The sequence below is a fragment of the Diabrotica virgifera genome, chromosome 9, assembly GCF_917563875.1.
Source record: "Diabrotica virgifera virgifera chromosome 9, PGI_DIABVI_V3a".
Taxonomy (NCBI): Eukaryota; Metazoa; Arthropoda; class Insecta; order Coleoptera; family Chrysomelidae; genus Diabrotica; species Diabrotica virgifera.
In genome coordinates, this window is record NC_065451.1 from 75,662,164 (window position 1) to 75,950,521 (window position 288,358).

The 288,358-nt window shown below is 33.1% G+C and overlaps 1 pseudogene; it reads right to left on the minus strand.

Moving 5' to 3' along the window:
* Nucleotides 1-172,038: 172,038 nt before the first annotated feature.
* On the minus strand, nt 172,039-172,141 carry LOC126892982 (U2 spliceosomal RNA; annotated as a pseudogene).
* Between the last annotated feature and the right edge of the window lie 116,217 nt (nt 172,142-288,358).

Sequence of the window (288,358 nt, forward strand, 5' to 3'; positions counted from 1 at the left end):
TAATAATGTTGTTAATTAATATATTTCGACAAGTAATTAAAATCGGTTCATATGATTTACATAGGATAAAAAGGTATAGATATGTTATCTGTATAGTAAGCAAGTACAGTTACAAGTTATAAACTAATAATTAATAGGTAATGCATATTATGCAATAATCGAATCCAAAGGGCCGATACGGTTAACTAACCGGAGTTTAATCGAGAAAATACCGGCCCTAAGAATAACAGACTTCATAAATGGAATTATAATTATTACCTATAACTATAATAATAATTAAAATTGCATTTATTAAGTCTGATATTCTTACGGTCGGTATTTTCTTTCCCGATAGACTATTACTTTATGTCCCGATTAGCTAACCGGGACATAAAGTACCTATCGGCCCTTACCGGCCCAAATTAAAATTTGGTAACAAGAATACTATTCCACAGCGGCTTCAAAGCCATCGTGCCTGCAAAATTTTCAGAGACGATCCAGTCCTGACCGATACAAGATCCTACCATCGTTGCCACTCACAGAAGTGGTAACGGCGCGGCGCACGGTAAGGGCGTATTATAATAACGTGCAACCGATTTGACATAAAGTCGCTGATATTTTAGTGCGTCTAGTTTGCTAGCTTACTGAATTAGGTAGATAATAATAGTCTTCCGTTTTATACCGCTCACGTGGCTTTGGGAGTATAGCAGGGTAGTCTGCTATATCTAGGGCCTACGGTATACAAGGAAGGTAACAGGGCCAGTGCTACGCTTCAACCGCCTATTATTACCCCTGGTTTTACCCAAGGTACTCATTTTATTCAGGCTGAGTCGACCTGGGGCCTATAAACATTTTCAAAATGTCTAGTTGTTCTTGCCGGCGGTAGGATTTGAACTCCGGACCACCGGCACGCTAGCCTAGCACACTACCACTCGGCTACGCCGGCCCTTAGGTAGATATTATTAAGAAATATTTCTATTTTTAAAAAATATAAATGGAATTATTTCATAGTAGTCATAAAATATTTATTTGCAAATTTTAGCTGTTACCAATAGTAACAATGGTTACATAGACGCTTCTTCTTCTTCTTCAAGTGCCGTCTCCTAATCGGAGGTTGGATATCATCATCACTATCTTTACTCTATCCACCGCTGCTCTAAAGAGTTCTATAGAACTGCATCTAAACCAGTCCCTTAAATTCTTTAACCATGACACTCTCCTTCTTCCTATACTCCTTCCGCCTCTTATCTTTCCCTGTATTATCAGTCTTAGCATTTCATATCGCGGTCCCCTCATTACGTGTCCCAGATATTGTAACTTTCTTATTTTTATTGTGTTTATTATTTCGCATTCTTTACCCATTTCTCGCAGTACTTCCGTGTTCGTTTTCCTCTGTGTCCATGCTATTCTAAGCATTCTTCTGTAACACCACATTTCAAATGACTGTAGCTTATTTATGTGTTCTTGCTTTAATGTCCAGCTTTCAAGTCCATATTGTAGTATCGAGAACACGTAGCATCTCAAAGCTCTTGCTCTCAGTTCTAAGCTAAGGTCTTTGTTGCAGAGAACTGTTTTCATTTTTACAAACGCATTTCTTGCTATTTCTATCCTGGTCCTTATTTCTGTTGTTTGATCATTTTTCTCTGAAATCCAGGTTCCTAGGTATTTGTATTTATCAACCCTTTCTATCGGTACATTTCCCAAATATATGCTTGTTTGTATGTTTGTTTTCTTAGTTATTATCATGTATTTGGTCTTTTTTATATTCATTTTTAGTCCATATTCCTTACAGAAATTGTTTGTTTTGTTCAGTAGTAGTTGGAGTTGTTCAGCAGAGCTTGCTATAATCACGGTGTCATCTGCATATCTTATGTTGTTAATAGATCTTCCGTTAATTATTATTCCTTCACTTTGAGATAGCAATGCTTCTTCAAAAATGGCTTCACTATATGCATTAAAGAGTAATGGAGACATAATACATCCCTGCCGAACTCCTCTCCTGATTTCAATTTCTGGACTGGGTTAGTTATCTATTACAATTTGTGCTCTTTGATTCCAGTAAAGGTTTGTTATTATTCGTAAGTCCCTTTTGTCTATGTTTTTTGTCTTTAGAATTTGGACTAATTTTTCATGTCTTACTTTGTCAAAATCCTTCTCAAAATCAACGTAACAAACATGCACATCCACATTCATGTCCATGCATCTTTGAGCTTCATAGACGCTTCGCCAGTGCTTAAAACACAAGCCGCGGTGTAACAGCGGCAACTATGCTACGATTAAAGTATAAGGAATTTTTTACACATTATATAACGAAATTAATATAATAAAGGCCCAGAGAAGCTTTTTAATTTTACAAGAATGTCTAAAAAAACTTTTCAGGACTTCGTAGTAACTATTAAAGAGCCATCTTCAAGAAATAACACCGTTATGAGGAAAAGCATATCACCTAAGAAAAACTATTTATAACGCTAAGAGGCTGTCCATTCTATGGTACGCCACTGAGCAAATACAAGTGTTAAATTGATGCCCCTTTATTATACCCCATTAATTGGGAAATAGTGATGTTTCCCAAATTAATACTAACAAAAAAATTATTCAAAATAAAGTCAAAGTACTTATCGAGAAAGACGAAAACCAGAATATACACAACCGTAATAAGAGCAACAGTCACCTACGGATGTGAGACATGGGTGATAAATAAAACAGAAGAAGAAATGATAAAGAGTTGAGAACGGAACGTACTGAGAGCTATTTTCAGGTGAAAGAAGACATATACAGAAGACGGCTGGCGTAGAAGCACCAATAAAGAATTAAGGATGCTTTACAAGGAACCAAGCATAACAGGATACCCAAAGTCATAAAGAATCAGGTGGGCAGGTCATGTCGAGGGGATGGATAAGGAAATAATGCCAAAGATGGTACTGCTACGAAGACTAATTGGACGGCGTTATGCAGAAAGCTACCAACCCTCAATAGTGGCAAACTGAGATAATCAAGTTTAAAGTTTTTATTGATTTAAAAAATCTGTAGGATATGTTGCTACTACTTTGTAACTTTTTTTTTGACTGTGGATAAATATTTTGGTATTTTCTACATGTTTAAATATTTTAATTGTAAATTAAAAAGAGAAATGGCACATTTTTGTGGATTGGTAGGTTTCTGCATTTTGCAAAGTGGGAAATTAATACCAACAATATTAAATAAAACAACAATAATGTTAGAAAAATTATTTTTTTCACCTACCTCTACCGAAAGTATACTTTTCCGGACCTGATTGTAGGGAGCAAAGTTGTACTTTTCCTCCCTAGGGAGGAAAATATTTTTCCCCCTAGGGAGGAAAAGTAAAAGTGACGTCATGGTATTTCATTCATGAAATGTAACTTATTGACGCCCTGTACAATATCTATTTTCTATTACGTAAGTTTCTATACATTTTAACGTTTATTTATAAAACACTCTGTATTTTGCAGAATGGTAAAAAACTAAATTGTTATTTTGATTTAACAATGTTTACATTATTAATTTGACTTATATTTGACAGTTGACAGTTATATTGTACGTACTTGTTAGTTTTAGCACAGTATAGGAGAATATATTCCTCCTATACTGTGGTTTTAGTTCTAATAAATTTTGTTGGTTAGTTGCATAAATAAATTAAGTAAAAATGAAAACATGACTTGTTATTTGAGGAAGGTGGAAAAACCATATGTATAACATGGGAGTAAAGTGCCTTTTCCTCCTTTGAATGATTACTGCCCTCCGCTACGCGTGGGGCAGTAAACTTCATTCTCGGGAGGAAAAGTAGCACTTTCCTCCCTTGTTATACAAATAGCTATTATTTACAGGAAAGTTAAGGATATGAATATTTAACGTATTAATTTAATAAATTTTAATATTAATCTACTTCATCCACTTCAAAATCTAGATCTTCAACATTGACATTTTAACCCTCAACATCTTCAGTTACATTGGCACCCTGCAAATTTTGATAAAAAATTAATGCATCAGCAGGAGTAAGGTGCATCACTTCCTTTAAATTTTGTAATTTCGCCTCAGCGATAGGCTTTCCGTTAGGCCACAGTGGTATTAAATCGCTAAAGATTTCTTCGTTAGCAGTTCTACCGCGAGAAGGTTTTTTGATAGAAATTTTTTGATACGGTTGTGAAAAATCGTATTGTTGTATCATTAGCCGAAATGGGTCAGACTTTTCTATTTTGATTGACCTACTCTTCAACCAATTAATTTTTTCTTTATCTTCGGTCACTTTGCGATTAGTAATTTTTTTCTCAATGTTTATTACGCCTAAAAAATCTTCGACGTGCATTTGGGTTACTACCAATGGTTTTTGCTTTCTACAAGAACGCATTACCTCGATATAGTCATTTGAGGTATATAATCTTTGCTGTCGTTTAAGAGCCGACTCAGTATCACTGGATCAATATCAAGTGGGTTGGAAGGTTTCTGTAAATTAAAAGTATACTACCAAGTGGGTTGGTAGGTTTCTGCAAATTAGAATATCAGATAAATTTAATATGTGGCTTAGCATTTTTATAGTTTTATAGGTTATATATTAATCTACAGGTGATAGGTTTTTACAGAATGCAGAACTCGTATTTTGTTGTCCAAATATGCATCCAACCCAATATCTGATATATTGAGGGTTGTTAGCTTTCTGCATAACGCCGTCCAATTGGGACTAGGAGACGAGGTAGACCAAGAAAAAGTCTGCAAGAAAGTTTCAGGAATATATAGTATCGATGAAAATTATACACTGGAAAGAGAAGGCGAGAAATAGGATATAGTGGAGAACCATAGTTCAGCAATGTTTACGTAATAGACATCAAATAAAATTATATTTATAAGTTATTAGTATAAACTGTGTTATGTAAAATTGTAAATAGAAGTCCTGTAGAACATAATAAATAAAATAACAAATAAGGTAAAAGACAATTTTTTTTATCATTATTTTTATGGAGTCCATAATTTTATTTTTATTAAAGTAAATCCTTCTGACAAATAAAAGTCAAGTCAAACTGGTCAATTGTTACAGATTTGAAAATTATGTTTGGCTGTTTGTGAAATTAGGTTCAAAGAGTTTGAAAAATAATTTATTTAGTAGATTACTTTTTTTTTCAGATAGTACCTAATTAAGTTGCCCTTTAAGCTATAAGATAAAATAATTAAAAATACAATGAGTCCCATAATATAAAAATAATTTAATATGGGAGTAAAAAATTCAAGTTGAATATAGTTCGAGTCTGTAATTTCCATCATTAAACAAGATTTGGCAACACTCACAACAAAATTCGCTAGAAAACAGCTCAAACGTCTGTGTTGTACCACGATACACGCATATGTGATATGCCGTCGAAGTCGTAAAACCGCTTGGGCGACATATGGTTTCTAGGATGGGTCGCGAGAACGCCGCTGCAACGAAAATTTTAAGAACGCCTGGTGTGTGTCACTGCATCAAAGTATAGTAAGGGATGCGTCGCTGTCGACATCTCAGCGGGGGTTCAGTCGACGTTAGCGCTTAACTATATAAACTAAAGTTAGAGATCGTTAGCTTGAAGTGTCAAATTTTGATTAGAACGAGTTAATAACTTATTTTAAAAGGGTGATGTAAAATTATGTGGAGAATACAACGAAAACGCATCTGTACAAGAGTCTGGATCATCTCTGTTCCGCTGCCAGTCTGTTCTTAAGCAATCAAAAACGATCAAAAACAGGCAAAACAACAATCTGGCGTCAAGTACTCTAAGGCTTTGGTCACACGGGCGATTTTTTACGGCGCGATAATTTACGGCGCCCATTGGTTTGATTACCTCTTCCACCAATTTTAGATGAAATCATTTACTACCTCCTCCACCAATTTTAGATGAAATAATTTCATTTCGTCTAAAATTGGTGGAGGATGTAGTCAAACCAATGGGCGCCATAAATTATCGCGCCGTAAAAAATCGCCCGTGTGGCCAAAGCGTAAAGCTGGGCATTCACGTTCAATCCATTTGGTGGTTTCAGTCAAATGGATTGACGACAAAATTATAGCCCATTCACGGCCACTCCAAATTGGTTATCATTTCGTATTTGACGTGGTTAAGTAAATAAGCACAATGTCGGATTCCGAAGATTGCCGAAGAAGAACTCAGCGTAGAATGAATGAAAAATGGACGTGGGTTTGGAAATTGACGGGAGGGTGGCACGATGACATGACGCAGTGTATCGCCACTCAGAAGCAGACCGCATGATGTCTTGTTGTCAAGCAACGGCATGATGCGATGAATTACGAAGCGAATGGAAATCAGGATTTTGGCATCACGCCAAAAAAGCGATCATGATTTAACACTCGCGATCAATATTTGGCTCTATATCACGCCATTTGACGCAATGGCATAATTTTGAATGTCCACCTTAATTACACTTTGACTTTAACGTTCACTTTGATAACACACGACTCAACCACAATAAACATCCAAAATGCCTAGGCGTGGTTTTGGACAGAACGTTAAGCTTTAAGGCGGAGATACATATCCGCGCCGCGAACTCCGCGCCGTGTGAGCGCCGCGCGTTCGTGGCGCGGTTAATGTTCGTTAAAATTTTTCATTTTGACGAACCTTCCGCGATCCAGAGGAAACTTACGAACATTTAGTAATTGTAGATAATTAGTATTAAATGTGGGTGCCTACATTGGATCCGTTTTTCTCCGATCAGATCAGATCCGATATCGGCCGACGTCGGGAGTAGCTTCTCCTATTCTCATCGAGAAGTGTTTGGTTTCATTCGGATCGGTTGCAAGTTGAGTTGCAAGTTGGTTGCAAGTTGGTTGCAAGTTGGTTGCAAGTTGGTTGCAAGTTGATTGCAAGTTGGTTGTAAGTTGGTTGCAAGATGGTTGCAAGTTCAGGGTTGCAAGCTAACATGTTTAAATATATTCAATTTCATCATCTCATTTTCATTTTCCACGGTAAACATCAATAAGTTTCATATTTCCTTCCGACCACTCCATTACTAACAAATATTCAACTCAGGCGCCCCAAAACCAACAAACCATTTGCAAACCCGTCCAAATACGTATTGCAAACCATCAAAGCATTTGTTGAAAAGCCGACAGAAGTTAGATCGTGGTGCGCCGTGTGCGAGCCGTTTGTGTGCCACTTGAAAACACGTACTAATCTAACAAATATGCTGCGCGCGAGCGGCTCGCACACCGAGCAGAGCGCATATGTATACCCGCCTTTAGAGAACATTTAAGTACAGTTGCCGAGAAGCTAAAAATCAGAAATAACAATCAGAAGCTTTGCGGCATAACATGGGGGGCATAGGCATCTACACTCAGGTTTTCAGGCTTGTGTATTCCGTAGCTGAATACTGTGTACCAATTTGGATCAACAGTACTAACGTTAAAAAGACTGATGTCCAGCTAAGTAACAACATGAAAATGATCGCTGGCGTAATCAAATCTACATCAACCCATTGGCTACCAGTGCTGAGCGACATTCCACCACCACATCCTCGCCGACTCAATCTGCTAACCAAAGAATATATCAAGATCCTTAGCAACATAACTACCGATTCATAACTATATAGAAGACGCAACCAAGTCGACAGCGCCCCATCCAGTTGGAGGCGGATCTAGCTTTTCCAATATCTTGGTCGTTGGTTCTTCCTTTATTATGGTGCCGAGGTAGGTAGTGAGTCACTCTTTCTACAGGGTTTTGGTTTATGTAGAGAATTGACCTTCTGTTACCTTTTTCTTGCTAATGATCATAAGCTTTGTCTTCTTTATGTTTATATTGGGTCCATATTGTGTAACGTTACAATGTTCCATCTCCTTTCTATAATTTATCCTATTGTCTTCCTTTGTGTTTTACTTCTCATATATAGATTTTGTTTCTTTGACATTTGAGTTAATTTTCGTTCCAAGCTTTTTCGTTTTAGTTAACATTATAGACTTTCCATTCAAATTAAGTTTCCATTCGCTATTCAAAAATAAAATTCAGCACTTCAATTGTTCTAGCTCCTGTCCTATTCCTTTAACGTACTTCAAATAATAATTTTCTGAAGCCCGAACTATTTATTGTAATTAGCGAGCATCAAATATTCGTCAGTACTAGTTTTTCTCCAATATGTTAACGACTTAAAAATGAGTTCCCTCATATAATTTGCTCTCTTCCGAATAAAACTTGAAGCAAGCAAAACCCATGAAATGATACTATCTACAACAAGAAGTTTTTCCCAACTTATTTGGGTTGCTGGGGAGAGCCTATTACCGTCCTGCATGAATTAAGTACCATCTAGCCGCCGTTCTGCACCGGTGCCCATGTAACTACGATAAGGGCCTGCATCCGAACACCTCCACCTCCAGTCAACAGAGGCTACGTGGAGCCGAATTCCCTCCAAAACCTGAGGTGAAGACGGCAACGGAGATCCCTTGACAGACGCAAAAGATAAGTAGCCCTCTTGCAGTCAGGTGTTAGCAAAGTGCTACTGAACAAACTAGTTTCCTTGACAATAACTTTCTTTTGTTAATAAACTTCAATTTCCTTTTATTCAGTATTTTAAATAGCAATAATGTGTATTTGATTGATTTACTAGGGTCAATAAATGAATATGTGAAACCTTTAAATTTTATTGGTTAACCTCCTTTAGATCCTTGGAAAAGTGATTCATTGTTACACAGCACAGGACCTACGCCAGGCTGAGCTAGCCAATAACCTTTGTAAGGGTTACAATTGTTGACTGTAATACGTAATTTTGTTCACAAGGACTTGTACGTATGCTTCAAATACTATGGTGTCATCTGCATACCTAATGTTGTTTAGCCTCAAAGGTCCACTGCTGAACATAGGCCTCTTCCTCGTGTTTCCAACCCCGTCTATCTTGCGCCGCTCTTATCCAGTTTTTATTTAGCCTTCTTACATCGTCAGTCAATCTTGTAGGTGGTCTGGTGGTCGACAGACGCTTCTCTTGTCTTCCCTTGATCTCCATTCTAATAACCTCTTTGTCCATCGCCCATATGTCATTCTGGTTATGTGTCCTGCCCATCACTATTTTAGTCTCGTTATCCTTTCAGTAACATCAGTCACCTTGGTTCTTCTCCTGATCTCTTAGCTTTTTATTCTCCACGCATATTCGGTGTGTTCACTTTCAACTCTGAGTTTTGAGGTCTGATTCCACTAAAGTTTTCCAATTATGTTCAGATCTTGGCTGTTAATTCTTGCTTCCTTGTCCTTGGCCTGCTGTACTCGATCAAAAGCTTTCTCGTAATCAACCAAATATGCGCATACATCGTAATTGACGTCTCAGCATGTCTGGAATAAAACTTGTATTGAGAACAAAGCCTCTCGTACCAACAGCATTTATGAACCCCAACTGGTTGGGGATAATGTGACTTTCACACAGCTTGTAAATTCTCTTATGAATTCGTTTTTAGAAACAATTTTAGGAGATGACTCATCAGGCTTATCCTACGGTATTCTTCGCATTTTTTGGCTCTTGGTTTTTTGGAAGTGCAGGAACCTCATACTTCAGCTATTCTGGTATTTCTTCAGAGTTGTATATTTGTTGTTGAGCATCTTGCATCTATGTGATCATTGCTATTGATTCGTTGTCCATTAGTTTAAGTAGTTCTGCTTGTATATTATCGTGGTCTGCTGCTTTGCCATCCTTTAGTTGTGTTTTGTGTTATTGCAGAATAAACTCCTTGCCAAAGTTTCAGTTGACTTCATTTCCAAAAAATTGTTTTTGTTACGAAGATGATTTCAATCATCGTGTTCGGAAGCTTTTATCACTTTTCCATGTGAGAATATCGTTGATTTTGATCTCTATATAATATTATGGGATTTATTTGATATCCGATAACTTCCCTTCACCCTTGTTGAGCTGCCCCCTCCCCCACTTGCAAAAATTAAAAAACAAATAGCGCTGATTTATGAGTTATTTATGAGCTTTCATATTCCGCAAATTAAAAATTTTGAGCTCGTTACACTGAGCAGGAATTTAATATTTTAGTGGGGGGGAGGGCGATTTAGAATGCATATTTAACCTATTATCCTAAAACAATAAAGCATTTGAAAGATTAAATGAAATACAGTTTTATAGCTCTTGAAATTACCTTTCAAATAGTTGAACGTGCCTGATATCATAAACATGAATATGGCCGGTTTGCGCTCGACCGTTTTGCGCCCTTACCTGAAGTCGACCGGTTTGCGCTTTGCAGTTTTCATAATAGAAATATCTAACTACTATAGTTTCCTTAAACGGCCGATTTGCGCTCTCTTGCAATATAATTTTAATTTCATTCTACAATAATAGTCTGGTGAACCTACCTGACTCAAAATAAGCCCCCTTTCTTGCCGATACAGTAAAGCCACAACGCTTTTTCACCTGTTTTTGCTTCACTTGGAATCACTAAGACACACGACTGAGACAACTGCACCCCGTGAAAGTTGAGTCAGAAAGAACTTAGAAAGTCCTTCTAAGAAGGGAAGGAGGAAGACCCAACCCTTCGGTCCTAACTTAACTTTCGGGTATTTAACTAATTAAGGTATTAAGCTAATATACGATGAATTAAGAAATAAAAATAATAAATATATGATGAAGTACCAAATAAAACAATGTACCTAATCAATTAGACGGCAACATGGCCAACAGGAAACGGAAACTGGAAATTTGTCAGTTATATTTATATTCTTAAAAAATTCTGTAAGAATCAATATTTTTTACAAGATTACAAGAGAGCGCAAAACGGTCGATATAAGAAAATAATTAGCTATACATCTCCAATAAGAAGGTGTTAGAACGCAAACCGGCCGATTTCAGGTAAGGGCGCAAAACGGTCGAGCGCATACCGGCTGACACCCATAAAAATTAACAGAGTTATTAAAAAAAATAATATTATTTTTTGGAAAAATTTTTGGAGTATAAAATTTGATGCTATCAATTTCTTCTAGAGCTCATTTGACAGGTATTTCTAAGTTCTTTGACAAGTATTTATTAAGTGTTATAAAATCCATCGTGTTCCGGTTATTTAACCTTGGATCCTTAGATTTGAATACTCGCAGAAAAAATATACATTTAATTACCTATAAGTAAAAGTAACTTACTATAAATTAACATTAAATGATTTTACAAATAGTTTTTATAAGCTTCAATTTTAGCGATGAAAACTTTTTTGTAAAAAACAGTTTTCAGTTTAGCTTTTAAAGTTTTTTTTACAGTTTTTGGGTTATTTATAAAAAATCGCTTTAAAGCATGCATTTTTAAAACTTAAAATATTTTCTTTATTAACTCAAAAAGTGTTTATTTATTTTAATAACATTATATAACAAATTTTGCTTAGAATTTGTCCCTTTATTGATTTGTGGGGTTATTTTTTATAAAGTAATTTTCACCCCCGAGAAGGGGCGGTATCTAGCCCAGGCTAAAACTGCAAGTTGGTACAATGGTATTTTTGTTTCTTGAGATATCCTCTATCCACTAACCAATTTTTGTGAAAATGAATGGAGGTTCACCGAAATCGAAGGTCATAGTTGATTTTTACCTTTAGTGACTGCAATATAGAAAGAAAATTGCAATTCAATAATTGAAATGCGTGTATTTTGCGAGCTCATAAATTATTAAACGATATGTAGTCGCCAAATTATTAATTTAATTCATTTTAAGTACAACTCTGTCTTAAGCCGGGAAGATGGGGTGATTTTCTTGCGAAGGGGTTGAAGCTTAATAATCGAAATGCGCGTGATTTAAGACTTTATTCTTAGAATATAAGCTATATGAATTAAGCTACTATTAACTCTTTTGTAAAAACTTACAGTTTTTCAGTGATTTACGAAATACCGCTTTAAAACATGCATTTTTTCACGAATAATTAAAATCTTTAATAACTCAAAAAGTATTGACTTATTTTAATAACTTTATAGATTTTGCTTATAATTTGTCCTTCTATCGATTTGTGGAGTTATTTTTAATAAAATAATTTTCACCCCCTAGAAGGGGCGGTATCCACCCTCAGGGCAAAGGCGCAAGGTTGCACCATGTCACCTTCGTTTCATAAGGTATCGTCTAACCACTCACCAATTTTTGTGAAAATCGATAAAGGTTCACCGAAATTGAAGGTAATAGTTGATTTTTACCTTCAGTGACTGCACTATACAAAAGGAATTGCAATTTAATGATCTAAATGCGCGTATTTTGGGAGCTCATAAATTATTAAATGATATGTAGTCGCCAAATAATTAATTTAATGCATTTTATGTACATCTCTCTCTCTTAAGCCGGGAAGATAGGGTGGTTTTCTTGCGAAGGGGTTGTAGCTCAATAATTAAAATTCGCGTGATTTAAGAGTTTATTCTTAGAATATATAAGCTATAGGAATTATATCCGCGATACGATATATTTTAATTTTTTTCAGCATGTTTCTCTTAAGTTAAATCAATTAAAGAGTTGTTTGGGGGTGAAGGGGTGAGCTCAAAAATCGAAACTATATTATTTCAAGAGCTCATTAATAGCTCGTAATTCTGCCGCAAAGATCAATTCAATATCCTTATTTTTAAGTAGCTCAACGAGCTCAAAATTTTTAATTTGCTGAATATGAAAGCTCATAAATAGCTCATAAATCAGCGCTATTTGTTTTTTAATGTTTGCAAGTGGGGGGGGGGGGGCAGCTCAACCCGGGTCTTCCCTTCCAGTGCCGAGACGTATCATTAGGTCAATCATTAGACGCAAAGGCTCGTCTATGTCTTCTAATAACAATAAATGTAGACATCTATATTGTATTCTGATCTTTTACGCAGTCAAAAAGTGTAAAAGTTTGTAGAAACTTATATTTTGTCCACTTATACTTAGTAAACAGTTTGCATACATACGTTAGTTGAGCTTAGAAATTTCTCTCAATTCCAAATAAAGGTATGTATAATATATGTTTGTGTATATGTTAACGAAAAAAACAGAAAATTACATACACTTTTTTGTGTCTGTACAAAAATGCAATCTCACGTGCACCAAAATTTATGACTCACTCATAATCAGCAAACAACGTAATAAAATCTTCCAGGTAAACCCAGCCGCTGAGCCATTTATCTCGAAATATTTTAACCCGTTGGGCAGTTGAAAAATGCGTCCGGTGCGCCCATTAATTCCGAAAGTACCATTATAAATTCCGCAAATTTAACTTTTTCTTCTTTACATTATTTCCGAGATACAAATTGTCCTAATACAGAACTTCGCCTGCCCTTGACAGTCACAAATTACGGGAGCAATTCCGAAAGATAAGAAAAACGAATGCACTCTCCTCATTATTATCTCCGGCACCGGTGTGCAACTTTGCGACGGCTTCGAAACTGCAAAAGCATAAGGTTAAGAGATTTCCCATTGGGCGAATGGGCCTTTTATTAAAGGAGACAAAGATGCTTTAGTAGGTGCTGCGAGTAATTTACTTTTATTCTCTCCAAAACCACCGAGCAATTCCGTAACTGGCTAAAATAAAACAAGAAACCAGTAGCATTTACTTTATTGGTGCGGTTTCTCTGCGACTATTTAGGGCCTCGGTGTAAAAGTAAATACGGCTAAAAATACTTTAGTCCAGGGTGTTTTGAGATAGACGTTGAGAGGTGACTAATATTTAGAGTTGCACAAATTTGACTTGAATGTTTGAACTTGACTTGAGTTTGACTTAATTTCAAGTCAAACTCAAGCCAATCCTTCTGACAAATATTTCAAGTCAAGTCAGACTGGTCAATCATACAGGTTTGAAAATTCAAACTGTTTGTCAAACTAGCTTGAAAGAGTTTGAATAATAATTTATTTAGTAGATATACTTTTTTGTCGAGATAGACATGTTAGTTGCCATTTAAGATAAGAAAATTAATAATACAATGAGTGTCACATAAAAGTCAAAATTTTCAATGTGTTTTAATTTAAAACTTGTAAATGTAGATATTTATTTTTTTTTTTCGAATCCTGAGAAAATAAAGTAATTTTGGAAAATTTAAACGCAGAATGAAAGATTGCGTATTACCAAGGGCCGAAAGTCTCTTAGAATATATAAAAAAGAATGGGTGTGTAATTTGTACGCACTTAAGAAGTTATACTTCTATTATTATGATTTCAACGAAATTAATATACTTAACAGGTTATTTGTATTTTATTTAAATATTAAACTAACTTTCTTTACCTACCACTTTTAAAATTTTTTTATTAAAACAATACCAAAAATATAAAAAAATATGAATCGTCCGGGATTTGAACCCGGGACCTCTTGATCTCCGGTCACACGCTCTACCACTGAGCTATATCCCTTTTGCTTTGACAGTTTACAAGATTTCTCATACATACTGACAAATTTAATACAAAAATACTTTAAATTAAATATACTTACTATTATTATAAAATATCTTATTCCCGAGGAAGACAAATCCAAAGACACAAAAATTATAATAAATAATACATTTACTAAAAACATTAATATATTCTTTTCACACCTTTTGTTGCACTGATATATTTATAGATAACTTGAAAGATTCAGCAACTAAACGCCATACTGTCTGTGTGCGCATGCGCGCAAAATTAGGAAATTTTACTCTCAATCGCGCCTAAACAAGTATAACTTCAAAAAGTTTGTTTTGAATGAAATATTTGCAATTAATAACAACACTAAATTTTCCTTTTTATGTTCACCCCTGTAACTTATTAAAATAAACATTATAGAAGTTTTCAGGGAAGTTCGTCCCTCAGAAATAATGTAATCTTTCATGCTGCATTTAAATTTTTTTTTAACTTTTATGAGTTTTCTCAGGATTTGAAAAAAATTAATACCTACATTTAAAACACATTGAACATTTTGATAAGCGACATGTTACGCCTATGCCCTTTAGGGTTACAATAAAAAAAAGGATGTGTGTGTACTCTGTACGCACGTAAGAAGATATTCTTCTATTATATAATAGGTAATTTAAACGAAGTAAATATACTTAAAAGGTTATTTGTACTTATTTTATTTAAAAATCAAACTAACTTTCTTATCTACCACTTTCAAAAAAGAAGAATATCTTCAAAAATTATATAATAATATACTTACAATCATAAAATCTAGAAAAAAGTAAAAAAATAATAACTTGCTTGGGGCTCGAACCCACTTCACGTCTACCGCGCCGTACGAAAGTTGACGGCATTTCAAACTGCACCACATTCGCGTGTACGTCATCTGGGAATATACACAAACTAATCGTTTACACCATAAATTTATATGAATTTAATAAAATTATTACTTAGTTTGATTTTTGTCGAAATAAAATACAACAAAATATAGAGTAAGAAAACGATATATGAGATGAAGATTTGTAGAAAGTTTGTTCGTAATCAGATTATGTAAATTAAAGCATTGCCTACTAATAGGTAACTACATTATTTTGTTTACATTTTCCAAATAGATAGGTATTGAAACTATTAGGTATTTCCAACTGAAACATTTAGAATTACGTACCTGCGGCTTTTCAAAACTATTTAAGAAGTCACTATAATTATAAATTTTTATATAATTTATATAATTGATTTTATTTCTGTCCACACATCAATAAAAATTAATATACAATATTTTTGTTTACCGATAACCTCCATATTGAACAATTATTGACAGATCATTTCAAAATTTCAACACCCAATCAGAGCCCGTATAACCACTAATACCATACTGTCGGTGTGCGCATGCGCGGGGATCAATCAAATTTTACCCTCAATCGATTCGCCGCTAAAGAAGAATATCTTCAATAAGACTATTTGGTTTTTCAATGGACAGCTCAAAATAAACTTATTTGGAATTTTTATGACAGAGAACAGTGGTCGTTGTTCTCTGGTATTGCAGTATATTCGTTGGTATTTCTTTAAAATTCAAAACTAACCATAGGATTATTAGACCTGGATCCCGCGTACCAAAAAAAAAGTTGATTAATAGCAATCTGAAAATTTGTTAATAGCTTAACGGTGTATAGTCGGACAAACTTTGATGTACGGGAACACTGGAACAGGGGAAGTTTTAATTGTGGAACAGTTTAAAAATTTGGACCGTCAGATTACGATTACGAAAATGTCCCATGTATTTTGTCGGTCAGAACATCCAATTGATTTGTTACCCTTTCATTAAACTCTCATCCAAAAATCAGACTGCTATTACTAACCAACATGCTTCCTGTCATTTGACATGTTCTTCGTGTTCCACTCATTAAAATGCCCAGTTGGTGATAAACACCAGTCTGATTTTTGCATGAGAGTTTAATGAAATGGTAACAAATCAATTGGAAGTTCTGTCCGACAAAAAAAAATGGAACGTTTACGTAGTCTGACGTTCCAAATTTTTAACCTTTTCCACAATTAAAACTTCTTCTGTTCCAGTGTTCTCATACATCAAAGTTTGTCTGACTAGACACAGTTAAGCTATTAACGAATTTTTAGCTTGCTATTAATCCACTTTTTTTGGTACGCGGGATCCAGGTCTATATGGTTTTACAATTTAAATTTTTTTCGGATACAGGCTACAAATGTTGGGTTTAAATTTAAAAAAATTAATGTATCAATATGCGTTAAACTTTCTTAATAATTATCCTAACTGGCGCGTTTATTGGGTTTTATTTGTCTGTCGGCGGTTTAAATATCGTATCAGCCAATACATTTCTATGTTTATTGAAATTTGTCAAAAAAATTTTTTTGGGCCTTGCTGGGAGGGGGCAATTTCCCCCTACCCCCCCAACGTTCATCCGCCAGTGAACAAATAAAGGCGTAGGCGGTCTCATTTAAAACTGAAAATATACACGTTGCGTAATATTCAAACTTTTCAAACTGTTTGAAGATGTTTGAATTCAAGTCAAACCTGAAGGTATCGAAATCAAGTCAAGTCAAACTTTTTTATACAAAAAGTTTGATTTTCAAGTCAAGTCAAGTTTGTTGAGTAAAATCAAACTAGTTCGACTTAATGCATCTCTACTAATATTTGTTTAAATAATCAAAATGTTAAAAAATGAAGGAACAGTTCGATTTTTTTCTTCGTTTTTTGATTATAATTTTAAAAGTATTTACTTCCGAGAAAAGTTGCACTAACATAAAAGTTGCGTAATTAAATTTACTACAATATAGGATTGGTTAAAAATTTTAAAAATTATCACCCTTGTTGCAAAATAGCAATAATTGCGAAAAAAACATAAAAAACAAGTATTTTTTACATATAAAAGAATACTGTACCTTTCATTTGACATTTGCAAAATTAAAATCAGTTAACTACCGCGGCGTCAGGAATTTTTTTAAATAAACATTAATTTTTGGTGCTACGCGCAGGACAGCGGTGTTCCATTCACACAAGTTGATTTCCACCAAAATTTCTTCCAATCTTTGTCTAATATATTATTTTCTTGCTCTTTTCTTTTGTTGTATTTTAATATTTTAATTCCACAAAAATCAAACTAAATTGATTATTGTTTGTGAAGTATTGTTTTAACAATCGCATAAATTTAAAAATAATAAACTTTTATTCTCTAAGTTAAAATATATGAAAAAAGAAAGTTTTTGCTAAAAAGTGTTATTTCAAAGGACAGAGTATATGTTTTTATTTTGCAATAAACAAATTTATTTATATCGAAATGTACTAAAAATTAAAATTTGTCAATCATTATCAAAGGTCATTGGAGTGCCCAATCTGAGCAAACGTATCCGCTATCCTACTGTGTGGCTATGTGGCTGGCTGATTGACATAGAGTCCATGCCATTAATAAGAAAAAGCTTAAATAACGGGAAAATGATACATTTTATAACATAACATTTGTCAAAGTACTTAGAAATATCTATAAAATAAGCTGCCGAAAAAGTTGATAGCATTAAAATTTATGCTCAAAAATTTTTTCAAAATTTATCTTTTCAAAATTTTTTCAAAAGATGTTATTGTTTTGTTTTTAAATAACTTCGTTACTTTTTACGATACCAGGTTTACCTAAAAACCATTTGAAAGTTAATTCCAAGGCCTATTAAACAACCTTAAACTTAATCTTTTAAATCCCTCACTTTTTTAAAAATAAAAGGTTAAACGGCCCCGGTCACATGATTCTCGCAGCAAAATTAAAGCTTTACTTTAAATGTTTCTATATCGGTTATTTTTTACCCTACAGAAATAGTAAAAAAGGTAAAATATTTGATATACAAAAATTAAAATTTGGTTATTTATCATTTTTTACGTATATTAGGTACTTTTGGAGTTATTTATCAAAAGAAAATAGACCTGCATTCAGCTTGAATAGCAAGCTGAAAATGTGTTAATAGCTTATCGGTGTCTAATCGGACAAACTTTGATGTATGAGAACACTGGAACAGGGGAAGTTTTAATTGTGGAACAATTTAAAAATTTAGAACGTCAGATTACGAAAACGTTCCATGTATTTTGTCGGACGGAACATCCAATTGATTTGTTACCCTTTCATTACACTCTCATGCAAAAATCAGACAGCTATTACTAACCAACATGATTCTTGTCATTTGATATGTTCTTCGTGTTCCACTCATTAAAATGCTCAGTTGGTGATAAACACCAGTCTGATTTTTGCACGAGAATTTAATGAAATGGTAACAAATCAATTGGAAGTTCTGTCCGACAAAATATATGGAACGCTTTCGTAATCTGACGTTCCAAATTTTTAAACTGTTCCACAATTAAAACTTCCCCTATTCCAGGGTTCCCGTGCATTAAAGTTTGTCCGACTAGACACCGGTAACCTATTAACAAATTCTCAGCTTGCTATTAATCAAATTTTTTTTGGTACGCGTGATCCAGGTCTAAAATGAAAATTACGATCATTTTAAAAATTCTGATTTTTTAAATTAAACCTTTTTTTCAAAAATATGCATTTTAAACCGCTCAAAATTTTTAAAATCATAACTTAAAGAAATTTTTGTAAGAATTACTATAAATTTTAATTTTTGTGGAAATGGCGTATATGTATTTTATTTTTCACTTTTTCCTAACACATTCGAAAGAGTCCTCTTATATAACTTTATATAAAGAATTTTACTTGGATATTGTTCCTCTGTCGATGGTATTATTTTTAATAAAATAATTTTCACATGAATTTTCATATGAATGAAAAATTGGATTATCTCTGGTCGTACCTAAAATAATAATAAGCTAATATAAACCTCTAAATTTTTAAACATTTCCATTGTTTTGGCCCTTTTTGTCTTTAACATTTAGTGTGTTAATCGTTCCCTAAATAGACGTCTTTTCAGCGCGAATTGGCCAATAAATCGCTGACAAACAAAAACTCTCCGCTTCGTTTGAAAGCTTCTCTCGGGGGCGGAATCTGATAAAGGCCGAAACGGAAAATCCCATACCCGCCACCGGAATTCCGGCGGACCACTGTCAGACCGTCTAACGTCACTCAAGTTTCCCCCGGCCCGACAGTCAGCCTCAAACATAAACAAAAACCTTTCTAATTAAAGTTAGATGGGATGCCATTAGAACCAGGGACGGTCGGCCTATGATTTATGTACTTACAAGTGTAGACTGAGGGATTTCACTTATAAATAAACATTTCCGTTAAAATCTGAGTTGATAACATAATAGAGTGTGTACTCAGTTTATAATCGAGAAGACTCGAGATCAGATTCTGTGCACCTAGTAGATTTGAATCTTGTATTTTCTAGGTGTAACTAAAATGTAATTTATGTGAAATGTAATAAAATACATGTTAAAAAAATAAACATAGACAGTTACGATTCCAGTATTTTAATCAGGTTAACTCCAGTCCCTAACACGTGTTTCTAGGTCAATCACGTCATCATCTCGTAAGAAGACTGGTTGGTAAATATAGTATACCAACTAGCGTTACCAGGTGTCCCGATTTGCGCGGGACGTCCCGATTTTAAGGGGTCTGGGACGCGTACCGATTTGTACCTGATCGCGACCCTAAATGTCCCGATTTTCACCCACGAAAACCAATTTCAGGAGGACTTGCAGTGAATTTTATAACTATGTTATAAAAACAAGGCACTCCTAAAAGCGGCAAAATCAAACGAGAAATATAATTTTAATAAAAAATAAATAATTTACTTAATCTACGATTTTTTTTTGTATTTTCGTCTGATTATTATTATTATGTAGGATTAAATACAGATTATAGAAACACCTTGTAGTCCAGTAAATGAACGGGAAATACGGCGATACCGTGTAATTTTCAGGATCAACCCCGAATTACATGAAAATGTGGACGGCTTGTGCCTTTGGTTGCTTTTACTCGGGGGGTGACAGTCACCTCTACTTTGGGGTGAAAAACCGCGCGTTTAAAATAAGTCCGGAGATGGATAAATTGACTAATTCTAAGCAATTTTAGTTCTATAGAATTTTAACTTAGTTAATACTTTTCGATTTATTTACGATTGAAAATGTTTATTTTTCGACAAAAAAATCACGTTTTTAGGCGATTTTCACAAATAACTCAAAAAGTAAGTATTTGATCGAAAAAATATTTTTAGCAAAAATGTAGCATAATATAAAAAAATGAAAAAAATTGTGAACTCGTAAAGTCTATAGACCAGCAAAAGCAAAGTTTTAGCTCATGAAAAATACGTTCTTATTCGCCAAATTCCAAATCAAATATTTCAACGTGAAATAACCAAAAAATGAAGTACTTTTCGGGAAAAACCAATTAAAACTTTTTTAATAAAAATTTATTTTAAAGAAGTTTTAAAAAGATGTTTTAAAAAAGTTTCTAGCATCAAAACTAAGCGAGTTATGCTCAAAATCAAGTTGACTCCTTTTTTTTTGTTAAAAAAATCATGAAAATCTCCCCTTGTTTAGCACCCCAAATGAAATTAATCGTTACCGCTTTACAAACAATTTACTTTACTTATGTATTTTTTACATGATTGAAAGGGCCTGAACGAGTCACTAATCACGAGTGTACGCAAAATATGAACAGCCATATTTTAACCAATTTTTGTCTTACAGAAAAACAAAATGAATCTATAATATTTATAAAACAAAACCTACCTACTTTTTACTCCTTGAGATTTTTAGTAACCCTAATACTTTTATTTTCCAATATTTTAGGAAAAATTTTTTTTTACTATAAAACCAATTTTTTTTTAAAACTAAGCACTCCTAACCGGTAAACCTTACAGATCGTATAAACAATACACATATAAAGTAAATGATAAAGCGGTAACGATTAACTTTATTTACGGTGCTAAAAGAGGGAGATCTTCACGACTTTTTTACCAAAAAAAGTGGCCAACTTTATTTTGACCGTAACTCGCTTAGATTTAATGCTAGAGACTTTTATAGAAAACAAAATTAAAGTTTTGTTTAAACACTTAAAAAAATTTTATTAGGTTTTGCCCGAAAATAGCTTAATTTTTTGGTTATTTCAAGTTGAAAAATTCGATTTGGAATTTTTTGAGTAAAAACATATTTTTGATGAACTATAACTTTTCTTTTACTGGTTTTATAGACTCTCTGAACATACAATTTTTTGCTTTTTTAAAAGCTACATTTTTACTAAGAATATTTTTTTCGATAAAATTACTCGAAAAGTATTGACTTCGTTTAAAAATTATATAGAACTAAAGTTTTTTAGAGTTAGTCAGTTGATCCATTTTGGGACTTACTTTAAACGCGCGTTTTTTTACCCCCGAGAAGGGGTAACTGTAACTGCCACCCCCCAAGTAAAAGCAACCAACCAAAAGTTCAACTTTGAAGTAGACAGTAAGTGTAAGTAGAACCTAAACCAGATTTTCATGCAATTAGGAGTTGACTGGAAATTACACTCCAAAACGACCATTTACTGGGATATTTTTGTTTATTTGTCCCGATCTACAACCCTAAATCCCGATTTGTTTTTGCTTATGTACCGATTAAAAATAAATCGGACCTGGCAACACTAATACCAACGCACCTTTAGCGACTTATGCACAATTGCACAACTTCAAAATTAATACTCCGGTCAACTTACACATCCGAGAGTACCAGAATTACCATCAAGCTGAAAATTGGCAGAATTGTTCAAAATACCATCATAAATGAAATCTAAAAAGTCCTCATAAATCCGACCCGAGCTAAAAAATTTACGCGGGGTCAAAGGTCACCAAATATAGTTTTTAGCTATTTTCAGCGAAACGGTAAGTTTTATCATAAAATTAGTTCTAACAAAAAATGTAGATTAGATAATTATCTATAAAAAAATGTCTTATTACTTTTTTTCCTAAGAGCCACCGTTTTTGAGATACAACGATTCAAAAAGTTGTAATCGTCATAATATGCGCATACGTTTCCGCACCACCTTTGAGGTAGTGCACTTATCCCATTTTTAACTTGTTTCCCCAGTAGGCCTATTCCATGGACCTGTTATGATTCTGTTTAGTTTGAAGCTATTGAATAATTGAATTGTCCAGGGTTAACCAGGGTCACCGTTTTGTGTAATTATATCCGAAACTTACGTGTCAATCACAGGAGAGTTGGTGGTCTAGTTGTTGAGCGTTCGGTCAGAGATCGAAAGGTCCCGGGTTCCAATCCTGGACGATTCATTTTTTTTTATTTTTGGTTGTTTTAATAAAAAATTTTTGAAAGTGGTAGATAAGAAAGTTAGTTTAATATTTAAATAGAATACAATTACTTCGTTAAAATTATATAATAGAAGAATAACTTCTTACGTGCGTACAAAGTACACACACATTTTTTTTTATGTATTTTGACCCGTAGAACACAAATTTTTTGGGTAACAGTCGATCCGGATGTCGATAAGATTGTTATAAACAAAGAACTTGAGGAATCACATAACAGCGATTTTTCGTAAAACAAAACATTGTTTTGTACTTTTTGCGTCATTCTAAGGAAAAAATGTTTTTACTAAGTTTTTTCGTAGGATGCATAGCTTTCGACATAAACGCGGTTGAACTTTCAAAAAATCGAAAAATTGCAATTTTTGAACCCGAATAACTTTTGATTGAAAAATAGAATAGCAATTCTGCTTACCGCATTTGAAAGTTCAAGTCAAATTCTATCGGTTTTGATTACTTTCATTGCTAAAAATTAATTTTTTTATTGTTAAACAAAGCTTTAAACACATAGTGATTGAATGATGTTTTCAATGCATTTCCCATTTGAAATCGAAAGAGTTGGCGCATACAGACAATTTCTACGTAGATTACATACATAAGAGGAAACAGTAGCGATCAACAGGTAGCGAAAACGCGTTCCAAGATTGCGGCTGTAATTTTGAATATTTTTTCGAGATATTTGGCACACGTATTCGTAATATAATAAAGAATGGCCGTACAGAGCCCAATTTGAAAAATATATTAATATGTGGAAATTACTCTGTAATTAAATACAATATTAAAAAACGAGCCTGTACCGCCATTAAGAAGAACAAAAAAATACACTTTCTTCAAATAAACTTTTTTATCCGATGCCTAGATTTGGTGTCATTTTGGAACTACTGAAATTTTTTATTTCATTAGTAGTTCCAAAATGACACAAAATCTAGGCATCGGATAAAAAAGTTTATTTGAAGAAAGTGTATTTTTTTGTTCTTCTTAATGGCGGTACAGGCTCGTTTTTTAAATATTGTATTTAATTACAGAATAATTTTTACATATTAATATATTTTTCAAATTGGGCTCTGTACCGCCATTCTTTATTATATTACGAATACGTGTGCCAAATATCTCGAAAGAATATTCAAAATTACAGCCGCAATCTTGGAACCCGTTTTGGCTACCTGTTGATCGCTACTGTATCACCTTAGGAAAGACTATGTGTTTATGGCCTTGTTTAAGAAATAAAAACTTAATTTTTAGCCATGCAAATAATCAAAACCGATAGAATTTGACTTGAACTTTCAAATGCAGTAAGCAGAATTGCTATTTTATTTTTTAATCAAAAGCTATTCGGGTTCTAAATGTGCACTTTTTCGATTTTTTGAAAGTTCAGCCGCGATTATATCTAAAACTATGCATCCTACGAAAAAACTTGTAAAACCATTTTTTGCTGAAAATCACCCAAAATATACAAAAAAATGTTTTGTTTTGCGAAAAATCGCTGTTATGTAATTCCTTAAGTTCTTTGTTTATAACAAACTTATCGACATCCGGATCAACTGTTACCCAAAAAATTCCTGTTCTACGGGTCAAAATACATAAAAAAACTTGGGTAAGTCCATCTGAATTAAGGAGGCCGTTGTACCCCCCTGGCGACACGACTATGGTGTACTAATACATAAATATGACGATTGAACTCTTTCAACTCTTTGAATCGTTGTATCTCAAAAACGGTGGCTCTTACGAAAAAAAGTATTACGGATAGTTTTTATAGATAATTATATAATCTACATTTTTTGTTAGAACTATTTTTATGATAAAACTTCGGGTCTAGGACGTTTCATCGCCGCCGTTTCGATGCCGCCAGTTCGATGCCGATGCCGGCCGATTCATCGCCAGTCAATTAATCGCTATCTGATATATCTCCGAATTTTCGACAGTTACAATTATTAGTTATTTTTAGTATTAATTAGGAATTCTAGGAAATGCGAGATATGACGGCGATTAAATGGACTGGCGATGAACCGGCGGCATCGAAACGTCCCATTCCGTAAAACTTCAGCTTCGCTGAAAATCGCCAAAAACCATATTTGGTAACCTTTGACTCCGCGTAAATTTTTTAGCTCGGGTCGGATTTATGAGGACTTTTTAGATTTAATTTATGATGGTATTTTGAACAATCTGGCCAATTTTCAGCTTGATGGTAATTATTGTAACCTCACTCCTATTTTTGAGTCTAACTAGACCGGTCTATAGTCCAAGTCCAAGTTGAGAAAGTTTACAAAATCACATGTTTGGGAAATGTGATAACGGACCAGCTGCTACATCCAGAAATAGAAATAAAACGTGGAATAGCAATGACTAAAACCACTTTTACGAAAATGAAGTCATTTCTTTGCAATAATCATCTCAGTTTAGAACTAAGACAAAGAATGGTTAAGTGCTATGTTTGATATGTACTTTTGTATAGTGCAGAAGCGTGGATGCTAAACGTATCGATCATGAACAGAATTGAAGCATTGGGAATGTGTATTCATAGTTGGATGCTGAAGATACCTTGGATAGCAAAAAAAACTAATGAAGAATTACTAATTAGGGTCAATAAACATAGAGAACTGCTAAAGACTGTCCACTGTAAAGACTTCCAAAACACTGGAAAATGTCTTATCTGGGACACTTAGTGAGAGGAAATCGATATTAAAGATTACAACTGATCCTCAAAGGCAAAATAGAGGGCCGTGGAGATATAGCAAGAAAACAAGTTTCTTGGTTAAAAACATTTGTAAATGGACTTCGATATCAAATGCAGAACACAGTTATTCCATGTTGAAGAAGACCGAGACGCTTTCGAAATGGTGATCGCCAGTGTCGGATAATTCTGACATGGCACGTGAAAAAGAAGATGAAAACATAAATCCCCAAATACACCTAGCAGCAGAAGAAGCCATTCAAAGGAAGATGACCAGATAAATAAAAAGAAAAACTACATTGATGGATAGCAAAGATATAAAACGAAATGAAAGAAAACATGAAACTTACCAAAAGTGGCTGACCACAAGAGATCAAGAAGACAGAAGAGAGTACGGAAGGTAACCTTATGAAACAAACAAAGAAATAAAAAGCAGAATAAAATTTTTTGAACAAAAATATGTAAATATGAGATAGCTGAATGGAAGCACAAAAGCAAGTGAGACAAGGAAAACATCGAGGAACCTGAGACAGAATATCCATGAAAAGGTAAAACTAGACCCAATACAGATGGACGAACGGGTAAAATATAACTCAGAGTTACTACAATAAACAAGATATCTACGAGTATACTACCAATTTACGAAATAAAGGACAGACAAACACATGTTGCAGATATATATGAAAATAAGAAATGTACTAAAAAGACTGAAAAATATCAGGACAACTGGCCTCGAGACCTACCTGCAGAATTGCTAAAATACGCTCCATCGGCCTTAATGTAAGAATTAAAACACATATTTAACACATGCTTATTTGATGGAAAAAACCAAAGGAATGGAAAATGGGCTACTAAACTCCATACATAAAAAGGAAAACGATAAAACCCCAATAATTATAGAGGAATATGCGTTGCACCTTCTGTGAGTAGATTGTTTGGGAAAATCATTTAAAGGATGGACCGACTGCGGCGGACTTCAGAGAAACAGAGTAGTTGTCGTTCTGAACGCACATGTATTGATAATATATTTTCTATAAAACAGCTTATAGAAATAACACCAATCAAAGCTGAATTTCGAAGACACATTGAGAGAGCTACGCATTCAAAACGTAGTGAGGTGGACGACGACGCATGTGGATAGACCACGTATATCGGATGAACTATGAACGTATCGTCAAATTGGCAAAGACACAAAATCCCAACAACAAGCGACCCATAGGAAGGCCCAAACAACGATGGTATGAGAACTAGACTGTAACAGAAGAAACAGGACATAGTCCTATTAAAAGAAGAAGAAGCAAGCTGAATATCACATTGTATTCGTAGACTTCAAAAGGCCTATGATAGTGTCTGAGTCAACAACCTATGGAAAGTAATGGAAAAATCATGGATAACAAAACACATACATAAATGCAATAAAATTATTACTTTATAAAGACGGTGAATGTAAAAGAAGTCAGACGAAGCCACTCAGAAACGTTTTAAGTCAATAAAGGACTTCGACAGTGATGTTGTATGTCACCAGTCTTATTTCATTCACTTTACATTGATAAAACTCTAAAAAAATGAAAATAAAGATGACCTACAAAGATTATTTAAAAAATTCATAGACACGGCGCTCATATACAACATGGTGATAAAAATAAACAAATATGGTGTGGATATAAAACAAACTCTCTCCGTTTTACAAAAATTCTGACTAACCTTTTTGTTTCTTCTTTACTTCTTCTTCCTGGATTGCGCAGTCCTCGATTCTCCCACACTTGCTCTTAGGATGTAGCGAAAGGTCCTTCGCGTCCAAACTGCTTCACTAACAAACAAACCACAGGACTCGCTCGTAATCTCTATTCAGTTCTCTCTCTGCTCGATAACTTGTGCAAATTTATACCCACCGGCTACGCGTTCTAGACAGAACACAGGAATCTCCTCGGACACAAGGAAAATTAACTTCTCAACTCGGTCAACGATTTCGTTTCACCACGATTATGCTCGCAAAGGCCAATTTCACCACTTTACACCGACTTCTCACTTTTTAAAAACTGGACTGCACTCTCCAGATATTCATTACACAGTGACCATTTTTTCTCTTCTCAAAATCAGACTCAACACTCTCATCCCCACCATCTATCTTTCTCTGCCAATCACAAACATTCTCTCTACCCACTACATCCTAATTTTCATTTCTTAAGAACCAATTTATTTCGTATACAACTTTTCCATTTTGTTAAATTCCTAGGAGACACCAAATTACTTTCGTTGTTTCAAAATGCTAAACAAAAAGCCTTATATTCTAAACTCAATAAAATTGTTTACTGCCTATCCTTCTAAGAAACATTTATAAAACGTCATTGTTCATTCCAAAGCGAAATAAATCTACTTTCTAATTTACCGCATAATTGTATGTCCGTTCAAAGAAACATTAACAAATCACTTAACGATTTCACTTTCCGCGAAAACACTGTTTACTAACTAAATTATAATATTCACAACTTTTGGTCATATACAGGGCGATGAAAATCTATGATCTCGTGGTCTCTGATATAAATTTATTTTCTAAATTTTTCCCATAAAAATTATACAACAATATATGTAAGTCAAGGTCTTTGATGATTTTTCCCGATCAAAGGCAATACTTTATAACCTTTTCATCCCCTCGGCTTTTTCCAACTCTTCATACACCTTTGCTTAAAACAAAGGACAATCTTTTGTAAAAATGTTTTTCTGAATAAATTAAAATAAAGTAAATGTCGTGGAGATAAATTTCTGACGATATCGTCGTGTTGTTAATTAATAAAAAAAATTCAACCTCATATCGCGCATAGAGAAGTATAACTTCAAAAAAGATTGGACTCGAAAAAATAAATGTCTTCGTAAAGTCGGGCCTGGCTACACTCGAATGCTTTAAGGCCTTATTTCGTGTGATGTAGACTCGATTAGTTTTTTTTCTGTATTTGTCGTTTTGTTTTTAGTGCGTAGAGATCCAATGTCACCAAAAAATTAATGAAAGAAAGAAGTGTCAATGGAGACTCAAAGAAATAAAAAAAAACATTAATTTAATATGTATTGAGTAGACTCTTGTCATGTTATTTTATATTTTTAGTGTACTTTAAATTATATTTTCTGTGGATGAATGGAAAAAGAAAAATATTTTTGAAGTGTGTAATAGTATATTACTTTATGAGGCGGAGAAGCATGACTTTTCTTGACGCGCCCGATATTACGCGCCGAACGAAGTGAGGCGCGTAATAGAGGGCAAGTCAAGAAAAGTCGCTTCTTTGCCGAATAAAGTATACTATTTTTTCTTCAAACGTAGCAATTTTCAACCATAAATAGTACAATTCATACGCTATTTTTACTCGAAATTAACTGTGACAACTATCAAAGTCGTCTAGATGTTAGAAATTAAAATAATTAAGTCGTCGGTGGGATTTGCGTCTCCCTGGTTACAGTTGTTTGACAGTTGTTTGCAATTATTATTACGACGAACTTCAGCAACACTTTTAATTGATGGAGGCGGAAATCTAGAATGCCTCAAACGACATGGGGGCTGGAAATCAAGCACGGTTGCCGAAGGATATATAGAGGATTCAATAAGAAATAAGAACGATAATGCTCAAAAAATTTTAAACCCTCATTATTCGCCAACATCGGGAATGATTGCTGAAAGTTGTGCTCGACCATCAGTATCATCAACAATTACCAATGCGTATCAAGAGTCGGGAACATTTTTGCACGGTTTCAATTTTGAAAATGCCTCATTAACTAATTGTACTTTTAATATTACTATAAATAAAAATGATGTTTAATTGTTGTTAATGACATTTGCATTGTTGCTTTGTGACATGTTTCATATTGTTGCCATGACAACATTTTTCCCTCCGCCGTAAAGAAATGGTAAAAAAAACTGCTGCCGGCGGAGACATCAAACTTTGACAGGATCAAGTTAGATAAGTAATGTCATCATTATTTGACGTTTGAAGAAAATAGTATATTACTTTATGAGGCGGAGAAGCATGACTTTTCTTGACGCGCCCGATATTACGCGCCGAACGAAGTGAGGCGAGTAATAGAGGGCAAGTCAAGAAAAGTCGCTTCTTTGCCGAATAAAGTATACTATTTTTTCTTCAAACGTAGCAATTTTCAACCATAAATAGTACAATTCATACGCTATTTTTACTCGAAATTAACTGTGACAACTATCAAAGTCGTCTAGATGTTAGAAATTAAAATAATTAAGTCGTCGGTGGGATTTGCGTCTCCCTGGTTACAGTTGTTTGACAGTTGTTTGCAATTATTATTACGACGAACTTCAGCAACACTTTTAATTGATGGAGGCGGATATCTAGAATGCCTCAAACGACATGGGGGCTGGAAATCAAGCACGGTTGCCGAAGGATATATAGAGGATTCAATAAGAAATAAGAACGATAATGCTCAAAAAATTTTAAACCCTCATTATTCGCCAACATCGGGAATGATTGCTGAAAGTTGTGCTCGACCATCAGTATCATCAACAATTACCAATGCGTATCAAGAGTCGGGAACATTTTTGCACGGTTTCAATTTTGAAAATGCCTCATTAACTAATTGTACTTTTAATATTAGTATAAATAAAAATGATGTTTAATTGTTGTTAATGACATTTGTATTGTTGCTTTGTGACATGTTTCATATTGTTGCCATGACAACATTTTTCCCTCCGCCGTAAAGAAATGGTAAAAAAAACTGCTGCCGGCGGAGACATCAAACTTTGACAGGATCAAGTTAGATAAGTAATGTCATCATTATTTGACGTTTGAAGAAAATAGTATATTACTTTATGAGGCGGAGAAGCATGACTTTTCTTGACGCGCCCTTATAGAGGGCAAGTCAAGAAAAGTCGCTTCTTTGCCGAATAAAGTATACTATTTTTTCTTCAAACGTAGCAATTTTCAACCATAAATAGTACAATTCCAACACTTTTAATTGATGGAGGCGGAAATCTAGAATGCCTCAAACGACATGGGGGCTGGAAATCAAGCACGGTTGCCGAAGGATATATAGAGGATTCAATAAGAAATAAGAACGATAGTGCTCAAAAAATTTTAAACCCTCATGATTCGCCAACATCGGGAATGATTGCTGAAAGTTGTGCTCGACCATCAGTATCATCAACAATTACCAATGCGTATCAAGAGTCGGGAACATTTTTGCACGGTTTCAATTTTGAAAATGCCTCATTAACTAATTGTACTTTTAATATTACTATAAATACAAATGATGTTTAATTGTTGTTAATGACATTTGTATTGTTGCTTTGTGACATGTTTCATATTGTTGCCATGACAACATTTTTCCCTCCGCCGTAAAGAAATGGGAAAAAACTGCTACCGGCGGAGACATCAAACTTTGACAGGATCAAGTTAGATAAGTTATGTCATCATTATTTGACGTTTGAAGAAAATAGTTATTTTCCTAACAAGTGCAGAAAGTCATACTTTTCCGCACGCACTGCAGTTTGCCGAACGATGCGAAGCGGGAGTTCGGCAAGCAGTCGAGTGGAAAAGAGACTTTCTGCAAGAGTTAGGAACAATATTTTTTCTACGAGTCTTTAAAAAATGACCAAATCTTAATCAATTAATTTAATTAATATGAAACTACATGCACAAATTAATTCTTTGACAAGGTTGTCAAAACCAATCTTTCAATATAATTAGTTAGCATGACGACGATCTTGGTTTCCATTACGATGATTCAAAAAGACTGTTATTGTCTACCGATTTGACTTTCAAATATTATGTCAAAATAATTTTATTTCATCGAATTGTCACGTTAATTTCATTAAAACAGGAACACAATAAGATACATTTGAAATAAAATAGTAAATAATATCTAAATATTAGTTTATTGCATGTATTATAATTATGTTAAGGCCATATTAAAATATCAAAACGCGTGCGGATAAGTAAAACGCGTGCGGAAAAGTAAAACGCGTGCGGAAAAGTAAAATTTTCTAAACTAAAACGCGTGCGCGAAAGTAGACATTTTCGCACGCTCGTAGAAAAAATTATTTAACATGCAGAAAGGCTGAGTACTGGTGTCGTGTTTTTGAATTCAATCGAATTCTTTCGTATATGAGTTAACTCGAATGAAAAATTTCGTTTGAATGTCTTTCGCAATGTTATACGTATACGAGAAGAACGCGCACCGGCAACACCGCAGTTTCGAACAACCAAAACTCAAATAAAAAAAGAAGAATAATTAACAGTTTTACTTAACCTATTTTATGGTGATTTTGTCATCTAAAACAATTCGTTTTCTGTAAATTAGCCGAAAGGAGTAAAAAAGAGCATGAAATATGGTGGCCGAACGCTGTAGGCGGAGGTCTGTTTCCAATAAGCAACAAGCTTAAGAAAATTTTTATTACATTTTTGAGGATTTATCAATCGAGGGTTATTCGGAAGAAAATTTTTTGCATTTTTTTGAAATAAATATGTCAAAAATTTTTGACATGAATGTCAAAATTGACATCTTTAGCAAAGTAGTGAAAACAGCCCATGAGATGTGTTACCAGTGTAATGTTACTGTACTTGCTTCTTTTTATTCACATGACCTCAAATATATAAATTTAATTGGATTTGTAAGTAAGCAAAAAATTTTCTTTTAAACTACCCCGTATAACATTACTAAACCTCATATTTTAAGAAAGAGGTCTTCGAGTTGAATCCAAAAATGTAATATATACATTTAAGTGTCCCATTAAGAAAACAAATAAACAAACTTAGTAGTAGGACAAAGTAGGAAATAGATGAGAATATTTTCATTAAACAGCTCGCTCTTCAAAACGTCATTATTCTAATTTTTATGATACAGTTACCTATAGTTCTCGAGATATTTCTAATTGGCCGTTTATCTGGCTCGCCCTGTATATTTTACAGAATAAGGTAATGCACCTTTATTAGGCCTAAAAGGCCGATACCGCACTGCAGGAAGTTTGGTAGGATGGTGGATGGCAGATACCTGCCTGGCGACCATCCAGTTACTTATATCACGAATAATACAACAACGGTAGCCGCAGTGGCCTCCCACTACCATCTAACCATCCGGTGGTCCGCCAGGCGTCTATCCATCCACCCATAGCCGATGCCACACTGCAGGATGCTAGATGGTGGCTTGGTGGGTGGATTTTAAAGGTGGATGGTGGAGGGTCGCTTCATCCTGAACGCAGTGAAAGAGTGAAATGAAGTCAGAAGTCAGTATCCAACTGACTGCTGAGGAATCATTTGTTTCATTTGTTAGGTTACATTTGGTTTGTTTTTTAGGATATCGTCATATTAGTGGTAAAACTCACTCACTAAACTTTTCAGAAAGTGAAGAAAAATCGACTTAAAGGCAAAAATTGTTTTTTAAATTCACCTGACTTGAATATTGGATTTTTTTTAATGCAACTGCAAAGAATAAATAAAACAGATATTTTAAGCCATGTCTCGTCACATAGTGGGTCTGCTGGGTCCCAAATTGCCCTTCGTTTATACACAGCACTTATTACGCTTTCCTCCATAGCGGGGTCTAGTACTATTCGGCTTCGGCCGGTTCGGCGCCGGCCGATTCGGCGTCGGCCGATTCGGCGTCGGCTGTTTTGGCGCCAGATTATACCTACGTTACTTTTTTAGAAATTTAAGAGGCTCTTGATTTATTTATACCACACTAAAAAAATATATTAAATGTTATTTTTTCCGACTTTATGGATTTCTTTATGGATTTAAGGTTTAAAAAAAAACAAATTTTCAAGTTTATTGAGACTCTTTATTCAAAAAAATATATCTATATACAATATGTACAAGTTTTAAAAACTACTTAATTTTGCCGCATTTCAAAATTATAGGCGATACCCCTCAAAAAATCATTTAGGTTTCTATTTTCGTAGTCTAACACTAGACTTTCAATTCGTTGGTCTGCCTGAATATATTTCTTTAACTTGCTTGGAGGTTCGTTTCCAGCAATCAGCCGTTCAAGGAAAACATCCCGTCCGGCTTGAATTTTCTTTAGGGCATCAATGAACTTCCATATCGTTGGATGGTCCATGCCCAATTCATTTTGTATCCTTCTGTTGGCCGCCTCTGCATGGTTATTTGTTCTGTCAACACCATCCCGAACTCTTTGGTACAGATTCCATATTTCTGGTGGAAACAATGGTTGACGCCTTCCAGTTTCCTGTTTGTTTGAAAAGGGGTTGACCCACGATATACTAAACGGTGACTAAACTAAATAATAATTGAAGACGAGATATTGTACTAATTTTCAATATTTATTTACAGTTGAACCCCGATAAGTCGGCCTCCGGTAACCCGGATCGATTTTCATCAGATAAAATAAAAATGGTTTCACTTTTACTGAGTTTTTTTACCAAGAAATAAACAATAATGTATAAAACTGTACGTACTTTAGATGTACTGGACATAAGTATAAAATATTCGATATAAAAGTTATTATTTTTAAATGTTTTATTATTTAAACTCTCTCTTATTGTACACCAATGGGTTCTATATTATGTACAAAAAATAAATAAATATATATTAAAATAGGTTTCATGTAAACTTATTAACCATTTCATTTTGTTGAATTTTTAAAATTTCGTATAGTTCAGTTAAGTTAAAACACACAAAATAATAAAGTCATTGGCTAGCGTTAATAGGGTTTGAAAATAAAAATAAAAAAAATAATCATGAATATATGTATAAAAATATATAAATACCTGAGCAAAAAGCGGTGGGGCAGACTTGAATGTTCCATCCACGTACACGTTCTCGGCTTGTTGCAAGTACCTCAGATTGCTGCGACGTCCAAAAATCAAAATTCTATCCTCTCTGGGACCATTGTCAGCGAGCAAGAATTGTTCATTCTCTCCATGGGCATCAATGGTGGTGTAACGCTCTGGTAGAACAAGATCAACCGCTGACGCTGGAGCTGGAGGTGGAGCAAGAACTTCGTGACGTTTTCTTCTCACGATTTTCCTTAAAGCACACTGGTCTGGCATTGATGCTTGGGCTGCTTGAGATAAGTTATCAATGCATTGGTTAATAACTTGAACAGTTGGCTCTCGGCTACTTTCGGACAACTGCTTTATTTTCGTCTTGGCAGCATCGACTTCAATTTTGGCAGGAGTGGGCTCATGCGAATGATCATTTAAGAACTTGATCACAGCGTTGTTCTGAACATGAATTCGTGCCTTACATCGGTCTTTCTGTTCGCAGCGGTAAAATTTCAATGTATTATCTGCTTTACTAGCTTTGTCAAATACATAGGCAAAGCCATCGTGAATAAATTTGCTTCCGCCTCGTTTACTCTTCACTTGATTCTCCATTACGAATTTGTTAACTTCTTTTTTAATCACAACTTTAAACTTTCACTATAACCTTTCAGCACTGAATGAAGCTCAAGTTCTAACTGAGAAGATTGCCAACCCTGCTTCGTCATAATCCTTAGAGCAGCGTTTCCCAAACTTATTTTTCCGTGGCCCGGTTATTTTTGTGGTTATCCTTCGTGACCCACTAATGTTTTGCATAGCCTGGTGTGTGTACAAGAAAACATATTTAAATATTTATTACAGCTTTATATTTATATTTTAATAAAGAATCATTTGCTTAAACAAAAATGTAATAAAACAAAATAATAATCAAATATTAATGAGAAGTAGATGTTAATTTTATCATCAGGTCCGGTTCGACTTCCAAATGGTTCCTATATTTATTTTTAAGGAAAAACAGTGTTACAACCGTACCTCACACTTATGGGTCGTAACAAAAGGAATTAGACATTTTATCGCTTTTTCTGCTAAAACTGGGTACCTACTCCTGGCGGCAAAACAGCCAAAAATCTATCAGTGGTATTTTTTCTAATATGTCTTTGAGTGCCCTATCACAAGATAGTTCAATTACTGACTCAACATCTAAATCCGAAGTTCTGCCTCGGATTATACGTCCATTGTAAATGGATACCTTATCCACGCTTTGTTGCTGTGAATGGGGGAAAGTATTCCTTCAGATTTGCCTCTTGCGTCCAGTCCTAGCAGGTGTTTCTTGAAAGCCACTGAAATCTCATCCGACAATGAATTTACGATATTATTTTTTTTTGTAGTTCCGTTAGCTTTGCAAAAGTTTTGTAATTTCCTACTTCGGCGCGACGTGTCTACAAATTAAGTTTTTTTGTTGCAGCTTTCACCTTCCCTTGTATTTTAAATACAAGTTGCATTGTATTGCAAGAAAGGCAAAAGTTGGATATGTGAGAGAAAATCTCACGCGCGACCACCGGGTCACCGGGTTAACCAATTGACATCATGAAAACTGTCTTTAACGACGTTCTACACCTTCGACAAAGAATTAAGGATTTGCATGAAATTTTAGTATGTTATAGTTTACTTCAAAAAACTAAGACTTGAATTTTTAAAAATTGTTTTACCGTGCCTTTTAATTACTATTAAGGGTCAAAGTTAAGTTTTAACATGGACTCTTATGGGAATTCTTAAAAAGTTAATAACTTTTGACCCAAATTTACGATTTTTAATTATTTGTGCTCAAATTAAAGATTTTTTTGTAAGGAATATCATATTAAAAAATGAGGATTGTTTACCGTACCATTTATTTTTAATTTATTTATTATAATTAATTCCGTAGTTTCCGTAATTTATTATAATTTATTTTTATAAAGTGATATATGATATATCATGATATGATTTGAGTATTCTGCTATAAATGCATTGTTACCAACTTTCGCTTGCATATAAGAGGCTTGCTCTGAGAGGCATACCCCGCAACGAAGGTGTAGAACGTCGTTAAATTGAAATATTGCATCCCTAGCCGTTGGTGGATGTGCTTCTAAGAATATTGAAATTTCTTCATTCAGTTCAATAGGTCTTTCTAAAACATTCCTTTTTGATAGCCAACGCACTTCGCAGTGCAAAATAAGATCTTCATGTTCACTTCCCATTTCTTTGCACAAAGCAGAGAATTACTTTGTGAGTTCAGTGGGCGAGATTTTATAACGTTTAAAAAATTTACACTCTCCTTCATAGATTCGGTTAAAATCAGTGGCATTTTTTTGACAGCTAATACCTCTCTGTGGATGCTAAATGCACCCAAATACATTCTGGTGCTAAGGCTTTGATCCCGGGGAAAAGTACATTACGAGTGCCTACCATTGTCCGTGATCCATCGCTACTAAATCCCACACATTTATTCTATTCAATTCCTTTATCACTAGTGTAGCTAGCAATCAGATTAAATATTTCTTCAGCTGTTGTTCTTGTTGACAAAGATTTACAAAATAGAAATTCTTCGTGAATAGTATTTTCAAAATCGTGTCTTACAAAACATATTAGATTAGCATTATCTGATATGCCTGTACTTTCATCAAGTTGCAAGGAAAAATAGTTATAGTCCTTTAAGTGACATAATAGTTTCTTCAATATTATCTGCCATCTCCACAATCCTACACTTCTTGCTATTCATCACATATTATCCGAGATACTACTATTTTCATTGCTAGAACTATTAATTTCTTGGCAATTGTGTGTGGATAACCTGTTTCAGCAATTAATTTTGATATTTCATAAGAAGCCAGTACAAGGTTTTCAGATTGAGCTTTCTCAGAAAATTCAAACACATATTCTTTATGGTAGCTATTATTTATTTATGTAGCTATTTTAGCAATTTATTTATAAAAAAAACCTATTCGGCAAAGCCAGGCGACCCGGCATTTTGCTTTCGTGGCTCGGTACCGGGTCGCGACCCACCATTTGGGAAACGCTGCCTTAGAGAGTTAATCGTTTTTTAATTATGGGTACGTTTTAAACTGGTCAAATATGATTTTTCTACTTATCCAGTAATACTATTATCACTGTTTCTACGAAAATCTGTCTCTTTAAGAAGATTAAGAAGTTTAATAGACCCTGCACAAATTTGTTATTATTCAAAAAATACTTAATACTTCTTAGTGTCAGACATCTGAAATTGACGTACCTATTAAAACTAATAGTCCTATATTGCAGATTATACAATGAAAGTCATTTGTATTTGTTTAATCAAAAATTTCTTAAGGTGATACAGTAGCGATCAACAGGTAGCCAAAACTCGTTCCAAGATTGCGGCTGTAATTTTAAATATTTTTTCGAGATATTTGGCACACGTATTCGTAATATAATAAAGAATGGCGGTACAGAGCCCAATTTGAAAAATATATTAATATGTGGAAATTACTCTATAATTAAATAAAATATTAAAAAACGAGCCTGTACCGCCATTAAGAAGAACAAAAAATACACTTTCTTCAAATAAACTTTTTTATCCGATGCTTAGATTTTGTGTCATTTTGGAACTACTAATGAAATAAAAAATTTTAGTAGTTCCAAAATGACACAAAATTTAGGCATCGGATAAAAAAGTTTATTTGAAGAAAGTGTATTTTTTTGTTCTTCTTAATGGCGGTACAGGCTCGTTTTCTTAATATTTTATTTAATTACAGAGTAATTTCCACATATTAATATATTTTTCAACTTGGGCTCTGTACCGCCATTCTTTATTATATTACGAATACGTGTGCCAAATATCTCGAAAAATATTCAAAATTACAGCCGCAATCTTGGAACGCGTTTTCGCTACCTGTTGATCGCTACTGTTTCCTCTTAATATTAAAATAATGGTTTTTGCATAAAATTATTAAATAAAACATATTATTTTTGTGAATTATTTTACATCTTCTAAAATTAAAATGTCGAAAATTGTTCTCCTGACTCTACATTTTTTGTTAAATAAAATTTCAGACTATCATACATTAAGGTGGTATGACACAATGTTAAAATTTATATAGTTTTTAGGTACAGTTACCGTCACTATTTCAAAACCAATCTTCAACTTAGGGGTATGTTCGTGAACTGTAGACTTTCTATTTTAATAGTATCTAGTTAAAATTTCCAAAGAAAGCAGTATATTTTTTATAACTGTACTTAAAGGAGTCCTTGTCATAACTTACGTCGTAACTTGTAAAAATTCGTTTTGCATAATAATTTTTGAACTTGGGTAGAAAATAACTATCAGAAACGATTAACTATGCAAAAAGCTTTATTTTAAATAAAATTTCATTGTCCGTACTGCCATAATTTTTAAATTAACTGTACCTAAAGGTAAAAATTATTGTTAAAAGCTGCAATCTGGGGATTTTGTTAATATTACAGCAATAAGTTGGCATTTTTCTAGTGATAAATTAGTTCCGCTGTCACTTAATAGATGAGAAGATGAGTTCACGTGTCATTTAGTAGATGGCAGCAGTGATGTATTAAATGGCGACAGATGCGCGTTTGCCGGATTTTAAGAAAATCTGCAAACAATTGAAAACGAGTTGTATAACCACGGAAATACGATGAATCACGCGGTTTTGTTTAGAAAAGTGGCCCCACCCCCTCCCAGTACACATTTTGGGCCTTGTTTGACTTTCAATCATGATTGTATAACGTCACAGTGTCTTAACAATACAAATATACATTTTTTATGCTTGAAACCGTGTGGTTATACAAATGGTTGAAAGTTAAACGAGGCTCAAATGGTTTACTTGGGGATTATACTAGTTTTGACATAATACATAGATAACATAAGCTCTAGTATATATGTTATGTGGGGCGTATCTAAAAAACAGTTTCAGTTTTATTCACTTTCTGGCAAATTTAATTTTTATAGGGCCGCAAATAATGCATTGCTCGGATACAATTAGCGTCTCTTTGTAAAGACGATGACATCGACATTTTTACACACATTACACATGCCAATGACCTTTAGTATTTGTTGAGGCATTATCCTAATAAAAGAATTGTAGACAAAACAATATTGTATAGTCATTGATTAATTTATGTCAAATATTTCAGTAAGTGAAAAAAATATTGAAATTTACTGGATTAATAATTAGATAAACCGACATGCAGACGATACAGTTGTGGTTGCTAGCAGTATTGATGAACTTCAGCATCTTATGGACAGGGTACCTACAAAGAGCGAGTAAAAAAAGAGAATTTAACCTTCAACAAAAATGAACACTGGTGAGCAAAACTCAACAACCTGCCAGACAATTGAAAATAAAAACCAATTCAACACGTACAATTATATGTATACCTATACAGTCGTCAACTCGAAATGGGATCAAACAAACGAAATACGATGTAGAATTGAAAATGCCAGAGCTACATTTAACATGAGAAATATATTCAATAATTGCGACATATATGTCCCACTAAAAATATGGCTGCTAAAATGTATTTCCAGTCTTGTTGTATGGAGCAGAGACCTGGACAATAACGGAAACATTATCGAAAAGGCTAGAGGTATTCGAAATGTGGGTGTACCGACGTATCCTCAAAATATTCTGGACGACCCACACCACCAACGAAGAGGTATTGCGCCGAATGGGAAAACAAAAAGAAATATCTTTCACAATTAAAAAACGAAAACGTGAACACCTCGGTCATATATTATGAGATATGATAAATATCGTATACTGCAGCTGATAATATAGGGTAAAATAGAGAGTAAACGTGGACCCGGAAGAAGAAGACACTCATGGCTTCAAAACTTACGCCAAATGGTTTGGACTAACATCGATCGAGTTATAGACACGCTGTAAACAAAATTAAAATTGCTATGATGATAGCCAACGTCCACAACGGACAAGGCACATGAAGAAGAAAACTTCCCGTGTTGACATTCCAACATACAAATCAATGGTATCACCCTTTAGAGTTCCCAAAGCTTCATATACCTGAGCACAGAGCTAAACAGTCAGCTAGACTAGACCACTCAAAAAATGCTCTGTAACCCCAAGCTATCAGTCACAATAAGATTGAGAACACTAAAGTGTTTATGTGTGGTGTCTATTACTGTATGGCTGTGAGACCTGTGGTCTCACTATATTCGAAATGTGGATGTACCGCAGAATGCTAAGAATAAGCTGGACCAGCAAAACTACAAATGAAGAAGTACTGGAAATAATGAACACACGTCCTCATCTGGTCAATACAGTCAAAATTAGAAAGACGTCATATCTAGGACACATAATGCGCCATAGGGAATTTGAGCAGTTTCAGGTAATATTAGAAGGCAAAATCGAAGGTAAACGGGGTATAGGAAGAAAGAAAAAATCCTGACTCCGAAACATCAGAGATTGGACCAACACAACAGGGAATGACTTAATCCATCAATCCCAGAACAGAGAGAAATTTGCCATATTGATCGCCAACCTCAATAGAGAAGGCACTTAGGAGGAGGAGGACAACGCAAGAGACCCTAAGAGGTAGTTTTCTGTCCCGATTAAACCCCGATTAGTGTAACTTGTGAAGTGGTTACGATTGATTTGATTTAAGATGATAATTAGGGGCTGATTTTCCCGAGGTTTTTTACCAAAAAAAGGGACCAACTATATTTTGAGCATTTGCTTAGTTTTGATGCTACAAACTTAAAAAAAAAACAAAAATAAATTTTTTTTAAATACTTTAAAAAAGTTCTAATGAGTTTTCCCCAAAAAAGTGCATCATTTTTTGGTTATTTCACGTTGAAATATTCACTTTGAAATTTGACGGATATGAAACTACACTTAGCTACAACTTTGTTTCAACTGGGTCCATAGAGTTCATACATATATAGACCTGCATCCCGCGTACCTAAAAAAAGTTGATTAATAGCACGCTGAAAATTTGTTAGTAGCTTAACGGTGTCTAGTCGGACAAATTTTGATGTATGGGAACACTGGAACAGGGGAAGTTTTATTTGTGGAACAGCTTAAAAATTTGGAACGTTAGACTACGAAAACGTTCCATGTATTTTGTCGGACAGAACTTCCAATTGATTTTACATGTAAAAATCAGACTGGTGTTTATCACCAACTGGGTATTTTAATGAGTGGAACACGAACAACATGTCAAATGACAGTAATCAAGTCGGTTAGTAATATAGTAATAGCAGTCTTATGTTTGCATGAGAGTTTAATGAAAGGGTAACAAATCAATTGGATGTTCTGTCCGACAAAATACCTGGGATTTCTTCGTAACCCCTGTTAATTATAATGCCCATTTGGTGACAAATAGCAGCCTGATTTTTGCATGAGATTTTAATCAAAGGGTAACAAATCAATTGGAAGTTCTGTCGGACAAAATACATGTGACGTTTTCGTGGTCTGACCGTTCCAAATTTTTAAACTGTTCCACAATTAAAACTTCCCCTATTCCAGTGTTCCCTCCCGTACATCAAAGTTTGTCCGACTAGACACCGTTAAGCTATTAACAAATTTTCAGCTTGCTATTAATCAACTTTTTTTTGGTACGCGGGAGCCAGGTCTAATACACCATTTTTTTATACTTTTTTAGAAGCTACATATTTTTGCTAAGAATGTTTTTTCGGATAAAATACTTTTCGAGTTATTTGTAAAAGCCGCCTAAAACGTGTTTTTTACTCGCAAATAACTCAAATATTAATTAAGTGAAAAAATCCTATAGAACAGAAGTTGCTTAGAATAAGTCAGTTGGGTACCCTGAGATGGGGTAAAACTCACCCTCAGGGCAAAATCTTACATCGACACACTATCAGCTTTCTTGGTTGACATGTTACCTATGTGTAGGTATGCCAAATTTCATGTTAATCCAAGCGATTATTTACAATTTAGAGCAAAAAGCGTGATTTAATGTATATATTTCCTACTTGTATTTCAAACAATTACAAATTTCTTTATCAGTTTAAAATAAATATTTTTGATGCTGTTCTGAATAAAATCATTTTTTTGGTAAAATTGTGGCTTATTTCCCATTAAAAATAGTTTATTATAAATATTTTAGACCAGGTAAAGAATTAATAATTATTGTCGTCTGAAGACAAATATTACAAATATAGTCTAAATACAATAAGTGATCAAATATTTCCAAATGAAACGTTTTGTATCTATTACCATTGTTTAAAAAAAGATAAAAATTTGTCTAGTTATACAATGCTATCTATTAATAGTAACAATTTACCATTTCCAGGTAAAAAATTAAACACCCTCATCAAGTACAATACAAGTACGATTGAAGGCGAACGGTACCGATCGATCGGTAACGGTCATAAGTTCTCTTTAGTAGGTACTTGGCAATGGCAACAACGCCGTCGTTAATAGAATTAAAATTCGTCGTTATTAAAATGTTCGAATATATATACGTGCTGCCATCTACTGAAAGAAATTGTTAAACGTTAGTTCCTATGATCAACCACCATTTTGACTGCGGCGTTTACATACCCCCTTAACAACTTTTTTTTTCTCTCTCACTTTGCCAAAGTATCTGTCGCCGAATCAGCGGGCGCCGAATCGGCGGGCGCCGAAACGCCGACGCCGAATCGCCGGCGCCGAAACGGGCCATCCCCCCATAGGGAGGCTACCCGGATGGATTATCAAACACGACTGATATGGGTGAATAGATGCCTGGCGGACCACCGGATGGTTAGATGGTAGTGGGAGGGCACTGCGGCTACCGTCGTTGTATTATTCGTGGTATAAGTAGCTGGATGGTCGCCAGGCAGGTATCTACCATCCACCATCCTACCAAACTTCCTGCAGTGCGGCATCGGCCTTATCAGTCGTGTTTGATAATCCATCCGGGTAGCCTCGCTATAAATATATTACATGTATGGAGGAAAGCGTAATAAGTCCTGTTTATAAAAGAATGGCAATTTGGGACCCAGCAAACCCACTATGTGACGAAACATGGCTTAACATATCTGTTTTATTTATTCTTTGCAGTTGCATTAAAAAAATCCAATATGCAAGTCAGGTGACTTAAACAATTTGTACCTTTAAGTCGATTTTTCCCCACTTTCTGAAAAGAGTATAGTTAGTGAGTTTTACCTCTAATAGGACGATATGCTAAACAACAAACCAAATGTAACGTAACAAATGAAACAAACGATTCCTCAGCAGTCAGTTGGATACTGACTTCTGACTTCATTTCACTCTTTCACTGCGTCCAGGATGCAGCGCCCCTCCACCATCCACCTTCAAAATCCACCCTCCAAGCAACCATCTAGCATCCTGCAGTGCGGCATCGGGTTAAGGGATAAATATTAAGCCACATCTGATATAAACCATAAATACTGATTATTCCGATAGATTTTTTTGTAATCTATAATTCACATACCTACTATCTCTTCAAAAACATCTTTAAGCCATTCTGAAATTTGTAGACATCGTAACGGCTGTTAAATCCGCTAAGAAATTGCAAGGAAATCCCCCAAAATAAGTTTCTAAATCCAATAAAAGAAGGCGACCACCTAAAAAGACTCATTGTATAGAAAACACGCATATGTCAAGCCGAGTTCTACACGCAAATATATTGTGTATCTCGGTTACGGCCACTTTGGTTGATTTTACGACGAGGCTATCATTCAAATACGGAACGTTATGGGCCATTTTTAAAATTGACTCGCTTTTATAGACAGACTGAATAGACTCTTCCTTTTTAGGGGTTTTCAGCAAGCGTCGAGCTCTTGTATCTTTTGTAGTTTTTTATGGGGAGGTACGGCGAGATCTACAACGCCGATGGCATGGCATGTCGTTTTCCAACACGCTTTTCGTATTTTCATCCGACTAGAGGTTCTCGGACTATTTTTGATTCTTTCACTGCTCGTTAAACTTTTTAACAATGGCTTTGTTTAATTGTCAGATTCAAATAAATACAGAATTCATTGATTCGGCAGTTACTTTTTTTTTGGTCCAGGCGTAGATCATTACAATCTGTTCACTGATAAAACAGTGACTAACTTAATTCTAACCTAATCTAACTACATCTTTCTAAGCTAAAGTCTTACTAGGCAGTATGCGACCATAATATAACTTTATCGTCTAGAGTCTGTATAGCTAGAGTATGCCTATATATTAAGCAAAACGTGTTTTTATACCGTCTCTGACAGTATAAAGGACGGAACAAAAATCCACTTGATAATTATTCTCTCTGTGCGAACGGAGAATAATCATCCAGGTACAATAGGTGAGTTAAACGTATTCCGACCATATTCTGAAACCTTCCGAAACCCATCGTCTTGGTGAGCTGAGCGAGTTCGACAAGTCACAACCCCATCCTAAGCTACGCGAGCTGAGCGAAGTGATCCTGCCATTCTTTTACTTCCTGACTAGATGAGCGATATTTTCTCTCCTTATACATTTTCATTCAGTACTTTTTCGAAAAATCTTGGACCCAATACCTACTTCAAAAAATTTTTGGAGTTTGAAGCAAGTTTAAGAGAAACTTCTGTTGGAGTGAAAGTAAAGAGAATGATATACTCCAACAGAAGTAAGGAAAAAGAAAGACAACTAAATGTTGCTAATGGAACAAAAATGAAAAGAGCTTCTCGTTGGAAGCGGAAGTAATAAAATACTAGGTAAAAGACTACTACTTTTTGCAGTAGTACTTGTATGGGGGAATAATGATAAGATGATGAAGTTGAGGAAAGGGGAATTAAAAGGGATAGAAGTAGAAGTATGAAGAGATAGAGGCAAACTGAATAGAGTTGGCTAACTAGAGATGCAAGAAAACGACAACTTGACACTCAAGGATGGATACGGCTCATTTGCATGCCTGTCGAAGACGGTAGCTCAAAGTAGATAATGATGATGACTAGAAAAGGTAAATACTAAAATAAGAAAAATGTACTGAAATTAGATAAAGAAGAATAATTGATAAAGAAGAACAAATTAAATAATACTAACAAATCATGGGCGCCAAGAAAATGATCTTCGATCACTCTCCCAGGTATCTTACACTGCTGTCAAATATTAAATATAAGTAAATGTAAATATAAAGGAATAAAAGGAAATGATATGCAAAATAAATAAACATTAATTTATTAAAAACTACTAGATTTTTGACAACCTCTGAGTTAAACAATGCATATAATTTGACTCTAACATGACAAAAGTTTGTTAACCAAGTTATATTCAAGATAACAACAATAATGTTACCGGTTACAAAATTATATGTATAAGTACCTCTTACTTACATATATAGGGTACAACTCACATGATACTACCAAATAGTTACAGTACGATTGCTACGTACAACTAAAATTAAACCGAGAAATAATAATAATAATAATATAATATATAACAACACTACACTACTACTCTCTACGAACCCTTCACCACTGAAGAAGTCTCAAATATCATCAAAGAGCTTCATAACTGGAAATCTCCTGGACAAGACGGAGTTCAAAACTTTTGGCTCAAGAAGTTTTGGAGTGTTCATGAATGTTTATCAACACTAATTAATTATGTTATTTCTAATCCGCAGGATATACCATCATTCCTAACTCAGGGAACCACTTATTTAATACCGAAGGATCAAAATAACACCCAAGATCCAGCAAAATACCGCCCAATTACTTGTCTTCCAACTTTGTATAAATTGGTCACATCCTGTGTAGCCCGGCGTATCTACCAACACTGTGCGCTGAACAATATCATAGAGCCTCAACAGAAAGGATGCGCTAAGGGTTCCATGGGCTGCAAAGAACAACTTATCATCGACTCAGTCATTTCTAATCAAGCATATTCCAAAAAGAGGAACCTATTTACTGCTTTTATTGATTACAAGAAGGCCTTTGATTCAGTGCCGCATGAATGGCTTATAGATATATTAAGAATATATAAAGTCGATGATAATATAGTGACCTTTTTACAACATATAATGACAGAGTGGAAAACTAGAATTCACCTTCAAATACCTGGTGAAAGTAACATCGAAACTGAAAATATCGCAATCAGCCGGGGCCTGTTTCAAGGAGATTCGTTGAGTCCTCTGTGGTTCTGTCTAGCTATGAACCCACTATCTCAGCTATTGAACTCCACAGATGCAGGTTTTAGCATCAAAAATAACAACAATGTGGTGGCGAAGCTTAATCATTTATTGTACATGGATGATTTGAAATTAATGGCTTCCACTCGAAACCAACTCGACGAGATGCTAAAAACTGTAGAAACTTTTTCTAATGATATTAGTATGCACTTCGGACTAGACAAGTGCCGTATTTTAAATATAGTCAAAGGAAAAGTACAGCCCGGAGGATTCGATATGCAAAATGGCCAGAACATCGAGGCCATGGGTGAAAACGATATGTACAAATATCTTGGAGTAAAGCAAGCGCGGAAAATTGACCATAAACAAATGAAAACAGAGATAACTACTGAGTTTGTACGAAGGGTAAAACAGCTGCTTCGCTCACACCTTAACAGTAGAAATTTGTTTAAGGCACTAAACACCTACGCATGTTCCGCGCTTAGCTACTCATTTGGTATTGTTAAGTGGACAAAAACAGATATAGAAGCTCTTCAGCGAAAAGTGCGAACACACCTCACAAAGGCACAAAAACACCATCCTAAAAGTGCAGTAGAAAGAACAACATTACCACGGAATCTAGGAGGAAGAGGACTTATGGATATAGGTGAGCAATTAGATAAACAAATTGCTAATTTAAGAACTTATTTTCAGATGCAGGCTGAGACATCTACTCTACATCGCGCTATCTGCGCAGTAGATGACAGAACACCGATCAAACTGAGGGAACCAGAAATGCGCATAAACCACCTTACTAAGGACGAAAAAGTGCGCGCCTGGATGGGTAAACCTCTGCACGGGCGACATCCCAATGAGGTCAGCCAAGACTATGTCGACAATATAGCGTCGAACTACTGGTTGACATCAGGAAAGATGTTCCCTGAAACGGAGGGTTCATTACTGGCCATTCAGGATCAGGTTATACCAACCAGAAATTACCTGAAATATATCATCAAAGACCCTCAGGTTCAAAACGACAGATGCCGATATGGATGTCAAGCCCAAGAAACCATTCAACATCTTACAGGGGGCTGCCAGGCATTTGCTGCAACTGAATACAAGGAACGGCATGATGCAGTAGCAAAAATCCTTCATCAAGAGATAGCTATCAAGCTGGGACTTCTCCAAACAGACCATCTCCCGTATTATCAATACGTCCCTGAGAGTATGCTTGAGGATGGCAACTACAAGCTATACTGGGACCGCACTGTGCTCACAGACCAAACAGTGGCACATAATAGACCAGATCTCGTACTAGTTAATAAATTAACAAGACAAACAACACTAATTGATGTGGCGATACCTAACAACAATAATCTACGTAGTAAATTTACTGAAAAGATCGCCAAATACAGAGATCTAGAAATTCAAATACGAAGGCAATGGAGAATGCAAAGTACCCAGACGATACCGATTATTATTTCTACTACTGGAGTCATTCCGAAGACCCTCCTCGAAAGCATAAAAAAGCTGGGTCTGAATGAACATCTTTATAAGACCATGCAGAAAGCTGTACTACTCGCGACGGCCAGATGCGTACGAAAATTTCTGGGAGATACACCTGCATTCCAAGTCACCTAGGGCTCGATAATACGGAAAGAGTCCCACCAGAGCTCAATCCTTTTGATACCGTAGGTATCTGGGATGAGTAAATTTTCCCCTTAGAGGGAGTGTGAGCCGTATGGCTAAATCTAATATATAAGCAGGCACAAGCCTGACTAAGGGAAAAACAATGTAATGAATTAATCAAAGTTAATAAATAAACGACTCGAAGCGAAGGACTATAATATACAACCGACTTGAATTGACCGAATAAATGGATACGTAAATGAACACCAAAATATCTGGGAAACAAGCAACTAATACAACCTAAATTTACATAATGACATGAAATCGACCTAAATTAACAATAAAATATAAAACCTATTTTTTGGCTTATTTCTGTGCACAAAAACTTACCGTAGATACCATAGTTTGGGAACTAAATACACTAATGTACAAAAAATATGTTATATAAAAAACAAAGGTAAGCTAAATCTGAAAAAATTAACGAACGTAGTGCATTAACCAAATGTCTGAAATATAAAACACAATAGTTGCTAATATCACCAAACTGACTGTTCCCAAAACAAACCCATTCCTCAAATGAATAACCAAAAGGGTTCCCAGAAAATGAGCACTAGGATAGTGCCAAACCATGCTTCCTGTAAGCACAGGTGTAGACACCGAAAATAAACCCTGGAATACTTCGCTTGCTCCCAGGTGACTGACTATGTAGCCGGAATAGGTTCCTCTCAGGTGGGTGAGGGTCTATAGTTTCTCATGTTCGTTTTATATTACTTCCCCAAAAGGCTAAAACAAATATTTACCCAGTCTTAGCTTCAATGTAAAAGTGTAAAAAAAACATCCAAGGAGAAAATAGAGAAACTAGGGAAGTGTTTTTAGTATAGATTGTAATGTAAAAAACAGCCATTAGTTACTCACAAAAAATTACTGTATACATGACCTTGACAAAAATGAATAAATATGATTTCTTTAAAATAATTATAGGATATTTATTAATGATATTGGGTGTGACTTTAGTATAACCAAAAAATTAAAACTATTAGAATTTTCTCTGAGTGAATATTATCTATAGATATTGGATGTGCAAATTGGATTATTTCCAAAATTAATTTAGAAATTCATATGTTTGATTATGGTAAAAAATATTAGAAAAAAAATATAGAATTTTCCTGGACGAAATCTTAAATAAACATCGATTAACCTATATAATATCCAAATAGAAATTGATTTGAATCCAACAGTGAGATCTACTATTTTACAAAAACAATTTAAGTCGTCATATAAAAACCTGACTATATAAAAAGTGAATAATTACCGGGAATAAACTCCTAGTGGACTGTTATTTTCACTGGTTCCAGACACAGCTGTATACTATAATATTATTTTAAAGATAAACTGGGAACTGTAGATACAAATGCTTAATTAATTTATGGAGATATTCTCCGCCATTATGCGTACTGGTACTACACTATTCCGCCTCAAAAGTCAAGTGACGAGCGAAATGCGTTTCTCCGCCAAGGTAAACGTCAAATTCTCTCAGAACACGAAAGAATATTCACCAATACCAACCCACGAAACTAACAGGTAGCTTTAAGTGTGTTGTTGTATGGCGTATATTACAAATCAACCAGTGATACCACAACATAATAGGTGTGGCATCGTTGCAAGAAATTTTAAATATAAAAGATAATAATTAGAAACAGCTAATTAAGCGAAAATTAGAGAAATTAATTAAGAGATCAAGAGAAAATAATTATAAAAATATTTAAAGAATTCAAAAGTGATTCCGTAACTTATCAGACCGTTACAAGTTCTGAACTCGATACTTAATATCTTTACGGTTTTACTTGATTTTTTTAAGAGTACTAAAAAGAAATATAATGTACCTATGTGAATTTTTAAAAAGGTGGTTGAACGACTGTTAAAATTAGGTATCACTCAACCTCCTTTCCATTAAAGATTATGGGTGTTGTGTCCGCCACTGCTAGAGGCTTGATTGCAAAATGCCCCCCTCACAAATAAATTTAACGTGTTTTTACATATTTTTAGATTGTCTATAGAGACCAAATTATAGAAGGTGGTACCTTTTAAAGTTGACACACTGTAGCTGTAGGTAAAGTAAAGTTACTGGCTCGGGAATTCAAACCCAGAAATTACGCTATAGAGGATGAGACAGGTAATATGGTAAGCGATATAGATGTGGTTCTGGAGACTTGGAAGAAATACTGCACATAACTCTATAAAGCTGAAACCTCTAACATTAATCATATAACAGCACTGCAAGTCTCAACAACAACCCTAGAACCAAATATTCTAAGGTCTGAAGTCGATGAAGCCATAAAACAACTTAAAAGAAATAAATCACCTGGCTGCGATGACATCACGGCAGAACTTTTACAGAACATGGGTGAACATGGTCTCCAATTAATGTGGAGACTGTGCAATCATGTATGGAGAATCGGCAAATGGCCCAGTAATTGGTGTACCGCATTATTTACTCCCATTCATAAGAAAGGCGTAACCACAAAATGTAGTAACTACCGAACATCTCACTAATTTCACACCCAAGTAAAATTCTGTTGAGAATCATCAAGTGTCGCATGCAGACATACCTGGATAGACAAATATCACAAGAACAGGCAGGCTTCGTGAAGGGTAAAGGCACAAGGGAGCAAATTCTTAATATGCGACAACTCATTGAGAAAGCACGAGAATTCAAAATTCCGATGATCATCTGCTTTCTGGATTATCAGAAGGCATTTGACTGTGTAGAATGGACAGTTTTGTGGAAAGTTCATCATGAGATGGGGGTTCCTGATCATCTGTCAGCTCTGGTGAAAAGCCTATATGAGAACAGTGAAACCAGAATAAGAATTGAAAACCATAAGTCCGATCCTATTAAAATAGGTAGAGGAGTCCGACAAGGATGTATTCTATCTCCAAGTCTTTTTAATTTATATGGGGAATATATAATGAGAAAAGCACTCGACAAATGGAATGGCGGTATTCCTATCGCAAGAAAGAAGATCTCAAATCTCAGATATGCAGATGATACAACATTAATAACTGCATCCGAAGAAGAAATGTCCAGCCTGCTGCAGCTAGTGGAAGCTGAAAGCAATAGATGTGGTCTGAAGATCAATAAACAAAAAACAAAAATTATGATAGTAGATTATTCAAATTCACTTCAGACAACAGGAGCCTTAGACCAGTTTGAAGTGGTTAACGAGTTCAATTATCTAGGATCCTACATCAGTAATACAGGATCTTGTGAAACAGAAATACGTAGGAGAATAGGCATGGCCAAAAACGCTATGAGTCGATTATCGAAAATCTGGAAAGGTCGCTCCTTGTCGAAGAACACCAAAATAAGATTAGTACGTGCCTTAATTTTTCCCATATTTAATTACGGATCCACTTTTGACTTTTATAGACGTCAATTACAGTCATATAAAAAACAGCTCCTGAAAATTACTATTTAAATAGTGAAATAATATATTTTGGGCTTGTAAAACTCGATATATTACATCCTTAATAGTTTTTTATTCCCCATGACCAAGAAAAACCTAGAAGTTAATTGTATTTGAATTTATTTTACCCCATTTGGGGTTTCCGTTTGGAGACGTCAATAATTGGAAGTGACAAAGTGCTCAGTTATTAAAATTTAATATGGACTATGCAGGGAGACCTCCAGATAAACCTCCAGATATTAACAGGATGGATCAAGATGATAATATAGAGAAAAGTAACATCAATATAAATAACACATGGGACGGTAAATCAAATAATAAAGGAGAAACTGTAAGTAATAAATCTGATATTTCTACAGACAATATAAGAGAACATTTTCTATATCAGAGCAGTGACGTAGGACCTTTCCATATATATATATATAGAAAATAATACTCCAAACTTTAAAGGTCAGATTAATGCTATCAAAATTGGCGACATTATACTCTCTAATTTTTCGAATTTAGATAACAAAATTACTAGTATTGATTCAATAGGCAAGAATAGAATTAGAATTAAATTTAAAGATTATCAATCAGCCAATTTTTTAATCAATCAAAAAACTTGCTCATTGTTTACAAACAACAATTTAGATGTTTACGTTCCGAAGTTTATACTCCATAGACAGGGTATAATTAGGGACATAGATATAGAATTTTCAGAAGAATATATCAAAAATAAAATTAAACAATACGATATGCACTGTAAGTTCGAAGTAGTTTCGGTTAGAAGAATAAATAGAAAGGTAGAGAAACATATCGAAGATAAAACAATAATAGACAAAGTTCCAACAAAATCATGTATTGTTAATTTTAAAGCACAAACTCTTCCTAAATATATCACAATTAATAAAGTGATCAAAGACGTTGAACCCTATGTTCAAAAAGTTCTATTATGTTTCTCTTGTCTTCGTTTTGGACACCTTGGATTTAATTGTAAAGCACGTCCCAGGTGCAACAAATGTCATGATTTCCATAATACAAAAGATTGTACAATAAATGAATATACTCCAACTTGTTTCAGCTGTCAAGGTAATCATTTGACTACACACCTAAGTTCATGTCCTGAATTTTCTAGACAGAAACAAATTAAGAATACGATGTCATCATTAAATCTAAATTTCTTTGATGCATGTAAACAAATTCCGAAAGTTTCATATGCCAATATTGCTGCCAAAAATAGTAGTTCTTCCTTGCCAACCAATTCTAATCAGAATGAGCAATCTTATCAAGTAATTCCAAATCAATCAGCTTCATCCGCAAAAAAATTCTCCTCACAAATGTTCTTCAGCAGTAATAACCCAGAAAAAATAAATTTTAAGCGACACCGGCCAAGTTCTCCCAATACTTTGGAATCAGCTAGAAAAGAAATACTTTCTCAAGAAAATATTCCTAGACAAAAAGGTGGTATTTATAATACGTCTAAATATACAGAGCATACACATACAACAAACTTGAAAACACAAGGAGTACCATCACAATTAAATAATGTAATTTTAGAATTGGTTCTTAATATAATTAGTTCATTAAAACTCACTGAAAATTTAGACAAATCAAAAACAGAGATTATACAACAAATTAATAGATACTTAAGTACGGCAGCGATCTCACAAGAAGACTTACTATCTCAAACATCATGTCAGACACAACTAACCCTTTAAACTTTTTACAATGGAACTGTCGCTCAGCAGTTTCTAATAAACCAAATTTAGAAGCCTTACTTATTCAAAAAAATGTATATGTGGCCATGTTATCAGAAACATGGTTTAAACCAGAAAAATTTTATAACTTCTCAGGATATAATTGCTTTAGGTCTGATCGCCCTGATGGGTACGGAGGCACAGCAATTTTAATTAAAAATAAAATAATTACAGAAGAGATAAATTTATTGGAGAATTATAATTTTACTTATACTTGCATGGCTGTTAAAATTTCGTGTATCAAGAAACCAATACATATAATATCCGTATATAAAGAACCAGGTATTAGAGTAACGGTTGAAGAATGGGTCAATTTTTTTCAAAACATTCCTTCTCCATTCATCATTGGAGGGGACTTCAACGCTCACAACATGGCATGGGGTTGCGAAAATAATGATACTCACGGTAAAGTTTTATTAGAGGCGATAGAACAATGTAATCTATTATACTTAAATGATGGTTCTCCAACTCTTGCACTAACTTCCAGCCCATCAGCAATCGATATAACAATATGTACCCAGGACATTTTATCTAAATTAACTTGGTCTGTTATTCAAGATCCACATGGTTCTGATCATCTACCCTTGATCATAGCCTTGGAAAACTCGGAACAAGCAATACAACCTGGTGACAATACACACAAAAGATGGAATTTACATAAAGCAGACTGGAATTTGTATTCATCGAACTTTTATTCGGGAAAACAACCACAAACTTATGAAGAATTAGTTACCGAAATAAACCGATGCGCAACCATTTCAATTCCAAAATCATACAACAATAACAAATATCCTACAAACAAGATACCAAAACCATGGTGGGATAATAACTGCGAATCAGCTGCAAATAACCTCAAAACAGCATATAGACATTATAAAACAAATCCTAATCTTCACAATCTAATTGAATACAAAAAATTAGATGCCTTAGCAAAGAAAACGTTTAAAATTAGAAAAAAACAAACTTGGATAAATTACTGCGAAAGCTTAAACTCCAACACTCCAATCAGCGACGTCTGGAAGAAAGTAAATCGCTACAAAAACCGAAAGCAGTCCAATCAACTTCCGATAAACACCGAAGCTGCATGGATAGAAGAGTTCCATTTCAAGATTTCACCTCCTTGGGTTCCAAGTCAGATAAATGAAGCTACAGTTACCGTACCCAGAGAAATCTTCAATCTAGAGAAACCATTTGAATTATGGGAATTAAATCATGGACTCAAGCAAAATAATAGTTCATCTCCAGGGATGGACTGTATATCATATTCTATGCTATATTTTCTACCTACAGAATATAAACTATTATTACTACAAATTTTTAACACTATATGGCAAAACAAAAATTTAATTCCCAAAGCATGGAAGGACTATATTGTATTACCTATAAAAAAGCCAGGAAAGCCAGATAACAAAGTTGAATCTTACAGACCTATATCTTTAAGTTCCTGTATACTAAAAACTCTAGAGAGATTAATCAAAAATCGGCTTGAATACTGGCTTGAGTCCGAAGATATCCTTCCCAAATCTCAGTACGGCTTCCGAAAATCCAGGTCTACACAAGATGCTCTCACTTCCCTAGTCTCTTCTTTACAGGTCAATTTTACAAATCAGGCGTCGACAGCTGCAGCATTTATAGATGTAACTTCAGCGTTTGATAACATAAATTTAGATATTCTTTATAAAAAATTAGTAGATCTTGGAATGCCACTTAAAATTTCAAATTTCATTGTATCCTTGTACAAGAATAGATGGACTTACTTAAAAATAAACGAGAACCTTTTACCACCAAGGTTAACGAGTATAGGTATACCACAGGGTAGTATTTTAAGTCCACTTCTCTTTTCATTGTACAATATAGATTTAGAACATATAGTACCTCCACACTCTAATATTTTACAATTTGCAGATGATGTTGTGTTGTACACCTCCCATTCTTCCCTAGACATTTGTAGACGTCAACTTGAATTTACATTAGATTGTGTAAAAAATGATTACCATTCTCTAGGCTTATCCATATCAACCACAAAGACTGAAATTTGTTTTTTCTCCAAAAAACGCCAAATTCCTCAAGGCACCTTCAAATTAGGTAGAATAGAATTTCCGATAAAAAATTGTGTTAAATATCTTGGAACGTATTTGGATCGTAAATTGTTATGGAAGGATCAAATTCATTGTATTATAAAGAAATCAGAAAATTCTATGAATATCCTTAGAGCTTTTTGTAGAACCGGTTGGGGAGCTGACCCGAATATTGCATTGCTATTCTATCGCTCAATGATTCGACCAATTTTCGACTATAGTTGTCATTTATATGGGTCTGCGTCAACAGGATATCTTAATAAAGTTGAAATCCAAAGGAATAAATGTTTGAGACTCTGTCTCGGTTACTTAAAATCTACTCCTATTACTATTATTGAGATTGAAGCTAAGGAACCACCACTTACTCTACGTAGACAGTTTTGTACAGATAAGTTTGTAGCTAGAGCTATCTCAAAAAACGTCAGCTACTTAAGAACTATTCGTAACTTGAATATATTAGATTTAAGCCATAAATATTGGTGTACTAAAAAACCCCCATATACGTTGAAAGCTACAGGAAGTTGACAATGAATGAAAACCAAATGTACAAAAATAAAATACCTTTAATTTACACTAAACCTCCTGAAACTCTCTTTTCCAAGTTAATACAAACAAACTACATGGATTCAAACCTTCCAGGCAATATTATCAACAAAATAATTAAAGACAGGTGGCCTATGTTTCAATATATTTTTACTGACGGCTCCAAAATTCAAAATAAAACCGGATGTGCAATATATCACTGGAATTCTGAATACAAAGAATCATGCCGATTGCCTAATGAAGCTTCAATATATACTGCCGAATTATCAGCTTTATTACTTGCGTTAAAATATATAGCCTCTGTTGGTATGGACAGTTATATCATTTTCACCGATTGTAGAAGTATTGTGGACAAACTCACTTCTATCCAATCGACAAAAAATCTAAACCACATTGAGATAGAAATTAAGAGTCTATATTATGATTTTACTTCCTCGGGCAGTTCAATTATTATTTGTTGGGTGAAAGGACATTCTGGAATATTAGGAAATGAAGAAGTCGACAAATTAGCTAAATCTGCAGCTTTAACCAAACAAAACATAAGCAACATACTTCTACCAGTAACCGATATAGATAATATCAGTAAAAACCATTGCAAACAAAATTGGCAACGTGTATATAACCAAAGTACAACGGGAATAAATTTTAGAAATTGCCAGCCACTAATTCCCAATGAGAGATGGTTTAAACAAGAATCAAATAGGCTATTTATAAAAACAATAAACAGAATGAGGTCAAATCACGCACTAACCCCAGCATACAAACACAGCATAGGTATCAGTGATAACCCATATTGCGCCTGTGGTGGAATGGGAGATCTACAGCACCTCATATTGGAGTGTGGACTGTACAGACAAAATATTAAAGTAATGTATGAAAAGTTAATTGATCTAAATTGTCCTTTACCTGTCAATTTAAACGAAATTCTTTTTCCAAAAAATAAGCAGACGTTACAATGTCTTTACGAATATGTAACGTCCTGTAAATTTAAATTTTAAATAGGCTTAGATAATAAAATTATAAAATTGTAAAAATATCACACAAAATTGAAAAATGTATCCATTAAGATAGTATAACACTCTGTAAATTTAGATAATAAGTAGGCTTAGATATTAACTTAAAATTGTTATTGTAATACCATACAAAAAAACACAAATAGTCTGGCTAATTGGCTCTGTCAAAGCCATTAATAAAAAAAAAAAAAAAAAAAATTACGGATCCGAAACATGGACAATGAAATCGGACAACAGAAAAAGGATTGACGCATTTGAAATGTGGTGCTGGAGAAGAATGCTTCGGATCTCATGGACGGAACACAGAACAAATCACTCAATCCTCCAAGAGCTTAATATTCAGACTCGACTTTCCTCTATTTGCCTCTCCACCGTCTTAAAATTTTTCGGCCATATTGCAAGAAGAAGTGATGATAATCTTGAGAGACTTATAATTTCGGGAAACGTTGAAGTGCGCAGAAGTAGAGGTCGCTCACCTACTCGATGGACGGATTAAGTACAGAAAGCCAGTGGAAAAACATTCTCTGAATCCATGGGGGAAGCTCAGGACAGAAGTCGATGGAAAGAGATAGTTGCTCGTATTATAGGGAATCACGACACTCAGCAATGACGAAACGACTGAGGAGAGAGAGAGCTGTAGGTATATAATATAAATAAGAATAAGACTTAGTTTAGTGGTTAACAAAAAAATTACGATTTGCTAAATACCAGACCGAGAGCCTTAATTGTAATTGACAAAACCGCCGATTACAGAGTACATAAGTCGTTGTGGCAAAAAGTTTGTCTCCGTTATGTTGTGTGTTTGTGTAACGACTAAAGAGGACAAATTTCTATTTGTCTTAATACAGTCTGAGAAGTTTAATTTACTTTTAAAGTTTCACTTCATAACTGAGTGTTACTGTACGTTTCACTTAGCGTTGCATTCATAACTAGTTCCAAGCGTTTCGAGGTAATGGGTAAACCACTGATGGTGTCTTCAATCTTGACTTTCAGTCGTGCGAAAAGTTTTTAGCAGAGCTAAGTTTATTATTGCTGAGGATTAACTTACTTTAACTCATTGAATATTATACGTTTGTCTTTTGTTTCATAGAAAGTTGTAACAACTCAAATTAAATATTTAATTTAATTTTATAAAGTATCCTGATTCATTGACTCAAAAGGACTTTTACTTGATTCGAGCCACTACCAGTGAGGTACAACTTGCAAATATGTAACGATGAGCTACCACAGAGAATTGAAATACTGTTGTAAAATAATATTTGAATTAATTATGGGAGCCATCGTTTATGCTCTGCTTACTTCATTTTCTTAAGTTGTGAGTACGTATTGTCTTAATCAAAAACATGAACAATGAAAATCTAGATTGGTGTAAATAAAACAATAACTTAACTTACCATTTTTATTTTTCATTAAAAATACGAGTAGTGCGGCAGATTCGTGCAAATATTATAAGAATTGTGCATTTAATGATCGAAGCATATAATTTGGACCACATATACTACACATATAAAGGTTCAAAATTAGAAATGAGGCCACCTCAGATTTTACCTTTTACAAAAATGGCGGGCATTCAAAATGGCGACGATATATATGTGACTAATAGCACTAATAGCATGGTATATGGGTTCTTTTTTTAATGTATAAGATCGACCTCCCGAACCGGAAGAATCGGTTTACCAGAAGTTGTGTTTTCCTGATTTTTTATGTAAAAATATGTTGTTTTTTTTTTCAATTCTTTCACCCTGTATATATTAATTTTTCAAAACGTTAGTAACGCCATTGAAAATAGCGTAAAAATATTTCTTCGGAAATACTTTGAACTTTTTAGTTACGTTAATTACCATGTAATAAATGCGTAACTTATCTTGATATGTACCTATGTGCGGCATATTCGTGCAAATATTATAAGAATTCTTGTGCATTTAATGGTAAAAGCATATAATTTGGACCACATATACTACACATACAAAGGTTCAAATTTAGATATGAGGCCATCTCAGATTTTGCCTTTTACAAAAAAGGCGGGCATTCAAAATGGCGACTATACATACGTGACTAATAGCACGATAACTTTTGAACGAAAAGTCCGATTTCAACCAAATTTGGCATATAGGTTCTTTTTTTCATGTATAAGATCAAGCTCTTGAACCGGAAGAATCAGTTTACCAGAAGTTGTGTTTTTCCTGATTTTTTTTGTAAAAATATGTTGTTTATTTTTTCAATACTTTCACGCTCTATATATTAATTTTTCAAAAAAAAAAGATAATACCGGCGTTGAAAAGAGCGTAAAAATATTTTTTAGGAAAATTTTTGAACTCTTTAAAATAGTTATACTAATTACCATTTAATAAATGCATAACATATCTTCACATGTAGGTACCTGTGGGCGGCAGATTCGTGCAAATAATAATATAAGAATTATTGTGCATTTAATGGTAGAAGCATATAATTTGGACCACACATACTAGACATACAAAGATTCAAATTTAGATGTGACGCCATCTCAGATTTTGTCTTTTACAAAAATGGCTGGCATTCAAAATGAATCTGTCGCCCATTGGTACATGTGAACATACGTTATGCATTTATTAAATGGTAATTAACATAATTAAAAAGTTCAACATATTTCCTAAAAAATATTTTTACATTATTTTCAATGACGGTATTATATTTTGAAAAAATTATATATACTGGGTGAAAGAATTGAAAAAGAAACAACATATTTTTACATAAAAAAAACAGTAAAAACACAACATCTGGTAAACCGATTCTTCCGGTACAAGACCTCGATCTTATTAATCAAAAAAAAAAGAAACTATATACCAAATTTGGTTGAAATCTGACGTCTCGTTCAAAAGAATGCCCGCCATTTTTGTAAAAGGAACAAAAACTGAGATGGCCTCATATCTAAATTTGAACCTTTATATGTGTAGTATATCTGGTCCAAATTATATGCTTCTATCATTAAACGCACAATAATTCTTATAATATTTGCACGAATCTGCCGCACATAGGTACATGTGAAGATACGTTATGGATTTATTAAATGGTAATTAACAAAACTAAAACGTTCAAAATATTGTCTAAAAAATATTTTTACTCTCTTTTCAATCGCGTTATTAATTTTTTGAAAAATTAATACATACAGGGTGAAAGAATTGAAAAAAAAACAACATATTTTTACATAAAAACCAAGAAAAACACCACTTCTTGTAAACCGATTCTTCCAGTTCAAGACCTCGACCTTATACATCAAAAATCAAACCTATATACCAAATTTGGTTGAAATCTGACGTCTCGTTCAAAAGTTATTGTGCTATTAGTCACATATAGTCCGTCCGCTATAAATTTTCCTATGTGGTACGATTCATTTTCAATCAAATTAAGCCAAAACAGAAAGTGAAACTGAAAGTACGCCGATGTGTGTTGTATATAGTATACAGTAAGTATACAAAATGTATGTACACATCGACTGTATTTCCATTCTCTGTGGTAGTTTATCGTTACACGAATAGGCACCCAACATGCTTTCTTCGTTAGAAGTTCTACGGGAAATACTTTTCCACATAAAAGGATTTTTAAACTGATTAGGTAATTTCTTTACGCCCTACATAAAAAATAACTTCTCGTGTTTATTGCATTCTTTCACATTACGCTAGAATTGATAAGGGTCCAATCAACTTAACGACTGCTAAGCCCTTGGTCGTGAAACCTCCTCATAAAGGTTAGCGTTAATCAAAGATCCTGTTTTCGGCTGGATATGCCGTGTTTTTAGAGTTCCAATGGGCCAATTCGTCTTCCTTTAGAAAAAAAGTGGTTTACCCTTTTTTTAAATATCTTTTTTGTCATTTTTAGGCCAGACATTTGAGTATCGAGTTATAATAATCACACTCTTTGAACGTTCTATCCTCAATGGAAATTATTTTATCGAGGTTATTTTGAGTATTTCATAAATAAACCAAACTTTCTTTTTATTTTTGTTTTATTTATTTATACGGGATAATTCCATTAAGAGCGTGGGTGCAAATATTTTACGGCTATCCCTACTTTTTCTTTATTTACACGACAAATTACGTGTAATAAAATTCTCACTGTTATGTAGATGTAAACATCAGATGACAATGACATTGTCATCGGTAGAGCTCGGGAAGTATGCAAAATGCATAATTAAGTGCATATTTGCATATTTTGGATAAATTTTATAACTGCATATGCATATTTATTACAAATGCATATTTTGAGTTGTTTATGAAAAACCTCTTTAAAACATGCATTTTTCACGAAAAATCAAAATCTTTGATCTTTAATAACTTAAAAAGTATTAATTTATTTTAATAACTTTATATAACAATTTTTTCTTATAATTTGTCTCTCTATCTATTTGTGGGGTTATTTTAAATAAAGTAATTTTAACCCCGAAAAGAGGCCCCTAGGGTAAAAACGCAACGATATCACTCTTGTTTATTGAGGTATCGTCTAACCATTCACGAAACATTCACCAATTTTCGTGAAAATCGATGGAGGTTGACCGAAATCGAAGATAATAGTTGATTTTTACCTTCAGTGACGGCCCTATAGAAAAGAAATTGCAATTCAGTAATCGACTTCCTCATATTTTGCAAGCTCATAAATTAATAAACAATATGTAGTCGCAAAATAATTATTTTTTTTAGTAAAATTCTCTCTTATGCCCATCATGGGCATAAGAGAGAATTTAACTAAACCGGGCGTAACCAGGATAATCCTAAGGGGGGTTACTACTACTGGAAAGGGGGGGTTACATCTACTGGAAGGTCTATGAGGGGGTCTATGGTGTTAAGCGTATAGAGCTCAAAGTACATCCCAGTGGGGGGTTATAACCCCCTAAACCCCCTGGTTACGCCTATGCGTTATGCCGGGAAGATGGGGAGGTTTCCTTACACGGAGATTGTAGCTCAATAATCGAAATGCGCGTATTTTGAAATTTTATTCTCAGGAATTTATACGCTATATGAATTATATTCTCCTCTTATTTCTCGACATTTTTCTGTTGAGTTGAATCAATTAAGGGTTGTTCGAGGGTTATGGGGATAAGCTCAAAAATCTAAACTATATCACTTTGAAAGCTCATAAACAGCTCGTAATTCCGCAGCAAAGATCAATTAAATATCTCTATTTTTAAGTAGTGGGAGGGGAGCGGCCTCAGCCCCCTCAAAAATATTAAATTCCTGCCCAGTGTAACGAGCCCGAAATTTTTAATCTACGGTATATGAAAGCTCATAAATAGTTCGTAATTTAGCGCTATTTGTATTTTAATCTCTACAAGGTGGGGCCACCTCAAGAGGGGTGAAATAGAAAGAAGTTTTTCCGCTTATAAACAACTATTATCGCATAAACGGCACAGTTTTTCTCTAGAGAATTTAGGAAACCATTTAATTATATAGTTTTAACGTTAATAACAATAAATAATAAAGAATGATGATGATGATAATAAATATGAAAAAAGAATGTGTGTGTATTTTGTACGCCCGTAAGAAGTTATACTTCTATTATATGATTTCAACGAAATAAATATACTTAAAAGTATATTACCACTTTCAAAAATTTTTTATTAAAAAACACCAAAAATTAAAAAAAAAGGATAACAATCGTCCGTGTCAGGATGTGCACCCGGGACCTTTGTGTTATATAGTCGAATGCTCTACCAATAACCCATTAGGGTTTTGTTTTTACGGCTTCTGGGACGTAATTACAAACGACGGTGACAAATAGATCAAGTGAAGTATTAAATATAAAAATGTTTAAAATACTTATCTTACTCGTAAGGAAGACAAATCCAAAGACAAAAATTATAATAAATATATTTACTAAAAACACTAATATATTATTTTCAACCCTTAGTTGCGCTGATACATACATAAATTGGATGATTTAGCAACTAACAACATACTGTCGGTGTGCGCAGTGCGCATGCGCCAGGGAATGTAAAAATTCACCCTCGTGCCTAAAGAAGTAAAACTTCAAAAATACATGAATATAAATAAATTAAATACTTTCAATGCAAATATTGCTGCGTTTTTATTTATATGCATTAAATGCAAAAAATCATATTTTAGTGCATATTTCAACTGTTTTTTGTGCATATTTTCATGCCTATTTTAGGGTTTTTTAAGTGCATATTTCCCGAGCTCTAGTCATCAGTAACATAGAGATAGCTGTTCAGTTCAGTTGTTGAACGTTCTTGGCTAACATTTACTGGCATAATTGCTTAAATTATTAATTCATTTAATTAATAGGCTTATTTTTTCACTAACTATGTATTCAGTGATTACAATAATTTATATATTATACAGTCAAAACAAATACAAAGTTTTTTCAGTAGAAGAAAAACAGCGGACGCCGTCGAAAGAATCGCGTCGCTCAAGTGGAATTGGGCAGGACACGTCGCCAGATTATCAGACAATCGATGGACAAAACGTATTGTCGAGTGAAGGCCACGAGAGGAAGCACTACGGAGCAGAGGACGACCAGCAACCAGATGGGCTGACGATCTGAAGCGTATTGTCGGCAACTGGATGCAAGCCGCACAAAACAGAGAAAGATGGAAAGAGCTGAGGGAGACCTATGTCCAGCAGTGGACGCGTACGGGTTGATGATGATACAGTCAAAACTAATAATCGAGAAAAGAGAAAAAGTGATTTTAATACATAATATTGTTCAAAAACTGAATTTATGCTCATCAGCAAAAATAAAATTAGAAACGTCCAACTGCTTATCAGGAAAACACCAGTGAACCGAGTAAAACAGTAGACATATCTTGGAACACTAGTAAACGAACAATGGGATCACTCATAAGAAGTAAAATGTAATATAGAGAAGGCTAGGAGTGCATTCAACAACATGGCCAAACTCTTTAAAAGCTACAACCTTAATCTGGAGATAAAAGTAAGGCTCCTACGATGTTATATTTTCTCAATATTGTACTGCGGAGTTAATCCTGGACACTCACTGAAGCGATGTAGAAAGAACTTGAAGCCTTCGAGATGTTGCTATTCAGGCGAATCCTAAGGATATCACGGACGGAAAGATAACCAACGAGACCGTACTACGAAAATTGGGGAAATAAAGAAAAGTGATGTTTACAATTAAAAAGAGAAAGTTAGAATATCTCGAGCACATAATTAGAAACGGCACTATATACAGATTACTGAATAATCCTTCAAGGCAAAGTATCCGGACAGCGAGGTATAGAATGTCATGGTTAAAGAGCCTGAGGAAATGGTTCTCCACAACAACAACTAATCTATTTAAAGCATCATTTACTAAAATAATTATCGCCAGAATGATCGCCAATATTTGAAACGAATAGGCACCAAAAGAAGGAGTATTTGAAACCAGCTGTACGTGCCGAGATGTGAGCATGAACATCGAACGTTTGTTATACTGCTATTCACTGTGAACCGAATGTGTAGAGGAGGTTAAATAGTAAAAACCTGGTAAATCCTAAATTTTTCGTTCTGCTAAATCCAAACTTAAAGTACAAATTTCTGAAGATGTATGGGACTTGCAGAAGAATGACAAATTAGTGTGCCATTTTATGACATTATTTATTGATGCTCGTTTGATTGAGAAATGCCGGACACTTTTTGGAAAATTTACATTTTTAATGTATTGTTAGCCTCCTGACAACATTTCAAAACATGGATCTAGCAGGTTTTGATTCTATAGGCCTTAATTTAACATAAACTTCTTCTTTTTTTCAATGGCCTCTTGCGTAAGCAGTCATCCAGTCGCAGGACCTTATAATAATATTAAATATTATAATTATAATGAATAAAATAAAAAAAAGCATAATTCCTTTTACTTTTACTTATTCTGTGTAGTCGTTCAGTAATCATTTTTCAATAATATTTCAGTTTACAATTAGTGTTTTTCTAGATAAATATTTATTCTTCTCATTTTGTAATATTTTACAGACACCAATTTTATCAGAAAAGTACAAGTTTCAAACCGCGAGGGAGCGTTACCGGTGAAACTCACAGCGAATTGTTGAATAAAGCTTACACTGCCATTGTCAATACGTTGATAAATATTACAAACATTTTGTATTGTTATGATAAAAAATATCTATGTTAATGTATAATAATTATATTTTTCTGTTTCAGGTAAGTTAAAGCCTAGGTTTCGTTTAGGATTAAATAAGTAAGTTTATAGCATTACTTAAAAATCGTTAGTACCGTTTATCCCTTTGACCCAAAGATTTTTGTTTCCACGGATAAAAATTATTTTTTGCGTACGGTAACATATTGGTAAATTATGATGTGTAAAATCCTCAATTTTTTTTCAAAATTTGCCACTACAATAAAAAAATAAAGTATATCTTCAAAGATTCAAAAAATAAGATTAAATAAAATAAAATAAGTTATCAATCGAAGTAGCACAGAAAACGACATTAAATATCGTTCACATACCACCAGATTGACAACAGGTGGAATACTTTCTTTGGTTACAACCTACCGAGATTTTCAAAATTTATAAATCATACATGATGCCGAGGAAATTAAGATGAGAGAGTTTTAAATAATTCACAACCCATCTGCTCATCGTAGTAAAAGTTCCAACAAGAAAGATTCCTTAGTATTAGTACTCAACAAAAGAGTAAATGAATTAAAATGTATAAACATTTTCAATTTCTTTGCAACACGAAAATGCAGCAGCTGCCTAATACTCTGGTTAAATCGGAGAGTGCAGGAAGAGTCTATACTCGGAGTCTATATTCGGAGGTTTTTTCCTCCTCATCAGTAGTTCCACATCCTCTTCTGTCCGATTTCCCCAGGTATTTCGCCCCTATTTCGGCGACTTTCAAACAGTATTTCCGGTTGCAATGCTGGAACTGGAAGTTCGAGGTCAAATTTCTCACCTTTCGATAAATCGATACCTAGAGCTTCACGACACGATACAATATCGATGCTAAGTATTGAATATTGTATTGGTTATGCCAATGAAGTACTAAGTACAGTATCGTGTATCGATATCGGCAATACTTTCTTATAAAGATATCGTATTGATATTGATTCCGATACCATATCGATACAATACTCGATAAAATATCGACATAAAAGATTAAATTAATATAAACAACGATTATTTATTCATTTGTCACTATCTTTATTAAAATAATCTCTTAAAATATAAAAGAAATAGGATAAATTACATTGCAACCTCACGAATATTATCCTTTAAAGAGCTCTTCATCCATTTGTTTACGCAAATGAGTTTTTGGTACTTTTATCTTTTAAAGAGCATCTTTTATTCTTTAGTACCAGCGCTGCTTCAGAAGAAAGCCGCTCGACTGGTTAAGGACGTCGCTTGGACACACAAAATATCCCTAGCCAACCGAGATAAAACGGGTAAAACACTACTATAATATGGTTTTCACCATAATAAAATATTTGTGTCTGGTAGATTTCAATTTCCTTTTCAAAAACATCGATATTATGATCTGATGATTTTAAAAATAAAATATCGAAATTAATTGACTTCTTGGGTTCATCGTCTTTCTCTCTCTCACTAATGGAGAGCATACGCGCTTGTGCGTCTTTTTCGCAGTACTCACGTGGCGTTTTATTTATTTTTTCTCGATATTAATATTCTCAATAATATCGACGCAAACGTATCAATAAATCGACATTAATATTGATAAGGATGTATTGTATAGGTATCGTATTGATTTTCGATACGATATGAATACAATATCGATATTTTTATCGAGTATCGTGAAGCCCTATCGATACCTGATTCTATCTATTCTATAATAACGGAGGAGTTTAGTCCATTAAAATGTTACATTTTTTAGGCCGTACTTTGCATTTCTTAGAGGAGTCAATTTTATTTCTTTAATGTGTAGGGAGGATCAGTAGAAGCTTAAGTTCAAGTTTTTGGGGTCGCCATCCTTGTCCCCGGTCGCCATCTTGGAAATGGGGTGCAAAGGGGTTTCGCGCTATATCTCGTAAACTACCAACCCTACGAAAAATCTAATTGAACATAAAATGTAGCAAATTAAATTTTCCACAATTTTGTTTCCATTACTTTTTATCGTCAAGTGACCAACAAAAAAGATATAACCAAAAATATGTAAATTTTTTTTAACAAGTTTCCTTTTGGATGTTATTACTTTTTTTCAGTTCATTTTAAAATAAAATAACATTTTAGCAATTTTGTAGAGGGTTTTCAGCGAAAAATTTCCACTATAAAGTTGTTTAATTCTATTTATTTATATAGGTTTTACAATGCTCCAAACTTGACCAGATTCTCGAATGCTCATAGGGATGCAATAAAAACAAAAGTTAGGCTTATTTTTCTATCTATATATATTTTTTATTCATACAATTTATTATGATTTTAACATTCCTATGCTATTATTAATCTGTTTTTGACCTTTCTTCCCACTATAAAACTTATAACTCTAAGGATATATAGAAAAGGCCCAAGAAGTTGTTTGAGGACAAATTCGCCACTTCAGAAGAAGAATGACGCAACCGCAAAATGCAAAATTCTTAAGCAGAGCAAGAAAACGATTTTTGATATCAAAATCATAAAGTATGATAAAAATTAGCCATTCACCACCCCGTGGTCAGGATCTCGAGATATAAGCGTTTTTTGGGGTGTGCCGCTTGTATATGAAGTAACATAACTTTTTTCCTATTATATATTTTGACTTAAAATTTTCAAAAAAACTTCTTCATGAACTATATTTTATTGTTGTGTTGGTTAAAATTATAAACTAAAAAGTTTGTCACTCAACTTTTTTAAGTAAACATGAGACTAACGAAATATGATGACAAAATGTTAATAAATGAACAACTCCTTTTTTAATGTGTTTAAACATTTTGGACAAATTTCATTGTTATCTACATACTTCAAAGATGACACAGTAAAATTTTTAAAAGGAAATATTTACAGCGACCAAAGATACAGCGAGGTAAATTTGAAAAATCATCAAAATTTATTTTTGGCATTTTTGTACTTATAAAATTTATTTTTTTAACATGTTCCACCAACTCTAGATAAAAATAAACTTCATATTCGGATTCAGCGACCTCGAAAACATAAAAATAGACCAAAATTGATCATTCACCTTAAATTTGATTTTCGTGGTTGGCGTAACGGTTAATGCCGCTCGTCTAATATACAGGGTGTAACAAAAATACAGGTCATAAATTTAATCACATATTCTGGGACCAAAAATAGTTTGATTGAACCTAACTTACCTTAGTACAAATGTGCACATAAAAGAAGTTACAGCCCTTTGAAGTTACAAGATGAAAATCTCTTTTTTCCAATATATCAAAAACTATTGAAAATTTTTTATTGAAAATGGACATGTGGCATTCTCATGGCAGTATCATCTTAAGAAAAAATTATAGTGAAATTTACACCCCATAAAAATTTTATGGGGGTTTTGTTCCTTTAAACCCCCCCAAACTTTTGTGTACGTTCTAATTAAATTATTATTGTAGTACCATTAGTTAAACACGATGTTTTTAAGACTTTTTTGCCTCTTAGTACTTTTTCGAAAAGTCAGTTTTTATCGAGATATTTTGAATATTTTTCAAATCCACCACATATTTGTATATGGTTAAGTACGATTATGGAGACTTTGTAATAATATAAAAATTTATTTATGATTTACATTTTTAGGTATATTTTGAACCACATTAAAAAAGAAGCCACATCTCGATAAAAGGTGCCTTCTCGAAAAAATACAAAGAGGCAAAAAAGTTTTAAAACCACTGTGTTTAACTAATGGTACCGCAGTAATATTTTAATTGGAACGTACACAAACATTTGGGGGGTTTAAAAGAACAAAACCCCCATAAATTTTTTATGTAAACATATTAAAAAATAAGCCTCAACTCAATAAAAACTGCCTTATCGAAAAAATACTAAGAGGCATAAAAGTTTTAAGAATATTGCATTTAACTAATGGTACCACAATCATAATTTAATTGAGACGTACACAAAAGTTTGGGGGGGTTTAAGGGAACAAAACCCCCATAAAATTTTTATGGGGTGCACAAATTTCACTATAATTTTTCTTTAAGATGTTCCTGCCATAAGAATGCCGCATGTCCATTTTCAATAAAAAATCTCCAATAGTTTTCGATCTATTCGAAAAAAATCGATTTTCATTTTGTAACTTCAAAGGGCTGTAACTTTTTTTATGTGCATATTTGTACAAAGGTAAGTTAGGTTCATTCGAACTATTTTTGGTCCCAGAATATGTGATTTAATTTATGACCTGTATTTTTGTTACACCCTGTATAGATAGAAAAGCATTATTTTTCTACGAGAATTCGAGAATCTGGTCAAGTTTGGAGCGCTGTAAAACCTAGATAATAAATGAAATTAAACAAGTTTATAGTGAAAATTGTTTATTGAAAAATCCTCTACAAAATCGCTATGATGTTATTTTATTGTGAAATGAACGTAAAAAAAAGTTATAACCTCCAAAAGGAAATTTCTTACAAAATTTTCTCTTATTTTTGTTTATAACTTTTTTGTTGGTCACTTTACGATAAAAAGTAATAGATATAAAATTGTAGAAAATTTAATTTGTTTCATTTTATGTGAAATTAAATTTTCTGTAGGGTAGCTAGTTTACGAGATACAGCGCGAAAGCCACTTGCACCTCTTTTTCCAAGATGGCGGCCGGGGGACAAGGGCCTCAACCCCAAAAACTTGAACTTAAGCTTCTACTGAACCCCCCTACACATTACAAAAATAAAATTGACTCCTCTAAGAAATGCACACTAAATGTAACATTTCAATGGACTAGTTGTGTTTACGGATAAATAATTATTCAAGGTTTTCACATTTTAATAGTGCAAAATGGTGCAAAAATTAATTGGTAAATAAAATTCGAATTCATGATTGTATTATAATACAATTCGACATTGCAATACAATTGATGATTCATTTTCAAAGTCATTTTGATTCATTCTTGGTAGACCTTGGCTAAAATTTTGTTAGCGCTCAATCGATATAGTCTAAGTAACCAATACGGGTGTTTTATTAATAATAATTGTCCATACAGTTACTGGAGAAACCTTAGCACAAAATACGAAGATTTAACCTACAACACTTAAATAAAATGTGGTTCCTTACTGAGTTACGGGGTGTTTTATCTAAAAATTTAAAAAATATTTTTGCTCAGCATTTTAAAACTATTTGATGTATACTTTTCATACTTGGCAGGAAGTATAGGTACTGTACAAACTACTAAATTATGTTAAACAAACGTTTCTGGCTGTTACCAGAGGCGTACGACTGGTGAAAGTGAATGTTTGACCCTTTCAAAATTCTACGCCACTGGAGGAATTGCTGTTTTAGTTCAATTTTGGAATTTTCCGATACTTTCTATGAAAATAATTTACTCTTCATTCGTAACGATAAAGTCATTAGTTTTCGAGATCTTTGAAGTTAAAATTGAAACGACACGGTTATTTTGATTAATATATTGTGTCGCTTCATCTTTAATTTCAAATATTTCGAAAATCAATCATTTTATCGTTACGAATGAAGAGTAAATTATTTACATAAAAGTATTGGAAAATCAAAAAATAACACTAAAATAGCAATTTCGTCAGTGGCGTAGAATTTGGGAAGGGTCAACCAGCCATTATCCCCTGTCGTACGCCTCTGGTAGTAGCTGGAAACGTTTGTTTATCTTAATTTAGTAGCTACACTTTCTGCCAAGTATGATAAGTATATCCCAAATAGTTCTAAAGTAATGGGTACAAATAATTTTTAAATTTTAATCATATGAATCATATCATAAATTAATCAAAATAACTGTGCCGTTTCATATTTAACTTCAAATATCTCGAAAACTAATAACTTTATCATTACCAATGAAGAGTATATTATTTATGTAGAAAGTATTGGAGAATCTAAAAATGGCACTAAAATAGTAATTCTTCCAGTTGCGTAGAATTTGAGAAGGGTCGACCATTCACTATCCCCTGTCGTACGCCTCTGGTAGTAGCTAGAAACGTTTGTTTATCATAATTTAGTAGGGTGTTTAGTAGTCGCACTTTCTGTCAAGTATGAAAAGGATACGTCCAATAGTTTTAAAATTCTGAGCAAAAATAGTTTTTAAATTTTTAGATAAAACACCCTGTAACTCAGTAAAGAATCACATTTTATTTATGTGTTTTAGGTTAAATCTTCGTATTTTGTGCTAAGGTTTCTCCAGTTACTATATGGACAATTATTAATGAAACACCCTGTATAGTGAAACAGATTGTAGGTTTTGGTAGTTCGGCTTTAAACTATAGTCCGGCGGCTGTTTTTTTCTGGTAATTGAATATGTAATTAAAAATATTTATTTTTACTTAAATAGGCATATACCGTTAAAGCACATCATATTTTTCACCATACAGGAACCCTTCTATTTAAAGAAAAAGAAAATACCATGTTTAAGAAAATGTTTGTAATCTGAATGAAAAACGACACTCTACACTATTAAAATGATTTGCTTTCCAACTAAAACGATAAAACGATTAAAACGATGTTGTTCGATTGTAAACAAGAAGGGGTCAAGTTTCGCCGCCTTTAAAGCCGTGCTACAAAATAAGTTACTACGACTAATTCAAGGTTTTCACATTATAATGTAAAATGGATAAAAAAAAAACGATTCGAAAAAAGATAACGATTCAAAAAATACGAATTGTTTTAAGTGTGATTTCAACCTCGATTTTATTTAATTTAGAGACATTTTGATTCATTTTTGGTGGACCTTAGGTCATTTTTTAACCGGAAGTGATATAGAAACCGGAAGTTTAGATTTGTTCTCGTCTTGTTAAGGGAGCGTCCAAGTATTACGTAACGCGATTTTTGAAGATTTTTGACCCCTTCTCCCCCCTACGTAACGCACTCTAATGGGCGTTTAACTATTGCGTAACGGAATCCTGCATTACGTAATACTTGAACGGTCCCTAAGGCATGTCGAGTAATATATCGCATGTACTATGTCAGCGACTTCCAATTGCAACTCTAGAACCAGAAGTCCGACGTCAAATTTTTCACCTTTCATACCATGTTTTAGTTTTAAGCTTTCATTCGACACTTCATTTTTTGTCATTCTATCTGGTCTAATGACGGAGAAACTGTATTTACAAGCAGACAAACAGACATGGATAATTCAAGGTTGTCACATTTTTATAACTTGTGTGGAACAATGTTTTGTTTTGTATAGAATTCAGCTTGATCGTTTTCTGACCTCTTTGTATCTCTTGACTGGCCTATATCTTATAGCGTCCTGTAAGATTATATTTTAAGACCTTCTCGAGGGCGGCAAAGAATAGAAGGTTGTGTTCCGAATGTATTTTTCCCTTTTGCAGCACATTAAAACGCTTCTTTATGGTCAGTTTTCAAATTAAATAAAGTCATCTTTATTCATGAAAAGTGCCAGAGGGAAAATGCTTAGATTAATATTTCTTAGAAGCGGTAAAAACGAAAATGGACCTTGTTAACTTTTTTTCGAAAGTTCTGCGTATCGCGGTGTTTTTGGCGTTTTTGTTTTTGTTCGTACCTCAAAACAAACTTTAGAGGGTGAAATTGGAACAACCCGATTTTAAAGTTGGAGTGTTGTTAATCCAGTGGGAAGACCTTTGATTTAAAGGTGATGGATTCATTAGGATGTTTTGAAAAACAAAGAAACGAGATATGTATATAGATACACGAGATATACGAGATATTTTGTTAAAGAAATCGGTTGAAATATTGGTCAAGACCAAGTCAGAAAAAAGAAATCATTGCTTCGATCATTAGTGCGAAATGGCCACAAATAGAAAGAACGCAGCATATCAAAAAACCATATCGTAGGCTGTACACGGAGAAAAAAAAAAAGAGTATAGACGTCTTAGAAGAGAGAAAAAACGTATCCATCGACTTAAGAAGAGGGAATACGAACAGAACAATCTCAATGAGAAACAAAGTTTATTTGATAAAAATGAAACGAGAAAATCGAAATCCTTAAATAATAGCCGTCGAGAATTATTCTACAGGATAGAAACTCGGTTCTTAACAGATGGGCAAAAAATTTCAGCGAACACCTAAAATGTAAACGATACTGAAGGAGCTTCTTTTTCTTCTTATGCAATCCACTAATGGATGTTCGCGATCACGTTTGACCATTTTCTCTATCCCTTGCAGTATGTATTAGGTATCCATTGACATTACGGAGCCATGACATTTTCTTCCTGCTTACTCCCCTTCTTCCTTCGATCTTTCCTTCAATTAAGGTTTGCAGAAACTGGTATCTTTCGTTTCTAATTAGGTGCCCCAGGTATGCCGTTTTTCTCTGTTTAATTGTGCATATTAGCAGTTGTCGTTCTGTACCAATTCTTCTCAGAATTTCTTCATTTGTTATTCTTGCGGTCCAGGGAACTTTAAAGATTCGTCGACAAATCCACATCTCAAGTACCTCTAGCTTATTCATTGTGTTTATTTTTAAAGTCCATCCTTCCATGCCATATAGAAGCACCGACCATATATAGCATTTCGTGAATCTTAGTCTTAGATTTAGGTCAAAGTCAACTCGAGTTCGTAAAGACGTTTCTAAATATCATAAATGCACTTCTGGCCCTTTCTATCCGACATTTAATTTCCATATCTGACATCCAGTCTTCACATAGCCAGGTTCCCAGGTACTTAAATTTTCTTACCTTGTAGTCTTACCTTTCTTACCTTGTAGTTCTTGTCTTGTAGTCTAAGAGCTAGTGAACCCTCCGACTAACGGTCGTCCTGTAAGGCTAAAAATTTTTCTAGTGATAATTCATAGCACACCAAGGCTAAAAACCATGACCTGGCAAGCCTCAGCGGTGCACGTGTATCTACCAGGTAAATCGAAAAGTGCAAATTTAGGGGGTAAAATAAACTTTCTCCTGTAAGGTTTAAATTTAAATATGTGTTTGAGTAAGTCATTCAGAAGAAATGTGTACAATGACAGGCGATTCTGAAGAGCATAAGACCTTGCCAGGCGAGGGGAAAGATTAGGGGTTTTTCCTAAAATTATTCTTTTTGCATTGAACAATTTTTTTTAGGTTTTTTGAATCATTTCAAACAGAAAACGTCTTTAGTGATTTTTCTCTTAAGTTAATAGTTTTTGTTATATGAGCGATTGAAAACTTTGAAAATTGAGAAATCGGCCATTTTTAACCCTAAATCGGACTTTTATCTAAAAATTTCAATGTTTCCAAGGTACGTAGATATTCTTTAAACATTGATTGATGAAATCCCGAAGAGTTTTTTGCAATAAAATATCGAAAACCCCTTTGTTTTTTTAATTGCTAATCAAGCATGTGCGACACTGTAGTATAAGTGAGGACGTTTGAGTTTGCATAAATTCATTATCTCGAGAATGGGCAAATTTCAAGAGAAATCCTCAGACAGGTCGATTTTTATTTTTGAATTAGGACTTTTTGGCATATATATAATACTAGTGACGTCATCCATCTGGGCGTGATGACGTAATCGATGATTTTTTTTAAATAAGAGTAGGGGTTGTGTGATAGCTCATTTGAAAGGTTATTTAATTCTCTATTCAGTAATATAAACATTAACATAATTATTTATTCAGTGTACAAAAAAAAAATTTCTTCTATTTGTCAAATTTAATCAAAGTTAATTTAATAAAAAAAAATTTTTTTTGTACACCCTGTATAAATAATTATGTTAATGTTTATATTAGTGAATAGAAAATTCATAACCTTTCAAATGAGCTATCACACAACCCCTACTCTCATTTAAAAAAAATCATCGATTACGTCATCACGCCCAGATGGATGACTGGACTAGTATTATAGATATGCCAAAAAGTCCTAATTTAAAAATAAAAATCGACCTGTCTGAGGATTTCTCTTGAAATTTGCCCATTCTTGAGATAATGAATTTATGCAAACTCAAACGTCCTCACTTATACTACAGTGTCGCACCTGCTTGATTAGCAATTAAAAAAACAAAGGGGTTTTCGATATTTTATTGCAAAAAACTCTTCGGGATTTCATCAATCAATGTTTAAAGAATATCTACGTATCTTGGCAACATTGAAATTTGTAGATAAATGTCCGATTTAGGGTTAAAAATGGCCAATTTCGCAATTTTCAAAATTTTCAATCGCTTATATAACAAAAACTATTAACTTAAGAGAAAAATCACTAAAGACGTTTTCTGTTTGGAATGATTTAAAAAACCTAAAAAAAATTGTTCGATGCAAAAAGAATAATTTTAGGAAAAACCCCTAATCTTTCCCCTCGCCTGGCAAGGTCTTATGCTCTTCAGAATCGCCTGTCATTGTACACATTTCTTCTGAATGACTTACTCAAACACCCTAAATTTGCACTTTTCGATTCACCTGGTAGATACACGTGCACCACTGAGGCAGTGGCGGCTCGTGATTTTTACAATAGGGGAGGCTATACCTAACTGTAAAATATCTAGACAAATTTGCACTAGCAAAAAAATGCGCCAAAAAATGTAATTTAAGGCCCCATCTTTTGACCATTTTTTATTTACATTTCATAATATCATCCTAATTCATAATTTCATGATATCATCATTTTAAAAATAGTTAGTCTAATAGTAAAAGTTTAATACCAAAGTTTGTGTCGTTTATTTGTTAACAATTCCATCTATTTGTAAATAGATACCTATGCATATCAAAATAAATACAGATTTGAAGTTTTGCAGTCCATACATAATGAAGCTTCAACTTTTTTAAGATACTCAACTGAATTTTTTTAATTCTAAACGCGGCCTACTGCGAATTCAAAAACACGATAAATTACCGATATTTTGCTTTGAGTTAGAGATATCGAAAAAAGTTATTTGAGCAAGTTATTCCAAATATTATTATAACCCCACATACCAAATTTCATAACAAAATTCGCACTTTTACATTTTTCATTATTTTTAGTCAGGACCCTAAAATTCGTTGTCCCGAGACGCACCCAACCACCCAACGGAGCTGAGAAGGTACTCTGCCTCCCTTGGTATATCTCCGGGCAGCGTGTGATGGCACCGTAGATGCCACTGTTAGGAGACCGGGTCTCCTTAAACGCCTGCTGCGCTGCACGGAGCATTAGCAACGGAGAATGCTGGGCTTCTCGGCTCCGTCCATGCATCTCGGGATAACCCAGGGTCCTGCCTACAATAATATTTAATAAAACTGAGACGCGATCATGCGTTCTAATGCTAATGCTCCGTACGTATGGATAATTAGTGATAATATGGAATTTACACGTTGTATAATAGTGAGAGTAATTGTTGTTTTCGCGATTCATGATAAACAAAACAGTATAGAGGTGTAAAAAATTTATGGGGAGGCTGAGCCTCCCTTGCCTCCTCAGACGAGCCGCCACTGCACTGAGGCCTGCCAGGTCATGGCTTTTAGCCTTGGTGTGCTATGAATTATCACTAGAAAAATTTCTAGCCTTTCTAGCCTCCGCCTAACGACCGTTAGTCGGAGGGTTCACTAGTGCTTAGACTATTGGTTGTTATATGCTAGTCGTGCATTTTGATGTTGACATAAGACATAATTGACGGCTGATTATAAGGAACTTCGTCTTTTTTATGTTGATGCAAAGTCCCATGTTCTCGCTATGCTCTCCAATTTTATTAAGAAGGTTTTGAAGGTCTTTTATATTGTCTGCTATTAAGACCGAATCATTCGCAGATCGTATATTATTGACCCGGTACCCGGTACTTTGATGCCCCTTTAGCATTCCTCAAGAGCTTCCAAGAGAATGCATCCCTGTCTTACACCTCTGAGAATTTTTTGAGCTTACGTTATTTCATTATCCACCTTGACGACAGCTGTTTGATTCCAGTAAAGAGCTTCTATGCAGCGAATGTCTTTTTGATCTATGTCGAATTGTTTTACTATGTCTACGAGTTTATGATGTTGCACTCGATCGAAGGCTTTTTCAGAATCTATAAAGCACATCATTACATCTTTCCTTTGATCGTAGCAGTTCTGAGCTAGCACTTGGGTTGCAACTAGTGCTTCCCTGGTACCCAGGACTTTTCGAAATCCAAATTGTGAGCAACCTTATCGCATTTTGTGGAGATTCTGTAGTGAATAACTTTGAGGGATATTTTTAAAGAATGGCTCATCAGACTTATCAGTCGGTGGTCTTCACACTTTGTTGCGTTTTTTTTTTGGCAAAGGGATCAAGGTAGATACAAGCCATTGGACAGGGAATTTTCCTTTTTTATAGATTTGGTTGAAAAATTTTTGAAGTATCGTAATTCCCTCTTCATCTAGCAATCTGAGTAACTCAACAGGAATTTGATCAAGTCCAATTGCTTTCCCGTCTTTCGAGGTATTTACTGCTCTAATAATTTCTTCAGTTGTGATCTCGGGACCAGATAGGTTGTTAATATCTATCACTTTTTCCTGAACGACTTCTATCTCAGGCCTCTCGTCTGCAAAGAGAGTTTTGATGTATTCTTCCCATATGGGTATCCCTCTCTCTATCATCTTGTGCCATTTGTCCTTGTTCATTTTCCAAGTTAGAAAACTTCTTTTTTCTGTATATTCCAGAAGGAGCTTACAACATAGAAAATCAACAAAATTGTCAAACGTTGTATTTTAATTTAGAGATGACTGATGTCTCTAACATTTCTATGACTAAGTTTGTTATTGGTGCTGATATAGGCGAATCCATGGCCACTCCAAAAATCTAAGAATAGTATTCATTTTCATGTTGTAAAAATTCTGCCTCGGCTCTACATTTTACATTCTTCTTGTATAAAAGGGCGCCAAATTTTGGTTTGCCCGGGGCGCTCAAAACACTAAAACCGGTTCTGAGTGCATTTTTATGGTTACATCTAAACAATAAGTAAGTTCTTCTTCTTCTTCAAGTGCCGTCTCCTAATCGGAGGTTGGATATCATCATCACTATCTTTACTCTATCCACCGCTGCTCTAAAGAGTTCTATAGAACTGCATCTAAACCAGTCCCTTAAATTCTTTAACCATGACACTCTCCTTCTTCCTATACTCCTTCCGCCTCTTATCTTTCCCTGTATTATCAGTCTTAGCATTTCATATCGCGGTCCCCTCATTACGTGTCCCAGATATTGTAACTTTCTTATTTTTATTGTGTTTATTATTTCGCATTCTTTACCCATTTCTCGCAGTACTTCCGTGTTCGTTTTCCTCTGTGTCCATGCTATTCTAAGCATTCTTCTCTAAGTAAGTTAGTTCTCTTTAATTACACTTGTCTTATGATACTATTTGGGACATACATTTTTCAACACAAGTTCATGTATTTTATGAATATGTTCATGTTCTAGTGAACATATTCCTCAATGGTTTATTATACGTCGTCGCTGATTTGCAAAAAGGGGCCAAGTGACATTTTTATATTTTTACTAAGTGAAACTTAGCTCCTTTTACACAACCAGTTTTGAAAAAAATGTTACTTGGTTTCAAAAAAATATGAGACTATCTCAACAACAATAAGTAAGGGAGCGTTCAAGTATTACGTAACGCAGTTTGGGGGGGAGGGGGTCTTGTAAAACGTTACGGCGCGTTACATGGGGGGAGGGGGGTTCGAACAGCGCGTTACGTACCATTCTTTTTTAAATTAAATAAAAAAAACTACATAATTTTTTTATGTTTTACATAGACCCCTGAATTGTATTATGTTGCACCCTCAATTTTTCAGCAGACCTACTGATTTGAACTGCGATCTACTGAAAACTGTATAAAACCTACTGATTTAAACTCCAATCTTCTTATCTATTGAAAACTGTATAAAATGTACCGAAAAATCTAAAAAAATTCATTGCTCAAATATAAACCATTTCTCATTCATATACAACCCAAAGCCCAACATCCAACAGCGCATTCTTCTTTCGTTTCACTTCACCTAAATTATATTTGATGGTAAAGTTAGCGACATAGGATTTCATAATAAATGATGTCAAGTGCCTTTACAAGGGACTCTTTCCTTGAGAATTGTTTTGTTTTGAATAGACCATGTGTCATTATGTTTCCAATATCCGGAACTGTTCCCTCGGAGTTATTTATGAGTTTACGGTTTATCTGATGAATAGATAGGTAGGTACTTTATATTTTGGTAAACATGAAATGGGTAATTTTTGTCTTTTCTTATATTCTGTTTCCAATTTCCAATAACCGCAGAGCGTGTTTTGTTAAGTTGTGGTATTTAGACTTTGCGGTGCTCATTTTAATAATTAATTATCAGATAAGCAGTACTTTGTTTTTAATTTATTAATTAGAAATGATTAATAATTAATTTCTATAATTTATATTTTTGTTGGGAATAAGCACTGAAGCAAATAAGATGAGTTTATTTTGAAGTAAAATAAATAAATAAATAAAACGTTAAAATAAACTTATTTTACAGTAAAGTTGTAGCTTTTTTTGCAGTATTTTAGTATTTTATAACTAAAGTATTATGAAGGTTTTAAAAATATGAGTTTATTTGGCTGCGTGCGTAATATAAAGGTGGTCGTTGATACCAGTTCATAAGTAAGGGAATCTACATAAATATAATTGGTTTGGACAATTTTTAAACTGGCCGTTAGTATAGAAACTGGGCGTTAGTAAAGGTGGCCGATTTTAACAGGTGACCGTTAACACAGGTTAACACAGGGTATTATACATGGTTTAAAAAATCTACTGATTGCTACTGATATTTTGAAAGCAAAACTACTGAAGAAATCAAAACTGACCTGTCAACCTTGCCCTCACGCTCCGCTCATGTTCCGACAACAGGACAATGGTATTCAAATGAAAAAATCTTAAAATTTGTGAAGCACTGTAACATGTGTTTGCAATAATTAGCTAGATCTTTCTCCACAACAAAAGATGAAAAGATACATATGGGATTAAGAGGTTGCCGGGGGAAGTACATGCTCATAAATCATGTATGTTTTCTGAAGTCCATAACATGCAGTATCGTTTTCAGCAGTAGGTATTCATTAATGTTTTAAATACGCAAATTTTCAAATTATTTAAAAATGTCTTTAAATAAAAAGTATTAAATACAAAACCCACTATATTGATACTTAGTTTAGAAAAGTGATAGATATTTTAAAAAATAATACCCTCATTTAAAGTGTGATTCCTGAATTATTAATTTCAAAGTTTTATGTGATTAACATCTTGACGAAAATTATACATAATTTCAAAATTTCACCTTGCAATATTCATAATAGACCCTACATAATCCACATCTTTGAGATGATGTTGTTAAGCAGCTTCTAAAAACAAAAATATACAGGGTGTTTAATTAAAATTAAAGATAATGGACTACGCTAGGCTTGCATGAATCACCCTATACCTACATTTAAATTTATGTTTAAAAAGCACACATTTTTATATATGAAAATCTACGGGTCCCAGCGTTTTTTAAAATTATTTAAAACAAGGACAGAAATAATTTTATTCCATAAGTGCCTTCTTATATATATACAAGGTGTTTCAGAAAAAGGTAACACGATCTCTAGGATGGGTGAAAAATTAAAAAATGCCTACTTGAGGTTTGCTTACTAAATAATTTTTGTAACGGCATGTGTTTTCACGATACAGGGCGTCGAAGAACAAAAAGTTTTACACATTTTTTTCACCATTTTTCATCGTATATTATTCGTTATACAAAAATTTTTATAAAGCAAAATAAAATGTTGAAATAATAAATATTTTATTTTATTTTAAGCTTTTATTAAAAAAGATAAAATAGAAGAATGCATGAGAAGAACAATAAAGAATGAAGCCAAAAATGTATTTAAGGATATGGGGCCAAGTAGGGAAAATGTAAATTTAAATGTAAAATTAATAACAGAAGATTATTATTGTAAGTTTTGAACATATTTCATGTCATGGGACATGAAATTACGATTGGCAGGGATAACCAGACACATGAACTGAATAGAAGAATCGTTCTTGGGTGGGCAGCATTTGGAAAACTGAGAAAAACTTTTAAAAGTGAGTTGCCCACATGCCTAAAGAGAAAGGCATTTGATCAGTGCGTCCTCCCAGTCTTGACGTACGGATCAGAAACACTTACCTTAACTAAAGCCTCGGCTACCAAACTAAGAGTAACGCAGAGAAGAATGGAGCGGTCAATGTTAGGAATAACTCTCCAAGACAAAATCAAAATCGAAGAAATCAGGAGTAGAACAAAGGTGACTGACGCTATCGAAAGGCTAGCCAGGTTGAAGTGGAGATGGGCAGGACACATTGCCAGAATGACAGATGTGCGACGGACAAAAAGGTTATTGGAATGGAGGTCAGGAGAAGACAACAGAAACGTCGGTCGACCGCCTACAATACAAGATGGACTGACGACTTAAGAAAGCTAAATAAAAACTGGATGAGAGCGGCGCAGGATAGACGTGTTTGGAAACGATGGGAGGAGGCCTATGTTCAGCAGTGGACATTTAAGGCTGAATAATGATTGTAAACTTTTATTATTACCTCAAATGCGATTTAAAAAATAACAAAGTTCTTTTACCGAGTTTCCGGTACTTTTCGCAACCTCGTTTTCCATTTAGGTTCAAATGGCCACTTGGGTGTTACGTAACGTTTAGGTAGGGGGAGGGGGGTACAGAAAAACGTTACGGTGCGTTACATGGGGGGAGGGGGGGTCAAAAATCTTCAAAAATTGCGTTACGTAATACTTGAACGCTCCCTAATACACTTGACCCTTTTTACAGAATAGGTAGCACCTTCGTACCTATCATTTTTGCACATAAGACCTCTTTTGAATAAAATGTCACTTGGCACCTTTTTGCAAATCAGCGACGACGTATAGTATTACAACTATTTATCAACAAACGTATCCTAGTAATACATATCTAAATATAAATGTATTATAAAACAGATGTCATAGATAACTAACTCATCAATGCTTTACGATTTATTAAGTTTTCATGTCTGGTCTTCCAAAGCCCACACGTCCTGCTGTTAAAACACGGCGTGTCTGCCAAAACAAAACTTGATCGACATCCAATAAAATAACCGTCCCCGGCTTCCGTACAGAAGACAAGAAGCGGTAAATATGATTAGACACAATGCTCGGCCTACTACTAAAACAAAAACAACCCAAACAGATGTTTGGATGCCTTCCAAATAGTGTCAAAATATTATGTAAATTCCACCAAAATCAACAAGTTGGGCGTACGGCTGTGCTGGTGCTGTGCTGCTGTTATTCATAACAATATATTCCTACACACAAAAAAACAATCGACCACCTAGAGAGTGTAGCAAATCAGATGGAATTTATAGACAGATCCGGGCTTAGACGTATTTGATAGGGATGAAATTTGTTTCATATATACTGCGAGGCATAAGTTACGCATATAGAAAATTTTGCTCATTTTCAAAGTTGATTTTTTCGTGAACAGATTAACGGATTCCGCTATATTTTTATTATTTTAGATTTTTCTTTATTATTTACGCAGTTGTGCAAAGGTTTACTAAAACTTTTTGTGTACTTACCGAGTGAAAGAAATGAAATGTTTTTCTTATGTTAAGTTTGAGAGTCCCTGTAGGGACTAGGGGGCACAAATGTGAGAATACATCGGAATCGTATTGTAGTCTTAGGTTTTTTTAACATTTTGTTTTTTGAATCTCCCTGATATCTTTAGAAACAAAAAAGTAGGTGATTTTACTCTTTAACATGTGTTATAAATGAAACAAAACTAAATTAACAATAAAAAATAACAGTTAAAACTTTAAAAACAGAAAGGCACGTAATGTAAACAGTTCTTCGCTATACCTTTAAAAGAGTTATTTATCGACCAGGTAAGCGGTATGCACAGCACAAATAAGAGAGACGAGATTGTTTAATGGAGGCTCTGTGACGTTTTGGGGTGGAATTTCCGTGACAGTAAGTACGGATTTGGTGTATAGGTGAAGGCTTTTTAAATAGCGAGAGGTACATTACATAGATTTTTTTTCTTTGAAAACTCCGTTTCTTTCGCACTATACAGGGTGTTTCATTAATAATTGTCCACATGGTAACTGGAGAAAGCTTATTACAAAATACGAAGATTTAACCTAAAACACTTAACAAAATGTTGTTCCTTACTGAGTTACAGGGTGTTTTATCTAAAAATTTAAAAATTAATTTTGCTCAGCATTTTAAAACTATTCGACGTATGCTTTTCATACTTGGCAGAAAGTGCGACTACTAGACACTCTACTGAATTATGATAAACAAACGTTTCTAGCTACTACCAGAGGCGTACGACAGGGGGTGGTGGATGGCTGACCCTTTTCAAATTCTACGTCACTGGAGGAATTACTATTTTGGTGCCATTTTTAGATTCTACAATACTTTCTACGTAAATAATATACTCTTCATTGGTAACGATAAAGTCATTATTTTTCGAGATATTTGAAGTTAAATATGAAACGGTACAGTTTTTTTTTTTTTTTTTTTTTTTTTATTTTGGCTTAGACTTACCGTCATACTGCCAGACACATAAGGAATACAAGTTATCAAGTTATACAAAACAGATTTAAAACAAAGATAACAACTAAAAGGTATTAAGTAACACTAAGCTTAAAAGCTAAAACTACTAACTACCAAAGGTATTAATTAAAAATGTTTAAGGGAATTATAATGATAATTTGCTGTCTTTTAAAAAGTTAATTAAAGAGTTGTATACATCTACAGAACCAAGTGATAATAAATATAGTATATTCCAAGGAGTTGCTACTTTACATTTTAATAAATCATTTATTAATTTAGATGAGAAAATTGTATTTTTAGAACAACCAAAAAATATATGATCTAAATCACTTTCCTCTTCACAATGCTCACATTTATCATTATCCAAAACCTGTATTTTAAATAAATGCTTTGGATAACATGCGTGCCCGAATCGTACTCTAATAATAGAAGTTATGTACTTTCTAGAAGCTCTACAAGACTTGTACCAAGGAAATTTGGGAATATCGGGCTGAATTAACGAGTATCTATTTTGATTCACAAAAGAGTATTCCTTCCACTGGTAGCTCCACTCCCGATGCAGTGTTGACTTGAAAGAGATTATACTATCAGTCAGTGTTATTTTATGTAGAATACTGGTATCGGATGAAACGCTTTCTTTGGCTAATAAGTCGACATACTCATTATGTTCAAATCCTGCGTGTGCTTTAATCCAGATAAAATGTACATTGATTCCTTTGGTTAAAAGATTTTGTTTAATATGTTTAATTTTATAAATGTATGGGCAGTCTTGGATGTTTGGGGGTCCATATTTACCAAGAGATTTCAATACTGCTAAGGAGTCAGACAAAATTATAATATGGGCGAAATCAAATTCAGCTACATATAGTAAAGCTTCATATATTGCAATAACCTCTGCTGTATGAATCGAAGTCTCCGGTTTCAGTTTGAATTTCTTTTCTATATGTCCCGATGGTATAAAAAAGGCGCATCCAGTTCCATCTGCAGATTTAGACGCATCTGTATATAGAGCTATTGACTCATTGTAACTATTCGTTATGGATAAAAGAATATTTTTATTTAAATATATGTTTTCACTATAATTTGGTACAATAATATCTGTAGGAGAAAAGAAAGAAGAGTACGCGTAGTTTTTGAATAAGTCGTTCGTTTTATCTATATTTTTTAAGAGTACTATATTTTGATTATAAGCTTCACACAGTAAGGGAGATTTCTTTTTTTGCCAATATTTATTGGTTAGATCATGGCAACTTAAAGTCACTATTTTTTGGTATAGAAGAGGGTTAATTAAGTATACTTTCATTAAATATTTTTTGGACAAAAAACTTCGTCTTAGATTTAAAGGAGGTTCCAAGGCTTCCAAATATAAAGCTTGTACTGGAGTGGATCTCATAGCTCCTAGACATATTCGTAAGGCTGAATTCTGTAAAACGTTGATTTTGTTTAGTAGTGCATTACTTGCTGATCCATACAAAACACTGCCGTAATCGAAAATAGATCGTATGTAAGCTTTATAAAATAATAAACTTACTTCAACATCCGATCCCCACCAAGTTCTATTAATTGATTTAAGAAAGTTTATTCCCTTATTACACCTGTTCAACATGTCGTCAATATGTAACTTCCAGGTCAATTTTTGGTCGAGTATCATTCCAAGATATTTAATTTTATTTTTAAAAGAAAATTTATGCCCACATAAGGTGATTGTGCTAATATTAGGAAAGTTATGTCTGGTAAATAAACAAACTTGTGATTTACTGCATGATAATTCAAAGCCATTTTCAATAAACCATTTTTTATGGAGACCATAGACACTATTCAAGTTTTCAATGGATTGCTGATATTTCTTGTGTTCTGTGTACAAACAGAAATCGTCAGCATATTGTACAACATTAAATGCAATATTGTTAATAGTGATGTTGTGTAGATCTGCTGTGTAAATGTTAAATAAAATAGGGCTCAAAACGGAGCCCTGAGGTAATCCTTTATTATTAAGTCTAGGGCCTATAAGAGTATGATTATTTTTTAAATAAATTATTCTATTTTTATACAGGTTTACAATGTTAGAAGCAAACTGTGATGGAATATTAAAAAATGTAATCATTTTTTCTTGGAGAATTGAAAGAGAGACAGAGTCATAAGCACCTTCGATGTCTAAAAATAAAGCGGGCACATAACTGTTCCTGGAAAAACTGTTCTGAATGTCTACAACAAGAGTTGTTAAGGAATCTAAAGTTCCATAACCTTTTTTAAAACCATGTTGGTTAGCGGGTAAAGGATTTTGATCCCTTAGCCACCAATCCAACCTAATCTTAACCATCCGTTCGAGAGTCTTCAATATACATGATAATAATGATATCGGTCGGTAAGCTTCAGCTAATTTAGGGTCTTTCCCCGGTTTGGGAATAGGAACGACTATAATACGCTTAAAATCTATTATGCTGTTGCCTTCAATAATTATCTGGTCAAATATATTTAAAAGTAATTGTTTTGCGTTATCTGGTAAATGTTGTATCATAGGATATTTGATTGCATCGTATCCTGGTGAGGTACTAACGCGATTATCAAGGGCAAATTCTAATTCAGTTCTCGAAAAAGGTGTAAGGAGAAAATGATTCTGATCAGATGGAAGCGTTTTAGAATTAATAACATCTAACTGGTTATTTACGTAAGGTGGAGCTATTTTATCGAAAAAATCGTCTACCCATGAATTACTTAGAGGTAATGAAAAATTAACTTTTTTCCTATTCATTTTTCTTGCTTGATTCCAAATAAGACTAGATGGAGTTTGTTTATTTAATTTTGAACACCATGCAACCCAACTTTGTTTGGCCTTTAATTTCAGGAATTTTTTGACACGAGCATTTACTTCTTTGCATTTACAAAAATTTTCAGGAGAAGAATTGTTTTTATAGTTTATTAATGCCTTCTTTCTTTCTGCAACGGATTGATCACATTCCGAATCCCACCACGGAGGGGGAGTCCGTTTGCATTTAAATGGTTTATATTCAGAAATAGATTGTTTAGAAGCTTCATTAATACAGTCAAGAAGGAAATTATATTTTTCTTGGGTATTTAAGGATGTGTGAGGTTTTTCGTTTAATAAGGTATCAACAAGCTGAGAGTATAATGACCAATTTGCTTTTTTAATGTTCCACTTAGTACTGGGATAAATGGTATTGGCATTAGTTCCCAAGACATCGATCACAACCTTTATAACGAAATGATTTGATCCCAAGGTATCAAGATCTACAGACCACGAAGTTTTATCAAAAAGGGATGGTGAGCAAAACGTGACATCAATCATGGAATCTGAGTTTCCTGGACTCGTTTGGCAAGTTGGTTGTCCATTATTCATTACTACATAATCTAAATTCTGAATTGTCTCCACAATTTGATGGCCTATATTATCATTTTTATATGAGCCCCACAAAGAATTATGTGCATTCATATCTCCTCCAATGATACAAGGGTGTTTTAGTTGAGAAAATAACTTATCCCAATCTTCGGTTTTGGTTTTAGTTTTTGGGCACCTATATACAGAGAGTAAACTTAAATAACTTTGTTTATAGTTGATTTTAATACCACAAGCAAGCAAGTCTTGAATATAATTTTTTTTAATTGTTATGCGCTCAAAAGGAATACCAGTTTTAATTAAAATAGCAACTCCAGAATAGCCGTCATCGCGATCTTCGCGTATCACATTATAACCTCTATAAATATATACAACATCCCGTTTAAACCAAGTTTCACTTATTAAAGCTATGTCAATATCTTCGGTTATTAAAAAGTTAATAAGGCTGTTTTTGTTAGCAACAGCTGATCGAGCATTCCATTGTATTATTTTGAGTTTAGATTTGTTCGTCATTAGATGAGTTATTTTTTAAAATATTATCTAGAACATTATTAATACCTTTGGCTAACAAATTCATGTCAAGTGATTTTGCCTCTTCTAAACAATTAATATTTTGAATAAAACTTGAGAAAAGAAGTACTAAGGAATCTACTAACTTATTTTTATCATTGTCTGTATTAGGAAAACTTTCCTTATTTAAGGGAGGTAAAGGTTGAGACGGTCCAAATCTGAAAGGGATGAGATATGGTGTAGGATCTTCGGAAGTTGGAGATGATACTTTTCTTTTTTTATTTGCACTATACTCAGTGCTTGATGTACTACAGCTTGGTTGGCTAAAACTTTTGGGTTTCTGTAGGTGAGGCCTCAATGGCTTGAAATAAGGAGATGTACTAACTTCAGAGGAGTTAGTTAATTTTGGAAATTCTTTGTCTGAATTTGACAATATTTCAAATCTGTTATTAGAAATAAGACCAGAAAATGATGAGTCACTCAAATTTTTTGCCTCCAAATATGAGATTTTATGTTCAATCATGATATTTTTTATTTTTTTTTGATGTTCGAAAAAAGGACAGTTTTTAGAGATCGATATATGCTTATCAGTTTTACAGTGTATGCAATACTTTTTTGTTTCATCACATGTATGTATGTCATTTTTAATTTGTCCACATTGTATACAGTATTCCTGTGTACCTTTACACTGTATAGAAATATGTCCATATTTGAGGCATTTATAACATTGCGTCACTTTACCCAACAATTTTTCCACTTGGAAAAATACATAATTTATCACAACATAGTTTGGCAAACAATTGCCTTCAAAAGTAATTATAACATTACGTCTAGGGACGTATTCTGTATTTCCATCCTTTTCTACTTTCCTGTGCATTCTTTTAATATCAATAATTGGTGAACTAGAGCTCATATATTTTTTCAAATAGTCAATATTATATTTGGTATCAACATCGCGTATCAGTCCTTTGATTTCCAAGAGGTGATTTGGAATGTACGCTTTTAAATTATCGTCCTTTAAGTGACTATTATTGACTAAATTGTTTGCATCCAAAATAGATTTGAGGATTACTTTAACACGGTTTCTTCCTATACTTTTAATTTGCTTAATATTATTAATCTTTAATTTTTGATGTAAAATATCTGCAACAACCATTGGATGCAAACGGGAAATATTCTGATCATTGGTCTTCTCAACATAAACACAACAATTTTGAAAGTCGTAACTATTACAATTAATATTAAAAAGTTTTACCTCCCTTGTAGCAGAAGAATTTGTGGTGATAGTTCCTGTATCCATGTCTTGATTACTATCACTAATAACTTCAGCAGTATTTAGTTCGCACACTGGCGTCTTTTTTATATTCTCCCCCATCTGGGGAGAATATTTTCACTTTTGTATCACTATTCTACAATATGTAAATGTTTTTACCCACGATGAAATTTAAATGTTTTAATTGTCACAAAAACTGCGAGCTGAATGTCAATATTTAGGTACGTTTAACCATGGCCAAATTTTAAACTGTTCACACAAAAGTTAAACACCGTGAAAAGAAGCCTAGGCTGTTTAACCCATAGGACTGAAACTTCTTATCAATGATAATTAAAACCACTATAAAATTAATTTAAGTTAAACTACTAAAAAATTAATTTTTTCTGGAGCTATTTTAGATGCAACCGTATTTGACGTTTATTAATGTCAAAGTGAAGGAAACGGTACAGTTATTTTGATTAATTTATGATATGATTCATATGATTAAAATTTAAAAACTATTTGTACCCAGTACTTTAAAACTATTTGGCGTATTCTTATCATACTTGGCAGAAAGTGCATGTACTGTACACCCTACTAAATTAAGATAAATAAACGTTTCTAGCTACTACCATAGTCGTACGACAGGGGATAGTGGCTGGTTGACCCTTCCCAAATTCTACGCCACTGACGAAATTGTTATTTTAGTGTAATTTTTTGATTTTGCAATAGTTTTTATGTAAATAATATACTTTTCATTCTTAGCGATAAAATGATTAGTTTTCGAGATATTTGAAATTAAAAATGAAGCGACACAATACACTGATCAAAATAACCGTGTCGTTTCATTTTTAACTTCAAATATCTCGAAAACTAATGACTTTATCGTTACGAATGAAGAGTATATTATTTTCATGGAAAGTATTGGAGAATCCAAAAATTGAACTAAAATAGCAATTTCGCCAGTGGCGTAGAATTTGGAAAGGGTCAACCATTCTCTTTCCCCCGTCGTACGCCTCTGGTAATTATCATAAACGTTTGTTTAACATAGTTTAACCATGAAAATTAGGATTGCAAACAAACAAAACAATATTTTAACTAATCATGTTTATTGTTCAATAAAGATAGAATAAAAATATGACTTATTAAATGCAATTCCGTGGGTGGTGTGTTGACGGAAACAATTAAATGAAATTACAATAAGTGTAAGACAACTAACAATAATATATTTATTTATTTTTGGTTAAAAAGGCCTGCTTATATCTCATAAGAGGGTTTGTTATTCTTTGCGGGATGAGGGTTTGTGTCAGACTGCTGTAGCTGAACTAAAAACACATGTTTGGGGTTTTATGTTGAAGACTAATTTATTGACATAAAGAGGCTGACCCTTTATCTGGTGTTTTAAAAGCTGAAAACATTTCTGTAGTTTTAAGAAGAGTCTTCGAATGCATTTAAAAAGTGATTTATTGGAATTTGCGTTTCCCATACATAAACTGAACAGGCCATCAACATCTTGTTTCGTATAGAAAGAGATGTGAATTTTAAATGACCCATATTATTTCATTTTGAAAAAGTTATTAAAAATTAAAAAAATAAAATTTGCATTTAAGAAATAGTAAAATAGTAATTGAAACGTGTCGCCACAGCAATAACAAATATATTCAGATTCTTGCCAAAAATCAACGATTTTTGGATTATACTTATGTCTTTTGGTATTGGTTCGATGGTAACTCCTTGATGTCGAATGGTACAGCTGCCAACTTGTTGTAGACCTGGGCAGATGTTGTGGTCCTAGCTCCTTGCAGTTCTAGATTGATGGTGGTCTAGCTACGGCAACTATGGATGGTGGATAGCTGCTGGATGCATTTGATATCAAAAAACTAGAAGACAGCATGTGTATCAGTAACAATCAAGAACTTAAAACCAAAATGTACCTTTGCCAAATAGTATTCAAAAACTAGCAAATGGCAAGGGTAAATTAAATGGAATTATTAATCGATTATTACTAGTTAAATTATTTGAAAACCACGTGTGTATATGTAAGTTAGAAAGAAATAGATATTTAAAACTGACCATGTGCATGGAAGGTTATGTTTAAAAAAATGATTATTAAAGATTAATATAGGCTTAGCAAATTTTGTACAGTAATGTTTAAAAACTTACCTAAAGAGATATGATAGTCTAATGATAAATGGGGCCTTATTTAAAATCCATGGGTTTTATAGAATTATTCTACCACCTCTTTAAATACTTTGTGTTGCTGGGAGATTCTCACTGTCTTCAAAATTTGAAATGACAACGAAATTGGACCGAAATTTGGAAGTAACGAACATGGAGCACAAGATCAGATCAGATGTTAGAATGTAAGGAGAGTTGCCTATATATAACAGGAGAGGAAATAGCGAAAGAGGGCGGCAAACAGGTTTTTAACGGGAAAACAAGTTAAAACGAATACAGAAGATAATTATTTTAATAAAATATTAAAGAAAATAAAACAAAATCATTATTTAAAAATATAATAGCAAATATGTGACATTTGTAACGTTACACATTTTATATCAAAAAAATCGTTTCAATATCAGGAACATTCAAAAGCCAAAATGTTCACAAAATATAACACTACAATATGATTCCGATGTATACTCACATTTGTACCACTTTCTCCCTACAGGGTGTCTCAAACTTAACATAAGAAAAACACTTCTTTTCTGTATAAGTACAAGAAAGAAGTTTGAGTAAACCTTTGCATAACTGTATAAATACTAAAGAAAAATCTAAAATAATAAAAAAAATTAGCGGAATCCGTTAATCTGTTCACGAAAAAATAAAATATGAAAATGAGCATAATTTTCTATATTCCTAACTTATGCCTTGCAGTATACTAATATAAGAATCTTATCTCAAATTTAAATAGAAATATATGTAATAAAAGAAAATATTACAATCATTTGAACATAAAAAATCTTTATAGAACACAGCTAAAGCCTTTAAAAATGGTAAAAAGTGAAAAAAAATAATAACAGGTTGAAACCTATTGTAAAAACGAGAAAATATGGCAAATATTACAGGAAAATCAATAAAATACACACGATGTACCAGACACAATGTAATTTTTTTAATTTAAATTATTTCTTTTTTCCTTCCTCTCTCTCTCTCCTATGGCGCTACAGATCAAGTCGGGCCCTGGGCTTCGATTTTTGACCCTTCGCTTCGTTATCGAACGTATTCGCTTCGTATTTGTTTAGCATACGAAGCGAATACGTTCGATAACGAAGCGAAGGGTCAAAAATCGAGGTCCTGGCCTTTTACAGCATGCGTCTCCAAATATATCTTTTCCTGGCTGCTCTCCTCCAGTTATCCCCCCTCAATATCTCTTTAGCATCGGTTCTAGCTTCGTCTATCCACCTCTTTCTTGGTCTTTCTACTGGCCGACGCCCCACCATAGTTCCGCTAAGCGCTCTACTAGGAGTTTTATCATTTTTCTCCTTATATATCACTAAACACCCTAATTATTAGCCGAAAATTCTCACGTCAAAATAACTGAAAAAACGACAGATATTTCTAAAGTAAGAAAGCGGAACTTAAGTGGGTAAAACAGTTTTTTCAAAGCTCACACCATATTCCAGATTTATATAAATATTTTCTTCTGCAGATGTGACGAGGTCACCGGTCAAGAACAATTTGGTTTCAGGAAAGGTATGACAATACGAGAAGCAATATTCTGTCTTCAAACTCTGGTACAAAGGTGCAAAGATTAGCAAGCAGACCTTTTTGTATGTTTTATAGATTCTATAGATTTTATAGATGAAGCGTTCGACCGGCTGCAGCCCAGGACCTTGATAGAAAGATTGAGCGACATCGGAGTCAACAAAAGAGATTCTAAAATTATAAAGGCTATTTACTGAAATCAGACAGCAATCACAAAGACCAATACACGTCAAGGCCAATTTAAATACAACGAGGTGTCAGATCGGGGTTGTGTGCTATCAACGATACTGTTTAACGTCAACTCTAAGGTTATATTTGCGAACGCTTTATCGCACTCTTAACGCGATAACGGTAACGGCTAGAGATGCATCAAGTCAAACTAGTTTGATTTTACTCATCAAACTTGACTTGACTTGAAAACCAAACCTTTTTTGTAAAAAAGTTTGACTTGCCTTTATTTCGATATCTTTAGGTTTGATTTGAAACAGTTTGAAGTTTGAATATAATATTGCGCAACGTGTTTATTTCCAATTATAATTGAGAGCCTTTTGTTTTGACTTATTTGGATTGGTCTGAACCTGTAAACTGCTACTCCGCAAATTAGTTATAGTTCATATTTAGAAGTATATGCTTGGCTTGTTTGTTACGTTCGTTTTGAAGTGTATGCTTTGTGCGATAATGTCTGAACCTGAACCTTTTTCGGATCAGAATCCGTACCAGAACAAATTGAATCTGATTTTGAAGGAATACCCACTGCAAAAATTAAGAGAAAAATCTGTAGACCAAACAAAATTAATTAAGAAAACGAAATATACTGATTTATTTGATGTTTCGGCAGGCAATTGCAAAACAATGAAAATTGCAAAGTGCATATTATGTAAAAATAAAGAACAGCGTTATAAAATGACAAATAGTGGAACTAGTTCTCTAAAACGACATCTGAGGCAAAGTTACAAAAAATTCATTGAACCTACTCTGTCAAAATATATTTATATTTTGTTGTTCCTTCTTAAATTTTTGTTGAAGTAGATTAAATTACACTTGGTATGATAAAAAAACCATCCAACGAATTTTTTGTTGTAATCTATTAGTAACACTCAAATAAAAATATAAAACAGTGAATAGAATGCTTAAAATTATCAATGATTACCGATAAAACGAAACTTGCCAGTAATCAATTTTACGCGTAAATAGATCATTTTCTTGAATTTACGACTTTATTTTGACTTAATCGCTGCCTGTATCAAGTTACTTTCATATGGGACTCATTGTATTTTTAATTTTGTTATCTTAATTGGCAACTAACATTTCTATGTCGACAAAAAAGTATATATCTACAAAATAAATCATTTTTCAAACTCTTTCAAACTACATAGTTTGACAAACAGTTTGAATTTTCAAACTTGTAACCATTGACCAGTTTGACTTGACTTGAATTATTTGTCAGACGGAGTGACTTGAGTTTGACTTGAAATTAAGTCAAACTCAAGTCAATTTCAAACATTGAAGTCAAACTTGTGCAACTCTAGTAACGGCCAAAGAGTAAATATTATCCTCTATGAAGATGGCACGGTATTAATGACTGATCCTGACCATAGTCTGCAAAAACTGTTAAATAGGGTTACTGAAAGTTGTGAAAAAATGGGGATGAAGATCAATACTGCAAAAACCAAAGTTATGAAAATATCAAGGAACAAAAATTTACCCCTTCCAATATATATGTGAACCACCAACAGCTTGAATATGTAAACCAATAAAAATATGCTGGTTCAACAATCAAATTGATTATAAACAAGAAGTAAGAGCGAGAATAGAGGCAGTCCGACAAGGGTTTATCAAATTGAAAAGCTTATTTTGGAACAGTAGCATTAATATCAGCCTTAGATGTCGTTTTCTGCATTGCTATGTGTGGTCAATACTTTTGTATATAATGGGGGCTTGGACACTCATTATAACACTGATGAACAGGTTAGAAGCCTTTGAACTCTGGCTTTATAGAAAAATCTTGAAAATACCTTGGGCAACCCACACCACCAACGAAAATGTTCTGAGGAGAATATGTACAGATAGGGAACTGCTAAAAATCATTAAAGTCAGAAAAGTTAGCTACCTGGGACACATAATGAGAAACGAAAAGTACCGCCTCGCGCAACTGATCATCCAGTGTATGATTGAAGTAAAACTGGGTCCCAATATGCGCCAGATTTCATGGCTTAGAAATATCAGAGAATGGACTTGCCTTGATTCAACATCTTTGTTTAGAGCCGCATTGGACAGAGACAGATTTGCCAGTGTAGTCGCTAACCTCCACTAAAGGAGAAAGCACCACAAGAAGGAGATATAAACATTCAAAAATGATCAAAATCACCGTGAGTACGTCTCTGTCGACGCCTCAAATCACAGGGCCATATGTTTACAAATTGATGACATTGTGATGTAAATTCATTAACACAAAAAACGTAAGGTGTATAAATATTTCCTAGATTCGCCGGCAGTAGTGTTCTATTGCGATGGCTTTTTTATGCTAATTCGTCCATTCACGATGAAAAACAATTAACTAATGATGCAAATTTACCGAAATAATGTTTGTATCCATTACATTATGTCTTTTAAGTTTCGGATTAGTAGCATAATATTATCGTTAAGAATTTGGGATATAAATATCGGCTGTTGTTCGAATTTGACAATGAAAGAAAACTTTTAAAGAAGCAGCGGTCATTTTGAAATAAGTTGTTGAATATTCAGTACAAATCAGAATTTACACAATATCGCTATTAGGTGCCATCATAGACACATTCTTGTGAAATAATTCAAGTTTGTTTAAAAAATGGAGAATCTGGAGATTAATGAATATATACATCCATATACTCTGGGCTAATCAGCAAAATACTATTGCTGGATGCAATTGTAATGCTATTGCTGGAATCGAATGTTATGATTTTATGATCCTATATATTAATAACATAGATGCAAAGTCCGCAGATAGTGTGCTACTTTTTTTATATAAACAAAATGGCGCCCGAAAATCGTGTTTTTTTTCAATTTTTGCTCTATAACTCCAAAGATTTTAACTTTACATCAAAAACACCCAAATAAAAATTCACCTTAATTAAATTTTGCATAGAGACATGTTTTTCCCGATTTACTTCGATGAAAATTTTCCTCGGAAAATACGAGTTTTTTCCAACAAAATCTTTAATCTTCAATTAAGATTTTAGGTTAATAATTATTTATTAATAATTGAATAACTTCTCTCTCTCTCTCCTGTCGTTTCCCCATTACTGAGGATCGTGATTTCTTCCAATATTCCTAACAATGTTTCTCCATTGGTCTCTATCTTCAGCTGCTCTAAGAGCTGCGCAGAATGAGTTTCCAGCTGAATGCTTTATTTGGTCAGACCATCTAGTTGGTGATCGTCCTCTTGATCTTCTCCCCGGAACGTTTCCAGAAACAATTAATCTCTCCAAACTGTCGTCACCTCTGCGAACTACGTGACCAAAGAATTGCAGAATTCGTTGCAGACATATTGTGGACAGCCTTTTTTTAATATTGAGTTGGTTTAGAATGGAAACGTTTGTCCTATGAGCTGTCCAAGGTATGCGCAGCATTCTTCTCCAGCACCACATCTCAAAGGCATCAATTTTTTGGCGCTCGCATGCGCGAAGAGTCCAAGTCTCTGCTCCGTATAGAAATATTGAGAATACAAGGGCATTCACCAGTCTCATCTTGATATTTTGAGAGATAGATCTGTCTTTCCAAACTTTAGTTAGGCGACTCATCGCATTTTTTGCCATACCAATACGTCTCCGAACTTCTGCTTCACAGTTACAATCGTTAGTTATACTAGACCCGAGATAGACAAAGGTGTTTACTATCTGGTATTCCTGTAATATGTTAGTCAGTTGAATAGTGTCAAATCTGTCGACCACCATTATTTTTGTCTTAGCTTTATTGATTTTCAGACCAACTCTATTGCTTTCGTACTCAACTCTTCGCAGAAGATCAAACATTTCTTGCTCATTTGCTGCTATAAGTGTAGTGTCATCAGCAAATCTTAAATTGGAGATTTTCTTACCAGCTACTGTTACTCCACCGGCCCATCCTTCTAAAACCATCCTCATGACATGTTCACCATAAATGTTAAATAAGTCAGGTGACAACACGCATCCTTGTCTAACACCTCTCTCGGTCTTGAATTGGTTTGAGAACTTCTGATCTAGTCGTACTGTCGCTATATTAGACTGGTATAGATTTTTAATAAGTGTCACCAGGTGCATTGGTGCGCCCATTTCTATTAAAATTGACCACAGATTTATCCAGCTTACACAATCAAATGCCTTTTGGTAGTCAACGAAGCATATAATCATAGGTACTTGAAATTCTCTAGACTTTTCAGTGAGTTGTCTCAGGTTCAGGATTTGTTCCCTTGTACCTTTACCCTTTACAAACCCCGCTCGTTCCTGAGGTATTTGGTAATGTAGATAGGTTTTTAATCTGTTTTTGATGATATGCAACAAGATTTTACTAGCATGTGTTATTAGTGACAGTGTGCGGTAGTTTTCACATCTGGTAGTAGTTCCTTTTTTGTGTAGTGGGATATAAATTGAGGTACACCAATCAGATGGCCATTTTCCTGAATTCCAAACAGCGACACAGATAGAATGGATGATATGTAATCCTTTGTCACCTAGTAACTGTAGTATTTCACATGGTATTGAATCAATGCCTGGGGATTTATTTCCCTTTAGTGATTTAATTGCATCTTTGACTTCAACGAGTAAGACAGTAGGTTCTCTAGGGTAGTCAGAAGGCCACTGATTTTCTGCTGATACCTCATTATTTTTATATAGCTCGCCACAGTAGTTTCGCCATGTTTCCAATATTTCATCAGTATCGGTCTTTAAATTACCTTCCTTATCTATTACAGACCACGTTTGAGGTTTAAACTCTCTGGTAAGGAGTTTGATCTTCTGGAATAAGTCACTCGGTTCATTTCGACAGCCATGTTCCTCTATCTCTCTGCATATTTGAGAGATGTAATCAGCTTTATCTTTGCGGCACTGTTTTCTGATTTCTCTCGATAACGCTCTGTATTCATCGTTTGTTCCGTATCTAGTTTTATGTGCTTTTCTGCGTTGAATCACAGTCCACGTATTATCGGATATCCATGGCTTACGGCCAGTGGAAACCGCTGCCTCACAGTCTTTTGCAGCCTCGATTACCTTATCTTTGAGATATATCCAAGTGCTCTCAGGGTCATTATCTACTTGGTCTAAAGAAAGAGCATCTTCTAGGTTTTGTCGGAAGTCATTGATTTTTGATGGACTTAGAAACATGACTTTTCTCTGGGGTCTTCTTTTGGGGACTTTAAAACGAAGTCGAAGTCGATTGAATAACTTGGTGATATAAAAACTCTTTTGGTATATATTATATTTCCAGACAGGCCCGGCCCCAGGGGTGGGCGAACTGGGCGGCCACCCAGGGCGGAAAATTCAGGGGCGGCAAATTTTAAAGGATAGCCAATTTTTGAAATTGAAGAAATATTAACTTATGTTTTTAATATTATAAAAAATCAATCTTATGAACAATAAGATACAAGAGCGGCAAAAATGCAACTGTAAAAACGAGAATTAAGTAAGTGAAACAATGACAATTGCAAGGTTCATTCGACGGAAAATCGACAACACCGGCTTCTTCTTCATCGCATAAGAATACATAGTAGGATTAGAACTAAACTAAATTCACTGAAATTCGCTTAAAATTAACTTTACTGAAAATTATTATGTACCTAATAATAATTATTAGAAACATATGACTGAAGCTTTGTCCAGCCACGCTAAGTCTCCACTTCATCTACAGTCACAGCGACAGTGGGTAGAACTAGCAATTAGACTAGAATCGGGCAAAATCATAGATGAAGAAACACAAAAAGTTCTAAATTCAGAAACTGGTCATTGGAAAAATGTAATACAACGACTTATATTAATAATACAGTTCTTAGCACAACAGTGTCTTTCATTGAGGGGCGATTCTGATAAACATTTTCATCAAAACAATAGTTATTTTTTAAAGTTTTTGAGCTTTTTAAAAATTTTGATTCTGTTTAACAAGAGCACACTAGGAGAATACCTAATGGGAGTAACAAGCAGTATCAATAATTTGGAAAACGTATTCAAAACGAAATTATTCAGCTCCTTCATGACCAAATCAAAAATAAAATTTTAAACTTTCTGAAATCAGTAAAGTATTATAGCATAATTTTAAATTGTATATCTGATATTGCCGCGGGTCGCCGATCTTGCCCAGGGCGGCAAAATCTCTAGGGCCGGGCCTGTTTCCAGAAGCCGATGGAAATTTAATGAACAGTTTAGCAACAATTAAATTGTTAATTAAAAATTTAGGGTAAATATACATACAGTAGGAAAAATGAAAGAATACCCATGAACGAACATATAAAACACGCTGTATTTTCCTGTCACCGTGTCACACAAAAAATTGGCCAGCGCAAGTACATGTAATAATTATTGTTACATGTATTTGCACTGGACAATTTTCTTTGTGACACGGTGACAGAAAAATACAGCGTGTTTTATATGTTCGTTCATGGGTATTCTTTCATTTTTCCGACTGTACCTTTACTTAGTAGAGGATCCGATATAAAGTCGATTTGCACCGACCTGTTTAATGGATAAAAATTATTGGATATGTAATTTAGCATGTTATAGAATAGAATAGAATAAAAATATGCTTTATTGTCATGAAAAATTGTACAATTTTATCGACAAAGCTTATAAAAGACAAGAAAACAAAACAATAACAATCCAATTTACTAAAATTACATAAATCGTCAATGTATTTAAAATAATAATAACAATAATGAAGTTAAACACAAATAATTAATTGCAAAATTTAAAATAAATTGCAAATGCATAGTCTACCTAGTAATTAATAGAAAAACTTTTAAAAGTTAAGCTGCTGCATATGACACCCAAATATAGATAAAACAAAATAATAAAAATACTACTTGTGCAAAGGGTACTGTAATTTCTTAGTTATTGATTACGAAAATCTTCTGAATAATAAGGTCTTTCAGATAGGTAGGCTTTTGTCAGTTTACGGAATTTGGGGAAAGATGTTGCAGATTTAAGTTGTAGAGTGAGATGGTGGTAAAGTTTTTTTGCGGAGTATAGTATAGATTTCTTTACTAACTCCGAGGACGGGGTTGGCAAATAGACGTTAAACGTAGAATTTCTCGTGAAGTAGTCATGGTTAGGTCTTGGTGGAAAGACATGTAGATGTTTACGAATTAAGCAAACAGTTTCTAAAATATACAAAGATGGAAGGGTTAAAATTCCGTGATCTTTGAAGTAACTTCTGCAATGTGTTGTTCTTCTGAGGCCAAACAGATATCTTATTGCTCTTTTTTTGTAATTTAAAAATAACATCGAATTGAGCAGCTGTACCAGAACCCCAAAAAGGAAGACCATAACGAAGATGCGACTCGAACAAAGAAAAATATGTTATTTTGGAAGATGCTAGATTGAGTTCATTCGAAACAGATCTTATAGCATAGCAAGCTGAAGATAGTTTCTTTCTTAACAAATCGATATGGAGGGACCATTTAAGGTTGCTGTCTAAAAAAATACCAAGAAATTTTACAGAATCAACGGTACTGATCTGGCTGTTATTAAGAGGTAAGGGTTGAAGAGCTCCTTTATAAGACAATGCTACTGTTTTACCTACGTTAAATGAGAGTAAATTAGAGTCAGACCAGGTTTTTATTGTAACTAGATCAGAAGTTATAGTAGCACGAAGAGTTGCAATGTTTGAGTTGCTCCAAGTGATACTGGTATCATCAGCAAAAAGAAAGATTTTTCCATCGATTTTTAAACTAGTGATGTCATTAATAAAGATAAGGAAAAGTAGAGGACCCAATACTGAACCTTGAGGTACCCCACATACAATGTTTTTGAGACTAGAGTCTGTATCATTTGCTCTAACCAGTTGTTTCCTATCATCCAAGTAAGATTGGAACCAATCTAAAGAAATACCTCGAATACCGTAGAAATTTAGTTTTTTTATCAAAATGTTGTGATTTACACAATCAAAAGCTTTGGCGTAGTCACAAAAAACGGTGGCAGTATGAAGATTATTGTTCAGTGCTTGATAAACCTCATGTAGTACAGAAAACATGGCATCAGTGGTGCATTTATTATTTAAAAAGCCGAACTGATTTTGTGATAAAATGTTGTTTTCAACTAGAAAGGACATAAGTCGGGCTTTTATGAGTCTTCAATAATTTTGGAGAGTACCGGTAGTAGTGCAGTAGGTCTATAATTGCAGGTATTAGATATTTCACCACCCTTATGAAGAGGAATAATGATGGCTGTCTTCCGGCACTCTGGAAATTTACCTTTCTCAAAAGAATCATTAATTAGTGAGATGAGGACTTCTAACACATTTTCTGGAAGATTAGAAAAAATTTTTATCGATAGACCATCAGTACTACAGGAAGATTTGCTTTTGATGCTATTGATTGTTTGGATCAGTTCAGATTTATTGACTGGTTTTATAAAGAATGAATTCGAGACCTTTCTTGAATTAGGGAGATAGGAAATGGGATCTTGTTGTAGCAAAATAGTTGATGTAATATTTTAACTCACATTAACAAAGTATTCATTTAGATTTTCAGGGTCTGAAAGGGAAACTGTTTGAGCAGTGTGGGTTTTATTTCGAAGATCGTTTATTATGGACCAAGTTTCTTTTGCAACACTTTTAGAGCTTCCCAGACGGTTTTGGTAGTAGACTTTTTAGCTGATTTTATAAGTTTAAGATACGTTGCCCTGTACTTGGTGATATATTCAGTGATAGCGACGTCGGTAGTAAATTTCTTGATATAGAGAAGAGAACGCATATTCTTGGAAGATATTCGGATACCTTTAGTAGTCCAGGGTTTGCGATGTTTTGGCTTAATTGCAATTAAGGGAAATGCATTATTGAAGATACAGACAAGCTTATCTAAAAAATTACTGAAATTATTATCCACGTCCATAGCAGGAAAGAGCCACTCAGAGGTTAAGCATAAATTTTGGAATTTACGAAAGTTCCAGTTGGAAAAAATCCTGCCTATACGTCGGGTTTTCGAGGAGCGTTTGCTGAAGATATTAAACTTCGTATAAACTGCTTCATGATCAGATAGTCCAGCATTAATAATTGTAGAGTGGACATCAAGGGGTGAGAAATCTGAGACAGTATAATCAATTATGGTAGATGAAGTTTTTGTAATCCTTGTAGGAGAATCAACGTGCATTGTTAGACCATACGATTCAAATATGTTGACCAAGGATATTTGTGTAGCACAAGCAGCAGCATAATCAATGTTAAAGTCCCCGCATAAAATTTTTCTACTTTTATGGGGCAGGTCATCTAACAAATTTAGCAGGTTCTGAAAAAATAGTTCCACGGAAGAGTCAGGTGATCTATAAATGCAAATAATATAAAGATTAAGATTCTTATTGTAAACCAAGGAAAACTCAAAGAAGGCTTCACTTAACAAAAAGTCATTTTGTTACCAAAGAAGAATCATTACTCGTAGACAGAATTAGTGTCCCCCCATAAGCTGAGCTCGGACGATCATACCTAGCAATTGTGGTGTATTTATCTACAAAAAAAGGCTCGTTGACTTCAAGCCAGTGCTCTGTAACCGCAACTACAGGGGGAAATTCCTCTAGGAACAAAAACAATTCATCAGTTTTGTATCTTATAGAACGAATATTAATCAGAACCATGCTAAAAATGTTATCATTAAAACAATTTGAGGATTCTAGTCCCTCAGAACACGTCGTGATGTTTAAAAATTTCGTTTTGGAGAGGCAGCGGAATAGTAATTTCGGTGACATTCCCTTGATTTTTGCAGGTGTATAATTCTTTCAGAAGTAAGAAAGGACCTATAAGCATCAAGATCAACTTCCACCTCATCTGGACCAATCCCATAGGCATTGTTAAGTTCGAGCAGAATTCGTCGTAGATCTTCAGTCTTAGTGGAAAGTCCCTTGGAAGCCAAAAAGAGTTTAACGCTTGTGTTGGTAAATCCATCGTAAAACACTGAAGCTGGTTGGTCGTGTAGATAAGCAAGACGAAGTTTAATGGCTTTTAAGATATCCGGTTCCCTTAATCTGGCTAGAAGATAGCGACTATTCGAGTTATTGGTTAATCTAACTCTTGGTGGGGTCAAAGGATCCAGATTTATCGAAGGTTCTAAAGTATCCTTCTTAATGAAGTTTATAGGCGAATGGAACGGATTCTTAGATTTACAAACTTCGATGGCCTCTGGTCTGTACGTATGTTTGTGTTTTCTACTTCATCTTTGTTCTTGCGAGAATTGGTAATTGGATTTTCCAAGGTAACAGGACTTCTGAGATTCTTCGGATTCTTATGTGACTCAGATGAAAGCGTTGGTTCAGAATAGGAAGATTCTATAGACCATTTAATGTTAACACCAGGTGGCCAAATTTCCTTATTAAATAATAAGTTAATAGATGTTTTAGATTTTATACCTATTTTGAACGAAGAGCCAGTTGTTGTGTCGGCATCTTTAAGGAGTGCGTAACATCTAATATATTCCTTATTGCCTAGCTTCTCTTTAATACAGTGAACAACTTGTATAGGGGTGTACGTTGGGGTCAAGTTACTAATAACTACAAAGTGACATTTATCTTCTGTAATTTTTGGCTTTTGCTCTGGACTCGGTTCGAGATGTCGGGACTCTTCAGTTTGGGTACTTGCGGTGACATAAGATGTATTTTTTCTTCAATATCTCTGTTTTAGTTGGTATAGTATGTATATAGATTTTTTGTAAGACTGCTCATTTGATTTGAAATTTTACCAATATTTGAAGAAAGCCTTTCTAATCCCAACTTAATCTCAGTTGAATTTGTGTCTTGGATTTCAACCTTGATGTTAACAATTACACAAAACAAGGGTTGCCCGATCTAATCTTGCTCTAACTATAATAATTAATACTTAAATAATGATATTTTTTTAATTAAAAAAAATTTTAGACCCCAGCAGATATTATTTTATATTTTTTGGATCATTCTAAACAAAAAAGTTGTTTTGTAATTTTTCTCTATAGTTGATCGTTTTTGAGTTACACATAATCAATTTAAAACTGAAAAAAGAACGAAAAATGACAATTTTCAGGGCTCAAAAACACAAGTAAAAAATATCATTTTTGTAATCAAGTACATAAATGTACATAAATTGTCAAGTACATAAATTTAAGACCAAACCTTTTTCTATCAGGTATGGTTAAGAATTTTAGCCATGTTTTATTCTAGAACATGTTTTTTTATTGTTGATGAGGAAGGTTTCTTATGGGGAGACGGGCATTAAAAATGCCCACAAAAATGCATGGTACATAAAAAAACAATGTTTCAGAATGAAATAAGTCCAAAATACTTATCAAGAACTGATAGAATAAGGTTTGAACTTGAATTTGGGTACTTCGTAATTTCAAAAATGATATTTTATACTTATGTTTTTGAGCCTTGAAAATCGTCATCTTATATTTCATTTCAATCGTCGTTTTAAATTGTTTATAACTAAAACGATCGACTTAGAGAAACGTTTTAGAAAACGATCAACTTTAGAGAAAAATTACAAAAGACCTTTTTTGTTTAGAATTACCTAAAAAATCTGAAATAATATCTGCCCGGGTCGAAAATTTTTTATTCAGATTTATAAAAAAAAATGTCATTTTGAAGTTATACTTCTTTAGGCGCGATTTAAAGTGAATTTTTATTATTCTGCGCGCATGCGCACACAGACAGTATTGAGTTCGTTGCTAAATGTTTTAAGTTATGTATGTATTAGTCCAAAAACGGTGTGGAAAGAATATATTAGTGTTTTTAGTAAATATATTTATTATAATTTTTGTATCTTTGGATTTGTCTACCTCGGGAATAAGATAATATTTAAAGTATGTATTTTTATACTTCACTTGGTCTATTTGACACTATGTCTGTGAAATATTGTAGTCCGCACCCGCACAAACAAGAGATCAAGAGGTCCCCGGTTCGAGACCGGGTGTTTCCTAATTTTTTTAAATGTTTGATATTGTTTTAATAAAAATTTTTGGAAAGTAGTAAGTAAAAATTAGTTTAATCTTTAAATAAAATATAAATAAACTGTTCGAAAGTATATTTATTTGGTTGAAATCATATAATAGAAGTATAACTTCTTACGTACGTACAAAGTACACACATTATTTTTCTAATTATTAATTAATTATAGTACAGAAATAAAAAGTAGAATTGCCAAAGCAATAACAAGTCTTATGAAATTTAAGAAAATCCTGTGCAGTCATGATCTAAATTTGGAACTTCGCATAAGAATGGTCCGATGTTATATATTCCCAGTACTACTTTACGGGGTCGAAGCATGGACACTGACAGAATCGCTTTTAAAAATCCTAGAAGCATTTGAAATGTGGGTCTACCGCCGTATCCTGAAGATCAGTTGGGTAGAAAGAGTCACAAACGAAAGGGTTTTGCAACGTTTGAATAAAAGTTGCGAAGTAGTGAACACGGTTAAAAGGTGCAAATTGGAATACTTTGGTCATATAATGCGTCACCCAGAAAAATATGACATACTTCACCTTGTCATGCAAGGTAAAATAATGGGAAAAAGAAGTGTGGGCCGCCGTACAACTTCTTGGCTTAAAAACCTACGCCAATGGTTTGGGAAAACTAGCACTGAACTATTTCGTGCGGCTGTAAATAAGACAATGATTGTTAATATGCTGGGCAACATGAGAGCCAACGATCGACAAGCGGTCTCGGCACCTTAAGAAGAAGAAGAAGAAAGAAGAAGAAGAACAAAATTAGATCGGGTAACCTTTGTTTTTTATACTTGTTAGCATGCTAAATTACATATCCAATAATTTTTATCCATTAAACATATCGGTGCAAATCGACCTTATATCGTATCTTGACTATACCGTTAAAGCGCTACTACCATTTACTATTTTTTATAGGTGTCATTTATATAGTATAAAATATCTTTAATTTATTCCAGTTCATTCACATTTTTTGATAAAAATTGAACAAAAACCAACTGAGTATTTTACCTGATTATACCAGTGGTTTTTGCAGCGGCATGAACTCCATCGAAGTTGTACTAAATCATATTTTAATATAAAGTTGGCAAACTTAAAACTTCGTGTAATAAACGTATGTGGTCTCGGTCCACAGAGGGCCATTATGAGGCTCTTTCGCTTGTTTTACATCGCTTTGGTTAACAGGTAGAAAGGGCTTTTATTAAAAAAAAAGAAGAGTAGTTAATATCACCGGATTTGAATATATCGCGCTCATGCTTTTTGTGAGTGACTAAACGGATAAGCAGAAAGTTACAAGAGAAAAGCTTTTTGGATTTCTAAATAAAAAACGCAAAAAGAAGGAGATGAGATCGTAACTATTTGGATAGTATCCGAATTATTTTCGTTTTCTTCATTAATTATTTTCTTATTTTTACCAATGAAATCTATGGACTGTAGACATATCAAAACCAGTTAAGTAAGCAACATATCAGAATCAGATTTTGTTGTTATTTAATTGTTATATGTTTAGACCACATAGTTTTAGCTATCTATGTATAGGTTGCCAGCATGTTGAGCAAATCATGGGAACACGACATTGACGTTCACAACGTGTTTGTAGACTTCAAACAGGCATACGACTCAGTCAAAAGGGCCAGACTCTACTATTATATTGGCTGAGTTGGCAATACCACACAAGATAATTAGACTCATTAAAGCCACAATAGACGAAACTCAAGCATGTGTACGAATACAAAGGACAGACAGACTTTTTCAAAATCTCGCAGGGAGATGGGCTGGCCATAACATTGTTTAACCTGGCACTGGAGTATGCGATTAGGCAAATGAAAACTGGACGAGGAAACCTTCTGACCAACCGAACGGTTCAACTGGTCGCTTATGCAGATGATATTAATATTATGAGTAGAACATCAACAGGAGCACAGGGAACATACGCAGAGTTAAAAACGCAAACTTAAAGGCTAGGTCTGGAAATTAACACAGAAAAAACAAAAATAATGATACAGACGAGAAGAAATATAGTCCCACAAAACATTATACATAAAGATGACATTGAAACGGTTGGAAAGTTTACATAGGGGGGATTAGAAATATATCCCGAAGGATCAGAAGATTGAAAAGTACGGGAAAGAATAACGCAGGCAAACAGAGCTCTATCTTTACTCTCTCCCATATATTTCGGTCTAAAATTGCCCACAGAAATACAAAGATGAGAATCTATAAAACCTTAATTCGATCAATAGCATGCTATGGCAGTGAAGCATGGGTCCTGAAAGAAACATCCAAAAACAAACTCGACACATTCGAAAGGAAAGTACTGAGGAGAATACTAAGGCCTGTGAGGGAAAACGGAATCTTCAGCTTTATAAGGAAACACCCCTGTCAGACTTCATTAGAATAGAAATATTGCAATGGGCCGGACACGTGATAAGAATTAAGAGCACTGAACACTGGAATGCAGTGAAAGAGAACGGTTGAAAAGCCAAGAAAGCGCTGGGAAGGCACAGTAAGCAGCGACGCACAAGCAGTTTGAGGTGTATAAAGAAGAGCAGCCTTAGACACACAATGGTGGAGGGAAAAATAAAAGAGGCCAAGGCTCAATTTGGGCTGTAGTGCCGTAGAAGAAGAAGAATATGTATATATTGCCAGAACCATGGTTTGCAAGACCAAGACCAAGACCAGGTATTCAAGACCAAGACCGAACCTTGCAAGACTACGCAAGACCGAGACCAACCTGCAAGTCTCGGTCTTGGTCTTGCAGCAAGACCAAGACCGCCTTTTGGTTTGCAAGACCAAGACCAGGTATTCAAGACCAAGACCAAGACCGAACCTTGCAAGACTATGCAAGACCGAGACCAACCTGCAAGTCTCGGTCTTGGTCTTGCAACAAGACCAAGACCAGGTATTCAAGACCAATACCAAGACCGAACCTTGCAACACTACGCAAGACCAAGACCAACCTGCAAAACTCCTGCACTTTTTTGCGAAATTGGTTTTTATTATTTAACTTTATTTTTTTAGTTCAAAAATGTATACTGACATTGTAGTGGAGTCAATGAAGGTGGATATGAGTTATTACCTCAGATTTCGTTGAACCTCCATCGATTTTCATAAAAATTGGTGAGTGGTTAAAGGATGCCTGAAGGAACAAAGGTGACATAGTGCCAACTTGCGCTTTTTGCATTTTAGGGGTGAAATACACCCCTTTTTTAAAAATTATTTTTTAGATTTCTGAAAGTGCAGTCACTGTAAGTTTTCACTTCCTATTTCGTTGAACCTTCATCGATTTTCATGAAAATCGGTAAGTAGTTAGAGGATACCTCAACAAATAAAAGTTATATAGCATCAACTTGCTCTTTTGCCTTTTAGGAGTGAAATACACCCCTACTTTTTAAATTGTAAAAAATGCAGATTTCCGCATTATGGCGCAAGTAATCTCGTTTAATTAAGAAAAATAAATATTTTTTTTATACTTATGTGCATGAATTATATTATTTTTTAATTTTCAAACCTTATAGCAACCAAAAATCCGAAAATTAACAAGTCGAAAATCACGAAAACCTTATTCTTTTATATTTCTGAAAGTGTAGTCACTGAATGTTTTCACCCACGATTTCTTTGAACTTTCATCGATTTTCATGAAAATTGTTGAGTAGTTAGAGGATACCTCAAAAAACAAAAGTAATATGGCACCAAGTTGCGCTTTCTGCATTTTAGGGGTGAAATCCACCTTTTTTTTAATGATAAAAATGCAGATTTCAGCATTCTGGCTCAAGCAATCTCGTTTAATTAAGTAAAATAAATATTTTTTTTAAATTTATGTGCATGATTTATAATTTTTATTAATTTTTCAAACCTTATAGCAACCAAAAATCATAAAATTAGCAAATTGACAAAAATCAGAAAATTAGCAAATTGACAATCACGAAAAAAAATTATTTTTTTATATTTCCAAAAAGGCAGTCACTGAAGGTTTTTACCCCTGATTTCGTTGAACCTCCATCAATTTTCATGAAAATTGGTAAGTAGTTAGAGCATACCTCAAGAAACAAAAGTGATGTGGTACCAACTTGCGCTTTTATCCTGGGGGTGGATGTTACCCCTTCTCATGGGTGAACACTATTTTATTAAAAATAACCCCATAATTAGATAGAGGAGTAAATTCTAAGCAAACTTTATTTTATCAAGTTTATAAATTTTTTATTTAAATAATGTTTCCTAATTTAATAAAATATTATTGGTACAGTAAAACCTGTCAATAACGGCCACTAAAAATAGAAAACAATTGGCCGTTATAGAAATGTGGCCACTAATGCTAGGTTTCCTTTTCCACAAATACATAAAATATAATTGAAAATTTACTTATTTTAGTAATTAAAGCAAATCTAATTAAATATAATTCTACAAACAAACGGAACATACCTTTCATTAGATATCGCAAATCACTTTGGCTGATTTTGTCTGCATATTATTATGTTTGAGGAATCCTTTTTTTGTGAGACTGGATATAGGACATTTCTCAAGTATGAATTCACATTCATGGTATATCGTTGCTATACAGGGATAATAATCTGTGCAATGTTATGGTACAGGCTACGTTAAATATGAAGTAAATGTGGAAGATATACACTGGTTATTCATTTCAATTTAATTTGATTGTTTTTTAATCGTTTACAATATTTAAAATAATTAAAGATATAAAGTTAGGAATTTCAAAAATAAATTCAGTTCTCACTGGCAGGGTGGGAAATAATAAAGTGCCATACAATAGCATTTCATTACAATGCTCATTACAGGCATTACAGGCTGCTCCGTTTGAGAAAACTCATACTCTCAAACTTTGAGAAAACACTCATTCAGTTTCGACCAACCCTGTATTACCTAAAATTAAACGTTTTGCTAGATTAATAATTTTTATCAATAATAGACTATATTAAAAATCACTTGAACATAAATTGATTTTCTGATGTCAAATCACTACAATTATACAGGGGGTGAATATTACTATGAAATTTGAAAAAAAAACGTAATTATCTTTTAAACTACTTCGTATAACATCACAAAACCTGATATTTTAAGAAATAAAACATAGAGGAGAATCAAAAATGTAAAAATATACAGGCTGTTCCATTAAACAAAAGATAATTTTGTTTCACCCTGTCAATATGGGTGGCCCTGTATATTTGGAAATGTATTTAAATTCTGATATTATCTATGCCCCAATCTCACCTAAATAAACTTTTTTCATATCTCCTACAACAAACGACTAATTGGACTTCCCACAACCTGTATACATACAAAATCTCCGCTATAAAATTTTTTCAAAGAAAATGTTATTGGTTTTTTTTTTAAATAACTCCGTTAATTTTTAAAATATGAGAATTATCCAAAAACTATTACAAAGCTAAGTAAAAGGTCTATAACACTGTATTAAACATAATTTTGTAAATCCTTTATTTTTTTTAAATACACGGTGAAAGGGCCCCGGTTACATGGTTCTCGCAGTAAAATTTACGTTTTAAATGTTTCTATCTCGGTTATTTTTTATCGTAAAAAAATATTAAAAAAAAGAAAAAGCTTAAATAAAGTTTAAACTAAAATTTTGTTCTCTACCATTTTTTAAGTATATCGAGTATTTTTGGAGTTATTATCAAAAGAAAATGAAATTCACGAAAATTTGAAAAATTCTAATTTTTTTAATCGTATTTTTTTTCAAAAATATGCATTCTAAACCGGTTAAAATTGTTGAAGTTATTACTTATGTTAAAATAAATAAAGTTTTAAATGGGTTACTATAAATTTTAATTTTTGTGGAAATGACGTAGGTTTCATTTTCCATTCTTCCCTAAAAAATCTGAAAGGGTCCTCTTATTTCCATCATAACTTGCTTAATTTTGATGCTATCGACTTCTTATATAGCTTTTTGATAGTTACCTTTAAGTACTTTATTAAAATGTTTAGTATCTCTATTTAACAAAGTGCATCGTTTTCCTGTTATTTAAGCTTGAATACTAAGATTTGAGTACTCGCGGAAAAAAAATATACATTCAATTGCATATAACTCACTTCGTATATGTAATAAAGGATTTTTCGAATAAGGAGCTTATTTATTTTTATATTATCTTCGATTTTGGTAACAACAACTTTTTTGAAGAAACTTATGGTTTTTGAGTTATTTATGAAAAACTCCTTTAAAACATGGATTTTTTTCAGGAAAAATCAAAACTTTTGATCTTTAATAACTCAAAAACTATTGATTTATTGGAATAACTTTATATAACAAATTTTACTTATAATTTGTCCCTCTATCGATTAGTGGTATTATATTTAATAAAATAATTTCCACCCCCGAGAAGGGGTGGCATCCACCCCCAGGGTAAAAGCGCAAGTTGGCACCATGTCACCTTTGTTTCTTGAGGTATCCTCTACATACGTACCAATTTTCATGAAAATCGATGGAGGTTCAACGAAATCGGAGGTGAAAACCTTCATTGACTCCACTATTGTAATAAACCTTAAACAATATCGAATTTTTAAAATACATAACATTTTGGTTATATTTTTAAGTCGTTTTGATTAAGTCAAACGGTTTGCATTTTCTCAACCTTCAAAGTGTCCAGAAGGCAAGTTTTCAAACGGCGACAGTTCGAGGACAATTTAAATTACTTGTAAGACAAAAAAATGTAATTATAGATAGGGTAATCCATAAAAATATGCCATTACAAACGGTTTTTATGTACCAGTAGTTTTCGCTTTTTTGGCTAATAAAAATACTGACACTTATTTCAATTCTTTTCGCACAATCGAGGAAAAAATGTAGGTCGTTAAATTTAAAATTAGTACCAAAAAATATCATAATAGATTTGAAAAGGGATTCACAATGCTGTGAAAGCATTGTGGCCTGAATAAAAAATAACTGGTGGTCGATTGTAATATGTCAAGCTTGGTATCGCAAAATCCAAAGCTTAGGTTCAGTTTCTGAATATAATGACAAATATTCCGATACTGGAAAATTTTTAAAATTATTTTTAAAATTAATATTTAAAATTATAATGTAATATACAATCTTTCGTCGAAATATACACAGTTAAGCTAAAAATCAACAATTTTGATATATATTTTGATCGGTAGTAAAACAGATTAAGGGGAATTGGTTTTAACATTCCACTTCTAATTTTTCTAGCGTTATCTTATAATTCTACAACAATAAGTACAGGGTATTTAACGTCACTCAACAAAAAAAAGCAATCGAACGTCAAGAAAAAGAGGAGCACAATCAAATTTAAAAAAAATGCTCCGTATTAGACTGTCGTATAAGAACACATTTTATGAAAAGAATACTGATGACGTCGTTTCTGTCGTACCCAAAAATGACATTTAAAAATCCGTATATGTAGAAACAGAAATAAAATTATTCCTATGACAGTTCAACAGTTTCCAGTATAATAGATTTTCTATAATAGATACAGACCCAGTATAGGACTAACTATTTCAGCGCTTGACAACCCTAACTTATAACGATCGAATTGCAGAAAAGTTATAACGGCTAATAAGAGAAGGCCAGGATAATCATTATCCTTACGTGGACCAAGAGTGACTTCTTAGTAATAATCATTTCTAAGATCTTTTAAAAATAAATTTCATGTTTACTTGTAATAAGTAATAGATGTGTTTATATTAATGGGCCCTGTAATAAGGCCCTAATTTTTATACTAAACTTTGTAGCTGTTACTTCTACAAACGATTTTAAACATTTTAACATTTATTAAATAAGACATTTTGGTAAATTCCTTCACGATCTGAAAATCAAACACCGCAATCCTTTCGTAGAAATTCCAGTCGGTTGCTCTAACCTTATTATCGAGCCCTGTTGCTTTAAGTTAAAATATTTTTCCCGTTTTTGGGGGTTTCGTTGCAAACGATGAAAGTTGGAGCCAAGGTCAACTTGGGCTAATTACGCCATTGGGAGTTTCGCCAATTTCGGTAGAGTTGATAATCTCGAACGAAACAGTTTTATATATTCCCTTACCTTTTCGTTTTCTTTTTGGAAGGAGAAAAAACCACAAACGAATAAAACTGGCGATTCAGATAATCGCTTTTGTGTTACAAAAAGTTTAAAGCTTAATATGTAAAACAAAGGTTTATTGGTCATTTATTGCCATTTTTGGACATAATGAAAAATCTCTTTACCTTCCCATATCTTCACAACGAGGAAGTCGCAAGATCATATGAAGAAAAATAAGAGAATCTAAAAGATATTCTTCTTCTTTTAGTGGCTATTCGTTTCGAATATTGGCAATTATTCTGGCTATAATTATTTTATTAACTGATGCTTTAAATAGATTAGTTGTTGTTGTTGTGGAGAACCATTTCCTCAGGTTCTTTAACCATGATATTCTTCTTCTCCCAATTCCTCGCTTTCCGAATACTTTACCTTGAAGGATTACCTTCAGTAATCTGTATTTACTGCCGTTTCTCATTATGTGTCCGAGATATTCTAACTTTTCCATTTAATGGTATACATCACCTCTCTTTCTTTGCCCACTCTTCGTAATACGGTCTCGTTGGTTATCTTGTCCGTCCATGATATCCTTAGGATTCGCCTGTATAGCCACATCTCGAAGGCTTCAAGTTTTTTCTCCATTGCTTCAGTGAGTGTCCAGGATTCAACTCCGTAATACAATATTGAGAAGTTATAACATCGTAGGAACCTTATTTTTATCTCCAGATTAAGGTTGTGGCTTTTAAAGAGTTTGACCATGTTATTGAATGCACTCCTAGCCTTCTCTATTCTGTATTTTATTTCTTGTGAATGATCCCATTGTTCGTTTACTATTGTTCCAAGATAGTTATACTGTTTTACTCGGTCCACTGGTGTATTATTGATAAGTAGTTGGACGTCTCTAATTTTATTTTTGCTGATGATCATAAATTTAGGTTTTGATATATTTACTTGAAGTCCAAAACTTTCACTTACTTCATTTACTTTGTTTACTCCACCACCTCCAGGGGGTGGAGTGGAGAGTCGTGTTTGATGTTATTCGATAGGTTCTTGAAAAATATTAAATACTTATTTTTTGGTCTTTTATTTGGAAGTGTATTTCTCGAGATATTAGACCGTTTCTATAATTTACCTATGGTATCACGATAAATCGTTTTTTCCGATTATAGCGCCATCTATGTACAATTCGAAAAATTTCTCGAATAAAAGTTGTTTATTTTTACGTAAGCAAACCAAATCTGTAATAACAAATGGGCGTTTCCGTTTAAAATTTTAAAGTTACCCCCACCCCCCTCCAGGGGATGGAGTGGGGGGTCGTCTTTAGTGTCATTCGATAGATTCGTAAAAAATATTAAACGCGTATTTTTCAGTTTTTCGATCCAATCTTCGTTTCGCGAATTATTTGATCGTCCCGCGAATTATTCGATGGTCCAAGGGGACGAGCCTCGGAGACCATCGCCGTCATGAAATTTGTATTCACTGAACGCCAAACCCCCCAAATATGAAAATTGAACTCATTTCCGTCAATATTTCCTGAGTTTTAAATTTTTCATTTTCCATCTCTTCTAGATGCACTTTGAAAATGCATTTTCTCATGCACAAAATTTTTTGCCGGAGATCAATGTAGTTCACAAAATTGCCTGACACTCTCTCGAATTGAATGCAAAAAGTTGCATGACGATTCATCTTACTGCACAACATTTCTAGGTTTTGGGCTTTTTAGTGCTTCGTTGCTTCGTCTATTAAGTTAAAAGCGAAAATAGGTGTTGTGGTACGCCTACTTCTTTTTGATCTTTTTACAAGGAGCTTGTTGCTTTAGCTAGTAGATAGTACAAATAAAAATAATCAGCTGGGAAATAGTTTCCTTTTATATATAATTCTTTAGATTATTCGTAATTATTTTCCGCAAATCCTTTTTAAATAAACATAAGATTAGTCCAGTCGTCAAAAAAGATGCAAAAATCACTACCCCAGGGCTGCCTACTAAACTCCCACGTTTTTCAAAATTACACAACTTCAGCTACAAATCTCATTCAACGCCGTATTCGTGAAAGCATTTCACGTGACCTGTGATGATTTGTAATATAAAAGTTTAAATTCAGCTTTTTTAGGAATATTTCAAATGCCTGATATTTTTTGCTAAAACTCAAATTGAGTTTTATGATATTTGTTTTGTAGATTAGGCTCTGACAATGGAAATTTCACATCGCCCAGTCAATGAAAGTGATAAATTTTATTGATCTCATGAGAATCTTAAAAGTATCAAAAATCGCGCAACGTTTATTCATTTAACAGCTTCATCCAAATTGACTTTATTTGCGATAAAATGCAAAAATGGGATACAAAAGCTGCGCTCTTCACTTTTAAATGCATTTTAATTTTTGGCAACAGGACACTCTGATCAAAAGATATCGAATTTTTTCGTTGTTTCTGAGAGAACGGTTCATTCTACAGCAAAAATTCCCCCCACCTTTTTTATTTTAGAATTTCACTGGCATTTTCGTCCTTGACTATACTAATATTACCTCTACAAATTCGTATGAAAAAAGACCTGAGATTTATCTCCCGTTACTTTGTCATCATACTAATCAGTAGGTGGCTTGTAGGAGCTGAAGCTCTGTTAATTATCCAGATAATATCTGTTTAGATAAATGAGGTAGATAATCTTTGTGTTGTTTGAGAACATCGAATTTGGCTGTAATAAATACAATCATCTTAAACATGAGCAGGTGGGTTTTCGTATTATACTTCCACAAAATTTATTATTTACAACTATGTGACTACAAGTGATATAATTTACAATGTGTTTGCCTTTTTAAGTCTCTAACTGAAGAGGTTGAGGTGTGGGGAGCTGTTTGTCTCGAGTTGGTCATTCAGAATTATATCTGTATTTTTCAGTTTATTAATTTCCATAGATTCTAAAAAAGATGAATTAATAGTAAGTAAGTAATTCACTTCATAGTAATATTGAGTTTACAATACAAACAGAACAGAATAATTCCATAAACTTTCTAGATGTAACGATTACCAGACTACACAACAAACATGAGTTCTCCGTATATCATAAACCTACCCATACTGACACAACTATACACAATTCATCATCCCATCCTACACAACACAAATTAGCAGCCTACCATAGCATGATACATAGACTGACAGAAATTCCCATGACAAAAAATAACTTCGAGATAGAACTAAACATCATTAAACAAATAGCAGTAAACAACGGCTATAACGAACAAACAGTTAACAAAATTTTAAATCAAAAACTCCATAAGAAAGCCCTGAAATTAGTGTATCCACCACCACACAAAGAACCCAGTACCTTCTGCTCTCTCACATATACTGGCAAGATAACAACAAAAATGGCCAGATACATAAAAAAGAAAGGAATAATACCAGCTTTTAGAACTAATAACAACTTAAGCAAATATATTAAGAACAATAAAAGCCGAAAGAGAAAGCAACTACAGAGTGGTGTGTACAAACTAACTTGTGGTGACTGTCCGAAAACGTACATCGGTCAAACTGGCAGAACTTTTGACAAACGGATAGCAGAACACAAAAGGGCTTTCAACAATAGAAAAACAGACACTTCTACATATGCACTTCACCTTCTAGATCATAATCATTCTTTCAATGAAGAGTTTCAAATTCTGCATATCCAAAATAAAGGCCTTAAGCTATCTTTTTTAGAATCTATGGAAATTAATAAACTGAAAAATACAGATATAATTCTGAATGACCAACTCGAGACAAACAGCTCCCCACTCCTCAACCTCTTCAGTTAGAGACTTAAAAAGGCAAACACATTGTAAATTATATCACTTGAGAAAGGCACTCTGCCGAAACAGCTGTAGTCACATAGTTGTAAATAATAAATTTTGTGGAAGTATAGAAAACAAAAGTGTTCAGTGTTTTATTGTTAGATTTGACTATATAGTTACAAATTTTGAAGGTACATGAACTTTTACACCAGCTCTCAGGGCCGCCGGCAAGGGGGTCAGGGAGGGTCCGCCGACCCCCTGGATAATTACAGCTAAAGATAAAACAAGGTTATTGAGAAATTTGGTAAAGATCGAAGGAGATTACAGTTTTTATTTACCGATTAACCTTTTTTTGTATTACATATGATTATTAAAATATAAATTTTTCTTGTTCTTTCATACATTTCTAGAATAGAAAAGCGACTTAAAGATTCTGACCCTCCCTAAATTTTTTTCTGGCGGCGGCCCTGCTAGCTCTACTTTGTTATTTGGAGCTAAAAGTCCATAACAAACAATAATAAGTAATAAGAAACTTTATTCTTATTACACAATAAAACAGATAAGACAAATTGTCATTTAGACAGGACTTTGCAATAATATTCTGAATTTGCTAACGACGTGTAGGTACTTCCTTTGCTATCATTTGCGCACTTTGCTATCTTGGGCTACTGTAAAACGTAAAAAATAAAATTTCTACGAAAAAATGATGGACAATGGTACCTCTATAACAGCAAATACTTTCTTTGCCTTAGTAAAAATTAAGCATTTGCTTAGATATAATTTTGTGAAGCCAGTTAAAAAAAGAGTTAAGTCATGATTGGGCATTTACAATTTCATACTATGTAATGCTATTTCATATTTCATGCTGAGAATAAAGATCCTCCTCAGCATTCATAATGTTTTTGAAAACAATCACCAAACTGATTACAATTATGTGTGGTTTAATGCCATATAAAATAATATCTCATTTAAACTTTTTTTCCTATAATCATTACTACGATGATGATTATTACAATTCCAATCTGGTCATAAACGAACAATGAGTAATTTTAATTTAAACTGAATTACTACTGATCCTTTAAAATAAGAGCTTACCCCATAGCGTCTCTTATCTAAACGAACAAGATAGTGCACTATTCTAACATGTAGGTACGCTCTGCTTTTCACTATCACATATCACTCAAACTAGTTCAAAAGGCTTTGTCATCTACAATATTCTGGATTGCCCAGTAGTATCGAGGAGCTGGATTACCTCATTATTCTCGTGTGATGTCGTTGCTTGTGACTTTCTGCCATCTTATTGATGATTTTATCCGCAGTTTCCATTCGTAAATCCTCATCGAGGTCACTGTTTTTCACATACCAAGGAGCATCTAAAATATTTCTCAGTATTTTGTTCTGGAATCTTTGTATTATTGTTATAGTAGGGGAGGAAAGTATGCTAAATGTGCAGTCACTCGAGCGCTTTGGGGGCCTATTGGGTTGTGAAGAGTAGGTTCTAAAACCAAAAAAGTTAAGTAAAGTTTTCCATTTTAGCGGGGACTTTCCATTTTAATTTCATTTTTCGTTTCCAACAATTGTTTTTTCCGATTATAGCGCCATCTATCCATAATTTGAAAAACTGTTTCAAATAAAAGTTACTTATTTTTACATAAGGAATCCGAATCTGCAATAAAAAATGGGGGCTCCTATTTAAAAATTTAAAGTAACCCCCCACCCCACATCCGTGGGGGGTCGTGTTTGGTGCCATTCGATAGATTTTTCAAACATATTGAATAAGTGTATTTTTCAGTTTTTCTGATGTTTATTTCGCGAATATCGCGGGATTCGTATTTAAAATTTTAAATTTTCCCCCACCACTCTCCGTGGGCAGTCGTGTTTGGTATCATTCGATAGATTTTTGACAAATATTGAGCTCGTATTTTTTAGTTTTTAGATCTATTGTTCATTTCGCGAAATCGCTTTTTTCTTGTGAAACTTTGTGACTCACCCATTTCTTTACGCCCCGCCCAAATCGTCAGGTTTCTGAAATATACGCTGTTTTGCATGTACTTACTTACAGTATTGTGCGAATTAATGTGAACAGATATCGAAATTCAGTTTTCATAAGTTGGCACACCTGCTGTGCCTATTCTGAAGCCTTTCTTTTGCGCGATAGCAAAGTTCATCCCAGAAAAACAAGTTATGACCTCCAGTAAGATTTAGAAAAGGCTGGAATAAAAATTCACGACTCAACGGTACGCAGACGTTTCTTAGAAGGAGGGAGAAGAGCCGTGAGACCGCAGAAGAAACAACTTCTGACAGCGCGTATGATGAAAAAAAAAAGATTAAATTGGGCAAAAAAATACGCTCACTGGAGTGCAGAAGATTGGAGAAAAGTGTTATTTTCTGATGAGACCCACTTCCTAGTGCAGGGCCAGCGATCAAAATTCGTGCGAAAGGCAGCCATTGAGTCACTTTCAGCTAGCTATATTAACCAAACAGTTAAATATCCCACCAAAAAAATGTTCTGGGGCTGTTTTTCATACTCAGGAACTGGCATTCTTATTCCTGTTGAAAGTATGAAACAGTGAAAAGTAAAAAGCCATGCTAGGGCAACGCTTAGCTATAGAGCTTGACAAAGTATAGGCCGAAGGGACTGCAATTTTTCAACAAGATTCAGCTCCGTACCATGTATCGAAGGTTATGATGAAATACTTCAAGGATAATAATATTACCCTTCTTGATTGGCCTGGGAATTTACCTGACCTTAATCCTATTGAAAATTTGTGGGCAATATGTAAGGCTAAACTGCAAAAATTTGACTGTACGACAAAAACAAAACTGGTGGAAGCAGTGATTAAGGTGTGGTTTAAAGATGAAGCAATCACAAACAATTTTAAAGAACTTGTGGATTCTTTGCCTAGAAGACTCCAGGAAGTCATAAAAGTAAAAGGGGGACATATTAAATACTAATTAATGAAAAAAAGAATGTGTGTGTACTTTGTACGCACGTAAGAAGTTATACTTCTATTATATGATTATATGATTATAAACGAAATTAATATACTTTTTATTTATATTTTATTTAAATATTAAATTAATTTATACTTAATACTTCTCAAACATTTTTATTAAAACAGTGCCAAAAATTAAAATAATAAAAAAATAAAACACACACAAACACATTAAAAATGCCACAAATGATTTCTGAACATTAATTGTCGGAAAAATTTTTAACTAAATACGTATTTTCTGAAAATAAAATTATATAATAAATATACTTACAATCATAAAATGTATAAAAAAAAATAAAAAAATCAAAGTTTCTATTGGGATTCGAACCAACTTACCACGCGGCTGGTATTTGCGTTGTATTGGGATTCACCCGCATTAAAACTGCACCACAGAGGCAGCTTGTCATTATGTGCGAAGATCGTCTAACTAAACAGATTAACCTTTTGACATTTTTAACTTATGTAAATCAAATTATTTTGATTTTGAATTGAAATGATTTAGAATTGAAAAAATACAACAAAACATAGGGTAAGAAGACAATATATTAGGTGAATATTGATATAAATTTTGATGGTAATCAAATTATGTAAAAAAAAGTAATACATACTACTTATGTATTTTGGTAGGTTCAAGGTAGGTATCGGAGCCCGTATAACGACTAATACATTTCGCAATCACTTGCGTCGTGCAAAGTGGCTATGTTCAAATATCATAACAAAATTTGATCAACTATTTATAAAACACTTACCAGTGAAAGATTCTTTAGCTTTGAATAAGCGAGATCTGCGGCACTCATACTAGGCACAGTTTGATGAGCTTTCACATTGGCATGCAACAATCATCTCTTCTATGTAAATAAGTCCAAAAATATAATATGAAAACTATTTAAAAAGGCAGTATAACCATTAACTAACTTTTTGTATGTTGTTTCTCTTCCTACAAATTTTAAAACGCAACAAGCATACATTATAACCAAACACAGTCCCACAGCTGTGCCACAGCTGCCATATTGGATAATTTTTGTCATGTCATTTGAACATCCAATCAGAACAAAGTTATAATGCGCATGCGCCCGGTCGCTAGGTTTTCCCATATAAAATTTCACCGTCATTACGCCCGTAAAGAAGTATAACTTCAAAAATATCATGTAAGTGTACCTAAATTTACCTTTGGTCTAAATAAATCATATTTACAAATTAATTCTGTTTGTTCACATTAATTCGCACAGTACTGTACCTTATCTTAACCTGACAATTTCGAGTTTTTCTAAGGATTGATTTTTTTTCGACCCCCCCCCCCTTAACGAACTCCCCTGTGCTTATAGCCAATATATGGTAGAGGTACATCTACACAGGGTACCAGGGTTCTCCCCATATAATAATCTGACGCGCTCGAGTTACTGCAAAAATCCCCGGTTTGACTACTTATATTACTTGGTCTAGTACACCCCCATAGCTGGCATCCAGGGCCAGGGCAAGTCCATATAGGTCTTAATATTTGTTTGTAACGTAATAACTTATTATGCGTCGACAACGTGAAGATTCTTCGAACTAGCCAATACATTTTTGTATATCTTATATTTAGTTCTTACTTTTTTTCTTGATGTGAGCCTTCATTTACACATACCACAAGACAACAGTTTCAGTATGTGAAACTAAAAAATAACTACTAATCTACTAATTTTGTAACATTCTTAAAAATATTAATTAATGTATAATTCCCTTATGGCAGAGTATCATTATGTTTGTGCGGAAATTCTATCACCATTATTCCAGTGATTTCCTATCCACAGTTCTGTAGGCATTAATCAAATAGGTGAGAGAAAAACCTTTGGAATTTATAAAATAACGAATTCATGGCGGAAATGATTAACGCGCCGTAATAGAGTTCCCAGCTCTTAGCATTTTTGCCTTTTGTGAAAAGGATTGGGAAATATTTTTATGCAAAGTTGAGTGTGGAGGACAAAAGCGAGATCCAACTTGACCTGGAAAATATAATTAAAACAGAAAAAGAAATATATCTAAGGGCATTTAAATATTGTCACAGTCTGCTGTCGCCATCATAGGCCAGGATAATAAGACAAAAATATACCCTGTTCGTGACACTTCAGCAGCCAGGGTACTGAAGCGTTTTTTCGACAAGTAATACCTATAGGAACAAATTGTAACTATTTCCTACGTAGGATCTGGCGGCCATTTTTATTTATAAACAATTAACTGTCAAAAAATGGCATTTTTCCCTTTTTTTCTCAAATCAATGGAAAACAGTGAAATTTATGATTTTTTTAGTACAAATATCTTTGAGATTATGGAAAAAGCTTTAAAATGACATATTACAAAGTTTGATATACTCATTTATTGTTAATATAATTGTTAATATAAAAAAATTATTTTCGCAATAACTGTTTTAAAAATTAGTGTACAGGTTTGAAATTTTTGTCAAATGAGGGTTCTTTAGTGCTTAATATGTGATAAAAATTTCAAAGCGATTCATTCGAATGTTTAAATTTTATTCAAATTGTTTATCCCAGAGAGCATTTTTTTTGCAATAACATAAGTCAGAAAAGCATGACGTTAGAACCATTCCACAGGTATCAAATGAAAGAGCATGAGCTATGTTTTCAACTTTGTTTAAAAAAAGCGAATAAAAATGCATTTATTAGTAATAAATAATTATGCAAAAGTATCGTAAATCTTTCCTTATAAACTTTTTGGATAACTTTTTCCAAAAAAATTAACTTTTTTTACCCTGTTTCAAGTGCACAACTACCAAGTAATGTTATTTATAACATAATTGATAAAAAATTGTAATAAATATATACAGGGTGAGTCACCTCTAACGGGACGGAAGATTACAGCGAAATGATAAAAGATTTGAAAAAAAAATTAAATTAGTAGTTTGTAAGTTGATAAAGTCTACATTTTAAAATTATTTTGAAATATACGGGGTCCCAATAAATGGCGGCGTATCAAAGTTATATTTTTTCTTACGGAACACCCTGTATTTTATTGCATTTTTTAATTGTCCGCAAAAAATAAGGTACATTTTTATAAGACTTCCCTATACCTATGTACAGAGTGTTCCGAGTTATGGTAGCTTTTCTTAAAATGTAAAGTTTTAAAAGAAGGCTTATTCTCAAGGTATTTAAGAAATTATGAAAAAAATACTTTTACAATCTAAATAGTTGGATATTGGTTGAATGTATTCCATGATTAATTATTACGCAATTATTTACAGGGTGTTTAAATTTATAGTTTCATTATTGGATTATTCAATGTGTCATATGATGCTTATTTTAAATGGAACACCATGTATATTAATACACCAATATACTAAACGGAGTCACCTCTTTCGAATGGTATATGGATGTCCTATACCTAGGTCTAACAGTTTTTGCGTAATTTACAATTATTTAAATTCTTAATCTGTAAATCGAGTTTAAAACAAAAGATGTATCTCATTGTATGACATCGTCATTTTATGACAGTACGGTATGGTAATTATCAAAAATATAAACATCCGTGTATGATATTCAAATTTAATTGTTCCTAAAAATGAATAATCACGTTATCTACGAAAGAGTAGACATGGTACTTTGCATTGGGGAGTGTTTGCAAAATTGTATGTTATCTTCTTAAGTTTACACTCAGAAATATCCTGATAGAAGACATCCAAGAAAGGACGTTTTTGAGAGATTTCAATAGATTCCGTGCTACTGGTAATGTTGCATACGGAAAGTTAAATAAAAATAAACCAGTTATTTGTGATGACGTCAAGGAGCTTGATGTCCTGCTTTCTGTTACGGAAAACCCAAATACTAGTAAAAAAAAATTTCGGTTAAATTATAAATCAGTCAAACGACTGTTAGAATCCTTAAGAGAAACCACTATTATCCGTATAAAACTCAACTACACCAGTATTAGACCAAACAGGATTATGATAAATATTTAACTTATCGTTTATGGACTTTAGACTTTATAGAAGATCCTGATTTTTTTTTGAATGTATTGTATACAGACCAATATACATACCTACTTTTCATAATAATGGTCTAGTAAATAGACATAATTTTCATTTCAGTATGAAACAGTAAACAAACATTTATTTCGTACTGTTTAAAAATCGAGAGTGACTATAAATATTATTTTTAAAATCAATTTACTGTTTAAGAAAATTGTAAATTACGCAAATACTATGACTCCTAGTTATAGAACATCCCTATACCATTCGAAAGAGGAACCTGTGTTTAGTATAATAATTTATTAATATACATGGTGTTCTATTTAAAATAAGTATCATATGACACATTAAATAATCCAATAATGAAACTGTAAATTTTGAACACCCTGTAAATAAATGTGTAATAATCAATTATGGAATACATTAATTACAAAATAGTTACCAGACCGTACCGTCATAACGTGACAATGTCATACAATGCCATTAATTAACTACATTTTTTTTAAATCGATTTACAGATTAAGAATTTAAATAATTGTAAATTACGCAAAAACTCTGAGACCTAGGTATAGGATATCAATATACCATTCGAAAGAGGTAAAATCGTTTAGTATAATGGTTTATTAATACATATGGTGTTCCATTTAAAATAAGCATCATATGACACATTGAATAATCCAATAATGAAACTGTAAATGTTGAACACCCTGTAAATAACTGTGTAATAATTAATCATGGAATACATTCAACCAATATCCAACTATTAGGATGTAAAGTATTTTTTTCATAATTTCTTAAATAACTTGAAAATAAGCCTTCTTTTAAAACTTTACATTTTAAGAAAAGTCACCATAACTCAGAACAATCTGTACATAGGTATGGAAGTCTTATGAAACTAGACCTTCTTTTTTGCGGACAATTAAAAAATGCAATAAAATACAGGGTGTTCCATAAGAAAAAATATAACTTTGATACGCCGCCATTTATTGGGACACCCTGTATATTTCAAAATAATTTTAAAATGTAGATTTGATCAACTTACAAACTACTAATTTTAATTTTTTTTCAAATCTTTTATCATTTCGCTGTAATCTTCCGTCTCGTTAGTGGTGACTCACCCTGTATAATTTCTTATACCGGGTGTCCACTTATAATTTCCCCCATTTTAACTGCCTATAACTTCTAAACGGCTCAAGATAGAAATATGCGGTTTTCGCTGAAATGTTTTATTTTAGTAAAAGTTTTGTCTGAATGGATTGAACTTTTTATATTGCTTTCAAATACGAAAACAAAAATGGCGGATTTTTTAAAAAACTTTGTTCATTTTTTTTAATGTAACACCCAGTATATTTATTTGTAAATTGAAAGAAAGGTCCTTCACCTATCCAGCGATATAAAGTTTTTCAAAATCGGTTGTCAAATCACTGAGTAATTAATTTTTAAAATGAGAGGTGCAACATGGATATCACATAACATAATATCAATTTATGTGATTTCCACATTGCATCTCTCATTTTAAAAATTAATTGCTCAGTCATTTGACAACCGATTTTATAAATTTTTATATCGCTGGATAGGTAAATAAACGTTTTTCCAAGTTTTTAGGTAAATGAATATTTTTTATAACGCTTTTAAATTAAAAATGGCGGATTTTTGAAAAAAAACGTTGTTGACTTTTTTATTAAAACACCCAGTATACTTTTTTGTAACTTGTGACTAAAAATGGTCATTTACCTATCCAGCGATATAAAAAATTTTAAAATCGGTTGTCAAAGGACTGAGCAATTAATTTTTAAAATGAGATGCAATGTGGAAATCACATAACATAATATCAATTTGCTTAGATATGTTATTTAGGTATGTGATATCCACGTTGCACCGCTCATTTTAAAAATTAATTACTCAGTGATTTGACAACCGATTTTGAAAAACTTTATATCGCTGGATAGGTGAATGACCTTTCTTTCAATTTACAGAAAAATATACTGGGTGTTCCATTAAAAAAAGTCAACAACGTTTTTTTCAAAAATCCGTCATTTTTTTTTCGTATTTGAAAGCGATATAAAAAATTTAATCCATTCAGACAAAATTTTGCTAAAATAAAACATTTCAGCGAAAACCGCATATTTCTATGTTGAGCCCTTTAGAAGTTATAGGCAGTTAAAATGGGGGAAAATATAAGTGGACACCCGGTATAACAAAATAAAAAGTTTATAAGGAAAGATTTACGATACTTTTGCATAATTATTTATTACTAATAAATGCATTTTTTATTCGCTTTTTTTAAACGAAGTTGAAAATATAGCTCATGCTCTTTCGTTTGACACCTGTGGAATGGTTCTAACGTCATGTTTTTCTGACTTATGTTATTGCAAAAAAAATGCTCTCTGGGATAAACAATTTGAATAAAATTTAAACAATTGATTGAATCGCTTTGAAATTTTTATCACATATTAAGCACCAAAGAACCCTTATATGACAAAAATTTCAAATCTGTACACTAATTTTTACAATAGATATTGCGAAATTACTTTTTTTTGCAATTCCGACCTTTCTTTCGCAATTATATTAACAATAAATGAGTATATCAAACTTTGTAATACGTCATTTTAAAGCTTTTTCCATAATCTCAAAGATATTTGTACTAAAAAAACCATAAGTTTCACTGTTTTCCATTGATTTGAAAAATGGGGAAAATGCCATTTTTTGACACTTAATTGTTTATAAAAAAAAAATGGCCGCCATATCCTACGCAGGAAATAGTTACAATTTGTTCTTATAGGTATTACCTGTCGAAAAAACGCTTCAGTACCCTGGCTGCTCGAGTGTCATGGGAAAAACCTTATTACCCTGGACTATCATCCGCGCGAAGTATTTGCCGTCCTTTAGACTGTGAAATGACGAAATTTTCAGAAATAAAAGGTTTTATCACAAAAAACAGGTAAGAGTTTCATTTGAATGTTTTGGCAGTTCTTTATATTTTATAATATACACACATAAAAGAATCTGGCCTGACATTGAAACGCAGGTGTATATGAAACAGCCCGTGGTAGAATATGCTGAAAGAGGAATGGGTAAGGGTTGCTGCAAAGTACAATATACGGGATATCCTAAATATATTTCCAAGGTAAATTTGGACAGGTAAAGTATTCTTCTTCTGTTTGCACGCAAAAAATATAATGTAAAATAAACGTTTAATAAACTTAAAAATAAAATCAATGGGAAAAACCCAATAATTCGCTGTATACCATAGTTTAAAAAACTCATACAGAAGTAAAAAACTTCAACTTGTATTCTGGTATAAAATCGTTTATTAAAAAACTATCTAAAAAGTCATCCAAATGGATTGCAAAACGTTTTCGTTCTAATTCAGAACATCTTCAGTGCATTCTGCTGAGTAGTTTGAAACTAGCACACTATTTAAAGTGGTAACCCCATAATATATGGTTTAAATATCTTATTTTAGCAAAACATGGTGACTACAAGTCGATGTTGTTAGATATAATAGAACACATGCTCAAAGGTCAACATGGTTCCCTACTCGAAAAAATGCTAGGTACTTGCCAGTTCAATGGGCACAGACCAACTTAGTTGTTCTTAGACCAACTCAGACCAACTTAGCATTTTTTCGAGCAGGGAACCATGTTGCCCTTTGAGCATGTGTTCTATTATATCTAACAACATCGACTTGTAGTCACCATGTTTTGTTAAAATAACACATATTTAAACCATATATTATGGGGTTACCACTTTGAATAGTGTGCTAGTTTCAAACTACTCAGCAGAATGTGTTCCCACAAGTTTTTTCATTCTAACAGTCACAATTTTAACCTTTTTGCTTTAGTCTAACGTGGAAATACTTCATTCTAGGCACTGAAGATGTTCTGAATTAGAACGAAAACGTTTTGCAATCCATTTGGATGACTTTTTAGATAGTTTTTTAATAAACGATTTTATACCAGAATACAAGCTGAAGTTTTTACTTCTGTATGAGCTTTTTAATAAACTTGTTTAAAAATAAAATTGTGTCCTTTATCCTACTTAGTCCATTTACTAACGGTACACATAGATAACAAGTCAAAGAAAAAAAGTGATATCCTGTCGATGTGTGCTTTTGGCCTGGGGGTGAGTTTAACCCCTTTTTAGGGGCGAAAAGACATGCGTTTAAAATAAAACTGGAATTGGATAAACTGACTAATTCTCAGCAACTTTTATCCTATAGAGTTTTTTCACCAAGTGAATACTTTTCGAGTTATTTGCGAGTGAATATGTTCATTTTCAATAAAAAAAACACGTTTTTAGACGGTTGTTGGCAAATAACTCAAAAAGTAAATATTTTAGCGAAAAAAATATTCTTAGAAAAAATACAGCTTACAAAAAAGTGAGAAAAACGGTGTATATGCGAAGTCTGTAGACCCAGTAACAGCAGAGGTGTAACTAATGAAAATTAGGTTTTTATTCGTCAAATTCCAAATCAAATATTTCAACGTGAAATAACCAAAAAATGAAGCTCTTCAGGGAAACTCATTACAAGTTCTTTAAAGTATTTAAAAAAAACTTTGTTTTGTTTTTTTTTTAACTTTCTGATATCAAAAATACAGTTGAGTCCGCGAATCTTTACCCGTGTGTCATCATTTAAAGCATACGAAATAAGTCGATGATAAGTCGGAAATTGACATTTATTAAACGCAACAGCAAGTCACTTACTGTCACGTACTTTACTTAAGTATTGTGTATATAATTTGTAACTTTCATCGATTCAAAGTGTTTATTTTTGAAAAGGCGGTAGTTAAAAAGGCTTGGGCGGGTCACTAATCACGAGTGTATGCAAATTTTGAACAGCAATTATTTATCTTAACCAATTTTTGTCTCACAGGAAAACAAAAAACACCAAAATATTTAGAAAAGCAAAACCTACATATATTAATAGTTTTTAAGATATTTTCGAAAAAAAAGGAAATTTTTTTCAAAATTAAAAAAAAACTATTCAACATTAAAAAAAACTATTTTTTTCAAAAATGAGCAACCCGATGATACTTATGTAACTTATGAAGCGGTAATGATTAATTTCATTTGGGATGCTAATAAGAGGGTGATTTTTACGATTTTTTTACCAAAAAAGGGGACTAACTTTATTTTCAGCGTAACTTAATTTTGATGCTAGAAATTAAAAAAAAAAAAACAAAAATAAAGGTTTTTCTCATCACTTTGTAAACGTTGAGATTAGTTTTCCCCGATTTGAAATTTGAAGAATAAGAACCTACTTTTCATTAGCTGCAACTCTGCTTACACTCGGTCTACAGACTTCATATATACACTGTTTTTTTTTCACTTTTTTATAGCCTATATTTTTTTAAGAATATTTTTTTCGACAAAATACTTAGTTTTGGAGTTATTTGCGAAAACCCGTCTAAATATGTGTTTTTTTTTATTGAAAAATGAACATATTCATTCGCAAAAACTCTAAAAATATTACTTACTGAAAAAACTCTATAGAACAAAAGTTGCTTAGAATTAGTCAGTTTATCCAATTCCAGAGATAAGGCAGGGTTCACGGCAGGAAGGTCTTGCATAGACCACATATATAACACTCCAACAATTAATTGAGAAAAAAATGGCCAAAAATAGACCAGTACACATGATATTCATCGATTTAAAAAGGCATATGATACGGTTCCCAGAAAACTTACAAGAGTTACTTACTACGTTAATGAAGCCGTAAAAAACCTTTTTCTGCAGCCGTTCCGAAAATAAAACTTTCGGTATGATTGATTAATAGCCCAATAAATGACCGTTTTGAAGTGTAATTTCCAGGGACAACTCCGAATTGCATGAAAATTTGGATTTAGGTTCTACTTACCCTCCACTTCAAAGTTGAATTTGTGCCGTTGGTTGCTTTTACTTGGGGGGTGATATTTACCCCTTCTCGGGGGGTGAAAAACGCGTGTTTAAAATAAGGCCGGAAATGGATAAATTGACTTATTTTAAGCACGTTTTGTTCGATAAAGTTTTTTACGTAAGTCAATACTTTTCGAGTTATTCGCGATTTAAAATGTTGATTTTTCGACAAAAAAACTACGTTTTCAGACCGTTTTTCTCAAATAACTAAAAGTAAATATTTTATCGAAAAAAATATTTTTAGCAAAAGTGTAGCCTATAAAAAAACAAAAAAATGATGTACCAGTAAAGTCTACAAATTGAGTAGAAGCAAAGTTGTAGCTCATGAAAAATACGTTCTTATTCGTCTAATTGCAAATCGAATAATTCAACGCGAAATCACCGAAGAAAGAAGCGTTTTTCGGGAAAACCTTATTAATTTATTAACATTGTTAAAGTATCGAAAAAAGCTTATTATTTGTTTTTTACAAAAGTTTACAGTATTAAAAATAAACGAGTTACACTGAAAAAAAAAGTTGGTCCCTTTTTTTGGTAAAAAAAATCGTGAAAACCTGCCTCTATTTAGCACCCTAAATGAAATTAATCGTTTGGCTTTACCATCTATTTTAACTGTATGTGTATTGTTTATATGATCTGTAAGTTTGATTGGTTTGAAGTGCTTATTTTTAAAAACATTTGGTTTTATAGTAAAAAAAAATTTTCTAAAAATTTTTGAAAAATTTCATTTTTTTAAAATAACTTAAAAAGTATTAGTGATAAGAAAAATCTTAAAGAGTAAAAAAATGTAGGTTTTGCTATTATAAATATGCTAGTTTCATTTTGTTTCTCCGTAAGACAAAAATTGGTTAAGATATGGCTGTTCAAAATTTGCATATACTCTTGATTAGTTACCCATTCAAGCTTTCTCAATTATAACCCCTTCAAAAATAAACACTTTAAACCGGTGAGACTGACAGATCATATAAAAAATAGATAGGTAAGTAAATTGTTTGTAAAGCGGTAGCGATTAATTTCATTTGGGGAGCTAAATACGGCGAGATTTTCATGATTTTTTGCAAAAAAAAGAGGGCCAACTTTATTTTGAGCGTACCTTGCTTATTTTTAATGCTAAAACTTTTGTTAACAATTAAAACAAAGCTTTTTATAAACACTTTAAAAAAGTTTAAATGGGTTTTAGCGAAAAGTGCTTAATTTTTCGGTGATTTCACCATGAAATATTCGATTTGGAATTAGACGAATAAGAACGTATTTTTCATGAGCTACAACTTTGTTTTTATTTGATTGATAGACTTCACTGATACACCATTTTTTGGGTTTTTTATAAGCTACACTTTTGCTAAGGATATTTTTTTCGATAAAATATTTACTTTTTGAGTTATTTGCGAAAAAACCGTCTGAAAACGTAGTTTTTTTGTCGAAAAATCAACATTTTCAATGGCAAATAACTCGAAAAGTACTGACTTACGTAAAAAACTCTATAGAACAAAAGTTACTTAAAATCAATTAATTTATCCATTTCCGGTCTTATCTTGAAGGTGTGTTTTTTCACCCCGAGAAGGGGTGACTGTCACCCCCCAAGTAAAAGCAACCAACGGCACAATTTCAACTTTGAAGTGAAGGGTAAGTAGAACCTAAATCCAAATTTTCATGCAATTCGGAGTTGCCCCTGAAAATTACACGGGATCGCCGAATTTCCCGTTCATTTACTGGGCTATACATCGAAAGTACCATTTTACACAACTCGTACCGAAAGTAGCTACTTTCGGGACTAATTTTTTCACTTTCGGGGCGCTTTTTTACTTTCGGGACGATTTTGGGTAGCTAGGTAACGGCTTTGACAATAACATCAACTTTGTATTTTATTATGACAACGCTTGTCATTTAAGATTCGTCTGTGTGAAAATGGCCGCTACCAAATTAATATCTCAAAAAATGGTAAAAGTACTGACACATCTAACACTAATTTCAATACTGCCACTTCTGTTAATATTGTTGAATTCACGAGAGTAACTTTTAAAGTGTTTAATAAAAGTTCATAAGTACAGTTTATCCATATACAGGGTGTTTCATTAATAATTGTCCATATAGTAACTGGAGAAACCTTAGCACAAAATATGAAGATTTAACCTAAAACACTTAAATAAAATGTGGTTCCTTACTGAGTTACAGGGTGTTTTATCTAAAAATTTAAAAATTATTTTTGCTCAGCATTTTAAAACTATTCGACGTAACGTTTTCATACTTGGCAGGAAGTATAGATGCTATACAAACTACTAAATTATGTTAAACAAATGTTTCTGGCTATTACCAGAGGCGTACAACGGGGTAAAGTGAATGGTTGACCCATTCCAAATTCTACGCCACTGGCGAAATTGCAATTTTAGTCCAATTTTTGGATTCTCCAATACTTTATATGAAAATAATATACTCTTCATTAGTAACGATAAAGTCATTAGTTTTCGAGATCTTTGAAGTTAAAAATGAAACAACACGGTTATTTTGATCAGTGTATGGTGTCGCTTCATTTTTAATTTCAAATATCTCGAAAACTAATAATTTTATCGTTACGAACGAAGAGTATATTATCTACATAAAAAGTTTGCATAATTAAAAAATTACACTAAAATAGCTATTTCGTCAGTGGCGTAGAATTTGGGGTCAACCAGCCCCTATCCCCTGTCGTACGCCTCTTATAGTAGCTAGAAACGTTTATTTATCTTAATTTAGTAGGGTGTACAGTACCTACACTTTCTGCCAAGTATGATAAGGATACGCCAAATAGTTTTAAAGTACTGGGTACAAATAATTTTTAAAATTTAATCATATTGATCATATCATAAATTAATCAAAATAACTGTGCCGTTTTATTTTTAACTTCAAATATCTCGAAAACTAATGACTTTATCGTTACGAATGAAGAGTATATTATTTTCATAGAAAGTATTGGAGAATCCAAAAATTGAACTAAAATTGCAATTTCGCCAGTGGCGTAGGATTTGGAAAGGGTCAACCATTCACTTTACCCCATTGTACGCCTCTGGTAATAGCCAGAAACATATGTTTAACATAATTTAGTAGTCTGTATAGCATCTATACTTCCTGCCAAGTATAAAAACGTTACGTCGAATAGTTTTGAAATGCTGAGCAAAAATAATTTTTAAATTTTTAGATAAAACACCCTGTAACTCAGTAAGGAACCACATTTTATTTAAGTGTTTTAGGTTAAATCTTCGTATTTTGTGCTAAGGTTTCTCCAGTTACTATATGGACTATATGGATTATTAATGAAACACCCTGTATACAGGGTGAAAGGCACTTATTATGGAATAAAATTATTTCTGTCCTTGTTTCAAAAAATTTAAAAAAATGTTGAAACCCGTCGATTTTTAAATAAAAATTAGCACTTTTGCAAGTCTAACAGAGCCCATAAGCTTTATTTTAATGGAACACCCTGTATATTCTTATATTTTTAAAAGCTGCTTAACAACCTGATTTCAACAAACTATCATGTAGAATGTAGGGTGTATTATGAATAATACAGGGTGAAATTTTCAATTTAAAGAGTATGGAAACTCCTTATGGAATAAAATTGTTTGTGTCTTTATTCTAAAAAATTATAAAAAATATTGGGACATGTCAACTTTTAAATTCTAATGGGCGCTTTACAGACATAAATTAAAATATACAGAGTGATTCACGCAAGTACAGCATAGTCGATAATCTTTAGTTTTAATGGATCACCCTATATATTTTTTTATATTTTTAGAATCTGCTAAACAACCTCACATCAAAAAAGTGTATGCCCATTATGTAGGACCTATTATGAATAATACAAGGTGAAATTTTAAAATAATGTGTAGTTTTCGGCAAGATATTAAATACTTACATAAACTTTTAAAATTAATAATTTATCATGCTTTAAATAATGATGTATATTTTAAATTAGCTAAATAAAGGCATCAATTTTTTAAACTAAGTATTATATCTATTGGGTTTTGTATTTAATGTCTTAGCAAAATTTATAAATAATTTCACAATTTCACCTTGTATTATTCATAATGGACCCTACATAATACACTTTTTTGATATGAGGTTGTGTAGCAGATTCTAAAAATATAAAAATGTACAGGGTGATCCATTAAAACTAAAGATCGTGGACTATGCTGTACTTGCGTGAATCACCCTGTATATTTAAATTTACGTTTGTAAAGTGCCTATTTGAATTTAAAAGTTGACGTGTCCCAGTATTTTTTATAATTTTTTAAACTAAGGACACAAACAATTTTATTCCAACAGTGGTTTCCATACTTGTTAATTTCAACATTTCACCCTGTATTATTCATAATACACTGTACATAATATAGTTCGTTGAAATCAAGTTGTTAAGCAGCTTTTAAAAATATAAGAATATACAGGGCGTTCCATTAAAATAAAGAAGACTCTGCTAGACTTGCAAGGATCACCCTGTATATTTAAATTTATGTTTAAAAAGTGCATATTTTTATTTAAAAATCGACGGGTCTAAGCGTTTTTTATAATTTTTTGATACAAGGACAGAAATAATTTTATTCCGTAAGTGCCTTCCACACTGTATATTCTTTTTAACATATAAAACGGCTGCAGAAAAAATATTGTACGTAACACGATCCAAAAGTGATTTTACGAAACTCGCAGGATTCCAGGACTCGCGTACGGCTCGCCCTGGAAACTTCCTACTCATCTCGTAAAATATCACTTTCGGAAGTTGTTACGTAAATTTCTATTACAACAACAACAAGGTAAGAGTTAAAACCGGCAATAAATACTTCAACGAATTTAAGACCACAAAAGGCTTATTGCAGGGATGCTCTACATCTCCTACACTGTTCAAGATATTCTTGGAACGAATATTAAAACCACGGAAAAGGAAATGCGAAGGGATGGGAATACCAATCGGGGACACATTAAGTTTTGCAGATGACCAAGTGGTAACGGTTCAAGATGAAGAAGATCTGTCCTATGTCCTATATGCTCCGAAAATTAGAAGAGGAATACGCAGAAAATGGAATGAAAATAAACCTAGAAGATACCAAATACTTCAACAGAACAAGAACCAGTGAGAAACTTGGAAATTAACGGCACTGAAAAATTCCAATACTTAGAATTCGTACTCTCAAAGAATGGCACCACCGTGCAGAGATAACCAGCAGATTAGCACAGACAAGAACATGTATTAAACAAATGAATGGGGTGCTGTGGGATAGACAGATTACCAGAAATACAAAAGAAGAGAATATATAACACCTTGGCACGTAGTATAATGACCTACGCAGCAGATAATTGGGTAATAAACAAACGAAACAGGTTCAAAATTACAGCAACTGAAATGGAGTTCATGAGAAGAAGCTGGAGAATGACAAAAACCAATCGCATGAGAAATGAGGAGATAAAACGAAGAATGGCTGTAGAACAAGGCATGCTCACTAGGAAAGATAAGAAGAGGTAGACCCCGAAGATCATGGAGGGACGAAGTGGACGAGGCCATGAAAAGACGAGACCTTAGAGATAGAGAATGGCAGATCAGAAAGGACTGGAGACGTTAGCTTAAAGAAAGAAGGCGGCGACAGCTGTAAAAATCCTTAGATGGATAGATCCACTTCCAGACTTATTTTGAACTTACGTTTTTTCACTCCTGAAAAGTGGTGAAACTCACCCTCAGGGCAAAAGTACACATCGGCACAATATTACTTTTTTTCTTTGACATGTTAGCTATGTGAATGCCAAAGGCTATAGCGGGATAAGATGGTCAAAATTGCACCAGGCTTGATTCAGTCTTGGGATTATCCATTCGAAAAGATATAATTGAAAACCCACCCAGCCAAATTTTCAAGTCCCTAGGTGCTTCTGGGGGTCCGCTATGGAAAAAAAAAGAATGTGTGTGTACTTTGTACGCACGTAAGAAGATATTCTTCTATTATATAATAGGTAATTTAAACGAAGTAAATATACTTAAAAGGTTGTTTGTACTTATTTTATTTAAAAATCAAACTAACTTTCTTATCTACCACTTTCAAAAAAGAAGAATATCTTCAAAAATTATTGATATACTTACAATCATAAAATCTATAAAAAAAATAAAAAAATAATAACTTGCTTGGGGCTTGAACCCACTTCACGTCAACCGCGCCGTACGAAAGTTGACGCCATTTCAAACTGCACCAAATTCTCGTATACGTCGTGTGGGAATATACACAAACTAAACGTTTACACCATAAATTTATATGAATTTAATAAAATAATTAGTTTGATTTTTGTCGAAATAAAATACAACAAAATATAGAGTAAGAAAACGATATATGAGATGAAGATTTGTAGAAAGTTTGTTCGTAATCAGATTATGTAAATTAAAGCATTGCCTACTAATAGGTAACTACATTATTTTGTTTACGTTTTCCAAATAGATAGGTATTGAAACTATTAGGTATTTCCAACTGAAACATTTAGAATTACGTACCTGCGGCTTTTCAAAACTATTTAAAAAGTCACTATAATTATAAATTTGATTTTATTTCTGTCCACACATCAATAAAAACTAATATTATACAATATTTTTGTTTACCGATAACCTCCATATTGAACAATTATTGACAGATCATTTCAAAATTTCAACACCCAATCAGAGCCCGTATAACAACTAATACCATACTGTCGGTGTGCGCATGCGCGCGGATCAATCAAATTTTACCCTCAATCGATTCGCCGCTAAAGAAGAATATCTTCAAAAACGTGTTTTTTTGAAAACAATTTTTTTCAGACGCTGTATTGGTGCAAAAATCTGAAAAAATTCATAAAGGCGTATCTTAACAAAACAAAGTTGCTTAATTTTTTTCACATTTTATCGTTAAAATTGAGCCCAGGAAAAATTTTAGAAATTTTCAGAAATTTTTTAGGTTATGTTGGAAATTTTTCGCCAACTTTAAAATAATGTTTTTTTGTTAAAATTTTTCCGTTCTTTCGAATGGCATAGGCACCAGTATCATTTTCGACATGGAAAATACTTAAAAATCGAAAAAAACTGTTTTTTTTTGGCATTTTTATGAAGTTTTCGACTCATAACCTCAACAACATACAGCTAAATTAATGATCAATTACATTTTTATATGCATTCTTACCTTTACAATCAAAATCAGCTATTAAAACTTATTTTTCCTACAGCCTGCACAAACATCCAAAAACCTCTGCTTTCAGCGTTTTTACTAAATAGCCTCAAAAATCAGTGTAAAAATAATTTTTTTAACGTTTAAAAAATAAAAATTTTGTTATCGATAGAATGCAATACAATTAATACTTAAATAAATGATTTGTTTGTACGACTATTTGAATTTCCGTCCCACTAAGGGTACTCTGCTTATAAAAAAATAAAACAATCAATAAATTAATATTTTTAACGTTTAAAAAATAAAATTATTGTAGTGTTCGATAGAAAATGTTTCCCCTTTATAAAAATGCTCGTTGCGGTTGTGATTTTCAAAGGGTGCTTAGGTTAAAAAAAGGACGCCACTTTGGTGCCGTGCGCAAGGAAGCGCTTCTAGCCACGATTTTGGGAAATACTCAGGAAAAACTCAGTCCTCAAGTACCTGGCGCCAAAGCCACTTTCTACCAACGCAACGTAATAAAAATCTTTTTATTAAACGTTAATGAGGAAATATTGCAACCTAGCAACTCTGTAACCTAGAGAGTGCAGTGTTTAAAGGGATTTATAATGAAATTACAAAATTCAAATTCAAATTAGTATACAGTATGATGCAAATGAAAGGAATAAATTCGTTATTTCTTAAGGCCCATTTATACATATCAGGGCCGTGTCCGTTCCGTGTTAAGACAGGGCCCGGTCTAAAAAAAAACAATATGTACTCTTATGAGCATGTTTATACATTGGCGTTTCCCGGACGGGGCCCGTCCGGGCCCGGTCTGAAATTAATCCCAGCCGATATTTTTGCTGTCGGCACTGGCGATGCACGAAAATGACACGGATCGCAGGGACTTGTATAAACACGATTTTATTGTTTTGTGAACGCGACTGCTGGAAAACAGACAAGCAATAGATATTGTGAGGTGAGATCTTCTATCCAAGCCGACATATTTTCAACTATCTTTTACACAGAGATATGTAATAACATTTTCCTCTCTTATTCGGCCCGGTACGCACACTGCCACAACCCGGTTGTATGTGAATATCGCAATAAAAATACCCGGACTCGGCACTGACCCGGAACAGACACGGCCCGGGTATGTATAAATGGGACTTTAAACTGTCGACTTTTGCAAGGAAAAATCTCAAAAGGTCGATTTTTTTTTGTGATTTTTGGCATATATATCATACTAGTAGTGACTTCATCCATCTGGGCGTGATGACGTAATCGATGATTTTTTTTAACGAGAATTAGGGTTATTTGAAAAACTTACAAATAAGTAAAAAACTTCGGTTTGTAAAATGAAATTTTATTAAAAAACATTTTAAAAAAGTGATCCAAATGGATTATAGAAAAACACCAGAACGTTTTCGATCTAGTCAGATCATCTTCAGTGACATTCTGTGTAGTAATTGAAACTAGCCCACTAGTTGATATCTAGTCTTAAAAATTACATAATTATTTATTAAAATTGTGTTTTTGAAATGCGACACAATGTCGATATCAATGGATTTTAATATTAGTGCTCAAAAGCACCATGGCTTCCCTGCTCGAAAAACTGAAAGGATACTTGTCAAGACGAGTGACACAGACCGAATTTCGTCTTGACCTCGAACTCGTCTTGACAAGTACCCCTTCAATTTTTCGAGCAGGGAAGCCATGCTGCTTTTGAGTACTAATAGTAAAATCCATTAACATCGACATTGTGTCGCATTTCAAAAGCACAATTTTAATAAATATTTATGTAATTTTGAAGACTAATGTATAAACTAGTGGGCTAGTTTCAGTTACTATACAGAATGTCACTGAAGATGATCTGACTAGATCTAGAACGTTCTGATGTTTTTCTATTATCTATTTCAATGACTTTTTTAAAAGTTTTTCAATAGAATTTTATACCATTATACAAACCGAAGTTTTTTACTTCTGTGTAAATTTTTTAACTATGGTATATACAGCCAATTACTGGGACTTTACTGTCATTTGGTTATTTGAAAGGTTATTTAATGCTCTGTTTAGTAGTATAAACAGTAACATTATTATTTATACAGGGTGACCAAAAAAAAATTTTTGAAATAAATTAATTTACAAAAAAAAAATAATGTATGTAATTTATTTAATTCAAAATATATTTTACTTTCAGAAAACGGAAAAAAATGTTCTTTAGAAAAATAAACATTGCTTTTCGTTTAAATTAAATGTTCAAACTTCCAAGAGGCAGGTGGCTGGCAGCAGCTGGCTTGAACATTTAATTTAAGTGAAAAGCAATCTTCATATCTCAAACATTTTCTTCTGTTTTCTAACAGCAGTAAAATAGATTTTGAAGTAAATATATTACTTAAATTCTTCTTTTTATGTCAATTAATTTAATTAAATTTTTTTTATTTGTCCACCCTGTATAAATAATTATGTTAGTGTTTATATTACTGAATAGAGAACTGAATATCCTTTCAAATGAGCTGGCATACGACCCATATTCTCATTTTAAAAAATCATCGATTACGTCATCACGCCCAGATGAATGACGTCACTCGTATCACACTCGATCCGTTTCGGGATTTTTCCTTAAAGTCGCCAGTTTACGAAATAACGAATTTATTCCTTTCATTTCACCATGCTGTATATTAATTTGAATTTGAATTTTGTAATTTCATGATTGCGTAGTAACTTTTTAATAATTAATTTATTAATCCCTTTAAACACTCTGCACCCTTTAGGTTGCACTATTTAATCAATTAAGTAATTCAAATAATTTAATAATTTTGTTAACTACTAATTCCTCATTAACGTTTAATAAAAAGATTTTTAAAAAGTAGTTAGTGGCTTTGATAGCAGGTACTTTGAGGACTGACTTTTTCCTAAGTTTTTCCCAAAAAATGTGGCTAGTGATTTTTTTAACCTAAGCACGCTTTGAAAATCACAACCGCAATAAGCATTTTTATAAAAGGGATACATCTTATATAGAACACTACAAAAATTTTATTTTAATTCTTTAAACGTAAAAAATAATTCTTTTTTGACTGATTTTTGAGGCTATTTAGTAAAAACGCCAAAAACAGGGTTTTTGGATTTTTGTGCAGGCTGTAAAAAAAATAAGTTTTAGTAGCTGATTTTAATTGTAAAGGTAAGAATACATATAAAAATGTAAATGATGATTAATTTAGCTGTATGTTGTTGAGGTTATGAGTCGAAAAATTAAACGTTAAATAAGTTAATTTATTGATTTTTTATAAGCCTATGGCAGGGTACCCTTAGTGGGACGATATTATTATATATGAAATTCAAATAATCGTGAAACAAATAATATTTAAGTATTAATTGTATTACATTCTATCGATAACAACAAAATTTTAGTTTTTTAAACTTAAAAAAAAAATTAATTTTTGACTGATTTTTGAGGATATTTAGTAAAAACGCCGAAAACGGGGGTTTTTGGATTTTTGTGCAGGCTGTAGGGAAAAAATAAGTTTTAATAGCTGATTTTGATTGTAAAGGTAAGAATACATATAAAAATGTAAATGATCATTAATTTAGCTGAATGTTGTTGATGTTATGAGCCAACAACTTCAGAAAAATGCCAAAAAAAAAACAGTTTTTTCGATTTTTAAGTATTTTCCACGTCGAAAATGATATTGATGTCTATGCCATTTGAAAGAACAAAAAAAATTTAACAAAAAAACATTATTCTAAAGTTGGCGAAAAATTTCCAACATAACCTAAAAAATTGCTGAAAATTTCAAAAAAATTTTCTGGGCTCAATTTTAAAGATAAAAATCTGAAAAAAATCAAGCAGATTTGTGTTGTAAAGATACGCCTTCGTGAATTTTTTCAGATTTTTTTCATCAATACAGCGCCTGAAAAAAATTATTTTCAAAAAAACACTTTTTTTTCCATAGCGGACCCCCAGAAGCACCTAGGGACTTGAAAATTTGGCTGAGTGAGTTTTAAATTATATCTTTTCGAATGGATATTCCCAAAACTGAATCGAGCCTGGTGCAATTTTGACCATTTTATCCCGCTATAGCCTTTCATGTAAATCCAAGTGGTTCTTTAAAATGTACAGCAAAAACCGTGAGTAAATGGACTAACTCTAGTCCTAAACCCGTAGACCAATAAAACTTTTCTAGGCAATAAACGTTTTTTACCTGTGATATGTAACGACGTAATAAACGCAGAATATTAAATTAGTCCAGGGACTACGAGAAAAGTCAAGTTGATGTATTTTACGCGTGGAATGCTTTTCATCTTCACGTATTATTGAACATGGCACTAAAACATCCAAAAGTGTGCTGTTGAAAATAAATTTATAGGTTGTGCGTGAGCTCCAATATTATTGTTTTGCTTCGTCGACGTAGTTTTCCAATAGATACGATGTAATTTGGGTACAAAAATGGTTAAGATTTAATAAAAAAGTTAAAATTTATAAGAAAGGTTTATTATTGGAGTCGGTGAGTCTGTCAAAATTCTAAATACAAAAAAAACCCACAGACAAAAGGAACTTACAAATAATAACAAATTTTTACTGGAATCAAAGAACACAAATTATTGTAGTAGATAAAGAAGCCAGTTCAGAACTTGAAAACAGGAGAGGAGTTAGGCAGGGACGTATTATGTCTACAGTTTTCTTCAATGCACATATATAGTGAATCCATTTTTGAAGAAGCATTACTCTCCGAAAGTGAAGGAATAATAATTATTAACAAAATAAGATGCACCGAGCATCTTATTTTGTTATCGTGATCGTGATCGTGACCAGCTCTACTGAAAAACTGAAAATTATCACTAAACAAAACAAACGGTTTCTGTGAAAAATATGGACTAAAAATGAATATAAAAATGCTACGGGCCGGTTGTTCGAACGCTAATCAACAAGTTGATTATAATCAAGTCCCCTTAACAACCGTCAATAAAATCCGTTGTTCGTACGCCAATCAGTTGATTGTAATCAATTATGTTAAGTATCGTTATGATAATTAACATAATTAATTGATTAATTAATTATTAATTAACATAACAATGATTAACATAATTGATTAATTAATCAATTAAGTAATCTCATAATAATTTTGTTTTCAGCAACCCAATCAAAGTTGATAGTAATTAAATATTTGATAATGATCAGTTGATTCCATTTTTAATTAGCGTTCGAACAACCGGCCCTAAATAATAATAATATAATGATAACTAAGAAAAAATACAATACAAACAAACATACATTTGGGAAATGTACCGATAGAATGGGTTGATAGATACAAATATCTGGAAACCTGTATTTTTCGTTATTGTTTGATAATGACCAAATAATACAAACAAGGGGCAGGATAGATAATAAAGGGGTCTATCCCAAAATCCCGACACGTCAGAATCCCGACAGCTTTGATAAGTTCCTATTTAACATATAATTACAATTATTTCTGGTTTTTTGTTTATGGCTATCTGTTTTTTATTTTTTGTTGCTAAACAAATATGAACCATTTATTTTTTGCCATTTAATATTTACCATTTAATATGAACTAATTTTTTAAATAAAATTTCTCACATGGGTATATGAATTAAATTATTTTTTTTGCCAATATATAGTCCAATGATATATGTATACTCAAATCCTGAATTCAAGTTTACTTTCATATAATAGATATTATCATGTCACTTACAACCTTCTATTTCTATAAGTATGCTTTTATATTATAAAATGAAGTCTTTAATATTTTTTTCTTTTAAAATACTTAATAATTAGTACCCGCACTTATTAGTAAGTAATTAATTTTTCGATTTCAATACTCTATATTATGATTTGGTATTGCATTTGAAAAGGAAACAATAAATATTCAAAATGTAGTGGTCGGAATTTTTGCTTATGTGAGGATTGTTCCATGTCGGTGTTTTGGCCGTCGGGATGTTGGCTGTCGGGATTTTGGGCGCCACCGATAATAAAGACCTTAGATTAGAACTGAAAGTAAGAGCTCTGAAATGCTACATGTTTTCGATAATGCAATATGGATTTGAAAGCTGGAAACTGAAGCAAGAACACATAAAATCAGCTACAGTCATTTGAAATGTGGTTTTTATAAGAATGTTTAAAAGAGCATGGATACAGAAGAAAACAAACACGGATGTATCGATTGCGAGAAATGGGCGAAGAATAAGAAATAATGAACACAATAAAAATAAAAAAGGTACAATATCTGGGAAATGTAATGAGGGGCCAACGATATGAAATGCTAAGACTGATAGTACAGGGCACTGGCGAAGCGTCCATGTAACCAGTGTTACCATTGATAACAGTTAAAAATCTTGCAAATAAATATTTTATGACTACTATGAAATAATTCCATTTATATTTTTTACCAACAGAAATATTTGTTAATAGTACCTAATTCAGTAAATCTAAATAGCCAACTATACGCACGAAAATATTGGCGAGATTATGTGAATCCGTTGCACGTTATTATATTTATGTTGTTACCACTTCTGGCAGTGGTAACGCAGGAGGAATCTTGCTATCGCTCGGGACTAGCTCGTTTCTGAAAATTTTGAAGAAGCGACGGCTCTAGAGACGGCGCGTGGGCACGCTGTGTATATCAGTATTGTAACCATTTTTTGGTTTGGTAACGTTGGTTTAGTACCTATTACAGATTACAGTGTGCGTGTATTTAAACATGGAAGAGTGTGGCTGCGTATTGCGTAATTGATCAACCACTTGAAAAGTCATTCTCCTTGTATATATTTTTTTTATATATAATTTTGAAGAAATAAATGAGATTATTGAAAATGGAAGAATTAAAATACCGGGTGTCCACTTATATTTTCCCCATTTTAATTGCCTATAACTTCTAAACGGTTCAAGATAGAAATATGCGGTTTTCGCTGAAATGTTTTATTTTAGTAAAAGTTTTGTCTGAATGGATTGAATTTTTTATATCGTTTTCAAATACGAAATAAAAAATGGCGGATTTTTGAAAAAAACTTTGTTGACTTTTTTTTAATGGAACACCCAGTATATTTTTTTGTAAATTGAAAGAAAGGTCATTCACCTATCCAGCGATATAAAGTTTTTCAAAATCGGTTGTCAAATCACTGAGTAATTAATTTTTAAAATGAGGGGTGCAACGTGGATATCACATACCTAAATAACATAACTGAGTAAAATGATATTATGTTATGTGATTTCCACATTGCATCTCTCATTTTAAAAATTAACTGCTCAGTTATTTGGCAACCAATTTTAAAAAAATTCATATCGCTGGATAGGTAAATGACTGTTTTTTTAAGACACAAAAAATATACTGGGTGTTTTAATAAAAAAAATCAACAACGTTTTATTTTTCAAAAATCCGCCATTTTTTATTTAAAAGCGACATAAAAAATGGTCATTTATCTGAAAACTTGAAAAAACGGTCATTTATCTATCCAGCGATATAAAATTTTTTAAAATTGGTTTTCAAATGATTGAGCAATTAATTTTTAAAATGAGAGATGCAATGTGGAAATCACATAACTTGCTTAGTTATGTTATTTAGGTATGTGATATCCACGTTGCACCTCTCATTTTAAAAATTAATTACTCAGTGATTTGACAACCGATTTTGAAAAACTTTATATTGCTAGATAGGTGAATGACCTTTCTTTCAATTTACAAAAGAATATACTGGGTGTTCCATTAAAAAAAAGTCAACAAAGTTCTTTTCAAAAATCCGCCATTTTTTATTTCGTATTTGAAAGCGATATAAAAAATTCCATCAATTCAGACAAAACTTTTACTAAAATAAAACATTTCAGTGAAAACCGCATATTTCTATCTTGAGCCGTTTAGAAGTTATAGGCAGTTAAAATGGGGGAAAATATAAGTGGACACCCGGTATAAACAATAGTTTTCAAAATCTGTTCTTTTTCCAACTTGTTCATTTTTTTATGTTAATTTTATGGTAGAATAATATGTTTAGATTGTTTATTATTTATTGTTATACCTATTACATACACATAATTACATCCATATAATCTGGGAATAGTGATTTGTTTATTTTTATTCCCCAGGGTTGAAAACAAAAACATATTTGGGAGGTTCAAAATAATTTTTTTTAAATAAGATTTTTTTACATCTGGTTTTGGTAACACTTTAGAAAAAGTCACGCGTCGCCACTGGTACAGGGAATAATAAAGGGAGGAAGGAGGAAGGAGTATAGGGAAAAGGATAGTGCCGTGGGCACTGTAGCGAAAAAGTGTCAAGTTACATATTTATGGATGTGAGAACTGTGCTAGTTCTGTGTTTTTGGTATTTAGTCTGTAAGAATATTTGGTAGAGGAAACACATATCTTAATTTCTTTGTATATTATTGTAATAATACGGATCGGTTAAAACAAAAATAGTTTTTACTTTTATTTGTACATTTTATTATCTAATATTTCTAATAAAGTATGCTTATGTTTTGTCATAATAAATTAATTTATTTATGTGTTTAAATGTGCAAAAATTTTGTTTTTTTGGCATTTTTCGGATTTTAAATCGCTTATAACTTAAATCGCTTAAAACTGTTAACTTTTGAGAAAAATGTCAAGAAACTTATTTTATTTAGAAGATCCCAAATAATCTAGAAAAAATATTCACGCACTAGCAAAAAAATCGGATAAACACGCATATTTAACAATTAAAAACAACGGTATAAATTAAGACTAGACGCTATCACTCTTCAGAATCTTGAAGCTGAATGTTTAATATTCAATTTAAGTATCTAGCAACCTCAAAAATACTAATTTAAATATGAGTTTTTAAGCTTGAAAAATGCGTATTTTCGCATTTTTCAGATTTTAAATCGTCTATAACTCGAAAACTAAAATTTTTAAGAAAAATTACAAGATACCTTTCTTGTTTAGAATGACCCAAAAACCTAAAAATATATGTTTCATGGCAATAAAACGTGATCTTTTGTATTTGTTTAAAAAAATTGTTTAAACAATTTCTTCCCAAAAATTTTGCCCGGCACCCTTCAGATTTATTTAAAGGGGACATTTTTGAATGGGAATCCACAAAGAAACCGAATCAGACATTTTTTTCAGACGGGAGCGGTCTCACCACATGTACTAATAGATAGATAATAAATGACAGCAGCTTCTATAGTATACAGAAACCCATATTTTCTCATCAGTAACTAAATACAGTTCATCAAGGCTGTAACTGACGAGGTTTGTATGATATAAGCGAACCTGACGGCCATTTATTCCAGTTTCCTTAACGCAATTACGGCGCGTATAATTGAATAATTCCCTTCGAGGAAAGTAACCATTGCATTTCGTTGCAATTCCAAGAATTTAACTTATTTTTCACTCTCCAGCCTGTTTTCCATGCAAATTGAAACTGCGATAACATCTAAAAATACTTTTTCGACGGAATCTGCATTTCAAACGGAAGCGATTACTTATTTGGCCGAGTTTAATATGACTTAATCGAATCGAATGGAATCGTTTGCATTAATTTTTAATCTCACTCTATCGATTATACATTAAATTTGTACCAAGAAATATGGCTTTTAATGAGTGTTGCTTATGCCAACGAAAACAATATTGGGTTTGTATCATTTAATCAGTTGACGCAAGCAAGTCAAATAATGTAAATGGTTTTTTTTTTAGTACTTCTAGACGCGATTGGGAAAAATGCTGAGAGTTAATTTTTATAAAAGCTTAGAGTTGCACAAGTTTGACTTGAATGTTTGAACTTGACTTGAGTTTGACTTAATTTCAAGTCAAACTCAAGTCAATCATTCCGACAAATAATTCAAGCCAAGTTAAACTGGTCAATCGTACAGGTTTGAAAATTCAAACTGTTTGTCAAACTAGTTTGAAAAAGTTTGAAAAATAATTTATTTCGTAGAGATATACTTTTTTGTTGAGATAGACATGTTAGTTGCAAATTAAGATAAGAAATTTAATAATACAAAGAGTTCCATATAAAAGTAACTTGATATAGGAAGCGATTATAGTTAAAACACGGTAATACATTTCTTAAAAATGATTGCTGTATGCTTAGAATTGCTTGCAAGTTTCGTTTTATCGATATCACTGTTTTATATTTTTATTTAAGTGATATTACTAGATTAAAAAAAATAATTCGTTGAATGGTTTTTTATCATAACAAGTGTAATTTAGTCTACTTTAACAAAAATTTATGAAGGAACAACAAAATATAATATTTTTAATAGAGTTTTAATAGGTTTAATGCATTCTTTGCGACTTTTCAATTTCGTTTTAAACAATTAGTTCACTATTTGTCATTTTATAACGCTGTTCTTTATTTCTACATATTATGCACTTTGCAATTTTAATTGTTTTGAAATCACCTGCCGCAACATAAAATAAATCAGTATATTTATTTTTCTTAATTATTAATACTGCTTCGACTACAGATTGTTTTTTTTAATTTTTGTAGTGGGAATACCTTCAAAATCAGACTCAATTTATTCTGATACTTATTCTGAGCCGAAAAATATCCAGGTTCAGATATTATCTAACAAAGCACACACTTCAAAACAAACGTAATAAACAAGACAAACATAGACGTCTAAATATGAACTACAAACTAATTTGCGGAGTAGGCGGATATCTACAGGGGGGATAGGGAAATCCCCCCCCCAAGAAGGTCAAAAATTTTTTTGACAAATTTCAATAAACATGGAAATGTATTAGCTGATATGATATTTAAACCACAGACAGACAAATAAAACCCAATAAACCCGCTATTTAGGGTAAATAAGAAAACTTAATGCATCTACATTAATTTATTTAAAATGTAAACCCAAACATAACATTATTTGTAGTCTGTATCCAAAAAAAAAATGTAAAACCAATAACCTTATGGTCAGTTTTGAATTTTAGAAATACTTTTCTATTGTCGTGTTTTCCAGGGAACGGAAGGTTGGTACCAGATGTTGTTTTCGATGAGATAAATGCCTCTGTTAATAAAGGAAAGTCATAAAAACTCCAAATGACTATTTTGAATTGTCCATTGATCAACCAAACAGTATTTTTTTTGCAACCATTAAGGGCATAGGCGTAACATGCCCCCTGTCAAAAAATATTCAATGTGTTTTAAATGTATTTATTTTTTTCGAATCCTGAGAAAACTAATAAATATTTTTGAAAAATTTAAAGGCAGCATGAAAGATTACATTATTTCTGAGGGCCGAATATCCCTGAAAACTTCTATAATGTTTATTTTAATAAGTTACAGAGTGAAAATAAAAGGGAAAATTTGGTGTGATTTTTAATTGAAATATTTCATTTAAAAGAAACTTAGATATTATTTATTCTAAGGGACTTTCAGCTCTCGGTAATAACGTAATCTTTCATTCTGCGTTTAAATTTTTCAAAAATACAGGATTCGAAAAAAATGAATATTTAGATTTAAAACACATTGAAACTTTTGACAGGCGACATTTTACACCTTTTCCCTTAACTAAAACTCGTAGTAACAAAGTGATTTATTCCTGCTCGAAAGTCAAACTATCCGTGTAGATTCATTTCTTCATATTACAAGTTGTAAGACTCCCGTTTAGTAATTCCTAAGTTCTTTATATCTTGAATGTACTAATCTGGTTACTGGTTAGTTTTTTTTTAAGTGAAACTTTTTATTAAATATAATATATTAGATTATAAACCTGGTACATTCCAGGTCAAATCACCCAGACAAAAACTTTTGGATCTCAGATTTGTCTGAAACTTAGTGTTTATATCTTCTGTTTAATTCTTCTTTTTTTCTCTCAAAATACCATTTTAAGCGATTTTACAGTGATTTGGTATTTATTTAAACAAATTCGCATTTTTTATCGTAAAAATATCACTAGAAAAAATAATGTTTTAATAGTAGGGACTCAAAAATTCATTATAACGCATCATAACAAGTTATTATAATTAAAAACAAGTTTTTGATAAAATTTTTGACGACACAAAAAAATTATAATAAACGAAATTATAGGAAATCATATTTTCAACAATTTCAGTCCTTACTATTTTTGTTGATGTTCAGAAATTTGTACTTTTGTTTGGATTTAATAGATTTTGATTCTGAGCCCACATATTGCTCATTTTCAACTGCTTTTAGGCGAAATTAATTAATTAATTAATGCACTAAAAGTAGGTATTGAAGCATTTTGATAGGAAAACATACAAAATATACAAGAAAAAGTATTTTATTGTTCATAAGACTATGGACATAGCAGGGTTTGATTCTACATTAACATTTCAGTGGTAAGTATTTTGAAGACGATTTAGAATTTAGAAGATTTTAAGCCGAAACCTTATGCCTGTAGTGATACTGTGTAAAAAATGGGAAAACGAAAAATTTTGAATTTAGCAGGTTGTGATTCTAATGGGCTCATTCATACTATGTATTTCCTTTTTTCCATAAAGCTGTTATCATGAAATATCCTTTAGTTATTGTACTCAAACAAAAATAGTCATACTGGTTATCTTCTTTCATCTAAAACGGTATAACAATTAAAAAAAGAACTTCTACATTTTAGCTTTAAAAAGTTCGAATCAGATTATACGGCAAATAATCGTGTCAGTTATATTTTCCGGCGTCATTTTTATTCCGGCTGCATGTGTGCTTTATTTGAGATATATGCGTTGTAGTTCCTATATTTATATTTCATCTACTTTTCTTTGTTTCGCCGTGTCTGCGAAATCTCGCGGATTTATCGCATAGTCTCCTTATTACGTGACAGCTGTGACCTTAACATATACCTATTTATTTTATATAGTACAGGAAGGCTCGATGTATAGACTCTTTCGAGAGTATCCGAGAAAAAAGCGCAAAGCTTTTCTGTATACAGAGTGGGCCAAAGAAAACAGTTCACCTCGATATTTGGCAGTATTTATTAGATTTTAAGGAAATGAAGAAGCAGGTCGATTTTTGATCTAAGCGCGGGACTCCACTTGCGATTTTGTAGTCGCGCGATTGTTTTATCGCGAAGATTGAACACCATTGTTTCAAATACAAGTCAATCCACGATTATTTAGTCGCAAATGGATTGACTTGTAGGTATTTGAAACAATGTGTTCAATTTTCGCGACAAAACAATCGCGGAACGACAAATCGTAAGTGGAGTCCGGCGCTAAGGCGGACACATTTTTACGGTACATACATCTGTAATTTATCAACCCCCTCCCTTCCACTCTCCCACCCCTTATTTTTAAGTAGGGAATAGGGATCGTGTGCTAGCTCATTTGAAAGCTTATTCAATTCTCTCTTCAGCAATACTAACATTGACATAATTATTTATACAGGGTGTCCAAGAAAAATTATTTTGAATTAAATGCATTGACACAAAAAGAAGAATGTATGTGATTTATTTAACTCAAAATACATTCTACTGCTCACAGAAAACATAAAAAAATGTTTATTTGATAAATAAACATTATTTGTTGCTTAAATTCAATATTCATCCTACCAAGAGGCAGATGGGTGGCAGCTTGAACATTCAAATTAAGCGAAAAGCAATGTTTATTTAACAAAAATAATTTTTTTCTGTTTTGTGACAGCGGTAGAATGTATTTTGAGTTAAATAAATTACATACATTCTTCTTTTTGTGTCAATTAATTTAATTAAAATATTTTTTTCTTGGACACCCTGTATAAATAATTATGTTAATGTTTATATTACTTAATAGAGAATTGAATAGCCTTTCAGATGAGCTAGCACACGACCCCTATTCCCTATTTAAAAATAAGGAGTGAGGAAAGTGGAAGAGAGGGGGTTGACAAATGACAAATGCATGTACCGTAAAAATGTGTCCACCTTAGATTATAAATTGAGCTGTTTCGTCATGTCCTTAAAATCTAACAAATATTGCCAAATATCGAGGTGGACTCTTTTCCTTGGCCCACACTCTATATATTTTTCGTTATAGGAGGTCAACGGAATATATACGGTATATGGGAACGAAGGTACCATAGAACCAAGACACATAGAAAATGATACATGGAATTACTATAGAGCTCTATGCAGAAGAAGCACAAATGACTCTAGTACCGAAAACATCAGAAAAAACCACAAATGAAAAAGTTTATATAAATACACAGCAAGTTCGAAAAATACTTTTTCTACGGCCGTGCTAAAAGAGGCACTTTCAACGCACGCATTTCGTTTCCGAAATTTGCACTTTCCCGCACAGCGTGCGGGAAAGTAAAATACCTTGTAATATGGCATTATAATATATGTACATGTATTATAATACATACAATAAACTAATAGTTAGATATTATTTACTAATTTATTTAAAATTTATCTTATTGTGTTCATGTTTTAATGAAATTAGCGCGATAGTTCGACGAAATAAAAGTATTTTGACATAATAGTCTAGTAAAATAAAATTACACTACATGTAAATCAAAATGTAAATTCGTACAGGTTGAAACAAATTTTATATCAAAGTTTAGGTGGGTACAAAAGATATTTTCAAGAAAGTATCCAAATCATACAAGGGGATCATTGTTTAAATAATTAAAAAGGGGTCATTTTTGAAAAAAAAATTACTTTTTTAACTGCTGAGGTCATTAAATTAGTAATGAAGGTCTATAGGATTGTTTTCTGTAAAGCTGAAGGGTAAATCTTTCACATAAGTCTTACTAAATTAAATTTGACCCCCTATTTATTTAAATAATTATACATAAAACTTTAAAAACAAATTTGCAAAAAATTATTTTTAGCGTTTTAAATAAGCACTATAAGATATCTTATTTTACAGGATAAGTTGTGCTATGTTATCAGTATTAAGCAAAAAAAAATTGGTCAAAAAATATTTAATATTTTTTGAGATATTGAATTTGTTTATTAAATGTTACTATATTTTCAATTGCAAAAACGCGGTTGTTGCCAAAAAAATATTCACCTGTATTAAATCTTATTATTTTTATTTTTATGTATATTTTCGATAAATGTATTGATAAATTTAAATTTCAATTAAACTGCCCCCTAAAATTGCATTTGAAAATAATTCAAATTTGTTTATAATTTGTTGTTTTAATAACGTCGCGGTGATTAAATATTTTAAAATGCCGTTTCGATAATTAGGTTCCTGGGAATTTTTCACTAATTAACAAATTTTTTTGTCTTTTTTTCCTCTTATTTTTTTTTTCTTGGCATTCTATTACTACGGGCCCTTTTTGGGTTAAGTTTCATTAAGAATGTCGAATCTCCAAGTTGTAGATTCTAGACCTAAAAATACCAAGATTGGTCTAAAATCACTTAAATAAAATGTGGCTACTTACTGAGTTTAAAAATTTAAAAATTATTTTCACCAAGTACTTTCAAACTATTAGACGTATCCTTATCATACTTTACAGAAAGTGTGGGTACTATACAGTCTACTAAATTCTGATAAATAAATGTTTCTAGCTACCACCAGAGGCGTACGACAGGGCCAGTTAATGGTTGACCCTTTCCAAATTCTACGCCACTGAGGGAATTACTATTTTAGCGAAATTTTTCGATTCTCCATTACTTTCTATGTAAATAATATACTCTTTACTAGTAATGATTAAGTCATTAGTTTTCGAGATATTGGACGTTAAAAATGAAACGGCATAGTTATTTTGATTCATTATTCATCATATTCATTTTAAACTTCCAATATCTCTCAAACTGATGATTTTATCAATATCAATAAAGTTATTTACATATAAAGTATTGGAGAATCGAAAAATTTCGCTACAATAGTAATTCACTCAGTGGCGTAGAATTTGGGAAGGGTCAATCATTCCCTATCCCCTGTCGTACGTCTCTGGCACTAGCTAGAAACGTTTATTAATCACAATTTAATAGGGTGTATAATAGCCACACTTTTTGCCAAGTATGATAAGGATACGTCAAATAGTTTTAAAGTACTTGGTAACAATAATTTTTAAATTTTTAAATAAAACACCCTGTAACTCAGTAAGTAGCCACATTTTATTTAAAAAATTTTAGTTAAATCTTAATATTTTTAGGTCTAGAATCTACAACTCAGAGATTCGACATTCTTAATAAAATTAACCCTAAAAGGGCCCGTAGTAATATAACTCCAAGAAGAAAAAGAAGAAGAAAAAACGACAAAAAAATTTTGTTAATTATTAAAAAAATCCCAGGAACCCAATGATCGGAACGGCATTTCAAAATACTTAATCACCGCGACGTTATTAAAAAAACAAATTATAAACAAATTTGAATAATTTTCAAATGCCATTTTAGGGGGGAGTTTAACTGAAATTTGAATTTATCAATACATTTATCGAAAACATACATAAAAATAAAAATATTGAGATCTTAAACAGGTGAATATTTCTTTGGCAACAACCACGTTTTTGCAATTGAAAATATAGTAACATTTAATAAACAAATTCAATATCTCAAAAACTATTAAATATTTTTCGACCAATTTTTTTTTGCTTGATACTGGTAACATAGCGCAACTTAGTCTGTAAAATAAGATATTTTATAGTGCTTATTTAAAACGCTAAAAATAATTTTTTGCAAATTTGTTTTTAAAGTTTTATATATAATTATTTAAATAAATAGGGGGTCAAATTTAATTTGGTAAGTCTTATGAGAAATATTTACTCTTCAACTTTGCAGAAAAAAATTCTATAGGCCTTCGTTGGTAATTGAATGACCTCAGCAGTTAAAAAAGTAATTTTTTTGCAAAAATGACCCCTTTTTAATTATTTAAACAATGATCCCCTTGTATGATTTGGATACTTTCTTGAAAATATCTTTTGTACCCACCTAAACTTTGATATAAAATTTGTTTTAACCTGTACGAATTTACATATTGCAATGCAGACAATTACAATGGTTTTGAATCGTCGTCATGGAAACCAATATCGTCGTCGTGGTAACCCATTATATTGGGAGTTTGGTTTTGACAACCTTGTCAAAGAATTAATTTGTGTATTTTCGCTTCTAAATAAAAATTGATTTACCTCTATTTTTTGTGGCTTTTTTCCAAACGTACGGCCCTAGAAAAAATATTGTTCCTATCTCAGGCGGAAAGATTAGAATAAAATATATCGTACAGTGTATAAACAAACGGACACTAAATACAAAGAAGATTGAAAAAACCCCATAAATCATACATAATCAGGAGACTCGTGTGGTCGAAATAGACAAAATAAAAAAAAAATAAACAAAATTCGCTCCTTAGTAAAAGGTAGTCGATATTTTGGTCTCTAATATTTAAGCCTGCTTTATAAAACCATCCCAACTTGGCACGTTATGCATGGTATATACAACAAAGATTTCGTTTGTACAGTTTTATCGATGGTGTTTATGAAAATTGGCGCAGATTTGATGTTGGTGCAAACATAGGCGTGACCAGGGGGGTTAGGGGGTTATAACCTCCCCCCTTTTGGATGTACTTTGAGCTCTATACACCATTATTATTCCATACCCCCCAGAGACCATCAAGTAGATGTAACACCCCCTAGGATCTTCCTGGTTACACTTCTGGGTGCAAACGATTGGAAGGAAGGAATAAAATTTATTTTATAAATCATTGTCGATCGCGGTTGCACAGTTTTAGCGTAGTTTTGGTAGTGTGTAGATGGAAATTGGGCCGATCAATCAGTTTGTTTACAAGTCTTTCTTTAGCAAGATTGTAACTGAATTCTTAAGAAATTGGAAGAGTTTATCCAATGCTATAGAAATGAAGTTCGCTTGTGGAATAAAAAAAGTAAAGATTATCACAACCACAATAAGAAGAACGCTGCCTAGGATAGGCTAATTATTAAGTACAAATATGTAGATCCTTATGCCAAAAGGAAGACGGTTGTGAAGAAAATAAAAAAAGAATGTGTGTGTACTTTGTACGCACACTTTGTACGCACACTATACTTCTATTATAACGCTATTATGTTATTATGCTAATTCAACGACATAAATATACTTAACAGTTACAATACAAAAAATTAACAATAATTACCAAAAATTAACCAAAACTTAACAATGCCAAAAATTAAAAAAAAATGAATCGTCCGGGATTTGAACCCGCTATCTCGCGATCTCTCGATCTCTGGTCCAATGCTCTACCAACCGGGCTATCAAGGCACGTGTTATTGACGTTTCGGATATACATAATTACACATAACGGTGACAAGTGAAATATAAAAATAGATATTTATTATTTTACGCCCGAGTAAGACAAATCCAAAGACACAAAAATTATAATAAATAATACATTTACTAAAAAACACTAATATATTATTTTAATGGCTTATTTGCGCTGATACATAATTTGAAAGATTAGCAACTAAACGTCATACTGTCTGTGTGCGCATGCGCGCAGATTTATGAAAAATTTTACTCTCAATCGCGCCTAAAGGAGTATAACTTCAAAAAATCGGGGGACTTCTTGCAACAAGGAACTCAACAAAGCCAAAAATCATTAAAATTGTCTTCGTCTTCTAGCGCGGACAACATGTTTATAGTGCGAGCTTCTGCAGAGAACTGATGATCGATGTAAATTTTGGATGCTCAATGGATACTCAATGAATGGATAAATTGTACAAATGAAATGCACATTAATGCATGCAGTAACATCGCTACAATAAATCGTTGTACTGTACTGTATTCCAGACATTAATAACCAAACCTATGCCAGGTATAAAATTTACAATAAAATTTTTATATATATATATATATACGGGGTATCATATCGGCTGACGCCGCATCCCCACACCTAACCGCCATCTATTTCTATCCTGGGCGTCTTCCTCTTCCAAATCTCGGTGTTCCATGGCCTTCCTTATCGTGTCATTCCAGGATAGTCTTGGTCTTCCCCTTTTATAAAATTTTTATAATAAAATTTATACTAGTTTTTTGTGTCTCTTGGAACATTGCAGTAAATGAAGATAACGGATTAACATTCTAAGCTGACGATATATTGTTTTTAATTTATATAATATTACATAATCTCAACAGATATTAAAATGAAAGTTATCCCTTGTTTATACAACTTCCTAAAAAATTTTCAAATCAGCGCAACCCAACAAAAATATAGTAAATAGTTGATGCTTTATGTCAGAAAAGATTGGCCGAATGGGCAACAGTTTTTTCGTATAGGCCATCCCGTAAAAACCGCTGCTGGAGCTCTAAAGAGTTAAAACTCACTTCGTGAATATTTAATTCCGTCAGCATTCGCCCTTGTATCGCTTCGCGTCTGATGACAATCTGAAACGAGCGAACTCGCAGATCGCTCATCGCGACGCGAACGATCGAGTCAAGCGAGCGCGCGACCGACTCCCACACCCTTTATCTTTCAGACTTCAAGAACATCATCAGTTTTTTTAATAAAAGGTAACCCACGTTACTTTTCGCGTACTTAAACGTGGAGGATTCTTTATGATTGGTTTACTTTATACTGAGTGTTTGCGAAATCAGCAAATTGTGTTAAGAACCCCATCTTTGGTTACTTTGGGCTAATTTTATTGCTGGAATCGAATCTTAGGATTGTATACATATATTAATAATATAGGTATGCAAAGTCCGCAGATAATGTGCTACTTTTTTTTATAAACAAAATGGCGCCCGAAAATCTTGTTTTTTCAATTTTTGCTCTATAACTCCAAAGATTTCAACTTTGCACCAAAAACACTCAAATAAGAATTCACCGTAATTAAATTCTGCAGAGACGTGTTTTTCCCGATTTACTTCGACGAAAATTTTCCCCGGAAAATGCGGGGATTTCCAACAAAATCTTTAATTTTCAACTGATATTTAAGATAAGTAATTGTTTATCAATAATTAAATAACTTGGTAATATAAAAGCTCTTTTCGTAAAGATTATAATTCCAGAAGCCGATGGAAATTGAATGAAGAGTTTAGCAACAATTGAATTGTTAATTAAAAATTTACGGTCGCTATAATAACCACAATAGCTATGATACATAAGACATAAGAATAACTATGATTTTTGTATAAAAAGACACTCTACCTATCTAATGTACTTTACAGAATTGAAATTGGACTATTTAAGCGGCCTCAGGAATATTTTAAAATTATAAACAATTTTTTGGCTTATAAACAAATAGAATATCTCGGGAAATATTAAATTAAATTAAATCGTGAAAACTGTATTGGAAAAAAAAGCGGCAGGACACTTCTTTTAAAAGAAAAAACTTTTAATTGTAATGAGTGGTTCCTGAGATACAACAGATCCAAGTTCACCAGCATTTACGGCAAAGATATAAACAATTGGACCATAATTTTCGAACCATCACCTTTTTATTTTTGTTCTCTTTCTCCACACCAATTTTTATATCTTTAAAATACTCATAACATATATTATTATAATAAAAACTATCGATATTACGAGTGAAAATTGCCAAAAATAGCAAAATTCCAATCAAAACTTAGGTTTAAGAAAATGTAATCTCAGAGTTTAAAATCGGTATACGTTAAAAAAAAATGCATTTTCTCGGCTTCTCATGGAGCAATTTTCTTCGTTCTTTCTTTGTTTCCAAGTAACTCGAGTAGAGCCATCTAACTAACGCATTATTAAATGTCAAACTTACTTTTGTTTTGTTATAATAGATTAATTTATTTATAAGAAAAGAAAACTATATATTTTTTCTAGTTGTAGACTTTTTTAGATAAAATTACTGCAAGTGTACCTTTTAACGTTAAAAACACAAATTCTCATTTGAAAGCTGTATAATTATTAACACAATCTTTATTTAAACAAATTAAAAATCTCTGTGAGAATAAATAAATAATAATAACAAAACACAAGCAACTTTGACATTTAATAATGCGTTAGTTAGATAACCCTACTCGAGTTACTTGGGAAAAAAAAGAATGAAGAAAATTGCTCCATGTGAAGCCGAGAAAATGCATTTTTTTAACGTATACCGATTTTGAACTTTGAGATTACATTTTCTCCAACCTAATGTTTGATTGGAATTTTGCTATTGTTGGCAATTTTCATTCGTAATATCGATAGTTTTTATTATAATAATATATGTTAAGAGTATTTTACAGATATGAAAATTGGTGTGGACAAAGAATACCAAAATAAAAAGATCATTCGAAAATTATGTTATTGTTGATATCTTTGCCGTAAATGCCGGCTAACTTTGACCGGTTGTATCTCAGGAACCACTCATCACAGTTAAACGTTTTTTCTTTTAAAAGAAGCGTCCTGCCGCTTTTTTTCCAATACCGTTTTCACGATTTAATTTAATTTGATATTACCCGAGATATTCTATTTGTTTATAAGCCAAAAAATTGTTTATAATTTTAAAATATTTCTGAGGCCGTATAAATAGTCCAATTTGAATTCTGTAAAGTACATTAGATAGGTAGAGTGTCTTTTTATACAAAAATCATAGTTATTCTTATGTATCATAATTATTGTGGTTATTATAGCGACCTTAAATTTTTAATAAACAATTCAATTGTTGCTAAACTGTTTATTCAATTTCCATCGGCTTCTGGAATTATAATCTTTACGAAAAGAGCTTTTATATTACCAAGATATTTACTTATTGATATACAATTACTTATCTAAAATTTTAGTTGAAAATTAAAGATTTTGTTCGAAAAACCCGCAGTTTCCGGGGAAAATTTTTGTTGAAGTAAATAGAGAAAAACACGTCTCTATGCAGAATTCAGTTACGGTGAATTTTAATTTGGGTGTTTTTGGTGTAAAGTTGAAATCTTAGGAGCTAGAGGGCAAAAATTGAAAAAACGATTTTAGGGCGCCATTTTGTTTAAAAAAAATGCACACTATCTGCGGACTTTTCATACATATATTATTAATATATAGAATCATAAGATTCTATTCCAGCAATAAAATTGCTGGTAAATATCTTTTCCCAAAAATGGCCTATTCTCCGATATGTATTGGGATATACTGCATCTCTTAGTAATCATCTTATTAAGTACAAGACAAATTATTTTAATAGTTAAATGTTAAATTCGTTTGTTTATAGTAAACATGATTGACCCATATTACCACACCTGTATCGGCTTTCGATACAAGGTCAGTTTGCAATAACAAATAGCATCCTTTATTTATAATCAAGTCGACACAGCATTTTTAATAAAAACATTCCCACTTTTATTTATAGTCCAGGGCGGATCTGTTTTGAGATGGACGTTGAGAGGTGACTCAATTTTTTTTGCAGAAATTGCTTGAAAATAAATCAAATAATAATATTTGAGTTATCCTCCCTCTCAAAAAGGTCCGGAACATTGTTTAAATAATCAAAATGTCAAAAATTGAAGGAAAAATACGATTTTTTTCTTCGTTTTTTGATTATAACTTTAAAAGTATTCATTTCCGAGAAAAGTTGTACTGACATAAAAGTTGCGTATTTAAATTTCCAACAATATAAAATTGGTTAAAAATTTAAAAAATAGTCACCCTAGTTGCAAAATAGCAATAATTGCGAAAAAAACATACAAAAACAAGTATTCGCATTTTACGTTTTTCAACCATTTATGATACACTTAGTACCTTCATATTTCACCCAGAAAAACTTTATGATACAGTAAAACAATACTGTAAATTTCTTTAAGATCGGTTTAACAGATTTTGCAAAATAAATTTTGCAATCCAGCTTTCGCAAAAAAAATTAATTTTTTCAAAATGTTACAGGACTGAAAATAAAGCAGATAGCAAGTTAAAAATTTTTTTTGCTTATAGAAGTGTACTGTACCTTTCATTTGCCATTTTCAAAATTAAAATCGATTAATTACCACGGCGTCAGAAAATTTTTGAAATAAACAATAATTTTTGGTGCTACGCGCAGGACAGCGGTGTTCGATTCACACAAGTTGATTTCCACCAAAATGCCTTCCAATCTTTATCTAATATATTATTTTCTTACTCTATATTTTGTTGTATTTTAATATTTTAATTCCACAAAAATCAAACTAATTTTATTATTGTTTGTGAAATATTGTTTAAACAATTGCATATGATTAAAAATAATAAACTTTTATTATTTAAGTTAAAATATATGAACAAAGAAAGTTTTTGCTAATAAAATTGTTATATCAAAGGATAGAGTATGTGTTTTTATTTTGCAATAAACAAATTTATTTATTTATATCGAAATGTAATAAAAACTAAAATGTATCAATAATTATCAAAGGTCATTGGAATGCCCAATCACAGCAAACTATCCGCTGTCCTGCGCGTAGCACCAATAATTAATGTTTATTTAAAAAAATTCCTGACGCCGTGTTGTTAATCGATTTTAATTTTGTAAAATTGCGAATGAATGGTACAGTACACTTCTATACGCAAAAAAATTTTCAACTTGCTATCTACTTTATTTTCAGTCCTGTAACATTTTGAAAAAATGAATTTTTTTTACGAAAACTGGATTGCAAAATTTATTTTGCAAAATCTATTGAACCGATCTTAATGAAATTTACAGTATTGTTTTATTGTATCATAAAGTTTTTCAGGGTGAAATATGAAGGCCCTAAGTGTAGCATAAATGGTTGAAAAACGTAAAATACGAATACTTGTTTTTGTATGTTTTTTTCACAATAATTGCTATTTTGCAACAATGGTGACTATTGTTTAAATTTTTAACCAATTCTATATTGTAGGAAATTTAATTACGCAACTTTTATGTTAGTACAACTTTTCTCGGAAATGAATACTTTTAAAGTTATAATTAAAAAACGAAGAAAAAAATCGAATTTTTCCTTAATTTTTTGACATTTTGATTATTTAAACAATGTTCCGGACCTTTTTGAGAGGGAGGATAACTCAAATATTATTATTTGAGTTATTTTCAAGCAATTTCTGCAAAAAAATTTGAGTCACCTCTCAACGTCCAAATGTACTAATATTTTTACAGATGCGCCCTGGTCTATTATACCAAAACAGTAAACAGGGGAATCCACATTCTTAGTTCTAATTTCATTGCGAAAAGATTAGTCATTGGTATTTGAGATCCCAACGGGAAAACATCACAGCTACTAAATATTATACCACCAGCTCTTTACCGTAGTTACTTCAACGTACCAATAAATGAATTTACAGTGAGTATTGTTACTTCATCAACCCTTATGGTAGGGGGTAACCACCCCTCAATTATCTGAGATGGTTCAGATAAACAGGAACCACCATAGATAATCTGCCCAGACTAGGTGTTGTGTGTAATTGCAGCAGAGTAATAAAACAGCGAAGTTGAATATTTTGGACATATATTGAGAAATCAAAAATATTGGATAACAATTATAATTAATGGAAGGAAAAATAGGAGGAAACTGGTCAAACCAAAAGTACTACGTCGGTCAATAAGTCCCGGGCTCATATTTACAGATGCTAGCGTGTGTTGACACCAGGGTGTTGAAATCAGGGTTTGGAAAAACAGTACATTTACAAATACTAACAGATTTGGACACCAGAGTGGTGAAACCAGCTAGCTTTTGGAGTGGCTATATATTCACACATGCTAACGACTCTTGACACTGCTTTTAAATGCTACTGGCAGTTTCCATAAATGAGTATAAAGACTTAGTTAATAAATTATGTAATTACATTAATCAATAAGCGAGATAAAATATTTAGAGATGAATATTTTAGAAGTTTGTGATACGAGCCGAAGGTGAGTGTCGTAAATCATCAGAGTAATAGCCATTACATGGCTAAACGAGATAACCTTGATGAATAAAGAATAATTTTTGCAAAAAACTGTTGTTACACTGTAACTGTAAAGGCGGGTATACATATGCGCTCTGCTCGGTGTGCGAGCCGCTCGCGCGCAGCATATTCTTCAGATTAGTACCTGTTTTCAAGTGGCGCACAAACGGCACGCACACGGCGCACCACGATCTAGCTTCTGTTGGTTTTTCAACAAACGCTTTGATGGTTCGCGATACGTATTTGGACGGGTTTGCAAATGGTTTGTTGGTTTTTGCTCGCCTGAGTTGAATATCTGTTAGTAATGAATAGAGTGGTCGGAACTGTCGGAAGGAAATATCAAACTTATTGATGTTTACCGTGGAAAATCATTATTGTGGGATCCTCAACAAAGAACCATTTAAAGAAACAACTTAAAGCCGATATCTGAAGGGAAATAGAAGCTGAAATTAAAAACATACATGCAGACCAATGTAAAAAAAGTCATTTCATTGTTGTCTTCTTACCGGCGCGTGAGAAATACAAAATAAAATTTACTATTTTATTAGGTCATAAGCCACAATTCAAGTTTGAAATCAAGTTTGAAATCAAGTTTACTTGACGTTTCGACTTTCACTTCGGAAATAGTTATCAATATAAAAAAACATTCATAAACTAAAACTTTAACTTTGTTTCTGGTGAAGCAACGCGTGTCTGGTGAAGCAACGCATTTGAAACAAGCAGATATATTATAATTGGGTCACCGGAAAGCGAAAAAGGTAACGCACAACTTGGAAAAGCCTATAGTTTTCTAACTTCGCTTCTGGTGAAGCAACGGAGTTGGAAGAAGCAGATATATTATAATTGTGTCACGCGAAAAAGGTAACGCACAACTTGGAAGAGCCTATAGTTTTCTAACTTCGCTTCTGGTGAAGCAACGGAGTTGGAACAAGCAGATATATTATAATTGTGTCACCGGAAAGCGAAAAAGGTAACGCACAACTTGGAAAAGCCTATAGTTTTCTAACTTCGCTTCTGGTGAAGTAACGGAGTTGGAAGAAGCAGATATATTATAATTGTGTCACGCGAAAAAGGTAACGCACAACTTGGAAAAGCCTATAGTTTTCTAACTTCGCTTCTGGTGAAGCAACGGAATTGGAAGAAGCAGATATATTATAATTGTGTCACCGGAAAGCGAAAAAGTTAACGCACAACTTGGAAGAACCTATAGTTTTCTAACTTCGCTTCTGGTGAAGCAACGGAGTTGGAACAAGCAGATATATTATAATTGGGTCACCGGAAAGCGAAAAAGGTAACGCACAACTTGGAAGAACCTATAGTTTTCTAACTTCGCTTCTGGTGAAGCAACAGAGTTGGATAAAGCAGATATATTATAATTGTGTCACCGGAAAGCGAAAAAGTTAACGTACAACTTGGAAGAGCCTATAGTTTTCTAACTTCGCTTCTAGTGAAGCAACGGAGTTGAAACCAGCAGATAAATTATAATTGGGTCACCGGAAAGCCAAAAAGGTAAGGCACAACTTGGAAGAACCTCTAGTTCTCTAATTTTGTTTCTGGTAGTTTTCTAGTTGTAGGAACAAGCAGATATATTATAATTGTGTAACCGAAAAGCGAAAAAGGTAGTCCTTGAAATGTTCAGGACCAAAACAATGGCTTAGCGAAAGGCCATACGGGCGATAATTTACGGCGCCATAAGAGCAGTAAACCTGACGAGGCATTGGTTGACTAACCAATTGTAGATGAAGTAGTTAGCCAACCAATGTCAGGTTTACTGCTCTTACGGCGCCGTAAATTATTGCCCGTATGGCCTTTCGCTTAAAATTCGACAATTTTTACGATTTTATATCAGGAGATCAGAAACGCGAAAGGGTTGTGGAAGATGAAATCAACTTTACATGAAATCAACATTACATGAAATCAACTTTAACTTAAGAATACCCGAAAATCAGACGAAAGAAAATCAGAGAATATCAGAAAAATCATAAATAATTACTGTGAAATCTTCTGTTAGTAATCCCATAGTAAATAACGAGGAAAAAAAACCTCATGATTTGATCCCGACAAGGTAAACATTTATTCGTACATTTAGTTTACTCTCAAAATCAACACGAAACGTTTGAAATATTTTATTAGAAATATTTTTACTGTTTACTTGGAACGTCAAATAAACTTGATTCAAACTCAAACTGTGACTTATTTCACATAAAATAGGAAATTGCATAAGATGCCACAAGAAAATAGTTTCAGCACAATACTAAAATAAGATGTAGTAGAAGTACAGGACAGAGACATGATTATCTACAATTACTAAACGTTCGTAAGTTTCCTCTGGTTCGTCAAAATGAAAATTTTTAACGAACAATAACCGCGCCACGAACGCGCGGCGCTCACACGGCGCGGAGTTCGCGGCGCGGATATCTGTCTCCGCCTTTAGGCCCGGCACTTATTGACGGACGCGACGGTTTTTAGTCTGTAGAATAATACCTGTCCTGTAAGAATGCATATGGATAGTATGTATTACTATAGGCGAAGCAATATAGCACTAAAATCGGCCTTACCTCCGAAAAAAACGGACAAGACGGATCTTAATAATTATTTTTGCATTCGATTCGTGAATGCGCCAGGAAACTTTGTGACCACTAGCCATGAGATAATATTGAAAAACTGCATACAAAAATGCATTCTTAAACTTCATTCTTAAAAACTGCATTCTTAAAGTGCATCTCAAACAGACAATAAAAAAAATTCAGAACTCGTTAATTATCAGCGGAAATGAGTTCAATTTTGTTACTCGGGGATTTTTGGAGTCGCTGAAAACGAATATGATGTCGTAAGTGATCTCCGGAGTACCTGGTGCCCAGGGTACCTACTGTTTACCTCGTCTTCTGGAGTTTTCGGCAAATTCATTAAAACATTGTCATAAATCATTACTCGGGTGTTTTTTGGGGTCGCTGACGACGAATATGAAATAAGAAGTGATCTCCGGATTACCTGGTGTCGAGGGTACCTACTGTTTATCTCGTTTTATGAAGTTTTCGGCAAATTTATTAAAAAATCAGTAAAACATCATCAGTCACGACATAAACAGTAGGTACCCTGGACACCAGGTACTCCGGAGACCACTTCCGATGTCGTATTCGGCGTCAGCGACCCCAAAAACCCTCGTGTAATGATTTTTGACTAATTTTTTAATGAATTTGCCGAAAACTCCACAAGACGAGGTAAACAGTAGGTACCCTGGGCACCAGGTACTCCGGAGATCACTTACGACGTCATATTCGTTTTCAGCGATCCCAAAACCCCCCTAGTTACAAAATGCACTCATTTCTGCCGATAATTGACGAGTTCTGAATTTTTTTTATTGTCTGTTTGAGATGCACTTTAAGAATGCATTTTTTGTATGCAGTTTTTCAACATTACCTCATGGTTAGGGTTTACAAAGTTTCCTGATGCATTCATGAATCGAATGCAAGAAGAATTATTAAGCTCCGTCTTGTCCTTTTTTTTTTCGTAGGTTCAGTGCTTTATTATTGCTTCGACTACTAGGAGAACATTATTATTTAGTGAAAAGTTGTGTTTCTGATCTAATAGTACATTCTTTCACGGCTTTTGCCGTAAATTTTAAAGAACCGCATGATTGACATGATATTTGGCATACGCATAGCTAACATGTCAAAGAAAAACAGTGATGTGGTGCCGATGTGTGCTTTTGTCCTCGGGATGTCCAAGATAATTCCTGAAATGGATAAACTGACTAATTTTAAGCAACTTTTGTTCTATAGAGTTTTTCACCTAATCAATACTTTTCGAGTTATTTGCAAGTGAATATGTTCATTTTTCAACAAAATAACCACGCCTTTAGACGGTTTTTCGCAAATAACTCAAAACCTAAGCATTTTGTCGAAAAAAATATTCTTAGCAAAAATATAGCCTCTAAAAAATTGAAAAAAAAAACGGTGTATATGTATATTAGGTCTCTATACCTAGCAAAAACAGAGTTATAGCTAATGAAAAATAGGTTCATATTCTAAAAATTCCAAATAGAATAATTCAATTTGAAATATCCAAATAATGAAGCATTCTTGGGGAAAACACATTACAACATTTTAAAGTGTTTAAAAAAATCTTTATATGTTTTTATAAAAAAAATTCTAGTATCAAATGTAAGCAAGTTACGCTCAAAATAAAGTTAGTCCCCTGTGTAGTCCCCTGTGTGTTGGTCAAAAAAAAATCAGGAAGATCACCCCCTTCCCCAATTAACAACGTAAATGAAATTAATCGTTACCGCTTCACAAGTTACTTTACTTATGTTGTGTTAATATGATCTGTAAGTTCCATCGATTCAAAGTGCTTATTTTTGAAAAAATTTAGTGTTAAAGTAAAATTTTTAAACATTTTAATTTTGAAAAAAATGCTTTTTTTCAAAATAACTTAAAAATTGTTAGAGATACCAAAAATATTAAACAATACAAAAAGTCGGATTTAATTTTCTGAATATTTTGAATTTTTTTGTTTTTTTGTAAGACAAAAATTGGTTAAGATTCGGTTTTCTAAATTTGCATACACTCGTGATAAGTGACTCGTTCAAGCCCTTTTAACTACAGCTCTTTCAAAAATAAGGACTTTAAACCGATGAAACTTACAGATAATATGACCAATATATGCGCGAGTAAAAAACTTGTGAAGTGGTAACAATTAAGTTCATTTGAAATGCTAATAAGGGGCTGATTTTCCCGATTTCTTACCAAAAAAAAGGGACCAACTTTATTTTGAGCGTAACTTGTTTACTTTTGATGCTAAAAAATTTTATTAAAAAACAAAAATCAGCATTTTTTAAACAAAAAGTTAAAATGAGTTTTCCCCAAAGAAGTGCTTCGTTTTGTGGTTTATCGCACGTTAAAATATTCGATTTGTAATTTGACGAATATGAACCTATTTTTCATTAGCTATAACTCTGCTTCTACTAGGTATATTGGCCTAATATATACACCATGTTTTTCACTTTTTTACGTGATATATTTTTGGTAAGAATTTTTTTTTCGACTAAATACTTACTTTTTGAGTTATTTGCGAAAAACCGTCTGAAAACGTGGTTATTTTGTAGAAAAATTAACATATTCACTCGCAAATAACTCGAAAAGTATTAACTTAGTGAAAAAACTTTATAGAACAAAAATTGCTTAGAATTAGTAATTTTATCAATTTCCGGACTTATTTCGAACATATATTTTTCACCCCCAAAAGGGGGTGAAACTTACCCCTGGATCAAAAACACACATCAGCACAATATCACTTTTTTTCTTTGACTTGTTAGCTACGTGTATGCAAAATTTCATGTCAATCCAAGCGGTTCTTTAGAATTTAGAGGTTTTGCAATATTTTACCTTCAAAGGATGTACTATAAATCCTGAACGCTCCTTTGCTTTATTTTTCCACTTGTGCACCTAAATTTTTTGTTTCATTTAAAAATTTAATCATATTTGACGTCATCGCACTTGGTTTTTGTTGTTCTTACTGCAGTTATAAAACTATAACATAGTCATTATCATTTTAGAGCTGGCTGCACCTTATACTTAAACTTGTTCCTCCGGGAGCTCCTGTATTTGCCGGGATTTAATTAAGCTCGTTGTGCATTTTTGTTGTTTATGAAAATATGCCGCAAGAATTTTAAATTGAACGTTACCTTTAACAATATGGCTTATTAAATAAAGGACCACAGGGAAATAAGCAAAAAAGACACTGTTCGGGATTTTAAATAAGAATATTAAATTGAACGTTACCTTTATAGTCCTGTCGCCAGGGAGGGGTACAACGGCCTTCTTAATTCAGATGGACTTAACCAAGTTTTTTTTATGTATTTTGACCTGTAGAACACGAATTTTTTGGGTAACAGTTGATCCGGATGTCGATAAGATTGTTATAAACAAAGAACTTGAGGAATCACATAACAGCGATTTCTCGCAAAACAAAACATTTTTTCGTATTTTTTGTGTCATTCTAACCAAAAAATGTTCCTACTAGTTTTTTCGTAGGATGCATAGTTTTCGAGATAAACGCGGTTGAACTTTGAAAAAATCGAAAAATTGCAATTTTTGAACCCGAATAACCTTTGAATAAAAAATAAAATAGCAATTCTGCTTACCGCCTTTAAAAGTTTAAGTGAAATTATATCTGTTTTGAATATTTGCATTGCTAAAAATTTATTTTTTGATTGTTAAAAAAAGCTATAAACACATAGTGTTTTCCCGTGCCTAATACATGCGTTTTAATGCATGCTACGTAGAAATAGCCCCGCTTGCACTTTTACCTCTTCTACCTACTCGTTCGGGTTTAAATGAGAAATCATTGAAAACATCACTCAAGCACTAGGTGTTTATAGCTTTTTTTAACAATAAAATAATAAATTTTTAGCAATACAAATAATTAAAACCGATATAATTTGACTTGAACTTTCAAATGCGGTAAACAGAATTGCTATTTTATTTTTTAATCAAAAGTTATTCGGGTTCAAAAATTTCAATTTTTCGATTTTTTGAAAGTTCAACCGCGTTTATCTCGAAAACTATGCATTATACGAAAAAATTTGTAGGAACATTTTTTGGTTAGAATGGCCCAAAAAATACAAAAAAATGTTTTGTTTTGCGAGAAATCGCTGTTATGTGATTCCTCAACTTCTTGGTTTATAACAATCTTATCGACATCCGGATCAACTGTTACCCAAAAAATTCGTGTTCTACAGGTCAAAATACATAAAAAAAACTTGAGTAAGTCCATCTGAATACAGGAGGCCGTTGTACCCCCCCTGGCGACAGGACTATTAACAATATGGCTTATAGTCCAGCCGATATGTGAAACAATTGTGCATTTAATGATAGAAGCATATAATTTGGACCACATATACTACATATTTAAAGGTTCAAATTTAGATAGGAAGCCATCTCAGATTTTGCCTTTTACAAAAATGGCGGGCATTCAAAATGGCGACTATACATATGTGACTAATGGCACGATAACTTTTGAACGAGAAATCAGATGTCAACCAAATTTGGTATGTAAGTTCTTTCTTTGATGTATAAGATCGAGGTATTGAACCGGAAGAATCGGTTTACCAGAAGTTGTGCTTTTCCTGGTTTTTATGTAAAAATATGTTGTTATTTTTTCAATTCTTTCACCCTGTATGTATTAATTTTTCAAAAAGTCAATACCGCCATTGAAAAGAGCGCAAAAATATTTTTTAGGAAATATTTTGAACTTTTTAGTTATGTTAATTACCATTTAAAAATGCATAACGTGTCTTCACATGTACGGCAGATTCGTGCAAATATTATAAGAATATTATTGTGCATTTAATGGTAGAAGCATATAATTTGAACCACATATACTACACATATAAAGATTCAAATTTAGATATGAGGCCATCTCAGTTTTTGTTCCTTTTACAAAAAAGGCGGGCATTCAAAATGGCAACTATACATATGTGATTAATAGCACGATAACTTTTGAACGAGACTTTAGATTTCAACCAAATTTGGTATATAGGTTCTTTCTTTGATGAATAAGATCGAGTTCTTGAACCGGAAGAATATGTTTCTACTGTTTTTTTATGTAAAAATATGTTGTTCCTTTTTCAATTCTTTCACCCTGTCCCTGTATATATAAATATTTCAAAAAGCTAATACCGCCATTGAAAAGACTGCAAAATATTTTTTCTACGAGCGTGCAAAAATGTCTACTTTCGCGCATGCATTTTAGTTTAGAAAGTTTCACTTTTTCGCACGCGTGTTACTTTTCTGCACGCGGTTTTTACTTTTCCGCACGCGTGGTAATTTTGATATGTTAATATGACCTTAAAGTAATTATAATACATGCAATAAACTAATATTTAGATATTATTTACTAATTTATTTCAAATATATCTTATTGTGTTCCTGTTTTAATGAAATTAACGCGACAATTCGATGAAATAAAATTATTTTGACATAATATTCGAAAGTCAAATCGGTAGACAATAACAGTCGTTTTAAATCATCGTCATGGAAATCAAGATCGTCGTCATGCTAACTAATTATATTGAAAGTTTGGTTTTGACAACCTTGTCAAAGAATTAATTTGTGTATGTATTTTCATATTAATTAAATTAATTGATTAAGATTTGGTAATTTTTTAAGGACTCTTAGAAAAAATATTGTTCCTAACTCTTGCAGAAAGTCTCTTTTCCGCACTCGACTGCTTGTCGAACTCCCGCTTCGCGTCGTTCGGCAAACTGCAGTCGCGTGCGGAAAAGAATGACTTTCTGCACTTGTTAGGAAATAGTATATTGTGCAACAAGTGCAGAAAGGTACTAATTTCTCACGAGTTTGAAAAGTTGCGGTACGAGCGCAAGCGAGTGCCGCAATTCAAACGAGTGAGAAATTACCTTTCTGCACGTGTTTCACACTATACTTTTTCTACAAGCACAGTTTTTCCTAAAAATAAAAATCACAATTTCCAAACGACGAGTAATTATAATAGATACCTATGTGATAAATTTTAAACTGTATTTAATTAATACCTACTAATCAATTTAAATTCCTTATACCTAAATAAATTGCACAGAAATCAGTTAAAAAATTAATGCACTGCCTTAATTTGTTTCAATTTAAACAATTATTACACATTATTGGCATTATATTTATGCAGTCACGGATTTACACAAAACCTACTTCATTCGACGTCTCTTGCACAGGTTGCTAAATCCTTATTGGTTATTTGATAATTATAAAATGTTTAATAAGAACAAAATTGTAAAATAAAACAGTTGTAACATCCATAATTTAGTTTCTATGCTATAGTTAAATATAATAATTGTCTTATAGGTTATATATTTGTCTAAAGTTTAACCACGGATGTAAACAGAATATAACGTTACTCAGAATGCGGTAGTCCACGGATGTAAACAGAATATAACGTTACTCAGAATGAGGTAGTCAACTGTGCAGAAAAGAACTTTGCGGCACAGAAACGTCACTTTGCGGCACAGAAACGTCACTTTTCTGCACACTAATGTCAAATATCTTATACTGTGAGAAAATATCAAGTTTGCTAACATAAAACCGTGCAGAAAAGTGCACTTTGAATAGTGGTTGTAGAAAAATAACTATTTTAGGAAATATTCTGTATTTATATATTCTATTTATTTTATATAACTTTTTAGTTACAGTAGTACCTCGACATACGAGGGTAATTTCTTCCGTAACCTTGTTCGTATGTCAAATTGCTCGTATGTCAAAGCAATTTTCCCCATTGAAATTAACTGAAATGTCATTAATCCCTTCCAGTCCCAAAAAAAAGGAGTACGGTCCTGGTAGGCAAATTGTGAGGTTGATTAACGTCTGTTCCGTGAATAATCCAATTTCCATTGGAATTACGAATAGATAAATCGCCAAGTTAACACAGTGTGTAAATAAAAGTACAAGTGCACTAGTGAGTGAAAATAAATCGTCCAAAGCATCGAAAAAGTAAGATCTCTCCATTATTTACTGTAAACAGGTATTTTAGATGCCAATAATTATTCGAACAATATAAATAAAATAAAACCACTGATAAGAAATTCAAGTTTTGATGGGTCAAACAGACTTGATTTATTTTCGCAGTGCAGAGTCGGACTTATAAAATAAATCTAAAATAGTGCGAGAATTAAAAATCAATAATTTTAATTTTTACGGTGATTACGAACTGGCTTAAAGTTAATTTCTAAATTAAGTTTATAGATTGTGTCTAATATAGGTTTATTTTTTAAACTAACCTTATATTTTATATTGTATTCTATACAGATTTTTCTAATTGTAACATTTAGCGGGGCACTTTTAGAAAATGGAAAGAAAGGATAATGACACAGGAAGTGAAACCGATGACGAAACGAAACGCAAAAGAGAAAACTTGGATGATTGTTTTAATAGAAGTAAAATTACAAAACGGTCACCAAGCAAAGCAGGCAACGAAAAAAATGAAGACAGGGAAAATGTTATGATTACGATGATGAGAGAGCTCATGAATAAAAATGATGAAATGCTTCAGGAAATAAAACAAATAAGAAAAGAACAACAACAAACCAATAAAGAGTTAATGGATGTAAAAGTAGAGAATCAAAAACTAAAAAAAGAAGTAAAATTGCTACATGAAAGAATGGAGCAACTGGAGAAATTTAGCAAAAAGAAAAGCTTGATCGTAACTGGGTTGAAAGTACAAACAAATGATGATAAGAAATTAAAAGAAGAAATGGAAAATTTCATAGCCCAAGAGTTGCAAACACAAATAAAACTAAGAAGTGCAACAAAAATAGGAGAAACAGTATGCGCAATAGAGACAGAAACTTTCACGGATAAAATGGAAATCCTAAACAAGAAAAGTAAACTAAAACAGCATAAAGACCGTATCTATATAAACAACGATTTGACATCGAAAGAAAAAGAAATACAAAAGGAAATAACTAAAATAGCAAAGGAAGAAAGAAGCAAAGGTAAGCAAACGAAAATCGGCTACAAGAAATTAATAGTAAATGGCAAAATCTGGATATGGGACGAGGAGAGAGAACAGCTGATAGAAAATTCAAAAAACTAATAAACGAAGAACAGCGGCTGAAATATGGTATTGACATGGCAAAAAAAGGAATAACGACTTTGGAAAATGAGGGAAAAAACGATACAAATAAAGAAAAACATGAGGAAATAATAAAAATTGGAACCTGGAATGTACGAAGTACGTACGAAGAGGGTGCCTTAAAAAATTTAGATAATATTATGGAGAATTACAAAGTAGACATCCTGGCCTTACAAGAAACAAAACAGTTGGGAACTGAAATAGTCAAAATAGGAAAAAGAACCTTTTTTAAGAGTGGTGGGACAAACAGATATTTTGGAGTTGGATTTATGGTGACAGAAAAAATAAGTAAATTAGTTATAGACTTCCAAGCAATATCAGATAGAATATGTTATTTAAGAATAAGAGGAAAGTACAGAAAAATTAGCATCATTAATGCACATGCCCCCACTGAAGAAAAAGACCTAGAAACCAAGACAGAGTTCTATGAGAAGCTAAGTAATTTGATGGATAAAATTCAGAAATATGACATAAAGATAATCGTAGGAGATATGAATGCCAAAATAGGAAGAGAAGAGATTTACAGAAGTATAACGGGTGGAAAAAGTTTGCATAAGGAATCAAATGAAAATGGGAAAAAATTAATTGAATTTGCAACAGAAAATAAAATGAAAATTGTAAGCACAAGATTTGACCATAAGGATATTCATAAGATAACTTGGATATCTCCAGATGGAAGGACAAAAAACCAGATAGACCACGTATTAATAGAAAGTAAACATATCAGAGCAATTACCGATTCCAGAAGCTACAGAGGGGCAGATACCAATAGCGATCATATTCTAACGATAGCCAAACTTAAACAAGAGCTGCCAAGAAACCCAAGAACAGCAAAAGAAAGATTAACATACAAGATAGAATTACTTAAAGAAGAAAAAACGGCAAACAAATTTGTGGCAGAGATAAATAAAAGACTTCGTTACCCCACCGCAGAAGATATTGATGAAGAATGGAGGAATATACAGATAGCGATGACAGAAGCAACGGAACTATGTCTAGGAAAAGTACAAGCAGAGAAACGAAGAGACTGGTTTGACGAGGATTGTAAAATAGCATTGATACGTAGAAATAAGCTGATAAGAACAGATACTACACTTTGATCTTAGCCAGAGGCCGAGAAGCCGTAGAAATAGGAGTTTAGTTCTAGCAGCCGTAGAGGTAACATCGTTTAATAGTGGCTTGTGAATTTAACCAATATAAGTTAAAAGTTAAACAGTTTTTATTGTAAACACAACTGTAAGTAGAAAAACTTAATTTTTAAAAAAGAAATACAATTTACATTTCAACGTTCTACTCAATCGAAACCAGAATATTGCCTTAGAACAGTTGAATAGTTTTTACTATAAACACACCTGTAAGGAGAAAAACCCAATTTTTAAACAAGAAATACAATCTACATTTCAGCGATCTACTTAATTGAAACTTGAGTATTGCCTTAGACAAAAACTTAAGTAATTAGTGGTACCTTTAATAGTACGGTTAATATTACTATAATGGATTTAAATTGTCAGGCATGCCATAAAATTATAACACCGACAGATGGTAGCAAACTGGAATGTTCTGGATGCAAAACAACATGGCACGGTGTTTGTGCTCAACCTCAACCCTTAAATTTTTCACCTGCAACCTTGTTGACATGGAAGTGTCAAAATTGTACCACAGAAGCAGATGCTAGCACAATGCACTTCAACGCAATTATGGCTCAGCTTGCTAATTTAAGTAACGCTATCGCAACATGTAACACTCGAATGTCTGACTTACATAATTTAGTAAATTCTCAGTCGGCAAAAATTGACGCTTGCATCTCGGAAATAGCGGTTCTAAGAAGAGAAAACGAACAGCTAAAAATTAAAATCCAGAAAATAGAATCCTCTCCTCCCGAAAATATCCTTATAGAGCTGGCTGATAGAAAACAAAGGGAAAAAAATGTTTTGCTCATGGGTGTTCCAGAAAATACAGAATCCGATGAAGTTAATGCACAACAAATATTAAATCAGGTAGCTCCTAACTTACAAATAGCTTCGCATCGCCGGCTTGGCTTTCCTCGCCAAGATATGAAACCAAGGCCGCTGAAAGTTACTATGATGTCCAGTGAAGATGCCCTTTTTGTTCTTAAAAATAAATCTAAACTGAATCAAAACTCAAACTCAAACATATACATAAAACAAGATCTGACACCTTGCCAGTCAAAATATCTAGCTGAATTACGAACAGAGCTACAAAGTCGTATAGATAATGGGGAGAAAAATTTAACGATTAGATACATAAACAAAATACCTAGAATTACTACAAGAGGAACAACCAAACGTGATAGAGAGGAACAGGAATCACCTAGACGTGAAAAGGGACTCAAGACTTCAAAGCCTGCTTTATGTGGGGCAAACTCATCTGTACCTGAATAGCAATCATTCAAAATAGTATTTTGGAACTGTCAAGGATTTGCCAATCTGGATGAATTTGTTAGAGATTACGATGATTTTTCGGTTTTATGTCTTACTGAAACATGGCTACTTAATGAGTGTAATAATTTGTCAATTGTTTTGTCATCCTATAATGTTATAAGTAGTCCTGCTTCGAAAGAGTAATCCGTGGGCAGAGCAAGCGGTGGTATCTACATATTTTATAAAAATTTTAATAAAATATTTTATAAAACTGGTTTCTCCTTCGGAAGAGTCTATTATTATTTGCACAGTATATTTTAAACCGTCCTTAGATATTGTGTATATTATAGAACTTTTTCAAGTATCTCTGTCGGAAATTCTAGAAAACCATTTCGATGTTCCGCTTCTAATTGGCGGTGACTTTAACAGTAGAATATCAGATATTGGAGAAGTTCCGCCAGAGATGCTGGAGGGCACAAATCTATCGGAGTATCGTCTAAGCAATGACATGGTTTTAAATACTAAGGGGCGCCATATTATTGACTTCATGAACACCAACTCTTTCTGTCTACTTAATGGGAGGACTGAGTCTGATACACCGGCACAATTTACTCACATTAGCAAAGCTGGAAATAGTGTAATTGACTTAGCATTTATCCAGAACAGTGCAATACCTATTATCCAAGATTTATGTGTAATGAACCATAACAGCCCTTCTGACCACTTTGGTATACTGGTAACTTGCGTTTCCGACTTTTTTCGAGAAAGTCGTTTCAAAAAAGCACTTCCTATACAAAAAAAAAACTATATATCAATGGAATACTGACCTTGCCTTTTTCTATAAAATTTCTATGCAACATTCGAATAAAACGTCTCTTTCTATAAATATTGATGCACAGGAACTATACAATAATCTAATGTCAGCAATTAAAGAAACTGCTTCGCAATTACAACTTTGTAAAGAAAAATCTTTCCCGTCGTGTATCAGGCAAAGTCCTCCATGGTTTGATCATGAATGTACCTCAGCTAAAAACAACATGAAACAAAGCCTCAAAACAGCTAAATCAAATAACTTCCGCGACCCCTATAAAACAAATTTTTTGACATCAAAAAAAGCCTATAGACAAATAATTAAAAAGAAAAAACATATATATTTTCATAACCTGTATTCTCAACTTGCAAACAGCAGGGACTCCAAAACATTCTGGTCAGTGATTAGGAAATTTCGGAAAAATCACAATACTTCTTTTATCGATGTAGACGTATGGGAGCAATTTTATTCGAATATATATCCCCCAAAACTATATCATAATGCCCGTTTTTTTGATGCAAGACATCCCATTTTTGACGCTATTATAACCAGTGACGAAATATATAGAGTCCTAAATAACTGTCCCAATCGTAAAGCACCTGGAACTGACCATATTTCTTATGAATTCTTTAAAAATCTTCCAAATAATTGGATACTGTATTTAACGGGCATGTTTAATAGAATACTGGAAACAACCATTACGCCGCATAACTGGAGTGAAGTCATTTTTACTATGATATTTAAAAAGGGCAACAGAGATGATCCAGCAAACTATAGAGGTATTGCCTTACTTAATTGTGTTGAAAAAATATTTACTAATATTTTGTTAAACAGACTCAGAGATTGGGTTGAAGTAAATAATGTTCTTCCCGAATGTCAGTCGGGTTTCAGGGGATCAAGGGGTTGCATTGATAATGTATTCACCCTCACTTCTGCTGTACAACTGCAACTACGACTGAAAAAACGCAAAGTGTACGCTGCCTTTGTAGATTATAAGCGGGCTTTTGACTCCATTATCCATCATTTGCTGTGGCAAAAGCTATTTGGCCTTGGGGTGAGTTCTAAAATAATAGCCATTTTGAAAAACATTTATGATAATGCTAGGATGTACATCAAAACTCCAAGCGGCTACACAAGACCATTTGATATTTCAACAGGAGTCTTACAGGGTGAACCTTTGAGTCCACTATTATTTAGTTTATTTATTGCGGATATAGAACAGTTTTTTATTAAAACATTAAAAGGGTAAACCCTGTAGTTGGCTGTATACCTTTGTTAAGACAACGTAGAATGAAGTAAACACTTCTGTTGTATATAGGTATATTATAAATTTATTAAAAAATTTTAAAATTCATCCACAAGGGAGTGGTTGTACAAAACGTTTTCGGTCAAACTGACCATCCTCAGTGTAAACGTCCAGTGTACAAGTAATTGAAACTAGCCACTTGAATAGGTGTAAAACCTCAAAATAACATTATTGCTACATTATGAGCTGTATAGTAATCGACAATAAGTCGATGTCTTAAGATTAAAAATGTATCACATGTGGATGTATGTCATCCTTGCTCGGAATTAGCACAAGGTTGTGATCAGGTGAGAGTTGGTTGTTAACCTCTCACCTGATCACAACCTTGTGCTAATTCCGAGCAAGGATGACATACATCCACATGTGATACATTTTTAATCTTAAGACATCGACTTATTGTCGATTACTATACAGCTCATAATGTAGCAATAATGTTATTTTGAGGTTTTACACCTATTCAAGTGGCTAGTTTCAATTACTTGTACACTGGACGTTTACACTGAGGATGGTCAGTTTGACCGAAAACGTTTTGTACAACCACTCCCTTGTGGATGAATTTTAAAATTTTTTAATAAATTTATAATATACCTATATACAACAGAAGTGTTTACTTCATTCTACGTAGTTTTTTATTAGTCAAGGATCACAAGGTATCTCCATTGATAGCCAAAATCAAATAATAATGCTATTGTATGCTGATGATTTGGTCATTCTTTGTGACTCGGAAGTTGAACTCGGTAAAAATTTAAGTTATCTAGAAAAATACAGTGACAAAAACCAGCTAACTGTAAATGTTGGCAAAACCAAAATTCTTCCATTTGCCCGAAGCGGTCAAATTGGCAATAAAGGCGTTAAGTTCCTATATAAGAATGAAAAAATAGAAGTTGTTAACAAATTTGTATATCTTGGAGTCACCCTAACCACAACATCACTTTTTAAAGCAATGGCCGATACAACAGTGGAAAGAGCAAAACACGCAATTGGTAACGTGATAGGTTTAATGGCTAAAACCAAAATGAATTCTTGGACATCTCGTGTGCAACTTTTCGATTCGCTAGTTCAAAGCCTTGTTATGAACTGTGTGCCCGTTTGGGGAATGAGATATGCTGACCAGTTAGAAAGAATACAAATAACTTTCTTTAAAAAACTTTTACATCTCAGTATCAATACACCTGATTATGCTGTTAGGTTGGAGACAGGAAGAGTAAAAATTTCTTTTACTATTTTCAAGCTAACTTTAAATTGGCTTATCAAGCTATCGCAAATGCATGATTTAAGACTTCCTCTTATTTGTTTTCTGCGTCAGCTTCAAATTTCTTCAGCAAATAATTCAATAAATACGAACAGATACAACTGGGTTTCACAGTTTAAGCAATATTTTCAAATATTAGATTATGAATTTTCTTGGGATGAAAACATCTCTGATTGGCTATTAAAAAACAAGAAAAGCATGTTAAAAAAGTATATGGATATGCTTCATCAAGAAGACATTCAAGCAGTCTCCATGTCAACATTCTCAACTATTTACAAACATTTATCCGTAGATACCTCAGTACAGAAATATCTGGAATTTCAAATTCCCATAAAATACATTCGTGCCATGGCGCAACTTCGAACATCTAATCGCCATGTGTTAAAATTTACCTATAATGGTATAACATATCATATACGACCATCTGAAATCTGTACTATTTGTAACACAAACAAGTTGGAAACTCTTGAACATTTACTGTTTGAATGTCCCATTTACAGTTCAATGAAACCGGTTAATATGGCCCCCCTTAATAATTGCACCGACCTTATTGGTTGTCTTAATAATGTAACTATAATATCTCTGAAAGCAATTTCAATATATATTTGGAATATCATAAAACTTAGATCTTTTGTTTTAAATGAATAAGCTTCAGTTTCTCCTTCATTGGTGTTTATTTAAGAAAACAAGTCTCCATTTCAGTTAGTAATAGCGATTAACTTTTGTTTAAATTTGTTAATAGTTACTTATGTTCTAGACTAGTTGTTAGTTATATTCTGTACTTCAGTTTCTCCTTCATTGGTGTTTATTAAAAAAACCAAGTTCTCCATTTCAGTTAGTGATAGCGCTTAACTTTTGTTTAAATTTGTTAATAGTTATTTATGTTCTAGACTAGTTGTTAGTTATATTCTGTACTTACTAAACTCATTGTTATAAAACTGTAGTTTTTAAAAACAATAAATGTCTATCTATCTATCTATCTACGTAGAAATAAAGCAAAAATAGAAAAAGACAAAAATAATACACAGGATACTACAGAAAAATATAAAATGGCAAGAAGAGAAGTAAAACAAATCTGCAGAAAAAAGAAAAGAGAACATCTTGACAAACAGTTGAAAACAATAGAAGAATCATACATAAACAAGGAAATAAGAAATTTCTACCAAGAAGTAAAAAAATCTCGAGGAACTGCAAAGAGTAAAATAAGTTATTGTAGAGGTAAAGACGGTGTGCTTTTAGGAGAAACAACAGAAAAATTGAACAGATGGGCGGAGTATTTTGAAGAACTATTAAATGAAAATAAACAAGCAGAACCCCAGGAAATAAAACAACATGAACAGGATAACACAGAACAACAACGTGAAGAAGAACCTACCAGAATACCTGGGAATGACTGTAACCAGTACTGGAAGGGAAGAAAAAGAAATAGATAAAAGATTATTGAAGGGAAGTCGAGTTGTGGGTGCCTTAAACACGATATTAAAAGCAAAAAATGTATCAATAAACGCGAAAATCAGAATGTATGAAACGATAATACGGCCCACAGTGTTGTATGCGAGCGAAACGTGGGTAATGAATCAACAAGAGGAGAAGAAGATACAGATATGGGAAAGGAAGATCCTGAGAAAAATTTTTGGAGGTATACAGATAGCGGAGAAAACCTGGAGGAGACGAACAAATGAAGAAGTAATGAGGATGTATGGGAGACCAAAAATAACGACAAAAATACGAGCCCAAAGAGTTAGATGGCTGGGACATATTACTCGAATGCCAGAAACTAGAAACGTCAAACGAATATTGAATGACAGAGCATTGGGAAAAAGGAGACGAGGTCGACCAAGGAAGAGATGGTTAGAGGCTGCAGAGAGGGATTTGGAAGAAATCGGGGTGAAGGACTGGAGAAAGAGTGCAGAGGACCGAACAGAATGGAGAAATATTATCCAGAATTTAGAAGCCGTAGGCCTATAAGGCCTGTTAGCGCTGTTATATATAACATCCATAATTTAGTTTCTATGCTATAGTTAAATATAATAATTGTCTTATAGGTTATATATTTGTCTAAAGTTTAACCACGGATGTAAACAGAATATAACGTTACTCAGAATGCGGTAGTCCACGGATGTAAACAGAATATAACGTTACTCAGAATGAGGTAGTCAACTGTGCAGAAAAGAACTTTGCGGCACAGAAACGTCACTTTGCGGCACAGAAACGTCACTTTTCTGCACACTAATGTCAAATATCTTATACTGTGAGAAAATATCAAGTTTGCTAACATAAAACCGTGCAGAAAAGTGCACTTTGAATAGTGGTTGTAGAAAAATAACTATTTTAGGAAATATTCTGTATTTATATATTCTATTTATTTTATATAACTTTTTAGTTACAGTAGTACCTCGACATACGAGGGTAATTTCTTCCGTAACCTTGTTCGTATGTCAAATTGCTCGTATGTCAAAGCAATTTTCCCCATTGAAATTAACTGAAATGTCATTAATCCCTTCCAGTCCCAAAAAATGTTTTTCAATGCTGTTTTTCAATGATTTTACGTTTTAATTCAATCGACATCATCTTCTTCGAACCCATAATTATAAAACTAAATGTGAAACAACTTTATCAAAAATACTTCGAAAACAAGCAAAGCCGACAGACTGAGGTCTAGGTCTATAGTACTAAAAATTTACACAGTGTAAATTACACAAAGATCGAGGGTGCAATATGGTTGGGATGGAAACGCGGAATACGAATTTTTGTCGGATTTAATTTACAATGTCTATTTAATTTGTTGGTCCAAGTAATAGTCACGTACAGACCTGTAAAATGATCTTTATGGCGGAGCCGTAAAGATCTATTACCAGTAAAACTACTTTTTATTTTATAATGCAAGTTAAAAGGAGGTAGTCAAAAAGAGGCATGCATTTTAAATTAAATTTAATAAAAAGCGGTTCCTCGTATCTCAAATTTTACTCTCATCTCAAAGCAAAATATCGCTCGCTCGGCGGCTCGTATCTCAAAACACTCGTATATTAGTGCGCTCGTATATCGAGGTACCGCTGTATTTTAACTACCATTTTAATAAATGCATAACGTATGTTCACGTACCTATGAGCGGCAGATTCATTTTGAATGCCCGCCATTTTTGTAAAAGACAAAATCTGAGATGGCCTCATATCTAAATTTGAATCTTTGTATGTGCAGTTTGTGTGGTCCAAATTATATGCTTCTACCATTAAATGCACACAAATTCTTATATTATTATTTGCACTAATCTGCTGCACATAGGTACCTACATGTGAAGATACGCTATGCATTTATTGAATGGTAATTAATATAATTAAAGAGTTCAATATATTTCCTAAAAAATATTTTTACGCTCTTTTCAACGCCGGTATTACCTTTTTGAAAAATTAGTATATACATCATGAAAGAATTAAAAAAATAAAAAACATATTTTTACAAAAAAAAATCAGGAAAAACACAAGTTTCTGGTAAACCGAATCTTCCGACTCTAGAGCTCGATCTTATACATAAAAAAAGAAGCTTTATACCAAATTTGGTTGAAATCGGACTTTCAGTTCAAAAGTTATCGTGCTATTAGTCACATATGTATAGTCGCCATTTTGAATGCTTGCCTTTTTTGTAAAAGGCAAAATCTGAGATGGCCTCATTTTTAAATTTGTATGTGTAGTATATGTGGTCCAAATTATATGCTTCTACTGTGAAATGCACAATAATTCTCATATTTAAAAAATTTCACAAGGAAAAAGTTTTCCTGTAGTTGGCTGTATACCATGTAATACAAAAAAACAGTAAATCCTTTATAAAAGGTATATTTAAAATCCCTAAAAAGGGCTACATCACAATCGGGAACTAGTTTTTGACTGGTTTACCAGTCATAATCAGTGCTTACCTAAAATGAATATAAACTGATAAAATAATGCAACGATTGAAATTTTACTAGGGTTAAAAAGCTGTCGGTTATACTCACGTGAAGCTTACATGCTAACCACCAAGATATAATTTTACAAAAATATGTGGGTCAAAGCCCTATATACGTGGTACGTTAAGGAAACATCGGTTAAAGATGCCAATTAAAACATGGATGTTAGAAATATTTTACCAATTAGGGCATAATGTTAAAATTCTATCGGTAATTTTCTACAGTAGATAATTCTCAGTATAATTTTAATCTGATTGGACAGAATTAAACACGTTATAAATATCTTACTATACGATTGGAAGTTAAAATCATTAAAAAATAATCGAGGTAATTTTTATTTTTGCAGGTTTCTCATTGAATCTTGCAGTTTTCGCATTGGTCAGAATCTCTATGAATGAAATAATCAAAAAAACTCATGTTAATATTAAATAGACTTTATTTTATCAAGGAAATATAAACACAGATGACATATTGTTCTGGGGTGAAATCAGAGCCGCTGAAACCGTTCAGTCGGCCGTCCGGTAAAATTATAAAAAAGAATTGTTTAAACAATAATTTGTTTAAATAACTATAGAGCTTTCAAATGAGACTATGTGTATTTAAAGCGTTAAAATAGTTATTTTCCTAACTAGTGCGGAAAGTTATACTTTCACGCACGAGACTGTCGTTGACCCGAACGACGCGATAGCGGAGTTCGGGCAAGCAGTCGAGTGCGGGGAAGACACTTTCCGCATGAGTTAGGAACAATATTTTTTCTAGGGCCGTACGTTTGGAAAAAAGCCACAAAAAATAGAGTTATATCGATTTTTATTTAGGAGTGAAAATACTCAAATTAATTCTTTGACAAGGTTGTCAAAATCAAACTTTCAATATAATTGGTTACCATGACGACGATATCTGTTTCAATGACGACGATTTAAAACCAGTGTTATTGTCCACTGATTTGACTTTTTAATATCATGTCAAAATAATTCTATTTCAACGAATTATCAGTAGTAATTGCACAAGAGCTCTAAAATTCTATACATATTAATTTTAGAGATCGAGTGCAATTTGTTGCGATTATTTCATGAATAAAACTGTTCAAAACCAAAATTTTATTGTAATTTATTTATGTAAGTACAAATTAGTACCTACAATTAAACACACAGTTGTTATAAATATTTGACGGTCGAAAGTCATCACTTTTATAATTTTTAAAACATTAATTGTAATTAATGTCACTGAATGTATTTTTTCGTAGCAACGAAGGGCATCTGACGTAATATACTTGACGACGGGCAATTATCAAAAATTATCAGTCTGATTTAGATTTCTGTAGCTTTCTATTGGTCAGAATCTCCTATGAATGAAATAATCGCGTTAATTTAATTAAAACATGAACAAAATAAGATAAATTTGAAATAAATTAGTAAATAATATCTATATATTAGTTAATTGCATGTATTATAATATATTATAATGCCATATTACAAAGTATTTTCATTTACAAGGTACTTTCCCGCACGCCGTGCCGGAAAGTGCAACTTTCGGGAACAAAATGCGTGAGAGAAAGTGCCTGTTTTAGCACGGCCGTAGAAAAAGTATATTTTTGGCAAGTTTTTCTAGAAAAAGTTTTATTTTGTCATCTAATTTATCTCTCACAAAAGAGACTTTGACATAAAACATCAATTACAGTTGACTCAAAAATAGCTCCCGAGCAAAATTAATTTTGTAGTGGTGTATCTTATTATAATTTTGTGAAGTTTGTGTAAGAAGTTTATTAATAACCTGTATAAAGATAGTGTATAAACCCTCCTCTAATTTTTCGGGATTTAATTAAGCTGGCTCTGCATTTTTGTTGTTTATGAAAATATGCCGCAAGAATTTTAAATTGAACGTTACCCTTAATAATATGGCTTATTAAATAAAGGACTCCAGGGACTCAATGTTAAGTATGTATTTTGCTAGTGCACGTCTTTGCGAAATATGGGCCGATATTAAATTCTGAACGGTAAGCCGTTATCTTTACCTGTAAAGTTGGCTGTGCTCGTACTCTGCTCTTCTCCATAGTACACACCTACAGGTTAGTATCTAACCTCGGTAGGCCAGTCCATAAAATTTTGCAATATTAGACAATGTAGTAGCGTGTTACAATAAAATATTTTACTGATGAATGGGTTGCATGTGTGAGTCTATATTAAGAAATAAAATAAAAGACGTTCTCACAATAAATTTATTATCTACTCTGGATGACCGGTGTCGCTGTCTATAATATGCACAGCATCTACAATAAACTAAATGGTGCCGGATAAGGAATGATTTCAGAAGTAAGCACTATCATACTTTTTTCTCTCAGTTATTGCTAATAGGGAACATATGGCAAGGATGGATTTAACTGTATTAATTAACAAATAAGTTGGCTGGATCTTGAAGGGAAGGTGGTCATTAAAAGCCAGCAAACCGTTGATCAGAAGAAATTGTTTGTTTTATGTAATAAAAAGTGATGTTATTTATTTATATCGGTTTTATTTATAATATAAACAATAATATCACAGGTTACACAACAAATGAAATTTCATAAATATCATATATGTAATATAAAATAAAACCCTATAATATATATCATACGGTGATGTGCGCGCTAATAACCGACAAAATAGCGCAAAAGATAGAACACGTAATACATTGCCGAAACAGAAGGAGATGAAACTAGTGGAGATGGAAATAATCGTTATAAACGTATAAATTAACATTACATTACATAATTTCCCACCTTTAGACGTATTAGAGGAGTATGACAACTGTCACTGTGACAGTAAAATTTTATAAAATACTGTCACATATGTCTGAAGGTGGGAAACTATGTAATATAATGTTAATTATCTATACGTTTATAACGATCATTTCCACCTCCACTAGTATTATCTCTTTTTGTTTTGCAATGTATTATATTTTCCATCTTTTTGCTATTTTGCCGGTTATTAGCGCGCTCATCACTGTATATTATGAAGTTTTATTTATTATAATGTTATTTATTTTATGTCGGAGGTGTATGACAACTGTCACTGTGACAGGAGAATTTTATAAACTACTCCTGTCACAGATGTCTAAAGGTGGGAAACTACACACACCGGCAAAATGAGCCGAACACCTTAAAAATGGGACATGTTTGATGGCTTGAATTTCCTAAACCTGTTGTCCGATTTGAGTGATTCTTTTAGTATGTTATAGCCTTATTATTTAAGAATATCGGTGTAGTAATATTGTGGCTAGACAGGTAAATGTCATTTTATACCGGGTGTAACAATCATACTGTGTATTTTTCTTAAAGTTCGGAACACCCTGTGAAATATTCTAGCATATAGAAAATATTGAAATTAAAACTCAATTATAGCCTTGGGCTTTCTTAACATTTTCTTTTTTGATTCATTTGCTTATGTTGGAAAATAAAAAAGATATAGGCTTTAACAACTAGCCATGTTTTTCATCAATAAATCCTCATAGTAGGGGAGGAAAGTATGCTAAATTTGCAGTTACTCGAGCGTTATGGGGACCTATTGGATTGTGAAGAGTGGGTGCTAAAACCAAAAAAAGTTAAGGTAAGTTTTCCATAAAGTGTGGGACTCTCCATTTTTTAATTTAATTTTCCATTTCCACCAATCGTTTTTTCCGATTATAGCGCCATCTATCCATAATTGGAAAAAATGTTGCGAATAAAAGTTTCTTATTTTCACGTCAAGAATCCAAATCTGAAATAAAAATTGGGGGCTCCTATTTAAGATTTTAAATAACCCTCACCCCACCTCCGTGGGGGGGGGGGGTCGTGTTTGGTGCCATTCGATAGATTTTTGAAAAATATTAAATACGTGTATTTTGCAGTTTTTCGATCTGATGTTCATTTTTCGTCGATGTTGTATATAAAATTTATATACAGGGAGCCCCAATTTATATTTTATTGGGAGCCCCAATTTTTATTGCAGATTTGGATTCTTTACGTAAAAATAAGCAACTTTTATTCGACACATTTTTTCGAATTATGGATAGATCGCGCTATAATCGGAAGATACCGATTGTTTCAAATGGAAAATTAAATTAAAAGATGAAAAGTCCTGCACTATATGGAAAACTTAACTTAACCTTTTTCTGGTTTTAGCACATACTCTTCATAATCCAATAGGTCCCCATAACGCTCGAGTAACTGCAAATTTAGCATATTTTCCTCCCCTACTGTGAGAATTTATTGATGAAAAACATGGATAGTTGTTAACGCACATAACTTTTTTATTATCCCACATAATTAAATGAGTCGAAAAGTGAAATGTTAAGAAAGCCTAACTCTAAAATCGAGTTTTAATTTTAATATTTTACATATGCTAGAATATTTCACAGGGTGCTCCAAACTTTAAGAAAAAATCACAGTATGATTGGTACACCCGGTATAAAATGATGTTTACCTGTCTAGCAATAATATTATCACAACGATATTCTTAAATAATAAGGCTATAACATACTAAAATAATCACTCAAATCGGACCACTGGTTTAGAAAATTCGAGACATCAAACATGTCCCATTTTTAAGGTGTTCGGCTAATTTTGCCGGTGTGTGTATGTAAGTAACGTTAATTTATACGTTTATATCGATAATTTCCACCTCTACATGTTTCATCTCTTTTTATTTCACAATATATTATATTTTCCATCTTTTGCGTTATTTGTCGGTTATTAGCGCGCTCATCACTCTATATTTTTAGTGAAATATTCTGCTGTGTGTAGTTTCATTTTATGACTAGGGATATAATCCATTAGTCTATTCTTTTTTGAATAATTAATTCAAGTTTTTGTTTTAACAATTGTTATAGAGAGAACCCGTAACAACAATATAAACCTAATCTTCTATTGACTTATGCATATCTTTCAGTGCGTCTCAGTTTTTCGATTTCTTTCTAACGCATTAAGTTGGAAGTGACAGAAAAAAAGGTATGTACGTCCGTGAATAAAATCATTTATAACATTTATTGTAGTTGTTGATAGATGGCGCTATAATCGAACAAAAAATTATTTATGTATTATCTATACGACTATAATCGTACAATTTATAAAACTATATAAATCAAAGAACATACCTTTTTATAAATGAAATAAACACAATTAATTTGTTTTTATACCAAATTACGATTACGATTCTGACAACTGTGAGTTTTAAAGTTTTAATTAAAATGTCATGCTATGATATGATTCTCTACATTATTAAAATCTAATATTACATTATGAATGACACACTGAAAGACTGAGAAGAACTTTAAATTATATAGTCGTATAGATATTATGTAATAGGTAAATCGGTAAACCTAAACCTTTTTTTTTCGATTATAGTGCCATCTATCAACAACTGGAATAACTGTTATACATATGTATGTATCACGGACATGACTTTTTTTCTGTCACTTGCGTCACACTGAAAAAAACCTCTGAGAAGAACCGTACCTATATTATTTTTTTAATTACTATTATATTTTTAATTACCATAATTTTTGACATATTATTTTAGTGTAAACTAACATTTTCCTTTTTACATTTCAGGTAAGTTACACATATTATTACATATTATGCAGATCAGAGGTGAGTCGATTCATAATACTTTTTATCGTTTACTTCTCTATTATTTTTTTCAAACACCTGATCATCTTATATAGCTCATTCCTACGTGAACTAAAAGTAGTTTGTTCTCACGTGGAGATAATTACATTCAGGAACAAAAAGTCATTAGTCATGGCTCTATTTCGATCACCATTAACCGTAAAGGCGGATCCCCATCAATAAAAATTTATGTTGTACGTTGTATTTGACACAAATTTGCCCGTGTGCGTTGGACTTTTTGTTGATGTGGACTGTGCCGCATAGAATAACGCAATAGCTATTTGTATAACAAGGGAGGAAAGTGTAACTTTTCCTCCCGAGAATGAAGTTTACTGCCCGACGCGTAGCGGAGGGCAGTAATCATTCAAGGGAGGAAAAGGCACTTTACTCCCATGTTATACATATGGTTTTTCCACCTTCCTCAAATAACAAGTCATTTTGTCATTTTTACTTAATTTATTTATGTAACTAACCAACAAAATTTATTAGAACTAAAACAACAAGTAGGTACAATATAACTGTCAGCTGTCAAATATAAGTCAAATTATTAATGTAAACATTGTTAAATAAAAATAACAATTTACTGTTTTTTACCATTCTGCAAAATACAGGATGTTTTATAAATAAACGTTAAAATGTATAGATACTCCGTAATAGAAAATAGATATTATACAGGGCGTCAATAAGTTATATTTCATGAATGAAATATTATGACGTCACTTTTACTTTTCCTCCCTAGGGAGGAAAAATATTTTCCTCCCTAGGGAGGAAAAGTACAACTTTGCTCCCTACAATCAGGTCCGGAAAAGTATACTTTCGGTAGAGGTAGGTGGAAAAAATATTTTCGTGACCAACAACGCACGCTATCCGTCGTTGTTTTGGTTTTTCAGTCGACTTCAAAAGGAATTTGCGCCGCACAGCAATGTAAGTGTGAACTTGATTATCCACTTTTCACCAAGTGGATTCGGCGATACAACACCCGAACTAAATATTTACGTCGTAAAATTACTTGACCACTTTTATAAAAACAGGATTTTATAAGAAACCACGTTTTTATTGTTTATAGGACACAATCTAAAATTATAAACTATTTTGTTGTTTTAATTCCTATGTAATGAAAGACTTTTGTAATCCATTTTATTATGTAATAGGTAAATCGGTAAACCTAAACCTTTTTTTTTCGATTATAGTGCCATCTATCAACAACTGGAATAACTGTTATACATATGTATGTATCACGGACATGACTTTTTTTCTGTCACTTGCGTCACACTGAAAAAAACCTCTGAGAAGAACCGTACCTATATTATTTTTTTAATTACTATTATATTTTTAATTACCATAATTTTTGACATATTATTTTAGTGTAAACTAACATTTTCCTTTTTACATACACACAAATCATCAAAATACAGGGTGTAACAAAAATACAGGTCATAAATGAAATCACATATTCTGGGACCAAAAATAGTTCGATTGAACCTAACTTACCTTAGTACAAATATGCTCATAAAAAAAGTTACAGCCCTTTGAAGTTACAAAATGAAAATCGATTTTTTCGAATATATCGAAAACTATTGGAGATTTTTTATTGAAAATGGACATGTGGCATTCTTATGGCAGGAATATTTTAAAGAAAAATTATAGTGAAATTTGTGCAACCCATAAAAATTTTATGGGGGTTTTGTTCCCTTAAACCCCCCTAACTTTTGTGTACATTTCAATTAAATTATTTTTGTGGTACCATTAGTTAAATTCAATATTTTTAAAACTTTTTTGGCTCTTAGTATTTTTTCGATAAGGCAGTATTTATCGTGTTGCGGCTTCTTTTTTAATATGTTTACATAAAGATTTTATGGGGGTTTTGTTCCTTTAAACCCCCCAAATGGTTGTGTATGTTCCAATTAAAGTATTACTGCGATACCATTAGTTAAACACGGTGTTTTTAAAACTTTTTTGATTCTTTGTATTTTTTCGAGAAGACACCTTTTATCGAGATGTGGCTTCTTTTTTAATATGGTTCAAAATATACCTAAAAATGTAAATCATAAATAAATTTTCACATTATTACCAAGTCTCCATAATCGTACTTAACCATATATGTACAAATAATGTGGTGGATTTGAAAAATATTCAAAATATCTTGATAAAAACTGACTTTTCGAAAAAGTACTAAGAGGCAAAAAAGTTTTTAAAACATTGTGTTTAACTAATGGTACTACAATAAAAATTAATTTGGAACGTAGACAAAAGTTTGGGGGGGGTTTAAAGGAACAAAACCCCCATAAATTTTTTATGGGGTGTGTAAATTTCACTATAATTTTTTCTTAAGATATTGCTGCCATAAGAATGCCACATGTCTATTTTCAATAAAAAATATCTAATAGTTTTCGATATATTGGAAAAAATCGATTTTCATTTTGTAACTTCCAAGGGCTGTAACTTTTTTTTGTGCACATTTGTACTAAGGTAAGTTAGGTTCAATCTAACTATTTTTGGTCCCAGAATATGTGATTAAATGTATGACCTGTATTTTCGTTACACCCTGTATATTTTGTGAAATTGTATAATGTGTATTGTGTATGCTTGTTACCACAGCCTCCTAGGAGGCTGTGCTGTTACCTACTTGGTTTCCAAATTTAATTTGGAATTCCAGGTCCACCACGAGGAGGTGAGGCATGGCATTTTGAGTATGAGAGGTTGTGCAGTATTAACTACAGGTAGTTCTCAATTTTCAAAAAGGTGGCGCTATTATTTTTCTAAATAGATGGTTCTCTCAATAGATTACGTTACTTTCTATGGTATGTAATAATTTTACCATATAAAATTTAAAATGGCTCAAAATTCCAAATAAAACTTAATACATCCATGTAAAAGCGGTTGAATATTGCGTTGATATCGAGTTCTGAGCTATTCTGAAAAGTTCAGATCCATAGCTAGTGTGACGATAATATAATTTTATCGTCTAGAGTACGCCAATGAATTAAGTAAAACGTGTTTTTGTACCGTCTCGGACGATATAAAAGTCGGGTCGAAAAGCCTAGTTGATTATTATTCTTGGAGCGTTGATCGAAGAATAATAAATAACAACGAGTGAGTTATCCCGACCATTTTCCGCCCTCGTTTTGGTGTGCTGAACGAATCCGACGGTTTTTCCTTTCACCTATCCTTATACGAGCGGTGATCGTATTTCCCTACATGTCTTTTCCTCTGGCGAGCTGAGCGAAATTTCCTCTCCTTATGCGTCGATTTCATATTAATAAAAGTAATTCCTAATCCACGCGATCGTCAATATCATTCATTCATGTACAAAATATCGTCACATCGACCCGAACCGAAAGCTCGATGCATATTTTATTAACGAAATTAACGAGTAATTAAGGCTAATAATTATCTTATCTTTTATATGTTTTGATTCTAAATAAAAATGTCTTAAAAGTGAACTTTTTGTCTTTGACTGATTTTGTTACCTGGAGCAACACACGCAACGACCACGTTACATTCGCGCTCGAGCATTTATTTTAAAAGGGTTTAAGACATTTAAACGGATTGAACAAATATATTATACATATGGCGGAATCAGAAAGTACGGTAGGTTTAGAAATTGCGGATGAGACGGTAGGCTGGGTATATAAATTAAAGAGGGTTTAAGTAATGTTATGGCAGAATTTAACTTAGATACGACAGGTAAAATAGACGATCGTCGATCAAGAATGGTCTCACACTTACGCTCAAAAAAGACCGATACAGTTACCAATATCGGAACTGAGGATCCGCAAACATACGATACACAAACGGAAAATGAACATAGTCAAATAATGGACACAGTTAGAAAATGGTGCTTATATTTTGACGGATCCAAAGACCACACATAATTTTTGGAAAGGCTACACGAACTAAAAACCTGTTACCGGATTTGAGACGAAGCATTATTGAAAGCGCTACCAGAAGTATTTAGGGGAAAAGCGATACTATGGTTCGAAACAACGTCGACTTTTGGGCAAACTTGAACAATTTTACGGAGGATTTCAACCTTGCTTTTAAATCAGCAAACTGGTTAGACGATTTGGAAGACCAAATCAGAACGAGAACGCAGGAAACAAACGAACCGTTTAAAGATTTTCTATTAGAGCTTCAAACGCTTATCAGAAGGTAAGGCAAAATGGACAAAACACAAGAATTAAAAAGAATTTACAAAAACATGCACCCAAATTACAAATTATACATCAAGGAAAAAGATGTCACGTCCGTCAAAAACCTTATACGCCAGACTGAAGAATAAGAAACGATTCAAAGTAACATAAGTAAAATAGAGCCACAACCGTAATATATGACCAAACCAGAATTAAGGTCCTCTGTCACATCTTGCCGTAATCAGACAACCAATTTTGACAACAGACCGCATTGTTCAAGGGCCAGCACACACGGTGAAACGCAAATGTAACGAAACTGCAACCCTCAGTTACTTTTGAGTTTATGCCATAGACGTCTATGAGAAACCACATATGATGAAACCATTTTGACCATTTCAAACCGACGATTTGAAACGCATACAGATCAGTTTCATTGATTTCCAGCCACAGACCCACAGACATACAATTGATATTCTTCTTAATGTACTGTGTAGGGATATATCTGTTACCGGCCAAACTCGATTCCAGGACAAACTAGTTTGTCCTAACCGCCTTAGGATAAACTAGTATGGCCTAGGCCAAACTAGTTTATCCTAACGCGCGTAGGCCAAACTAGTTTATTCTAGGCCAAACTAGTTTATCCTGATATAAAGACGCACACTTCAGGCCAAACTAGTTTATCCTGATATAATAAAGATTCACACTTCAGGATAAACTGGTACGGCCTTCTTCTTCTTGTAGTGCCTATCCGTTTCGGATGTTGGCGACCATCATGGTAATCTCTACTTTTCACACTGCTGCTCTGAAAAGACTTGTAGTGGTTGTGTTGAACCACGTACGTAGATTTTTCTAGGTCTTTTTTAGATGCGTCTGTAAATACGATATGATGATTTTTAAAATAATTTTCTATGTCTGAATTAAACATCATATATCTCGCGCGCAAAACGAGCGCAAAACGCGCGCATAAGGCGCGCAAAACCGTGCAAAAGGCGCGCAAAACGCGCGCTTAACTCTCGAATAAGGCGCGCATAATGCTCGCACAACGCGCGCTTTAGACGCGCCTTATGCGAGCCTTTTGCAAGCGTTTTGCCCGCGTTATCCGCGCGTTTTGCAAGCTTTATGCGTGCGTTTTGCGCGCGAGAAATATGATATTTAATTCAGACATAGAAAATTATTTTAAAAATCATCATATCGTGTTTACAGACGCATCTAAAAAAGACCTAGAAAAATCTACGTACGTGGTTCAACACAACCACTACAAGTCTTTTCAGAGCAGCAGTGTGAAAAGTAGAGATTACCATGATGGTCGCCATTATCCGAAACGGGTAGGCACTACAAGAAGAAGAAGAAGGCCGTATTAGTTTATCCTGAAGTGTGAATCTTTATTATATCAGGATAAACTAGTTTGGCCTGAAGTGTGGTTATTTATATCAGGATATAAACTAGTTTGGCCTAGGATAAACTAGTTTGGCCTACACGCGATAGTATAAACTAGTTTGGCCTAGGCCATACTAGTTTATCCTAAGGCGGTTAGGACAAACTAGTTTGTCGCAATCCTGAAATCGGGTTTGGCCGGTAACATATCCACATCTTCTTTTACGCCTTTTTCTTTGTCAAAGATATAAATTCATAACCATCACTGCTTTACCACTTGAAAAATACATTTTACAGATGTCTGTTCTCACAGAAAACTGAAATGATTTGAGGTTTTTGGGTTGCAGCGTGTGTGGGAAACGATTGAAACAAGTTTCAAACTAATAATTTCAAATGGGTTTCGTTGCAGTTTCGTTTCACCGTATATGCTGGACCTAACGTTCACAAACGGAGAAACGTTTCAAGCACTGGATACTGTATCTCAGAAATCATTCATCGGGGAAATAGCTCGGAAAACACTGTTATAAGACAACATAACAACATAACAACAACAAGACAACAACGAAGAAGAGGAAAGAACAGATATTAGGCTTGCAGACGGTAGCACTCAAGAAATAAGACACAGCTATCATACCCTAATCAATGATGAATGGCGTCAAATTAAGTTTTATTACATGCCCATACGGAACTGTGGATTCTGCATTGATTTTTCGATAAATTCCAACGACAGTAAAGACAGTACTTAGAAATTATCTACGTTTAAAATCAATTATAAGTTTTTTTCCCGGACAAAGTGACAAAGAGACAGACAAAGAACATGCGAAGTATATAAAAACGTGGTTATAAGACAATTTTAGTTAGCTATAACCACAGGGTACCCGCAATTAAGATAGGAAAAGTTCATTCACTCTCAGTCCATTTTTTAATATATTGTACGTTCTATGCGATTAAAAAATAAGACTCAGCGCAGTTTTTGCCGCCAATTCTTCTTCTTCCCTTTTACCAGCTTAAAAACTGTCGTTTTTCGTTTCTATCTGTTTTTTTTTTCAGTATGTTACAATTAATTTAAAATTTTCAAAAAATTTATACGCATGGTTGAAGCTTTTATAAATTTTGTATATGTATTTTTTAAAACCCCGTAGGTTTTTTGATTTCGTGTATTTTATCAAAAAATATATTTCTGATGAATTTTCCATTAGGGGTGCATCTTCAAAAACCCAAAAAACTGGTTTTTGGGGATTTTTCCTATTTTATAGACCTCACAATATATCAAAAATCCAGTTTTCTAAAGGTTTTTTATCAAGGTTACATATATAACATGATATAACTGCGTCCTTTAGTGCATTCAACCATTGGACGAAACACATTCCAAAAAAAAAACAAAATTTTTTCAGGATCTTTAAGGGTTTTTGCGGGGTTAATCATATTTTTGAGATCGATGCAACCTGAATCAAAGCTTTTGTATTTTTCGCATGTTTTAAAAAACATCAAATTTTTCTGAATAAGAGAAATACATGGTCCCATGTTATGTTATTAATTTTTTTAAACCTTCCGGTTGGACAAATGCAGTTAAACCCCAGGAAGAACCCTTAAAAACCTGGTTTTGCTTCTTTGAGGCATGAAAGTACTCTTTTTCATACATTTTTAAATCTGAATTGGAGATGCATTAATTCAGGTTGTACCGATCTCAAAAATATGATTAACACCATAAAAAACCCTCAAAAACCTCGAAAAAAAAATGTTTTTGGAAGTTTTTCGGGTCGTCAAATTTTTAAATGAAAATTAACCATTCGATAAAAAAATTTAATTTGATTTATTTTGAAGACTATAAAAGCCCCTTCCGAAAAAATGTAAAAGTATCAAAATGTATTTTTTGCTAAAACACACAAAATAAATAAAAAGTAGAGCTGCATCCATATTTAGAGCTGCATAGGTCTATAAAAAATACACAAGTATTGTAGAAGCCTCAAGTATGCATGTGAAATTTTTGAAATTCCTACATTGATTGAGACCCACTAAAAAAAACATACAAACGAAAACTGACGAAAAACAAAAAACATCTTTCTGGAGTGAAGGGGGAGGGGTATCAAGCTAAAATGGCTCTTACTTATATAATTGATGGATTCGACCGTTACTTGATGGAAGTTCATTTTATCTAACAATATAACACTAAAAACGTTTGTTTTCTATACTTCTAACGTTTGTTTTCTAACTATGTGACTACAGCTGTTTCGGCAGAGTGCCTTTCTCAAGTGATTTAGATTACTATGGGTTTGTTTTTTAAAAGTCTTTAACTGATGAGGTTGAGGGGCGGGGAGCTGTTTGTCTCGAGTTGGTCATTCAGAATTATTTTTTTTATTCAGAACTATTCAGTATTTTTCAATTTGTTAATTTCCATAGATTCTAATAAAGATAGCTTAAGGCCTGTATTTTGAATACGCAGAATTTGAAACTGTTCATTAAAAGAATAATTATGATCTAGAAGGTGAAGTGCGTATGTAGAAGTGTCTGTTTTTCTACTGTTCAAAGCCCTTTTGTGTTCTGCTATCCGTTTGTCTAAGGTTCTGCCAGTTTGACCGATGTAAGTTTTCGGACAGTCACCACAAGTTAGCTTGTAAACACCACTCTGTGGTTGTTTTCTCTTTCGGCTCTTATTGTTTTTAATATGTTCTTAAGTTGTTGTTAGCTCTGAAAGCTGATGTTATTCCTTTCTTTTTTATGAATCTGGCTATTTTTGTTGTTATCTTGCCAGTATATGTGATAGAGCAGAATATACTGGGTTCTTTCTGTGGTGGTGGATAGACTAATTTCAGGGCTTTCTTATGGAGTTTTTGGTTTAAAATTTTGTTAATTGTTTGTTCGTTATAGCCATTGTTTACTGCTATTTGTTGAATGATGTTCAGTTCTATCTCGAAGTTACTTTTTGACATGGGAATTTCTGTCAGTCTATGTATCTATGGTAGGCTGCTAATTTGTGTTGTGTAGGATGGGATGCTGAATTGTGTATAGTTGTGTCAGTATGGGTAGGTTTATGATATACGGAGAACTCATGTTTATTGTGTAGTCTGGTAATTGTTACATCTAGAAAGTTTATGGACTCATTCTGTTCGGTTTCTATTGTAAACTCAATACTACTATGAAGTGAATTAATGTATGATAGAAATTGGTCAAGTTGCCTGTTAGTTGCTGTAAAGCATACATATCATCCACGTATCTCCGCCAATATAAGAACTGTTTAAATACGGAATGTTTAGAAATTGTTGTTTCAAGCTTGTTCATAAATATATCTGATAGCAATGGGCTTTATATTGGGATAAATAGAAGATTACCCATACCCAAGTCCTGCACTGTTGTTTGTGTATATTTGAATATTGAATTTAAAATAGTCTTGATTTATGCAAATTTTAAGAAGGTGTAAAATTTCAGATGCAATGATCGGATTTGTACTATTATGGTCTAAATTGCATAAGTCAAGACTATTTTGAATTCAATAATCAAATATACACAAACAACAGTGCAGGACTTATTATGGGTAATCCTATAAGCCCATTGCTATCAGATATATTTATGAACCAGCTTGAAACAACATTTTCTAAACATCCCGTATTTAAACAGTTCTTATATTGGTGGAGATACGTGGATGATATACTAGTATGCTTCACAGGAACTAACAGGCAACTTGACCAATTTCTGTCATAGATTAATTCACTTCATAGTAATATTGAGTTTACAATAGAAACCGAACAGAATAAGTCCGTAAACGTTCTAGATGTAACAGTTACCAGACTACCCAACAAACATGAGTTCTCCGTATATCATAAACCTACCCATACTGACACAACTATACACAATTCATCATCCCATCCTACACAATACAAATTAGCAGCCTACCATAGATACATAGACTGACAGAAATTCCCATGTCAAAAAGTAACTTCGAGATAGAACTGAACATCATTCAACAAATAGCAGTAAACAATGGCTATAACGAACAAACAATTAACAAAATTTTAAACCAAAAACTCCATAAGAAAGCCCTGAAATTAGTCTATCCACCACCAGAGAAAGAACATAGTACCTTCTGCTCTATCACATATTCTACTGGCAAGATAACAACAAAAATAGCCAGATACATAAAAAAAGGAATAACACCAGCTTTCAGAACTAACAACAACTTAAGCAAATATATTAAGAACAATAAGAGCCGAAAGAGAAAACAACTACAGAGTGGTGTTTACAAACTAACTTGTGGTGACTGTCCGAAAACTTACATCGGTCAACCTGGCAGAACCTTTGACAAACGGATAGCAGAACACAAAAGGGCATTCAACAATAGAAAAACAGACACTTATACATACGCACTTCACCTTCTAGATCATAATCCTTCTTTTAATGAACAGTTTGAAATTCTGCATATTCAAAATAAAGGCCTTAAGCTATCTTTATTAGAATCTATGGAAAATAATAAAGTAAAAAATACATCTTTATTATATAAAAATATACAAATAAAATAGTATAAAAATATATAAAAATATATAAATATATCTTTATTAGAATCTATGGAAAATAATAAAGTAAAAAATACAGATATAATTCTGAATGACCAACTCGAAACAAACAGCTCCCCACTCCTCAACCTCTTCAGTTAAAGACTTTAAAAAGGCAAACCCATAGTTAGTAGGTAATCTAAATCATTTGAGAAAGGCACTCTACCGAAACAGCTGTAGTCACGCAGTTGTAATAAATTTTGTGGAAGTAAAGAAAACAAACGTTTTCAGTGTTATTGTTAGACCTTACTTATATTTTAATCACATAGAACGTAAAAAAAAATTATTTCGTGAGTGAGGCATTTTTCCTATCTTAACAGCGGTACCCTTTAAACAGTCATGTTTCAAAAACAATAGGCATATACAATAAGCTTGTAAACCTGGTGCTGAGATATTTCCATACAGAGCTGCTTTTCATATATAAATTGCGATATTTCAGAATAACTCTTTTAACGCTTTAGACCCGGCCTAATAATATAGATGATTATGCCGGGAGTTCGAGCAGTTTCAGAGCTCGATAAAGATATATACGAATGATACATCAAACATCAAAGAATCGTTACTAAAAGAAAATTGGTTTCTGGGATGAGATCTGCCGATATGGAAATGTCTGCACAAAGTTGCAGCACTACTAGTACAGTGTGTTGGTAACTGCATGAAGTCGATAAAGGAATTATGCTGGAATACATATTGTTTGATTAAGAGGATGATAAATAAATGCGGTTTCGTTCCATTGTGATTTTACTGAGTAAACTGTTACGTTGTAAAATATTTAAATTTTCTATATAAAATGGTTATTAATTTTTTTGTGGTGCCTCCTTAACCTACTGAATAAGAATATACAGTCATGAAAAGATTTCATTTGAACAATTTGATTTTTTATATGATTATTGATTACAATGTGGTCCCATCTCTAATTGAATTGGTAAGACGTGTTTATGAGTGCTCGTAACTTTTATCAAGTTTTGTGATTATTACGGCTATAATTAAAAAGCTTTTAAAGCGCCAAAGAAACCATAAAGTGACAAAGTGAAATTGTGCAGAAAGTGAGCCAAGAAAACAAGCAGAATAATTTGTAAGTACAATTTCTTATATCTACATTTATTGAATAGAACAAAAATATCGCTTGCAAATTAAAGAACTATAAAAACCAGAAACTAATTAGTTCTGATAAGGTGACTTGATTTTGAGCCATCGAGGCGGGCTCGCCACTTTTTCGCAAACCAAACTGTTACAAAATAACGATTGGACTATTAAGTAACGGGAGTGAATATAAGTAAGTGAAAATAATCTGTATGTGTACAATTTCTTATATTTATTGGGAAAGAACAAAAATATCGTATGCAAATTAACGAACTATAAATAACAGTAACTATTTAGGTTTGATAAGGTGAAGAGCCTCCGCGCTTTTGAGGCGGGCCCGGCACTTTTTCGCAAACCGAACAGTGACAAAACACCGATTGGACTATTAAGTAACGGGAGTGAGTAATACATGCACGCTGCGCCACAAAAAATGGCTTCGAATTTGTTAACACCGGTAAAAATAATGGATAGATACAAAGTGGATTCGGACGACGACACATCAGAAGACCATAGAAAGAGGAACAGAGAAGAAGAGGAAGAATTGTTCCAAAAAAGTAAAAAAGTGTCTAGATCGCCTAACAAAACCCGTAACGAAGATAATAAGCTCGATCAAATTATTAAAATGATGCATGACTTAACCACAGAAACAAAAAATTTAACAACGGAAGTAAAAGAGATAAAGAATGAACAGAGAAAGTACTGGGAGGAATTAAACGACCTGAAAACAGAATTGGAGAAAGTTAAACAAGAAAACCAAACTAAACACAAGGAGAAGGAAGAAATGAAAAAAGAACTAAACGATATGAAAATACGTGTACAAAGACTAGAAAAGGAAAGGAAAGTAAATAATGTTGTAATACAAGGCTTGCCAATAGATACAATCGATAGAAATGCACTGAAACAAACAGTAGGAAACTTCATGGAAAAAGAAATGAATATCAATGTTCAAATCGAAGAAGTTATCAAACTGGGAGAAAAAACATGTTTGGTCAAACTACAGAACAAGTTTGAAAAAGAAAAGATCATGCAAAATAAAGCTAAACTAAAACACATAAAAGGCAATAAAGTATATATAAATAATGACACAACAAAAGAAGAACTACAAACACAGAAAAAAATAAGACAAGTCGCAAATGAAGAAATTAATAAGGGTAAAAGTGTTACAATAAAATATAATAAATTAATAATAGATGGAAAAACACACAAATGGAATCAATACAGCAATCAGCTAGAAGAAGACCAGGGAAATCCAAAAAACTAACAGAAGACGAAAATACACAAACAAAAGCACAAATCACGACAGACAAGGCACAGAAAAAGGAATTGAGCAAGGACGAAAATAGAAATAGAGCAAAAACGAAAGATAAACATGAAATAGACATAAGAGAGAACATATTTATAGGTGCATGGAATGTAAGAACCCTACACGAAACCGGCAAATTGGAGCAGGTAAGCCAAGAGATTGATAAGTACAAATTAGACATTGTCGGACTAAGCGAAACAAGATGGAATGGTAGTGGATCAACCCGAGTAGGTGACCAACAGCTAATGATATATTCTGGGAATACGGATGTAAATGACAAACACGAAAAGGGAGTGGCAATACTGCTAACCCAAAAGGGGAGAAAGGCTCTAGTAGAGTGGGAACCAGTGTCAGAAAGGATTATTTGGGCGAGACTGAAGGCAAGATATTATAACATAATAGTAATAAATGTATATGCTCCCACAAATAAAAACGACGAAAATGAGAAGGAAGAATTTTACGAGCAACTACAAACAACGTTTAATAAGATTAATAATAAATATAGAAGAGATATAAAAATAGTAATCGGAGACTTTAATGCAAAAATAGGAAATGATAATAAAGGACATGAACATGTGATGGGAAAGGAGGGAATCGGAGAGAGAAACGACAATGGAAATCGATTAATCGAATTTTGTGAGCAAAATGAACTTTTAATAGGCGGAAGCATCTTTAAACATAAGCGGATACATAAGGAAACATGGAAATCACCGGGAGGGAGATACAAGAATCAAATAGACCACATAATAATTGAATATAAATGGAGAAGCTGGCTGCAAGATGTCAGGAGCTTAAGAGGTGCTGATGTGGGATCAGACCACATGCTAATCAAAGCGAGACTAAAAATGAAATTAGCCAGAGATAAAAACCAAAAAATCAGCAGAAGGAACAAGTACAACGTTGATGCCCTAAAACAAGAATGTATAAGAAATAAATTCAGTGAGAAACTGGCAATTAACCGAACAGTATCACAGCAAACTGGAGAGTCAGTCGAAGAAACATGGAAATATTTTAAAGAAGTGATGACGAATACAGCAAAAGAAACAATCGGATTAAAAAGAAGACAAAATAAAAAATGGATTACCAAAGACACTCTACTACTGATAGAAGAAAGAAAAAAGATCAAAGAAGAAATTCTACAAAAGGAAGGATCGAAAGAAGAGAGGGCACTTGAAAGGAAATACAAGGCAAAAAACGCAGAAGTAAAAAAACAAGCCAGAAAAGATAAAAGAAACTATATAAATGAGATGCTAAATATATCAGAAGAAGCAGCGAAAGAAAACGACTTACGAACACAATATACAATCATACGAAACTTAACAGGAAAAGCACAACGAAATATACGAGAAGTAAAGGATAAACAAGGAAATAGGATAAAAAATGAGAAAGAAATAATACAAAGATGGAAGGAATACTTCGAAGAGATATATGCTAAGCATGAAATAACTCAAATCATAGAAGATGAAGTAGAATCACCAGAGCTAGAAGTGAATATTGGAGAAATTACAATGGAAGAAATTGGAAACACCCTAAAACTACTAAAAAATGGCAAAGCCGCAGGAATCGACAATATACCCATTGACATAATAAAAGCAGACACCGAGCAGTCAGCAGAGATGCTACATACACTTTTGAATAAAATATGGACGGACGAAGAATTGCCAAAGGAGTGGAAAGAGGGATTGATTATAAAAATACCCAAAAAAGGAGACCTGAGCAAATGCAACAATTGGCGTGCAATAACACTACTAAGTGCCACATCCAAAGTGCTGACCAAAATCATTTTGGAAAGATTGAAGCCGGAACTAGATAAAAAACTGAGAAACAACCAAGCAGGCTTCCGTTCCAGCCATTCCACTATTGATCACATTTGCACCCTTAGAATTATCTTGGAACAAACAAATGAATGGAATAAAGATATAGATGTGAGTTTTATCGACTTCGAAAAGGCCTTTGACCGTGTAAATAGGGCACAGATGTGGAAAATCCTTAGATTATATGGGATACCACAAAAAATCATAAACTTTATTAAACTCTTCTACGAAGGATACAAAGCCAAACTAGAACATTCAGGTGAAGTAACAGAAGAAATATCCATAGAAAGTGGAGTCAAACAGGGTTGTGTACTATCCCCTACCCTATTTCTTATTATGATAGATTGGGTAATGAGGAAAGTAATCGACGATCGAACAGGCATCAGGTGGAACCTTTTCAAACAGCTAGAAGATCTCGAATTTGCAGATGACATCTGCCTTATAACTGAACACCGAAATCATATGCAAGCAAAAATTGACAAATTGGCACAGTACTCCGACACGATCGGACTTCGAATAAACACAGAAAAAACTAAACTTCTAAAAAATAATAACCATCCAAATAATAAAATAATGATAAACGCTAAAGAAGTAGAAGAGGTAGACAAGTTCACATATCTGGGATCTGTCATGGAAAGGAGCGGGGGGTGTAAAAAGGATATACAGACGAGAATAACAAAGGCGCAACACGCATTCAACGCTTTAAATAAAATTTGGCAAACAAACGAAATATCGGAAACAACAAAAATTAAAATCTTTAACAGTTGCATTAAAAGTATACTACTCTATGGAGCAGAAACATGGAAACAGGACGAAAATACAACTAAAAAACTACAAACATTTGTAAATAAATCTCTAAGAAAAATCCTGAAAATATACTGGCCAAATAAAATAACTAATACAGAACTATGGGAAAGGACAAAGCAAACTAACGTATCTACTACAGTCAAGGAAAAAAAATGGAAATGGATCGGCCACACTTTAAGGAAAGACCAAAGCAGCATAGTAAGACAAGCACTTGAATACCAACCAGAGGGGAAAAGAAAGAGGGGCAGACCAGACAACAGCTGGAAAAGAACAACAACGAGAGAACACAAAAAAATTGGACTAAGATGGGGCGAAGTCAAAAAGAGAGCAAAAGATAGAAGAGAGTGGAGGGAATTAGTTCACAATTTATCCAGAGAATAAAAATAAAAGAAGATGCGTTGTCCCGGCCAGACAGCAATCTTACACTTTTGGCCAAGAAACGCATAAGCGCCCAATACTCCACAAGGAGGGATGGAACGAGAGAGATTGATTACAATGTACAGTGAGTGAGCGAGTGTACAGATGAAAGATGGCGAAACATGTTATTGAAATGGCGACAAAAAATGTAATTCCAAGAAAACCCAAAAGATATCAAAAACATTATTAATACGACAAGAAATGCAAAAGAAAAAATGCTACAGACATTAAAAGAAGAGGAACAAAAGCTGTTATTGGGGATTGTCATGCGATAATGCGATGTCATACTGATAACAACAATTGGCGGTTATACAAGGGTGGAACGAAAAAAATGTTTTTATGATTTCAAAGTGTAATAGTGATAGAAAGTTGCCTATAGCCATTGTTAAGCCACAAATAACATATTTTTCAAAACAAAATATTTTTAGAGGTGCCGCAAAAGGGTTAAAAATTAGAATTTTTAGTTAAACTTTGCGAATTTTGATGATTTTATTTTGGTCATTGTAATGTCTTAATTCCTATTTTAAATGATGAATACACACTCTAAAACTACTCTTTAAAGATAATTTTAGTTTTAACTTACAACAATCCAATTTTATTTTTACTAAAACTGACAAAGTTTGAACTAGAATTCCACATTTAAAGAAATATTTAGTAGTAAATATTTATTTCATTCAATATTTATTTTTACTAAAACTGACAAAGTTTGAACTAGAATTCCACATTTAAAGAAATATTTAGTAGTAAATATTTGTTTCATTCCTTAATATACTTTAACATTCTTAGTGACAGATTAAAGCCAAGGCGTGAGGAAAATGTGTATTGGTAGAGTTGACAAGATAGTTTCAAAGATTCTGGCAACGAGGGAGGAAAGGAGGCAAAAACTAGTACAGCAGCATTTGAATTACAGACAATAATCAGTAGCTGATGGTAACACAGCTGTGAATATTACATGTGTTACATGCTGATGATCATGATCAAAGTTACGAGCAAGAATTTATTTATGATTCCAAAAAGCCCTCAAAAGTATAACTAAAGAAATGCGAGTAGAACTGCCAACAGTAGCTTCTATCTGTGACAGGACTGGTGTCTCAGACAGAATAGCAGCAGCAATCGCCAGTGCTGTACAAGGTGTTGGCAGTATTATGGAAGATAATAAAAGTAAGGTAATTGACAGGATGAAAATAAGTCAAGCACAGTTGAAAAATCGTACAAAAGCCACAGAAGCTTCACTCAAATTGGAAAAACGGGGGTAATTCTTTGATGAAAGAAAAGACAAAACAATTAATCAAGAAAAACGAGGGCACAAATTTTACAAAAAGACTATACTAGAAGAGCACATTTCAATAGTAGAGGAACTTGGATCAACCTTCGCAGGGCATATAACTCCTGCTTCCGAAACAGGTAAAGATATAAAAGATAGCATAGTGGAGCATTTTCAAGGTGATAATCCTTTGAACATATCCAATATAACAGTTGTTGGATGTGATGGAACTACCACTATCACCGGTGTTAACAATGGTGTAATTGCTTTAATAGAAAAAGCCTAAAATTAGCCGTTGCAGTGGCTGATTTATTTGTTCCATACCAATGAATTGCCTTGATGAGCTAGTTGCCTACCATGAATTTGAAGAGGTTTTAAGCAAAGAACTTGAAATCTGTAACCAGCTTTCTGTGGTTAATTTCGCTCCCATACAAAACAACTTCCCTATTCTAGAGATTAAACACAGATTGAAAATATTTACTTAAAATGTGCAAAGGAATCTCCAGTGGTGTATGTCCTTCTGATCTTTCTTTGAAAATCCCTGGGAAATTAGCTCATTCACGATGGCTTACGTTGGCCAATCACATATTTCAGATATATGTTGCAACAGAGAATCCTTCAGATAATTTGAAAACTTTAACTATGTATGTGATGAAGGTGTATGCCCATGTCTTGTCTCATATCAAACTAAAACCATATTGTGTAAATGGATCAAAACATCTATGGGGACTCATCAAATTTTCACGTTATCCTTGTGAGGAATATCTCCAAATAAATCTCCAAATAACTGATCCAGAAAATGCCAATGACTACATTGATATAATTAACTGGACGGAAGAAGGAATTACTGAACCTCCTATGACAAAACATATAACTGACAAAGACTTAAAGTATATAAGTTAAGCAAGAGACCCTAGTTGTCAGGTGCAGTGTGTGGATTTTCAGTGTTTTCCCTGTCATACACAGGCAGTGAAAAGAGTTTAAAGCTCGTGACTGAGTCATCTCTTAGTGGCTGTGGTATAAAAGCAGGAAATGGCTTTGCTAGAGCAAATATTGCTTCCCAAAAGTTTATGCCCAAGTTTAAGACATAAAAACAACGTTCCGAGTCTCAAGAGGAATATTGTAACTAAAGAAATCTTATAGCAATGTGTATATATAGCAATGATAGCAATGTTAACTATTATTATAAACAATATTTGACTATGAAATGTTAGAGCTATGGCACCAGGTTAAATATATAAAATATTTGAAAATTTCTGTATTTCTTTGTTAAAAACCTATCTTTTCAATGCTCTTGCGGCACCTCAAGATGTAAACCTAGAACAAAAATATTTTGTAGTTTTATTGTAGCCATGAAAAGGCAACTTTCGAGTGCTATTAGAAAGTTCTTTGAAAAAAAAATATTTTTTTCCTATCCTTTCGTTCCACCCTAAATACATACCTTTTCAACAAATTTCTCTTAATTTTCTTTTGATACTTAACCATTTCTGGAGTGAAAATCAAAACGTCAAGTATTTTTAGGCTAAATATGTAATTTTCAATAGTAATTACACGAGAGGTCTAAAATTATTGATTTGTATCCCGAGTATCACTTTGACAGTTCTAATTTCACGACCCGAAGGGAAGTGAAATTATGTCAAAGTGTCACGAGGGCAAAACAAATCGATAATTTTTAAAAGTTCATGTGTAATTCGATAAGATTATTTCATGAATAAAACTGTCTTTAAAATAATTTTTAACTACTCTAAAAGGGGTAGTTCCCTGGGTTGTCTGTATACCATATAGTTAAAAAACTCGTAACATGAAGTAAAACCACTTCTATGTAAAAGGTATATTTAATAAAATTTTTAAAATCCCAATGGATTAAGTAAAGTAGGTTCATTTAGAACGTTTTCGGACCCATCAGTCCATCATCAGTGAATTCGTGAATACTTGCTAACTAGCCCCAGAACCAAACAATGGTTGTACTTAAAATTCAATCTACATTACAGTATTGTGAAATTGGATAGGCTAAACGCCGATGTTATAAAAATACTTCTAATATAAGAAGTAAAATACTTCTAATATAAGAAGTATTCTTATAACATCGGCGTTTAGCCTATCCAATTTCACAATACTGTAATGTAGATTGAATTTTAAGTACAACCATTGTTTGGTTCTGGGGCTAGTTAGCAAGTATTCACGAATTCACTGATGATGGACTGATGGGTCCGAAAACGTTCTAAATGAACCTACTTTACTTAATCCATTGGGATTTTAAAATTTTTATTAAATATACCTTTTACATAGAAGTGGTTTTACTTCATGTTACGAGTATTTTAACTAATATTTTATTGATATATTCGCCTGAATATTTGCTAAACCTGTTCCTGGTGTTCTCTTTGTCACTGAATGTTCATTTTTTCGTAGCAACGAAGGGCATCGGACATAATACTTGACGACGGGAAATTATCAAAAATTATCGGGTATAATATCACGAGAGTGAGTATATAATATAAAGAGAGTGAGAATAAATTGAAAATAATGTGACAGTTTTATTTTATTATTTTCTTATTTATTCTTACTGTCGTGTGAAATTCGTAAGATTATTTTTTAATACGTATAATATGGATATTTTCTTAAATGTGACAGTTGTCAAAACTAGGAAACTGGTTGCCATTAAACAGAAACAATCTACTTAAAAAAATTCTATCGGTAATTTGCTACACTAGATAATTCTCAGTATAATTTTATTCTGATTGGACAGAATTAAACACGTGATCAAATATCTTACTTTACGATTGGAAGTTAAAATCATCAAAAAATAATCGCTGTAATTTTTATTCTTGTAGCATTCTATTGGTCAGAATCTCTATGAATGAAATAATCATTACAAGATAACTTCGGCTATTCTCATAAAAACATGACACCTAAAGTCTAGTTCTAGTCTATTACTTGGACTAAACCACTCTGGTGTACGTATATATCTGAGGATAAGCAGTACGACAAGACAGCGGGATTGCGGCTTGGTATTACTCACTCCACAGATCCCTATTGGTCGAGTGTTTATGTTTAAAAAACCAGAATATAAATAATTATAAATACTAACAATCGTTGTATTTGTTATTTGCGTTTGTTCTTGATGCGTTTTTTATTCCTTACAACATGATTAAGATTTATCCACAAGGAAGAATTTCCTGTATACCATTAATTACAAATATTGAAATTGTACGGTATATTGAAATTATCGGTATATTAATTTAAAAAAGCCCCTGGAAGGGCTACAAATATAAAAACAAAACGTTTTCGCTCTGTAACAAGAGCATAATCAGTGTTACCTAAAATAAGTATAACCGTATTAATTAAAGCAAAATGTTAAAGATTGAAAGACACATGGCGAATAACACAATTCGGACTTCTCTGTTTCTCTTTGACTATTTCAAATGTGTTGATGAATCCATCTATATCCTATTAACTTATAAATAAGTTTTTGCATTTACAACATTTCTCAGTATTTGATATCACAACCCCTATTTATTTGTCTCGCCGTTATTTCACCCAGTTTTATCGGCCATCATTTGTGTTGGGTCACAAATAATAATTATCTATTTTCAACACAACCTACACAACTTACCTTCTGTATTTTGGTTAGCCTATCTTTGCTTCATCAATTCATGTACACCTCATTGATGATTGTGGGTTTTCAAATTCGCCGCTTTTTTACATCTTAGATAATTTATTCTCACTAACTCTTATATTTTTATAATTCCAACACACTGATGTTAGCTGTTATCATTGCTTGTACCATAAACAACTTTAAAATTTAGTGGCTAGTGTAACCAATATTTCATAAAACTTTAAGTTTCATTGACAACTGTTGTCCTGACATCAGACAGATTCGCTTTTGAAATCTCATGTATTAGTTGCCTGTCACCTCTTGTAACATAATGACCTAATTAACTTTTACCTAGTAACCCACTTACCACGTGTGGGAGTCATATGTTGCCCTAGGGCCGTATCCATAGGATTTATATCCATCCTCTGGATTTTACCATGTTTACATTTATATAAAACTTTTAGTCTTTTTTTGAAAGGTTTTAACCTTTGTAATCTGCTGTTTTTAATTTTTGATAAAAAGAGCAGTTTTCACCCATTAACCCTAGAAAGAGTGAAGCACTACAACTACCTCGGCACCATAATAAATGAAGAATGGACCAACAACCAAGAAATAAGAGCGCGCATCGGAAAAGCTAGATCAATCTTCAACCGTATGGGGGCGTTTTTCAAGAGCCACAACCTTTCTCTTGGTATAAAAGTAAGAATGCTGAGATGTTACGTCTTCTTTGTCCTTTTTTATGGTGTTGAATCGTGGATCTTGAAAGAGGATATGTGCCGAAAATTGGAAGCATTTGAGATGTGGCTATATCGGAGAATTCTTAAAATCCAGTGGACAGATCGAGTCACAAATGAGGAGGTTCTTAGAAGAATGGGAAAGAACCGAGAAGTACTAACCACCGTCAAATCTCGAAATTTGGAATACTTTGGACACATTATGCGAAATGAATCCAGATATGCCCTCCTACAAGCCATCCTGCAAGGAAAAATATTTGGAAAGCGTGGTCCAGGAAGAAGAAGAACATCCTGGTTAAATAACCTCAGAACCTGGTTCAACACAACATATGTGCAGCTTTTCCGCGTTGCTGCAGATAAAGTGAAGATTGCCATGATGATCGCCAACATTCGTCACGGATAGGCACATCAAGAAGAAGAACCTTAGAATGACCAAGGAGGGTTAAAAAGTATCCAAAACATTTAGTGGAGTCACTGAAGGTTTTCACCTCCGATTTAGTTGAACCTTCATCGATTTTCATGAAAATTGGTGACTCGTTAGAAGATACTTCAAGGAACAATGGTGACATGATGCCAACTTGCGCTTTTACCCTGGGGTGGATGCCACCCCTTATCGGGGGTGAAATTTTTTTTATTAAAAATAATACCAGAAATCGATAGAGGGGCAACTTCTAAGCAAAATTTGTTATATAAAGTTATTAATAAATCAATACTTTTTGAGTTATTAAATATCAAAGATTTTATTTTTTCTTAAAAAAAATGCATGTTTTAAAGCTGTTTCTCACGTATTACTCAAAAACTATAAGCTTTTGTAAAAAATCTATTATTACCAAAATTAAAGATAATAAAAAATTTAATACACTCCCCACTTAAAGAACTAGACTAATGTTATTTCAAAGTGAGTTACGGGTAATTAAATGTTAATTTTTTCGACGAATACTCAAATCTAAGTACTTATTCAAGCTTACATACCGGGAAAACGATGCATTTTATAGAATATACATACTTGTTAAGCACTTGTCAAAGTGCTTCGGAATACTTATCAAATGAGCTCCAGTAGAAGTTAATAGCATCAAAATTAAGCAAGTTATGATGAAAATAAGAGAACCCTTCCGATTTTTTTAGGAAAAAGTGAAAAATAAAACATACGCCATTTCCACAAAAATTAAAATTTGTAGTAATCCTCACAAAAATTTCTTTAGGTTAACATAGTTAATGATTTCAACAATTTTGACCGGTTTAGAATGCATATTTTTGAAAAAAACATATAATTTAAAAAAATCAGAATTTTTAAAATTATCGTACTTTTCATATTTTTTTTGAGAATAACTCCAAAAATACTCAATATACGTAAAAAATTATATATAACTAAATTTTAGTTTTTTTTATTCCAAATACTTTACCCATTTTACTATTTCCGTAGAGTTAAAAATAACCGACTTAGAAACGTTTAAAATTTAAATTCTGCTGCGAGAGCCATGTAACCGGGGCCATTTAACCTTTTATTTTTAAAAAAGTAAGAGGTTTGAAAGACTAATTTCGAAGTTTTTTAATAGCTTTTGGAATCAACTTTTAATTAGTTTTTAAGTGAACCTGATATCTTAAAAATTAACGGAGTTATTTACAAGAAAACAATAACATTTTTTGGAAAAAATTTTAAAAGATACATTTTGAAACATTTTTGGTGCATAAATTTTAATGCTTTTTAACTTGTTCGAGGGCTTATTTGATAGATATTTCTATGAACTTTGACAAATATTTAATAAGTTTATGTTATATAAATCATTTTCCCGGTATTTAAGCTTGAATACTTAGATTTGGGTACTCGACGAAAGAAATACACATTCAAGTACCTATAACTCACTTTTAGTTAACATTGAAAGGTTTTTCTAGTAAGGAGTTTATTTGATTTTTTATTAGCCTCAATTTTGATAATAATACCTTTTTTGTAAAATCTTATAGTTTTTGAGTTATTTATGAAAAATTGGTTAAAAACATGCATCTTTCTCACGAAAAATTATAATCTTTGATCTTTAATAACTCAAAAAGTTTTGATTTATTTTAATAACTTTATGTAACAAATTTTGCTTATAATTTGTCCCTCTATCGAATTGTGGGGTTATTTTTAATAAAATAATTTTAACCCCCGAGGAGGGGTGGCATCCACCCCCAGGGTAAAAGCGCAAGTTGGCACCATGTCACCTTTGTTCCTTGAGATATCCTCCAACCACTCACCAATTTTCATGCAAATCGATGGAGGTTCAACGAAATCGGAGGTAATAGCTCATTCCACCTTCAGTGGATATATAAATACCTTTGTTACTAAAAATCTCAAATAATTAGTAGTTGTCGGCGTACTACTGCCCTATTAGATGGCACAATTAGCATTTCTATAATTTAATTCATTTCCTCATACTTTTATAAAAACTTGACAGTAAATCCTCTTATAATCCCCTTGAATACCTTCAACACCATTCCAAAATGGAAAGGGACGATATCATTAGCAAGAAATCATCTATAAGAAAAAAGGCCAAAAAGTGGGCAAAAACAACCATCGTTTGTTCAAAATGCAAGTATGTATGCGGTAAGCACAGCAAGAAGTCAAAAATACAGAAACGTATCCTACGCACGATGATGCCAATTCCACTGAAGCGGAAGACTCCGGGTAAATTATAAATTCGTATCTTTTAACTGTTCCATTAACGTCTAGGAATAATATAAAAGTGTTATTTTTAAATTAGTTTAAATAAAGAAGCACGTTTTTTATTAATTTGGACATTTATTGACCCTCCTTGGTTCTCGCTGTTTCAACTAAAAAGTTGGTCCTGCGAGGGTTAAAGACAAAAACCACACATTTTAATTATATATGAAGGTAAGCTAAGCATACTTGCAAAATTTTATCAAAATCGGTGCGGTTCTTTAGAATTTTGAAGCTTTACAACATTTTACCGTCAAATAATGGACTAGATATGTTTTTGGTGTAGTGTTTTAACATCTTCCTTATGTAATAATCGACTTTTTTATACAATCTAAATAAAAACGAAATAAAACAACACCTAAGCGTGTCCCTGACCATTATATCTTTTTGTTTACGAATGATACTATTACACAACACAGTCATAAAAAAGCGAATAAGGTGGTTTATATCTTAAAAAAACCTTCTTCAGCCACTTTTATGCCGTCCCAAGAAAAATGATGGCCCTTTGTTCTTGATGCGTTTTTTGATTCCTTCCCGATACGATTTTTAGGAAGCAATAACACCCATCAGAAGATAAGTTCAAAAAAAATTTACGGTAATGGGAAATATTTTATTATCGGGATTTTTATCTTTGGGAGCGTTTCGGGAAGTTGTTTATGATTTAAGGAAGGCGGATATTGGCTGATAATGGAAGCTGAGAACTAATTATGGTTTTTTTTTCGTACGTATCGGAAAAGCTTTTATAGATCCTTGTTATCTTATTTATCTTATTTAAGAGAATGTAAAATGATGAGTTGGATGGTTACTTTGGCATCAAAAGTATACATTGTATTTTCGATAAGTCGAGTATACATTATATTTTACGAATTTGCTCCTATTTTGGATTAGGGATGAAAGATTTTATTTAAACGGTCCGCTGTGCTCTAATAGCAAATTATGTCAGTATTTGAATTGAAGCACTGTCAAAGACAAGCAAAATTACGGTTTTAACGGTTTATGAGACAGTTTTCTTTTACTTGTTCAAGGTTAGGTTTGGGAAACTCATTTACTACACAACACTTCACTGTAGAACAGTACTAATGTTTGAAAATTTGACAGGCAGACAGTGGCGGCTGGTCAGGGTCGGCAGTGCCGACCCACACATTTATGGATCATTATAGATTTTTTTAAATATTTAATTTAATCAAAGTTGATGATATTCGTTTCTGTGAAATAAAAAAATATCTGTGAGATAATACAGACTAAATTTTATTCACTGTTTTGAATTCGATCGATCCCATACGTTAAGTGATCCCTGTGCGCTGTGCGTAAGAGACTTTTCAAAAATGATCCTATAGCCATGCACCCGATTGCGATTGTGTGTTTTCGGCAAGCCGTACCCAGATTGAAGATTTGCTTGTAATAAGAAGCTATGGAAATATTAGCCGATAGGCAACCAATTATACATTTCCCCTATTTATTTGAATGGCAAGTACGGCAGAAACCAATCTGCTGAGCGGTGATCTGCAAACGGTAGCAAGGCACCCGGGATTTTATCCCGGGCACTAAGCGCGTCCGGGATAAAATTATGAAATAGGTAAGTAAATAGTTTTACGTCGTGTATTGATTGATATTGTAATTTTTTTAAGTTTTTAGGAATTACCATTTAGGGGACAGGATGAATCGGAGGATTCGTTACATCAAGTTAATTATTATAGAGAACAAAAAAAAATGGTTTAACACATTTTCTAATTTACTTTCTGACTAGAAGACATTTAGCGGCGTACCTAAAACAGCACAGAATGAAAGAATCAATGTCAAACCCGCTTATTAGAATACCGGTTAAAGAAATGTCCCGGTTTAAGGAATAGAAATTTGAGGTTCCAAAACGTTTTTACTAGCCATCGGTGACCGGTTATTAGAATTGGTTCGCATCGGTGGAATTAGCATCGGTGAACCGGTTAATCCTGGTTATAGGAATACTTTGGCTCGGCACGAAGGCTATTCCAATAAGCGGGTTCGACTGTAGTAGTTACATTATGATGCTTTTCGGTAGAATAGAAGTAGACGAAACTACTGATAGAGGTAACATGTCATTCACAAGTAGGTATCAATTGTTCTTCGATACGTGTATGTCTAATATTTATGAGAGGTTTTTAGGTTTTCAGACGTGAGTAGAAGCCATAAGACAGAATATATTTTTGGTGTTTTAAAGGACATATTAAAATTTTTTGATATCAAAAATAAATTGGTGAGGCCAATTTATGACGGCGCTGCCCTGATGTCCGGTGAATTGTATGGTCTCCAGGCAAAAGTTAAAACTATTGCACCAGGAAAAACTATTATCTACTCACTGTTATAAGTCATTGACCTCTTTGACGATTCAAAATTTAAAAGTTACGCCAAAAATTTTTCAAAATATCTATTAGACAAGTTCATTAAAAATCATCCATCATTCTTTAATCAAATAAAATAAGGAAATGGATTAACTGGTTTACATATACAGGGTGTTTGATTAGTGGGGTAAAGCTCAATAGATCAGATATACAGGGTAACAAGTTCAGCTCCCTGTATAAATAAAAATGGGCACAACAGCAATTGTTTTTTGGTACCATATTTTTTTGTTGATTGTGAGAATTTTTAAGAATGATAAGTTGATATTGCTAATTTTCTTTATATCGAATACAGGGTGAGTCAAAACGCAAGTACATTATTTTCTCAGTAATTTTAAATGGAACACCCTGTATTTTATGTCACTATCGAAAAGTATCGTTACCGTACTTTAATTTTTGTATAATATTTTCTCTGTCTAAATTTATTACTTTTCGAGATATTTTAATTTTTCAGAGCAATTTATTAAGTAGGGGTCTAAATCTTTCCAAATTTTAAGCAAGCCATGACTGAATGTTTTAAAACTGATAATTTAAGGTTACTGTAACAATGTAGTAAATAAAGAAAGAAAAATAATTTATTAGTAATAAATTTTACAAAAAAAAAACACAACCACAACATACATTTTCAAAACAAGTAAAAACTACTTTTGTATGTAAATGTAACAAATAAAGAAATAAAAATAATTTATTAGTTATAAATTTTACAAAAAGAGAACACGGACACAAAATACAACATTTTGTGAAAACAATTAAAAGCTACTTTTATATGTAAATGTAACAATGTAACAAATAAAGAACGAAAAATAATTTATCCGTAAAACATTTTACAAAAAAAACATTGAACAAAAAAACAATATTTTTGGAAAAAATAAAAGCTACTTTTAGTAAAATATTTTATATTTTTAATTACATAAGGTGTTCAAAATGAGTTGAGTGAATGGGTTACTTACACTACAAAGCATTTGTAAATTAACACTTCGAAATACACTTTGTATTCTATTTTTTATCTCATCGTTTGTTATTGGAGGCATTTTATAACCTTCATTCTTAACGTAACTACAAAAAAATCAGTCCAGTTTATTAAATTTTCGTGATCTGGGTGGCCACGCAACTGGTCCATTGAAATATGAAAATATCTCGAAAACTAATAAATTTAGATATAGGTAATGTTGTCAACCCAAGGCCTCCCCGGTCGTCAACATGCGAAAACCTTGCAAAGTAGCGACGTGGAATGTTAGAAGTCTACATCAAGCTGGAAAAGTACATAATGCCGTTATTGAAATGGAAAGGCTGAATGTAGACATTTTAGGAATCAGCGATGTCCAATGGCCCGACTCAGGAAAGATGAAAATCAACAATAAAACAATATACTATTCAGGAAGTCAAGACGGTTCACACAGATATGGTGTCGGGATAATACTAAACAAACACATGGATAAAGCTGTAGTAAATTTCATTCCATACTCCAACAGAATTATCCTCTTACAATTAAATCAGAATAAACCCAAATTAAACATAATACAAGTTTATGCTCCGACTGCGGACAAACCAGAGAGCGATATTGAAACTTTCTACGAAGACCTAGACAATATTTTAAAATCCATTAAAACGCAGGATGTTACAATTATAATGGGAGATTTTAACGCAAAGGTTGGAGACGAAAAAGTAGAAGAATGTACAGGAGGATATGGTCTGGGCAACAGAAACGAAAGAGGTGACAGGCTTATCGAATTTTGCCAAAACAATAATTTTGTCATAACTAATACATTGTTTAAAATGCCAAAGAGAAGACTATATACCTGGAAGTCACCAGCAGATCAAGAAGGGCGAATTGTAAGAAACCAAATAGATTATGGATTGATTAGACAAAGATACAAGAACGCAATTATATCTTCAAAAACCTATCCAGGTGCCGACATAGGATCAGATCACAATCCAGTAGTGACCAAAATTAGGCTCAAAATGAAAATAATAAAACGCAGAACAACAGATGTAAAAATCGATACAAGTAAACTAAGAAACCCACTCATAAAACAACGCCTGACAGATGAAATTAATAACCGTTTAATGAATGTTAAAGAACAAATCCAGCAAAATACTGAAACAGAGACAAAATGGTTATTAATAAAGACAGAAATAGATAAATGTCAAAAAGAAATTCTTACACCAATCAGATACAAAAAGAAACAATGGATGACGGAGGAAATCTTAGATTTAATGGAAGAAAGACGTCAGCATAAAAACAAAGATAATCAGATGTACAAAAATGTGGATAAACAAATAAAATCCAAAATTAAACAGGCTAAAGAACAGTGGTTAAAAGAACAATGCGCAGAAATAGAAGAACACCAGAAAAGACATGATAATTTTAACACACATAAAAAAATTAAGGAATTAACGCAGATCAACAGAAAAAGAAAACCGGGAATACTAAAAGATACAGATGGGAAACTTGTGTTGAGTACTAACGAAAAATTAAAGAGATGGACAGAATACATAAATGAATTGTTCAAAGACAATAGAACAGAGCAGATGGAAGTCGAAGTAGAAGATGATACGGTTTTGAAGATATTAAAAGAAGAAATTAAATCGGCATTAAAAAACAGCAAAAATGGTAAAGCAGTAGGTCCAGACCAAATCCCAGTAGAAAGCTTAAAATGTATAAATGATGAAACCTTAGACATTATCGTAGACTTGTTTAACACAGTGTACAAAACAGGAAACATACCAAAACAATGGTTACTCTCAACCTTTTGTGCTATCCCTAAAAATACAAACGCTAAAGATTGCAGTGAATACAGAACAATATCATTAATAAGTCACATTCTCAAATTATTCTTGAAAATAATACATGGTCGTATAAACAAAAAACTAGAAGAAGGAATAGATGATAGTCAGTTTGGGTTCAGAAACGGACTAGGAACCAGAGAGGCGTTATTTGCTTTTAATGTGTTAGCTCAAAGATGCATGGACATGAATGTGGATGTGCATGTTTGTTACGTTGATTTTGAGAAGGCTTTTCACAAAGTAAGACATGAAAAATTAGTCCAAATTCTAAAGACAAAAAACATAGACAAAAGGGACTTACGAATAATAACAAACCTTTACTGGAATCAAAGAGCACAAATTGTAATAGATAACGAACCCAGTCCAGAAATTGAAATCAGGAGAGGAGTTCGGCAGGGATGTATTATGTCTCCATTACTCTTTAATGCATATAGTGAAGCCATTTTTGAAGAAGCATTGCTATCTCAAAGTGAAGGAATAATAATTAACGGAAGATCTATTAACAACATAAGATATGCAGATGACACCGTGATTATAGCAAGCTCTGCTGAACAACTCCAACTACTACTGAACAAAACAAACAATTTCTGTAAGGAATATGGACTAAAAATGAATATAAAAAAGACCAAATACATGATAATAACTAAGAAAACAAACATACAAACAAGCATATATTTGGGAAATGTACCGATAGAAAGGGTTGATAAATACAAATACCTAGGAACCTGGATTTCAGAGAAAAATGATCAAACAACAGAAATAAGGACCAGGATAGAAATAGCAAGAAATGCGTTTGTAAAAATGAAAACAGTTCTCTGCAACAAAGACCTTAGCTTAGAACTGAGAGCAAGAGCTTTGAGATGCTACGTGTTCTCGATACTACAATATGGACTTCAAAGCTGGACATTAAAGCAAGAACACATAAATAAGCTACAGTCATTTGAAATGTGGTGTTACAGAAGAATGCTTAGAATAGCATGGACACAGAGGAAAACGAACACGGAAGTACTGCGAGAAATGGGTAAAGAATGCGAAATAATAAACACAATAAAAATAAGAAAGTTACAATATCTGGGACACGTAATGAGGGGACCGCGATATGAAATGCTAAGACTGATAATACAGGGAAAGATAAGAGGCGGAAGGAGTATAGGAAGAAGGAGAGTGTCATGGTTAAAGAATTTAAGGGACTGGTTTAGATGCAGTTCTATAGAACTCTTTAGAGCAGCGGTGGATAGAGTAAAGATAGTGATGATGATATCCAACCTCCGATTAGGAGACGGTACTTGAAGAAGAAGAATGTTGTATATAAATGAAATTACGATAATGGTACTTTTCAATAGTGATATAAAATACAGGGTGTTTCATTTAAAATTACTGAGAAAATAATGTACTTGCGTTTGGCCTCACCCTGTATTAAATATAAATAAAATTATCAATGTCAATCATTTTTAAAATTTTTGACAATAAATAAAAAACCATTGCTGTTGTGCTTATTTTTATTTATAGGGTGACCTGAACTTGTTACGATTTTTATTGAAAATTGGCTATAACTTTGTAACTACCCTGTATAACATAACAGACCTTTATATTTCTTTAATAGGAAAGTTAAGGAGATTTTGAATAAAAGATAAAATATAGGGTATTGTATTTAAAAAAAACAAAAGTTTGGTCTGCCACGATGTTATCGAACACCCTGTAACATTCTAATTAATTTTAAAATGTGAAGCTAAGAGTTGGCTACAATTTTTGTTATTAACGTTTATTCCTATCTATTATTATAGCGGATCTATTGAGCTTTACCCCACTAATCAATCACCCTGTAGGCTGATCCAAATATTTTCGGAAGGTGGGATAAGTTACAAAATAAATGTTGTTCTGAAGCTATTTCCTTGTGGCATTTTTATAATTACGTATTTTTTATGGGAAATAAGCCACAATTTTACTAAAAAATGAATTTATTAACGTTTCGAAGCCCAAATCGGGTTTCGTTGTCAAAATACAAAATACTATTAAAATAAACAAAAATGTTGTTGCTAAGTAAAAAAATTCTTCTAATAATTTATTTAATCTGACTCATTTATATTGGCAATTCAGACAATCAGAAACCCGATTTGGGCTTCGAAACGTTAATAAATTCATTTTTTAGTAAAATTGTGGCTTATTTCCCATAAAAAATACGTAATTACAAAATAAAGTCCTTTTGCCCTATGACGGCCGATATGCAATTAAGAGATGATCAGTGGGTCTCAAACAGTGGGGCGTTAATATTTAATTCCGATCGCTTGAAAAGTAAAACTATTTCATTTCCTGTATTTTATGTTCAGTAAGAATATTGGATTTTACTCTATCAAAGGCAAATAAAATGAATATAATATGTATATACAGGGCGTGTTAAAAGAAGTGGGACGGAATATTTCAAATACTCGAAATTATTTGTCGACACAAATGTTCATTAAGATCTCTATTTTGCGTATAATGAAAATTATACGAATGGTTTTGCATGCAGTAAAATTGGAAAATACTTGACAAGTTGCTGGTATATCCAAATTTGAACAAAATACATCCAGGACTTTACTTTCTACAGACACTGTATTAAATATAACCTTGAAACAAACTGGCACTAAATCACTTCCGAGTTTTCAACAAAACAAAAGGTTGTGTAGTGATTGCAAAAACGGTTCGCATGTTTTAAATAAGATTTTTGTTGATTATGTATTTTGCTAAAATATTAAATAACACCAATACAATTCACAACCATCATTTAATTTTTAACGATAAACAAAAGTGTAATATATGATGACAAGTTTGAATTTGATCGACTTTGTCGATAACAGTGTCGTTAATAAATATTTTTAAATACCATGAATCATTTTTCAATGATTGGGTGGCTTTAAGAAATACATATTTATTACTAAATAGTTTTTTTACGTGTATAAATGAGATTATAATAATTATGACACATGGTACTCCTTATATTTTTTAAATATGTAATATGTTTTGTAAAGGCATAACTTTGATTATTGGCTAAACCTACATTATACGATACGTCACAAGAAATTAAAGAAAATTATCAGTAGTAATTGCACAAAAGCTCTAAAATTATTGAATTTTTCCCGAGTGACACTTTGACAGTTTTCACGTCAAAGTGTCACGAGGACAAAAATTCTATATTAATTTTAGAGATCGAGTGCAATTTGTTGCGATTATTTCATGAATAAAACTGTTCAACACCAAAATTTTATTGTAATTTATTTATGTAAGTACAAATTAGTACAATTAAACACACAGTTGTTATAAATATTAATTTGACGGTTGAAAGTCATCACTTTTATAATTTTTAAAAATTAATTGTCATTAATGTCACTGAATGTATTTTTTCGTAGCAACGAAGGGCATCTGACGTGATATACTTGACGACGGGAAATTATCAAAAATTATCGGGTATAATATCACAAGAGAGTGAGAATAAATTGAAAATAATGCGATAGTTTTTCGAAAATTTGTTGTCTGGCAATAGACATGAGAGCCCGCAGGGCTCGAGTGGCTATTGCCCAATGACAACAAATTTGAGTAAAAATGAAGCATTATTTTCTTATTTATTCTTACTGTCGTGTGATATTCGTAAGATTATTTTTTTAATACGTATATTATGGATATTTTCTTAAATGTGACAGTTGTCAAAACTAGGAAACTGGTTGCCTTTAAACAGAAACAATCTACTTAAAAAAATTCTCTCGGTAATTTTCTACAGTAGATAATTCTCAGTATAATTTTAATCTGATTGGGCAGAATTAAACAAGTGATCAAATATCTTACTATACGATTGGAAGTTAAAATCATTAAAAAATAATCGATTTAATTTAGATTTATGTAGCTTTCTATTGGTCAGAATCTCCTATGAATGAAATAATCATGTAAATTCACTGTTTAAATAAGATACAGTGCGCTGGAATAAGTGTTACCTCCCCTTAATAACCTACTTATTTCTCGGACAGGTCGATTTTTAAAATAATCAAAGTATATTATAACATCAATGTTTCGAACTTTACGCGATCCCTCTTCAAGTGACAGGCAAAATTTTGATTTTTTTAAATGGGAAAGTACATCATGTGATAGCTCATTTAAAAAATTGATGGATTCGACCGTTACTTGATGGAAGTTCATTTTATCTCACAATAAAACACTGAAAAACGTTAGTTTTTCTGTACTTCCACAAAATTTATTACAACTATGTTATTACTACAGCTGTTTCGGCAAAGTGCCTTTCTCAAGTGATATATTTTACAATGTGTTTGCCTTTTTAAGTCTTTAACTGAAGAGGTTGAGGAGTGGGGAGCTGTTTGTCTCGAGTTGGTCATTCAGAATTATATCTGTATTTTTCAATTTATTAATTTCCATTGATTCTAAAAGTGATAGCTTAAGGCCTTTATTTTGAATATGTAGAATTTGAAACTCTTCATTGAAAGAATGATTATGATCTAGAAGGTGAAGTGCGTATGTAGAAGTGTCTGTTTTTCTATTGTTGAAAGCCCTTTTGTGTTCTGCTATCCGTTTGTCAAAAGTTCTGCCAGTTTGACCGATGTAAGTTTTCGGACAGTCACCACAAGTTAGTTTGTACACACCACTCTGTAGTTGTTTTCTATTTCGGCTTTTATTGTTTTTAATATGTTTGCTTAAGTTGTTGTTAGTTCTGAAAGCTGGTGTTATTCCTTTCTTTTTTATGTATCTGGCTATTTTTGTTGTTATTTTGCCAGTATATGTGAGAGAGCAGAAGGTACTGGGTTCTTTCTGTGGTGGTGGATACACTAATTTCAAGGCTTTCTTATGGAAATCTATCAGATATATTTATGAACCAACTTGAAACAACAATTTCTAAACACCCCTTATTTAAACAGTTCTTATATTGGTGGAGATACGTGGATGACATACTAGTCTGCTTTACAGGAACTAACAGACAACTTGACCAATTTCTATCATACATTAATTCACTTCATAGTAATATTGAGTTCACAATAGAAACAGAACAGAATAATTCCATAAACTTTCTAGATGTAACGATTACCAGACTACACAACAAACATGAGTTCTCCGTATATCATAAACCTACCCATACTGACACAACTATACACAATTCATCATCCCATCCTACACAACACAAATTAGCAGCCTACCATAGCATGATACATAGACTGACAGAAATTCCTATGACAAAAAATAACTTCGAGACAGAACTAAATATCATTAGACAAATAGCAGTAAACAATGGCTATAACGAACAAACAGTTAACAACATTTTAAACCAAAAACTCTATAAGAAAGCCTTGATAGCCAGATACATAAAAAAGAAAGGAATAACACCAGCTTTCAGAACTAACAACAACTTAAACAAACATATTAAAAACAATAAAAGCCGAAATAGAAAACAACTACAGAGTGGTGTGTACAAACTAACTTGTGGTGACTGTCCGAAAACTTACATCGGTCAAACTGGCAGAACTTTTGACAAACGGATAGCAGAACACAAAAGGGCTTTCAACAATAGAAAAACAGACACTTCTACATACGCACTTCACCTTCTAGATCATAATCATTCTTTCAATGAAGAGTTTCAAATTCTACATATTCAAAATAAAGGCCTTAAGCTATCACTTTTAGAATCAATGGAAATTAATAAATTGAAAAATACAGATATAATTCTGAATGACCAACTCGAGACAAACAGCTCCCCACTCCTCAACCTCTTCAGTTAAAGACTTAAAAAGGCAAACACATTGTAAAATATATCACTTGAGAAAGGCACTTTGCCGAAACAGCTGTAGTAATAACATAGTTGTAATAAATTTTGTGGAAGTATAGAAAAACAAACGTTTTTCAGTGTTTTATTGTGAGCTCATTTAAAAGTATTAGAAATACTGATTAAACGCATTCATTTTTTTCGAATCCTGAGAATACTAATGAGTATTTTTGAAAAATTTAAACGCAGAATAAAATATTACATTATTGCCAAGGGCTGAAAATCCCTTAGAATAAACAAAAATTTCTTTTGAATGATATATTTGAAATAAAAAATCCGACTAAATTTTCTTTTTTTTTGAAGTTATATTTCTTTAGGCGCGATTGAGAGTAAAATTTCATAATACTGCACGCATGCGCACACAGACAGTATGGCGTTTAGTTGCTGAATCTTTCAAGTTATGTATAAATATATTAGTGCAAGAAATGGTGTGAAAAGAATATATTAGTGTTTTTAGTATATATATTTATTATAATTTTTGTGCCTTTGGATTTGTCTTCCTCAGGAGTAAGAGAGTATTATTAAAACATTTTATTGTATATTTATTATACTTCACCTTCCAGTCTGTTTGTTACCGTGAATTGTCATTAGGTACGTACGAACCGATACAGACACAGTCCTCGTAGCGTATTTGATATAGCATTCGGCCAGAGATCGAGAGGTCTTGAGTTCGAGTCCGGAGCAATCCTATACTTTTTTTTAATTTTTTTGAAAGCGGTAAGCACAAAATAAGTTTGGTGTTTAAAAAAATTAAAACAAACTGTTTAAAGTATATTTATTTTTAAGAAATCATATAATAGAAGTATAACTTCTTACGTGCGTACAAAGTACACACACATTCTTTTTTTTTCACCCCTGTGACTTATTAAAATAATCATTATAGAAGTTTTCAGGGACTTTTGACCCTCGACAATATTGTAATATTTCATTCTGCGTTTAAATTTTTCAAAAATACTTATTAGTTTTCTCAGGATTCGAAAAAAATGAATACATTTGACAATATCTCGACCGAAATTTAGCGCCTACGGTCTCAAAAAGGATTAAAGTATTATAAATTTTTGTAATCAGTCTTTAAAAAGCTTTTAAATGAGGTGTCACATGATGTACTTTCCCATTTAAAAAAATCAAAGATATCACTGTCACCTGAAGAGGGACCGCGTAAAGTTTGAAACATTGATGCTATAATATACTATGATTATTTTAAAAATCGACCTGTCCGAGCGTTTTGCTTATGTGCTAAAAATTAATAAGTTATTAAGGGGGATAACACTTATTCCAGCGCACTGTATATTCCGTACTATTGCAATAAAATATTAAAACGAATAAACGAAAACTTGTTGAGTAGTGCTGATTGACACAACAGATCAGTAAAATCTTATTTATACAGATAGTGTAAAATATATCGCCTCTTATCTGGTCCGCTAGTAATAAAGTTATCAGCATTTAATTGCAAAGCGGTCTTATTAGGTGGAAAATACTTTATGTATAATTTTATATACTGCCATTCATTAGGTACAACAAACTGTTCCCGAAATTAATAAATTATTGTGCTCAAATGTGGGCAAATTCTGCGCCGGAACGCCGTTCCGGCGCGTTCCGGCACCATGACACCACTGGTTATATTTAGAAACACATGTCTTTGTAGGGTGGTGACAGATGCTGCACAAGATTGCGAAGCAGTCTTTCTTCATCAAAGTACTGAATCATAAGTAAGTGTCGGTCCTATCACTGAAATATATATCCAACGATTACTTTTGGTTTAAACCGCAGGTTTTACCGACAACTCGTCTGCAGTTTCAGAAGAGTCGCTTAGCCCTGCTGGTTATATTGTTAATGTGAGTACACCAATTGAGTTTTGAATCCAGGGTTATCCCTAGATAACTCCATTGGGTCTTTCCAGTACCGCTCCAGATAATTTCAGCTCACTTAGTTCCTGTACTATCCAAGGCTTCTGTTATATTTAGAAACACATGTCTTTGTAGGGTGGTGAGAGATGCTGCACAAGATTGCGAAGCAGTCTTTCTTCATCAAAGTACTGAATCATAAGTAACTGTCGGTCATATCACTGAAATATATATCCAACGTTTACCTTTGGTTTAAACCCCAGGTTTTACCGACAACTCGTAGAGTCGCTTAGCCCTGCTGGTTATATTGTTAATGTGAGTGCACCAATTGAGATTTGAATCCAGGGTTATCCCTAGATAACTCCATTGGGTCTTTCCAGTACCGCTCCAAATAATTTCAGCTTACTTAGTCCAGTAAGTTTCCTCTTATTTGTGAAGGTTACCAATTTAGTTTTTGAAGAATTCACGGAGAATATCGTCTGCGAAAACTTAAACCCAGATTCCTTGGACGCTTTGACTATGAGTCGGGTCATCGACAACTATGTTCTATAATGACATTGACACTACACCCAATTAAGGGCATCACTTAGTTTCCCTCAGGATTATGGCACCTTCATACGGAGCTGTGGATATCATTCTGCTCTGAAGCATCTGCATGCATGCTTACATGTTGTGGTATTGATTTCCTTCCTCACCAGTGCAGTTTGTATAGATTTGATCGAGGTATTATCAAATTACCCTCTATTGGGACCGTGCAAGTTCGGAAAAGCGATACCTGGTTTCATAGCTGGGCAACATTTTTCGTACTTTTAATTATATTGGCCAATCATATTGGTCCTGGTTACTGGACAATTGTCAAGGCCGTAGCCCAAAAAAATTATAAGACGAAAAAGTAATATTAAGGTTATGTTATTAAAAGGTAATTATTAAAATGCACTGCTACAAGCAAAATACAATTAATTAAATTTACTTTTATATAATAATTGCATATCATATCAATATTGTGGAGCAACATATCATTTTTCTTCTTCATTGACAGTAGATATGAAATATACGTCAATTTGACAATTTCAATTGACAATGAATTATTTAAGAAAGTTGAAAGATTTCTCCGCTATTCGCGCACAATCGTTTCTCTTATCCCCTCCAACAGTGTCGTACTGATAGAGCAGCAGGCTCTGGTTTCAGTTGGGATGCGGGCCCCCGCCCAAAACATTAAATATAAATCATCATATATCATAAAAACTCAAGCTAATTTATAGTCCATTTACTCACGGTTTTTGCTGTAAATTTTAAAGAACTACTCGGATTGAGATGAAATTTGGCATACACATAGCTAACATGTCAAACAAAAAAAGTGATACCTATTGTGTCGATGTGCGCTTCTGCCCTAGGTGTGTTTTACCCCTTCTCGGGTGAAAAAAATACGTTCAAGATAAGTCCGGAATTGGATAAACTGACTAATTCTAAGCAACCTTTAAGTTCTTTAGAGTTTTTTCACTAAGTCAATACTTTTCGAGTTATTTGTGACTGAATAATATGTTCATTTAAAAAAAAACACGTTTTGAGACGGTGCTTCGCAAATACCTCAGAAAGTAAGTATGTTATCGAAAAAAATATTCTTAATAAAAATATAGCTTATAAAAAAATGAAAAATATGGTATATATACGAAGTCTTTAAACTCAGTAGGTCATGAAATGTAGGTTCTTATAATAGAAATAACCAAAAATGAATCAATTTTCGAGAAAAAGTCATCACAACTTTTTTAAAGTTTTTTAAAAAAGCCATATAGACCGGACAGTATCGTCGCCCCCGCTAGCGAAAATATTCCGATTCGATTTTTTTTCACAAACTTACTCAAAAAGAGGTCCTTATAACATATCCACTGGGTGCCGGGCGGTGCCGTGGTCGAAAAATAATTTAAACAATTTTTTTTAAACAAATTCACAGAAATAATTTTTTTATTTCAATATTTTTTCCGATAATTTGAGTCATTCTGAGCAAAAAAGGTTTCTTGTCATTTTTCTCTAAAATTGATTGTTGTCGAGTTATATGCGATAAAAAATTTGAAAAATGCGAAAATGGCCATTTTCAAGTCTTAATAACTCGATTAAAAATTATTACTATGAAAATCAAAAAGTGACCAAATCAAGTTTTAGACCCCTTCTTCAAGGTCCTGAAGAGACTTTCGTCATTATTTTATTACAAAGCTGCTATTTTTAATTATTAACAATTAGCGCTATAGTCCAACTGTATCGTCGCCCCCGTTAGCGAAACTATTTCGATTAGATTTTTTTGCACAAACTTACTCAAAAAGAGGTCGTTAATAACACATCCACAGGGTGCCGGGCGGTGTCATGGTCGAAAAATTGTTTAAACAATTTTTTTAAAACAAATTCACAAAAATAATGTTTTCATTGCGAACGATATTTTTTAGATAATTTGGATTATTCTGAGCAAAAAAAGGTCTCTTGTGATTTTTCTCTAAAATTGATTGTTGTCGAGTTATATGGCCATTTTCGCATTATTCAAATTTTAAATCGCGTATAACTCGACAATCAATTTTAGAAAAAAATCACAGGAGACCTTTTTTGCACAGAATGTCCCAAATTATCTTAAAAAAAATTGTTCGAAGTGAAAAAATTTTTCGACCACGGCACCGCCCGTCACCCTGTGGATATGTTATAAGAACCTCTTTTTGAGTAAGTTTGTGCAAAAAAATCGAATCGGAATAATTTCACCAAAGGGAGCGACGATACATCTTGGACTATAGCGCTAATTGTTAATAATTAAAAATAACAGCTTTGATAATGACAAAAATCTCTTTAGGGCCTTAAAGAATGGGTTTGAAACTTGATTTAGATACTTTTTTAATGGTATAATAATAATTTTTAATCGAGTTATTAAGTAACGAAAATGGCTATTTTCATATTTTTCAAATTTTTAATTGCGTATAACTTGACAACAATTAATTTTAGAGAAAAATGACAAGAGCCCTTTTTTGCTCAGAATGGCCCAAATTATCTAAAAAAAAATTGTTCGAAATGAAAAAATTAGTTTCGTGAATTTGTTTAAAAAAAATTGTTTAAACAATTTTTCGACCACGGCACCGCCCGGCATCCTGTAGATATGTTATAAGGACCTCTTTTTGAGTAAGTTTGTGCAAAAAAATCGAATCGGAATAATTTCGCTAGCGGGGGCGACGATACTGTCCGGTCTAATATTTTTGTAATTTTTCAATTTCTAGCATCAATATTAACTTTCTATGTAACGCTCAAAATAAAGTTGGACACTTTGTTTTTGGTAAACAAATCGTAAAAATCACCCACTAATTAGCATCCCAAATGAAATTAATCGTTACCGATTCACAAGTTACTTGACTTACGTATTACTTATATGATCTGTAAGTTTTACCGCTTCAAAGTGCTCATTTTTGAAAACAATTTGGTTTTAAATTAAAAAAATTTATAATTGTGAAAAAAAATTTTTTTTCAAAATAACTTATTAGTTATTGGTGATACCAAAAATCCCAACTAGTATAAAAAATACAGGTTTTGCTATTGTGAATATTTTGGACTTCTTGTTTTCCTGAAGACAAAAATTGGTTATAAAATATGTCTGTTCAAATTTTGCATACACTCGTGATTAGTGACTCGTTTAAGCCCATTTGACTACAGCCTTTTCAAAAATAGGCACTTTGAACCAACGAATCTTACATATCTTATAAACAATAAGTAAAGTAATTTGTGAAGCGGTAATATCATTTCGAATGCTAATTAGAAAGTGATTTTCACGCCTTTTTTATTAATAAAAAAAAGATACCTACATTATTTTGATCGAAATTTACTTAATTTTGATGTTAGAAACTTAAAAAAAAACAATAGACTATGAAAACAGTAAACTAATATTTATCCTATCGTTTTTCATACTCACATGATTGATCACTTTACACCAGCCATTTTTATAAATAATGAAACTCAAAAATTTTCTGCATCCAAAATTCCAGTCATAATTAAAAACCTTAAGATCGGAAAACTAACACAGCTTTTAAAAAATGAACATGATGAACAAGATGATGAAAACTGCCCCCAACTCGATTCGAATTCAATATAGCTCACCGTTTAGCATATATAGTGAAACTCAATTTCTGAAATTTTTAGCCCCCTAGGTGGTCATGTGACCCACCTAGAGCCTAATTAGGGTTTTTATGTTTTTATTTTTTATCTCGGCCGCATCGAGAACTAGCGAAAAACTTTAAATAAAAAAGTAAGCTTTAAAAAGTTCTGCCGAAATTTTTTTTTTATTTTTGATGGGAAATTTAAATTTTAGAACGATTTTAAAATGAGTATAAAAAATAACTAAGACATTCGTTTTCACGAAAAAAATATATAACGTGTATTTTTGCATTTTATGTGTTTCACCCTGAATTTTTTCAAATTTTTAAAATTGGTGAAACGTACCTTTAAAAATAAAAAACCGCATTTTTTCGTTTTTTGATACAATTTTTTACATGTTTTTCAAAAAAGGTAACACCGTCACTAGAATAGGTAAAAAACTGAAAAATAATTGGGGTTTGCTTAATAAAATTATTTTGTAGTGCCATCCATTTTCAAGATACAGGGCGTTGAAGAAAACAAAATTTTACACATTTTTTACGATTTTGCCGAAACTACTGGCAACATTGTTATAAATTTGGAGAGTTTTAAGAGGTAGTTGTTGTGAGTTTTTTGACATACAATTAAGAATTTTATATTTATCATTGGCGCGCATAGGGGTAATGGTCTAAACTTTTTAAAGAAAAAAGATAGTATGCCACTGACATATTTCAAACTAACAATCGTTTTTGAATTCCTCGTTCAATTTGTGACAAAAAATCTATCTACCTATTTTTTCATACGACACGCCATTTTAATTCAAAAAATAAAACATCTTAACCCTTACAAATTTTCGAACTTCTAGTAGTTTCTACATCTACATAAACATCCATTATAAAAACTAATTCGAATACTTTGGAAGTGTTAAGATATTTTATTTTTTGCAGCGAAACGGCGCATTGTATGAAAAAATAAGAAGATAGTTTTTTTATTGCAAATTAAACAAGGAATTCAAAAATGATTGTTAATTTGAAATAGGTCAGTGGCGTACTATCTTTTTTTCTTTGAAAATTAAGACCATTACCCGTATGCGCACCAATAATAAATATCAAATCCTTAATTGTATGTCAAAACATGCACAATAACTACCTCTTAGATTCCGCCAAGTTTTATTAGAATGTTGCCGATAGTTTCGGAAAAATCGTAAAAAATGTGTAAAATTTTGTTTTCTTCAACGCTCTGTATCTTGAAAATGGATAGTGTTACAAAAAATTTTTATTAAGCAAACCCCAATTATCTTTCAGTTTTTTACCTATTCTAGTGACGGTGTTACCTTTTTTAAAAAATATGTATAAAATTGTATCAAAAAACGGAAAATAAACCGAAAAAATTCGGTTTTTTATTTTTAAAGGTGCGTTTCACCAATTTTAAAAATTTGAAAAAATTCAGGGTGAAACATGCAAAAATACACGTTATATATTCTTTTCGTGAAAACGAATGTCTTAGTTATTTTTTTATACCCATTTCAAATTTTAGAATCGTTCTAAAATTTAAATTTCCTGCCAAAAATAAAAAAAAAATTTCTCACAGAACTTTTTAAAGCTTACAACTTTTTTATTTAAAGTTTTTTTCGCTAGTTCTCGATGCGGCTGAGATAAAAAATAAAAACATAAAAACCCTAATTAGAATCCAAACCACGTGATTTTTAATGACAGGACGTATGGCAGGCAATTCAAGCGTTGCCAGAGTTGTTAAAATTGTACCAATTTGATACAATTAACAACCAAACTTTTGATACTAGTCTCCTAAAGTAAAAACCTAAAATTTTGTGACATAAGAAATTTGCTTCAAATAATATTAAACGACGTTTTTTTAAGTTTTTGTACAAAATGTGTTGGTTTAGTACTTTGTGTCACTATTCCAGTCATTCCGGTGCATTTACAAAAATTTCTCTGGCAACACTGCACACAAGCGATTTTATTGGATACTTTATTTAAATTAAAATTTCAAATTTAAGATACAATGTGGTATTACTAAGTACCTAAAATAATAAAATATATATTACCCCGATGATTTTACCTAAAATCTATTTTAGGGATGCTCAATATTATTTTTTATTAAACTTATAAAACATAAAATTTGTTAACCTAGCTTTCTTCAATCTTCCAAATTACTTAGTTAAAACTTTTTAACTACTTATTAAAGTTTATTGACGTAAGCAATATTTGTTACTATGTCACAGAAGTATTTAGCAATACTTACATGGACATAAAATACGAAAATTACTTTAAAATACTAAAATAACACTATACTATCATATGCCTTCAATGTATTGCATGCCAATCGCCAGACATATTGGAATAGTTTGACAGATCGTTGGATTCCCTAATTAGGCTCTAGGTGGGTCACATGACCACCTAGGGGGCTAAAAATTTCAGAAAGTGACCTATATGGAATTCGAATCGAGTTGGGGGCAGTTTTCATTATCTTACCCGGCTAGGCCCTTTATATCAACAAAATAGATTCTCAAATTGCATAATATGATAAATTTATAAATAAGGTAAATAATTACGTACAAAACTCTAGGGAGATAAAACGCTTAAAAAAATATCAAAAAAACCTTGGATAACGGTGGGGTTGATATCTTTTATCAAACGACGAGATTTTTTTAAAAAGAAATTGTCACTATTGTCTATATTTAGAATTTAATTTCAATTTTTAAGAATTACCTACTTATATAAAAGTACAGGCTGAATGATGACGGTTCTATAAACACGAGTATCGAGCCTATTGTATTGGGATTATTTTTATGACCGTATAAAACTTGCAATGCATATTTACATCTTTGTAGTTTACCTACATCTTATTCATAAATCTTGCTAATATACAAGTGTTTGAGTTATCACGTGTAGGCAGGCCCTATGTCGGTTAGTCTTTACAAATGATGAAACATGGGCTTTGGAAAGCAGGTAAAACGTGTAAAACCTTACAACAGCGTTCCCTGTATTTCAATAAATTTTGTTTTCAAATGTTTTGAGGAATAGTTATTCTTCGTTTTTATTTATAAGTACCTACACAAAAACTAAAATCTATTAAGCAGTTACATTTCCTATGTGTGTATTTGTGTAGTTCAAAATGTCCCCATCAAATTAGAAACAAAAGAAACAAAAAGCGCATTAAAGTGGGCCCCTGCGGGGCCCGGACCCTGGTTCCGCGGAATCCACGGAACCCTGCTCAGTACGCCACTGCCCTCCAAGTACTTGCACACGGTGAATATCTAAAAATGAGAAACCCGCATATGTGACGATTATCGATGAACGAGTAAAATATTAGTCATATTGATAACCCTTTTTGTAAACTTGATTATGCTATTGTCTTTTAATTACCTCTCCCAATTAATTTGAACCACACCTATAATAGTCCTGAAATTTTGAAATTATTTAAATAATTTCGCATATTTTATGGTCATGTCTTATTTCTACAGATGGGTAGATATAAAGATTGGAATTTTCGTTTACACCATCAAACACAGAATAACATGAAGGGAACTGCGTATCGGATAAATGTAAATAAGCAAAGTAACTTTACAATGCCAGTAAAATATTTCTGTATATCCCTCGTAACAGTCGTTTTTCTCCATTCGATTACGAAGCTTTAGCCTGATATTTGTATAAGCAAATGCATTTGTGCCAATTTCGGTAGATGTGTGTGTTCCATTTTGGTAGATGACAACGTCCGGACGGGGTAAGATTGTATCTGTATTGTGACGCAACTTTAGGCAAAACGTGCCATGGATTTCAAGGCGAATACAAATGTGCGCCTTTAGGGGGATATATTTTGTTTATGGGGAATTCTAACATTGAGCTCGAATCTCTTCTGTAGGGGGATCGGTATTAGGAGAAAGGATGAAGGGTATCGATTTGTTTTTTGGGATGTATAAGTGAAAATATTTTTTTAGATTGCGGAGATAACTCATAAGATCGTTTTTGCATCATCTACGAGGGATTTTCAAGAAACTCAAGAAACCACGTGAAACTATGTGTTTATTGCACTAATTCTATTGAGTGGACAACTGACTCCTAACAAAAATAATAATGTAATTTATATGCTACATCTACTCAAATGTACAGGTTGTCACAAGTAGATCAAAAATGAGGCAAATATTAGAGTCTAGTAAAATAAAATTACACTACATGTAAATCAAAATGTAAATTCGTACAGGTGGAAACAAATTTTATATCAAAGTTTAGGTGGGTAAAAAAGATATTTTCAAGAAAGTATCCATAATTGTCAAAATAACTGTCAAAGTTTAAATACATAATTCAAAGTTTCTCTTCGAATTTTGTGATTTAACCACAGATTATTTAACGTAGATAAAATTTGTTCAGTCCATTCTTGTATCGACATATCGAAGTAATTTAGTACAGCAAAAAAACACCCTGTTCGAGACTGTGACAAGCCCAGTCCAGGAAAACTAATACACAGGTACGCAAATGATGATAAATATATTTGTCAAAATATGTTTCCATCCGGGATAAATACAGAGTTTAGTAATAATTCAATAACCAACCCACAAATGTATCAACAAGTCAACACACAAGGGCAACTAGCCATGAATGTACAAACCACGCCATATCTAATATCGATGTCGCAACCAGCACCAACTAAACCAATGCCACCTAACTTGTACCCTCCACTACCACAGACACAAATTCCATTAGTGCCGATCACATATCATAGTTCTGCTTCAAATTATCAATTACAACGATTGCCATCCACCAGTGAAGAAGAGGAAGAAAACAACGAACCAGCTAGCAGCAACGATTGGCAAGAAATTAGAAGCTCAAAAAGAAGAAAAATCAGAAAAACAACAGACAATGCAAACAGTACAAATATTATTGTAACAGAAAATAGATTTGAAGCGCTAGAAAATGAAGTAATCCCTCCCAAGGAGAACAACACAGCAAACCCTCCACCAATTTTCATACACGGTGTACAAGACTATCAAAAAATGGTACAAAAAATTAAGGATGTAGCAGAAAGGGAAGAATATCATACAAAAAGTTTAACTAACAATGTCGTAAAATTAAGTTGTGGCACGCCAGATACATATAGAAAAATGGTTAGATATTTTAATGAACATAACATTTATCAGCATACATATCAGTTAAAACAGGATCGAGCCTATAGAGTTGTAATAAAATACCTTCTACAACCACTCTACAAACACCGAGGATATAAAAAACGAACTCCTAAAACTGGGTCATAAAGTTCGAAATATAATAAATGCACAACACAGAATTACTAAAGAGCCACTTAATTTGTTCTTCGTGGATCTCGAACCGGCAGCAAATAACAAAGATATTTATAACTTAAGGGGGCTACAGAATAGAGTTATTGAAATTGAACCTCCCCGAACAACCAAAAATCGCATAATACAATGCATGAGATGCCAATCGTACGGTCACTCCAAGTCATATTGCAATAAACCATTTGTATGCGTCAAATGCGGAGGAGCCCACAATACCACAACTTGTAAGAAGACTAGAGAAACTCCAGCAAAATGTGCATTATGTGGTGGGGATCACCCCGCAAATTATAAAGGATGTGAACATTACCAAAAAATTTATAATATTAATAACAGGTATCATAACAGAGGAAACGTATTAAATCCAGCAATAAATCAAATACATACACAACCCAGAATATATACACAACCCAGGATTCAGAATCAGTATGAAAGTTACGCTCAAGCTGCAGCAAATAATCAGAACAATAACGAAGATACAGCGAGTATACTTACCAAATTTCTAGAAGAGTTTAAAAATTTATTTAACCAGCTAATGCAACAAAACAGTATGGTGCTCAACATGATTTCCATGCTAGTAAATAAAGTAAACTAACAATGTCAAAGTTCATAAGAATTGCCCAATGGAATGCCAATGGTCTTCCTAATCATAAAGAAGATATAAAACTATTTCTGGAACAAAATTTCATTGACATACTACTAGTAAGTGAAACCCATTTTACAGACAGAACCTACTTCAAGATACCTAAGTATAAATTATATTACACAAATCACCCAGATGGTACAGCCCACGGAGGTTCAGCCATATTGATAAGAGAAACTATAAAACATTATGAAATGCTAAAATACAAAACAAATCACATTCAAGCAACATCGATAAAAATACAAACTCTTCCATATGATATAACTGTCACAGCAATTTATTGTCCGCCCAGGCATAGACTTACAAAAGAAGATCTTCTACCCTTTTTCGAAACTCTAGGGCCAAAATTTATAGCAGGTGGAGATTACAACTGTAAACATACGCTATGGGGTTCACGCCTAACAACCACCAAAGGCAGAGAGCTAGCAAAAGTTATCCAGGATAAAAGCTACTCATTCCTATCGACGGGATCACCGACATATTGGCCAACCGATCCAAATAAAACACCAGACCTATTGGATTTCTTTATTACAAACGGAATATCTCAATCATATACAGATGTAGTACCAAGTTTTGATTTATCATCAGATCATAGTCCCATAATTGCCACAATTAGCACAACGGTGATAATCAAAAAACCAACACCTCGACTGCATAACTTCAAAACAAACTGGGACACATACCGGCTAATCATAGAACAGGAAGTAAATCTACTAGTGAGATTGCAAACTCCCGAACAAATAGAAACAGAAACTAATAATCTAATCAACTTACTTCAAAATGCTGCCAAACAGTCTACCCCTCAACCTGGACAAAAAAAATTTTCAACCAACATTCCTCTTGAAATAAAAAGACTAGTAGCAGAAAAACGAAAAGCCAGATCAATTTGGCAAAGAACTCACAGACCAGACGACAGGACAGTTTATAATAACAAAACAAGAAACTTAAAAACAGCTCTAGAACAGATGAGAAACAACTCATTTGAAAACTATGTATCAAACCTTTCGCGTCAAGATAACTCTATCTGGAAACCAATCAAAAACAAAAATAAACCAATAAATACTTCACCTCCAATTCGGAAAAACTCATTACCACCAGGACCATGGGCAAAAAGCAACAAAGAAAAAGCTGATTTATTTGCTGAACATCTAACTGAAGTCTTCAAGCCACACGACAATGACCAAGTACAAGAAGTAGAGCAGGAACTAGCCTTACCAATTAATCAACGAGAGCGACTAACTTTAATTACACCGAAGGAGATCAAAGATGAAATTAATCATTTGAATGAAAAGAAGGCACCAGGCACTGATCTCATAACAGCAACAATGCTAAAACAACTTCCTAAAAAAGGTATCATGAAGTTATTGTACATATTAAATGCAATCTTAAGACTTAATTATTGGCCTATATCACTAAAAATTGCCCAAGTAATTATGATACCGAAACCTGGTAAAGCTTTAACGGATGTTTCATCATACCGCCCAATAAGTCTACTGCCAATAATGTCAAAACTTCTTGAAAAGCTGTTACTTAAAAGAATTATGAGCGACCTAGAATTCCAAAACTGGATCCCAGAACACCAATTTGGATTCCGGCAAGGTCATTCTACAGTGCAACAATGCCATCGCATATCAAATGTAATTAATAGAGCTTTGGACAATAAACAGTATTGCACAGCAGCCTTTCTGGACATTAGCCAAGCATTTGATAAGGTATGGCACCCAGGATTACTTTATAAAATCAAAAAATCCCTACCCAACAAATACTTTGACTTATTAAAATCATATCTAAATCACAGAGAATTTGAAACTAAAGTGGAGGATGAACTATCAAACCGTAACAAAATTCAATCAGGAGTCCCACAAGGTAGTATATTGGGTCCACTTCTTTATGTACTGTACACATCCGATTTACCAACCTCTCCACAAACCACCATTGGAACTTTCGCTGATGACACAGCAATATTTGCAACTGAAGAGGATCCAAGAGCTGCAGTATTAAAACTTCAAGAACACCTAGACCAAATTGGACAGTGGTTAAAGAAATGGAAGATAAAAGCTAACGAAACTAAGTCAACACATATAACTTTCACACTAAGGAAAGACCAATGCCCAAATATTAGCCTTAATCAAGTCAACATACCACAACAGAACATCGTCAAATACCTGGGGCTTCATCTTGATTCTAAATTAAACTGGAAACAACACATTTTAAAGAAGAAGAAACAAATTGAGTTGAGAGTGAAAGAAATAAATTGGCTTATAGGTAGAAAATCTCGACTCTCAATTGAGAACAAACTGCTGATTTATAAAACAGTCATCAAACCTATATGGACGTACGGTATAGAACTATGGAGTTGTGCCAGCAAATCAAACACAAAAATTATCCAAAGAACTCAATCAAAAATTCTACGCACCATCGCAAATGCCCCGTGGTACATTTCCAACCAAACCCTTCATACAGACCTAAACATCCCGTTAGTCAGCACAGTAATTCAAGAAAGAGCCAACAGACATCACGAGAAATTGGAAGACCACCCCAACCAATTAATATTACCATTACTGCAGCCACTAAACAACAGAAGATTGCGAAGATTATGGCCCATAGATCTTCGCTACGATTACCAATACCAGTCGAATTTTTAAAAGTTTTTAACGAGAACAACATGAATGTAGTATTGAAACTGTTCAATAAGATATACGATACTGGTCAAATTCCATCGGACTGGCTGAAATCTACATTTGTGCCCCTTCCCAAGAAATCCAATTCTAAGACGTGTAGCGAATATCGCCTTATAAGTTTAATGAGTCATACCCTTAAAGTATTCTTGCGTATTATCCATTCCAGAATACGAGCAAAATTAGAACACAGCATAAGTAAAACACAGTTCGGTTTTAGATGCGGTTTTGGAACTCGAGAGCCCCTATTTGCAATACAAGTCTTGATTCAAAAATGCCTGGATCAACAGAAAGATGTTTACGCCTGTTTTATCGACTATGAGAAAGCATTTGATACTATCAAACATGACAAACTCATAGAACTATTACATCTTTCAGGACTTGACACTAAGGACATCCAGATTATAAAAAATCTATATTGGAATCAAACAGCCCACATAAAGAATGGACATATGGTGAGTGAAAACATAACCATTTCTAGAGGGGTTAGACAGGGCTGTATTCTTTCGCCACTGCTTTTCAACGTGTACACGGAACAAATATTTCTAGAGGCACTAGAAGAGTACAATGAGGGCATCAAGATTAATGGCGTACCAATAAGTAATTTTCGATATGCAGATGATACTGTTATACTAGCCGATAACATCGAAGATTTACAGATGATGCTAAATAGAGTAAATACAACTGGCAACCAATTTGGACTGAAGATCAATAGAAAGAAAACTAAATTTATGGTGATCAGTAAAAAGAACATTCAACATATCGACCTGAATATTGAAGCCGAACGTATTGAAAGAGTACACCGATTTAAATATCTGGGATATACAGTAAATGATAAGTGGGACCCAGACGTAGAGATTAGGATCCGAATTGAAATAGCAAGATCCAAATTCATAAAAATGAGAAAGCTCTTAAGCAACCGCAACCTAAGCGTTAACCTCCGATGGCGCGCCACAAAATGCTATGTACTCTCTACGCTACTTTACGGAGTAGAAGGGTGGACGTTAACAGCAGCAACTATAAAGAAGTTAGCGGCTCTAGAAATGTGGCTGTATCGACGCATACTGAGAATTCCTTGGACAGACAGAGTGACCAACACAGAGGTATTGAGACGAATGGGTAAAGAGTTGGAATTGTTAACAACTGTTAAAAGGAGGAAAGCGTCATACCTGGGCCATGTGTTCCGTAATGATAAGTACAGTCTGCTACAGCTTATCGTCGAAGGCAAGATTGAAGGTAGAAGAGGTTTGGGCAGGAAGAAGAAATCCTGGCTGAGAAACTTGAGAGAATGGTTTCAAATACCAGAAGCTGCGAACATAATACATGCGGCACAAAACAGAGAAACCTATCGTTTGATGGTCGCCAACCTTCGGTAGAAGACGGCACATAAAGAAGAAGATCTTCGCTGAAACTGAGGTGAAACCGCTGGGTGATGTACCTCATAACGCCATTTTAGTGTACAATAATACATTGATATATGTTATTGTACTTGTTATCAAATTAGCTTATATAATATGTAATTATGATTGCTAATAAATGCTTACAAAAAAAAAAAAAAAAAAAAGAAAGTATCCAAATCATACAAGGGGATCATTGTTTAAATAATTAAAAAGGGGTCTTTTTGCAAAAAAACAATAACTTTTTTAACTGCTGAGGTCATTCAGTTACCAATGAAGGTCTATAGGATTGTTTTCTGCAAAGATGCAATAACGATGCATTATACATAAAACTTTAAAAACAAATTTGCAAAAAAATATTTTTAGCGTTTTTAATAAGCACTACAAAGTTGCGCTATGTTATCAGTATTAATAAAAAAAAATTGGTCCAAAAATATTTAATATTTTTTGAGATATTGAATTTGTTTATTAAATGTTACTCTATTTTCAATTGCAACAACGCGTTTGTTGCCAAAGAAATATTCACCTGTATTAAATCTTATTATTTTTATTTTTATATATATTTTCGATAAATGTATTGATAAATCCAAATTTCAATTAAACTTCCCCCTAAAATGGCATTTGAAAATTATTCAAATTTGTTTATAATTTGTTTTTTAATAACGTCGCGGGGATTAAATATTTTGAAATGCCGTTTCGATAATTGGATTCCTGGGAATTTTTCACTAATTAACAAATTTTTTTGTCTTTTTTCCTCTTCTTTTTTTTCTTGGAGTTATATGTATTACTACGGGCCCTTTTAGGGTTAAGTTTCATTAAAAATGTCGAATCTCTAAGTTGTAGATTCTAAACCTAAGGATATTAAGATTGGTCTAAAATCACTTAAATAAAATGTGGCTTTTTACCGAGTTACAGGGTGTTTTATTTAAAAATTTAAAAATTATTTTTACCAAGTACTTTCAAACTATTTGACGTATCCTTATCATACTTGGCAGAAAGTGTGGGTACTATACAGTCTACTAAATTGTGATAAATAAAAGTTTCTAGCTACTACCAGAGGCGTACGACAGGGGATAGTTAATGGTTGACCCTTCCCAAATTCTACGCCACTGAGGGAATTACTATTTTAGCGAAATTTTTCGATTCTCCAATACTTTCTATGTGAATAATGTACTGTTTACTGATAACGATTAAGTCATTAGTTTTCGAGATATTGGACGTTAAAAATGAAACGGCATAGTTATTTGGATTCACTCATTCATTCATTTTAAATTTCCAATATTTCTCAAACTGATGACTTTATCGATACCAATAAAGTTATTTAAATACAAAGTATTGGAGAATCGAAAAATTCGCTAAAGTAGTAATTGACTCAGCGGCGTAGAATTTGGGAAGGGTCAATCATTCACTATCCCCTGTCGTACGCATCTGGCACTAGGTAGAAACGTTTATTAATCACAATTTAGTAGGGCTTATAATAGCCACACTTTGTGCCAAGTATGATAAGGATACGTCAAACAGTTTTAAAGTACTTGGTAACAATAATTGTTAAATTTTTATATAAAACAACCTGTAACTCAGTAAGTAGCCACATTTTATTTAAGAGATTTTAGTTAAATCTTAATATTTTTAGGTCTAGAATCTACAACTCAGAGATTCAACATTCTTAATAAAATTTAACCCTAAAAGGGCCCGTAGTAATATAACTCAAAAAAAAATTAAGAAGAAAAAACGACAAAAAAAATTTTGTTAATTAGTAAAAAATTCCCAGGAACCCAATTATCGAAACGGCATTTCAAAATACTTAATCCCCGCGACGTTATTAAAAAAACAAATTATAAACAAATTTGAAAAATTTTCAAATGCCATTTTAGGAGGGAGTTTAATTGAAATTTAAATTTATCAATACATTTATCGAAAATATACATAAAAATAAAAATAATGAGATCTTAAGCAGGTGAATATTTCTTTGGCAACAACCGCGTTTTTGCAATTGTAAATATAGTAACATTTAATAAACAAATTCAATATCTCAAAAAATATTAAATATTTTTCGACCAATTTTTTTTTGCTTAATACTGGTAACATAGCGCAACTTAGTCTGTAAAATAAGTTATTTTATAGTGCTTATTTAAAACGCTAAAAATATTTTTTTGCAAATTTGTTTTTAAACTTTTATATACAATTATTTAAATAACTAGGGGGTCAAATTTAATTTCGTAAGTCTTATGTGAAAGATTTACCCTTTAACTTTGCAAAAAAAAAATCCCATAGACCTTCATTTATAAGTGAATTACCTCAGCAGTTAAAAAAGTAGTTTTTTAGCAAAAATGACCCCTTTTTAATTATTTAAACAATGATCCCCTTGTATGATTTGGATACTTTCTTGAAAATATCTTTTGTACCCATCTAAACTTTGATATAAAATTTGTTTTAACCTGTACGAATTTACATTTTGACTTTTTTTTATTTTATTAGGCTATTATGTTTATATGGGGTTAAGCCATAACCTGGTTTCGATTTCCATTTTGGAAATCGTTTTCAGAAAAGGATTATTCTAAAAAATTACGGGAAAATGTATAACCAAAGTTGTTAAGTGAAATGATTTATTTAAATAATATTTTATTACTCTTTATTTTTCATGTAGTCACACATAATTTATATCTACAATTTTATTATTACAAATTATTTTCGACAATATAAGACGCGACCTTAAGGGGAAACAGTAGCGATCAACAGGTAGCGAAAACGCGTTCCAAGATTGCGGCTGTAATTTTGAATATTTTTTCGAGATATTTGGCACACGTATTCGTAATATAATAAAGAATGGCGGTACAGAGCCCAATTTGAAAAATATATTAATATGTGGAAATTACTCTGTAATTAAATACAATATTAAAAAAACGAGCCTGTACCGCCATTAAGAAGAGCAAAAAAATACACTTTCTTCAAATAAACTTTTTTATCCGATGCGTAGATTTTGTGTCATTTTGGAACTACTAATTTTTTTTATTTTATTAGTAGTTCCAAAATGACATAAAATCTAGGCATCGGATAAAAAAGTTTATTTGAAGAAAGTGTATTTTTTTGTTCTTGTTAATGGCGGTACAGGCTCGTTTTTTTAATATTGTATTTAATTACAGAGTAATTTCCACATATTATTATATTTTTCAAATTGGGCTCTGTACCGCCATTCTTTATTATATTACGAATACGTGTGCCAAATATCTCACAATAATATTCAAAATTACAGCCGCAATCTTGGAACGCGTTTTTGCTACCTGTTGATCGCTACTGTTTCTTCTTAACTTCAGAATGAATGAGTCCGTTCAATACAATTTATGTATTTATAGTAATCCGATTCTGTTCCCGAATTTTCGTTTTTAAGTCTAGAAGTGAGTCTCGTACAACTAAGCAGCGAAGACCCTTCAGAACTCAAGTACAAACAGCTTCGAGAAAGAAATCGAAGATTTGCAGTTAGATCTGTGACGCCAGACGGTCGAACAGGGGAGACAATAGGTTTTGTTTTTTAAAAGTGAGATGACTCCCTTGACTTTGATCTTGTGAGCAATAGCTTAATTGTAAATTATGCCTGCGCCTTTATTTAATCCGCTATTTTTGGTATTATCTTGTTGTTGATTACCTCTTTCAGCATTGGCAGCCAAACCTGTTACAGTCGGAAAAATGAAAGAATACCCATGAACGAACATATAAAACACGCTGTATTTTCCTATCACCGTGTCACAAAGGATATTGTCTAGTACAAGTACATGTAACAATAATTTTTACATGTACTTGCACTGGCCAATTTTTTGTCTGACACGGTGACTAAAATATACAGCGTGTTTTATATGTTCATTCATGGGTATTCTTTCATTTTTCCTACTGTATATTCTGCTGATGGGTTTGCTACTTGCTACACATCTTCTTTAAGTGGAATGAGAGTATCTTCTTTGATATATTCCTTCTTCATGTCTATTTATTGCATGATTATTGATGCCTGTTTCCATTGTACTCTGTGCTCTTTATCACAGGCATATTTGCATATCTGAGATTTGTCTAAGTCTCTGATCTTGATGTATGTTTCATGCTCATTTAACCTGACACTTAGTGCTCTTGCAATTTCTTCTACATATAAATGGATGCATTTACAGGGTATTTTATAGAAACAGTCCTTTGATATTTCCTCAGTGTTGTTGGGCTTGGTTTTGGACAGAGTAGATCTCAGTTTGTTGGTGGCTTTGAATACTGTGATGTACTTATTTCCTATCCTTTATAATTTGTTTGATACGCTCTTTACATAATATGGTATTATTGTTATCCTTAAATTGTTATTTGGCTTTTAATATTTCAAATTATGCATTTGACGAAAAAAGCCAACTTTTAACATGCCGTATCTCGGTTTGTATTGGTCTTAAAGATATTACAGAAAAAGAATTTGCTTTGGGTTACTAAAAGATAAAATTTTGATACATACAGTTTTTTTGATTAAATGCATATTTTTCGAGATATTCTTAAAAAACCCTCTAAAAAGTCAATTTTTTCGTCGAAAACTGTTACTTTCAAGCGCGAATAAATCGAAAAATTTTAGTTTTACGAAGAAAATGTAAAAAACATTTTTTTTCTTAGAATTACTTTTTACATTGATTTACATGGTTAAAATGTAATAAAAAATTCCCGCCCCGAGATCCCCATCTCGGGGCAACCACCCCCAAGGTTTTAGCCTACAGCGGCATTATATAGAAAATGATGCTTGGACTATTCCCTACCTTCTGTGAAAATTTCAAGTAAATCCATGCTGGACGAAAAAATTGCGAGCCAAAATGCTTCATTTCCTCGAGTATATGTTCTAGTTAAATCTTTAAAAACCTTAAACTCTAGTTTAAAAACTTTTTTTATTTTTTTTTCTGTAACTAGTTAATTTCTTTTGCGAACCTCTGTGTTACTTTCACTTTTATAATTTATGATTTTAATAGGTTCCATTTCAAACACTTCTAGGCTTAAACTGTCCTCTCCGGCTCAAATAATGGACCACTTAAACAAACTGTACTCAAAACTGCCCTTTATCAAGCGGTATAGTGCAACAGCCACTTGAAAATCTGAAAATGACATCCAGTACTCTAATAGTGGCGAGTGGGTAATAACTGAGTTTTCCGGAGATTTAAACAGCACTTACAAAAGCAGATCGCGTATAGAGATGGGTCAAAGGATTCTCTGCTAGGTTACAAATCACTTTGTATAAGGTTATAAAACTGTTTTTTTGTGGCATGTCTAAATAAAATATTGTGTTTATTACTCTGGGCTAATTAGTACAATACAAGGAAAAGTTATTTAGCTGAAATTTTATTGCTGGAGTCGAATCTTATGATTCTATATATGTACTAATAATATAGGTAAGTGTGCTACTTTTTTTTGTAAATAAAATGGCTCCCGAAAATCAATGCTGTTTTTTTTTAATTTTTGCTATATAACTCCAAAGATTTTAACTTTACACAAAAAAAACCCAAATAAAAATTCACCGTAATTAAATTCTGCATATAGACGTGTTTTTCCCGATTTACTTCGACGAAAATTTTCCCCAGAAAATGCGGGGTTTTCCAACAAAATCTTTAAATTTCAACTAAAATTTTAGATAAGTAATTGGTTATCAGTTATCAATAATTAAATAACTTGGTAATATAAAAGCTCTTTTTGTATAGATAATAATTCCAGAAGCCGATGGAAATTGAATGCACAGTTAAGCAACAATTGAATTGTTAATTTAAAAATTTACGGTCGCTATAATAACCACAATAAGACACTGTACCTATCTCATGTATTTTACAGAATTGAAATTGGACTATTTAAGCGGCCTCAGGAATATTTTAAAATTATAAACAATTTTTTGGCTTATAAACAATTAGAATATCTCGGGAAATATTCAATTAAATTAAATCACGAAAACGGTATTGGGAAAAAAGCGTCAGGATGCTTCTTTAAAAAAAACGTTTAATTGTGATAAGTGGTTCCTGAGATACAACCGGTCAAAATTGACCGGCATTTACGGCAAAGATATAAACAATAGGATCATAATTTTCGAACCATCACCTTTTTAGTTTTCTCCTATTTCTATCGAAAACTATCGATATTACGAGTGAAAATTGCCAAAAATAGCAAAATTTCAATCAAAAATTCGTTGGAAAAAATGTAATCTCAAAGTTCAAAATCGGTATTCGTTAAAAAAAATGCATTTTCTCGGCTTCCCATGGAGCAATTTTCTTTATTCTTTTTTTGTTCCCAAGTAACTCGAGTAGAGGCATCTAACTAACGCATTATTAAATGTCAAACTTGCTTTTGTTTTGTTATAATAGATTAATTTATTTATAAGAAAAGGAAACTACATATTTTTCCACTTGTAGAATTTTTTAGGTAAACTTACTACAAGTGTACCTTTTACCGTTAAAAACACAAATATTGTCATTTGAAAGCTGTATAATTATTTAAACAATCTTTATTTAAACAAATTAAAAATTTTTGTTATAATCAATAAATTAATTTATTATATCAAAACAAAAGCAAGTTTGACATTTAATAATGAGTTAGTTATCTACTCGAGTTACTTGGGAACAAAAAAAGAATGAAGAAAATTGCTTCATGGGAAGCCGAGATAATGCATTTTTTTAACGTATACCGATTGTGAACTTTGAGATTACATTTTCTTCAACCTAATTTTTGATTGGAATTTGGCTATTTTTGGCAATTTTCACTAAGTAATATCGATGGTTTTTATTATAATAATATATGTTATGAGTATTTAAAAGATATGAAAATTGGTGAGGAGAAAGAGGACAAAAATAAAAAGGTGGTGGTTCGAAAATTATGATCCTATTGTTTATACCTTTGCCGTAAATGTCGGTCAACTTTGACCAGGTGTATCTCAGCAACCACTCATCACAATTAAACGTTTTTTCTTTTAAAAGAACGTACTGCCGCTTTTTTTTCAATACCGTTTTTATGATTTAATTTAATTTAATATTTCCCGGGATATTCTATTTGTTTATAAGCCAAAAACTTGTTTATAATTTTAAAATATTCCTGAGGCCGATTAAATAGTTCAGAAAATTCTGTAAAGTACATTAGATAGATGTAGTGTCTTTTTATACAAAAATCATAGTCATTCTTTTATATCATAAATATTGTGGGTATTATAGCGACCGTAAATTTTTAATTAACAATTCAATTGTTGCTAAACTCTTCATTCAGCTTCCATCGGCTTCTGGAACTATAATCTATACGAAAAGAGCTTTTATATTGCCAAGTTATTTAATTATTTATAAACAATTACTTATATAAAATTTTAGTTGAGAATTAAAGATTTTGTTGAAAAAACCCGCATTTTCCGGGGAAAATTTTCGTCGAAGTAAATCGGGAAAAATACGTCTCTATGCAGAATTTAATTACGGTGACTTTTTATTTGAGTGTTTTTGGTGCAAAGTGAAAATCTTTGGAGTTATAGAGCAAAAATTGAATAAAACACGATTTTCGGGCGCCATTTTGTTTATAAAAAAAGTAGCACACTCTCTGCGGACTTTGCATACCTATAATGTTAATATATAGGATCTTATAAGAGCATATTTCTATTCTATTCTATTCTATAATTCGATTCCAGCAATAAAATTCCTGGTAAATAACTTTTCCCAAAAATGGCATATTCTCCGATAATCTACCCAGACTACCTGTAGTAAGGGTTTAACCATTAGTTTTTGTAATGCAATTTTCGAATATATTTGATCGAATGCTTTTGCTATTACAATATTGAATGTACTGTAGTTTTAATCTTCGGCTACATCTCTTATAAAAAATGTAATCGCTTCACTTAAAAACTACATCTCTATTCGGGAGGGCCTGCAGCATCTACCAAAGTGAGTTGGGGATAAGCGAGTTCGAGTTAAATACTAATGATGTGCAGATTGCCCTGGGCCAGCTTATATTGGAGGAGTAATTAACATGAATCTAGAAAGCATCTAACAAACGGATGCGAGCCTCCTTTGATACAGTTCTCGAAAATTCATGAAAGCCGAGGAGTAGTAAGTTTTAGTTGAATTTTCGAGTAAAAGGGGGACATAATCCCCTTTGGTGTTCGTGGAATCGAGAAGAAAACGGCCCATGGTGCAGTTAAAATGACTGCGGGATTTTACGATTTTGCAAGTCGTTTCTTTTCTGCTTAAACAACAACAAAGGGAATGGGAAATTAAAACAGATAGGTAAATGAAAGAGGTTTGCAAACTAAAAACAAATGCTCTAATAATAAAATACAGGGAAACTTTTGTTTCCAATACTCCCTTGACGGAGGCCTGCAAAAGAAAAATAAATTGTATTTACTATTATCAAGATCGTAATAACAATTATTATTAAAATTCAGAAAGAGATCACGCTATACGGCATCATGATATATACATAATTACACACAGACTCGCAGCTAATTACACTTCAATCCAGTGTAATCACAATCAAACATCAACACACAGCTATCCATACATCAACATCAGATCGGGGATGGCAGCTACCGGCAGTTCCGGCAAAGCATCTCTTCAACCCAGAGTAACTTTGCCAAGGAAGAGTTCCGACTCACTTCATCGCAAGCTGCCGCTGGTTGCGCTGGCCGGCCGCCTGTTGGCGACCTGCTGGTTGAGTTCCGTTTTAGTTTATTATAATAAGGGCCGATTTCTCATATTGAGTTCAACTCCAGTTTAACCTGAACTTTTAGTGAACGTCAGTTTCAAAATCGTCTTTCTCAATTCACGTTCAACCGATGGCAGTTTAAACTAAGTTCAGCTTAAACGCTGAAATTCGGGCGTTCAAACCCAGTTCAGATGATTTGAAGGATTACGCATGCGTTGTATTATTGCAACTTGACATAAAACGCTGGCATAATATAAATTTTAACCTATTATATTATATTATATTATATTATATTATATGATAAACGATAACATTATTGTTGTTTTTATTACATTTATTTATAATTATTACAATGACTGTTTGACTATAAAGACGAAATAAAACCTAACTTTTGTTTCCAATACTCGTTTTTCAATACCATTTATACCAGCGGACAACTTCCTAATGGCTGGTCTAATTCACTGTTTATAGCTCTACTTAAGAAGACAACAGCAAAAACCTGTGCTGATTATAGAACCATCAGTTTGTTAAACCATTTATTGAAAATTTTTCTGAAGGTAATACATGGTCGTATCTACAATAAATGCGAGAAATACCTGGATGACACACAGTTTGATTTCCGTAACGGGTTTGGAACGAGGGAGGCATTGTTTGGAATGAACTTACTTGCTCAAAGATGTCGAGATATATCTGTAGACATATACTGTTGTTTTATTGACTTCCAAACGGCATTTGATCGTGTTAAGGACTCTATATGGATCGAAGCTCTAAAAGACATAGACTTGGACGGCAGAGATGTTCGAATAATTGCAAACTTATATTGGAATCAAACAACATCAGTTTTAGTAGATGGTGTGGAATCACAGGCTCTTAATATTAAAAGAGGAGTATGGCAGGAATGCCTCTTGTCACCACTGCTTTTCAACGTTTACTCCGAAAGAATTTTCAGAAAAGCTCTTTCTGAAAAACAAGAGGGAATACTTGTGAACGGTGGAGTCATCAATAATTTGCGATATGCGGACGATACAGTACTCCTAGCTTCTAGTCAAGAAGATCTGCAAACACTACTTGATAGTGTCGTTGAGAGTTGTAGGGAGGCAGGTCTGGATCTGAACATACGGAAAACCAAAATACTCGTAATAAGTAAACAGCAGCATATAAAACCGTCTATATATGTAAATAATACCAAACTTGAGCAAGTTGATAAAATCGTTTACCTTGGACAGCAACTAAATTGTAACGCAGAAAGTCACGGCGAAATTAGATCTAGGATAGAGCAGGCTAGAGCCGCTTTTAGAAGGATGTCCAAGGTGTTATGTAACAGAGACCTAAAATTGGCATTGAGGATCCGCCTACTTCGCTGCTACGTGATCTCGGTCTTACTTTATGGTGTCGAGTCCTGGACTGTGAATAAAATCGATCTAAATCGCCTTGAGGCTTTCGAAATGTGGTGCTATAGAAGAATTTTGAAAGTTTCCTGGGTGGAGAAGATTCGAAACTCCACAATACTAGAACGTCTCAGCAAGACTACTGAGATCATAAAAAGCGTCAAGCAGAGAAAGCTGGAGTACTTCGGACATGTAATGAGAGGTCCCAAATGTAGGTTGCTACAAAATATTATGCAAGGAAAAATAGCAGGCAAACGCATTCCAGGACGAAGAAGAAACTCATGGTTGAAGAATTTGCGAGATTGGTATGGTGTTGATACAAGCATGCTATTTAGGGTGGCAGTGAATAAAATTAAGATAGCTATGATGGTAACCAACGTTCTGAAAGGACATGGCACATGAAGAAGAAGAAGTAATAACAATTATTATTAAAATACAGAAAGAGATCACGCTATACGGCATCAAGATATACATATAATTATACACAGACTCGCAGCTAATTACACTTCAATCCAGTGTAATCACAATGAAACATCAACACACAGCTACCCATACATCAACATCAGATCGGAGATGGCAGCTACCGCTCACTGCGGTTACAGTTCCGGCAAAGCATCTCTTTAACCCAGAGTACCTTTGCCAAGGCAGAGTTCCGACTCACTTCATCGTAAGCTGCCGCTGGTTGAGCTGGCCGGCCGCTTGCTGGCGATCTGCTGGTTGAGTTCTGTTTTAGTTTATTTCACTAAGTGGAACTGATTTCATGATGCTCCATTCACTTCTTAAATACACTCTTGGTAGCCATCTCTCCTTGGTTCCATTGGAGAGGTGGTATTTAGTGGGGAGGCGCTGGTATCGAAGCGCGTATGGTTCTTTTCTGACGAGCTGTTTAATGCCGGGCGGAAGGATATCGTTACAGTACTTATTTACAAACTTTAAATTTAAAACATTTCTTTATGTTTCTCTAGAAATTAATAGGGATGCTTCTTCTCTTCTTCTTCTTTTTGTATAGACATGACTCTGTCTGTTTTTTTCAATGTGCCTCTAGTAAGTTGTCGTTCCATCGTTTTCGTGGTCTTCCCACTGATCGTCTTCCTATTGGGGAACCGTCTCTCGCTGTCCTGACTACCCTATTTGTTGCCAATCGGCTTATGTGGTCATTCCATTCTATTCTTCTGTTTCTTACCCAGTTATTAATGTTATCCACCTTGTATCTCCGTCGTATATCTGTACTCCTAGCTCTGTCCCATAGAGTCTTACCATCGATTTTTCGAAGGGTTTTCATCTCCGCTGTTTCGAGCAATCTTTTTGTCCTCTCTGTGTCGGGTCGTGTTTCTGCCGCGTATGTCATTATTGGTCTGATGACGGTTTTGTAAATTCTGCCTTTCATTTCTTTTCCGATATTTTTATTTCTCCATATTGTGTCATTCAGGCAACCTGCGGCTCTGTTTGCTCTATTCACTTGATCTTCCACTTCTGTTTCGAGCCTTCCGTAGCTAGATAGTGTGATGCCTAGATATTTAAACTCCATCACTTGTTCTATTATCTGATCTTCCAGCTCCAATTTACATCTTATTGGATCTGATGTTATATCCATGCATTTTGTCTTTTTTGAGGAAATTAACATGTTAAATTTTCTGGCGATTATGTTGAATTGGTGCAGCGTACGTTGTAAATCATCTTCACTTTGAGAGATTAGTATTGCATCGTCCGCATAACAGATTATTTTAAGTTGTTTTTCTCCCATTTGGTATCCTTTTTTAGTTCTTACTTTTTTTATGATTTCGTCCATGATCAGGTTGAACAATAAAGGACTCAAGGAATCCCTCTGTCTTATCCCATTGCCGGCTTCAATTGGGTCAGTTAGTTCATCTTTCACTTTTACTTTTATTGTGTTGTTCTGGTAGAGGCTTTCTATCGTTTTAATTATTCGCAGAGGTACCTCTCTCGAGTATAACTAGTGGATAACGTCCTTTAATGTGACCCTGTCAAATGCTTTCTTAAGGTCCACGAAACATAAATATGCCGGTTTGTTGTATTCCAACGATTTCTGTTGAACTTGCCTCATTCTAAAAATAGCGTCAGTGCATGACATTCCTGACCTAAAACCTTGTTGTTCTTCTGCTAATGTTATAATTTCATTCAATTTGTTTGTTATCACTTTTGTTGTTAATTTTAATGTTGTGTTTAATAAGTTATTTCCCTCTGTAATTCTCCGGGTCTGATTTGTCTCCTTTTTTGAAGAGAGGTATTAAGATGCTTGATCTCCATTTTTGTGGTATTCTCTTTTGTTCTATTATTTTGTGTATTAGTTTTAATTGTTGTTTAGTTAGATCTTGTCCTCCGTACTTTAGGAGTTCGTTCGATATTCTGTCCTCTCGTGGAGATTTTCTATTTTTTAATTTTCTTAATGCTTCGTTTACCTCTCCCTCCTCGATGTTTATTTCTTCGTTTGTCGTAACTTCAGGTGTTAGTGATTCATTATCGTCGCCTTTAGCATGTTTAGCATGCTGCCCATGTTTCCTTCTGAATGTGTTTCGCTTTTATTAATTCGTTCATCTCCTTTCTTTGTCCTCTGATCATTCTCCATACTTCTTTTTGTGTTCCGTAGAAGTCGTGTTCCATCTGTTTTGAGAAACTCTGCCAGTGCTCCCTTTTTATTTGTCTCACTAAAGTATTCGTTTCGTTTCTGATTCGTTTGTGGTGGTTGTATGCCTGTTGTGTTTGTTTTGTTCTGTATTGTAAAAAGGCTTTCTTCTTTTCTTCGCATTTTGTCTTAACTTCCTTTCTAAACAACGGGGTTTTCTTCTTTAATATGTGAGTATTCGTTACTTTTCTCTCTCCAAGCGATTCTGTTGCAGCGTCGATTATGTTATTTTTGAGTTTTTGCCAGCTTTCATCGATGTTATCGTTTTCTAATATTCCATTCTCAGCAATCTTCTCTGATATTCTTTTCCTGTATAAGTATTCCGTGGATTCCGTATGTAGTCCTTCGACTTTGATTTTTGTTTGTGTTGGTGCTGCCCTCTTAGGTGTGAAATATTTCATAATGATTCCTATTTTACATAATACTAGGCTATGGTCGCTACCTACATCTGCTGAGTTGAGGCATCTTACGTAGATTATTTTTGATGGATGTATATCTCTGTTGATTACAACATAATCTATCATAGATCTTTGTCCACGAGTGTTATTGGATGTATATTTGTGTTGGTCTTTGTGGTCAAAAAATGTGTTGTTTATTCTAAGTTCGGTATTTCTGCAGAAGTTTATCATCAGTTCTCCATTTTCGTTTTTAACATTTTCATTGTGTTTTTGCTTAATTCCGGGTATTACTTGGTGACCTATTCGAGCGTTAAAATCCTCCAGTATTATCATCTTCCCTCTAACTTGATCTACTACTTGTTGTAATTCGTCATAAAAGATTTCCCTTGTTGTTTGAGGCTTGTTATTTTCTGGGCCGTATACTACGATGATGTTCAGGTTTTCCTTTTCCATTCTAATTTTTGCTGTGACAATTCTTTCCGATATATATTGACACTCTTTGATGTGATTTTGGTATTTTTGATGTATTAGTAATGCTACACCTTCTTTGGCCCTGTTTTCTTTTGCTACTCCACTGTAGATTAGTATATATTCGCCTAATCTTGATTGTCCTTTTCCTTTCTTTTTTGTTTCCTGTAGAGCGCATATATCTATTTGTTTTTCTTTTAATACTTGGGTGATTTCTTGATCTCTAGTGTTGGGTGATCTGTGATCTGATGTTCCATGTGGTAATTCTCATCAATGTTTTTCTTTTGTTCTCGCCATGGTCGTCTTCATATGATCAGTCCGGTTCCGAGGCTTCACATTGTCTCTTTGAGCAGTATTAGTTTTTACGATTGGTAGGTTGCTAACCTTGCCAATCACCCTCAACATTTTATCCGGGCTTGGGACCGGCTGTGGTAATCGCAGAGCTACTCGATCCACCCTGCAATTACCCCAGGCAGTGTTAATATGGATGCATCGATAATAATTATTTGCTCTGCAAAATTTTCTGGTTTAATTTTATAAATTCTAATTTTCAAGTATCCGGAACAAAAATAACCTTTGGGATTCAAATCGGGTGAACGAGGTGGCCATCATTGATACAATTCTTGAAAATTCATAAAGCCGATGAGTATTAAGTTTTAGTTGAATTTTCTAGTAAAAGGGGGACATAATCCCCTTTGGTGTTCGTGGAATCAAGAAGAAAACGGCCCATGCCGCAAATCGCTTCTCCTCTAATTAAACAACAACAAAGGGAATGGGAAATTAAAACAGATAGGTAAATGAAAGAGGTTTGCAAACTAAAAACAAATTCTCTAACAATAAAACACTGGGAAACTTTTGTTTCCAATACTCCCTTGACGGAGGCCTGCAAAAGAAAATTAAATTGCATTTACTATTATCAAGACCGCAATAGCAATTATTATTAAAATACAGAAAGAGATCACGCTATACGGCATCAAGATTTATACATAATTATACACAGACTCTCAGCTAATTATACTTCAATCAAGTGTAATCACAATCAAATATCAACACACAGCTACCCATACATCAACACCAGATCGGAGATAACGCTCACTGCGGTTACGGTTCCGGCAAAGCATCTCTTCAACCCAGAGTAACTTTGCCAAGGTAGAGTTCCGACTCACTTCATCGCAAGCTGCCGCTGGTTGCGCTGACCGGCCGCCTGTTGGTGACCTGCTGGTTGAGTTCCGTTTTAGTTTATTACAATAAGGGCCGATTTCTCATATTGAGTTCAACTCCAGTTGAACCTGAACTTTTAGTGAACGTCAGTTTAAAGTCAAAATCGTCTTTCTCAATTCACGTTCAACCGATGGCAGTTTAAACTAAGTTCAGGTAAACGCTGAAATTCGGGCGTTCAAACCCAGTTCAGATGATTTGAAGGATTACGCATGCGTTGTATTATTGCAACTTGACATAAAACGCTGTCATAATATAAATTTTAACCTATTATATTATATTAAGCCTAACGATAAACGATAACATTATTGTTGTTTTATTACATTCATTATTACAATGACTGTTCGACTATAAAGACGAAATAAAACCTAACTTTTGTTTCCAATACTCCCTTGACGGAGGCCTGCAAAAGAAAACTCGTTTTTCAATACCATTTATACCAGCGGACAACTTCCTAATGGCTGGTCTAATTCACTGTTTATAGCTCTACCTAAGAAGACAGCAAAAACCTGTGCTGATTATAGAACCATCAGTTTGTTAAACCATTTATTGAAAATTTTTCTGAAGGTAATACATGGTCGTATCTACAATAAATGCGAGAAATACCTGGATGACACACAGTTTGGTTTCCGTAACGGGTTTGGAACGAGGGAGGCATTGTTTGGAATGAACGTACTTGCTCAAAGATGTCGAGATATATCTGTAGACATATACTGTTGTTTTATTGACTTCCAAAAGGCATTTGATCGTGTTAAGGACTCCATATTGATCGAAGCTCTAAAAGACATAGGCTTGGACGGCAGAGATGTTCGAATAATTGCAAATTTATATTGGAATCAAACAACATCAGTTTTAGTAGATGGTGTGGAATCACAGGCTCTTAATACTAAAAGAGGAGTATGGCAGGAATGCCTCTTGTCACCACTGCTTTTCAACGTTTACTCCGAAAGAATTTTCAGAAAAGCTCTTTCTGAAAAACAAGAGGGAATACTTGTGAACGGTGAAGTCATCAATAATTTGCGATATGCGGACGATACAGTACTCCTAGCTTCTAGTCAAGAAGATCTGCAAACACTACTTGATAGTGTCGTTGAGAGTTGTAGGGAGGCAGGTCTGGATCTGAACATACGGAAAACCAAAATACTCGTAATAAGTAAACAGCAGCATATACAACCGTCTATATATGTAAATAATACCAAACTTGAGCAAGTTGATAAACTCGTTTACCTTGGACAGCAACTAAATTGTAACGCAGAAAGTCACGGCGAAAATAGATCTAGGATAGAGCAGGCTAGAGCCGCTTTTAGAAGGATGTCCAAGGTGTTATGTAACAGAGACCTAAAATTGGCATTGAGGATCCGCCTACTTCGCTGCTACGTGATCTCGGTCTTACTTTATGGTGTCGAGTCCTGGACTGTGAATAAAATCGATCTAAATCGCCTTGAGGCTTTCGAAATGTGGTGCTATAGAAGAATTTTAAAAGTTTCCTGGGTGGAGAAGATTCGAAACTCCACAATACTAGAACGTCTCAGCATGACTACTGAGATCATAAAAAGCGTCAAGCAGAGAAAGCTGGAGTACTTCGGACATGTAATGAGAGGTCCCAAATGTAGGTCCCAAACGCATTCCAGGACGAAGAAGAAACTCATGGTTGAAGAATTTGCGAGATTGGTATGGTGTTGATACAAACATGCTATTTAGGGTGGCAGTGAATAAAATTAAGATAGCTATGATGGTAACCAACGTTCTGAAAGGACATGGCACATGAAGAAGAAGAAGTAATAACAATTATTATTAAAATACAGAAAGAGATCACGCTATACGGCATCAAGATATATACATAATTATACACAGACTCGCAGCTAATTACACTTCAATCCAGTGTAATCACAATCAAACATCAACACACAGCTACCCATACATCAACATCAGATCGGAGATGGCAGCTACCGCTCACTGCGGTTACAGTTCCGGCAAAGCATCTCTTTAACACAGAGTACCTTTGCCAAGGCAGAGTTGCGACTCACTTCATCGCAAGCTGCCTCTGGTTGAGCTGGCCGGCCGCTTGCTGGCGATCTGCTGGTTGAGTTCTGTTTTAGTTTATTACACTAAGTGGAACTGATTTCATGATGCTCCGTTCACTTCTTCAATACAGTCTAGGTAGCCAACACTCCTTGGTTCCATCAGAGAGGTGGCATTTAATGGAGATGTGCTGGTATCGAAGCGCGTACAGTTTTATTCTGACGAGTTGTTGAATGACGGGGGGAAGGATATCGTTACAGTACTTATTTCCAAACTTTAAATTTAAAACATTCCTTTATGTTTCTCTAGAAATTAATATGGATTCATCGATAATTCTTTGCCTTAGCTCTGCAACATTTTCTGGTTTAGTTTTATAAATTCTAAATTTCAAGCCTCCCCAACAATAGTACTCTTTACGATTCAAATCGGGTAAACGAGGTGGCCATCATTGATACAATTCTCGAAAATTCATGAAAGCCGAGGAGTAGAAAGTTTTAGTTGATTTTTCGAGTAAAAGGGAGACATAATCCCCTTTGGTGTTCGTAGAATCGAGAAGAAAACGGTCCATGGTGCAGTTAAAATGACTGCGGGATTTTACGATTTTGCAAATCGCTTCTACTTTGCTTAAACAATAACAACAACAAAGGGAATGGGAAATTAAAACAGATAGGTAAGTGAAAGAGATTTGCAAACTAAAAACTACAGCTGTTTCGGCAAAGTGCATCTCTCAAGTGATGTATTTTACAGTTTGTCTTTACCTGAATAGGTTGAGAAACGGGGAGATGTTTGTCTCAAATTGGCCGTTTATAATTATAACTGTATTTATTAATTTCCATATATTCTAATAAAGATAGCTTAAGGCCTTTATTTTGAATATGAATAATTTGAAACTGTTCATTAAAAGAGTGATTATGATCTAGAAGGTGAAGTTCTTATGTAGATGTAGAATCTGTTTTTTTACTACTGAAAGCCATTTTGTGTTCTATTATACGTTTGTTGACGGTTTTGCCGGTTTGACCGATGTAAGTGTTTGGACAGTCACTACATGTCAGTTTGTATACACCACTCTGTAGTTGTTTTCTCTTTCGGCTTTTATTGTTCTTAATGTATTTGCTTAAGTTATTATTTGTTCTGAAGAATGGAGGTACACAGACTACCAAGAATTGCGCTAGAAGGAAAACCAGCTGGCAAGCGTCCACCGGGGAGACCACCAAAAAGATGGAGAGATGCTGACAGTCTACCTCTCAAGAAATACTTCAACGTCGGAATTAACAGATCGGCAGATCTACAACAAGTGCAAGAAGAAGAAGAAGATTATTTGTTCTGGAGGCTGGTATTGTTCCTTTCTTTTTTATGTATTATGATGCAAAATATATCTTGAAATGCTAATTCAGCGGGTCAAAATACATAAGAAAATACACCGAAGCTCCATAGACTTTGATCGGCATTAAACAGCCCTGGCCCATAGACTACAAAAAAAGTTTCAGAATCTCTTCCCACATCATAGCCGTTTGCCATGTCACATGTCACTGGAAATATACTGATGAAAATGATGTAAAACTAGAAATGATGCTCTAGAGTTTTTTTTTTCAAGTTTTTCTACTAAAATTTTATGAAACACGCATTTAGTTTGAAATGAGTGCAATAACACATAAAAATAAGCTTAAATCTCCGGTCTATCTGGAATAGCCCATTAAAATTGTATGAACTATTATGGAAATATCGTCTATGTACATTTGTACATGGCCCTGTCAATGCAAAAACTAAATCTATTCCAATTTTTTACATTTGAATGATTATGGATCATATAGTTTTTAATCGTAATACATTCCCTGAGTTTATATGAAAGTTTAATAACTAAAAATTAACAGACAATAAAAATTACACAAAAACATTCTGTACGACAATTTTTTTTTATTTAGCTAATGCCTCGACAACTAACGGCCATTGGCATGGTAGGTACGGTAATTTTGAACAGTTAGGTACCTAGTGTCATGTGTAGTGTGTGTGTTGAGTAAGTGTCTTGTTACTTTGCAAAGTCGACGTCATTGTCTTTGCAAAGAGACGCTAACTGTATCCGAACGTCTGCGGTCCCTCCGGTGAGTACCGATCCCACAAGGACAGAAACTATATATATTTATTAATTTATAATAAATGAAAAATTTCTGACCCTGGTGAGATTCGAATCCACAACCTTTCCGATTTTTTCGATCCAAAGGCAGGCGCTCTTACCACTGAGCCACGGAGGGGGTGACAAAAATTTGATCATTATACTTTCTGATAAACAATATTTTTGGTTTTTTTTTCGGTGCATAAATAGATAACGATGGCGGTTTTCCGACGCGCAACTCGTCTGTTACTCGCCTCGCTCGCTCGGCTCGTAATATCAGACTCGTTTGAAAAAGAGTCACTTTACTGATTTGGTACAAAAATAACTATTGTCCATATAGTACTTCCACTCTAACTTTTCCCATGCACGAAATTATTCACGATTCACTTTTTATACTAGGTCTATTTTTAACTCACAGAAACTAGTATCGCAAAATTAAGCCGCTTTTCCATAGAAATCATAGTAAGTTAAACAAGCATAAACAATACAGAATGTCTTTGATAGCTTTTATGAATTTTGCCGTTTATAATTTTCAATTACAGTGACAGTTTATTGGTTTATTTGCATTTATTGTTTATTTGGTCTTATAAATCAATAAAGTTAAATAAATATATTTCAGTTAAATAATAGTCTAGGGCGCATCTGTTTTGAGATAGACGTTGAGAGGTGACTCAAATTTTTTTGCAGAAATTGCTTGAAAATAAATGAAATAATAATATTTGAGTTATCCTCCCTCTCAAAAAGGTCCGGAACATTGTTTACATAATCAAAATGTCAAAAAATTAAGAAAAAATTCGATTTTTTTCTTCGTTTTTTGATTATAATTTTAAAAGTATTCATTTTCGAGAAAAGTTGCACTGACATAAAAGTTGCGTAATTAAATTTCCTACAACATAAAATTGGTTAATAGTTTAAAAAATAGTCACCCTAGTTGCAAAATAGCAATAATTGCGAAAAAAACATACAAAAAGAAGTATTCGCATTTTACGTTTTTCAACCATTTATGCTACACTTAGGACCTTCATATTTCACCCAGAAAAACTTTGTGATACAGTAAAATAATACTGTAAATTTCAATAAGATCGGTTTAATAGATTTTGCAAAATAAATTTTGCAAACCAACTTTCGCAAAAAAATACATTTTTTCAAAATGTTACAGGACTGAAAAAAAAGCAGATAGCAGGTTGAAATTTTTTTTACTTATACAAGTGTACTGTACCTTTCATTTGCAATTTGCAAAATTAAAATCGATTAATTACCACGGCGTCAGGAAATTTTTTGAAAAAATAATAATTTTTGGTGTTACGCGCAGGACAGCGGTGTTCGATTCTCACAAGTGGATTTCCACCAAAATTTCTTCCAATGTTTATCTAATATATTATTTTCTTACTCTATATTTTGTTGTATTTTAATATTTTAATTCCACAAAAATCAAACTAATTTTATTATTGTTTGTGAAATATTGTTTAAACAATTGCATATGTTTAAAAATAATAAACTTTTATTTTTTAAGTTAAAATAATATGAACAAAGAAAGTTTTTGCTAATAAAAGTGTTATTTCAAAGGATAGAGTATGTGTTTTTATTTTGCAATAAACAAATTTATTTATTTATATCGAAATTTAATAAAAATTAAAATGTATCAATAATTATCAAAGGTCATTGGAATGCCCAATCAGAGCAAACTATCCGCTGTCCTGCGCGTAGCACCAATAATTAATGTTTATTTAAAAAAAATTCCTGACGCTGTGGTGTTAACCGATTTTAATTTTGCAAAATTGCAAATGAAAGGTACAGTACACTTCTATAAGCAAAAAAAATCAACTTGCTATCTGCTTTATTTTCAGTCCTGTAACATTTTGAAAAAATGAATTTTTTTTACGAAAGCTGGATTGCAAAATTTATTTTGCAAAATCTATTGAAACGATCTTAATGAAATTTACAGTATTGTTTTACTGTATCATAAAGTTCTTCTGGGTGGAATATGACGGTCGTACGTGTAGCGTAAATGGTTGAAAAACGTAAAATGCAAATACTTGTTTTTGCATGTTTTTTTCGTAATTATTGCTATTTTGCTACAAGGGTGACTATTTTTTAAATTTTTAACCAATTCTATATTGTAGAAAAAGTTATAATCAAAAAACGAAGAAAAAAATCGAATTTTTTCTTAATTTTTTGACATTTTGATTATTTAAACAATGTTCCGGACCTTTTTGAGAGGGAGGATAACTCAAGTATTATTATTTAATTTATTTTCAAGCAATTTCTGCAAAAAAATTTGAGTTACCTCTCATCGTCCAAATGTACTAATATTTTTACAGATGCGCCCTGGTCTATAAAGGAAGAGTTGCAATACTGATTTTGGGTCCCAAGACAAAGACGGGTAATAGTAATATCGTTGTGTTAATAACTCAATTTGTGAAAAATTTACACTTGTACCACTGTTTCCCCAAATATACGATATATTAGAAATATTGTAACGAAATAATTTCGCATAGACACAGTAAACGGTCTTCTTCAGCCTTCAGTAATCCAACTTTGGACATAGGCCTCCCCCAATTCAATCCAATGTTGTCTATTTTGCGCCACCTGTTTCCAGTTGTGTCCTACAAACTTCTTTATGTCATCGGCCCACCTCATTTGTGGCCTTCCTTTACTTATTCTTCCTAACCACGGTCTCCATTGTTGTAGTTCGTGATTCCATCTTTTATCCTTCAGTCGGGCATTGTGTCTTGCGAAGCTCCATTTTAATTTGGCAGCATGTTCTCCTGGGTCTTTTACTTTGGTTTTGCTTCTAATCCATGCATTTGTTTTTTTGTCTAAGAGCTTCACCCCGATCTTTCCATCGCTCTCTGTGCCTTTACTATTTTATCCATATTGGCCTTGGTGAGTGTCCACGTCCACGTCTGTGAACCATACGTAAGTATAGGGAGGATACACTGATCGTAAACTCTGATTCTTAAATATTGTTCTATTTTAGTGTTTTTCAAGATCCAACTCAGTTTTCCAAATCCTGCTCACGCTAACCTTATTCTTCTAGTAATTTCGGCAGTTTGATTTTCTTTGTTAACTTTCATTATCTGTCCCACGTAGATGTATTCGCTTACTGTTTCTAAATCTATGTCATTCAACGTTATTTTTTAATGGTCCGTGTATTCGGCATTACTTTTGTTTTTTACAAGTTCATCTTAAGACCTACTTTTTCCGAATGTTGAAATAGTTGCGTCATCATGGTCTGTAATTCTTCGAAACTTGTAGCGAATATTACAATGTCGTCAGCATATCTCAAATGACTCAGTTTTCTTCCATTAATATTTATTCCTTTATCTACCCAGTTAATGTCTTTGAACACGTCTTCAAGTCCCAGTGTGAACAGCTTTGGTGAAATAACGTCTCCCTGGCGAACTCCTCTGTTGGTTGGTATAGCTTTGGTTTTCTCATCTATTTGTATTTTCATTGTAGCTTTCTTATAAATATTATGTATGAGCATTCTATATCGAGAATATATCCTGCAGTTGTTCATAGCTCTTTCTATTGCCCAAAGTTCTATGGAGTCGAATGCCTTTTCATAATCAACGAAGCCAATGTATAAGTTCAAGTGATATTCATAGGCTTTCTCTATTAGCGTTCTGACTGTAAGAAGATGATCCGCTGTACTGTAACCCTTTCGGAATCCTGCCTGCTCTACCGGTTGATAGCTATCAAGCTTCGACGAAAACCTATTAGTTATTACTCTCATAAACAGTTTGTACATTTGGGACAACAGGGAAATTGGCCTATAGTTCTTCAGATCTCCCCTGTCTCCTTTTTTGAAGAGAATTATTGTCAAACTTTCTTTCCAACCATCTGGGACTTCCCCTTTGTGAAGGCATTCGTTGAAAAGATTTTTCAATTCTTCGAGAATAATTTCACTCCCCTCCTTTAACATTTCGGCAAGTATTCCATCTGGGCTCGGAGCCTTATTGTTCTTTAGTTATGCCATACCTTGTTTTATTTCGAAGGATTCTATATTAGTAGTACTTCTGAGTTGACATTTATTATATTTTTCTTAAGATCTTCCTTTGCAGTGTTATCTGGGTCTTTGTTTGAGGAATATAAATCACGGTAAAATATTTGTGTAACTTTTAGGATTTTGTTCTTTTCTCTTGTTTCTTTTCCATCTTCATCTTTTAATGAGATTATTAGAGGCTTTCCTATGTTTGATCTCAAGCATTTTAGGCCTCGGTTCTTTTCTATAATTTTTTCTACCTTGTCTTCATTGTAGATCCTTAAGTCTTCCTTTACTCCCTTCTTTATATGTTTATTCAATTCTTTGAAACCGTCGGTGTTTCGTTTTCCTTCGCTTAAAAATAGGCGTCTCTTTTCCATCAACCGTTTTGTTCCAACGCTTATTTTGTCTTCTTTACCTTTCGTTTTCTTTGCCACAGTCAGGCCTGCTTTCAAGAGCTTTCGTTGCATTTCGCTATTAATTGTGTTCATGTCGCTATTTTCTTGTTGATAATATTCTACAAATTCTTCTCTTAAGATTTCTCTGTACTCATCTCCCTTCTGTCGGATTTTAGTTTGATCTATCTGATTACAATTATGTGGCCTGTTTCTACAGGTTTTGGTCAGTTTAAAACAACCTTTGCTCTTAAAAGACGATGGTCGCTGCTAGTTGTGAATTGATTGAGAGCAGTTATGTGTTCAAAAATGTCTTAGTTCCCACATAAGAAGTAATCGATCTCGTTTTTCGTCTTTTTATCGGGAGATATCCAAGTCCATTTTCGGTTTGCTTGTTTTTTGAAATATGTGTTCATGGCATATAAATTTTGTTGTTCTTAGAAGTTATATTTCTCCTCTTGCATTTCGTGTGCCATAACCATGCATCCCTATTTTAGTTTCAGTATTTTCTTCTTTTTTTCCTAATTTTGCGTTGAAATCTCCCATAATTATAGTGTATCTTGTATCATTTTCATCTAATGCTGTTATCAGATCTTCGTAGAAAATTTCAACTTCCTCTTCCTGGTGTGATGTTTTGGGAGCATACACTTGTATTACCTTTATCTTAGTTTTATTATCTAGGTCTACTAGAATATAAGCTACTCTATAAGAAACGCTTTTATATGTTGAAATGTATGGTGTGAGATGCTTTTTGATAAGAAATCCTACTCCACCAAACGGTCTCCACAACTAGAAAATTCTATCCGCGCGGAGAACAGTAGGTGACGTGACGTCAGAGAATCGGCTGCGCTGTACCAGAGATGAGCGAGGATCTCTCCTGATTGTTCAGCAGGTCTAGAGACGGGCAGAGATTTCTAGAAAAGGAACTTTTCACTATTCAAGCTGCACGCGGTGTTATTTTAGAGTTAGTAGATCAAATAAATTCCGTCTGTACAGTTGTATAAATAAATTACGTATAAACGAACCGCTCGTTTCATTTTAATTGTAAGTTGTTACAATACTATCGATTTATTTATTCAATTCACTCGATAGTTTTGTATTTCTCAACCTTAGTTAATATTAAATATTCTTAACAGTATTAACTTTTTTGTTGATTGTTCATGTGTTGAATAATTTATATATTACCGTTCTACATTTAGCTTTATAGGTCTTATCTTTATATTTAATGTGGAGTCCATTAATCTCCTCAATAGCGAAAAAAGATTAAACACTTCAATAAAATAACTTTATAAAATACGTTCGCAGGATAATAGCCATTTTCTAATTATTACCACTTACTATCACATCAATTTATAGTACAATTATTACACATCAATTTTCTCAATATTGACCAGGGCGCATCTGTAAAAATATTAGTACATTTGGACGTTGAGAGGTGACTAAATTTTTTTTTTGCAGAAATTGCTTGAAAATAAATCAAATAATAATATTTGAGTTATCCTCCCTCTCAAAAAGGAACGGAACATTGTTTAAATAATCAAAATGTCAAAAAATGAAGGAAAAATTCGATTTTTTTCTTCGTTTTTTGATTATAACTTCAAACATTTTTTCAAAATGTTATAGGACTGAAAATAAAGCAGATAGCAAGTTGAAATTTTTTTTTGCGTTTAGAATTAGTGTACTGTACCTTTCACTTTCAATTTTGCAAAATTAAAATCTATTAACTACCACGGCGTCAGGAATTTTTTTAAATAAACATTAATTATTGGTGCTACGCGCAGGACAGCGGATAGTTTGCTCTGATTGGGCATTCCAATGACCTTTGATAATCATTGATACATTTTAATTTTTATTACATTTCGATATAAATAAATAAATTTGTTTATTGCAAAATAAAAACCCATACTCTATCCTTTGAAATAACACTTTTATTAGCAACAACTTTCTTTGTTCACATATTTTAACTTAGAGAATAAAAGTTTATTATTTTTAAACATATGTAATTGTTTAAACAATATTTCACAAACAATAATAAAATTAGTTTGATTTTTGTGAAATTAAAATATTAAAAATTAAATTACAACAAAATATAGAGTAAGTAAATAATATATTAGATAAAGATTGGAAGAAATTTTGGTGGAAATCAACTTGTGTGAATCGAACGCCGCTGTCCTGCGCGTAGCACCAAAAATTATTGTTTATTTAAAAAATTTCCTGACGCCGTGGTAATTAATCGATTTTAATTTTGCAAATTGCAAATGAAAGGTACAGTACACTTCTATAAGCAAAAAAATTCAACTTGCTATCTGCTATATTCTCAGTCCTGCAACATTTAAAAAAAAAAATGAATTTTTTTTGCGAAAGCTGGATTGCAAAATTAATTTTGCAAAATCTATTAAACCGATCTTAATGAAATTTACAGTGTTGTTTTACTATATCATAAAGTTTTTTTGGGTAAAATATGAAGGTCCTAAGTGTAGCATAAATGGTTGAAAAACGTAAAATGCGAATACTTGTTTTGTATGGTTTTTTTTTCGAAATTATTGCTATTTTGCAACAAGGGTGACTATTTTTTAAATCTTTAACCAATTCTATATTGTAGTAAATTTAATTACGCAACTTTTATGTCAGTACAACTTTTTCAGAAATGAATAGTTTTAAAGTTATAATCAAACAACCAATAAAAAATTCGAATTGTTCCTTTATATTTTGACATTTTGATTATTTAAACAATGGTCCGGACTATTTTGAGTGGGAGGATAACTCAAATATTATTATTTAAGATATTTTCAAGCAATTTCTGCAAAAAAAATTGAGTCACCTCTCAACGTCCATCTCAAAACAGATGCGCCCTGGACTAATAGTGAAAAAAGATTAAACACTTCAATAAAATAACTTTATACAATACGTTCGCAGGATAATAGCCATTTTCTAATTATTACCACTTACTATCACATCAATTTATTGTACAATTATTACACATAAATTTTCTCAATATTGACCAGGGCGCATCTGTAAAAATATTAGTACATTTGGACGTTGAGAGGTGACTCAATTTTTTTTGCAGAAATTGCTTGAAAATAAATCAAATAATAATATTTGAGTTATCCTCCCTCTCAAAAAGGAACGGAACATTGTTTAAATAATCAAAATGTCAAAAAATGAAGGAAAAATTCGATTTTTTTCTTCGTTTTTTGATTATAACTTCAAGAGTATTCATTTCCGAGAAAAGTTGTACTGACATAAAAGTTGCGCAATTAAATTTCCTACACTATAGAATTGGTTAAAAATTTAAATATTAGTCACCCTTGTTGCAAAATAGCAATAATTGCGAAAAAAACCATACAAAACAAGTATTCGCATTTTACGTTTTTCAACCATTTATGCTACATTTAGGACCTTCATATTTCACCCAGAAAAACTTTATGATACAGTAAAACAACACTGTAAATTTCATTAAGATCGGTTCAATAGATTTTGCAAAATAACTTTTGCAATCCAGCTTTCGCAAAAAAAATTCATTTTTTCAAAATGTTATAGGACTGAAAATAAAGCAGATAGCAAGTTGAAATTTTTTTTTGCGTTTAGAATTAGTGTACTGTACCTTTCACTTTCAATTTTGCAAAATTAAAATCTATTAACTACCACGGCGTCAGGAATTTTTTTAAATAAACATTAATTATTGGTGCTACGCGCAGGACAGCGGATAGTTTGCTCTGATTGGGCATTCCAATGACCTTTGATAATCATTGATACGTTTTAATTTTTATTACATTTCGATATAAATAAATAAATTTGTTTATTGCAAAATAAAAACCCATACTCTATCCGTTGAAATAAAACTTTTATTAGCAACAACTTTCTTTGTTCACATATTTTAACTTAGAGAATAAAAGTTTATTATTTTTAAACATATGTAATTGTTTAAACAATATTTCACAAACAATAATAAAATTAGTTTGATTTTTGTGGAATTAAAATATTAAAAATTAAATTACAAAAAAATATAGAGTAAGTAAATAATATATTAGATAAAGATTGGAAGAAATTTTGGTGGAAATCAACTTGTGTGAATCGAACGCCGCTGTCCTGCGCGTAGCACCAAAAATTATTGTTTATTTAAAAAATTTCCTGACGCCGTGGTAATTAATCGATTTTAATTTTGCAAATTGCAAATGAAAGGTACAGTACACTTCTATAAGCAAAAAAAATTCAACTTGCTATCTGCTATATTCTCAGTCCTGCAACATTTAAAAAAAATGAATTTTTTTTGCGAAAGCTGGATTGCAAAATTAATTTTGCAAAATCTATTAAACCGATCTTAATGAAATTTACAGTGTTGTTTTACTATATCATAAAGTTTTTCTGGGTGAAATATGAAGGTCCTAAGTGTAGCATAAATGGTTGAAAAACGTAAAATGCGAATACTTGTTTTGTATGTTTTTTTTTTTCGAAATTATTGCTATTTTGCAACAAGGTGACTATTTTTTAAATCTTTAACCAATTCTATATTGTAGTAAATTTAATTACGCAACTTTTATGTCAGTACAACTTTTTCAGAAATGAATAGTTTTAAAGTTATAATCAAACAACCAATAAAAAATTCGAATTGTTCCTTTATATTTTGACATTTTGATTATTTAAACAATGGTCCGGACTATTTTGAGTGGGAGGATAACTCAAATATTATTATTTGAGATATTTTCAAGCAATTTCTGCAAAAAAAATTGAGTCACCTCTCAACGTCCATCTCAAAACAGATGCGCCCTGGACTAATAGTGAAAAAAGATTAAACACTTCAATAAAATAACTTTATACAATATGTTCACGGGATAACAGCCATATACTAATTATTACCACTGACACTCTTGACAGTACGTATCAATATAACACATCGACGTACGTTTCACTTTATTTTTTGATCCAATTTGTTTGAAAATGAATCGTGACGCATGGGTAAAGATAAAATGGAACAACTATATCATTAAATTATGTGTATTTTATTTAAAAAAAGTACCGTTCACCACGCCCATCTCCTTGTCCTTTCGCCGCCAATGTCTTGCAAAGTTCCTACAGTATATAAAAAATAGAGTCCATTATTATTAATCTATCCCGGACCAGCGGGATATAAATTGTCTAATTCCTCACCCACTCTACTTTGACGTAAAAGCTGCTGGAAGTTTCGCGTGTTATGTCAAAAATTGATTAACTTACAATTGTGAAGATAGATTTGTTAGTGTATTGAAATATCCATAAGCATAGGGAGTGTAAGGTTTATCAAGTTAAAAGAGAAGATATCATGGCACCACGATACATATATTATTCTTTAACGTATTTTTCTTTTCTTCATTTAACGGTTTACGCATTTGTTGACTATTTCGATATCAATATTGACTCCATTTTATTTTTTCATCAATCAATCAATTCTAAAATACAGGATGTTTCATTAATAATTTAATATATTTAAACTGTAGATTCCTGAAATCAAAATATTATATTTTATCTTTTTTATCGTCGTCTCAATTTCTGGTTTCAGTATTTGTGGGTCTAAAAAACGGGTGGACAATTTTGAATACCTGGGTGTAGTACTCGATGAAAATAGAAAAGAGAAAGGGGAGATAGATTCCAGAATAGCAAAAGGAAATAAAAAATTAGGCAGTTTAAGAGCTCTAGCGAATTCAACGTACGTTTCTAGACAAGGCAAACTCCGAATATATAAAACAGTAATTGTAGGGCTTCAAAAAAGTGTTCAACAACTTATGGAAAAACAACTTTTTTGTGGTACACGAATCTTTTATGTGAAAATAATAAAGTTGAACATACTTCCTGTAGTACTGATGGTCTATCGATAAAATTTTTTTCTAATCTTCCAGAAAATGTGTTAGAAGTCCTCATCTCACGAATTAATGATTCTTTTGAGAAAGGTAAATTTCCAGAGTGCCTGAAGACAGCCATCACTATTCCTCTTCATAAGGGTGGTGAAATATCTAATACCTGCAATTATAGACCTATTGCACTACTACCGGTACTCTCCAAAATCATTGAGAGACTCATAAAAGCCCGACTTATGTCCTTTCTAGTTGAAAACAACATTTTATCACAAAATCAGTTCGGCTTTTTAAATAATATATGCACCACTGATGCCATGTTTTCTGTACTACATGAGGTTTATCAAGCACTGAACAATAATCTTCACACTGCCACCGTTTTTTGTGACTACGCCAAAGCTTTTGATTGTGTAAATCACAACATTTTGATAAAAACACTAAATTTCTACGGAATTCGAGGCATTTCTTTAGATTGGTTCCAATCTTACTTGGATGATAGGAAACAACTGGTTAGATCAAATGATACAGACTCTAGTCTCAAAAACATTGTATGTGGGGTACCTCAAGGTTCACTATTGGGTCCTCTACTTTTCCTTATCTTTATTAGTGACATCACTAATTTAAAAATCGATGGAAAAATCTTTCTTTTTGCTGATGATACCAGTATCACTTGGAGCAACTCAAATATTGCAACTCTTCATGCTACTATAACTTCTGATCTACTTACAATAAAAACCTGGTCTGACTCAAATTTACTCTCGTTTAACGTAGATAAAACAGTAGCATTGTCTTATAAAGGAGCTCTTCAACCCTAACCTCTTAATAACAGCCAGATCAGTACCGTTGATTCTGTAAAATTTCTTGGTATTTTTTTAGACAGCAACCTTAAATGGTCCCTCCATATCGATTTGTTACGGAAGAAACTCTCTTCAGCTTGCTATGCTATAAGATCTCTTTCGAATGAACTCAACTTAGCATCTTCCAAAATAACATATTTTTCTTTGTTCGAGTCACATCTTCGTTATGGTCTTCCTTTTTGGGGTTCTGGTACAGCTGCACAATTCGATGTTATTTTCAAATTACAAAAAAGAGCAATAAGATATCTGTTTGGCCTCAGAAGAACAACACATTGCAGAAGTTATTTCAAAGATCACGGAATTTTAACCCTTCCATCTTTGTAGATTTTAGAAAGTGTTTGCTTAATTCGTAAACATCTACATGTCTTTCCACCAAGACCTAATCATGAATACTTCACGAGAAATTCTACGTTTGACGTCTATTTGCCGACCCCGTCCTCGGAGTTAGTAAAGAAATCGATATTATATTCCTAAAAAAAAATGTACAACCATCTCCCCCTACTAAAATCTGCACCATCTTTCCCCAAATTCCGGAAACTGACAAAAGCCTACCTGTCTGAAAGACCATATTAAACTTTTAAACCTTTTTTATTAATTATTAGGTACATTTGCAATTTATTTAAATTTTTACAATTGATTATTTCTGTTTTAACTTCATTATTATTATTATTATTTAAATATATTGACGATTTATGTAATTTTCGTAAATTGGATTGTTACTGTTTTGTTTTTTTGACTATTTATAAGCTTTGTCGATAAAATTGTAAAATTTTTCATGGCAATAAAGCATATTTCTATTCTATTCTATTCTATTCTATTCTATTCTATTCTATTCTATTCTATTCTATTCTATTCTATTCTATTCTATTCTATTCTATTCTATTCTATTCTATTCTATTCTATTCTATTCTATTCTATTCTATTCTATTCTATTCTATTCTATACTAAGGAAGTAGTTACCCCAGGAAGCAGAAGGGCTAAGAAATGAGTGTGACTGTCTAGAAGAAGAGTTTGCACTTCATTTTTAAATGCACTATTGGATGTGCTGTTAGTCTACTAAACGCCATATGATTTTGATTTATGTATTAGTCATAAAAATAGTACTTTTGTTAATTCTTACTAATAAAGTTGTGAGCTAAATGAAATAAATCCAGTAATTTCAAGCAAAACCAAATAAATCCAGTTTTGTTTAAATTTTCTTTTGTACTAAATATCACTTTTTTAAATTTATATTGTAGGAAAAGTTTTATTATGACTTCCCTAATAGTTATTGCGAACAAGGTATACAAAAACATAATTAGTTTTTGCGTCTCAGAAAAATCCTATTCTTCCAAAAATCGTTTTCAAAACTAATCGGTTTCAAAAGAAGAGATAGACACAGAACGAGGGAGATTGGAGATTAATAAAGTGGATAAAGACCTTAAATCACATGAAGGTGAGGGACTAGAAAAGAAAAGCACAAAATAGATCTTAACAGAACAGAATTATATAAGTGAGATTTAAATTTAATAAAGGAAACAGTCTTGAGGGGCAACCAGCGCATTATGACCTTTATACCTCTCCGAGAACATTTTCTTTGAAATAATTACACCGAGGCGTTTAAGTCCGAATTTCTGGAGAATAAATTATGAAATTAAACCCTCGAAGTAAAACGTTACTCCCTCATACTTATCTCTCACAATCTTTACATATTCGCCAGGGACTCCTTTCTTATTGAGTGGATAAAGTGGATACAGTTAAATCGCATGAAGGTGAGGATCTAGAAAAGAAAACCACAAAACAGATCTTAACACAACAGAATTATATAAGTGAGATTTAAATTTAATAAAGAAAACAGTCTTGAGGGGCAACCAGCGCATTATGACCTTTATACCTCTCCGAGAACATTTCTTTGAAATAATTACACCGAGGCGTTTAAGTCCGAATTTCTGGAGAATAAATTATGAAATTAAACCCTCGAAGTAAAACATTTCCAGTTCACAAACCATCGCTCAAACGATTACTTGCCGCATAGTTTTATGAATTCTGAACTTCCAAAGCCATCAGCACGGCTTCAGAAATGGGTTTGCTCAGCGCCGAGCAGGTATACACTTCCTTTTGATCTAGAACCGTGTAAACGTTGATCGAAACTATTAGTTTTCATGCAAATGCCTATAATGAGGCTATTAATTTGAATGCTTGGAATATACACAGCCATTTGCGTAGTACGGTCTCTGAGATTATACGAAATTTTGATATTATTAATTAGTTGACATAGTCGATTGATATTTTATGAAAATTCATTTTATATTGTATAGTCGAGTCAAAGAGAAACAAAATTTACCTTTATTTCTGTTATTTCCCAATACAAGGCGCGTATTATACATGATTATTTTTTTGTAATTTTCCCTTTATTTTAATAATACTAAGTAACTTCGGGATATTGACCTGCATTTGACAATTGATGCTCTAAATTACATTTCTTGTGTATTTAAAAGCCACTACCAACATTATATAATTTCCTCCTCTTTAAAGAATAAGTAATCTATTTTCTGACAATATTGCCCTAAATGCTTCATTTATTGTATAAAAAAATAATAATACAATCTGAAAGTTAAATTTTCTAAGTTCAGGTACTATTTAGTTCAATTTTCCTTAGTTAATTTAGTTCCAGTTTGTGTTGTTGAGACATCCTGCTGCTCTGTTCGCCATGTTTACTTGTTTTTGTAGTTCTTCTTCCACTTTTCCGTAGCTTGACAGTTTTATTCCCAAGTATTCCGTTTCCATCACTTGTTCTATTTTGATCATCATCAGTTTACATCATCTCGGTTCCGCTGATATTACTATCGATTAATTTTCTCTGTTGAGATCACCGTGTTATATATCTGCGCCGTGTCTTCGAATTATTTAATTAACCTTTGTAGGTCATCTTCATTGTCGGCTGTTATTATGACGTCGTCTACGTAGCATATTATCTTTATTTCCTTCTCATCATCATTCTCTTTGCCTTATCCCTATGCGGGGTCGGCTTCCCTAATTGCATTTCTCCACACAATTCTATCTTGTCATATCAATGTTAATCCCCTTTACCAACATATCCTGCCTTATCGCCTCCCCCCAGGTCTTCTTTGGTCTTCCTCTCCTACTCCTTCCAGGAATCTGCACTTCAGCTATTCTTCGTATTGGGTGATTAACGTCACGACGTTGAACATGACCAAACCATCTTAACCTATGCTCTCTCATTTTGGCATCAATTGGTGCCACACCTAGACTTCCCCTAATATACTCATTTCTAATTTTATCCTTCTTTGTCACTCCACTCATCCATCTAAGCATTCTCATTTCCGCCACATGCATTCGTTGTTCCTCTTTCTTTTTCACTGCCCAACATTCAGTTCCGTACATCATAGCCGGTCTTATGGCTGTTTTATAGAATTTTCCCTTCAGCTTCATTGGAATTTTTCTGTCACACAACACACCACTCGGTTCTTTGCACTTCATCCATCCAGCCCTAATTCTACTGCATGCATCTCCATCTATTTCTCCATTACTCTGTAATACCGATCCTAGGTACTTAAAACTATTGCTTTTCACAATCATTTCACCCTCCAAAGATACCATTTTATTTGTAGTAGCTCCATCTTTAAATGAACATTCCAAATACTCTGTTTTTGTCCTACTAAGTTTTAAACCTTTTTCTTCCAGAGCTTGTCTCCACTGTTCCAGTTTTTGTTCTAAGTCTCTTTCACTATTTCCTACTAACACGACATCATCAGCATACATTAAGCACCATGGAATGTTACCCTGTAGTTTCGCTGTTATCTGGTCCAAAACTAATGAGAATAAATACGGACTAAGCACAGAGCCTTGGTGCAATCCTACTTTCACATGAAATTTATCAGTCTCTCCCACACCTGTCCTAACACTAGTCGTTACTCCCTCATACATATCCCTCACAATCTTTACATATTCACCAGGGACTCCTTTCTTATTGAGTGCCCACCACAGAATCCCTCGAGGAACTCTAATGCTTTCTCAAGATCAATGAATACCATATGAGCGTTTGTTTCTTTACTCCTGTATTTTTCCATCAACTGTCTTAAAATGAAAATTGCATCTTTTGTTGATCTACCCTGCATAAAGCCAAATTGATTCTCAGATATTTCGGTCTCTTCACGTATCCGTCTGTCAATTACTCTTTCCCATATTTTCATGGTGTGGCTAAGCAGTTTTATAGCCCTGTAGTTTGTACATTGTTGTATATCTCCCTTGTTTTTGTAAACAGGTACCAGTATACTGCTTCTCCATTCGTCTGGCATTTGTCCGACTTCCATAATTCTATTAAATAGACAATCTAGCCACCTTGTTCCTGTCTCTCCCAATGCTCTCCATACTTCCCCAGGAATATCATCTGGTCCTACCGCTTTTCCTTTCTTTATTTTTTGAAGCGCTTGAGCCACTTCCTCGTTGGTTATTTTGGTGACCATTGCTGCTACTGTCTCCGTTGACTCTACAGGCTGTCTGTCAAATTCTTCATTTAATAAGCTGTCAAAGTACTTTCTCCATCTCTTTTTGACATCCTTTTCGTGAACTAGTATTTTATTATTTTCATCTCGGATACATCTAATCTGATTAAAATCTTTTGCTTTCTTTGCTCTCTGTTTGGCTATTTTATATATCTTCGTTTCGCCTTCCCTGGTATCAAGTTGATCGTATAGGTTTGAATACGCTTCTGCTTTGGCTTTTGCTACTGCTACTTTCGCTTCCTTTTTCGCCACCATATAGTTTTGAAGATCTGTGTCGGATCTGGTTTCTTGCCACTTTTTATATAATTTTCTCTTCTCTTTTATTTTTCCTTGTACTTCGTTTGACCACTACCAAGTCTCTTTATCCTCAAACTTTTTTCCTGACGTTTTCCCAAGTATTTCAATAGCAGTCTCTCTAATACATACTACTGGCCATTTTTCCCCAAATTGTATTAGGGCTTCCTTTCATGTTCCAACATATTTTTTCTACTATTCTTCTCCTGAATAGACCTTCTTTCTCATCTTTCAGCAGCCACCACTTGATTTTTGTGGTCCTCTCCGATATTTTTGTTTAGTTTCGCTTTTTACTTTGATGTCCAGAACAAGCAGCTTATGTTGTTGGCTTACTGTCTCACAAAGTATTACCTTGCAGTCCTTGCATTCACGTATGTCTTTTTTCCTTATCATGAAGTAGTCTATTTGGGATTGACGTTGTCCACTTTTGTAGGTAATAAGTTGAGTTTCTCTCTTTTTAAAGAATGTGTTAACAATCGCCATATCCAATGCTGTTGCTAATTCAAGCATGTCATCTCCAGCTTCATTTGTAGTTCGAAAGCCTAATCCCCCATGTATTGCTTCGTATCCTGTCTTGGTTTGGCCCACATGTGCATTGAAATCACCTCCTATTATAACTTTCTCCTCTGCTGGAATATCATTAAGTACGTCTCCTAATTGATCATAGAAAGCTCTTCTTTCATTCTCACCCAGACCTGTTTGGGGAGCATACACACACACACAACATTCAATACCTCTTTATCAATTACAAATTTCACTGACATCATTCTATCACTCGTTCTTACAACTTCTACTACGTTATCTTTCATTTCACTATCAGCAATTACACCAACTCCATTTCTAGTGTTACTACTTCCTACATACCACAATTTGTATCCTTCACCTAGTTCTTTCGCCCTTTGTCCTTTCCACCTAGTTTCTTGAATACAAGCAATTTGAACTCTTCTTCGTTTGAGCGCATCCACTAACTCCAGACTCTTACCTGTAAGACTACCAAGATTCCACGACCCTATCCTGATTTTTCTAACCTGCAATGGTGTTTCCCCTGAGATAGTCCTCACCCGGAAATCCGAACGGAGGCTCATTTTACTTCCGGCACATTTTACCTCAGGAGATGCCATCATTTCAGTATAAGTTTTTTTTTATATATCATTGGAGAAGGTCTTTTCATTATTATGGCCTGAAAAGATTTTGTTTGGATATTTTATGCCTGAATGCCTTTTCTATCAGCACCATACCCTGCCCTGTACGTTTAGCCAATACACCTTTATTTCCTTCTCTCCCATTCTACATCTTTTTATTTTTTAACTTTCTTTATGATTTCATCCATTATCAGATTAAATATTAATGAGCTCAGCGAATTTCCTTGTCCAAGCGAATCTCTTTATCTAAGGATATTCTAGGTACCGTTTTGTTATTAAAAAACTCTTAATTTTCAATTGAAAGTACTTATAATTAAAAAATATTGTCGATCTCTTGTTCGACAAATGTACAGCCTGGTTTCTTTAGTCCGACAACGTAAATATATTAGTTGTGGTAGGTTATATTTAGCGATTACAAAATTTTGGACACGAATCACAAGTGATATATTGGAGGGTCCTTTATCCAAATATAGCACTGTCGGATAAAAATTGGGTATCAGGTAGCCAGTCTGATAAGCTAATTTCAATTAATTAAGATTAAGATTCAAACGTTCGCCTATGGTTATTTGTCAAAAAAATTGACGTTTTTCAATTCTCTCGTTTTTTTACGCCAATGTCGATTTTTCTGAGAAATAACCATAGACGGTCGTTTGGATCATTATTAATGTACCGCCAAACTACAATATTATTTTTATTTAAAATGAAATAAAAATGTATACCATTTTTATTCAGTTGCAATGCGAAGGCAAAACTGTCTTATTTTTCACTTAGAACAGAGAGCGCAAACCAGCACTCTAAATCGACGATTTTCGACTCCATTTGGAGTCATCATCAGAGAGGCGTAGGCCTGCTGCTCTCTGCCCCAAGTGACCAATCTCCGAGAGCTTATCCCCGCATTGCAACTGACGTCCATGGAGTAGGTGTCTAACGACATCTGGTAACTGAAAGTCAAAGTTTTAAAGTTTTCAACCTAATAGAAATATTAAAAATATTATAAATATTAAAAAATGTTAAAAATATTCCTAAAAAATATTTAATTGAAAACTCATTGGACCATTTTCCTGATAACACCTCCATGGCTTCTAAAAATTGCAAGCCAGATGGATGCTGAGGCGAAGAAGACAAGAGGGAATTCAAAAAACTTACAATGCACGACCCCGTTGACCCCCTCTTGTCTTCTTCGTTTCAGCATCCATCTGCCTTGCAATTTTTAGAAGCCATGGAGGTGTTACCTGGAAAATGGTCCAATAAGTTTTCAATTAAATATCTTTTAGGGATATTTTTGATATTTTTAATATTTCTATTAGGTTGAAAACTTTAAAACTTTTACTTTCAGTTACCAGATGTCGTTAGACACCTACTCCATGGACATCAGTTGCAATGCGGGGATAAGCTCTCGGAGATTGGTCACTTGCGGTAGAGAGCAGCAGGCCTACGCCTCTCTGATGATGACTCCAAATGGAGTCGAAAATCGTCGATTTAGAGTGTAGTCTTGTGCTCTATGTTCTAAATGAAAAATAAGACAGTTTTGCCTTCGCATTGCAATTGAATAAAAATGGTAGACATTTTTATTTCATTTTATATTGGTTTTACTCCTTTGAGTTGTAACATTTTTTTATATACTAGGATTAGTAATTTACCCGTTGGATTAAATTTTAGACCCACTAGTACTCATTACGGGTACGCCTATGGCCGTTTCCGTAAATAGCTAAAATTGGCTATCATAACGGTACTGGCACAAATCGTTGTCGGTATGACCAACGCAAATAACTGGAGTCTATTATTATAAACGGAACCATTCTTTTATTGCATCTTTGCGATCACAATGTTTTGGAAATAAACCTTGCCCTTATTTTATATAGCTCTTGCTATTGTTATCTGTTTCGCATAGAAACCTCCCAAAGTTTACTAAGATTCCGTTAGGTGTTCCATTCTATTCAAAGAGGGAATGGGCACTACCAGGTTTTATGATCACTTTCGGTTTCGGTAATATTTCAATTAACTTTCCCTTTCGAAAACCCCTGTTAGGTTCGTTGCCTTCTCTTGCGGTCTGTTTGAAGCGCGACCCTATTTCAAAGGATCTAATTTTTTTAACACTTTACAACTCAAATAGCGTTACTTTACTTAAAAACGCAAATAGGTCAGTTCCTTTTGAGAAATGCAATCTTTTTGAGAGGGGATATACTCCCACTTTTTTTAGAGAAAAAGCACCGCAAAGATTGCGAAAAGAACTTCGTGGCTGGGTATCGAGGGGTACAGACGTCTGTCTAGTATCTAATACCTTACCTACAATATATCTTATCTGAGTGATATTCACTCTCGTATCGTATCTGTAATTGGATCTAACATCCTCTTAGATTCAATTACCAAATAACTTCAGTGTTTGTTTACTAAGTAAAGTAAATAATATAGAGTCAGTGCAAATTAAGAGGCAGAGCAACTGTAAGTGTCTTAATAATCCTACCTAAAACTATTTCCAAAAATAGAGCAATCTAAGGGCTATCTACCTCAACATATCTTCATCTGTGGTTAAGGCTAACCTTCGATGAATCTCATCCGCGATTTCCTCAATAGTTTTTTATTCATTAATAAACTTTTCATTATCGAAACCAAGTACATTCACTAATTCATGAATAGCTGTGCGATTGGCTTTTTGTTAATAAAACCAAGTGCGGGTTGGTTTTTGATTTTTGAACAGTAAACGTTTGTTAACTTTGTATGTTTTGCATTTTATTTTTATTATATCTTTGTACTTTATATCTTCTATTCAATCATTAAATTTACCATATCAGTTATCTCGAGATAAGCCCTAAAACAGTAAAGAGAGACTTTTCACGATCGATGCTTGATTTGTTTTTTTATTCATAACCAGGCTCTCTTTACTGTGTTTTTAATTGTGCATGTTTTTGTTATAATATGTTACTTGTATTTATTCCATCATAATTTTTGTTTATTTCTAACTGTACACCACAACACATTAATTGTTGGTGCAGTTTTGATGGGTGTATATACATTGTTTTCTCTTTATTTCTTGTGTTTTTTGGACTCACCCTTCTGGTAAGCCATTTGTTAATATATTGTTTTTTATTTATTTCACTAGTTTTATTTATCTACTATTAATAAGTTCCCTGATAAAATAAATTACCGCTAAATATGAACTAATTAACTGTCTATATCTTTTCTTGTATTTGGTCTCAGAACCTCATTATCTTTTCTTACCTACCTGTTTTCGTTTCTAAGGTTTCTTAATTTTCCCCTTTCAACCCCAAAAAGTTAAGTGGCGCCCTGTATCTCTTCTCTTATCTTAGGTAACTTTACCTATCTATCTTTTTATCTGTTTCTCTCTCTTCTCTTATCTACCTTCTCTTGTCTTATCTTTACCTATTTCTTCTATTGGCTCCCTTCCACGTTCCAAAAGCTAGTTTCGAACCCACGACTCGCTCTCCACCTACCATCTGGCTGCCGTCGCAGTGTCTCCATTGGTGACCTTTCTAGCACCATCCAAAAAAAGGTTTCCGAGGTTACAGAGTAACTAAACTTACATGCATAGAAATCGGCCCACTTAAAAATTTGGTCATTTTTGATTTCTCATATTTCCTAAACCTGTTGGTCGATTTAAGTGATTTTTTGAACATGTTATAGCCTGATTCTTTAGCAATACCGATGTATAATATTGTTTCTAAACAGGTAAATTTTTATTGTATACCGGGTGTACCAATCAAACTGTGTTTTTTACTCAAAATTCGTATCACCATGTGGAATATTCTAGCAATAATAAAATACTGAAATTAAAACCCAACTATAGCCTCAGGTTTTTATAATATTTTGTTTTTTGATTCATTCGTTTATGTTGGATAATAAAAAAGTTAGGTACTTTAACAACTAGACATGTTCTTCATCAATACACGGTGTTTCGAAATAAGTGCGACAAACTTTAAGGGATAATTCTGCATGACAATATAATGACAGTTGGCTTTATAAATGTATGTCCGCAAATGTTTTGTTTCCGAGATACGGGATGTTGAATTTTTTCTTACAAACTGATGATTTATTTATTGCTTTAAAACCAGTTGAGATATGCAAATGAAATTTGGTAAGTTTTAAGAGATAGTTATTGCGGATTTTTTGACATAAAACTAAGAATTTTATATTCACCATTAGCGTGCATACGGGTAATATGATCGGTCATATTACACGTATGCGCGCTAATGGTGAATATTAAATTCTTAATTGAATGTAAAAAAAATGAGCAATACCTACGTCTTAAAACCCACCAAATTTCATTGGCATATCTCACCCGGTTTTAAAGCAATAAAACAAATCGTCAGTTTGTAAGAAAAAATTTAACATCCCATACCTTGGAAACGAAATATTTGCGGACATACGTTTATAAAGCCAACTGTCATTATTTTTTCATGCAGAATTATCCCTTAAAGTTTGTCGCACTTATTTAGAAACACCGTGTATTGATGAAGAACATGTCTAGTTGTTAAAGTACCTAACTTTTTTATTATCCAACATAAACGAATAAATCAAAAAACAGAATGTTAACAAAACATGAGGCTATAGTTGGGTTTTAATTTTAGTATTTTATAAATGCTAGAATATTTCACAGGGTGATGCGAACTTTGAGAAAAAAACATAGTTTAATTGGTACACCCGGTATACAATGAAAATTTACCCGTTTAGCAACAATATTATTACATTGGTATTACTAAAGTATCAGGCTATAACATGTTCAAAAAATCACTTAAATCGACCAACAGGTTTAGGAAATATGAAACATCAAAAATGACCAAATTTTTAAGTGGGCCGATTTCTATGCACGTAAGTTTATGTCCATTTTCCGTTGGAATTTACCAGCTGGGTCGTGAATTGTAAGTTTTTTGAATTCCCTCTTGTCTTCTTCGCTTCAGCATCCATATGGCTTGCAATTTTAAGAAGCCCTGGAAGTGCTACCAGGAAAATGTTCCAATAAGTTTTCAATTAAATATCTTTTAGGAATATTTTTAATATTTTTTAATATTTTTAATATTTTTTAATATTTTTAATATTTCTATTAGGTTGAAAACTTTCAAACTTTGACTTTATGTTTATTTAATTTATTCATCAAAATTAACTTATGCCTAAACAAAAGTAGTTTTATACTTTTAAGAACAACTTCACTGGAAGTGTGCGAAACCCATGATATTTTTAGAATGAGTGGATAGCACCACATTTCGAATGCTTCTAATTTGTTAATAAGCATTGTCGTTTTTAATGCCCATATCTCACAGTGATATAATAGGATAGAGCAGCGGTTCTCAATCTGACTGGTGGTACATATCATTATTGGCGGTGGTACACAAAACTCAAAACAGCCAAAATATCAGCACCACTATCGGCACAATTATAGTTAATTAGATCACCTAGCTAGATAGGTATTTTAGTTAGGTGGTACCAAAAAAAATAAAAATTATTTGGTGGTACCTGACTCAAAAAGATTGAGAACCGCTGGGATAGAGAATACATAAATAACATTTCAGGACTTTCTTGCAAATAGGCATCGACAGGTTTCTATTACATACAATTAATTTACAGGTCATAAAAGCCTTACGTACTATATGGATGTTGGTTATTATCTGTTCATCAGAGTTACAGTTACAATTTGCATCAAATTTACATCCTTCCCAGCTGCCAAGGTATTTAAAAAGGTTTACACGTTATATCTATTGTCTTTAATGATTTCGGAAGTATTATTTAAAAATAAACGTGAAGAAAGCTGGTTAAATATCAATGTTCGTACAATGTGTAACGAAAGAGTTAGACACGGCTGATTATAAATTCGGACAGTAAATGAGATGCAACATCTCGGATTATGTTTCAGCTGTTTCTGCAACTTCCCATTCGAAAGATACGGCCATTTTAAAATGCAAATGACATGATTATCGCAGAATCTTTAACTGACATTTGTACGGTAGCCTGTCAAAATATATAAAAGCCCAGCATTTGTTCCCAGACATTTATCAGCACACTAAATCAGAATAATGAAACGCTACCAACCTAAACAACGTTTAGTCATAATACGAAGAAGAAAACCGCGAGAATAGTCAGGCGTTTAATCAAATCTTATTGTTGAGGTAACATCTGTGGGTTTCGTAGCATCGAGAAATGCACTTTGGCGGTTTTTAGTCTTAAACTTTGCTTTATAACGAATATCTTACATAAATCGCGGTAATGGATGTTTTCTTTGCTGCTCCTTTCGACGTTGAAGTTTTAATACAAATTTAATATTTGGATAAAGTTATTTATTTACTAGATATTGCTATTATATACGAGAAGTATTAGATTATTAGATGAATGGCCGGAGGGATTTTAAGAGGAAGCAAAAATAAATAATTTTAGATATATATTATGATGTCGATACTTCAATACTCGTTTGGTGAATACAATGTATGCATTATATCTTAAAAAAGGATATATTATAGAAAACAAATGACAAGATAATATTGCAGTATTCTTAAACATATTAATAGATACACATTCCTTTACGAAACAAACCTTTCAGGTTAATCTAGTAATGTTAAAAAATTACTTTATTGCTTTTTTTACATTCATACGTTTATGAAGACCTCGTTCTTCTCATTCCTTAAGCCCTTGGCAGGTCGTGGTAACAATCTAAATTGGCTGCGATCTGTGCCAAATGGTCAGCATCTAGGGATTTTCCCTTTTCCCACCAGAGTCTTCATTTTGTCTGCACATCGTGTTGGAGATCTTCCTTTTGGTCTCTGGCCTTCTACCTTTCCTTTACTACTAATAGTTCCATCGTCCATACATTATACTGCAAGCATACAATTAAAAGAATGACATCAATATAATAGCTTTTTTCCATTTAATAAGAACCATCATTTACTAAGAAAACCTGTCCTAACAGGCTTTGATGTGGTAACTTTGTTTTTAAATCTCCCATTCTCCAGAGTAGTCACCTCCCTCCGGAATCATTGGAATGAATTCCAACCTCACAGTCCAGTATCTTAGAAAACTTCTTCGAAATTATTAAAATCGACTTTTGACACCAATTATCTAATATTCAATAACCAATTTTATCGTCAAATTTTTAGAACGCCCATGGCTTCTTCGATTTCTACCATTTTAGTTAATTTCGTACTTGATGACCTTATCAATGAGAGTATCAGAAAGCTAAATTTCCAGGTTCCCTTTGTAAAGAGTTACGTCGACGACTTAATCCTGGCAACGCCACCTGATAAGATTTTGAATACCTCATAAGCTTCAATAGCTGTGATACTCACCTGTAGTTTACATGTGAAATTTGAGGTTGACAATAGTATCGCTTTTTTAGATATGCGAATAATTCTCACACAGAATTACACACTGAACACTACGTGCTACAGGAAACACATGACGAGCAACTGTTTCTTAAAGTACCACTTGCACACCTAACTAAATATAAACATAACCTCATACAAGCCCTTAGCCTAGAGTACACACATTGACACATACTCTGTATAAAAATCAATCTCTCAATCTATTCAAATCCATCCTTATTGATAACTCCTTTCTCATATCTATCATCAATAAATATCTATTTTCGGAAGCTATGAGCACTCTATTTCGGATGCACCTAATGGTGAAAAATTGGCTTCCGTTTCTAATATCATAAAGTTGGAAAGGAATATCATAAAGTTGGAATATCATAAAGGAAATTTCCCCTTCACCTCTGAACGAACCATAAAATATCCATATCTCCGGTACTTCCCCCAAATCACGAACAAAGTTACTAAACTCTTCAAAAAATTAACCATTAAAATAGCCCTAAATACACCAAAACTGTAGGAAAGTTGTTTTCTAAGTCCAAAACTCCATTGACTACTTTAGAACATATTTTATGTACTAATGTTGTCTATCATATATCCAGTGCTAAGTGAAACTTGTGCTACAGTGGACAGTCCAGCTGCTCACTGCAATGCCGTCTAACCTCTCACAAAAGTGACATTAGTATCCAAACTCCCTTGTTCTAATAAACATCAGATCAACTTCATAAACGTTAAAATACTGACCAAACAACAAAAATATTAAAATATATCCTTCTTTTAAATGTGCCATACTCTCAAACATCCATCTGCCGTAAATAAAAGAACTGACGTCGATAATTTAATCACATTTAAAATAAGAATCTCATCATACCCCGTAGTCCGCGGTAAACAAACTTTCAATCAGTTGTCGGCCAAATAAATTCTTACGTCGAACAATTTACTCCACTAACCTCGTAAGAGTAAATAATCGCACACTTGAACCATGACCACTCATTTAGTGATCAGGAATCAGAATTTAAAAATTGCTTTACACAAAATTGGATTTGAAACACTCGGCTAATGTTGTCCTCAGAACACCAAAAACCCAGAACCACCTTGGATAATAGACAATAGATAAAGATTAGATAAAGTTATGGACCAGGGCATTTAGCACAAAATAAATCGATTTTTAAATACAGCACCTAGAGACTTGCAACTTTTTGCATTGTGTTCAGGATGATGTCAGGAAAACAAGTTTACTATAGAAAAATATGTGTAGAAATGTATAGTATAATTACACTTTAAAGTGGATATAAAGCATCCAAAAGTGCATAAACATGTCAAAAGAACTAAACTCCTGGACAAAATTAACGCACCACTTTCATTAATCTAAATATTTACAATATGAACACAAAATAAAATTAAGTTACATTGAAATAATAATAAACACCTACAAATAAGTCCAACATGACTTTATCATGATCTTAATTTGCCTTACTGTTTCTTTAAAAATTTGTTTTTGCCGGAAATGTGTAAATAAGCTAGCATAACTCCAAATTACAAAAAGAAAAAAATCAGTAAAGTAACACAATAAAATGCATCTGGGTTAACACTAATACCGTGTAGGCCCTCCTCTACTTCTTATGACTGCATTTATGCGTCGAGGCATGCTTGATATCAAATGTTCAACAAAAACTTGCGGAATATTCTCCCATTCTTCAATAACGGCCTCAATGAGTTGGTTGTGATTGGCAATAGGGGGTCTACGACTTCGAATCTTTTTCTGGGATAGTCCCATAGATGCTCTAAAGGATTCATGTCCGGACTGTTAGGTGGCCACTCTAATAATGGAATATCAACATCATTTAGGTAGCCAATAACCTGTCGAGCCACATGAGGACGAGCGTTGTCTTGCATGAATAAAGATTAGGTCCAAGAAACGGAGCAAAAGGCATTAAATGTTCGACAATAATGTTGTCTAAGTAATAATGGGCATTCATAGACCTCGTAAGTATGGGGACCAACTCCGTACGAGCTTCAAAACAAATTCCCCTCCAAAACATTTTAGAGCCATCACCAAAAGGTACTTTAGGAGAGATATTGCAGCTGGCAAACCTTTCTCCTCGCCTTCGCCAGACACGCTCACGACCATCTGGAGCTTTTAGGCTTACTCTAGTCTCATCGGAGAAAAGAACTCGTTTCCAATCATCGATGGTCCAATTTTGATGCAATCTTGCAAAATTCAATCTTGGAATCCTGTATTCTCTGGTAAGCAAGGGTTTTTTGGACGGTTTCCTGTTGCTCAATTCTGCTTCATCTAAACGTCTTCTAACTGTTCTAGATGATATCGCGACATTTCGAACATCTGCTAGTTCATTTTTAGCAAATTGCTGGTGACTTTCCTATCTCTGAGAGCACGTTGTCTCAAAAAACGATTATCAATTTGATTAGTGCAACGTTTTCGCCCTTGCTCTGGTCTTCGATGGTACGACCCTATTTCATTATATCGCCTCACCTTGCGACTGATGCTGGAATGACGTCTTCCTAACAAACCTGCAACGTATCGCATTGATTATCCTTCAGCTAGGAGAGTCGATGCTTGCACTGCCCCCTCCATTGACAAATTTCTTTGGCGGTTCATTTTTTTATTTGATTTTTATGCAAATGAACTTTCAAACATGCATGTGATGAAAAATATCACAATAAAAAGCTTGTTTCTCACAAGCACTTTTCTTTAATTGGCACTTTTTATGAAAAGTTTAACTCACTTTTAGTCTAAAACGAAGTTTAATACAAATTATTGTTAAAACAAGACTATTATTAGCTTACATAACAACTGTCTCTGTCAAACAAGGTCCATAGGCAACTTGTCGTACAGTAAATTATCAATAAACAAAGATTATTGAGAAAAATATGAGTGGTGCGTTAATTTTGTCCAGGAGTTTATATTAAGGACCATTGTTTTTGGGATCACTAAACACGAATACGTAATCAGAACCAACCTCCGAAGCACCTGGTGCTCAGAGTTACTGCTAAGGAACCTCATCTAGAGTTTCGAGGGCTGTCGGCACTCAATTGATGCAAACAGATTACTCGAGGGGTTTTTGGGGTTGCTGAATACGAATATGATGTCAGAACAGGCCCTCGGAGCACCGAGTCCACTGCTGAACATAGGCCCGTTTCCCTTGTTTCCAACCCCGTCTTGCGCCGCTCTAATCCAGTTTTTATTTAGCCTCCTTAAATCGTAGTCCGTCTTGTAGGCGGTTTACCGATGCTTCTCTTGTCTTCTTTGCCTCTTTGCCCATCGCCCATCTGTCATTCTGACTATCCTTTAGATGACGTCAGTCACCTTTGTTCTTCTCCTGATCTCTTCGTTTTTTATTTTGCCTCGCAGAGTTATTCCCAACATGGACCGCTTCATTCTTCTCTGTATGAGTCTCAGTTTGGTAGCCGAGGCTTTAGTTAAGGTATTTCTAGGTAGTTAACACGTTGAGGACGGCTGTATATAGGTTTAAAAAAATTATTGGACAGGCGATTTTTTTCTTCATTTATTTTGTTTGTTGTGCGGCATCAATACGAGGCACGCCGGAACAAATGTAAAAACGACGTGGCATCGCTGTAATCTCGCGCTGTCCCCAATGTAGTATAATATGAACTGTCAAAAAAAATATTTTAAGCATTAATTCTAATAAGATGTTATTAACCTTTAAAGGTATTGAACAGATATAAAAACAATATCAGTTTATAGTTTTGTATCACATGTTTAATATGCGTGAACTTGAACTAGGTATATTTGTTATTATTTAGATCGGTATAAAATATGCTGAGGAATCAGTATTGTAATATATAGATATATAGTAGTAATATAGGTGTTGGCCGATGTGTTATGAATCATTGTTATTATTGTTTACAATTGCTGTCAGTTACTCCACTAAATAATAGTATAATGTTATGAGATTAATTCGTATTTATCCTACTTAATTGATTTGGACCTGAAAGGCATTAACCACATACTTATTTGTGACACCAACGTGTTTTAAGGTACGAGTTAGTTAAGTACTACTAGTTAAGCTACTTTTTACGACGCCAAATTGATGCAAATAGATAACTCAGGGGGTTTTGAGCCCATCTTCGAAAACCCTTCCAATGCCAGAAGATGACGTGCATATCAGATACCCTAGGCACTAGGTGCTCCGAGGGTCGGTTTTCATGTCATATTTGTGTTCAGCAATTCCAAAAACTCCCCGAGTAATCTATTTGCTTGCGTTCAGTGTCGAAACCCTTCGGAACTCCAGAAGATGACGTTCCTTAGCAGTTACCGTTGGCACCAGGTGCTCCGGGTCGGTTTTGATGGCGTATTCGTGTTCAGTAACCCCAAAAACCCCCGCGTAATCTTTTTGCATCAATTTAGTGCCGAAAACCCTCGAGACTCCAGATGGATGTGCCTCAGTCAGTGGTAAACCGGAGTACCAGGTGCTGAAGTGTCGGTTCTGATTACATATTCGTGATCAGTGATCCCAAAAACACCCTGAATAACAATATCTGGCCCAATATACCTACTTATTTTGACATGTTTGTGCATTTTTGGATGCATCTTATGCAATTTAAATTACAATTATGCATTTCCAACCATTTTTGTGTAGTAGACTTTTTGAAGTTATATTTCTTTAGACACGAGGGTGAATTTTTACATTCCCTGGCGCATGCGCACACCGACAGTATATTAGTCAATTATCGTTATATATGACAGTATATTTAGTCGCTCAAACGTTATACGGGATCGTATTGGGTGTTAAAATCATCTGTCAATAATTGTTGGAGATTATGGATCAACGAATGTTGTGTATATTAGTTTTTATTGTTGTGATGGCATAGAAAAAAGCAAGTTTTTAATTGTAGTGACTTTTTAAATAGTTTTTAAAAGCGACAGGTACGTAATAATTGTAAAAATGTTCCAGTATCTAAGTAAAAAATTACATAGGTACCTATAGTCCGTCCGCTATAACTTTTCCCATGCGGTACGATTTATTTTCAATCAAATTAAGTCAAAACAGAAAGTGAAACGTACGCCGATGTGTGTAGTATATAGTATACAGTATACAAAATGTATATACACGTCGACGTTCGTTTCAATTTATGTTTCGACTTAATTTGATTGAAAATGAATCGTACCGCATGGGAAAAGTTATAGCGGACGGACTATACCTATTTGGAAAATTTAAAACGAACCTATCAAAATAGCATGTAATGCTTTGATTTACATAATTTGATAGAATAGAATAGAATAGAAATATGCTTTATTGTCATGAAAAATTTAACAATTTTATAGACAAAGCCTACAAGAATCATAAATAAGAACAATAACAAATACAATTTACTAAAATGATATAAATCGTCTATATAAATAAAAATAATGAAGAGAAACAAAAAAAAAACAGTAACAATCTATTGCAAAGTTTAAAAAAAATGCAAATTACATAATCTACCTTAAGAAATTTAATAAGTTAAGTTAAGCTGCTGCATATGACACTCAAATATAGATTAATACTGTACTTTCTTAGTTATTGGTTAAGAAACTCTGCTGTTGAATAATATGGTCTTTCAGATAAATAGGCTTTAGTCATTTTACGGAACTTGGGGAAAGATGTTGCAGATTTAAGTGGTAGAGGGAGATGGTTGTAAAGTTTTTTTGCAGAATATAATATAGATTTCTTTACTAAATCACTGGACGGGATCGGTAAATAGATGTCAAAGGTAGAATTTCTGGTGGAATAGTCATGTCTAGGTCTTGCTGGAAAGACATGTAGATGTTTACGAATTAAGCAAACAGTTTCTAAAATATATAAAGAAGGTAGTGTTAGAATCCTGTGATTTTTGAAGTAGCTTCTGCAATGTGTTGTTCTTCTGAGGCCAAACAGATATCTTATTGCTCTTTTTTGTAATTTAAAAATAACATCAGATTGGGCAGCCGTACCAGAACCCCAAAAAGGGAGACCATATCGAAGATGTGACTCGAACAAAGAAAAATATGTTATTTTGGAAGAGGCTAAATTCATTTCCTTCGAAACAGATCTTATTGCAAAGCAAGCTGAGGATAGTTTCTTGCTTAACACATCAATATGAAGGGACCATTTCAGATTGCTATCTAAAAAAATACCAAGAAACTTTACAGAATCAACGATACTGATCTGGCTGTTATGAAGAGGTAAGGGTTGAAGAGCTCCTTTATAGGACAATGCTACTGTTTTATCTACGTTAAAAGAGAGTAAATTTGAATCGGACCAAGATTTTATTGTAAGTAGATCAGAAGTTATAGTAGCATGAAGAGTTGCGATATTTGAGTTGCTCCAAGTGATACTGGTATCATCAGCAAAAAGAAAAACTTTTCCATCGATTTTTAAGCTAGTGATGTCATTAATAAAGATAAGGAAAAGTAGAGGACCCAATACTGAACCTTGTGGTACCCCACATACAACATTTTTGAGACGAGAGTCTGTATCATTTGCTCTAACCAGTTGTTTCCTATTATCCAAGTAAGATTGAAACCAGTTCGAAGAAATACCTCGAATTCCGTAGAAATCTAGTTTTTTTATCAAAATGTCGTGATTCACACAATCAAAAGCTTTGGCATAATCACAAAAAACAGTGGCAGTGTGCAGATTATTGTTTAATGCTTGATAAACCTCATGTAGTACAGAAAACATGAAATCTGTGGTACATTTATTATTTAAAAAGCCGAACTGATTTTGTGATAAAATATTGTTATCAACGAGAAAGGACATAAGTCGGGCTTTTATGAGTCTCTCAATAATTTTGGAGAGTACCGGTAGTAATGCAATAGGTCTATAATTGCAGGCATTTGATTTTTCACCACCCTTATGAAGAGGAATAATGATGGCCGTCTTTAGGCACTGGAAATTTACCTTTCTCAAAAGAATCATTAATTAGAGAGATGAGGACTCCCAACACACTGTCTGGGAGATTTGAGAAAATTTTTATGGATAGTCCATCGGTACTACAGGAAGATTTGCTTTTGATATTATTGATTGTCTGAATCAATTCAGATTTATCAACCAGTCTTATAAAGAATGAATTCGAGACCTTTCCTGAATTAGGGAGATAGGAAATGGGATCTTGTTGTGACACAATAGTTGATGTTATATTTTTACTCACATTAACAAAGTATTCATTTAGATTTTCTGGGTCTGTAAGGGAAAATGTTTGAGCTGTGTGAGTTTTATTACGAAGATCGATTATTATGGACCAAGTTTATTTTGCAACACTTTTAGAGCTTCTCAGACGATTTTGATAGTACAGTTTTTTAGCTGATTTTATAAGTTTTAAATAGATTGCCCTGTACTTGGTGATATATTCAGTAACAGAGACGTTGGTAGTAAATTTCTTGATGTACAGTAGTGAACGCATATTTTTGGCTGATGAGCGGACACCTTTGGTGGTCCAGGGTTTGTGATGTTTTGGCTTAATTGTGATTAAAGGAAATGCTTTATTGAAGATACAGACAAGCTTATTCAAAAAGTCACTGAAATTATTATCGACGTTCATAGAAGGAAAGGGCCACTCAGAGGTTAAGCATAAATTTTGGAATTTACGAAAATTCCGAGCGGAAAAAATCCTGCATAAACGTCGAGTTTTCGAAGAGTGCTTGCTAAAGATGTTAAACTTCGTATAAACCGCTTCATGATCAGATAGTCCCGCATTAACAGTTGTAGCGCAGCCATCACGGGGTGAGAAATCACCACCAAATTGCCATCAAAATTTCTGTCAATATTCACCTAATATATTGTTTTCTTACTCTATGTTTAGTTGTATTTTAATATTTCAATATTCTATAAAAATCAAAATAATTTGGTTAAATTCAAAACTGCCAAAAGTTTAAACCGTTTAGTTCGTCGATCTTCCTACATGATGCAGGTATCTCCGTGGGTAGAAGTGTAAGATGAATGAATTCCAATACTAACTGCGCAAACATAAGCGGGTTCGAACCCCAATAGAAACTTTTTAATTTTTTTTTTATACATTTTATGATTGTAGGTATATTTATTATATAATTTTTTTCAGAAAATACGTATTTAGTTAAAAAATTTTCCGACAATTCTTGTTCAGAAATCATT